The sequence below is a fragment of the Pristiophorus japonicus genome, chromosome 4, assembly GCF_044704955.1.
Source record: "Pristiophorus japonicus isolate sPriJap1 chromosome 4, sPriJap1.hap1, whole genome shotgun sequence".
In the NCBI taxonomy this organism is placed as follows: domain Eukaryota; kingdom Metazoa; phylum Chordata; class Chondrichthyes; family Pristiophoridae; genus Pristiophorus; species Pristiophorus japonicus.
Window position 1 is genome coordinate 120,608,758 of NC_091980.1, and position 283,881 is coordinate 120,892,638.

Here is a 283,881-nt window from a genome sequence, read left to right on the forward strand (position 1 = left end):
GTTTTGTGGGAGGACCTGCCGAAGGTCGGCCCGGAGGGCGCCGAAAATCTGGAAGCTCCGCTAAGCCTGGCGGAGCTGACCGGTGCCCTCGCCCGGCTCTCGAGGGGAAAATCCCCGGGGCTGGACGGGCTGACCGTGGAGTTCCACAGGGCGTTCTGGGACGTCCTGGGGAGCGACTACGCGCGGGTCCTGGGGGAAAGTCTGGCGACCGGGGAGATGCCCCTCTCTTGGCGCAGGGCAGTCATCGTCCTGCTGCCTAAGAAGGGCGATCTCCGCCTCCTTAAGAACTGGCGCCCGGTCTCCCTCCTCAGCACGGACTACAAAATCTTCGCCAGGGCGATGTCTGCTCGCCTTGGTGCCGTGCTGGACCACATGATCCACCCCGACCAGTCATACACGGTCCCGGGCCGGACAATCCACGACAACATCCATCTGGTCCGGGACCTCATCCATTGTTCCCAGGAGGCTGGTCTGTCGGTCGCCTTCCTATCCCTCGACCAAGAGAAGGCGTTCGACAGGGTGGATCACGACTATCTGCTCGGAACTCTGCGCGCTTTCGGGTTCGGGACGCATTTCGTCGCCCGGATCCGACTTTTGTACGCCGCCGCGGAGTGTCTGATTAAGGTTAACGGGTCCTTGACGGCGCCCCTTCGCTTTAGGAGAGGGGTGCGCCAGGGATGCCCCATGTCCGGCCAGTTATACGCCGTTTGCGTGGAGCCTTTCCTGCGCCTCTTGCGGACGAGGTTGACGGGACTGGCTCTGCAAGGGCCGGGCGTGGAGGTCGTCCTCTCGGCTTACGCCGATGACGTGCTCCTCGCGGTAGAGGATCCCGCTGACCTGCGGAGGATGCGTGAGTGCCAGGAGATTTACTCGGCCGCGTCCTCCGCCAGGATCAACTGGGAGAAATGTTCCGGACTCCTGGTGGGTCAGTGGCGGGTGGACTCCCTGCCGGAGGAGCTCAGGCCTTTTGCCTGGAGCACGACCCATCTCCTCTATCTGGGAGTCTACCTTAGCCCCGACGAGGAAGCCTGGCCGGCGAACTGGCAGGAGCTGGAGGCCAAGGTCGCCGCTCGCCTAGGGCGCTGGACAGGACTGCTCCGAGTGCTGTCCTACAGGGGTCGAGCGCTAGTCATAAACCAGCTGGTGGCCGCAATGCTGTGGTACCGGCTGGTCACTTTGACCCCTCCCCCTGCGTTTGTCGCCAAGATACAGAAGAAGCTGGTGGACTTCTTCTGGAACAACAGGAAGCACTGGGTCTCTGTCGCGGTCTTGAGTCTCCCGCTTGAGGAGGGCGGTCAGTCGTTGGTGTGCGTCAGCGCCCAGCTCGCGACTTTCCGTCTTCAGACCCTGCAGAGATACCTTTACGTCGAGCCCCCTCCTAGGTGGTGTGCTCTGGCGAGGTATTTCTTCCGCCAGCAGCTCGACCTCAATTATGACACGCAGCTCCTGTTTGTGAACTTGGGGGGTGCCAGGACCGCCCTCCGGGAGCTGCCTGTCTTTTACAGGGAACTCATCAGGGTCTGGAACAAAGTCTCCACCAAGCGCAGCTCTCCGCCGGCTGGAGTGGCGGCCGTCCTGCAGGAGCCGCTGCTCGGGAATCCGTACCTCCACGGCCGAGGCTTCATGTGGCGGTCGGAAGAGAGGGCTGTGGCTGGTGAGGTGACCAGGGTCAGGGACCTGCTCGATGGCGGAGGAGCGGGCTGGATGGCGCCAGTCACGCTGGCGCGGCGCCTAAATTCTGCCAACGTCCGCCGCGCGGCCGATGCCATCGAGTCGCTAAAAACAGCTCTGGGCCCTGACTCCGTTAGGTGTATCGAGGAGGCTCAAGCACGTGGGGAGATCCCGTCCGAACTGACCCCCGTCCGGACGGAATTCCTCATCGGCGCCAAACCCCGGAACCTCCCTCGGGGGCCGGCGCCTCACAACTTGAGCCGCCTCGGGGAAATCCCCTCCGTGCCTTTCAGTTCCGCGCGGAGGGGTTTCCTGTACGGGCTGCTCCTGCACACCCTCAACTTTGCCATCCTCGCCGGCCGTCCGGACACGCCATGGCGCACCATCTTGCCGTCCGGAGGAGGCGGGGGTCCCCGATGGAGGGCACTCTACGCAGGGGTCCTCCCACTATTCATCGGGGACTTGGCCTGGAGGGTGGTGCACGGAGCAGTGCCGTGCAACAAATTTTTAAGCCGGTTCACGGACTCCCAGGCCGCCTGCAATTTCTGCGGTCTGGAGGAGTCCGTGTTCCATGTTTTTATTGAATGCACAAGGTTGCAGCCCCTGTTCCACTATTTGAAGGGGCTGCTCCTGAAATTCTGGCTGCACTTCAGTCCCACTCTCCTGATCTTTGGGCACCCTGTGCGGAGGGGAGCGGGTAGGTCCGAGGGCCTCCTCGTAGGACTGCTCCTGGGCACGGCCAAGGGTGCCATCAGCCGGTCCAGGCAGCGGGCGGTCGAGGGGGTCGTTCAACCTGACTGCCTGCCTCTCTTCCGCTCTTACATCCGATCCAGGGTGTCCTTGGAGATGGAGCACGCGGTGTCCACCGGTACGCTCGCGGCCTTCCGCGAGAGGTGGGCACCGGAGGGACTGGAGTGCATCATCACGCCCGGCAACCAAATTTTAATTTGATTTTACGTTTTAAAGTTAATTTGTTTTAATTGCCGGTGCTTTTAGTGTCCCCTTCCCTTTTATAGGGGGCACTGGGGAAAAATTGTGATTTTAGTGCCCAAAAAAAAAAACAAAAAAAAAGAAAAACACAAAAAAAAAACAAAAAAAAGGGGGGAAAAAAAGGGCCTTGGAAATGTCTGGAGTGTCACCCAGGTCGGGTGGCACTCTTTAATGTTTTATGTTTCCGCAGGTAGACTCTAAAAGAGTTTCATGCACAAGGGACCAATCGTGAAGCAGTGGAGGCGTGTCCTGCTCAGTAGGAGCTGTGAGCAGTGCTGAGAGCAGCTAGCAACTTGAGCTCCTGCCTGGAGAGCCCTGAGACCAGCCCAGGAACAGAAGGAAGGAAGGGGCTTCACTTCAACTTTAACCAGAGGGAGAGGAGGAGAAAGCAGAAAACATTTCAACAACTTTTCACCATTCTGCAAGGAGTTGGAGAGAGGGGGAACAACCACAACAACCATCCAGTGTGGAAGGAGGGAGACTCTACATTTCTACAGGTGGGTGTGGGTGCATTTCCCCAAACAGACTTTGTTGTATCGGTGGGGGGAGGAAAGAAGACCACTGAGGGCCGGAACATCGCGGGGGGTGTGTGTGTGTGTGGTAGTGTGCGTGGGGGCTGTGCTTACAACTAGGGCCCCCCCCCACAATTGGAACCCCCCCCACCCCCCACATTTGCCTAGCCTGGGATAGCTGGAGCTACCAGGCTGAAGATTGTTATTAATCACCCAATTAAAGATCGTTAGGAGTGCCTGGTGGCTCCAGCTACCCCAGGTGAAGACATCTTCTCCCCCCACCTGAAGACCACCTCAAAGACTTTTGTGTTTTGCCATCTGGGGAGTGCACCCACCCACAGCTGCGAGGAGAGACCTGCCCTCGCAGCCCCCCCCCCTTCCCACCCCCCTCTCTCTTTTCTCTGCTACTCTGTTTCTCCCCTCTCTCTCTGAGAACCCTTTCCTTCCAAATTTTAAAAAAAAAAAACCAATTAAGACAACTGAGCAGAGGGAGCAAGGCCTCTCCCCAATTGTCAACGAGGGGAGAGGTGCCTCGTTAAGGGCTCCTCTGCTCAGTTAACATACGAGGCCATTAAAAGACCATTAAGGCCTGTGACTTTGGGGTGGGTGTAGCCCTTAAAGGGACCCCGTGATGGCGACCCCATCCACGCCGGTGGCAGGGCCAGCAAGGACGTATGCGCAGGTGGCAACCGCTTCCACGGCCCCTCCTGCGCCACCCGCTGCCCTGCCACCTTTCAGACTCATTACCAAAAAACACGGGGTCAAGAGCTACACTCACCCCACAATGACCATCGAGGAGTGCGTGCGGGCGATGGCTGGGGTAGTCGGCCCCTCGGCCATTGTCGCAGCCTCCAAGATGTCTGGGAAGGCCGTGTTCTTCCTGGGGTCGGAGCGGGCGGTGTCCCTGGCCCTTGAAAAGGGGCTCACGGTGGGCGGGACGTTCCTGCCGGTGGATCCTCTCGAGGCCACCGCGCAGAGGGTCATCGTGTCGAACGTCCCGCCCTTTGTTCCCGCTGAGCTCCTCCTCCCTCACCTACAACAACTGGGGGAGGTAAGGTCAGGGATCAACCCCATACCGCTCGGCCTCAGGGAGAACAGCCTGCGCCACGTGTTCTCCTTCCGCCGCCAGCTCTTTGTCCGGCTGGCGCGGGAGGAGACGACGGAAGGTCATTTTAATGTGGTGCACGAGGGGACTGCCTACCGCGTCTTCTGGACGTCGGACGGCGTGCGGTGCCATGCCTGCAGGGAGGTGGGGCACGTTCGCAAGAACTGCCCCGCCTCCAAGGCCGCCAAACCACCGAAGGCGGCCAAGGCTGGCGCCGCCGCCACCCCTCCCCCTAGTTGCGTCCGCGTGCCGGGAGCCATGGGTGCGCGGGCATCGTCGGAGGCCTTTGTTTTCAGGGCCTCCGGCGGGGGGGAGGGAGAGCGTCCGAGCGGAAAGAAGGCGCGGAAGAAGGAGAAACATCTAGAGGCGGGTCCCCTCGGTGCGCCGGAAAGTCTGACCACCGCGCTCAGCCCAACCCAGTCACCGGCGAGCGCGGGGTGCCCCGAGCCCGTGCCCGGGCCCTTGAATACCACCACAGAGGGGCCCAGGCGCGGGCAAGAAAAGGAAAAGGGGGGGGCGGAGCGGGAGGCCTCGGCAGACATGGAGGTCTCCCTGACTCCGCGCGCCCCCAGGAACAAAAAGAGGCACCGCCCCAATGAGGCGGAGGGGGAACAACATCCCTCCGCGGAGGAGGCGGTGCCCGCCGCGTGTCCCGCGTCCCCCACCAGCGCCCCCAAATTGCGCTGCAGGCGCGAGGAGTCTTTCCCCGGGGAGGGTGAGACAGTTGAGGCTGCCCAGCCTCTGCCTCCCGGGGATGGAGTGGAAGATCTGCCTGTCGTGGGGGGCGTGGGGACCGCGGAGGAATGCGTAGCCGCCGGGCCGGGCGTCCCGGGGACTGAGGCGGGCGAGGCCGAAAAGGCCGAACCTGAGCCCGCCCAGCTATTACCCAACTTCCCCCGGGATTTGCTCGACCCGGCAGAGAATGAAACAATTGATTTTAATGATACTGTAGATGCTGGGCCGGGGGGTGGCAGCGGGGAGGGGGAGGAACACCCACCCTCGCCCCTTACTTTGGAGCTGGAGCACTTGGAGGGCCTGGGGATTTCCTATGGCCGGGTCTCTCCTTGTTCTCCGGTTCCTGGGGCGGAGGGGGAACCCCTTCCGCTGTCATTTCCCGACCCAGCACCATTTTTAAAAGAGCCCAGTGGGGACTCCTCTGCCGACGATCCTGGGGGTGGGATCGGGGCAGTGCCAGGGCCGGTTGGAGCGGCCGGTTCATTTGCCGTACCTTGTGCGGTCGATGGGCCGGCTGCTGGCGGCCACCTCCCGGAGGAGGACGGGGACTCGGTGGGGGACGCGGGTGAAGACCTAGAGACCACCGCCAGGGAGGCGGTGGATCTGCTCGCGGCCGCCGCTGAGGCCCTCCTCGTTCCTGCAAAGGAACTCCGGGACTTTTTGGCCCAGAGCCGGGGTCGCCGCGACCAAGCCCGACTGGCCCTGGAAAAATGGTCCGAGCCGGAGCTGATCAAGGGGTCCGTCCGCGCCGCCGTTAAAACCTTGGCCGCGGGCGGGCCCTTGACAAAGGAGCAGCACCTTGAGCTGCGCGAGCTCGAGGGACTCCTCGCTGGGCTGCGGAGGGAGCGGAGTTCAACAAAAGACTCCGCTCCCTCCCCCACAATAGGTTAAGGTAGAGGTTGCACTATGCTTTTGTCATGAAGATAACCATAGCCAGCCTCAACATCAACGGCGGCAGAGGGGCACGCCGTAGATTTGACAATTTTTCGCTCCTGCGGGAGGGGAAATATGCGGTGTGCTTCCTGCAAGAAACCCACACCGTTCCGGGAGACGAAGCCACGTGGCTCCTGGAATGGCAAGGAGAGGTCCGCATGAGCCACCTCACCGCCATTTCTAGTGGGGTGGCCATCTTGCTGGGCCCGCATTTTCAGCCGGAGATCTTGGGGGTCGAGGAGCCCGTGCCAGGCCGCTTGCTGCACGTAACGGTTCGCCTGGGGGACGTGCCGCTCCATCTCGTGAACGTGTACGCCCCTCATCCCGGCCCGCAGCAAACGCGCTTCTTTGAAGAGGTGTCCGCTCTTCTTGGCTCCGTCGACGTCGGCGACTGCATTGTCCTCGGGGGGGATTTTAACTGCACCCTCGAGGCGAGGGACCGCTCCGGTGCCCCGCAGTGCATGACGGCGATGGAGAAGTTGAGGGACCTGGTCGGGTCCTTCGACTTGGTGGACGTCTGGCGAAATCTCCACCCCGACTCCAGCGCCTTTACTTGGGTGAGGCCTGGAGTTGGATGGTCTAGAGTCGACCGCCTTTACGTGTCTCGGGCGTACGTTTCCTGCGTCCCGGCGGCCTCCATGCGGCCGGTGCCGTGTTCGGACCACCACCTGGTGTGGGCGGAGCTCGCTTCGCTCCGCGCGAGGACGGGGTCCGCGTACTGGCACTTTAACAACCGGCTGCTGGAGGACGTGCGGTTCCAGGACTCGTTCCGTCGATTCTGGTCCGACTGGAGAAGGAAGCAGGGGGGCTTCCCCTCCTTGAGGCTATGGTGGGACGTGGGCAAGGCTCACGTCCGCGTCTTCTGTCAAGAGTACGCGAGGGGGTCGACCAAGAGGCGGGCGGCCAGAGTCGGGCGCCTAGAAAAAGAGGTGCTCGACCTGGAAGCCCGTCTCGGTCAAGTCGTCCAGGACCCGGCCCTGCGGACGGTGTACGAAGCGAAGAAGGCCGCGCTGAAGGACCTGCAGCTCGTCGGGTCCCGAGGCGCGTTCGTGAGGTCGCGGATCCGGTTCCTGCGGGATCTGGACCGCGGCTCCCCCTTCTTCTACTCGCTGGAAAAAAGGCAGAGTGTCCGTAAGCAGCTCTTGACGCTGCTGGCCGACGACGGCTCTCTCGTCTCGGATCCGGAGGGCGTCAACAACAGGGTCCGTGAATATTACGGGGCTCTGTTCTCTCCGGATCCGTCCAGCGAGGAAGCGCGTAGAGTTTTGTGGGAGGACCTGCCGAAGGTCGGCCCGGAGGGCGCCGAAAATCTGGAAGCTCCGCTAAGCCTGGCGGAGCTGACCGGTGCCCTCGCCCGGCTCTCGAGGGGAAAATCCCCGGGGCTGGACGGGCTGACCGTGGAGTTCCACAGGGCGTTCTGGGACGTCCTGGGGAGCGACTACGCGCGGGTCCTGGGGGAAAGTCTGGCGACCGGGGAGATGCCCCTCTCTTGGCGCAGGGCAGTCATCGTCCTGCTGCCTAAGAAGGGCGATCTCCGCCTCCTTAAGAACTGGCGCCCGGTCTCCCTCCTCAGCACGGACTACAAAATCTTCGCCAGGGCGATGTCTGCTCGCCTTGGTGCCGTGCTGGACCACATGATCCACCCCGACCAGTCATACACGGTCCCGGGCCGGACAATCCACGATAACATCCATCTGGTCCGGGACCTCATCCACTGTTCCCAGGAGGCTGGTCTGTCGGTCGCCTTCCTATCCCTCGACCAAGAGAAGGCGTTCGACAGGGTGGATCACGACTATCTGCTCGGAACTCTGCGCGCTTTCGGGTTCGGGACGCATTTCGTCGCCCGGATCCGACTTTTGTACGCCGCCGCGGAGTGTCTGATTAAGGTTAACGGGTCCTTGACGGCGCCCCTTCGCTTTAGGAGAGGGGTGCGCCAGGGATGCCCCATGTCCGGCCAGTTATACGCCGTTTGCGTGGAGCCTTTCCTGCGCCTCTTGCGGACGAGGTTGACGGGACTGGCTCTGCAAGGGCCGGGCGTGGAGGTCGTCCTCTCGGCTTACGCCGATGACGTGCTCCTCGCGGTAGAGGATCCCGCTGACCTGCGGAGGATGCGTGAGTGCCAGGAGATTTACTCGGCCGCGTCCTCCGCCAGGATCAACTGGGAGAAATGTTCCGGACTCCTGGTGGGTCAGTGGCGGGTGGACTCCCTGCCGGAGGAGCTCAGGCCTTTTGCCTGGAGCACGACCCATCTCCTCTATCTGGGAGTCTACCTTAGCCCCGACGAGGAAGCCTGGCCGGCGAACTGGCAGGAGCTGGAGGCCAAGGTCGCCGCTCGCCTAGGGCGCTGGACAGGACTGCTCCGAGTGCTGTCCTACAGGGGTCGAGCGCTAGTCATAAACCAGCTGGTGGCCGCAATGCTGTGGTACCGGCTGGTCACTTTGACCCCTCCCCCTGCGTTTGTCGCCAAGATACAGAAGAAGCTGGTGGACTTCTTCTGGAACAACAGGAAGCACTGGGTCTCTGTCGCGGTCTTGAGTCTCCCGCTTGAGGAGGGCGGTCAGTCGTTGGTGTGCGTCAGCGCCCAGCTCGCGACTTTCCGTCTTCAGACCCTGCAGAGATACCTTTACGTCGAGCCCCCTCCTAGGTGGTGCGCTCTGGCGAGGTATTTCTTCCGCCAGCAGCTCGACCTCAATTATGACACGCAGCTCCTGTTTGTGAACTTGGGGGGTGCCAGGACCGCCCTCCGGGAGCTGCCTGTCTTTTACAGGGAACTCATCAGGGTCTGGAACAAAGTCTCCACCAAGCGCAGCTCTCCACCGGCTGGAGTGGCGGCCGTCCTGCAGGAGCCGCTGCTCGGGAATCCGTACCTCCACGGCCGAGGTTTTATGTGGCGGTCGGAAGAGAGGGCTGTGGCTGGTGAGGTGACCAGGGTCAGGGACCTGCTCGATGGCGGAGGAGCGGGCTGGATGGCGCCAGTCACGCTGGCGCGGCGCCTAAATTCTGCCAACGTCCGCCGCGCGGCCGATGCCATCGAGTCGCTAAAAACAGCTCTGGGCCCTGACTCCGTTAGGTGTATCGAGGAGGCTCAAGCACGTGGGGAGATCCCGTCCGAACTGACCCCCGTCCGGACGGAATTCCTCATCGGCGCCAAACCCCGGAACCTCCCTCGGGGGCCGGCGCCTCACAACTTGAGCCGCCTCGGGGAAATCCCCTCCGTGCCTTTCAGTTCCGCGCGGAGGGGTTTCCTGTACGGGCTGCTCCTGCACACCCTCAACTTTGCCATCCTCGCCGGCCGTCCGGACACGCCATGGCGTACCATCTTGCCGTCCGGAGGAGGCGGGGGTCCCCGATGGAGGGCACTCTACGCAGGGGTCCTCCCACTATTCATCGGGGACTTGGCCTGGAGGGTGGTGCACGGAGCAGTGCCGTGCAATAAATTTTTAAGCCGGTTCACGGACTCCCAGGCCGCCTGCAATTTCTGCGGTCTGGAGGAGTCCGTGTTCCATGTTTTTATTGAATGCACGAGGTTGCAGCCCCTGTTCCACTATTTGAAGGGGCTGCTCCTGAAATTCTGGCTGCACTTCAGTCCCACTCTCCTGATCTTTGGGCACCCTGTGCGGAGGGGAGCGGGTAGGTCCGAAGGCCTCCTCGTAGGACTGCTCCTGGGCACGGCCAAGGGTGCCATCAGCCGGTCCAGGCAGCGGGCGGTCGAGGGGGTCGTTCAACCTGACTGCCTGCCTCTCTTCCGCTCTTACATCCGGTCCAGGGTGTCCTTGGAGATGGAGCACGCGGTGTCCACCGGTACGCTCGCGGCCTTCCGCGAGAGGTGGGCACCGGAGGGACTGGAGTGCATCATCACGCCCGGCAACCAAATTTTAATTTGATTTTACGTTTTAAAGTTAATTTGTTTTAATTGCCGGTGCTTTTAGTGTCCCCTTCCCTTTTATAGGGGGCACTGGGGAAAAATTGTGATTTTAGTGCCCAAAAAAAAAACAAAAAAAAAAGAAAAAACAAAAAAAAAAACACAAAAAAGGGGGGAAAAAAAAAAAATGGGCCTTGTAAATGTCTGGAGTGTCACCCAGGTCGGGTGGCACAGTTTAATGTTTATGTTTTCGCAGGTAGACTCTAAAAGAGTTTCATGCACAAGGGACCAATCGTGAAGCAGTGGAGGCGTGTCCTGCTCAGTAGGAGCTGTGAGCAGTGCTGAGAGCAGCTAGCAACTTGAGCTCCTGCCTGGAGAGCCCTGAGACCAGCCCAGGAACAGAAGGAAGGAAGGGGCTTCACTACAACTTCTAACCAGAGGGAGAGGAGGAGAAAGCAGAAAACATTTAAACAACTTTACCATTCTGCAAGGAGTTGGAGAGAGGGGGAAAAACCACAACAACCATCCAGTGTGGAAGGAGGGAGACTCAACATTCTACAGGTGGGTGTGGGTGCATTTCCCCAAACAGACTTTGTTGTTTCGGTGGGGGGAGGAAAGAAGACCACTGAGGGCCGGAACATCGCGGGGGGTGTGTGTGTGTGTGTGTGGTAGTGTGCGTGGGGGCCGTGCTTACAACTGGGCCCCCCCCACAATTGGAACCCCCCCCACCCCCCACATTTGCCTAGCCTGGGATAGCTGGAGCTACCAGGCTGAAGATTGTTGTATTTCTTGATCATCCTATTAAAGATCGTTAAGGATTGTGTGCCTGGTGGCTCCAGCTACCCCAGGTGAAGACATCTTCTCCCCCCACCTGAAGACCACCCCAAAGACTTTTGTGTTTTGCCATCTGGGGAGTGCACCCACCCACAGCTGCGAGGGGAGACCTGCCCTCGCAGCCCCCCCCCCTTCCCACCCCCCTCTCTCTTTCTCCGTTACCCTCTGTTTCTCCCCTCTCTCTCTGAGAACCCTTTCCTTCCAAATTAATAAAAAAAAAAACCAATTAAGACAACTGAGCAGAGGGAGCAAGGCCTCTCCCCAATTGTCAACGAGGGGAGAGGTGCCTCGTTAAGGGCTCCTCTGCTCAGTTAACATAAGAGGCCATTAAAGACCATTAAGGCCTGTGACTTTGGGGTGGGTGTAGCCCTTAAAGGGACCCCGTGATGGCGACCCCATCCACGCCGGTGGCAGGGCCAGCAAGGACGTATGCGCAGGCGGTGTCCACATCCACGGCACCTCCTGCGCCACCCGCTGCCCTGCCACCGTTCAGACTTATAACCAGGAAACACGGGGTCAAGAGCTACACTCACCCCACAATGAGCATTGAGGAGTGCGTGCGGGCGATGGCTGGGGTAGTCGGCCCCTCGGCCATTGTCGCAGCCTCCAAGATGTCTGGGAAGGCCGTGTTCTTCCTGGGGTCGGAGCGGGCGGTGTCCCTGGCCCTTGAAAAGGGGCTCACGGTGGGCGGGACGTTCCTGCCGGTGGACCCTCTCGAGGCCACCGCGCAGAGGGTCATCATTTCAAACGTCCCGCCCTTTGTTTCCGCTGAGCTCCTCCTCCCTCACCTACAACAACTGGGGGAGGTAAGGTCAGGGATCAACCCCATACCGCTCGGCCTCAGGGAGAGCAGCCTGCGCCACGTGTTCTCCTTCCGCCGCCAGCTCTTTGTCCGGCTGGCGCGGGAGGACACGACGGAGGGAGATTTTAACGTGGTGCACGAGGGGACTGCCTACCGCGTCTTCTGGACGTCGGACGGCGTGCGGTGCCATGCCTGCAGGGAGGTGGGGCATGTTCGCAAGAACTGCCCCGCCTCCAAGGCCGCCAAACCACCGAAGGCGGCCAAGGCTGGCGCTGCCGCCACCCCTCCCACTAGTTGCGTCCGCGTGCCGGGAGCCATGGGTGCGCGGGCATCGTCGGAGGCCTTTGTTTTCAGGGCCTCCGGCGGGGGGGAGGGAGAGCGTCCGAGCGGAAAGAAGGCGCGGAAGAAGGAGAAACATCTAGAGGCGGGTCCCCTCGGTGCGCCGGAAAGTCTGACCACCGCGCTCAGCCCAACCCAGTCACCGGCGAGCGCGGGGTGCCCCGAGCCCGTGCCCGGGCCCTTGAATAATACCACAGAGGGGCCCAGGCGCGGGCAAGAAAAGGAAAAGGGGGGGGCGGAGCGGGAGGCCTCGGCAGACATGGAGGTCTCCCTGACTCCGCGCGCCCCCAGGAACAAAAAGAGGCACCGCCCCAATGAGGCGGAGGGGGAACAACATCCCTCCGCGGAGGAGGCGGTGCCCGCCGCGTGTCCCGCGTCCCCCACCAGCGCCCCCAAATTGCGCTGCAGGCGCGAGGAGTCTTTCCCCGGGGAGGGTGAGGCAGTCGAGGCTGCCCAGCCGCTGCCTCCTGGGGAGGGCGTGGAAGATCTGCCTGTCGTGGGGGGCGTGGGGCCAGTGGAAGAATGCGTAGCCGCCGGGTCGAGCGTCCCGGGGACCGAGGCGGGCGGGGCCGAAAAGGCCGAACCTGAGCCCGCCCGGCTACTATCCAACTTCCCCCGGGAGTCGCTCGACCCGGCAGAAATACAAACAAATAACGATGACACTGTAGATGCTGGGCCGGGGGGTGGCAGCGGGGAGGGGGAGGAACACCCACCCTCGCCCCTTACTTTGGAGCTGGAGCACTTGGAGGGCCTGGGGATTTCCTATGGCCGGGTCTCTCCTTGTTCTCCGGTTCCTGGGGCGGAGGGGGAACCCCTTCCGCTGTCATTTCCCGACCCGGCACCTTTTTTAAAAGAGCCCAGTGGGGACTCCTCTGCCGACGATCCTGGGGGTGGGATCGGGGCAGTGCCAGGGCCGGTTGGAGCGGCCGGTTCATTTGCCGTACCTTGTGCGGTCGATGGGCCGGCTGCTGGCGGCCACCTCCCGGAGGAGGACGGGGACTCGGTGGGGGACGCGGGTGAAGACCTAGAGACCACCGCCAGTGAGGCGGTGGATCTGCTCGCGGCCGCCGCTGAGGCCCTCCTCGTTCCTGCAAAGGAACTCCGGGACTTTTTGGCCCAGAGCCGGGGTCGCCGCGACCAAGCCCGACTGGCCCTGGAAAAATGGTCCGAGCCGGAGCTGATCAAGGGGTCCGTCCGCGCCGCCGTTAAAACCTTGGCCGCGGGCGGGCCCTTGACAAAGGAGCAGCACCTTGAGCTGCGCGAGCTCGAGGGACTCCTCGCTGGGCTGCGGAGGGAGCGGAGTTCAACAAAAGACTCCGCCCCCCCCCCCACAATAGGTTAAGGTAGAGGTTGCACTATGCTTTTGCCATGAAGATAACCATAGCCAGCCTCAACATCAACGGCGGCAGAGGGGCACGCCGTAGATTTGACAATTTTTCGCTCCTGCGGGAGGGGAAATATGCGGTGTGCTTCCTGCAAGAAACCCACACCGTTCCGGGAGACGAAGCCACGTGGCTCCTGGAATGGCAAGGAGAGGTCCGCATGAGCCACCTCACCGCCATTTCTAGTGGGGTGGCCATCTTGCTGGGCCCGCATTTTCAGCCGGAGATCTTGGGGGTCGAGGAGCCCGTGCCAGGCCGCTTGCTGCACGTAACGGTTCGCCTGGGGGACGTGCCGCTCCATCTCGTGAACGTGTACGCCCCTCATCCCGGCCCGCAGCAAACGCGCTTCTTTGAAGAGGTGTCCGCTCTTCTTGGCTCCGTCGACGTCGGCGACTGCATTGTCCTCGGGGGGGATTTTAACTGCACCCTCGAGGCGAGGGACCGCTCCGGTGCCCCGCAGTGCATGACGGCGATGGAGAAGTTGAGGGACCTGGTCGGGTCCTTCGACTTGGTGGACGTCTGGCGAAATCTCCACCCCGACTCCAGCGCCTTTACTTGGGTGAGGCCTGGAGTTGGATGGTCTAGAGTCGACCGCCTTTACGTGTCTCGGGCGTACGTTTCCTGTGTCCCGGCGGCCTCCATGCGGCCGGTGCCGTGTTCGGACCACCACCTGGTGTGGGCGGAGCTCGCTTCGCTCCGCGCGAGGACGGGGTCCGCGTACTGGCACTTTAACAACCGGCTGCTGGAGGACGTGCGGTTCCAGGACTCGTTCCGTCGATTCTGGTCCGACTGGAGAAGGAAGCAGGGGGGCTTCCCCTCCTTGAGGCTATGGTGGGACGTGGGCAAGGCTCACGTCCGCGTCTTCTGTCAAGAGTACGCGAGGGGGTCGACCAAGAGGCGGGCGGCCAGAGTCGGGCGCCTAGAAAAAGAGGTGCTCGACCTGGAAGCCCGTCTCGGTCAAGTCGTCCAGGACCCGGCCCTGCGGACGGTGTACGAAGCGAAGAAGGCCGCGCTGAAGGACCTGCAGCTCGTCGGGTCCCGAGGCGCGTTCGTGAGGTCGCGGATCCGGTTCCTGCGGGATCTGGACCGCGGCTCCCCCTTCTTCTACTCGCTGGAAAAAAGGCAGAGTGTCCGTAAGCAGCTCTTGACGCTGCTGGCCGACGACGGCTCTCTCGTCTCGGATCCGGAGGGCGTCAACAACAGGGTCCGTGAATATTACGGGGCTCTGTTCTCTCCGGATCCGTCCAGCGAGGAAGCGCGTAGAGTTTTGTGGGAGGACCTGCCGAAGGTCGGCCCGGAGGGCGCCGAAAATCTGGAAGCTCCGCTAAGCCTGGCGGAGCTGACCGGTGCCCTCGCCCGGCTCTCGAGGGGAAAATCCCCGGGGCTGGACGGGCTGACCGTGGAGTTCCACAGGGCGTTCTGGGACGTCCTGGGGGGCGACTACGCGCGGGTCCTGGGGGAAAGTCTGGCGACCGGGGAGATGCCCCTCTCTTGGCGCAGGGCAGTCATCGTCCTGCTGCCTAAGAAGGGCGATCTCCGCCTCCTTAAGAACTGGCGCCCGGTCTCCCTCCTCAGCACGGACTACAAAATCTTCGCCAGGGCGATGTCTGCTCGCCTTGGTGCCGTGCTGGACCACATGATCCACCCCGACCAGTCATACACGGTCCCGGGCCGGACAATCCACGACAACATCCATCTGGTCCGGGACCTCATCCATTGCTCCCAGGAGGCTGGTCTGTCGGTCGCCTTCCTATCCCTCGACCAAGAGAAGGCGTTCGACAGGGTGGATCACGACTATCTGCTCGGAACTCTGCGCGCTTTCGGGTTCGGGACGCATTTCGTCGCCCGGATCCGACTTTTGTACGCCGCCGCGGAGTGTCTGATTAAGGTTAACGGGTCCTTGACGGCGCCCCTTCGCTTTAGGAGAGGGGTGCGCCAGGGATGCCCCATGTCCGGCCAGTTATACGCCGTTTGCGTGGAGCCTTTCCTGCGCCTCTTGCGGACGAGGTTGACGGGACTGGCTCTGCAAGGGCCGGGCGTGGAGGTCGTCCTCTCGGCTTACGCCGATGACGTGCTCCTCGCGGTAGAGGATCCCGCTGACCTGCGGAGGATGCGTGAGTGCCAGGAGATTTACTCGGCCGCGTCCTCCGCCAGGATCAACTGGGAGAAATGTTCCGGACTCCTGGTGGGTCAGTGGCGGGTGGACTCCCTGCCGGAGGAGCTCAGGCCTTTTGCCTGGAGCACGACCCATCTCCTCTATCTGGGAGTCTACCTTAGCCCCGACGAGGAAGCCTGGCCGGCGAACTGGCAGGAGCTGGAGGCCAAGGTCGCCGCTCGCCTAGGGCGCTGGACAGGACTGCTCCGAGTGCTGTCCTACAGGGGTCGAGCGCTAGTCATAAACCAGCTGGTGGCCGCAATGCTGTGGTACCGGCTGGTCACTTTGACCCCTCCCCCTGCGTTTGTCGCCAAGATACAGAAGAAGCTGGTGGACTTCTTCTGGAACAACAGGAAGCACTGGGTCTCTGTCGCGGTCTTGAGTCTCCCGCTTGAGGAGGGCGGTCAGTCGTTGGTGTGCGTCAGCGCCCAGCTCGCGACTTTCCGTCTTCAGACCCTGCAGAGATACCTTTACGTCGAGCCCCCTCCTAGGTGGTGTGCTCTGGCGAGGTATTTCTTCCGCCAGCAGCTCGACCTCAATTATGACACGCAGCTCCTGTTTGTGAACTTGGGGGGTGCCAGGACCGCCCTCCGGGAGCTGCCTGTCTTTTACAGGGAACTCATCAGGGTCTGGAACAAAGTCTCCACCAAGCGCAGCTCTCCGCCGGCTGGAGTGGCGGCCGTCCTGCAGGAACCGCTGCTCGGGAATCCGTACCTCCACGGCCGAGGCTTCATGTGGCGGTCGGAAGAGAGGGCTGTGGCTGGTGAGGTGACCAGGGTCAGGGACCTGCTCGATGGCGGAGGAGCGGGCTGGATGGCGCCAGTCACGCTGGCGCGGCGCCTAAATTCTGCCAACGTCCGCCGCGCGGCCGATGCCATCGAGTCGCTAAAAACAGCTCTGGGCCCTGACTCCGTTAGGTGTATCGAGGAGGCTCAAGCACGTGGGGAGATCCCGTCCGAACTGACCCCCGTCCGGACGGAATTCCTCATCGGCGCCAAACCCCGGAACCTCCCTCGGGGGCCGGCGCCTCACAACTTGAGCCGCCTCGGGGAAATCCCCTCCGTGCCTTTCAGTTCCGCGCGGAGGGGTTTCCTGTACGGGCTGCTCCTGCACACCCTCAACTTTGCCATCCTCGCCGGCCGTCCGGACACGCCATGGCGTACCATCTTGCCGTCCGGAGGAGGCGGGGGTCCCCGATGGAGGGCACTCTACGCAGGGGTCCTCCCACTATTCATCGGGGACTTGGCCTGGAGGGTGGTGCACGGAGCAGTGCCGTGCAACAAATTTTTAAGCCGGTTCACGGACTCCCAGGCCGCCTGCAATTTCTGCGGTCTGGAGGAGTCCGTGTTCCATGTTTTTATTGAGTGCACGAGGTTGCAGCCCCTGTTCCATTATTTGAAGGGGCTGCTCCTGAAATTCTGGCTGCACTTCAGTCCCACCCTCCTGATCTTTGGGCACCCTGTGCGGAGGGGAGCGGGTAGGTCCGAAGGCCTCCTCGTAGGACTGCTCCTGGGCACGGCCAAGGGTGCCATCAGCCGGTCCAGGCAGCGGGCGGTCGAGGGGGTCGTTCAACCTGACTGCCTGCCTCTCTTCCGCTCTTACATCCGGTCCAGGGTGTCCTTGGAGATGGAGCACGCGGTGTCCACCGGTACGCTCGCGGCCTTCCGCGAGAGGTGGGCACCGGAGGGACTGGAGTGCATCATCACGCCCGGCAACCAAATTTTAATTTGATTTTACGTTTTAAAGTTAATTTGTTTTAATTGCCGGTGCTTTTAGTGTCCCCTTCCCTTTTATAGGGGGCACTGGGGAAAAATTGTGATTTTAGTGCCCAAAAAAAAAAAAACAAAAAAAAAGAAAAAACAAAAAAAAAACACAAAAAAAGGGGGGAAAAAAAAATGGGCCTTGTAAATGTCTGGAGTGTCACCCAGGTCGGGTGGCACAGTTTAATGTTTATGTTTTCGCAGGTAGACTCTAAAAGAGTTTCATGCACAAGGGACCAATCGTGAAGCAGTGGAGGCGTGTCCTGCTCAGTAGGAGCTGTGAGCAGTGCTGAGAGCAGCTAGCAACTTGAGCTCCTGCCTGGAGAGCCCTGAGACCAGCCCAGGAACAGAAGGAAGGAAGGGGCTTCACTACAACTTCTAACCAGAGGGAGAGGAGGAGAAAGCAGAAAACATTTAAACAACTTTACCATTCTGCAAGGAGTTGGAGAGAGGGGGAAAAACCACAACAACCATCCAGTGTGGAAGGAGGGAGACTCAACATTCTACAGGTGGGTGTGGGTGCATTTCCCCAAACAGACTTTGTTGTTTCGGTGGGGGGAGGAAAGAAGACCACTGAGGGCCGGAACATCGCGGGGGGTGTGTGTGTGTGTGTGTGGTAGTGTGCGTGGGGGCCGTGCTTACAACTGGGCCCCCCCCACAATTGGAACCCCCCCCACCCCCCACATTTGCCTAGCCTGGGATAGCTGGAGCTACCAGGCTGAAGATTGTTGTATTTCTTGATCATCCTATTAAAGATCGTTAAGGATTGTGTGCCTGGTGGCTCCAGCTACCCCAGGTGAAGACATCTTCTCCCCCCACCTGAAGACCACCCCAAAGACTTTTGTGTTTTGCCATCTGGGGAGTGCACCCACCCACAGCTGCGAGGGGAGACCTGCCCTCGCAGCCCCCCCCCCTTCCCACCCCCCTCTCTCTTTCTCCGTTACCCTCTGTTTCTCCCCTCTCTCTCTGAGAACCCTTTCCTTCCAAATTAATAAAAAAAAAAACCAATTAAGACAACTGAGCAGAGGGAGCAAGGCCTCTCCCCAATTGTCAACGAGGGGAGAGGTGCCTCGTTAAGGGCTCCTCTGCTCAGTTAACATAAGAGGCCATTAAAGACCATTAAGGCCTGTGACTTTGGGGTGGGTGTAGCCCTTAAAGGGACCCCGTGATGGCGACCCCATCCACGCCGGTGGCAGGGCCAGCAAGGACGTATGCGCAGGCGGTGTCCACATCCACGGCACCTCCTGCGCCACCCGCTGCCCTGCCACCGTTCAGACTTATAACCAGGAAACACGGGGTCAAGAGCTACACTCACCCCACAATGAGCATTGAGGAGTGCGTGCGGGCGATGGCTGGGGTAGTCGGCCCCTCGGCCATTGTCGCAGCCTCCAAGATGTCTGGGAAGGCCGTGTTCTTCCTGGGGTCGGAGCGGGCGGTGTCCCTGGCCCTTGAAAAGGGGCTCACGGTGGGCGGGACGTTCCTGCCGGTGGACCCTCTCGAGGCCACCGCGCAGAGGGTCATCATTTCAAACGTCCCGCCCTTTGTTTCCGCTGAGCTCCTCCTCCCTCACCTACAACAACTGGGGGAGGTAAGGTCAGGGATCAACCCCATACCGCTCGGCCTCAGGGAGAGCAGCCTGCGCCACGTGTTCTCCTTCCGCCGCCAGCTCTTTGTCCGGCTGGCGCGGGAGGACACGACGGAGGGAGATTTTAACGTGGTGCACGAGGGGACTGCCTACCGCGTCTTCTGGACGTCGGACGGCGTGCGGTGCCATGCCTGCAGGGAGGTGGGGCATGTTCGCAAGAACTGCCCCGCCTCCAAGGCCGCCAAACCACCGAAGGCGGCCAAGGCTGGCGCTGCCGCCACCCCTCCCACTAGTTGCGTCCGCGTGCCGGGAGCCATGGGTGCGCGGGCATCGTCGGAGGCCTTTGTTTTCAGGGCCTCCGGCGGGGGGGAGGGAGAGCGTCCGAGCGGAAAGAAGGCGCGGAAGAAGGAGAAACATCTAGAGGCGGGTCCCCTCGGTGCGCCGGAAAGTCTGACCACCGCGCTCAGCCCAACCCAGTCACCGGCGAGCGCGGGGTGCCCCGAGCCCGTGCCCGGGCCCTTGAATAATACCACAGAGGGGCCCAGGCGCGGGCAAGAAAAGGAAAAGGGGGGGGCGGAGCGGGAGGCCTCGGCAGACATGGAGGTCTCCCTGACTCCGCGCGCCCCCAGGAACAAAAAGAGGCACCGCCCCAATGAGGCGGAGGGGGAACAACATCCCTCCGCGGAGGAGGCGGTGCCCGCCGCGTGTCCCGCGTCCCCCACCAGCGCCCCCAAATTGCGCTGCAGGCGCGAGGAGTCTTTCCCCGGGGAGGGTGAGGCAGTCGAGGCTGCCCAGCCGCTGCCTCCTGGGGAGGGCGTGGAAGATCTGCCTGTCGTGGGGGGCGTGGGGCCAGTGGAAGAATGCGTAGCCGCCGGGTCGAGCGTCCCGGGGACCGAGGCGGGCGGGGCCGAAAAGGCCGAACCTGAGCCCGCCCGGCTACTATCCAACTTCCCCCGGGAGTCGCTCGACCCGGCAGAAATACAAACAAATAACGATGACACTGTAGATGCTGGGCCGGGGGGTGGCAGCGGGGAGGGGGAGGAACACCCACCCTCGCCCCTTACTTTGGAGCTGGAGCACTTGGAGGGCCTGGGGATTTCCTATGGCCGGGTCTCTCCTTGTTCTCCGGTTCCTGGGGCGGAGGGGGAACCCCTTCCGCTGTCATTTCCCGACCCGGCACCTTTTTTAAAAGAGCCCAGTGGGGACTCCTCTGCCGACGATCCTGGGGGTGGGATCGGGGCAGTGCCAGGGCCGGTTGGAGCGGCCGGTTCATTTGCCGTACCTTGTGCGGTCGATGGGCCGGCTGCTGGCGGCCACCTCCCGGAGGAGGACGGGGACTCGGTGGGGGACGCGGGTGAAGACCTAGAGACCACCGCCAGTGAGGCGGTGGATCTGCTCGCGGCCGCCGCTGAGGCCCTCCTCGTTCCTGCAAAGGAACTCCGGGACTTTTTGGCCCAGAGCCGGGGTCGCCGCGACCAAGCCCGACTGGCCCTGGAAAAATGGTCCGAGCCGGAGCTGATCAAGGGGTCCGTCCGCGCCGCCGTTAAAACCTTGGCCGCGGGCGGGCCCTTGACAAAGGAGCAGCACCTTGAGCTGCGCGAGCTCGAGGGACTCCTCGCTGGGCTGCGGAGGGAGCGGAGTTCAACAAAAGACTCCGCCCCCCCCCCCACAATAGGTTAAGGTAGAGGTTGCACTATGCTTTTGCCATGAAGATAACCATAGCCAGCCTCAACATCAACGGCGGCAGAGGGGCACGCCGTAGATTTGACAATTTTTCGCTCCTGCGGGAGGGGAAATATGCGGTGTGCTTCCTGCAAGAAACCCACACCGTTCCGGGAGACGAAGCCACGTGGCTCCTGGAATGGCAAGGAGAGGTCCGCATGAGCCACCTCACCGCCATTTCTAGTGGGGTGGCCATCTTGCTGGGCCCGCATTTTCAGCCGGAGATCTTGGGGGTCGAGGAGCCCGTGCCAGGCCGCTTGCTGCACGTAACGGTTCGCCTGGGGGACGTGCCGCTCCATCTCGTGAACGTGTACGCCCCTCATCCCGGCCCGCAGCAAACGCGCTTCTTTGAAGAGGTGTCCGCTCTTCTTGGCTCCGTCGACGTCGGCGACTGCATTGTCCTCGGGGGGGATTTTAACTGCACCCTCGAGGCGAGGGACCGCTCCGGTGCCCCGCAGTGCATGACGGCGATGGAGAAGTTGAGGGACCTGGTCGGGTCCTTCGACTTGGTGGACGTCTGGCGAAATCTCCACCCCGACTCCAGCGCCTTTACTTGGGTGAGGCCTGGAGTTGGATGGTCTAGAGTCGACCGCCTTTACGTGTCTCGGGCGTACGTTTCCTGCGTCCCGGCGGCCTCCATGCGGCCGGTGCCGTGTTCGGACCACCACCTGGTGTGGGCGGAGCTCGCTTCGCTCCGCGCGAGGACGGGGTCCGCGTACTGGCACTTTAACAACCGGCTGCTGGAGGACGTGCGGTTCCAGGACTCGTTCCGTCGATTCTGGTCCGACTGGAGAAGGAAGCAGGGGGGCTTCCCCTCCTTGAGGCTATGGTGGGACGTGGGCAAGGCTCACGTCCGCGTCTTCTGTCAAGAGTACGCGAGGGGGTCGACCAAGAGGCGGGCGGCCAGAGTCGGGCGCCTAGAAAAAGAGGTGCTCGACCTGGAAGCCCGTCTCGGTCAAGTCGTCCAGGACCCGGCCCTGCGGACGGTGTACGAAGCGAAGAAGGCCGCGCTGAAGGACCTGCAGCTCGTCGGGTCCCGAGGCGCGTTCGTGAGGTCGCGGATCCGGTTCCTGCGGGATCTGGACCGCGGCTCCCCCTTCTTCTACTCGCTGGAAAAAAGGCAGAGTGTCCGTAAGCAGCTCTTGACGCTGCTGGCCGACGACGGCTCTCTCGTCTCGGATCCGGAGGGCGTCAACAACAGGGTCCGTGAATATTACGGGGCTCTGTTCTCTCCGGATCCGTCCAGCGAGGAAGCGCGTAGAGTTTTGTGGGAGGACCTGCCGAAGGTCGGCCCGGAGGGCGCCGAAAATCTGGAAGCTCCGCTAAGCCTGGCGGAGCTGACCGGTGCCCTCGCCCGGCTCTCGAGGGGAAAATCCCCGGGGCTGGACGGGCTGACCGTGGAGTTCCACAGGGCGTTCTGGGACGTCCTGGGGGGCGACTACGCGCGGGTCCTGGGGGAAAGTCTGGCGACCGGGGAGATGCCCCTCTCTTGGCGCAGGGCAGTCATCGTCCTGCTGCCTAAGAAGGGCGATCTCCGCCTCCTTAAGAACTGGCGCCCGGTCTCCCTCCTCAGCACGGACTACAAAATCTTCGCCAGGGCGATGTCTGCTCGCCTTGGTGCCGTGCTGGACCACATGATCCACCCCGACCAGTCATACACGGTCCCGGGCCGGACAATCCACGACAACATCCATCTGGTCCGGGACCTCATCCATTGCTCCCAGGAGGCTGGTCTGTCGGTCGCCTTCCTATCCCTCGACCAAGAGAAGGCGTTCGACAGGGTGGATCACGACTATCTGCTCGGAACTCTGCGCGCTTTCGGGTTCGGGACGCATTTCGTCGCCCGGATCCGACTTTTGTACGCCGCCGCGGAGTGTCTGATTAAGGTTAACGGGTCCTTGACGGCGCCCCTTCGCTTTAGGAGAGGGGTGCGCCAGGGATGCCCCATGTCCGGCCAGTTATACGCCGTTTGCGTGGAGCCTTTCCTGCGCCTCTTGCGGACGAGGTTGACGGGACTGGCTCTGCAAGGGCCGGGCGTGGAGGTCGTCCTCTCGGCTTACGCCGATGACGTGCTCCTCGCGGTAGAGGATCCCGCTGACCTGCGGAGGATGCGTGAGTGCCAGGAGATTTACTCGGCCGCGTCCTCCGCCAGGATCAACTGGGAGAAATGTTCCGGACTCCTGGTGGGTCAGTGGCGGGTGGACTCCCTGCCGGAGGAGCTCAGGCCTTTTGCCTGGAGCACGACCCATCTCCTCTATCTGGGAGTCTACCTTAGCCCCGACGAGGAAGCCTGGCCGGCGAACTGGCAGGAGCTGGAGGCCAAGGTCGCCGCTCGCCTAGGGCGCTGGACAGGACTGCTCCGAGTGCTGTCCTACAGGGGTCGAGCGCTAGTCATAAACCAGCTGGTGGCCGCAATGCTGTGGTACCGGCTGGTCACTTTGACCCCTCCCCCTGCGTTTGTCGCCAAGATACAGAAGAAGCTGGTGGACTTCTTCTGGAACAACAGGAAGCACTGGGTCTCTGTCGCGGTCTTGAGTCTCCCGCTTGAGGAGGGCGGTCAGTCGTTGGTGTGCGTCAGCGCCCAGCTCGCGACTTTCCGTCTTCAGACCCTGCAGAGATACCTTTACGTCGAGCCCCCTCCTAGGTGGTGTGCTCTGGCGAGGTATTTCTTCCGCCAGCAGCTCGACCTCAATTATGACACGCAGCTCCTGTTTGTGAACTTGGGGGGTGCCAGGACCGCCCTCCGGGAGCTGCCTGTCTTTTACAGGGAACTCATCAGGGTCTGGAACAAAGTCTCCACCAAGCGCAGCTCTCCGCCGGCTGGAGTGGCGGCCGTCCTGCAGGAACCGCTGCTCGGGAATCCGTACCTCCACGGCCGAGGCTTCATGTGGCGGTCGGAAGAGAGGGCTGTGGCTGGTGAGGTGACCAGGGTCAGGGACCTGCTCGATGGCGGAGGAGCGGGCTGGATGGCGCCAGTCACGCTGGCGCGGCGCCTAAATTCTGCCAACGTCCGCCGCGCGGCCGATGCCATCGAGTCGCTAAAAACAGCTCTGGGCCCTGACTCCGTTAGGTGTATCGAGGAGGCTCAAGCACGTGGGGAGATCCCGTCCGAACTGACCCCCGTCCGGACGGAATTCCTCATCGGCGCCAAACCCCGGAACCTCCCTCGGGGGCCGGCGCCTCACAACTTGAGCCGCCTCGGGGAAATCCCCTCCGTGCCTTTCAGTTCCGCGCGGAGGGGTTTCCTGTACGGGCTGCTCCTGCACACCCTCAACTTTGCCATCCTCGCCGGCCGTCCGGACACGCCATGGCGTACCATCTTGCCGTCCGGAGGAGGCGGGGGTCCCCGATGGAGGGCACTCTACGCAGGGGTCCTCCCACTATTCATCGGGGACTTGGCCTGGAGGGTGGTGCACGGAGCAGTGCCGTGCAACAAATTTTTAAGCCGGTTCACGGACTCCCAGGCCGCCTGCAATTTCTGCGGTCTGGAGGAGTCCGTGTTCCATGTTTTTATTGAGTGCACGAGGTTGCAGCCCCTGTTCCATTATTTGAAGGGGCTGCTCCTGAAATTCTGGCTGCACTTCAGTCCCACCCTCCTGATCTTTGGGCACCCTGTGCGGAGGGGAGCGGGTAGGTCCGAAGGCCTCCTCGTAGGACTGCTCCTGGGCACGGCCAAGGGTGCCATCAGCCGGTCCAGGCAGCGGGCGGTCGAGGGGGTCGTTCAACCTGACTGCCTGCCTCTCTTCCGCTCTTACATCCGGTCCAGGGTGTCCTTGGAGATGGAGCACGCGGTGTCCACCGGTACGCTCGCGGCCTTCCGCGAGAGGTGGGCACCGGAGGGACTGGAGTGCATCATCACGCCCGGCAACCAAATTTTAATTTGATTTTACGTTTTAAAGTTAATTTGTTTTAATTGCCGGTGCTTTTAGTGTCCCCTTCCCTTTTATAGGGGGCACTGGGGAAAAATTGTGATTTTAGTGCCCAAAAAAAAAAAAACAAAAAAAAAGAAAAAACAAAAAAAAAACACAAAAAAAGGGGGGAAAAAAAAATGGGCCTTGTAAATGTCTGGAGTGTCACCCAGGTCGGGTGGCACAGTTTAATGTTTATGTTTTCGCAGGTAGACTCTAAAAGAGTTTCATGCACAAGGGACCAATCGTGAAGCAGTGGAGGCGTGTCCTGCTCAGTAGGAGCTGTGAGCAGTGCTGAGAGCAGCTAGCAACTTGAGCTCCTGCCTGGAGAGCCCTGAGACCAGCCCAGGAACAGAAGGAAGGAAGGGGCTTCACTACAACTTCTAACCAGAGGGAGAGGAGGAGAAAGCAGAAAACATTTAAACAACTTTACCATTCTGCAAGGAGTTGGAGAGAGGGGGAAAAACCACAACAACCATCCAGTGTGGAAGGAGGGAGACTCAACATTCTACAGGTGGGTGTGGGTGCATTTCCCCAAACAGACTTTGTTGTTTCGGTGGGGGGAGGAAAGAAGACCACTGAGGGCCGGAACATCGCGGGGGGTGTGTGTGTGTGTGTGTGGTAGTGTGCGTGGGGGCCGTGCTTACAACTGGGCCCCCCCCACAATTGGAACCCCCCCCACCCCCCACATTTGCCTAGCCTGGGATAGCTGGAGCTACCAGGCTGAAGATTGTTGTATTTCTTGATCATCCTATTAAAGATCGTTAAGGATTGTGTGCCTGGTGGCTCCAGCTACCCCAGGTGAAGACATCTTCTCCCCCCACCTGAAGACCACCCCAAAGACTTTTGTGTTTTGCCATCTGGGGAGTGCACCCACCCACAGCTGCGAGGGGAGACCTGCCCTCGCAGCCCCCCCCCCTTCCCACCCCCCTCTCTCTTTCTCCGTTACCCTCTGTTTCTCCCCTCTCTCTCTGAGAACCCTTTCCTTCCAAATTAATAAAAAAAAACCAATTAAGACAACTGAGCAGAGGGAGCAAGGCCTCTCCCCAATTGTCAACGAGGGGAGAGGTGCCTCGTTAAGGGCTCCTCTGCTCAGTTAACATAAGAGGCCATTAAAGACCATTAAGGCCTGTGACTTTGGGGTGGGTGTAGCCCTTAAAGGGACCCCGTGATGGCGACCCCATCCACGCCGGTGGCAGGGCCAGCAAGGACGTATGCGCAGGCGGTGTCCACATCCACGGCACCTCCTGCGCCACCCGCTGCCCTGCCACCGTTCAGACTTATAACCAGGAAACACGGGGTCAAGAGCTACACTCACCCCACAATGAGCATTGAGGAGTGCGTGCGGGCGATGGCTGGGGTAGTCGGCCCCTCGGCCATTGTCGCAGCCTCCAAGATGTCTGGGAAGGCCGTGTTCTTCCTGGGGTCGGAGCGGGCGGTGTCCCTGGCCCTTGAAAAGGGGCTCACGGTGGGCGGGACGTTCCTGCCGGTGGACCCTCTCGAGGCCACCGCGCAGAGGGTCATCATTTCAAACGTCCCGCCCTTTGTTTCCGCTGAGCTCCTCCTCCCTCACCTACAACAACTGGGGGAGGTAAGGTCAGGGATCAACCCCATACCGCTCGGCCTCAGGGAGAGCAGCCTGCGCCACGTGTTCTCCTTCCGCCGCCAGCTCTTTGTCCGGCTGGCGCGGGAGGACACGACGGAGGGAGATTTTAACGTGGTGCACGAGGGGACTGCCTACCGCGTCTTCTGGACGTCGGACGGCGTGCGGTGCCATGCCTGCAGGGAGGTGGGGCATGTTCGCAAGAACTGCCCCGCCTCCAAGGCCGCCAAACCACCGAAGGCGGCCAAGGCTGGCGCTGCCGCCACCCCTCCCACTAGTTGCGTCCGCGTGCCGGGAGCCATGGGTGCGCGGGCATCGTCGGAGGCCTTTGTTTTCAGGGCCTCCGGCGGGGGGGAGGGAGAGCGTCCGAGCGGAAAGAAGGCGCGGAAGAAGGAGAAACATCTAGAGGCGGGTCCCCTCGGTGCGCCGGAAAGTCTGACCACCGCGCTCAGCCCAACCCAGTCACCGGCGAGCGCGGGGTGCCCCGAGCCCGTGCCCGGGCCCTTGAATAATACCACAGAGGGGCCCAGGCGCGGGCAAGAAAAGGAAAAGGGGGGGGCGGAGCGGGAGGCCTCGGCAGACATGGAGGTCTCCCTGACTCCGCGCGCCCCCAGGAACAAAAAGAGGCACCGCCCCAATGAGGCGGAGGGGGAACAACATCCCTCCGCGGAGGAGGCGGTGCCCGCCGCGTGTCCCGCGTCCCCCACCAGCGCCCCCAAATTGCGCTGCAGGCGCGAGGAGTCTTTCCCCGGGGAGGGTGAGGCAGTCGAGGCTGCCCAGCCGCTGCCTCCTGGGGAGGGCGTGGAAGATCTGCCTGTCGTGGGGGGCGTGGGGCCAGTGGAAGAATGCGTAGCCGCCGGGTCGAGCGTCCCGGGGACCGAGGCGGGCGGGGCCGAAAAGGCCGAACCTGAGCCCGCCCGGCTATTATCCAACTTCCCCCGGGAGTCGCTCGACCCGGCAGAAATACAAACAAATAACGATGACACTGTAGATGCTGGGCCGGGGGGTGGCAGCGGGGAGGGGGAGGAACACCCACCCTCGCCCCTTACTTTGGAGCTGGAGCACTTGGAGGGCCTGGGGATTTCCTATGGCCGGGTCTCTCCTTGTTCTCCGGTTCCTGGGGCGGAGGGGGAACCCCTTCCGCTGTCATTTCCCGACCCGGCACCATTTTTAAAAGAGCCCAGTGGGGACTCCTCTGCCGACGATCCTGGGGGTGGGATCGGGGCAGTGCCAGGGCCGGTTGGAGCGGCCGGTTCATTTGCCGTACCTTGTGCGGTCGATGGGCCGGCTGCTGGCGGCCACCTCCCGGAGGAGGACGGGGACTCGGTGGGGGACGCGGGTGAAGACCTAGAGACCACCGCCAGGGAGGCGGTGGAGCTGCTCGCGGCCGCCGCTGAGGCCCTCCTCGTTCCTGCAAAGGAACTCCGGGACTTTTTGGCCCAGAGCCGGGGTCGCCGCGACCAAGCCCGACTGGCCCTGGAAAAATGGTCCGAGCCGGAGCTGATCAAGGGGTCCGTCCGCGCCGCCGTTAAAACCTTGGCCGCGGGCGGGCCCTTGACAAAGGAGCAGCACCTTGAGCTGCGCGAGCTCGAGGGACTCCTCGCTGGGCTGCGGAGGGAGCGGAGTTCAACAAAAGACTCCGCTCCCTCCCCCACAATAGGTTAAGGTAGAGGTTGCACTATGCTTTTGCCATGAAGATAACCATAGCCAGCCTCAACATCAACGGCGGCAGAGGGGCACGCCGTAGATTTGACAATTTTTCGCTCCTGCGGGAGGGGAAATATGCGGTGTGCTTCCTGCAAGAAACCCACACCGTTCCGGGAGACGAAGCCACGTGGCTCCTGGAATGGCAAGGAGAGGTCCGCATGAGCCACCTCACCGCCATTTCTAGTGGGGTGGCCATCTTGCTGGGCCCGCATTTTCAGCCGGAGATCTTGGGGGTCGAGGAGCCCGTGCCAGGCCGCTTGCTGCACGTAACGGTTCGCCTGGGGGACGTGCCGCTCCATCTCGTGAACGTGTACGCCCCTCATCCCGGCCCGCAGCAAACGCGCTTCTTTGAAGAGGTGTCCGCTCTTCTTGGCTCCGTCGACGTCGGCGACTGCATTGTCCTCGGGGGGGATTTTAACTGCACCCTCGAGGCGAGGGACCGCTCCGGTGCCCCGCAGTGCATGACGGCGATGGAGAAGTTGAGGGACCTGGTCGGGTCCTTCGACTTGGTGGACGTCTGGCGAAATCTCCACCCCGACTCCAGCGCCTTTACTTGGGTGAGGCCTGGAGTCGGATGGTCTAGAGTCGACCGCCTTTACGTGTCTCGGGCGTACGTTTCCTGCGTCCCGGCGGCCTCCATGCGGCCGGTGCCGTGTTCGGACCACCACCTGGTGTGGGCGGAGCTCGCTTCGCTCCGCGCGAGGACGGGGTCCGCGTACTGGCACTTTAACAACCGGCTGCTGGAGGACGTGCGGTTCCAGGACTCGTTCCGTCGATTCTGGTCCGACTGGAGAAGGAAGCAGGGGGGCTTCCCCTCCTTGAGGCTATGGTGGGACGTGGGCAAGGCTCACGTCCGCGTCTTCTGTCAAGAGTACGCGAGGGGGTCGACCAAGAGGCGGGCGGCCAGAGTCGGGCGCCTAGAAAAAGAGGTGCTCGACCTGGAAGCCCGTCTCGGTCAAGTCGTCCAGGACCCGGCCCTGCGGACGGTGTACGAAGCGAAGAAGGCCGCGCTGAAGGACCTGCAGCTCGTCGGGTCCCGAGGCGCGTTCGTGAGGTCGCGGATCCGGTTCCTGCGGGATCTGGACCGCGGCTCCCCCTTCTTCTACTCGCTGGAAAAAAGGCAGAGTGTCCGTAAGCAGCTCTTGACGCTGCTGGCCGACGACGGCTCTCTCGTCTCGGATCCGGAGGGCGTCAACAACAGGGTCCGTGAATATTACGGGGCTCTGTTCTCTCCGGATCCGTCCAGCGAGGAAGCGCGTAGAGTTTTGTGGGAGGACCTGCCGAAGGTCAGCCCGGAGGGCGCCGAAAATCTGGAAGCTCCGCTAAGCCTGGCGGAGCTGACCGGTGCCCTCGCCCGGCTCTCGAGGGGAAAATCCCCGGGGCTGGACGGGCTGACCGTGGAGTTCCACAGGGCGTTCTGGGACGTCCTGGGGAGCGACTACGCGCGGGTCCTGGGGGAAAGTCTGGCGACCGGGGAGATGCCCCTCTCTTGGCGCAGGGCAGTCATCGTCCTGCTGCCTAAGAAGGGCGATCTCCGCCTCCTTAAGAACTGGCGCCCGGTCTCCCTCCTCAGCACGGACTACAAAATCTTCGCCAGGGCGATGTCTGCTCGCCTTGGTGCCGTGCTGGACCACATGATCCACCCCGACCAGTCCTACACGGTCCCGGGCCGGACAATCCACGACAACATCCATCTGGTCCGGGACCTCATCCATTGCTCCCAGGAGGCTGGTCTGTCGGTCGCCTTCCTATCCCTCGACCAAGAGAAGGCGTTCGACAGGGTGGATCACGACTATCTGCTCGGAACTCTGCGCGCTTTCGGGTTCGGGACGCATTTCGTCGCCCGGATCCGACTTTTGTACGCCGCCGCGGAGTGTCTGATTAAGGTTAACGGGTCCTTGACGGCGCCCCTTCGCTTTAGGAGAGGGGTGCGCCAGGGATGCCCCATGTCCGGCCAGTTATACGCCGTTTGCGTGGAGCCTTTCCTGCGCCTCTTGCGGACGAGGTTGACGGGACTGGCTCTGCAAGGGCCGGGCGTGGAGGTCGTCCTCTCGGCTTACGCCGATGACGTGCTCCTCGCGGTAGAGGATCCCGCTGACCTGCGGAGGATGCGTGAGTGCCAGGAGATTTACTCGGCCGCGTCCTCCGCCAGGATCAACTGGGAGAAATGTTCCGGACTCCTGGTGGGTCAGTGGCGGGTGGACTCCCTGCCGGAGGAGCTCAGGCCTTTTGCCTGGAGCACGACCCATCTCCTCTATCTGGGAGTCTACCTTAGCCCCGACGAGGAAGCCTGGCCGGCGAACTGGCAGGAGCTGGAGGCCAAGGTCACCGCTCGCCTAGGGCGCTGGACAGGACTGCTCCGAGTGCTGTCCTACAGGGGTCGAGCGCTAGTCATAAACCAGCTGGTGGCCGCAATGCTGTGGTACCGGCTGGTCACTTTGACCCCTCCCCCTGCGTTTGTCGCCAAGATACAGAAGAAGCTGGTGGACTTCTTCTGGAACAACAGGAAGCACTGGGTCTCTGTCGCGGTCTTGAGTCTCCCGCTTGAGGAGGGCGGTCAGTCGTTGGTGTGCGTCAGCGCCCAGCTCGCGACTTTCCGTCTTCAGACCCTGCAGAGATACCTTTACGTCGAGCCCCCTCCTAGGTGGTGTGCTCTGGCGAGGTATTTCTTCCGCCAGCAGCTCGACCTCAATTATGACACGCAGCTCCTGTTTGTGAACTTGGGGGGTGCCAGGACCGCCCTCCGGGAGCTGCCTGTCTTTTACAGGGAACTCATCAGGGTCTGGAACAAAGTCTCCACCAAGCGCAGCTCTCCACCGGCTGGAGTGGCGGCCGTCCTGCAGGAGCCGCTGCTCGGGAATCCGTACCTCCACGGCCGAGGCTTTATGTGGCGGTCGGAAGAGAGGGCTGTGGCTGGTGAGGTGACCAGGGTCAGGGACCTGCTCGATGGCGGAGGAGCGGGCTGGATGGCGCCAGTCACGCTGGCGCGGCGCCTAAATTCTGCCAACGTCCGCCACGCGGCCGATGCCATCGAGTCGCTAAAAACAGCTCTGGGCCCTGACTCCGTTAGGTGTATCGAGGAGGCTCAGGCACGTGGGGAGATCCCGTCCGAACTGACCCCCGTCCGGACGGAATTCCTCATCGGCGCCAAACCCCGGAACCTCCCTCGGGGGCCGGCGCCTCACAACTTGAGCCGCCTCGGGGAAATCCCCTCCGTGCCTTTCAGTTCCGCGCGGAGGGGTTTCCTGTACGGGCTGCTCCTGCACACCCTCAACTTTGCCATCCTCGCCGGCCGTCCGGACACGCCATGGCGTACCATCTTGCCGTCCGGAGGAGGCGGGGGTCCCCGATGGAGGGCACTCTACGCAGGGGTCCTCCCACTATTCATCGGGGACTTGGCCTGGAGGGTGGTGCACGGAGCAGTGCCGTGCAACAAATTTTTAAGCCGGTTCACGGACTCCCAGGCCGCCTGCAATTTCTGCGGTCTGGAGGAGTCCGTGTTCCATGTTTTTATGGAGTGCACAAGGTTGCAGCCCCTGTTCCACTATTTGAAGGGGCTGCTCCTGAAATTCTGGCTGCACTTCAGTCCCACTCTCCTGATCTTTGGGCACCCTGTGCGGAGGGGAGCGGGTAGGTCCGAAGGCCTCCTCGTAGGACTGCTCCTGGGCACGGCCAAGGGTGCCATCAGCCGGTCCAGGCAGCGGGCGGTCGAGGGGGTCGTTCAACCTGACTGCCTGCCTCTCTTCCGCTCTTACATCCGGTCCAGGGTGTCCTTGGAGATGGAGCACGCGGTGTCCACCGGTACGCTCGCGGCCTTCCGCGAGAGGTGGGCACCGGAGGGACTGGAGTGCATCATCACGCCCGGCAACCAAATTTTAATTTGATTTTACGTTTTAAAGTTTAATTTGTTTTAATTGCCGGTGCTTTTAGTGTCCCCCTTCCCTTTTATAGGGGGCACTGGGGAAAATTGTTATTTTAGTGCCCAAAAAAAAAACAAAAAAAAAAAACAAAAAAAAAAGAAAAACACAAAAAAAAACCAAAAAAAGGGGGGAAAAAAAGGGCCTTGAAAATGTCTGGAGTGTCACCCAGGTCGGGTGGCACCGTTTATTGTTTTTATGTCTTCACAGGTGAACTCAAAAGAGTTTCATGCACAAGGACCAATTGTGGAGCAGTGGAGGCGTGTCCTGCTCAGTTGGAGCTGTGAGCAGTGAGTGGAGCTGCTAGCAACTTGAGCTCCTGCCTGGGGAGCCCTGAGACCAGCCCAGGAGGAGAAGGAAGGAAGGGGCTTCACCTTCAACTTTAACCCAGAGGGAGAGGAGGAGAACAGAAAACTTTACAACATCTTTTTCATTTCTGCAAAGAGTTGGAGAGAGGGGGAAAAACCACAACAACCATCCAGTGTGGAAGGAGGGAGACTCAACTACTCTACAGGTGGGTGTGGGTGCATTTCCCCAAACAGACTTTGTTGTATCGGTGGGGGGAGGAAAGAAGACCACTGAGGGCCGGAACATCGCGGGGGGTGTGTGTGTGTGTGTGTGGTAGTGTGTGTGGGGGCCTTGCTTACAACTAGGCCCCCCCCCCACAATTGGAACCCCCCCCACCCCCCCACATTTGCCTAGCCTGGGATAGCTGGAGCTACCAGGCTGAAGATTGTTATTAATTACCCAATTAAAGATCGTTAGGAGTGCCTGGTGGCTCCAGCTACCCCAGGTGAAGACATCTTCTCCCCCCACCTGAAGACCACCCCAAGGACTTTTGTGTTTTTGCCATCTGGGGAGTGCACCCACCCACAGCTGCGAGGGGAGACCTGCCCTCGCAGTCCCCCCCCCCCTTCCCACCCCCCTCTCTCTTTCTCTGCTACTCTGTTTCTCCCCTCTCTCTCTGAGGCCTCTTCCTTCCAAATTTACAAAAAAAAACAATTAAGACAACTGAGCAGAGGGAGCAAGGCCTCTCCCCAATTGCCAACTAGGGGAGAGGTACCTCGTTAAGGGCTCCTCTGCTCAGTTAATTTACGAGGCCAATTAAGACCATTAAGGCCTGTGACTTTGGGGTGGGTGTAGCCCTTAAAGGGACCCCGTGATGGCGACCCCATCCACGCCGGTGGCAGGGCCAGCAAGGACGTATGCGCAGGTGGCAACCGCTTCCACGGCCCCTCCTGCGCCACCCGCTGCCCTGCCACCATTTAGGTTAATTACGAAAAAACACGGGGTCAAGAGCTACACTCACCCCACAATGACCATCGAGGAGTGCGTGCGGGCGATGGCTGGGGTAGTCGGCCCCTCGGCCATTGTCGCAGCCTCCAAGATGTCTGGGAAGGCCGTGTTCTTCCTGGGGTCGGAGCGGGCGGTGTCCCTGGCCCTTGAAAAGGGGCTCACGGTGGGCGGGACGTTCCTGCCGGTGGACCCTCTCGAGGCCACCGCGCAGAGGGTCATCGTGTCAAACGTCCCGCCCTTTGTTTCCGCTGAGCTCCTCCTCCCTCACCTACACCAACTGGGGGAGGTAAGGTCGGGGATCAACCCCATACCGCTCGGCCTCAGGGAGAACAGCCTGCGCCACGTGTTCTCCTTCCGCCGCCAGCTCTTTGTCCGGCTGGCGCGGGAGGACATGACAGAAGGGCACTTTAATGTGGTGCACGAGGGGACTGCCTACCGCGTCTTCTGGACGTCGGACGGCGTGCGGTGCCATGCCTGCAGGGAGGTGGGGCACGTTCGTAAGAACTGCCCCGCCTCCAAGGCCGCCAAACCACCGAAGGCGGCCATAGCTGGCGCCGCCGCCACCCCTCCCCCTAGTTGCGTCCGCGTGCCGGGAGCCATGGGTGCGCGGGCATCGTCGGAGGCCTTTGTTTTCAGGGCCTCCGGCGGGGGGGAGGGAGAGCGTCCGAGCGGAAAGAAGGCGCGGAAGAAGGAGAAACATCTAGAGGCGGGTCCCCTCGGTGCGCCGGAAAGATTGACCACCGCGCTCAGCCCAACCCAGTCACCGGCGAGCGCGGGGTGCCCCGAGCCCGTGCCCGGACCCTTGAATAACACCACAGAGGGGCCCAGGCGCGGGCAAGAAAAGGAAAAGGGGGGGGCGGAGCGGGAGGCCTCGGCAGACATGGAGGTCTCCCTGACTCCGCGCGCCCCCAGGAACAAAAAGAGGCACCGCCCCAATGAGGCGGAGGGGGAACAACATCCCTCCGCGGAGGAGGCGGTGCCCGCCGCGTGTCCCGCGTCCCCCACCAGCGCCCCCAAATTGCGCTGCAGGCGCGAGGAGTCTTTCCCCGGGGAGGGTGAGGCAGTCGAGGCTGCCCAGCCGCTGCCTCCTGGGGAGGGCGTGGAAGATCTGCCTGTCGTGGGGGGCGTGGGGCCAGTGGAAGAATGCGTAGCCGCCGGGTCGAGCGTCCCGGGGACCGAGGCGGGCGGGGCCGAAAAGGCCGAACCTGAGCCCGCCCAGCTATTATCCAACTTCCCCCGGGAGTCGCTCGACCCGGCAGAAAAACAATTTGTTGATTTTAATGAAACTGTAGATGCTGGGCCGGGGGGTGGCAGCGGGGAGGGGGAGGAACACCCACCCTCGCCCCTTACTTTGGAGCTGGAGCACTTGGAGGGCCTGGGGATTTCCTATGGCCGGGTCTCTCCTTGTTCTCCGGTTCCTGGGGCGGAGGGGGAACCCCTTCCGCTGTCATTTCCCGACCCAGCACCATTTTTAAAAGAGCCCAGTGGGGACTCCTCTGCCGACGATCCTGGGGGTGGGATCGGGGCAGTGCCAGGGCCGGTTGGAGCGGCCGGTTCATTTGCCGTACCTTGTGCGGTCGATGGGCCGGCTGCTGGCGGCCACCTCCCGGAGGAGGACGGGGACTCGGTGGGGGACGCGGGTGAAGACCTAGAGACCACCGCCAGGGAGGCGGTGGATCTGCTCGCGGCCGCCGCTGAGGCCCTCCTCGTTCCTGCAAAGGAACTCCGGGACTTTTTGGCCCAGAGCCGGGGTCGCCGCGACCAAGCCCGACTGGCCCTGGAAAAATGGTCCGAGCCGGAGCTGATCAAGGGGTCCGTCCGCGCCGCCGTTAAAACCTTGGCCGCGGGCGGGCCCTTGACAAAGGAGCAGCACCTTGAGCTGCGCGAGCTCGAGGGACTCCTCGCTGGGCTGCGGAGGGAGCGGAGTTCAACAAAAGACTCCGCTCCCTCCCCCACAATAGGTTAAGGTAGAGGTTGCACTATGCTTTTGTCATGAAGATAACCATAGCCAGCCTCAACATCAACGGCGGCAGAGGGGCACGCCGTAGATTTGACAATTTTTCGCTCCTGCGGGAGGGGAAATATGCGGTGTGCTTCCTGCAAGAAACCCACACCGTTCCGGGAGACGAAGCCACGTGGCTCCTGGAATGGCAAGGAGAGGTCCGCATGAGCCACCTCACCGCCATTTCTAGTGGGGTGGCCATCTTGCTGGGCCCGCATTTTCAGCCGGAGATCTTGGGGGTCGAGGAGCCCGTGCCAGGCCGCTTGCTGCACGTAACGGTTCGCCTGGGGGACGTGCCGCTCCATCTCGTGAACGTGTACGCCCCTCATCCCGGCCCGCAGCAAACGCGCTTCTTTGAAGAGGTGTCCGCTCTTCTTGGCTCCGTCGACGTCGGCGACTGCATTGTCCTCGGGGGGGATTTTAACTGCACCCTCGAGGCGAGGGACCGCTCCGGTGCCCCGCAGTGCATGACGGCGATGGAGAAGTTGAGGGACCTGGTCGGGTCCTTCGACTTGGTGGACGTCTGGCGAAATCTCCACCCCGACTCCAGCGCCTTTACTTGGGTGAGGCCTGGAGTTGGATGGTCTAGAGTCGACCGCCTTTACGTGTCTCGGGCGTACGTTTCCTGCGTCCCGGCGGCCTCCATGCGGCCGGTGCCGTGTTCGGACCACCACCTGGTGTGGGCGGAGCTCGCTTCGCTCCGCGCGAGGACGGGGTCCGCGTACTGGCACTTTAACAACCGGCTGCTGGAGGACGTGCGGTTCCAGGACTCGTTCCGTCGATTCTGGTCCGACTGGAGAAGGAAGCAGGGGGGCTTCCCCTCCTTGAGGCTATGGTGGGACGTGGGCAAGGCTCACGTCCGCGTCTTCTGTCAAGAGTACGCGAGGGGGTCGACCAAGAGGCGGGCGGCCAGAGTCGGGCGCCTAGAAAAAGAGGTGCTCGACCTGGAAGCCCGTCTCGGTCAAGTCGTCCAGGACCCGGCCCTGCGGACGGTGTACGAAGCGAAGAAGGCCGCGCTGAAGGACCTGCAGCTCGTCGGGTCCCGAGGCGCGTTCGTGAGGTCGCGGATCCGGTTCCTGCGGGATCTGGACCGCGGCTCCCCCTTCTTCTACTCGCTGGAAAAAAGGCAGAGTGTCCGTAAGCAGCTCTTGACGCTGCTGGCCGACGACGGCTCTCTCGTCTCGGATCCGGAGGGCGTCAACAACAGGGTCCGTGAATATTACGGGGCTCTGTTCTCTCCGGATCCGTCCAGCGAGGAAGCGCGTAGAGTTTTGTGGGAGGACCTGCCGAAGGTCGGCCCGGAGGGCGCCGAAAATCTGGAAGCTCCGCTAAGCCTGGCGGAGCTGACCGGTGCCCTCGCCCGGCTCTCGAGGGGAAAATCCCCGGGGCTGGACGGGCTGACCGTGGAGTTCCACAGGGCGTTCTGGGACGTCCTGGGGAGCGACTACGCGCGGGTCCTGGGGGAAAGTCTGGCGACCGGGGAGATGCCCCTCTCTTGGCGCAGGGCAGTCATCGTCCTGCTGCCTAAGAAGGGCGATCTCCGCCTCCTTAAGAACTGGCGCCCGGTCTCCCTCCTCAGCACGGACTACAAAATCTTCGCCAGGGCGATGTCTGCTCGCCTTGGTGCCGTGCTGGACCACATGATTCACCCCGACCAGTCATACACGGTCCCGGGCCGGACGATCCACGACAACATCCATCTGGTCCGGGACCTCATCCATTGCTCCCAGGAGGCTGGTCTGTCGGTCGCCTTCCTATCCCTCGACCAAGAGAAGGCGTTCGACAGGGTGGATCACGACTATCTGCTCGGAACTCTGCGCGCTTTCGGGTTCGGGACGCATTTCGTCGCCCGGATCCGACTTTTGTACGCCGCCGCGGAGTGTCTGATTAAGGTTAACGGGTCCTTGACGGCGCCCCTTCGCTTTAGGAGAGGGGTGCGCCAGGGATGCCCCATGTCCGGCCAGTTATACGCCGTTTGCGTGGAGCCTTTCCTGCGCCTCTTGCGGACGAGGTTGACGGGACTGGCTCTGCAAGGGCCGGGCGTGGAGGTCGTCCTCTCGGCTTACGCCGATGACGTGCTCCTCGCGGTAGAGGATCCCGCTGACCTGCGGAGGATGCGTGAGTGCCAGGAGATTTACTCGGCCGCGTCCTCCGCCAGGATCAACTGGGAGAAATGTTCCGGACTCCTGGTGGGTCAGTGGCGGGTGGACTCCCTGCCGGAGGAGCTCAGGCCTTTTGCCTGGAGCACGACCCATCTCCTCTATCTGGGAGTCTACCTTAGCCCCGACGAGGAAGCCTGGCCGGCGAACTGGCAGGAGCTGGAGGCCAAGGTCACCGCTCGCCTAGGGCGCTGGACAGGACTGCTCCGAGTGCTGTCCTACAGGGGTCGAGCGCTAGTCATAAACCAGCTGGTGGCCGCTATGCTGTGGTACCGGCTGGTCACTTTGACCCCTCCCCCTGCGTTTGTCGCCAAGATACAGAAGAAGCTGGTGGACTTCTTCTGGAACAACAGGAAGCACTGGGTCTCTGTCGCGGTCTTGAGTCTCCCGCTTGAGGAGGGCGGTCAGTCGTTGGTGTGCGTCAGCGCCCAGCTCGCGACTTTCCGTCTTCAGACCCTGCAGAGATACCTTTACGTCGAGCCCCCTCCTAGGTGGTGTGCTCTGGCGAGGTATTTCTTCCGCCAGCAGCTCGACCTCAATTATGACACGCAGCTCCTGTTTGTGAACTTGGGGGGTGCCAGGACCGCCCTCCGGGAGCTGCCTGTCTTTTACAGGGAACTCATCAGGGTCTGGAACAAAGTCTCCACCAAGCGCAGCTCTCCACCGGCTGGAGTGGCGGCCGTCCTGCAGGAGCCGCTGCTCGGGAATCCGTACCTCCACGGCCGAGGTTTTATGTGGCGGTCGGAAGAGAGGGCTGTGGCTGGTGAGGTGACCAGGGTCAGGGACCTGCTCGATGGCGGAGGAGCGGGCTGGATGGCGCCAGTCACGCTGGCGCGGCGCCTAAATTCTGCCAACGTCCGCCGCGCGGCCGATGCCATCGAGTCGCTAAAAACAGCTCTGGGCCCTGACTCCGTTAGGTGTATCGAGGAGGCTCAAGCACGTGGGGAGATCCCGTCCGAACTGACCCCCGTCCGGACGGAATTCCTCATCGGCGCCAAACCCCGGAACCTCCCTCGGGGGCCGGCGCCTCACAACTTGAGCCGCCTCGGGGAAATCCCCTCCGTGCCTTTCAGTTCCGCGCGGAGGGGTTTCCTGTACGGGCTGCTCCTGCACACCCTCAACTTTGCCATCCTCGCCGGCCGTCCGGACACGCCATGGCGTACCATCTTGCCGTCCGGAGGAGGCGGGGGTCCCCGATGGAGGGCACTCTACGCAGGGGTCCTCCCACTATTCATCGGGGACTTGGCCTGGAGGGTGGTGCACGGAGCAGTGCCGTGCAACAAATTTTTAAGCCGGTTCACGGACTCCCAGGCCGCCTGCAATTTCTGCGGTCTGGAGGAGTCCGTGTTCCATGTTTTTATTGAATGCACGAGGTTGCAGCCCCTGTTCCACTATTTGAAGGGGCTGCTCCTGAAATTCTGGCTGCACTTCAGTCCCACTCTCCTGATCTTTGGGCACCCTGTGCGGAGGGGAGCGGGTAGGTCCGAAGGCCTCCTCGTAGGACTGCTCCTGGGCACGGCCAAGGGTGCCATCAGCCGGTCCAGGCAGCGGGCGGTCGAGGGGGTCGTTCAACCTGACTGCCTGCCTCTCTTCCGCTCTTACATCCGGTCCAGGGTGTCCTTGGAGATGGAGCACGCGGTGTCCACCGGTACGCTCGCGGCCTTCCGCGAGAGGTGGGCACCGGAGGGACTGGAGTGCATCATCACGCCCGGCAACCAAATTTTAATTTGATTTTACGTTTTAAAGTTAATTTGTTTTAATTGCCGGTGCTTTTAGTGTCCCCTTCCCTTTTATAGGGGGCACTGGGGAAAAATTGTGATTTTAGTGCCCAAAAAAAAAACAAAAAAAAAAAAGAAAAAACACAAAAAAAAAACACAAAAAAGGGGGGAAAAAAAAGGGGCCTTGTAAATGTCTGGAGTGTCACCCAGGTCGGGTGGCACCGTTTAATGTTTTATGTTTTCACAGATAAACTCAAAAGAGTTTCATGCACAAGGACCAATTGTGGAGCTGTGGAGGCGTGTCCTGCTCAGTTGGAGCTGTGAGCAGTGAGAGGAGCTGCTATCAACTTGAGCTCCTGCTTGGAGAGCCCTGAGACCAGCCCAGGAGGAGAAGGAAGGAAGGGGCTTCACCTTCAACTTTAACCAGAGGGAGAGGAGGAAAAAGCAGAAAACTTTGAACATCTTTATTACCATTCTGCAAGGAGTTGGAGAGAGGGGGAAAAGACCAACAACATCCAGTCAGTGTGGAAGGAGGGAGACTCTACATTCTACAGGTGGGTGTGGGTGCATTTCCCAAAAAGACTTTGTTGTATCGGTGGGGGGAGGAAAGAAGACCACTGAGGGCCGGAACATCGCGGGGGGTGTGTGTGTGTGTGTGGTAGTGTGCGTGGGGGCTGTGCTTACAACTAGGCCCCCCCCACAATTGAAACCCCCCCCACCCCCAATTGCCTAGCCTGGGATAGCTGGAGCTACCAGGCTGAAGATTTTCATTAATCACCCAATTAAGGATCGTTAGGAGTGCCTGGTGGCTCCAGCTACCCCAGGTGAAGACATCTTCTCCCCCCACCTGAAGACCACCCCAAGGACTTTTGTATTTTGCCATCTGGGGAGTGCACCCACCCACAGCTGCGAGGAGAGACCTGCCCTCGCAGCCCCCCCCCTTCCCACCCCCCTCTCTCTTTCTCTGCTACTCTGTTTCTCCCCTCTCTCTCTGAGGCCTCTTCCTTCCAAATTTGCAAAAAAAACCAATTAAGACAACTGAGCAGAGGGAGCAAGGCCTCTCCCCAATTGTCAACGAGGGGAGAGGTACCTCGTTAAGAGCTCCTCTGCTCAGTTAATTTACGAGGCCAATTAAGACCATTAAGGCCTGTGACTTTGGGGTGGGTGTAGCCCTTAAAGGGACCCCGTGATGGCGACCCCATCCACGCCGGTGGCAGGGCCAGCAAGGACGTATGCGCAGGTGGCAACCGCTTCCACGGCCCCTCCTGCGCCACCCGCTGCCCTGCCACCATTTAGATTAATTACTAGAAAACACGGGGTCAAGAGCTACACTCACCCCACAATGACCATCGAGGAGTGCGTGCGGGCGATGGCTGGGGTAGTCGGCCCCTCGGCCATTGTCGCAGCCTCCAAGATGTCTGGGAAGGCCGTGTTCTTCCTGGGGTCGGAGCGGGCGGTGTCCCTGGCCCTCGAAAGGGGGCTCACGGTGGGCGGGACGTTCCTGCCGGTGGATCCTCTCGAGGCCACCGCGCAGAGGGTCATCGTGTCGAACGTCCCGCCCTTTGTTCCCGCTGAGCTCCTCCTCCCTCACCTACAACAACTGGGGGAGGTAAGGTCGGGGATCAACCCCATACCGCTCGGCCTCAGGGAGAACAGCCTGCGCCACGTGTTCTCCTTCCGCCGCCAGCTCTTTGTCCGGCTGGCGCGGGAGGACACGACGGAGGGAGATTTTAATGTGGTGCACGAGGGGACTGCCTACCGCGTCTTCTGGACGTCGGACGGCGTGCGGTGCCATGCCTGCAGGGAGGTGGGGCACGTTCGCAAGAACTGCCCCGCCTCCAAGGCCGCCAAACCATCGAAGGCGGCCAAGGCTGGCGCCGCCGCCACCCCTCCCCCTAGTTGCGTCCGCGTGCCGGGAGCCGTAGGTGCGCGGGCATCGTCGGAGGCCTTTGTTTTCAGGGCCTCCGGCGGGGGGGAGGGAGAGCGTCCGAGCGGAAAGAAGGCGCGGAACAAGAAGAAACATCTAGAGGCGGGTCCCCTCAGTGCGCCAGAAGGATTGACCACCGCGCTCGGCCCAACCCAGCCACCGGCGAGCGCGGGGTGCCCCGAGCCCGTGCCCGAGCCCTTGACCAATACCGCAGAGGGGCCCGGGCGCGGGCAAGAAAAGGAAAAGGGGGGGGCGGAGCGGGAGGCCTCGGCAGACATGGAGGTCTCCCTGACTCCGCGCGCCCCCAGGAACAAAAAGAGGCACCGCCCCAATGACGCGGAGGGGGAACAACATCCCTCCGCGGAGGAGTCGGTGCCCGCCGCGTGTCCCGCGTCCCCCACCAGCGCCCCCAAATTGCGCTGCAGGCGCGAGGAGTCTTTCCCCGGGGAGGGTGAGACAGTTGAGGCTGCCCAGCCTCTGCCTCCCGGGGATGGAGTGGAAGATCTGCCTGTCGTGGGGGGCGTGGGGACCGCGGAGCAATGCGTAGCCGCCGGGCCGGGCGTCCCGGGGACTGAGGCGGGCGAGGCCGAAAAGGCCGAACCTGAGCCCGCCCAGCCAATACCCAACTTCCCCCGGGAGACGCTCGACCCGGCAGAGAATGAAACAATTGATTTTAATGATACTGTAGATGCTGGGCCGGGGGGTGGCAGCGGGGAGGGGGAGGAACACCCACCCTCGCCCCTTACTTTGGAGCTGGAGCACTTGGAGGGCCTGGGGATTTCCTATGGCCGGGTCTCTCCTTGTTCTCCGGTTCCTGGGGCGGAGGGGGAACCCCTTCCGCTGTCATTTCCCGACCCGGCACCATTTTTAAAAGAGCCCAGTGGGGACTCCTCTGCCGACGATCCTGGGGGTGGGATCGGGGCAGTGCCAGGGCCGGTTGGAGCGGCCGGTTCATTTGCCGTACCTTGTGCGGTCGATGGGCCGGCTGCTGGCGGCCACCTCCCGGAGGAGGACGGGGACTCGGTGGGGGACGCGGGTGAAGACCTAGAGACCACCGCCAGGGAGGCGGTGGATCTGCTCGCGGCCGCCGCTGAGGCCCTCCTCGTTCCTGCAAAGGAACTCCGGGACTTTTTGGCCCAGAGCCGGGGTCGCCGCGACCAAGCCCGACTGGCCCTGGAAAAATGGTCCGAGCCGGAGCTGATCAAGGGGTCCGTCCGCGCCGCCGTTAAAACCTTGGCCGCGGGCGGGCCCTTGACAAAGGAGCAGCACCTTGAGCTGCGCGAGCTCGAGGGACTCCTCGCTGGGCTGCGGAGGGAGCGGAGTTCAACAAAAGACTCCGCTCCCTCCCCCACAATAGGTTAAGGTAGAGGTTGCACTATGCTTTTGCCATGAAGATAACCATAGCCAGCCTCAACATCAACGGCGGCAGAGGGGCACGCCGTAGATTTGACAATTTTTCGCTCCTGCGGGAGGGGAAATACGCGGTGTGCTTCCTGCAAGAAACCCACACCGTTCCGGGAGACGAAGCCACGTGGCTCCTGGAATGGCAAGGAGAGGTCCGCATGAGCCACCTCACCGCCATTTCAAGTGGGGTGGCCATCTTGCTGGGCCCGCATTTTCAGCCGGAGATCTTGGGGGTCGAGGAGCCCGTGCCAGGCCGCTTGCTGCACGTAACGGTTCGCCTGGGGGACGTGCCGCTCCATCTCGTGAACGTGTACGCCCCTCATCCCGGCCCGCAGCAAACGCGCTTCTTTGAAGAGGTGTCCGCTCTTCTTGGCTCCGTCGACGTCGGCGACTGCATTGTCCTCGGGGGGGATTTTAACTGCACCCTCGAGGCGAGGGACCGCTCCGGTGCCCCGCAGTGCATGACGGCGATGGAGAAGTTGAGGGACCTGGTCGGGTCCTTCGACTTGGTGGACGTCTGGCGAAATCTCCACCCCGACTCCAGCGCCTTTACTTGGGTGAGGCCTGGAGTTGGATGGTCTAGGGTCGACCGCCTTTACGTGTCTCGGGCGTACGTTTCCTGCGTCCCGGCGGCCTCCATGCGGCCGGTGCCGTGCTCGGACCACCACCTGGTGTGGGCGGAGCTCGCTTCGCTCCGCGCGAGGACGGGGTCCGCGTACTGGCACTTTAACAACCGGCTGCTGGAGGACGTGCGGTTCCAGGACTCGTTCCGTCGATTCTGGTCCGACTGGAGAAGGAAGCAGGGGGGCTTCCCCTCCTTGAGGCTATGGTGGGACGTGGGCAAGGCTCACGTCCGCGTCTTCTGTCAAGAGTACGCGAGGGGGTCGACCAAGAGGCGGGCGGCCAGAGTCGGGCGCCTAGAAAAAGAGGTGCTCGACCTGGAAGCCCGTCTCGGTCAAGTCGTCCAGGACCCGGCCCTGCGGACGGTGTACGAAGCGAAGAAGGCCGCGCTGAAGGACCTGCAGCTCGTCGGGTCCCGAGGCGCGTTCGTGAGGTCGCGGATCCGGTTCCTGCGGGATCTGGACCGCGGCTCCCCCTTCTTCTACTCGCTGGAAAAAAGGCAGAGTGTCCGTAAGCAGCTCTTGACGCTGCTGGCCGACGACGGCTCTCTCGTCTCGGATCCGGAGGGCGTCAACAACAGGGTCCGTGAATATTACGGGGCTCTGTTCTCTCCGGATCTGTCCAGCGAGGAAGCGCGTAGAGTTTTGTGGGAGGACCTGCCGAAGGTCAGCCCGGAGGGCGCCGAAAATCTGGAAGCTCCGCTAAGCCTGGCGGAGCTGACCGGTGCCCTCGCCCGGCTCTCGAGGGGAAAATCCCCGGGGCTGGACGGGCTGACCGTGGAGTTCCACAGGGCGTTCTGGGACGTCCTGGGGGGCGACTACGCGCGGGTCCTGGGGGAAAGTCTGGCGACCGGGGAGATGCCCCTCTCTTGGCGCAGGGCAGTCATCGTCCTGCTGCCTAAGAAGGGCGATCTCCGCCTCCTTAAGAACTGGCGCCCGGTCTCCCTCCTCAGCACGGACTACAAAATCTTCGCCAGGGCGATGTCTGCTCGCCTTGGTGCCGTGCTGGACCACATGATCCACCCCGACCAGTCATACACGGTCCCGGGCCGGACAATCCACGACAACATCCATCTGGTCCGGGACCTCATCCATTGCTCCCAGGAGGCTGGTCTGTCGGTCGCCTTCCTATCCCTCGACCAAGAGAAGGCGTTCGACAGGGTGGATCACGACTATCTGCTCGGAACTCTGCGCGCTTTCGGGTTCGGGACGCATTTCGTCGCCCGGATCCGACTTTTGTACGCCGCCGCGGAGTGTCTGATTAAGGTTAACGGGTCCTTGACGGCGCCCCTTCGCTTTAGGAGAGGGGTGCGCCAGGGATGCCCCATGTCCGGCCAGTTAAACGCCGTTTGCGTGGAGCCTTTCCTGCGCCTCTTGCGGACGAGGTTGACGGGACTGGCTCTGCAAGGGCCGGGCGTGGAGGTCGTCCTCTCGGCTTACGCCGATGACGTGCTCCTCGCGGTAGAGGATCCCGCTGACCTGCGGAGGATGCGTGAGTGCCAGGAGATTTACTCGGCCGCGTCCTCCGCCAGGATCAACTGGGAGAAATGTTCCGGACTCCTGGTGGGTCAGTGGCGGGTGGACTCCCTGCCGGAGGAGCTCAGGCCTTTTGCCTGGAGCACGACCCATCTCCTCTATCTGGGAGTCTACCTTAGCCCCGACGAGGAAGCCTGGCCGGCGAACTGGCAGGAGCTGGAGGCCAAGGTCGCCGCTCGCCTAGGGCGCTGGACAGGACTGCTCCGAGTGCTGTCCTACAGGGGTCGAGCGCTAGTCATAAACCAGCTGGTGGCCGCAATGCTGTGGTACCGGCTGGTCACTTTGACCCCTCCCCCTGCGTTTGTCGCCAAGATACAGAAGAAGCTGGTGGACTTCTTCTGGAACAACAGGAAGCACTGGGTCTCTGTCGCGGTCTTGAGTCTCCCGCTTGAGGAGGGCGGTCAGTCGTTGGTGTGCGTCAGCGCCCAGCTCGCGACTTTCCGTCTTCAGACCCTGCAGAGATACCTTTACGTCGAGCCCCCTCCTAGGTGGTGTGCTCTGGCGAGGTATTTCTTCCGCCAGCAGCTCGACCTCAATTATGACACGCAGCTCCTGTTTGTGAACTTGGGGGGTGCCAGGACCGCCCTCCGGGAGCTGCCTGTCTTTTACAGGGAACTCATCAGGGTCTGGAACAAAGTCTCCACCAAGCGCAGCTCTCCGCCGGCTGGAGTGGCGGCCGTCCTGCAGGAACCGCTGCTCGGGAATCCGTACCTCCACGGCCGAGGCTTCATGTGGCGGTCGGAAGAGAGGGCTGTGGCTGGTGAGGTGACCAGGGTCAGGGACCTGCTCGATGGCGGAGGAGCGGGCTGGATGGCGCCAGTCACGCTGGCGCGGCGCCTAAATTCTGCCAACGTCCGCCGCGCGGCCGATGCCATCGAGTCGCTAAAAACAGCTCTGGGCCCTGACTCCGTTAGGTGTATCGAGGAGGCTCAAGCACGTGGGGAGATCCCGTCCGAACTGACCCCCGTCCGGACGGAATTCCTCATCGGCGCCAAACCCCGGAACCTCCCTCGGGGGCCGGCGCCTCACAACTTGAGCCGCCTCGGGGAAATCCCCTCCGTGCCTTTCAGTTCCGCGCGGAGGGGTTTCCTGTACGGGCTGCTCCTGCACACCCTCAACTTTGCCATCCTCGCCGGCCGTCCGGACACGCCATGGCGTACCATCTTGCCGTCCGGAGGAGGCGGGGGTCCCCGATGGAGGGCACTCTACGCAGGGGTCCTCCCACTATTCATCGGGGACTTGGCCTGGAGGGTGGTGCACGGAGCAGTGCCGTGCAACAAATTTTTAAGCCGGTTCACGGACTCCCAGGCCGCCTGCAATTTCTGCGGTCTGGAGGAGTCCGTGTTCCATGTTTTTATTGAGTGCACGAGGTTGCAGCCCCTGTTCCATTATTTGAAGGGGCTGCTCCTGAAATTCTGGCTGCACTTCAGTCCCACCCTCCTGATCTTTGGGCACCCTGTGCGGAGGGGAGCGGGTAGGTCCGAAGGCCTCCTCGTAGGACTGCTCCTGGGCACGGCCAAGGGTGCCATCAGCCGGTCCAGGCAGCGGGCGGTCGAGGGGGTCGTTCAACCTGACTGCCTGCCTCTCTTCCGCTCTTACATCCGGTCCAGGGTGTCCTTGGAGATGGAGCACGCGGTGTCCACCGGTACGCTCGCGGCCTTCCGCGAGAGGTGGGCACCGGAGGGACTGGAGTGCATCATCACGCCCGGCAACCAAATTTTAATTTGATTTTACGTTTTAAAGTTAATTTGTTTTAATTGCCGGTGCTTTTAGTGTCCCCTTCCCTTTTATAGGGGGCACTGGGGAAAAATTGTGATTTTAGTGCCCAAAAAAAAAACCAAAAAAAGAAAAACACAAAAAAAAACAAAAAAAGGGGGGGAAAAAAAGGGCCTTGTAAATGTCTGGAGTGTCACCCAGGTTGGGTGGCACCGTTATTGTTTTATGTTTTCACAGGTAGACTCTAAAAGAGTTTCATGCACAAGGACCAATTGTGGAGCTGTGGAGGCGTGTCCTGCTCAGTTGGAGCTGTGAGCAGTGAGAGGAGCTGCTATCAACTTGAGCTCCTGCTTGGAGAGCCCTGAGACCAGCCCAGGAGGAGAAGGAAGGAAGGGGCTTCACCTTCAACTTTAACCAGAGGGAGAGGAGGAAGCAGAAAACTTTTTACATCTTTACCATCCTGCAAGGAGTTGGAGAGAGGGGGAAAAACCACAACAACCAACCAGTGTGGAAGGAGGGAGACTCAACATTCTACAGGTGGGTGTGGGTGCATTTCCCCAAAAAGACTTTGTTGTTTCGGTGGGGGGAGGAAAGAAGACCACTGAGGGCCGGAACATCGCGGGGGGTGTGTGTGTGTGTGTGTGGTAGTGTGCGTGGGGGCCGTGCTTACAACTGGGCCCCCCCCACAATTGGAACCCCCCCCACCCCCCACATTTGCCTAGCCTGGGATAGCTGGAGCTACCAGGCTGAAGATTGTCATCAATCACCCAATTAAAGATCGTTAGGAGTGCCTGGTGGCTCCAGCTACCCCAGGTGAAGACATCTTCTCCCCCCACCTGAAGACCACCCCAAAGACTTTTGTGTTTTGCCATCTGGGGAGTGCACCCACCCACAGCTGCGAGGGGAGACCTGCCCTCGCAGTCCCCCCCTTCCCACCCCCCCTCTCTCTTTCTCTGTTACTCTGTTTCTCCCCTCTCTCTCTGAGAGCCTCTTTCTTCCAAATTTAATTTAAAAAAAAAACATTTAAGACAACTGAGCAGAGGGAGCAAGGCCCCTCCCCAATTGCCAACTAGGGGAGAGGTACCTCATTAAGGGCTCCTCTGCTCAGTCAATCTACAAGAGGCCTAATAAAGACCATTAAGGCCTGTGACTTTGGGGTGGGTGTAGCCCTTAAAGGGACCCCGTGATGGCGACCCCATCCACGCCGGTGGCAGGGCCAGCAAGGTCGTATGCGCAGGCGGTGTCCACATCCACGGCACCTCCTGCGCCAGCCGCTGCCCTGCCACCTTTCAGACTAATAACAAAAAAACACGGGGTCAAGAGCTACACTCACCCCACAATGAGCATCGAGGAGTGCGTGCGGGCGATGGCTGGGGTAGTCGGCCCCTCGGCCATTGTCGCAGCCTCCAAGATGTCTGGGAAGGCCGTGTTCTTCCTGGGGTCGGAGCGGGCGGTGTCCCTGGCCCTTGAAAAGGGGCTCACGGTGGGCGGGACGTTCCTGCCGGTGGACCCTCTCGAGGCCACCGCGCAGAGGGTCATCATTTCAAACGTCCCGCCCTTTGTTCCCGCTGAGCTCCTCCTCCCTCACCTACACCAACTGGGGGAGGTAAGGTCGGGGATCAACCCCATACCGCTCGGCCTCAGGGAGAACAGCCTGCGCCACGTGTTCTCCTTCCGCCGCCAGCTCTTTGTCCGGCTGGCGCGGGAGGAGACGACGGAGGGGAACTTTAATGTGGTGCACGAGGGGACTGCCTACCGCGTCTTCTGGACGTCGGACGGCGTGCGGTGCCATGCCTGTAGGGAGGTGGGGCATGTTCGTAAGAACTGCCCCGCCTCCAAGGCCGCCAAACCACCGAAGGCGGCCAAGGCTGGCGCCGCCGCCACCCCTCCCCCTAGTTGCGTCCGCGTGCCGGGAGCCATGGGTGCGCGGGCATCGTCGGAGGCCTTTGTTTTCAGGGCCTCCGGCGGGGGGGAGGGAGAGCGTTCGACCGGAAAGAAGGCGCGGAAGAAGGCGAAACATCTCGAGGCGGGTCCCCTCGGTGCGCCGGAAAGTCTGACCACCGCGCACAGCCCAACCCAGTCACCGGCGAGCGCGGGGTGCCCCGAGCCCGTGCCCGGGCCCTTGAATACCACCACAGAGGGGCCCAGGCGCGGGCAAGAAAAGGAAAAGGGGGGGGCGGAGCGGGAGGCCTCGGCAGACATGGAGGTCTCCCTGACTCCGCGCGCCCCCAGGAACAAAAAGAGGCACCGCCCCAATGAGGCAGAGGGGGAACAACATCCCTCCGCGGAGGAGGCGGTGCCCGCCGCGTGTCCCGCGTCCCCCACCAGCGCCCCCAAATTGCGCTGCAGGCGCGAGGAGTCTTTCCCCGGGGAGGGTGAGACAGTTGAGGCTGCCCAGCCTCTGCCTCCCGGGGATGGAGTGGAAGATCTGCCTGTCGTGGGGGGCGTGGGGACCGCGGAGGAATGCGTAGCCGCCGGGCCGGGCGTCCCGGGGACTGAGGCGGGCGAGGCCGAAAAGGCCGAACCTGAGCCCGCCCAGCTATTACCCAACTTCCCCCGGGATTTGCTCGACCCGGCAGAGAATGAAACAAATAATTATGACACTGTAGATGCTGGGCCGGGGGGTGGCAGCGGGGAGGGGGAGGAACACCCACCCTCGCCCCTTACTTTGGAGCTGGAGCACTTGGAGGGCCTGGGGATTTCCTATGGCCGGGTCTCTCCTTGTTCTCCGGTTCCTGGGGCGGAGGGGGAACCCCTTCCGCTGTCATTTCCCGACCCAGCACCATTTTTAAAAGAGCCCAGTGGGGACTCCTCTGCCGACGATCCTGGGGGTGGGATCGAGGCAGTGCCAGGGCCGGTTGGAGCGGCCGGTTCATTTGCCGTACCTTGTGCGGTCGATGGGCCGGCTGCTGGCGGCCACCTCCCGGAGGAGGACGGGGACTCGGTGGGGGACGCGGGTGAAGACCTAGAGACCACCGCCAGTGAGGCGGTGGATCTGCTCGCGGCCGCCGCTGAGGCCCTCCTCGTTCCTGCAAAGGAACTCCGGGACTTTTTGGCCCAGAGCCGGGGTCGCCGCGACCAAGCCCGACTGGCCCTGGAAAAATGGTCCGAGCCGGAGCTGATCAAGGGGTCCGTCCGCGCCGCCGTTAAAACCTTGGCCGCGGGCGGGCCCTTGACAAAGGAGCAGCACCTTGAGCTGCGCGAGCTCGAGGGACTCCTCGCTGGGCTGCGGAGGGAGCGGAGTTCAACAAAAGACTCCGCTCCCTCCCCCACAATAGGTTAAGGTAGAGGTTGCACTATGCTTTTGCCATGAAGATAACCATAGCCAGCCTCAACATCAACGGCGGCAGAGGGGCACGCCGTAGATTTGACAATTTTTCGCTCCTGCGGGAGGGGAAATATGCGGTGTGCTTCCTGCAAGAAACCCACACCGTTCCGGGAGACGAAGCCACGTGGCTCCTGGAATGGCAAGGAGAGGTCCGCATGAGCCACCTCACCGCCATTTCTAGTGGGGTGGCCATCTTGCTGGGCCCGCATTTTCAGCCGGAGATCTTGGGGGTCGAGGAGCCCGTGCCAGGCCGCTTGCTGCACGTAACGGTTCGCCTGGGGGACGTGCCGCTCCATCTCGTGAACGTGTACGCCCCTCATCCCGGCCCGCAGCAAACGCGCTTCTTTGAAGAGGTGTCCGCTCTTCTTGGCTCCGTCGACGTCGGCGACTGCATTGTCCTCGGGGGGGATTTTAACTGCACCCTCGAGGCGAGGGACCGCTCCGGTGCCCCGCAGTGCATGACGGCGATGGAGAAGTTGAGGGACCTGGTCGGGTCCTTCGACTTGGTGGACGTCTGGCGAAATCTCCACCCCGACTCCAGCGCCTTTACTTGGGTGAGGCCTGGAGTTGGATGGTCTAGAGTCGACCGCCTTTACGTGTCTCGGGCGTACGTTTCCTGCGTCCCGGCGGCCTCCATGCGGCCGGTGCCGTGTTCGGACCACCACCTGGTGTGGGCGGAGCTCGCTTCGCTCCGCGCGAGGACGGGGTCCGCGTACTGGCACTTTAACAACCGGCTGCTGGAGGACGTGCGGTTCCAGGACTCGTTCCGTCGATTCTGGTCCGACTGGAGAGGGAAGCAGGGGGGCTTCCCCTCCTTGAGGCTGTGGTGGGACGTGGGCAAGGCTCACGTCCGCGTCTTCTGTCAAGAGTACGCGAGGGGGTCGACCAAGAGGCGGGCGGCCAGAGTCGGGCGCCTAGAAAAAGAGGTGCTCGACCTGGAAGCCCGTCTCGGTCAAGTCGTCCAGGACCCGGCCCTGCGGACGGTGTACGAAGCGAAGAAGGCCGCGCTGAAGGACCTGCAGCTCGTCGGGTCCCGAGGCGCGTTCGTGAGGTCGCGGATCCGGTTCCTGCGGGATCTGGACCGCGGCTCCCCCTTCTTCTACTCGCTGGAAAAAAGGCAGAGTGTCCGTAAGCAGCTCTTGACGCTGCTGGCCGACGACGGCTCTCTCGTCTCGGATCCGGAGGGCGTCAACAACAGGGTCCGTGAATATTACGGGGCTCTGTTCTCTCCGGATCCGTCCAGCGAGGAAGCGCGTAGAGTTTTGTGGGAGGACCTGCCGAAGGTCGGCCCGGAGGGCGCCGAAAATCTGGAAGCTCCGCTAAGCCTGGCGGAGCTGACCGGTGCCCTCGCCCGGCTCTCGAGGGGAAAATCCCCGGGGCTGGACGGGCTGACCGTGGAGTTCCACAGGGCGTTCTGGGACGTCCTGGGGAGCGACTACGCGCGGGTCCTGGGGGAAAGTCTGGCGACCGGGGAGATGCCCCTCTCTTGGCGCAGGGCAGTCATCGTCCTGCTGCCTAAGAAGGGCGATCTCCGCCTCCTTAAGAACTGGCGCCCGGTCTCCCTCCTCAGCACGGACTACAAAATCTTCGCCAGGGCGATGTCTGCTCGCCTTGGTGCCGTGCTGGACCACATGATCCACCCCGACCAGTCATACACGGTCCCGGGCCGGACAATCCACGACAACATCCATCTGGTCCGGGACCTCATCCATTGTTCCCAGGAGGCTGGTCTGTCGGTCGCCTTCCTATCCCTCGACCAAGAGAAGGCGTTCGACAGGGTGGATCACGACTATCTGCTCGGAACTCTGCGCGCTTTCGGGTTCGGGACGCATTTCGTCGCCCGGATCCGACTTTTGTACGCCGCCGCGGAGTGTCTGATTAAGGTTAACGGGTCCTTGACGGCGCCCCTTCGCTTTAGGAGAGGGGTGCGCCAGGGATGCCCCATGTCCGGCCAGTTATACGCCGTTTGCGTGGAGCCTTTCCTGCGCCTCTTGCGGACGAGGTTGACGGGACTGGCTCTGCAAGGGCCGGGCGTGGAGGTCGTCCTCTCGGCTTACGCCGATGACGTGCTCCTCGCGGTAGAGGATCCCGCTGACCTGCGGAGGATGCGTGAGTGCCAGGAGATTTACTCGGCCGCGTCCTCCGCCAGGATCAACTGGGAGAAATGTTCCGGACTCCTGGTGGGTCAGTGGCGGGTGGACTCCCTGCCGGAGGAGCTCAGGCCTTTTGCCTGGAGCACGACCCATCTCCTCTATCTGGGAGTCTACCTTAGCCCCGACGAGGAAGCCTGGCCGGCGAACTGGCAGGAGCTGGAGGCCAAGGTCGCCGCTCGCCTAGGGCGCTGGACAGGACTGCTCCGAGTGCTGTCCTACAGGGGTCGAGCGCTAGTCATAAACCAGCTGGTGGCCGCAATGCTGTGGTACCGGCTGGTCACTTTGACCCCTCCCCCTGCGTTTGTCGCCAAGATACAGAAGAAGCTGGTGGACTTCTTCTGGAACAACAGGAAGCACTGGGTCTCTGTCGCGGTCTTGAGTCTCCCGCTTGAGGAGGGCGGTCAGTCGTTGGTGTGCGTCAGCGCCCAGCTCGCGACTTTCCGTCTTCAGACCCTGCAGAGATACCTTTACGTCGAGCCCCCTCCTAGGTGGTGTGCTCTGGCGAGGTATTTCTTCCGCCAGCAGCTCGACCTCAATTATGACACGCAGCTCCTGTTTGTGAACTTGGGGGGTGCCAGGACCGCCCTCCGGGAGCTGCCTGTCTTTTACAGGGAACTCATCAGGGTCTGGAACAAAGTCTCCACCAAGCGCAGCTCTCCGCCGGCTGGAGTGGCGGCCGTCCTGCAGGAGCCGCTGCTCGGGAATCCGTACCTCCACGGCCGAGGCTTCATGTGGCGGTCGGAAGAGAGGGCTGTGGCTGGTGAGGTGACCAGGGTCAGGGACCTGCTCGATGGCGGAGGAGCGGGCTGGATGGCGCCAGTCACGCTGGCGCGGCGCCTAAATTCTGCCAACGTCCGCCGCGCGGCCGATGCCATCGAGTCGCTAAAAACAGCTCTGGGCCCTGACTCCGTTAGGTGTATCGAGGAGGCTCAAGCACGTGGGGAGATCCCGTCCGAACTGACCCCCGTCCGGACGGAATTCCTCATCGGCGCCAAACCCCGGAACCTCCCTCGGGGGCCGGCGCCTCACAACTTGAGCCGCCTCGGGGAAATCCCCTCCGTGCCTTTCAGTTCCGCGCGGAGGGGTTTCCTGTACGGGCTGCTCCTGCACACCCTCAACTTTGCCATCCTCGCCGGCCGTCCGGACACGCCATGGCGCACCATCTTGCCGTCCGGAGGAGGCGGGGGTCCCCGATGGAGGGCACTCTACGCAGGGATCCTCCCACTATTCATCGGGGACTTGGCCTGGAGGGTGGTGCACGGAGCAGTGCCGTGCAACAAATTTTTAAGCCGGTTCACGGACTCCCAGGCCGCCTGCAATTTCTGCGGTCTGGAGGAGTCCGTGTTCCATGTTTTTATTGAGTGCACGAGGTTGCAGCCCCTGTTCCATTATTTGAAGGGGCTGCTCCTGAAATTCTGGCTGCACTTCAGTCCCACTCTCCTGATCTTTGGGCACCCTGTGCGGAGGGGAGCGGGTAGGTCCGAAGGCCTCCTCGTAGGACTGCTCCTGGGCACGGCCAAGGGTGCCATCAGCCGGTCCAGGCAGCGGGCGGTCGAGGGGGTCGTTCAACCTGACTGCCTGCCTCTCTTCCGCTCTTACATCCGGTCCAGGGTGTCCTTGGAGATGGAGCACGCGGTGTCCACCGGTACGCTCGCGGCCTTCCGCGAGAGGTGGGCACCGGAGGGACTGGAGTGCATCATCACGCCCGGCAACCAAATTTTAATTTGATTTTACGTTTTAAAGTTAATTTGTTTTAATTGCCGGTGCTTTTAGTGTCCCCTTCCCTTTTATAGGGGGCACTGGGGAAAAATTGTGATTTTAGTGCCCAAAAAAAAAACAAAAAAAAGAAAAAACACAAAAAAAAAAACAAAAAAGGGGGGAAAAAAAGGGCCTTGTAAATGTCTGGAGTGTCACCCAGGTCGGGTGGCACCGTTTAATGTCTTTATGTTTTGCAGATAAACTCAAAAGAGTTTCATGCACAAGGGACCAATCGTGAAGCAGTGGAGGCGTGGCCTGCTCAGTTGGAGCTGTGAGCTGTGAGGAGAGCAGCTAGCAACTTGTGCTCCTGCCTGCAGAGCCCTGAGACCAGCCCAGGAGGAGAAGGAAGGAAGGGGCTTCAACACCAACTTTTATCCAGAGGGAGAGGAGGAAGCAGAAAACTTTAAACATCTTTTCCATTTCTGCAAGGAGTTGGAGAGAGGGGGAAAAACCACAACAACCATCCAGTGTGGAAGGAGGGAGACTCAACATTCTACAGGTGGGTGTGGGTGCATTTCCCCAAAAAGACTTTGTTGTTTCGGTGGGGGGAGGAAAGAAGACCACTGAGGGCCGGAACATCGCGGGGGGTGTGTGTGTGTGTGGAAGTGTGTGTGGGGGCCTTGCTTACAACTAGGCCCCCCCCACAATTGGAACCCCCCCCACCCCCCCACATTTGCCTAGCCTGGGATAGCTGGAGCTACCAGGCTGAAGATTGTTGTTTTTCTTATTCACCCAATTAAAGATCGTTAGGAGTGCCTGGTGGCTCCAGCTACCCCAGGTGAAGACATCTTCTCCCCCCACCTGAAGACCACCCCAAGGACTTTTGTGTTTTTGCCATCTGGGGAGTGCACCCACCCACAGCTGCGAGGGGAGACCTGCCCTCGCAGTCCCCCCCCCCCTTCCCACCCCCCTCTCTCTTTCTCTGCTACTCTGTTTCTCCCCTCTCTCTCTGAGGCCTCTTCCTTCCAAATTTACAAAAAAACAATTAAGACAACTGAGCAGAGGGAGCAAGGCCTCTCCCCAATTGTCAACGAGGGGAGAGGTGCCTCGTTAAGGGCTCCTCTGCTCAGTGAACATAAGAGGCCATTAAAGACCATTAAGGCCTGTGACTTTGGGGTGGGTGTAGCCCTTAAAGGGACCCCGTGATGGCGACCCCATCCACGCCGGTGGCAGGGCCAGCAAGGACGTATGCGCAGGTGGCAACCGCTTCCACAGCACCTCCTGCGCCACCCGCTGCCCTGCCACCATTTAGATTAATTACTAGAAAACACGGGGTCAAGAGCTACACTCACCCCACAATGAGCATTGAGGAGTGCGTGCGGGCGATGGCTGGGGTAGTCGGCCCCTCGGCCATTGTCGCAGCCTCCAAGATGTCTGGGAAGGCTGTTTTCTTCCTGGGGTCGGAGCGGGCGGTGTCCCTGGCCCTCGAAAAGGGGCTCACGGTGGGCGGGACGTTCCTGCCGGTGGATCCTCTCGAGGCCACCGCGCAGAGGGTCATCGTGTCGAACGTCCCGCCCTTTGTTCCCGCTGAGCTCCTCCTCCCTCACCTACAACAACTGGGGGAGGTAAGGTCAGGGATCAACCCCATACCGCTCGGCCTCAGGGAGAACAGCCTGCGCCACGTGTTCTCCTTCCGCCGCCAGCTCTTTGTCCGGCTGGCGCGGGAGGATGTGACAGAAGGGCACTTTAATGTGGTGCACGAGGGGACTGCCTACCGCGTCTTCTGGACGTCGGACGGCGTGCGGTGCCATGCCTGCAGGGAGGTGGGGCACGTTCGTAAGAACTGCCCCGCCTCCAAGGCCGCCAAACCACCGAAGGCGGCCAAGGCTGGCGCTGCCGCCACCCCTCCCCCTAGTTGCGTCCGCGTGCCGGGAGCCATGGGTGCGCGGGCATCGTCGGAGGCCTTTGTTTTCAGGGCCTCCGGCGGGGGGGAGGGAGAGCGTTCGACCGGAAAGAAGGCGCGGAAGAAGGCGAAACATCTCGAGGCGGGTCCCCTCGGTGCGCCGGAAAGTCTGACCACCGCGCTCAGCCCAACCCAGTCACCGGCGAGCGCGGGGTGCCCCGAGCCCGTGCCCGGGCCCTTGAATACCACCACAGAGGGGCCCAGGCGCGGGCAAGAAAAGGAAAAGGGGGGGGCGGAGCGGGAGGCCTCGGCAGACATGGAGGTCTCCCTGACTCCGCGCGCCCCCAGGAACAAAAAGAGGCACCGCCCCAATGAGGCGGAGGGGGAACAACATCCCTCCGCGGAGGAGGCGGTGCCCGCCGCGTGTCCCGCGTCCCCCACCAGCGCCCCCAAATTGCGCTGCAGGCGCGAGGAGTCTTTCCCCGGGGAGGGTGAGACAGTTGAGGCTGCCCAGCCTCTGCCTCCCGGGGATGGAGTGGAAGATCTGCCTGTCGTGGGGGGCGTGGGGACCGCGGAGGAATGCGTAGCCGCCGGGCCGGGCGTCCCGGGGACTGAGGCGGGCGAGGCCGAAAAGGCCGAACCTGAGCCCGCCCAGCTATTACCCAACTTCCCCCGGGATTTGCTCGACCCGGCAGAGAATGAAACAATTGATTTTAATGATACTGTAGATGCTGGGCCGGGGGGTGGCAGCGGGGAGGGGGAGGAACACCCACCCTCGCCCCTTACTTTGGAGCTGGAGCACTTGGAGGGCCTGGGGATTTCCTATGGCCGGGTCTCTCCTTGTTCTCCGGTTCCTGGGGCGGAGGGGGAACCCCTTCCGCTGTCATTTCCCGACCCGGCACCATTTTTAAAAGAGCCCAGTGGGGACTCCTCTGCCGACGATCCTGGGGGTGGGATCGGGGCAGTGCCAGGGCCGGTTGGAGCGGCCGGTTCATTTGCCGTACCTTGTGCGGTCGATGGGCCGGCTGCTGGCGGCCACCTCCCGGAGGAGGACGGGGACTCGGTGGGGGACGCGGGTGAAGACCTAGAGACCACCGCCAGGGAGGCGGTGGATCTGCTCGCGGCCGCCGCTGAGGCCCTCCTCGTTCCTGCAAAGGAACTCCGGGACTTTTTGGCCCAGAGCCGGGGTCGCCGCGACCAAGCCCGACTGGCCCTGGAAAAATGGTCCGAGCCGGAGCTGATCAAGGGGTCCGTCCGCGCCGCCGTTAAAACCTTGGCCGCGGGCGGGCCCTTGACAAAGGAGCAGCACCTTGAGCTGCGCGAGCTCGAGGGACTCCTCGCTGGGCTGCGGAGGGAGCGGAGTTCAACAAAAGACTCCGCTCCCTCCCCCACAATAGGTTAAGGTAGAGGTTGCACTATGCTTTTGTCATGAAGATAACCATAGCCAGCCTCAACATCAACGGCGGCAGAGGGGCACGCCGTAGATTTGACAATTTTTCGCTCCTGCGGGAGGGGAAATATGCGGTGTGCTTCCTGCAAGAAACCCACACCGTTCCGGGAGACGAAGCCACGTGGCTCCTGGAATGGCAAGGAGAGGTCCGCATGAGCCACCTCACCGCCATTTCTAGTGGGGTGGCCATCTTGCTGGGCCCGCATTTTCAGCCGGAGATCTTGGGGGTCGAGGAGCCCGTGCCAGGCCGCTTGCTGCACGTAACGGTTCGCCTGGGGGACGTGCCGCTCCATCTCGTGAACGTGTACGCCCCTCATCCCGGCCCGCAGCAAACGCGCTTCTTTGAAGAGGTGTCCGCTCTTCTTGGCTCCGTCGACGTCGGCGACTGCATTGTCCTCGGGGGGGATTTTAACTGCACCCTCGAGGCGAGGGACCGCTCCGGTGCCCCGCAGTGCATGACGGCGATGGAGAAGTTGAGGGACCTGGTCGGGTCCTTCGACTTGGTGGACGTCTGGCGAAATCTCCACCCCGACTCCAGCGCCTTTACTTGGGTGAGGCCTGGAGTTGGATGGTCTAGAGTCGACCGCCTTTACGTGTCTCGGGCGTACGTTTCCTGCGTCCCGGCGGCCTCCATGCGGCCGGTGCCGTGTTCGGACCACCACCTGGTGTGGGCGGAGCTCGCTTCGCTCCGCGCGAGGACGGGGTCCGCGTACTGGCACTTTAACAACCGGCTGCTGGAGGACGTGCGGTTCCAGGACTCGTTCCGTCGATTCTGGTCCGACTGGAGAAGGAAGCAGGGGGGCTTCCCCTCCTTGAGGCTATGGTGGGACGTGGGCAAGGCTCACGTCCGCGTCTTCTGTCAAGAGTACGCGAGGGGGTCGACCAAGAGGCGGGCGGCCAGAGTCGGGCGCCTAGAAAAAGAGGTGCTCGACCTGGAAGCCCGTCTCGGTCAAGTCGTCCAGGACCCGGCCCTGCGGACGGTGTACGAAGCGAAGAAGGCCGCGCTGAAGGACCTGCAGCTCGTCGGGTCCCGAGGCGCGTTCGTGAGGTCGCGGATCCGGTTCCTGCGGGATCTGGACCGCGGCTCCCCCTTCTTCTACTCGCTGGAAAAAAGGCAGAGTGTCCGTAAGCAGCTCTTGACGCTGCTGGCCGACGACGGCTCTCTCGTCTCGGATCCGGAGGGCGTCAACAACAGGGTCCGAGAATATTACGGGGCTCTGTTCTCTCCGGATCCGTCCAGCGAGGAAGCGCGTAGAGTTTTGTGGGAGGACCTGCCGAGGGTCGGCCCGGAGGGCGCCGAAAATCTGGAAGCTCCGCTAAGCCTGGCGGAGCTGACCGGTGCCCTCGCCCGGCTCTCGAGGGGAAAATCCCCGGGGCTGGACGGGCTGACCGTGGAGTTCCACAGGGCGTTCTGGGACGTCCTGGGGAGCGACTACGCGCGGGTCCTGGGGGAAAGTCTGGCGACCGGGGAGATGCCCCTCTCTTGGCGCAGGGCAGTCATCGTCCTGCTGCCTAAGAAGGGCGATCTCCGCCTCCTTAAGAACTGGCGCCCGGTCTCCCTCCTCAGCACGGACTACAAAATCTTCGCCAGGGCGATGTCTGCTCGCCTTGGTGCCGTGCTGGACCACATGATCCACCCCGACCAGTCATACACGGTCCCGGGCCGGACAATCCACGACAACATCCATCTGGTCCGGGACCTCATCCATTGTTCCCAGGAGGCTGGTCTGTCGGTCGCCTTCCTATCCCTCGACCAAGAGAAGGCGTTCGACAGGGTGGATCACGACTATCTGCTCGGAACTCTGCGCGCTTTCGGGTTCGGGACGCATTTCGTCGCCCGGATCCGACTTTTGTACGCCGCCGCGGAGTGTCTGATTAAGGTTAACGGGTCCTTGACGGCGCCCCTTCGCTTTAGGAGAGGGGTGCGCCAGGGATGCCCCATGTCCGGCCAGTTATACGCCGTTTGCGTGGAGCCTTTCCTGCGCCTCTTGCGGACGAGGTTGACGGGATTGGCTCTGCAAGGGCCGGGCGTGGAGGTCGTCCTCTCGGCTTACGCCGATGACGTGCTCCTCGCGGTAGAGGATCCCGCTGACCTGCGGAGGATGCGTGAGTGCCAGGAGATTTACTCGGCCGCGTCCTCCGCCAGGATCAACTGGGAGAAATGTTCCGGACTCCTGGTGGGTCAGTGGCGGGTGGACTCCCTGCCGGAGGAGCTCAGGCCTTTTGCCTGGAGCACGACCCATCTCCTCTATCTGGGAGTCTACCTTAGCCCCGACGGGGAAGCCTGGCCGGCGAACTGGCAGGAGCTGGAGGCCAAGGTCGCCGCTCGCCTAGGGCGCTGGACAGGACTGCTCCGAGTGCTGTCCTACAGGGGTCGAGCGCTAGTCATAAACCAGCTGGTGGCCGCAATGCTGTGGTACCGGCTGGTCACTTTGACCCCTCCCCCTGCGTTTGTCGCCAAGATACAGAAGAAGCTGGTGGACTTCTTCTGGAACAACAGGAAGCACTGGGTCTCTGTCGCGGTCTTGAGTCTCCCGCTTGAGGAGGGCGGTCAGTCGTTGGTGTGCGTCAGCGCCCAGCTCGCGACTTTCCGTCTTCAGACCCTGCAGAGATACCTTTACGTCGAGCCCCCTCCTAGGTGGTGTGCTCTGGCGAGGTATTTCTTCCGCCAGCAGCTCGACCTCAATTATGACACGCAGCTCCTGTTTGTGAACTTGGGGGGTGCCAGGACCGCCCTCCGGGAGCTGCCTGTCTTTTACAGGGAACTCATCAGGGTCTGGAACAAAGTCTCCACCAAGCGCAGCTCTCCGCCGGCTGGAGTGGCGGCCGTCCTGCAGGAGCCGCTGCTCGGGAATCCGTACCTCCACGGCCGAGGCTTCATGTGGCGGTCGGAAGAGAGGGCTGTGGCTGGTGAGGTGACCAGGGTCAGGGACCTGCTCGATGGCGGAGGAGCGGGCTGGATGGCGCCAGTCACGCTGGCGCGGCGCCTAAATTCTGCCAACGTCCGCCGCGCGGCCGATGCCATCGAGTCGCTAAAAACAGCTCTGGGCCCTGACTCCGTTAGGTGTATCGAGGAGGCTCAAGCACGTGGGGAGATCCCGTCCGAACTGACCCCCGTCCGGACGGAATTCCTCATCGGCGCCAAACCCCGGAACCTCCCTCGGGGGCCGGCGCCTCACAACTTGAGCCGCCTCGGGGAAATCCCCTCCGTGCCTTTCAGTTCCGCGCGGAGGGGTTTCCTGTACGGGCTGCTCCTGCACACCCTCAACTTTGCCATCCTCGCCGGCCGTCCGGACACGCCATGGCGTACCATCTTGCCGTCCGGAGGAGGCGGGGGTCCCCGATGGAGGGCACTCTACGCAGGGGTCCTCCCACTATTCATCGGGGACTTGGCCTGGAGGGTGGTGCACGGAGCAGTGCCGTGCAACAAATTTTTAAGCCGGTTCACGGACTCCCAGGCCGCCTGCAATTTCTGCGGTCTGGAGGAGTCCGTGTTCCATGTTTTTATGGAATGCACGAGGTTGCAGCCCCTGTTCCATTATTTGAAGGGGCTGCTCCTGAAATTCTGGCTGCACTTCAGTCCCACTCTCCTGATCTTTGGGCACCCTGTGCGGAGGGGAGCGGGTAGGTCCGAAGGCCTCCTCGTAGGACTGCTCCTGGGCACGGCCAAGGGTGCCATCAGCCGGTCCAGGCAGCGGGCGGTCGAGGGGGTCGTTCAACCTGACTGCCTGCCTCTCTTCCGCTCTTACATCCGGTCCAGGGTGTCCTTGGAGATGGAGCACGCGGTGTCCACCGGTACGCTCGCGGCCTTCCGCGAGAGGTGGGCACCGGAGGGACTGGAGTGCATCATCACGCCCGGCAACCAAATTTTAATTTGATTTTACGTTTTAAAGTTAATTTGTTTTAATTGCCGGTGCTTTTAGTGTCCCCTTCCCTTTTATAGGGGGCACTGGGGAAAAATTGTGATTTTAGTGCCCAAAAAAAAACAAAAAAAAAAAGAAAAAAAACACAAAAAAAAAAAAAAACACAAAAAAGGGGGAAAAAAAATGGGCCTTGTAAATGTCTGGAGTGTCACCCAGGTCGGGTGGCACCGTTTAATGTTTTTATGTTTTCGCAGGTAGACTCTAAAAGAGTTTCATGCACAAGGACCAATCGTGAAGCAGTGGAGGCGTGTCCTGCTCAGTAGAAGCTGTGAGCAGTGAGTGGAGCAGCTAGCAACTTGAGCTCCTGCTTGGAGAGCCCTGAGACCAGCCCAGGAGGAGAAGGAAGGAAGGGGCTTCAACACCACTTTTATCCAGAGGGAGAGGAGGAAAAAGCAGAAATCATTACAACATCCTTACCATTCTGCAAGGAGTTGGAGAGAGGGGGAAAAACCACAACAACCATCCAGTGTGGAAGGAGGGAGACTCAACATTCTACAGGTGGGTGTGGGTGCATTTCCCCAAAAAGACTTTGTTGTTTCGGTGGGGGGAGGAAAGAAGACCACTGAGGGCCGGAACATCGCGGGGGGTGTGTGTGTGTGTGGAAGTGTGTGTGGGGGCCTTGCTTACAACTAGGCCCCCCCCACAATTGGAACCCCCCCCACCCCCCCACATTTGCCTAGCCTGGGATAGCTGGAGCTACCAGGCTGAAGATTGTTGTTTTTCTTATTCACCCAATTAAAGATCGTTAGGAGTGCCTGGTGGCTCCAGCTACCCCAGGTGAAGACATCTTCTCCCCCCACCTGAAGACCACCCCAAGGACTTTTGTGTTTTTGCCATCTGGGGAGTGCACCCACCCACAGCTGCGAGGGGAGACCTGCCCTCGCAGTCCCCCCCCCCCTTCCCACCCCCCTCTCTCTTTCTCTGCTACTCTGTTTCTCCCCTCTCTCTCTGAGGCCTCTTCCTTCCAAATTTGCAAAAAAAAAAAACCAATTAAGACAACTGAGCAGAGGGAGCAAGGCCTCTCCCCAATTGTCAACGAGGGGAGAGGTGCCTCGTTAAGGGCTCCTCTGCTCAGTTAATATACGAGGCCATTAAAAGACCATTAAGGCCTGTGACTTTGGGGTGGGTGTAGCCCTTAAAGGGACCCCGTGATGGCGACCCCATCCACGCCGGTGGCAGGGCCAGCAAGGACGTATGCGCAGGCGGTGTCCACATCCACGGCACCTCCTGCGCCACCCGCTGCCCTGCCACCATTCAGACTTATAACCAGGAAACACGGGGTCAGGAGCTACACTCACCCCACAATGAGCATTGAGGAGTGCGTGCGGGCGATGGCTGGGGTAGTCGGCCCCTCGGCCATTGTCGCAGCCTCCAAGATGTCTGGGAAGGCCGTGTTCTTCCTGGGGTCGGAGCGGGCGGTGTCCCTGGCCCTTGAAAAGGGGCTCACGGTGGGCGGGACGTTCCTGCCGGTGGACCCTCTCGAGGCCACCGCGCAGAGGGTCATCGTTTCAAACGTCCCGCCCTTTGTTTCCGCTGAGCTCCTCCTCCCTCACCTACAACAACTGGGGGAGGTAAGGTCAGGGATCAACCCCATACCGCTCGGCCTCAGGGAGAACAGCCTGCGCCACGTGTTCTCCTTCCGCCGCCAGCTCTTTGTCCGGCTGGCGCGGGAGGAGACGACGGAAGGTCATTTTAATGTGGTGCACGAGGGGACTGCCTACCGCGTCTTCTGGACGTCGGACGGCGTGCGGTGCCATGCCTGCAGGGAGGTGGGGCACGTTCGCAAGAACTGCCCCGCCTCCAAGGCCGCCAAACCACCGAAGGCGGCCAAGGCTGGCGCCGCCGCCACCCCTCCCCCTAGTTGCGTCCGCGTGCCGGGAGCCATGGGTGCGCGGGCATCGTCGGAGGCCTTTGTTTTCAGGGCCTCCGGCGGGGGGGAGGGAGAGCGTCCGAGCGGAAAGAAGGCGCGGAAGAAGGAGAAACATCTAGAGGCGGGTCCCCTCGGTGCGCCGGAAAGTCTGACCACCGCGCTCAGCCCAACCCAGTCACCGGCGAGCGCGGGGTGCCCCGAGCCCGTGCCCGGGCCCTTGAATACCACCACAGAGGGGCCCAGGCGCGGGCAAGAAAAGGAAAAGGGGGGGGCGGAGCGGGAGGCCTCGGCAGACATGGAGGTCTCCCTGACTCCGCGCGCCCCCAGGAACAAAAAGAGGCACCGCCCCAATGAGGCGGAGGGGGAACAACATCCCTCCGCGGAGGAGGCGGTGCCCGCCGCGTGTCCCGCGTCCCCCACCAGCGCCCCCAAATTGCGCTGCAGGCGCGAGGAGTCTTTCCCCGGGGAGGGTGAGACAGTTGAGGCTGCCCAGCCTCTGCCTCCCGGGGATGGAGTGGAAGATCTGCCTGTCGTGGGGGGCGTGGGGACCGCGGAGGAATGCGTAGCCGCCGGGCCGGGCGTCCCGGGGACTGAGGCGGGCGAGGCCGAAAAGGCCGAACCTGAGCCCGCCCAGCCAATACCCAACTTCCCCCGGGAGTCGCTCGACCCGGCGGAAAAAAAATTAAAAAATTATGACACTGTAGATGCTGGGCCGGGGGGTGGCAGCGGGGAGGGGGAGGAACACCCACCCTCGCCCCTTACTTTGGAGCTGGAGCACTTGGAGGGCCTGGGGATTTCCTATGGCCGGGTCTCTCCTTGTTCTCCGGTTCCTGGGGCGGAGGGGGAACCCCTTCCGCTGTCATTTCCCGACCCAGCACCATTTTTAAAAGAGCCCAGTGGGGACTCCTCTGCCGACGATCCTGGGGGTGGGATCGGGGCAGTGCCAGGGCCGGTTGGAGCGGCCGGTTCATTTGCCGTACCTTGTGCGGTCGATGGGCCGGCTGCTGGCGGCCACCTCCCGGAGGAGGACGGGGACTCGGTGGGGGACGCGGGTGAAGACCTAGAGACCACCGCCAGGGAGGCGGTGGATCTGCTCGCGGCCGCCGCTGAGGCCCTCCTCGTTCCTGCAAAGGAACTCCGGGACTTTTTGGCCCAGAGCCGGGGTCGCCGCGACCAAGCCCGACTGGCCCTGGAAAAATGGTCCGAGCCGGAGCTGATCAAGGGGTCCGTCCGCGCCGCCGTTAAAACCTTGGCCGCGGGCGGGCCCTTGACAAAGGAGCAGCACCTTGAGCTGCGCGAGCTCGAGGGACTCCTCGCTGGGCTGCGGAGGGAGCGGAGTTCAACAAAAGACTCCGCTCCCTCCCCCACAATAGGTTAAGGTAGAGGTTGCACTATGCTTTTGCCATGAAGATAACCATAGCCAGCCTCAACATCAACGGCGGCAGAGGGGCACGCCGTAGATTTGACAATTTTTCGCTCCTGCGGGAGGGGAAATATGCGGTGTGCTTCCTGCAAGAAACCCACACCGTTCCGGGAGACGAAGCCACGTGGCTCCTGGAATGGCAAGGAGAGGTCCGCATGAGCCACCTCACCGCCATTTCTAGTGGGGTGGCCATCTTGCTGGGCCCGCATTTTCAGCCGGAGATCTTGGGGGTCGAGGAGCCCGTGCCAGGCCGCTTGCTGCACGTAACGGTTCGCCTGGGGGACGTGCCGCTCCATCTCGTGAACGTGTACGCCCCTCATCCCGGCCCGCAGCAAACGCGCTTCTTTGAAGAGGTGTCCGCTCTTCTTGGCTCCGTCGACGTCGGCGACTGCATTGTCCTCGGGGGGGATTTTAACTGCACCCTCGAGGCGAGGGACCGCTCCGGTGCCCCGCAGTGCATGACGGCGATGGAGAAGTTGAGGGACCTGGTCGGGTCCTTCGACTTGGTGGACGTCTGGCGAAATCTCCACCCCGACTCCAGCGCCTTTACTTGGGTGAGGCCTGGAGTTGGATGGTCTAGAGTCGACCGCCTTTACGTGTCTCGGGCGTACGTTTCCTGCGTCCCGGCGGCCTCCATGCGGCCGGTGCCGTGTTCGGACCACCACCTGGTGTGGGCGGAGCTCGCTTCGCTCCGCGCGAGGACGGGGTCCGCGTACTGGCACTTTAACAACCGGCTGCTGGAGGACGTGCGGTTCCAGGACTCGTTCCGTCGATTCTGGTCCGACTGGAGAAGGAAGCAGGGGGGCTTCCCCTCCTTGAGGCTATGGTGGGACGTGGGCAAGGCTCACGTCCGCGTCTTCTGTCAAGAGTACGCGAGGGGGTCGACCAAGAGGCGGGCGGCCAGAGTCGGGCGCCTAGAAAAAGAGGTGCTCGACCTGGAAGCCCGTCTCGGTCAAGTCGTCCAGGACCCGGCCCTGCGGACGGTGTACGAAGCGAAGAAGGCCGCGCTGAAGGACCTGCAGCTCGTCGGGTCCCGAGGCGCGTTCGTGAGGTCGCGGATCCGGTTCCTGCGGGATCTGGACCGCGGCTCCCCCTTCTTCTACTCGCTGGAAAAAAGGCAGAGTGTCCGTAAGCAGCTCTTGACGCTGCTGGCCGACGACGGCTCTCTCGTCTCGGATCCGGAGGGCGTCAACAACAGGGTCCGTGAATATTACGGGGCTCTGTTCTCTCCGGATCCGTCCAGCGAGGAAGCGCGTAGAGTTTTGTGGGAGGACCTGCCGAAGGTCGGCCCGGAGGGCGCCGGAAATCTGGAAGCTCCGCTAAGCCTGGCGGAGCTGACCGGTGCCCTCGCCCGGCTCTCGAGGGGAAAATCCCCGGGGCTGGACGGGCTGACCGTGGAGTTCCACAGGGTGTTCTGGGACGTCCTGGGGAGCGACTACGCGCGGGTCCTGGGGGAAAGTCTGGCGACCGGGGAGATGCCCCTCTCTTGGCGCAGGGCAGTCATCGTCCTGCTGCCTAAGAAGGGCGATCTCCGCCTCCTTAAGAACTGGCGCCCGGTCTCCCTCCTCAGCACGGACTACAAAATCTTCGCCAGGGCGATGTCTGCTCGCCTTGGTGCCGTGCTGGACCACATGATTCACCCCGACCAGTCATACACGGTCCCGGGCCGGACGATCCACGACAACATCCATCTGGTCCGGGACCTCATCCATTGCTCCCAGGAGGCTGGTCTGTCGGTCGCCTTCCTATCCCTCGACCAAGAGAAGGCGTTCGACAGGGTGGATCACGACTATCTGCTCGGAACTCTGCGCGCTTTCGGGTTCGGGACGCATTTCGTCGCCCGGATCCGACTTTTGTACGCCGCCGCGGAGTGTCTGATTAAGGTTAACGGGTCCTTGACGGCGCCCCTTCGCTTTAGGAGAGGGGTGCGCCAGGGATGCCCCATGTCCGGCCAGTTATACGCCGTTTGCGTGGAGCCTTTCCTGCGCCTCTTGCGGACGAGGTTGACGGGACTGGCTCTGCAAGGGCCGGGCGTGGAGGTCGTCCTCTCGGCTTACGCCGATGACGTGCTCCTCGCGGTAGAGGATCCCGCTGACCTGCGGAGGATGCGTGAGTGCCAGGAGATTTACTCGGCCGCGTCCTCCGCCAGGATCAACTGGGAGAAATGTTCCGGACTCCTGGTGGGTCAGTGGCGGGTGGACTCCCTGCCGGAGGAGCTCAGGCCTTTTGCCTGGAGCACGACCCATCTCCTCTATCTGGGAGTCTACCTTAGCCCCGACGAGGAAGCCTGGCCGGCGAACTGGCAGGAGCTGGAGGCCAAGGTCACCGCTCGCCTAGGGCGCTGGACAGGACTGCTCCGAGTGCTGTCCTACAGGGGTCGAGCGCTAGTCATAAACCAGCTGGTGGCCGCAATGCTGTGGTACCGGCTGGTCACTTTGACCCCTCCCCCTGCGTTTGTCGCCAAGATACAGAAGAAGCTGGTGGACTTCTTCTGGAACAACAGGAAGCACTGGGTCTCTGTCGCGGTCTTGAGTCTCCCGCTTGAGGAGGGCGGTCAGTCGTTGGTGTGCGTCAGCGCCCAGCTCGCGACTTTCCGTCTTCAGACCCTGCAGAGATACCTTTACGTCGAGCCCCCTCCTAGGTGGTGTGCTCTGGCGAGGTATTTCTTCCGCCAGCAGCTCGACCTCAATTATGACACGCAGCTCCTGTTTGTGAACTTGGGGGGTGCCAGGACCGCCCTCCGGGAGCTGCCTGTCTTTTACAGGGAACTCATCAGGGTCTGGAACAAAGTCTCCACCAAGCGCAGCTCTCCACCGGCTGGAGTGGCGGCCGTCCTGCAGGAGCCGCTGCTCGGGAATCCGTACCTCCACGGCCGAGGTTTTATGTGGCGGTCGGAAGAGAGGGCTGTGGCTGGTGAGGTGACCAGGGTCAGGGACCTGCTCGATGGCGGAGGAGCGGGCTGGATGGCGCCAGTCACGCTGGCGCGGCGCCTAAATTCTGCCAACGTCCGCCGCGCGGCCGATGCCATCGAGTCGCTAAAAACAGCTCTGGGCCCTGACTCCGTTAGGTGTATCGAGGAGGCTCAAGCACGTGGGGAGATCCCGTCCGAACTGACCCCCGTCCGGACGGAATTCCTCATCGGCGCCAAACCCCGGAACCTCCCTCGGGGGCCGGCGCCTCACAACTTGAGCCGCCTCGGGGAAATCCCCTCCGTGCCTTTCAGTTCCGCGCGGAGGGGTTTCCTGTACGGGCTGCTCCTGCACACCCTCAACTTTGCCATCCTCGCCGGCCGTCCGGACACGCCATGGCGTACCATCTTGCCGTCCGGAGGAGGCGGGGGTCCCCGATGGAGGGCACTCTACGCAGGGGTCCTCCCACTATTCATCGGGGACTTGGCCTGGAGGGTGGTGCACGGAGCAGTGCCGTGCAATAAATTTTTAAGCCGGTTCACGGACTCCCAGGCCGCCTGCAATTTCTGCGGTCTGGAGGAGTCCGTGTTCCATGTTTTTATTGAATGCACGAGGTTGCAGCCCCTGTTCCACTATTTGAAGGGGCTGCTCCTGAAATTCTGGCTGCACTTCAGTCCCACTCTCCTGATCTTTGGGCACCCTGTGCGGAGGGGAGCGGGTAGGTCCGAAGGCCTCCTCGTAGGACTGCTCCTGGGCACGGCCAAGGGTGCCATCAGCCGGTCCAGGCAGCGGGCGGTCGAGGGGGTCGTTCAACCTGACTGCCTACCTCTCTTCCGCTCTTACATCCGGTCCAGGGTGTCCTTGGAGATGGAGCACGCGGTGTCCACCGGTACGCTCGCGGCCTTCCGCGAGAGGTGGGCACCGGAGGGACTGGAGTGCATCATCACGCCCGGCAACCAAATTTTAATTTGATTTTACGTTTTAAAGTTAATTTGTTTTAATTGCCGGTGCTTTTAGTGTCCCCTTCCCTTTTATAGGGGGCACTGGGGAAAAATTGTGATTTTAGTGCCCAAAAAAAAACAAAAAAAAAAAAAAAAAAAAAAAAAAAAAAAAAAAAAAAACACAAAAAAGGGGGGGAAAAAAAAATGGGCCTTGTAAATGTCTGGAGTGTCACCCAGGTCGGGTGGCACAGTTTAATGTTTATGTTTTCGCAGGTAGACTCTAAAAGAGTTTCATGCACAAGGACCAATCGTGAAGCAGTGGAGGCGTGTCCTGCTCAGTAGAAGCTGTGAGCAGTGAGTGGAGCAGCTAGCAACTTGAGCTCCTGCTTGGAGAGCCCTGAGACCAGCCCAGGAACAGAAGGAAGGAAGGGGCTTCACTACAACTTCACCCAGAGGGAGAGGAGGAGAAAGCAGAAAACATTTAAACATCCTTACCATTCTGCAAGGAGTTGGAGAGAGGGGAAAGACCAACAACAAACCAGTGTGGAAGGAGGGAGACTCAACATTCTACAGGTGGGTGTGGGTGCATTTCCCCAAAAAGACTTTGTTGTTTCGGTGGGGGGAGGAAAGAAGACCACTGAGGGCCGGAACATCGCGGGGGGTGTGTGTGTGTGTGTGGTAGTGTGCGTGGGGGCTGTGCTTACAACTAGGCCCCCCCCACAATTGAAACCCCCCCCACCCCCAATTGCCTAGCCTGGGATAGCTGGAGCTACCAGGCTGAAGATTTTCATTAATCACCCAATTAAAGATCGTTAGGAGTGCCTGGTGGCTCCAGCTACCCCAGGTGAAGACATCTTCTCCCCCCACCTGAAGACCACCCCAAAGACTTTTGTGTTTTGCCATCTGGGGAGTGCACCCACCCACAGCTGCGAGGGGAGACCTGCCCTCGCAGCCCCCCCCCCCTTCCCACCCCCTCTCTCTTTCTCCGTTACCCTCTGTTTCTCCCCTCTCTCTCTGAGGCCCCTTTTCTTCCTAATTTTAAAAAAAAAACAAAACCCAATCAAGACAACTGAGCAGAGGGAGCAAGGCCTCTCCCCAATTGTCAACGAGGGGAGAGGTACCTCGTTAAGAGCTCCTCTGCTCAGTTAATTTACGAGGCCAATTAAGACCTTTAAGGCCTGTGACTTTGGGGTGGGTGTAGCCCTTAAAGGGACCCCGTGATGGCGACCCCATCCACGCCGGTGGCAGGGCCAGCAAGGACGTATGCGCAGGTGGCAACCGCTTCCACGGCCCCTCCTGCGCCACCCGCTGCCCTGCCACCATTTAGATTAATTACTAGAAAACACGGGGTCAAGAGCTACACTCACCCCACAATGACCATCGAGGAGTGCGTGCGGGCGATGGCTGGGGTAGTCGGCCCCTCGGCCATTGTCGCAGCCTCCAAGATGTCTGGGAAGGCCGTGTTCTTCCTGGGGTCGGAGCGGGCGGTGTCCCTGGCCCTCGAAAGGGGGCTCACGGTGGGCGGGACGTTCCTGCCGGTGGATCCTCTCGAGGCCACCGCGCAGAGGGTCATCGTGTCGAACGTCCCGCCCTTTGTTCCCGCTGAGCTCCTCCTCCCTCACCTACAACAACTGGGGGAGGTAAGGTCGGGGATCAACCCCATACCGCTCGGCCTCAGGGAGAACAGCCTGCGCCACGTGTTCTCCTTCCGCCGCCAGCTCTTTGTCCGGCTGGCGCGGGAGGACACGACGGAGGGAGATTTTAATGTGGTGCACGAGGGGACTGCCTACCGCGTCTTCTGGACGTCGGACGGCGTGCGGTGCCATGCCTGCAGGGAGGTGGGGCACGTTCGCAAGAACTGCCCCGCCTCCAAGGCCGCCAAACCATCGAAGGCGGCCAAGGCTGGCGCCGCCGCCACCCCTCCCCCTAGTTGCGTCCGCGTGCCGGGAGCCGTAGGTGCGCGGGCATCGTCGGAGGCCTTTGTTTTCAGGGCCTCCGGCGGGGGGGAGGGAGAGCGTCCGAGCGGAAAGAAGGCGCGGAACAAGAAGAAACATCTAGAGGCGGGTCCCCTCAGTGCGCCAGAAGGATTGACCACCGCGCTCGGCCCAACCCAGCCACCGGCGAGCGCGGGGTGCCTCGAGCCCGTGCCCGAGCCCTTGACCAATACCGCAGAGGGGCCCGGGCGCGGGCAAGAAAAGGAAAAGGGGGGGGCGGAGCGGGAGGCCTCGGCAGACATGGAGGTCTCCCTGACTCCGCGCGCCCCCAGGAACAAAAAGAGGCACCGCCCCAATGACGCGGAGGGGGAACAACATCCCTCCGCGGAGGAGTCGGTGCCCGCCGCGGGTCCCGCGTCCCCCACCAGCGCCCCCAAATTGCGCTGCAGGCGCGAGGAGTCTTTCCCCGGGGAGGGTGAGACAGTTGAGGCTGCCCAGCCTCTGCCTCCCGGGGATGGAGTGGAAGATCTGCCTGTCGTGGGGGGCGTGGGGACCGCGGAGCAATGCGTAGCCGCCGGGCCGGGCGTCCCGGGGACTGAGGCGGGCGAGGCCGAAAAGGCCGAACCTGAGCCCGCCCAGCCAATACCCAACTTCCCCCGGGAGACGCTCGACCCGGCAGAAACACAATTTACTGTTTTTAATGAAACTGTAGATGCTGGGCCGGGGGGTGGCAGCGGGGAGGGGGAGGAACACCCACCCTCGCCCCTTACTTTGGAGCTGGAGCACTTGGAGGGCCTGGGGATTTCCTATGGCCGGGTCTCTCCTTGTTCTCCGGTTCCTGGGGCGGAGGGGGAACCCCTTCCGCTGTCATTTCCCGACCCGGCACCATTTTTAAAAGAGCCCAGTGGGGACTCCTCTGCCGACGATCCTGGGGGTGGGATCGGGGCAGTGCCAGGGCCGGTTGGAGCGGCCGGTTCATTTGCCGTACCTTGTGCGGTCGATGGGCCGGCTGCTGGCGGCCACCTCCCGGAGGAGGACGGGGACTCGGTGGGGGACGCGGGTGAAGACCTAGAGACCACCGCCAGGGAGGCGGTGGATCTGCTCGCGGCCGCCGCTGAGGCCCTCCTCGTTCCTGCAAAGGAACTCCGGGACTTTTTGGCCCAGAGCCGGGGTCGCCGCGACCAAGCCCGACTGGCCCTGGAAAAATGGTCCGAGCCGGAGCTGATCAAGGGGTCCGTCCGCGCCGCCGTTAAAACCTTGGCCGCGGGCGGGCCCTTGACAAAGGAGCAGCACCTTGAGCTGCGCGAGCTCGAGGGACTCCTCGCTGGGCTGCGGAGGGAGCGGAGTTCAACAAAAGACTCCGCTCCCTCCCCCACAATAGGTTAAGGTAGAGGTTGCACTATGCTTTTGCCATGAAGATAACCATAGCCAGCCTCAACATCAACGGCGGCAGAGGGGCACGCCGTAGATTTGACAATTTTTCGCTCCTGCGGGAGGGGAAATATGCGGTGTGCTTCCTGCAAGAAACCCACACCGTTCCGGGAGACGAAGCCACGTGGCTCCTGGAATGGCAAGGAGAGGTCCGCATGAGCCACCTCACCGCCATTTCTAGTGGGGTGGCCATCTTGCTGGGCCCGCATTTTCAGCCGGAGATCTTGGTGGTCGAGGAGCCCGTGCCAGGCCGCTTGCTGCACGTAACGGTTCGCCTGGGGGACGTGCCGCTCCATCTCGTGAACGTGTACGCCCCTCATCCCGGCCCGCAGCAAACGCGCTTCTTTGAAGAGGTGTCCGCTCTTCTTGGCTCCGTCGACGTCGGCGACTGCATTGTCCTCGGGGGGGATTTTAACTGCACCCTCGAGGCGAGGGACCGCTCCGGTGCCCCGCAGTGCATGACGGCGATGGAGAAGTTGAGGGACCTGGTCGGGTCCTTCGACTTGGTGGACGTCTGGCGAAATCTCCACCCCGACTCCAGCGCCTTTACTTGGGTGAGGCCTGGAGTTGGATGGTCTAGAGTCGACCGCCTTTACGTGTCTCGGGCGTACGTTTCCTGCGTCCCGGCGGCCTCCATGCGGCCGGTGCCGTGTTCGGACCACCACCTGGTGTGGGCGGAGCTCGCTTCGCTCCGCGCGAGGACGGGGTCCGTGTACTGGCACTTTAACAACCGGCTGCTGGAGGACGTGCGGTTCCAGGACTCGTTCCGTCGATTCTGGTCCGACTGGAGAAGGAAGCAGGGGGGCTTCCCCTCCTTGAGGCTATGGTGGGACGTGGGCAAGGCTCACGTCCGCGTCTTCTGTCAAGAGTACGCGAGGGGGTCGACCAAGAGGCGGGCGGCCAGAGTCGGGCGCCTAGAAAAAGAGGTGCTCGACCTGGAAGCCCGTCTCGGTCAAGTCGTCCAGGACCCGGCCCTGCGGACGGTGTACGAAGCGAAGAAGGCCGCGCTGAAGGACCTGCAGCTCGTCGGGTCCCGAGGCGCGTTCGTGAGGTCGCGGATCCGGTTCCTGCGGGATCTGGACCGCGGCTCCCCCTTCTTCTACTCGCTGGAAAAAAGGCAGAGTGTCCGTAAGCAGCTCTTGACGCTGCTGGCCGACGACGGCTCTCTCGTCTCGGATCCGGAGGGCGTCAACAACAGGGTCCGTGAATATTACGGGGCTCTGTTCTCTCCGGATCCGTCCAGCGAGGAAGCGCGTAGAGTTTTGTGGGAGGACCTGCCGAAGGTCAGCCCGGAGGGCGCCGAAAATCTGGAAGCTCCGCTAAGCCTGGCGGAGCTGACCGGTGCCCTCGCCCGGCTCTCGAGGGGAAAATCCCCGGGGCTGGACGGGCTGACCGTGGAGTTCCACAGGGCGTTCTGGGACGTCCTGGGGAGCGACTACGCGCGGGTCCTGGGGGAAAGTCTGGCGACCGGGGAGATGCCCCTCTCTTGGCGCAGGGCAGTCATCGTCCTGCTGCCTAAGAAGGGCGATCTCCGCCTCCTTAAGAACTGGCGCCCGGTCTCCCTCCTCAGCACGGACTACAAAATCTTCGCCAGGGCGATGTCTGCTCGCCTTGGTGCCGTGCTGGACCACATGATCCACCCCGACCAGTCATACACGGTCCCGGGCCGGACAATCCACGATAACATCCATCTGGTCCGGGACCTCATCCATTGTTCCCAGGAGGCTGGTCTGTCGGTCGCCTTCCTATCCCTCGACCAAGAGAAGGCGTTCGACAGGGTGGATCACGACTATCTGCTCGGAACTCTGCGCGCTTTCGGGTTCGGGACGCATTTCGTCGCCCGGATCCGACTTTTGTACGCCGCCGCGGAGTGTCTGATTAAGGTTAACGGGTCCTTGACGGCGCCCCTTCGCTTTAGGAGAGGGGTGCGCCAGGGATGCCCCATGTCCGGCCAGTTATACGCCGTTTGCGTGGAGCCTTTCCTGCGCCTCTTGCGGACGAGGTTGACGGGACTGGCTCTGCAAGGGCCGGGCGTGGAGGTCGTCCTCTCGGCTTACGCCGATGACGTGCTCCTCGCGGTAGAGGATCCCGCTGACCTGCGGAGGATGCGTGAGTGCCAGGAGATTTACTCGGCCGCGTCCTCCGCCAGGATCAACTGGGAGAAATGTTCCGGACTCCTGGTGGGTCAGTGGCGGGTGGACTCCCTGCCGGAGGAGCTCAGGCCTTTTGCCTGGAGCACGACCCATCTCCTCTATCTGGGAGTCTACCTTAGCCCCGACGAGGGAGCCTGGCCGGCGAACTGGCAGGAGCTGGAGGCCAAGGTCGCCGCTCGCCTAGGGCGCTGGACAGGACTGCTCCGAGTGTTGTCCTACAGGGGTCGAGCGCTAGTCATAAACCAGCTGGTGGCCGCAATGCTGTGGTACCGGCTGGTCACTTTGACCCCTCCCCCTGCGTTTGTCGCCAAGATACAGAAGAAGCTGGTGGACTTCTTCTGGAACAACAGGAAGCACTGGGTCTCTGCCGCGGTCTTGAGTCTCCCGCTTGAGGAGGGCGGTCAGTCGTTGGTGTGCGTCAGCGCCCAGCTCGCGACTTTCCGTCTTCAGACCCTGCAGAGATACCTTTACGTCGAGCCCCCTCCTAGGTGGTGTGCTCTGGCGAGGTATTTCTTCCGCCAGCAGCTCGACCTCAATTATGACACGCAGCTCCTGTTTGTGAACTTGGGGGGTGCCAGGACCGCCCTCCGGGAGCTGCCTGTCTTTTACAGGGAACTCATCAGGGTCTGGAACAAAGTCTCCACCAAGCGCAGCTCTCCGCCGGCTGGAGTGGCGGCCGTCCTGCAGGAACCGCTGCTCGGGAATCCGTACCTCCACGGCCGAGGCTTCATGTGGCGGTCGGAAGAGAGGGCTGTGGCTGGTGAGGTGACCAGGGTCAGGGACCTGCTCGATGGCGGAGGAGCGGGCTGGATGGCGCCAGTCACGCTGGCGCGGCGCCTAAATTCTGCCAACGTCCGCCGCGCGGCCGATGCCATCGAGTCGCTAAAAACAGCTCTGGGCCCTGACTCCGTTAGGTGTATCGAGGAGGCTCAAGCACGTGGGGAGATCCCGTCCGAACTGACCCCCGTCCGGACGGAATTCCTCATTGGCGCCAAACCCCGGAACCTCCCTCGGGGGCCGGCGCCTCACAACTTGAGCCGCCTCGGGGAAATCCCCTCCGTGCCTTTCAGTTCCGCGCGGAGGGGTTTCCTGTACGGGCTGCTCCTGCACACCCTCAACTTTGCCATCCTCGCCGGCCGTCCGGACACGCCATGGCGTACCATCTTGCCGTCCGGAGGAGGCGGGGGTCCCCGATGGAGGGCACTCTACGCAGGGGTCCTCCCACTATTCATCGGGGACTTGGCCTGGAGGGTGGTGCACGGAGCAGTGCCGTGCAACAAATTTTTAAGCCGGTTCACGGACTCCCAGGCCGCCTGCAATTTCTGCGGTCTGGAGGAGTCCGTGTTCCATGTTTTTATTGAATGCACAAGGTTGCAGCCCCTGTTCCACTATTTGAAGGGGCTGCTCCTGAAATTCTGGCTGCACTTCAGTCCCACTCTCCTGATCTTTGGGCACCCTGTGCGGAGGGGAGCGGGTAGGTCCGAGGGCCTCCTCGTAGGACTGCTCCTGGGCACGGCCAAGGGTGCCATCAGCCGGTCCAGGCAGCGGGCGGTCGAGGGGGTCGTTCAACCTGACTGCCTGCCTCTCTTCCGCTCTTACATCCGATCCAGGGTGTCCTTGGAGATGGAGCACGCGGTGTCCACCGGTACGCTCGCGGCCTTCCGCGAGAGGTGGGCACCGGAGGGACTGGAGTGCATCATCACGCCCGGCAACCAAATTTTAATTTGATTTTACGTTTTAAAGTTAATTTGTTTTAATTGCCGGTGCTTTTAGTGTCCCCTTCCCTTTTATAGGGGGCACTGGGGAAAATTGTGATTTTAGTGCCCAAAAAAAAAAACCAAAAAAAAAGAAAAACACAAAAAAAAACCAAAAAAAAAAAAGGGGGGAAAAAAAGGGCCTTGAAAATGTCTGGAGTGTCACCCAGGTCGGGTGGCACCGTTTATTGTTTTTATGTTTTCACAGGTGAACTCAAAAGAGTTTTCATGCACAAGGACCAATCGTGAAGCAGTGGAGGCGTGTCCTGCTCAGTAGAAGCTGTGAGCAGTGAGTGGAGCTGCTAGCAACTTGAGCTCCTGACTGGAGAGCCCTGAGACCAGCCCAGGAAGAGAAGGAAGGAAGGGGCTTCACCTTCAACTTCTATCCAGAGGGAGAGGAGGAGAACAGAAAACTTTGAACAACTTTATCATTTCTGCAAGGAGTTGGAGAGAGGGGGAAAAACCACAACAACCATCCAGTGTGGAAGGAGGGAGACTCTACATTCTACAGGTGGGTGTGGGTGCATTTCCCCAAAAAGACTTTGTTGTATCGGTGGGGGGAGGAAAGAAGACCACTGAGGGCCGGAACATCGCGGGGGGTGTGTGTGTGTGTGTGTGGTAGTGTGCGTGGGGGCCGTGCTTACAACTGGGCCCCCCCCACAATTGGAACCCCCCCCACCCCCCACATTTGCCTAGCCTGGGATAGCTGGAGCTACCAGGCTGAAGATTGTCATCAATCACCCAATTAAAGATCGTTAGGAGTGCCTGGTGGCTCCAGCTACCCCAGGTGAAGACATCTTCTCCCCCCACCTGAAGACCACCCCAAAGACTTTTGTGTTTTGCCATCTGGGGAGTGCACCCACCCACAGCTGCGAGGGGAGACCTGCCCTCGCAGTCCCCCCCTTCCCACCCCCCCTCTCTCTTTCTCTGTTACTCTGTTTCTCCCCTCTCTCTCTGAGAGCCTCTTTCTTCCAAATTTAATTTAAAAAAAAAAAACATTTAAGACAACTGAGCAGAGGGAGCAAGGCCCCTCCCCAATTGCCAACTAGGGGAGAGGTACCTCATTAAGGGCTCCTCTGCTCAGTCAATCTACAAGAGGCCTAATAAAGACCATTAAGGCCTGTGACTTTGGGGTGGGTGTAGCCCTTAAAGGGACCCCGTGATGGCGACCCCATCCACGCCGGTGGCAGGGCCAGCAAGGTCGTATGCGCAGGCGGTGTCCACATCCACGGCACCTCCTGCGCCGGCCGCTGCCCTGCCACCTTTCAGACTAATAAAAAAAAAACACGGGGTCAAGAGCTACACTCACCCCACAATGAGCATCGAGGAGTGCGTGCGGGCGATGGCTGGGGTAGTCGGCCCCTCGGCCATTGTCGCAGCCTCCAAGATGTCTGGGAAGGCCGTGTTCTTCCTGGGGTCGGAGCGGGCGGTGTCCCTGGCCCTTGAAAAGGGGCTCACGGTGGGCGGGACGTTCCTGCCGGTGGACCCTCTCGAGGCCACCGCGCAGAGGGTCATCATTTCAAACGTCCCGCCCTTTGTTCCCGCTGAGCTCCTCCTCCCTCACCTACACCAACTGGGGGAGGTAAGGTCGGGGATCAACCCCATACCGCTCGGCCTCAGGGAGAACAGCCTGCGCCACGTGTTCTCCTTCCGCCGCCAGCTCTTTGTCCGGCTGGCGCGGGAGGAGACGACGGAGGGGAGCTTTAATGTGGTGCACGAGGGGACTGCCTACCGCGTCTTCTGGACGTCGGACGGCGTGCGGTGCCATGCCTGTAGGGAGGTGGGGCATGTTCGTAAGAACTGCCCCGCCTCCAAGGCCGCCAAACCACCGAAGGCGGCCAAGGCTGGCACCGCCGCCACCCCTCCCCCTAGTTGCGTCCGCGTGCCGGGAGCCATGGGTGCGCGGGCATCGTCGGAGGCCTTTGTTTTCAGGGCCTCCGGCGGGGGGGAGGGAGAGCGTTCGACCGGAAAGAAGGCGCGGAAGAAGGCGAAACATCTCGAGGCGGGTCCCCTCGGTGCGCCGGAAAGTCTGACCACCGCGCTCAGCCCAACCCAGTCACCGGCGAGCGCGGGGTGCCCCGAGCCCGTGCCCGGGCCCTTGAATACCACCACAGAGGGGCCCAGGCGCGGGCAAGAAAAGGAAAAGGGGGGGGCGGAGCGGGAGGCCTCGGCAGACATGGAGGTCTCCCTGACTCCGCGCGCCCCCAGGAACAAAAAGAGGCACCGCCCCAATGAGGCGGAGGGGGAACAACATCCCTCCGCGGAGGAGGCGGTGCCCGCCGCGTGTCCCGCGTCCCCCACCAGCGCCCCCAAATTGCGCTGCAGGCGCGAGGAGTCTTTCCCCGGGGAGGGTGAGACAGTTGAGGCTGCCCAGCCTCTGCCTCCCGGGGATGGAGTGGAAGATCTGCCTGTCGTGGGGGGCGTGGGGACCGCGGAGGAATGCGTAGCCGCCGGGCCGGGCGTCCCGGGGACTGAGGCGGGCGAGGCCGAAAAGGCCGAACCTGAGCCCGCCCAGCTATTACCCAACTTCCCCCGGGATTTGCTCGACCCGGCAGAGAATGAAACAAATAATTATGACACTGTAGATGCTGGGCCGGGGGGTGGCAGCGGGGAGGGGGAGGAACACCCACCCTCGCCCCTTACTTTGGAGCTGGAGCACTTGGAGGGCCTGGGGATTTCCTATGGCCGGGTCTCTCCTTGTTCTCCGGTTCCTGGGGCGGAGGGGGAACCCCTTCCGCTGTCATTTCCCGACCCAGCACCATTTTTAAAAGAGCCCAGTGGGGACTCCTCTGCCGACGATCCTGGGGGTGGGATCAGGGCAGTGCCAGGGCCGGTTGGAGCGGCCGGTTCATTTGCCGTACCTTGTGCGGTCGATGGGCCGGCTGCTGGCGGCCACCTCCCGGAGGAGGACGGGGACTCGGTGGGGGACGCGGGTGAAGACCTAGAGACCACCGCCAGTGAGGCGGTGGATCTGCTCGCGGCCGCCGCTGAGGCCCTCCTCGTTCCTGCAAAGGAACTCCGGGACTTTTTGGCCCAGAGCCGGGGTCGCCGCGACCAAGCCCGACTGGCCCTGGAAAAATGGTCCGAGCCGGAGCTGATCAAGGGGTCCGTCCGCGCCGCCGTTAAAACCTTGGCCGCGGGCGGGCCCTTGACAAAGGAGCAGCACCTTGAGCTGCGCGAGCTCGAGGGACTCCTCGCTGGGCTGCGGAGGGAGCGGAGTTCAACAAAAGACTCCGCTCCCTCCCCCACAATAGGTTAAGGTAGAGGTTGCACTATGCTTTTGCCATGAAGATAACCATAGCCAGCCTCAACATCAACGGCGGCAGAGGGGCACGCCGTAGATTTGACAATTTTTCGCTCCTGCGGGAGGGGAAATATGCGGTGTGCTTCCTGCAAGAAACCCACACCGTTCCGGGAGACGAAGCCACGTGGCTCCTGGAATGGCAAGGAGAGGTCCGCATGAGCCACCTCACCGCCATTTCTAGTGGGGTGGCCATCTTGCTGGGCCCGCATTTTCAGCCGGAGATCTTGGGGGTCGAGGAGCCCGTGCCAGGCCGCTTGCTGCACGTAACGGTTCGCCTGGGGGACGTGCCGCTCCATCTCGTGAACGTGTACGCCCCTCATCCCGGCCCGCAGCAAACGCGCTTCTTTGAAGAGGTGTCCGCTCTTCTTGGCTCCGTCGACGTCGGCGACTGCATTGTCCTCGGGGGGGATTTTAACTGCACCCTCGAGGCGAGGGACCGCTCCGGTGCCCCGCAGTGCATGACGGCGATGGAGAAGTTGAGGGACCTGGTCGGGTCCTTCGACTTGGTGGACGTCTGGCGAAATCTCCACCCCGACTCCAGCGCCTTTACTTGGGTGAGGCCTGGAGTTGGATGGTCTAGAGTCGACCGCCTTTACGTGTCTCGGGCGTACGTTTCCTGCGTCCCGGCGGCCTCCATGCGGCCGGTGCCGTGTTCGGACCACCACCTGGTGTGGGCGGAGCTCGCTTCGCTCCGCGCGAGGACGGGGTCCGCGTACTGGCACTTTAACAACCGGCTGCTGGAGGACGTGCGGTTCCAGGACTCGTTCCGTCGATTCTGGTCCGACTGGAGAAGGAAGCAGGGGGGCTTCCCCTCCTTGAGGCTATGGTGGGACGTGGGCAAGGCTCACGTCCGCGTCTTCTGTCAAGAGTACGCGAGGGGGTCGACCAAGAGGCGGGCGGCCAGAGTCGGGCGCCTAGAAAAAGAGGTGCTCGACCTGGAAGCCCGTCTCGGTCAAGTCGTCCAGGACCCGGCCCTGCGGACGGTGTACGAAGCGAAGAAGGCCGCGCTGAAGGACCTGCAGCTCGTCGGGTCCCGAGGCGCGTTCGTGAGGTCGCGGATCCGGTTCCTGCGGGATCTGGACCGCGGCTCCCCCTTCTTCTACTCGCTGGAAAAAAGGCAGAGTGTCCGTAAGCAGCTCTTGACGCTGCTGGCCGACGACGGCTCTCTCGTCTCGGATCCGGAGGGCGTCAACAACAGGGTCCGTGAATATTACGGGGCTCTGTTCTCTCCGGATCCGTCCAGCGAGGAAGCGCGTAGAGTTTTGTGGGAGGACCTGCCGAAGGTCGGCCCGGAGGGCGCCGAAAATCTGGAAGCTCCGCTAAGCCTGGCGGAGCTGACCGGTGCCCTCGCCCGGCTCTCGAGGGGAAAATCCCCGGGGCTGGACGGGCTGACCGTGGAGTTCCACAGGGCGTTCTGGGACGTCCTGGGGAGCGACTACGCGCGGGTCCTGGGGGAAAGTCTGGCGACCGGGGAGATGCCCCTCTCTTGGCGCAGGGCAGTCATCGTCCTGCTGCCTAAGAAGGGCGATCTCCGCCTCCTTAAGAACTGGCGCCCGGTCTCCCTCCTCAGCACGGACTACAAAATCTTCGCCAGGGCGATGTCTGCTCGCCTTGGTGCCGTGCTGGACCACATGATCCACCCCGACCAGTCATACACGGTCCCGGGCCGGACAATCCACGACAACATCCATCTGGTCCGGGACCTCATCCATTGTTCCCAGGAGGCTGGTCTGTCGGTCGCCTTCCTATCCCTCGACCAAGAGAAGGCGTTCGACAGGGTGGATCACGACTATCTGCTCGGAACTCTGCGCGCTTTCGGGTTCGGGACGCATTTCGTCGCCCGGATCCGACTTTTGTACGCCGCCGCGGAGTGTCTGATTAAGGTTAACGGGTCCTTGACGGCGCCCCTTCGCTTTAGGAGAGGGGTGCGCCAGGGATGCCCCATGTCCGGCCAGTTATACGCCGTTTGCGTGGAGCCTTTCCTGCGCCTCTTGCGGACGAGGTTGACGGGACTGGCTCTGCAAGGGCCGGGCGTGGAGGTCGTCCTCTCGGCTTACGCCGATGACGTGCTCCTCGCGGTAGAGGATCCCGCTGACCTGCGGAGGATGCGTGAGTGCCAGGAGATTTACTCGGCCGCGTCCTCCGCCAGGATCAACTGGGAGAAATGTTCCGGACTCCTGGTGGGTCAGTGGCGGGTGGACTCCCTGCCGGAGGAGCTCAGGCCTTTTGCCTGGAGCACGACCCATCTCCTCTATCTGGGAGTCTACCTTAGCCCCGACGAGGAAGCCTGGCCGGCGAACTGGCAGGAGCTGGAGGCCAAGGTCGCCGCTCGCCTAGGGCGCTGGACAGGACTGCTCCGAGTGCTGTCCTACAGGGGTCGAGCGCTAGTCATAAACCAGCTGGTGGCCGCAATGCTGTGGTACCGGCTGGTCACTTTGACCCCTCCCCCTGCGTTTGTCGCCAAGATACAGAAGAAGCTGGTGGACTTCTTCTGGAACAACAGGAAGCACTGGGTCTCTGTCGCGGTCTTGAGTCTCCCGCTTGAGGAGGGCGGTCAGTCGTTGGTGTGCGTCAGCGCCCAGCTCGCGACTTTCCGTCTTCAGACCCTGCAGAGATACCTTTACGTCGAGCCCCCTCCTAGGTGGTGTGCTCTGGCGAGGTATTTCTTCCGCCAGCAGCTCGACCTCAATTATGACACGCAGCTCCTGTTTGTGAACTTGGGGGGTGCCAGGACCGCCCTCCGGGAGCTGCCTGTCTTTTACAGGGAACTCATCAGGGTCTGGAACAAAGTCTCCACCAAGCGCAGCTCTCCGCCGGCTGGAGTGGCGGCCGTCCTGCAGGAGCCGCTGCTCGGGAATCCGTACCTCCACGGCCGAGGCTTCATGTGGCGGTCGGAAGAGAGGGCTGTGGCTGGTGAGGTGACCAGGGTCAGGGACCTGCTCGATGGCGGAGGAGCGGGCTGGATGGCGCCAGTCACGCTGGCGCGGCGCCTAAATTCTGCCAACGTCCGCCGCGCGGCCGATGCCATCGAGTCGCTAAAAACAGCTCTGGGCCCTGACTCCGTTAGGTGTATCGAGGAGGCTCAAGCACGTGGGGAGATCCCGTCCGAACTGACCCCCGTCCGGACGGAATTCCTCATCGGCGCCAAACCCCGGAACCTCCCTCGGGGGCCGGCGCCTCACAACTTGAGCCGCCTCGGGGAAATCCCCTCCGTGCCTTTCAGTTCCGCGCGGAGGGGTTTCCTGTACGGGCTGCTCCTGCACACCCTCAACTTTGCCATCCTCGCCGGCCGTCCGGACACGCCATGGCGTACCATCTTGCCGTCCGGAGGAGGCGGGGGTCCCCGATGGAGGGCACTCTACGCAGGGGTCCTCCCACTATTCATCGGGGACTTGGCCTGGAGGGTGGTGCACGGAGCAGTGCCGTGCAACAAATTTTTAAGCCGGTTCACGGACTCCCAGGCCGCCTGCAATTTCTGCGGTCTGGAGGAGTCCGTGTTCCATGTTTTTATGGAATGCACGAGGTTGCAGCCCCTGTTCCATTATTTGAAGGGGCTGCTCCTGAAATTCTGGCTGCACTTCAGTCCCACTCTCCTGATCTTTGGGCACCCTGTGCGGAGGGGAGCGGGTAGGTCCGAAGGCCTCCTCGTAGGACTGCTCCTGGGCACGGCCAAGGGTGCCATCAGCCGGTCCAGGCAGCGGGCGGTCGAGGGGGTCGTTCAACCTGACTGCCTGCCTCTCTTCCGCTCTTACATCCGGTCCAGGGTGTCCTTGGAGATGGAGCACGCGGTGTCCACCGGTACGCTCGCGGCCTTCCGCGAGAGGTGGGCACCGGAGGGACTGGAGTGCATCATCACGCCCGGCAACCAAATTTTAATTTGATTTTACGTTTTAAAGTTAATTTGTTTTAATTGCCGGTGCTTTTAGTGTCCCCTTCCCTTTTATAGGGGGCACTGGGGAAAAATTGTGATTTTAGTGCCCAAAAAAAAAACAAAAAAAAAGAAAAAAACACAAAAAAAAACAAAAAAAGGGGGGGAAAAAAAGGGCCTTGTAAATGTCTGGAGTGTCACCCAGGTTGGGTGGCACCGTTATTGTTTTATGTTTTCACAGGTAGACTCAAAGAGTTTCATGCACAAGGACCAATCGTGAAGCAGTGGAGGCGTGTCCTGCTCAGTAGAAGCTGTGAGCAGTGAGTGGAGCTGCTAGCAACTTGAGCTCCTGACTGGAGAGCCCTGAGACCAGCCCAGGAGGAGAAGGAAGGAAGGGGCTTCACCATCACTCTAACCAGAGGGAGAGGAGGAAGCAGAAAACTTTTAAACATCTTTATCATTTCTGCAAGGAGTTGGAGAGAGGGGGAAAAACTACAACAACATCCAGTGTGGAGGGAGGGAGACTCTACATTCTGCAGGTGGGTGTGGGTGCATTTCCCCAAACAGACTTTGTTGTATCGGTGGGGGGAGGAAAGAAGACCACTGAGGGCCGGAACATCGCGGGGGGTGTGTGTGTGTGTGGAAGTGTGCGTGGGGGCCGTGCTTACAACTAGGCCCCCCCCACAATTGGAACCCCCCCCACCCCCCACATTTGCCTAGCCTGGGATAGCTGGAGCTACCAGGCTGAAGATTGTTGTATTTCTTGATCATCCTATTAAAGATCGTTAAGGATTGTGTGCCTGGTGGCTCCAGCTACCCCAGGTGAAGACATCTTCTCCCCCCACCTGAAGACCACCCCAAAGACTTTTGTGTTTTGCCATCTGGGGAGTGCACCCACCCACAGCTGCGAGGGGAGACCTGCCCTCGCAGTCCCCCCCCCCCTTCCCACCCCCCCCTCTCTCTTTCTCTGCTACTCTGTTTCTCCCCTCTCTCTCTGAGGCCTCTTCCTTCCAAATTTACAAAAAAAAAACCAATTAAGACAACTGAGCAGAGGGAGCAAGGCCTCTCCCCAATTGTCAACGAGGGGAGAGGTGCCTCGTTAAGGGCTCCTCTGCTCAGTCAATCTACAAGAGGCCTAATAAAGACCATTAAGGCCTGTGACTTTGGGGTGGGTGTAGCCCTTAAAGGGACCCCGTGATGGCGACCCCATCCACGCCGGTGGCAGGGCCAGCAAGGACGTATGCGCAGGCGGTGTCCACATCCACGGCACCTCCTGCGCCACCCGCTGCCCTGCCACCATTCAGACTTATAACCAGGAAACACGGGGTCAAGAGCTACACTCACCCCACAATGAGCATTGAGGAGTGCGTGCGGGCGATGGCTGGGGTAGTCGGCCCCTCGGCCATTGTCGCAGCCTCCAAGATGTCTGGGAAGGCCGTGTTCTTCCTGGGGTCGGAGCGGGCGGTGTCCCTGGCCCTTGAAAAGGGGCTCACGGTGGGCGGGACGTTCCTGCCGGTGGACCCTCTCGAGGCCACCGCGCAGAGGGTCATCGTTTCAAACGTCCCGCCCTTTGTTTCCGCTGAGCTCCTCCTCCCTCACCTACAACAACTGGGGGAGGTAAGGTCAGGGATCAACCCCATACCGCTCGGCCTCAGGGAGAACAGCCTGCGCCACGTGTTCTCCTTCCGCCGCCAGCTCTTTGTCCGGCTGGCGCGGGAGGAGACGACGGAAGGTCATTTTAATGTGGTGCACGAGGGGACTGCCTACCGCGTCTTCTGGACGTCGGACGGCGTGCGGTGCCATGCCTGCAGGGAGGTGGGGCACGTTCGCAAGAACTGCCCCGCCTCCAAGGCCGCCAAACCACCGAAGGCGGCCAAGGCTGGCGCCGCCGCCACCCCTCCCCCTAGTTGCGTCCGCGTGCCGGGAGCCATGGGTGCGCGGGCATCGTCGGAGGCCTTTGTTTTCAGGGCCTCCGGCGGGGGGGAGGGAGAGCGTCCGACCGGAAAGAAGGCGCGGAAGAAGACAAAACATCAAGAGGCGGGTCCCCTCAGTGCGCCGGATAATTTGACCACCGCGCTCAGCCCAACCCCGTCACCGGCGAGCGCGGGGTGCCCCGAGCCCGTGCCCGAGCCCTTGAATACCACCACAGAGGGGCCCAGGCGCGGGCAAGAAAAGGAAAAGGGGGGGGCGGAGCGGGAGGCCTCGGCAGACATGGAGGTCTCCCTGACTCCGCGCGCCCCCAGGAACAAAAAGAGGCACCGCCCCAATGACGCGGAGGGGGAACAACATCCCTCCGCGGAGGAGGCGGTGCCCGCCGCGTGTCCCGCGTCCCCCACCAGCGCCCCCAAATTGCGCTGCAGGCGCGAGGAGTCTTTCCCCGGGGAGGGTGAGATAGTTGAGGCTGCCCAGCCTCTGCCTCCCGGGGATGGAGTGGAAGATCTGCCTGTCGTGGGGGGCGTGGGGACCGCGGAGGAATGCGTAGCCGCCGGGCCGGGCGTCCCGGGGACTGAGGCGGGCGAGGCCGAAAAGGCCGAACCTGAGCCCGCCCAGCTATTACCCAACTTCCCCCGGGATTTGCTCGACCCGGCAGAGAATGAAACAAATAATTATGACACTGTAGATGCTGGGCCGGGGGGTGGCAGCGGGGAGGGGGAGGAACACCCACCCTCGCCCCTTACTTTGGAGCTGGAGCACTTGGAGGGCCTGGGGATTTCCTATGGCCGGGTCTCTCCTTGTTCTCCGGTTCCTGGGGCGGAGGGGGAACCCCTTCCGCTGTCATTTCCCGACCCAGCACCATTTTTAAAAGAGCCCAGTGGGGACTCCTCTGCCGACGATCCTGGGGGTGGGATCGGGGCAGTGCCAGGGCCGGTTGGAGCGGCCGGTTCATTTGCCGTACCTTGTGCGGTCGATGGGCCGGCTGCTGGCGGCCACCTCCCGGAGGAGGACGGGGACTCGGTGGGGGACGCGGGTGAAGACCTAGAGACCACCGCCAGGGAGGCGGTGGATCTGCTCGCGGCCGCCGCTGAGGCCCTCCTCGTTCCTGCAAAGGAACTCCGGGACTTTTTGGCCCAGAGCCGGGGTCGCCGCGACCAAGCCCGACTGGCCCTGGAAAAATGGTCCGAGCCGGAGCTGATCAAGGGGTCCGTCCGCGCTGCCGTTAAAACCTTGGCCGCGGGCGGGCCCTTGACAAAGGAGCAGCACCTTGAGCTGCGCGAGCTCGAGGGACTCCTCGCTGGGCTGCGGAGGGAGCGGAGTTCAACAAAAGACTCCGCTCCCTCCCCCACAATAGGTTAAGGTAGAGGTTGCACTATGCTTTTGTCATGAAGATAACCATAGCCAGCCTCAACATCAACGGCGGCAGAGGGGCACGCCGTAGATTTGACAATTTTTCGCTCCTGCGGGAGGGGAAATATGCGGTGTGCTTCCTGCAAGAAACCCACACCGTTCCGGGAGACGAAGCCACGTGGCTCCTGGAATGGCAAGGAGAGGTCCGCATGAGCCACCTCACCGCCATTTCTAGTGGGGTGGCCATCTTGCTGGGCCCGCATTTTCAGCCGGAGATCTTGGGGGTCGAGGAGCCCGTGCCAGGCCGCTTGCTGCACGTAACGGTTCGCCTGGGGGACGTGCCGCTCCATCTCGTGAACGTGTACGCCCCTCATCCCGGCCCGCAGCAAACGCGCTTCTTTGAAGAGGTGTCCGCTCTTCTTGGCTCCGTCGACGTCGGCGACTGCATTGTCCTCGGGGGGGATTTTAACTGCACCCTCGAGGCGAGGGACCGCTCCGGTGCCCCGCAGTGCACGACGGCGATGGAGAAGTTGAGGGACCTGGTCGGGTCCTTCGACTTGGTGGACGTCTGGCGAAATCTCCACCCCGACTCCAGCGCCTTTACTTGGGTGAGGCCTGGAGTTGGATGGTCTAGAGTCGACCGCCTTTACGTGTCTCGGGCGTACGTTTCCTGCGTCCCGGCGGCCTCCATGCGGCCGGTGCCGTGTTCGGACCACCACCTGGTGTGGGCGGAGCTCGCTTCGCTCCGCGCGAGGACGGGGTCCGCGTACTGGCACTTTAACAACCGGCTGCTGGAGGACGTGCGGTTCCAGGACTCGTTCCGTCGATTCTGGTCCGACTGGAGAAGGAAGCAGGGGGGCTTCCCCTCCTTGAGGCTATGGTGGGACGTGGGCAAGGCTCACGTCCGCGTCTTCTGTCAAGAGTACGCGAGGGGGTCGACCAAGAGGCGGGCGGCCAGAGTCGGGCGCCTAGAAAAAGAGGTGCTCGACCTGGAAGCCCGTCTCGGTCAAGTCGTCCAGGACCCGGCCCTGCGGACGGTGTACGAAGCGAAGAAGGCCGCGCTGAAGGACCTGCAGCTCGTCGGGTCCCGAGGCGCGTTCGTGAGGTCGCGGATCCGGTTCCTGCGGGATCTGGACCGCGGCTCCCCCTTCTTCTACTCGCTGGAAAAAAGGCAGAGTGTCCGTAAGCAGCTCTTGACGCTGCTGGCCGACGACGGCTCTCTCGTCTCGGATCCGGAGGGCGTCAACAACAGGGTCCGTGAATATTACGGGGCTCTGTTCTCTCCGGATCCGTCCAGCGAGGAAGCGCGTAGAGTTTTGTGGGAGGACCTGCCGAAGGTCGGCCCGGAGGGCGCCGAAAATCTGGAAGCTCCGCTAAGCCTGGCGGAGCTGACCGGTGCCCTCGCCCGGCTCTCGAGGGGAAAATCCCCGGGGCTGGACGGGCTGACCGTGGAGTTCCACAGGGCGTTCTGGGACGTCCTGGGGAGCGACTACGCGCGGGTCCTGGGGGAAAGTCTGGCGACCGGGGAGATGCCCCTCTCTTGGCGCAGGGCAGTCATCGTCCTGCTGCCTAAGAAGGGCGATCTCCGCCTCCTTAAGAACTGGCGCCCGGTCTCCCTCCTCAGCACGGACTACAAAATCTTCGCCAGGGCGATGTCTGCTCGCCTTGGTGCCGTGCTGGACCACATGATTCACCCCGACCAGTCATACACGGTCCCGGGCCGGACGATCCACGACAACATCCATCTGGTCCGGGACCTCATCCATTGCTCCCAGGAGGCTGGTCTGTCGGTCGCCTTCCTATCCCTCGACCAAGAGAAGGCGTTCGACAGGGTGGATCACGACTATCTGCTCGGAACTCTGCGCGCTTTCGGGTTCGGGACGCATTTCGTCGCCCGGATCCGACTTTTGTACGCCGCCGCGGAGTGTCTGATTAAGGTTAACGGGTCCTTGACGGCGCCCCTTCGCTTTAGGAGAGGGGTGCGCCAGGGATGCCCCATGTCCGGCCAGTTATACGCCGTTTGCGTGGAGCCTTTCCTGCGCCTCTTGCGGACGAGGTTGACGGGACTGGCTCTGCAAGGGCCGGGCGTGGAGGTCGTCCTCTCGGCTTACGCCGATGACGTGCTCCTCGCGGTAGAGGATCCCGCTGACCTGCGGAGGATGCGTGAGTGCCAGGAGATTTACTCGGCCGCGTCCTCCGCCAGGATCAACTGGGAGAAATGTTCCGGACTCCTGGTGGGTCAGTGGCGGGTGGACTCCCTGCCGGAGGAGCTCAGGCCTTTTGCCTGGAGCACGACCCATCTCCTCTATCTGGGAGTCTACCTTAGCCCCGACGAGGAAGCCTGGCCGGCGAACTGGCAGGAGCTGGAGGCCAAGGTCGCCGCTCGCCTAGGGCGCTGGACAGGACTGCTCCGAGTGCTGTCCTACAGGGGTCGAGCGCTAGTCATAAACCAGCTGGTGGCCGCAATGCTGTGGTACCGGCTGGTCACTTTGACCCCTCCCCCTGCGTTTGTCGCCAAGATACAGAAGAAGCTAGTGGACTTCTTCTGGAACAACAGGAAGCACTGGGTCTCTGTCGCGGTCTTGAGTCTCCCGCTTGAGGAGGGCGGTCAGTCGTTGGTGTGCGTCAGCGCCCAGCTCGCGACTTTCCGTCTTCAGACCCTGCAGAGATACCTTTACGTCGAGCCCCCTCCTAGGTGGTGTGCTCTGGCGAGGTATTTCTTCCGCCAGCAGCTCGACCTCAATTATGACACGCAGCTCCTGTTTGTGAACTTGGGGGGTGCCAGGACCGCCCTCCGGGAGCTGCCTGTCTTTTACAGGGAACTCATCAGGGTCTGGAACAAAGTCTCCACCAAGCGCAGCTCTCCGCCGGCTGGAGTGGCGGCCGTCCTGCAGGAACCGCTGCTCGGGAATCCGTACCTCCACGGCCGAGGCTTCATGTGGCGGTCGGAAGAGAGGGCTGTGGCTGGTGAGGTGACCAGGGTCAGGGACCTGCTCGATGGCGGAGGAGCGGGCTGGATGGCGCCAGTCACGCTGGCGCGGCGCCTAAATTCTGCCAACGTCCGCCGCGCGGCCGATGCCATCGAGTCGCTAAAAACAGCTCTGGGCCCTGACTCCGTTAGGTGTATCGAGGAGGCTCAAGCACGTGGGGAGATCCCGTCCGAACTGACCCCCGTCCGGACGGAATTCCTCATCGGCGCCAAACCCCGGAACCTCCCTCGGGGGCCGGCGCCTCACAACTTGAGCCGCCTCGGGGAAATCCCCTCCGTGCCTTTCAGTTCCGCGCGGAGGGGTTTCCTGTACGGGCTGCTCCTGCACACCCTCAACTTTGCCATCCTCGCCGGCCGTCCGGACACGCCATGGCGTACCATCTTGCCGTCCGGAGGAGGCGGGGGTCCCCGATGGAGGGCACTCTACGCAGGGGTCCTCCCACTATTCATCGGGGACTTGGCCTGGAGGGTGGTGCACGGAGCAGTGCCGTGCAACAAATTTTTAAGCCGGTTCACGGACTCCCAGGCCGCCTGCAATTTCTGCGGTCTGGAGGAGTCCGTGTTCCATGTTTTTATTGAATGCACAAGGTTGCAGCCCCTGTTCCACTATTTGAAGGGGCTGCTCCTGAAATTCTGGCTGCACTTCAGTCCCACTCTCCTGATCTTTGGGCACCCTGTGCGGAGGGGAGCGGGTAGGTCCGAAGGCCTCCTCGTAGGACTGCTCCTGGGCACGGCCAAGGGTGCCATCAGCCGGTCCAGGCAGCGGGCGGTCGAGGGGGTCGTTCAACCTGACTGCCTGCCTCTCTTCCGCTCTTACATCCGGTCCAGGGTGTCCTTGGAGATGGAGCACGCGGTGTCCACCGGTACGCTCGCGGCCTTCCGCGAGAGGTGGGCACCGGAGGGACTGGAGTGCATCATCACGCCCGGCAACCAAATTTTAATTTGATTTTACGTTTTAAAGTTTAATTTGTTTTAATTGCCGGTGCTTTTAGTGTCCCCCTTCCCTTTTATAGGGGGCACTGGGGAAAATTGTTATTTTAGTGCCCAAAAAAAAAACCAAAAAAAGAAAAACACAAAAAAAAAACCAAAAAAAGGAAAAAAGGGCCTTGTAAATGTCTGGTGTGTCACCCAGGTCGGGTGGCACAGTTTAATGTTTATGTTTTCGCAGGTAGACTCTAAAAGAGTTTCATGCACAAGGACCAATTGGGGAGCAGTAGAGGCGTGTCCTGCTCAGTTGGAGCTGTGAGCAGTGAGGGAAGCAGCAAGCAACTTGAGCTCCTGCCTGGAGAGCCCTGAGACCAGCCCAGGAAGAGAAGGAAGGAAGGGGCTTCACCTTCAACTTCTATCCAGAGGGAGAGGAGGAGAACAGGAAACTTTGAACAACTTTATCATTTCTGCAAGGAGTTGGAGAGAGGGGGAAAAGACCAACAACAAACCAGTGTGGAAGGAGGGAGACTCAACATTCTACAGGTGGGTGTGGGTGCATTTCCCCAAAAAGACTTTGTTGTTTCGGTGGGGGGAGGAAAGAAGACCACTGAGGGCCGGAACATCGCGGGGGGTGTGTGTGTGTGTGTGTGGTAGTGTGCGTGGGGGCCGTGTTTACAACTGGGCCCCCCCCCACAATTGGAACCCCCCCCACCCCCCACATTTGCCTAGCCTGGGATAGCTGGAGCTACCAGGCTGAAGATTGTCATCAATCACCCAATTAAAGATCGTTAGGAGTGCCTGGTGGCTCCAGCTACCCCAGGTGAAGACATCTTCTCCCCCCACCTGAAGACCACCCCAAAGACTTTTGTGTTTTGCCATCTGGGGAGTGCACCCACCCACAGCTGCGAGGGGAGACCTGCCCTCGCAGCCCCCCCCCCTTCCCACCCCCCTCTCTCTTTCTCCGTTACCCTCTGTTTCTCCCCTCTCTCTCTGAGAACCCTTTCCTTCCAAATTAATAAAAAAAACCCAATTAAGACAACTGAGCAGAGGGAGCAAGGCCTCTCCCCAATTGTCAACGAGGGGAGAGGTGCCTCGTTAAGGGCTCCTCTGCTCAGTTAACATAAGAGGCCATTAAAGACCATTAAGGCCTGTGACTTTGGGGTGGGTGTAGCCCTTAAAGGGACCCCGTGATGGCGACCCCATCCACGCCGGTGGCAGGGCCAGCAAGGACGTATGCGCAGGCGGTGTCCACATCCACGGCACCTCCTGCGCCACCCGCTGCCCTGCCACCATTCAGACTTATAACCAGGAAACACGGGGTCAAGAGCTACACTCACCCCACAATGAGCATTGAGGAGTGCGTGCGGGCGATGGCTGGGGTAGTCGGCCCCTCGGCCATTGTCGCAGCCTCCAAGATGTCTGGGAAGGCCGTGTTCTTCCTGGGGTCGGAGCGGGCGGTGTCCCTGGCCCTTGAAAAGGGGCTCACGGTGGGCGGGACGTTCCTGCCGGTGGACCCTCTCGAGGCCACCGCGCAGAGGGTCATCGTTTCAAACGTCCCGCCCTTTGTTTCCGCTGAGCTCCTCCTCCCTCACCTACAACAACTGGGGGAGGTAAGGTCAGGGATCAACCCCATACCGCTCGGCCTCAGGGAGAACAGCCTGCGCCACGTGTTCTCCTTCCGCCGCCAGCTCTTTGTCCGGCTGGCGCGGGAGGAGACGACGGAAGGTCATTTTAATGTGGTGCACGAGGGGACTGCCTACCGCGTCTTCTGGACGTCGGACGGCGTGCGGTGCCATGCCTGCAGGGAGGTGGGGCACGTTCGCAAGAACTGCCCCGCCTCCAAGGCCGCCAAACCACCGAAGGCGGCCAAGGCTGGCGCCGCCGCCACCCCTCCCCCTAGTTGCGTCCGCGTGCCGGGAGCCATGGGTGCGCGGGCATCGTCGGAGGCCTTTGTTTTCAGGGCCTCCGGCGGGGGGGAGGGAGAGCGTCCGACCGGAAAGAAGGCGCGGAAGAAGACAAAACATCAAGAGGCGGGTCCCCTCAGTGCGCCGGATAATTTGACCACCGCGCTCAGCCCAACCCCGTCACCGGCGAGCGCGGGGTGCCCCGAGCCCGTGCCCGAGCCCTTGAATACCACCACAGAGGGGCCCAGGCGCGGGCAAGAAAAGGAAAAGGGGGGGGCGGAGCGGGAGGCCTCGGCAGACATGGAGGTCTCCCTGACTCCGCGCGCCCCCAGGAACAAAAAGAGGCACCGCCCCAATGAGGCGGAGGGGGAACAACATCCCTCCGCGGAGGAGGCGGTGCCCGCCGCGTGTCCCGCGTCCCCCACCAGCGCCCCCAAATTGCGCTGCAGGCGCGAGGAGTCTTTCCCCGGGGAGGGTGAGACAGTTGAGGCTGCCCAGCCTCTGCCTCCCGGGGATGGAGTGGAAGATCTGCCTGTCGTGGGGGGCGTGGGGACCGCGGAGGAATGCGTAGCCGCCGGGCCGGGCGTCCCGGGGACTGAGGCGGGCGAGGCCGAAAAGGCCGAACCTGAGCCCGCCCAGCTATTACCCAACTTCCCCCGGGATTTGCTCGACCCGGCAGAGAATGAAACAAATAATTATGACACTGTAGATGCTGGGCCGGGGGGTGGCAGCGGGGAGGGGGAGGAACACCCACCCTCGCCCCTTACTTTGGAGCTGGAGCACTTGGAGGGCCTGGGGATTTCCTATGGCCGGGTCTCTCCTTGTTCTCCGGTTCCTGGGGCGGAGGGGGAACCCCTTCCGCTGTCATTTCCCGACCCAGCACCATTTTTAAAAGAGCCCAGTGGGGACTCCTCTGCCGACGATCCTGGGGGTGGGATCGGGGCAGTGCCAGGGCCGGTTGGAGCGGCCGGTTCATTTGCCGTACCTTGTGCGGTCGATGGGCCGGCTGCTGGCGGCCACCTCCCGGAGGAGGACGGGGACTCGGTGGGGGACGCGGGTGAAGACCTAGAGACCACCGCCAGTGAGGCGGTGGATCTGCTCGCGGCCGCCGCTGAGGCCCTCCTCGTTCCTGCAAAGGAACTCCGGGACTTTTTGGCCCAGAGCCGGGGTCGCCGCGACCAAGCCCGACTGGCCCTGGAAAAATGGTCCGAGCCAGAGCTGATCAAGGGGTCCGTCCGCGCCGCCGTTAAAACCTTGGCCGCGGGCGGGCCCTTGACAAAGGAGCAGCACCTTGAGCTGCGTGAGCTCGAGGGACTCCTCGCTGGGCTGCGGAGGGAGCGGAGTTCAACAAAAGACTCCGCTCCCTCCCCCACAATAGGTTAAGGTAGAGGTTGCACTATGCTTTTGCCATGAAGATAACCATAGCCAGCCTCAACATCAACGGCGGCAGAGGGGCACGCCGTAGATTTGACAATTTTTCGCTCCTGCGGGAGGGGAAATATGCGGTGTGCTTCCTGCAAGAAACCCACACCGTTCCGGGAGACGAAGCCACGTGGCTCCTGGAGTGGCAAGGAGAGGTCCGCATGAGCCACCTCACTGCCATTTCTAGTGGGGTGGCCATCTTGCTGGGCCCGCATTTTCAGCCGGAGATCTTGGGGGTCGAGGAGCCCGTGCCAGGCCGCTTGCTGCACGTAACGGTTCGCCTGGGGGACGTGCCGCTCCATCTCGTGAACGTGTACGCCCCTCATCCCGGCCCGCAGCAAACGCGCTTCTTTGAAGAGGTGTCCGCTCTTCTTGGCTCCGTCGACGTCGGCGACTGCATTGTCCTCGGGGGGGATTTTAACTGCACCCTCGAGGCGAGGGACCGCTCCGGTGCCCCACAGTGCATGACGGCGATGGAGAAGTTGAGGGACCTGGTCGGGTCCTTCGACTTGGTGGACGTCTGGCGAAATCTCCACCCCGACTCCAGCGCCTTTACTTGGGTGAGGCCTGGAGTTGGATGGTCTAGAGTCGACCGCCTTTACGTGTCTCGGGCGTACGTTTCCTGCGTCCCGGCGGCCTCCATGCGGCCGGTGCCGTGTTCGGACCACCACCTGGTGTGGGCGGAGCTCGCTTCGCTCCGCGCGAGGACGGGGTCCGCGTACTGGCACTTTAACAACCGGCTGCTGGAGGACGTGCGGTTCCAGGACTCGTTCCGTCGATTCTGGTCCGACTGGAGAAGGAAGCAGGGGGGCTTCCCCTCCTTGAGGCTATGGTGGGACGTGGGCAAGGCTCACATCCGCGTCTTCTGTCAAGAGTACGCGAGGGGGTCGACCAAGAGGCGGGCGGCCAGAGTCGGGCGCCTAGAAAAAGAGGTGCTCGACCTGGAAGCCCGTCTCGGTCAAGTCGTCCAGGACCCGGCCCTGCGGACGGTGTACGAAGCGAAGAAGGCCGCGCTGAAGGACCTGCAGCTCGTCGGGTCCCGAGGCGCGTTCGTGAGGTCGCGGATCCGGTTCCTGCGGGATCTGGACCGCGGCTCCCCCTTCTTCTACTCGCTGGAAAAAAGGCAGAGTGTCCGTAAGCAGCTCTTGACGCTGCTGGCCGACGACGGCTCTCTCGTCTCGGATCCGGAGGGCGTCAACAACAGGGTCCGTGAATATTACGGGGCTCTGTTCTCTCCGGATCCGTCCAGCGAGGAAGCGCGTAGAGTTTTGTGGGAGGACCTGCCGAAGGTCGGCCCGGAGGGCGCCGAAAATCTGGAAGCTCCGCTAAGCCTGGCGGAGCTGACCGGTGCCCTCGCCCGGCTCTCGAGGGGAAAATCCCCGGGGCTGGACGGGCTGACCGTGGAGTTCCACAGGGCGTTCTGGGACGTCCTGGGGAGCGACTACGCGCGGGTCCTGGGGGAAAGTCTGGCGACCGGGGAGATGCCCCTCTCTTGGCGCAGGGCAGTCATCGTCCTGCTGCCTAAGAAGGGCGATCTCCGCCTCCTTAAGAACTGGCGCCCGGTCTCCCTCCTCAGCACGGACTACAAAATCTTCGCCAGGGCGATGTCTGCTCGCCTTGGTGCCGTGCTGGACCACATGATCCACCCCGACCAGTCATACACGGTCCCGGGCCGGACAATCCACGACAACATCCATCTGGTCCGGGACCTCATCCATTGTTCCCAGGAGGCTGGTCTGTCGGTCGCCTTCCTATCCCTCGACCAAGAGAAGGCGTTCGACAGGGTGGATCACGACTATCTGCTCGGAACTCTGCGCGCTTTCGGGTTCGGGACGCATTTCGTCGCCCGGATCCGACTTTTGTACGCCGCCGCGGAGTGTCTGATTAAGGTTAACGGGTCCTTGACGGCGCCCCTTCGCTTTAGGAGAGGGGTGCGCCAGGGATGCCCCATGTCCGGCCAGTTATACGCCGTTTGCGTGGAGCCTTTCCTGCGCCTCTTGCGGACGAGGTTGACGGGACTGGCTCTGCAAGGGCCGGGCGTGGAGGTCGTCCTCTCGGCTTACGCCGATGACGTGCTCCTCGCGGTAGAGGATCCCGCTGACCTGCGGAGGATGCGTGAGTGCCAGGAGATTTACTCGGCCGCGTCCTCCGCCAGGATCAACTGGGAGAAATGTTCCGGACTCCTGGTGGGTCAGTGGCGGGTGGACTCCCTGCCGGAGGAGCTCAGGCCTTTTGCCTGGAGCACGACCCATCTCCTCTATCTGGGAGTCTACCTTAGCCCCGACGAGGAAGCCTGGCCGGCGAACTGGCAGGAGCTGGAGGCCAAGGTCGCCGCTCGCCTAGGGCGCTGGACAGGACTGCTCCGAGTGCTGTCCTACAGGGGTCGAGCGCACGTCATAAACCAGCTGGTGGCCGCAATGCTGTGGCACCGGCTGGTCACTTTGACCCCTCCCCCTGCGTTTGTCGCCAAGATACAGAAGAAGCTGGTGGACTTCTTCTGGAACAACAGGAAGCACTGGGTCTCTGTCGCGGTCTTGAGTCTCCCGCTTGAGGAGGGCGGTCAGTCGTTGGTGTGCGTCAGCGCCCAGCTCGCGACTTTCCGTCTTCAGACCCTGCAGAGATACCTTTACGTCGAGCCCCCTCCTAGGTGGTGTGCTCTGGCGAGGTATTTCTTCCGCCAGCAGCTCGACCTCAATTATGACACGCAGCTCCTGTTTGTGAATTTGGGGGGTGCCAGGACCGCCCTCCGGGAGCTGCCTGTCTTTTACAGGGAACTCATCAGGGTCTGGAACAAAGTCTCCACCAAGCGCAGCTCTCCGCCGGCTGGAGTGGCGGCCGTCCTGCAGGAGCCGCTGCTCGGGAATCCGTACCTCCACGGCCGAGGCTTCATGTGGCGGTCGGAAGAGAGGGCTGTGGCTGGTGAGGTGACCAGGGTCAGGGACCTGCTCGATGGCGGAGGAGCGGGCTGGATGGCGCCAGTCACGCTGGCGCGGCGCCTAAATTCTGCCAACGTCCGCCGCGCGGCCGATGCCATCGAGTCGCTAAAAACAGCTCTGGGCCCTGACTCCGTTAGGTGCATCGAGGAGGCTCAAGCACGTGGGGAGATCCCGTCCGAACTGACCCCCGTCCGGACGGAATTCCTCATCGGCGCCAAACCCCGGAACCTCCCTCGGGGGCCGGCGCCTCACAACTTGAGCCGCCTCGGGGAAATCCCCTCCGTGCCTTTCAGTTCCGCGCGGAGGGGTTTCCTGTACGGGCTGCTCCTGCACACCCTCAACTTTGCCATCCTCGCCGGCCGTCCGGACACGCCATGGCGTACCATCTTGCCGTCCGGAGGAGGCGGGGGTCCCCGATGGAGGGCACTCTACGCAGGGGTCCTCCCACTATTCATCGGGGACTTGGCCTGGAGGGTGGTGCACGGAGCAGTACCGTGCAACAAATTTTTAAGCCGGTTCACGGACTCCCAGGCCGCCTGCAATTTCTGCGGTCTGGAGGAGTCCGTGTTCCATGTTTTTATGGAATGCACAAGGTTGCAGCCCCTGTTCCATTATTTGAAGGGGCTGCTCCTGAAATTCTGGCTGCACTTCAGTCCCACTCTCCTGATCTTTGGGCACCCTGTGCGGAGGGGAGCGGGTAGGTCCGAAGGCCTCCTCGTAGGACTGCTCCTGGGCACGGCCAAGGGTGCCATCAGCCGGTCCAGGCAGCGGGCGGTCGAGGGGGTCGTTCAACCTGACTGCCTGCCTCTCTTCCGCTCTTACATCCGGTCCAGGGTGTCCTTGGAGATGGAGCACGCGGTGTCCACCGGTACGCTCGCGGCCTTCCGCGAGAGGTGGGCACCGGAGGGACTGGAGTGCATCATCACGCCCGGCAACCAAATTTTAATTTGATTTTACGTTTTAAAGTTAATTTGTTTTAATTGCCGGTGCTTTTAGTGTCCCCTTCCCTTTTATAGGGGGCACTGGGGAAAAATTGTGATTTTAGTGCCCAAAAAAAAACCAAAAAAAGAAAAACACAAAAAAAAAAACAAAAAAAAAGGGGAAAAAAAGGGCCTTGTAAATGTCTGGAGTGTCACCCAGGTCGGGTGGCACTCTTTAATGTTTATGTTTTCGCAGGTAAACTCAAAAGAGTTTCATGCACAAGGAGGGCCTTGAAAATGTCTGGAGTGTCACCCAGGTCGGGTGGCACCGTTTATTGTTTTTATGTTTTCACAGGTGAACTCAAAAGAGTTTCATGCACAAGGACCAATTGTGCAGCAGTGGAGGCGTGTCCTGCTCAGTTGAAGCTGTGAGCAGTGAGTGGAGCTGCTAGCAACTTGAGCTCCTGCCTGGGGAGCCCTGAGACCAGCCCAGGAACAGAAGGAAGGAAGGGGCTTCACCATCACTCTAACCAGAGGGAGAGGAGGAGAACAGAAAACTTTTTCATCAACTTTACCATTTCTGCAAGGAGTTGGAGAGAGGGGGAAAAACCACAACAACCATCCAGTGTGGAAGGAGGGAGACCCAACATTCTACAGGTGGGTGTGGGTGCATTTCCCAAAAGACTTTGTTGTATCGGTGGGGGGAGGAAAGAAGACCACTGAGGGCCGGAACATCGCGGGGGGTGTGTGTGTGTGTGGTAGTGTGCGTGGGGGCCGTGCTTACAACTAGGCCCCCCCCACAATTGGAACCCCCCCCACCCCCCACATTTGCCTAGCCTGGGATAGCTGGAGCTACCAGGCTGAAGATTGTTGTTTTTCTTAAACACCCAATTAAAGATCGTTAGGAGTGCCTGGTGGCTCCAGCTACCCCAGGTGAAGACATCTTCTCCCCCCACCTGAAGACCACCCCAAAGACTTTTGTGTTTTGCCATCTGGGGAGTGCACCCACCCACAGCTGCGAGGGGAGACCTGCCCTCGCAGCCCCCCCCCCTTCCCACCCCCCTCTCTCTTTCTCCGTTACCCTCTGTTTCTCCCCTCTCTCTCTGAGAACCCTTTCCTTCCAAATTAATAAAAAAAAACCCAATTAAGACAACTGAGCAGAGGGAGCAAGGCCTCTCCCCAATTGTCAACGAGGGGAGAGGTGCCTCGTTAAGGGCTCCTCTGCTCAGTTAACATAAGAGGCCATTAAAGACCATTAAGGCCTGTGACTTTGGGGTGGGTGTAGCCCTTAAAGGGACCCCGTGATGGCGACCCCATCCACACCGGTGGCAGGGCCAGCAAGGACGTATGCGCAGGCGGTGTCCACATCCACGGCACCTCCTGCGCCACCCGCTGCCCTGCCACTGTTCAGACTTATAACCAGGAAACACGGGGTCAAGAGCTACACTCACCCCACAATGAGCATTGAGGAGTGCGTGCGGGCGATGGCTGGGGTAGTCGGCCCCTCGGCCATTGTCGCAGCCTCCAAGATGTCTGGGAAGGCCGTGTTCTTCCTGGGGTCGGAGCGGGCGGTGTCCCTGGCCCTTGAAAAGGGGCTCACGGTGGGCGGGACGTTCCTGCCGGTGGACCCTCTCGAGGCCACCGCGCAGAGGGTCATCATTTCAAACGTCCCGCCCTTTGTTTCCGCTGAGCTCCTCCTCCCTCACCTACAACAACTGGGGGAGGTAAGGTCAGGGATCAACCCCATACCGCTCGGCCTCAGGGAGAGCAGCCTGCGCCACGTGTTCTCCTTCCGCCGCCAGCTCTTTGTCCGGCTGGCGCGGGAGGACACGACGGAGGGAGATTTTAATGTGGTGCACGAGGGGACTGCCTACCGCGTCTTCTGGACGTCGGACGGCGTGCGGTGCCATGCCTGCAGGGAGGTGGGGCATGTTCGCAAGAACTGCCCCGCCTCCAAGGCCGCCAAACCACCGAAGGCGTCCAAGGCTGGCGCTGCCGCCACCCCTCCCCCTAGTTGCGTCCGCGTGCCGGGAGCCATGGGTGCGCGGGCATCGTCGGAGGCCTTTGTTTTCAGGGCCTCCGGCGGGGGGGAGGGAGAGCGTCCGAGCGGAAAGAAGGCGCGGAAGAAGGAGAAACATCTAGAGGCGGGTCCCCTCGGTGCGCCGGAAAGTCTGACCACCGCGCTCAGCCCAACCCAGTCACCGGCGAGCGCGGGGTGCCCCGAGCCCGTGCCCGGGCCCTTGAATACCACCACAGAGGGGCCCAGGCGCGGGCAAGAAAAGGAAAAGGGGGGGGCGGAGCGGGAGGCCTCGGCAGACATGGAGGACTCCCTGACTCCGCGCGCCCCCAGGAACAAAAAGAGGCACCGCCCCAATGAGGCGGAGGGGGAACAACATCCCTCCGCGGAGGAGGCGGTGCCCGCCGCGTGTCCCGCGTCCCCCACCAGCGCCCCCAAATTGCGCTGCAGGCGCGAGGAGTCTTTCCCCGGGGAGGGTGAGACAGTTGAGGCTGCCCAGCCTCTGCCTCCCGGGGATGGAGTGGAAGATCTGCCTGTCGTGGGGGGCGTGGGGACCGCGGAGGAATGCGTAGCCGCCGGGCCGGGCGTCCCGGGGACCGAGGCGGGCGAGGCCGAAAAGGCCGAACCTGAGCCCGCCCAGCTATTATCCAACTTCCCCCGGGAGTCGCTCGACCCGGCAGAAAAACAATTAAATAATTATGACACTGTAGATGCTGGGCCGGGGGGTGGCAGCGGGGAGGGGGAGGAACACCCACCCTCGCCCCTTACTTTGGAGCTGGAGCACTTGGAGGGCCTGGGGATTTCCTATGGCCGGGTCTCTCCTTGTTCTCCGGTTCCTGGGGCGGAGGGGGAACCCCTTCCGCTGTCATTTCCCGACCCAGCACCATTTTTAAAAGAGCCCAGTGGGGACTCCTCTGCCGACGATCCTGGGGGTGGGATCGGGGCAGTGCCAGGGCCGGTTGGAGCGGCCGGTTCATTTGCCGTACCTTGTGCGGTCGATGGGCCGGCTGCTGGCGGCCACCTCCCGGAGGAGGACGGGGACTCGGTGGGGGACGCGGGTGAAGACCTAGAGACCACCGCCAGGGAGGCGGTGGATCTGCTCGCGGCCGCCGCTGAGGCCCTCCTCGTTCCTGCAAAGGAACTCCGGGACTTTTTGGCCCAGAGCCGGGGTCGCCGCGACCAAGCCCGACTGGCCCTGGAAAAATGGTCCGAGCCGGAGCTGATCAAGGGGTCCGTCCGCGCCGCCGTTAAAACCTTGGCCGCGGGCGGGCCCTTGACAAAGGAGCAGCACCTTGAGCTGCGCGAGCTCGAGGGACTCCTCGCTGGGCTGCGGAGGGAGCGGAGTTCAACAAAAGACTCCGCTCCCTCCCCCACAATAGGTTAAGGTAGAGGTTGCACTATGCTTTTGTCATGAAGATAACCATAGCCAGCCTCAACATCAACGGCGGCAGAGGGGCACGCCGTAGATTTGACAATTTTTCGCTCCTGCGGGAGGGGAAATATGCGGTGTGCTTCCTGCAAGAAACCCACACCGTTCCGGGAGACGAAGCCACGTGGCTCCTGGAATGGCAAGGAGAGGTCCGCATGAGCCACCTCACCGCCATTTCTAGTGGGGTGGCCATCTTGCTGGGCCCGCATTTTCAGCCGGAGATCTTGGGGGTCGAGGAGCCCGTGCCAGGCCGCTTGCTGCACGTAACGGTTCGCCTGGGGGACGTGCCGCTCCATCTCGTGAACGTGTACGCCCCTCATCCCGGCCCGCAGCAAACGCGCTTCTTTGAAGAGGTGTCCGCTCTTCTTGGCTCCGTCGACGTCGGCGACTGCATTGTCCTCGGGGGGGATTTTAACTGCACCCTCGAGGCGAGGGACCGCTCCGGTGCCCCGCAGTGCATGACGGCGATGGAGAAGTTGAGGGACCTGGTCGGGTCCTTCGACTTGGTGGACGTCTGGCGAAATCTCCACCCCGACTCCAGCGCCTTTACTTGGGTGAGGCCTGGAGTTGGATGGTCTAGAGTCGACCGCCTTTACGTGTCTCGGGCGTACGTTTCCTGCGTCCCGGCGGCCTCCATGCGGCCGGTGCCGTGTTCGGACCACCACCTGGTGTGGGCGGAGCTCGCTTCGCTCCGCGCGAGGACGGGGTCCGCGTACTGGCACTTTAACAACCGGCTGCTGGAGGACGTGCGGTTCCAGGACTCGTTCCGTCGATTCTGGTCCGACTGGAGAAGGAAGCAGGGGGGCTTCCCCTCCTTGAGGCTATGGTGGGACGTGGGCAAGGCTCACGTCCGCGTCTTCTGTCAAGAGTACGCGAGGGGGTCGACCAAGAGGCGGGCGGCCAGAGTCGGGCGCCTAGAAAAAGAGGTGCTCGACCTGGAAGCCCGTCTCGGTCAAGTCGTCCAGGACCCGGCCCTGCGGACGGTGTACGAAGCGAAGAAGGCCGCGCTGAAGGACCTGCAGCTCGTCGGGTCCCGAGGCGCGTTCGTGAGGTCGCGGATCCGGTTCCTGCGGGATCTGGACCGCGGCTCCCCCTTCTTCTACTCGCTGGAAAAAAGGCAGAGTGTCCGTAAGCAGCTCTTGACGCTGCTGGCCGACGACGGCTCTCTCGTCTCGGATCCGGAGGGCGTCAACAACAGGGTCCGTGAATATTACGGGGCTCTGTTCTCTCCGGATCCGTCCAGCGAGGAAGCGCGTAGAGTTTTGTGGGAGGACCTGCCGAAGGTCAGCCCGGAGGGCGCCGAAAATCTGGAAGCTCCGCTAAGCCTGGCGGAGCTGACCGGTGCCCTCGCCCGGCTCTCGAGGGGAAAATCCCCGGGGCTGGACGGGCTGACCGTGGAGTTCCACAGGGCGTTCTGGGACGTCCTGGGGAGCGACTACGCGCGGGTCCTGGGGGAAAGTCTGGCGACCGGGGAGATGCCCCTCTCTTGGCGCAGGGCAGTCATCGTCCTGCTGCCTAAGAAGGGCGATCTCCGCCTCCTTAAGAACTGGCGCCCGGTCTCCCTCCTCAGCACGGACTACAAAATCTTCGCCAGGGCGATGTCTGCTCGCCTTGGTGCCGTGCTGGACCACATGATCCACCCCGACCAGTCATACACGGTCCCGGGCCGGACAATCCACGATAACATCCATCTGGTCCGGGACCTCATCCATTGTTCCCAGGAGGCTGGTCTGTCGGTCGCCTTCCTATCCCTCGACCAAGAGAAGGCGTTCGACAGGGTGGATCACGACTATCTGCTCGGAACTCTGCGCGCTTTCGGGTTCGGGACGCATTTCGTCGCCCGGATCCGACTTTTGTACGCCGCCGCGGAGTGTCTGATTAAGGTTAACGGGTCCTTGACGGCGCCCCTTCGCTTTAGGAGAGGGGTGCGCCAGGGATGCCCCATGTCCGGCCAGTTATACGCCGTTTGCGTGGAGCCTTTCCTGCGCCTCTTGCGGACGAGGTTGACGGGACTGGCTCTGCAAGGGCCGGGCGTGGAGGTCGTCCTCTCGGCTTACGCCGATGACGTGCTCCTCGCGGTAGAGGATCCCGCTGACCTGCGGAGGATGCGTGAGTGCCAGGAGATTTACTCGGCCGCGTCCTCCGCCAGGATCAACTGGGAGAAATGTTCCGGACTCCTGGTGGGTCAGTGGCGGGTGGACTCCCTGCCGGAGGAGCTCAGGCCTTTTGCCTGGAGCACGACCCATCTCCTCTATCTGGGAGTCTACCTTAGCCCCGACGAGGAAGCCTGGCCGGCGAACTGGCAGGAGCTGGAGGCCAAGGTCGCCGCTCGCCTAGGGCGCTGGACAGGACTGCTCCGAGTGCTGTCCTACAGGGGTCGAGCGCTAGTCATAAACCAGCTGGTGGCCGCAATGCTGTGGTACCGGCTGGTCACTTTGACCCCTCCCCCTGCGTTTGTCGCCAAGATACAGAAGAAGCTGGTGGACTTCTTCTGGAACAACAGGAAGCACTGGGTCTCTGTCGCGGTCTTGAGTCTCCCGCTTGAGGAGGGCGGTCAGTCGTTGGTGTGCGTCAGCGCCCAGCTCGCGACTTTCCGTCTTCAGACCCTGCAGAGATACCTTTACGTCGAGCCCCCTCCTAGGTGGTGTGCTCTGGCGAGGTATTTCTTCCGCCAGCAGCTCGACCTCAATTATGACACGCAGCTCCTGTTTGTGAACTTGGGGGGTGCCAGGACCGCCCTCCGGGAGCTGCCTGTCTTTTACAGGGAACTCATCAGGGTCTGGAACAAAGTCTCCACCAAGCGCAGCTCTCCGCCGGCTGGAGTGGCGGCCGTCCTGCAGGAACCGCTGCTCGGGAATCCGTACCTCCACGGCCGAGGCTTCATGTGGCGGTCGGAAGAGAGGGCTGTGGCTGGTGAGGTGACCAGGGTCAGGGACCTGCTCGATGGCGGAGGAGCGGGCTGGATGGCGCCAGTCACGCTGGCGCGGCGCCTAAATTCTGCCAACGTCCGCCGCGCGGCCGATGCCATCGAGTCGCTAAAAACAGCTCTGGGCCCTGACTCCGTTAGGTGTATCGAGGAGGCTCAAGCACGTGGGGAGATCCCGTCCGAACTGACCCCCGTCCGGACGGAATTCCTCATCGGCGCCAAACCCCGGAACCTCCCTCGGGGGCCGGCGCCTCACAACTTGAGCCGCCTCGGGGAAATCCCCTCCGTGCCTTTCAGTTCCGCGCGGAGGGGTTTCCTGTACGGGCTGCTCCTGCACACCCTCAACTTTGCCATCCTCGCCGGCCGTCCGGACACGCCATGGCGTACCATCTTGCCGTCCGGAGGAGGCGGGGGTCCCCGATGGAGGGCACTCTACGCGGGGGTCCTCCCACTATTCATCGGGGACTTGGCCTGGAGGGTGGTGCACGGAGCAGTGCCGTGCAATAAATTTTTAAGCCGGTTCACGGACTCCCAGGCCGCCTGCAATTTCTGCGGTCTGGAGGAGTCCGTGTTCCATGTTTTTATTGAATGCACGAGGTTGCAGCCCCTGTTCCACTATTTGAAGGGGCTGCTCCTGAAATTCTGGCTGCACTTCAGTCCCACTCTCCTGATCTTTGGGCACCCTGTGCGGAGGGGAGCGGGTAGGTCCGAAGGCCTCCTCGTAGGACTGCTCCTGGGCACGGCCAAGGGTGCCATCAGCCGGTCCAGGCAGCGGGCGGTCGAGGGGGTCGTTCAACCTGACTGCCTGCCTCTCTTCCGCTCTTACATCCGGTCCAGGGTGTCCTTGGAGATGGAGCACGCGGTGTCCACCGGTACGCTCGCGGCCTTCCGCGAGAGGTGGGCACCGGAGGGACTGGAGTGCATCATCACGCCCGGCAACCAAATTTTAATTTGATTTTACGTTTTAAAGTTTAATTTGTTTTAATTGCCGGTGCTTTTAGTGTCCCCCTTCCCTTTTATAGGGGGCACCGGAGAAATTGTGATTTTAGTGCCCAAAAAAAAACAAAAAAAAAAACAAAAAACACAAAAAAAAAACCAAAAAAAGGAAAAAAGGGCCTTGTAAATGTCTGGTGTGTCACCCAGGTCGGGTGGCACAGTTTAATGTTTATGTTTTCGCAGGTAGACTCTAAAAGAGTTTCATGCACAAGGACCAATTGTGCAGCAGTGGAGGCGTGTCCTGCTCAGTTGAAGCTGTGAGCAGTGAGTGGAGCTGCTAGCAACTTGAGCTCCTGCCTGGGGAGCCCTGAGACCAGCCCAGGAACAGAAGGAAGGAAGGGGTTTCACTACAACTTCTAACCAGAGGGAGAGGAGGAAAAAGCAGAAAACTTTAAAACAACTTCATCATTTCTGCAAGGAGTTGGAGAGAGGGGGAAAAGACCAACAATATCCAGTGTGGAAGGAGGGAGACCCAACATTCTACAGGTGGGTGTGGGTGCATTTCCCCAAACAGACTTTGTTGTATCGGTGGGGGGAGGAAAGAAGACCACTGAGGGCCGGAACATCGCGGGGGGTGTGTGTGTGTGTGGTAGTGTGCGTGGGGGCTGTGCTTACAACTAGGCCCCCCCCACAATTGGAACCCCCCCCACCCCCCACATTTGCCTAGCCTGGGATAGCTGGAGCTACCAGGCTGAAGATTGTTATTAATCACCCAATTAAAGATCGTTAGGAGTGCCTGGTGGCTCCAGCTACCCCAGGTGAAGACATCTTCTCCCCCCACCTGAAGACCACCCCAAAGACTTTTGTGTTTTGCCATCTGGGGAGTGCACCCACCCACAGCTGCGAGGGGAGACCTGCCCTCGCAGCCCCCCCCCCTTCCCACCCCCCTCTCTCTTTCTCCGTTACCCTCTGTTTCTCCCCTCTCTCTCTGAGAACCCTTTCCTTCCAAATTAATAAAAAAAAAAAAACCAATTAAGACAACTGAGCAGAGGGAGCAAGGCCTCTCCCCAATTGTCAACGAGGGGAGAGGTGCCTCGTTAAGGGCTCCTCTGCTCAGTGAACATAAGAGGCCATTAAAGACCATTAAGGCCTGTGACTTTGGGGTGGGTGTAGCCCTTAAAGGGACCCCGTGATGGCGACCCCATCCACGCCGGTGGCAGGGCCAGCAAGGACGTATGCGCAGGTGGCAACCGCTTCCACAGCACCTCCTGCGCCACCCGCTGCCCTGCCACCATTTAGATTAATTACTAGAAAACACGGGGTCAAGAGCTACACTCACCCCACAATGAGCATTGAGGAGTGCGTGCGGGCGATGGCTGGGGTAGTCGGCCCCTCGGCCATTGTCGCAGCCTCCAAGATGTCTGGGAAGGCTGTTTTCTTCCTGGGGTCGGAGCGGGCGGTGTCCCTGGCCCTCGAAAAGGGGCTCACGGTGGGCGGGACGTTCCTGCCGGTGGATCCTCTCGAGGCCACCGCGCAGAGGGTCATCGTGTCGAACGTCCCGCCCTTTGTTCCCGCTGAGCTCCTCCTCCCTCACCTACAACAACTGGGGGAGGTAAGGTCAGGGATCAACCCCATACCGCTCGGCCTCAGGGAGAACAGCCTGCGCCACGTGTTCTCCTTCCGCCGCCAGCTCTTTGTCCGGCTGGCGCGGGAGGACGTGACAGAAGGGCACTTTAATGTGGTGCACGAGGGGACTGCCTACCGCGTCTTCTGGACGTCGGACGGCGTGCGGTGCCATGCCTGCAGGGAGGTGGGGCATGTTCGTAAGAACTGCCCCGCCTCCAAGGCCGCCAAACCACCGAAGGCGGCCAAGGCTGGCGCTGCCGCCACCCCTCCCCCTAGTTGCGTCCGCGTGCCGGGAGCCATGGGTGCGCGGGCATCGTCGGAGGCCTTTGTTTTCAGGGCCTCCGGCGGGGGGGAGGGAGAGCGTCCGAGCGGAAAGAAGGCGCGGAAGAAGGAGAAACATCTAGAGGCGGGTCCCCTCGGTGCGCCGGAAAGTCTGACCACCGCGCTCAGCCCAACCCAGTCACCGGCGAGCGCGGGGTGCCCCGAGCCCGTGCCCGGGCCCTTGAATACCACCACAGAGGGGCCCAGGCGCGGGCAAGAAAAGGAAAAGGGGGGGGCGGAGCGGGAGGCCTCGGCAGACATGGAGGTCTCCCTGACTCCGCGCGCCCCCAGGAACAAAAAGAGGCACCGCCCCAATGAGGCGGAGGGGGAACAACATCCCTCCGCGGAGGAGGCGGTGCCCGCCGCGTGTCCCGCGTCCCCCACCAGCGCCCCCAAATTGCGCTGCAGGCGCGAGGAGTCTTTCCCCGGGGAGGGTGAGACAGTTGAGGCTGCCCAGCCTCTGCCTCCCGGGGATGGAGTGGAAGATCTGCCTGTCGTGGGGGGCGTGGGGACCGCGGAGGAATGCGTAGCCGCCGGGCCGGGCGTCCCGGGGACTGAGGCGGGCGAGGCCGAAAAGGCCGAACCTGAGCCCGCCCAGCTATTACCCAACTTCCCCCGGGATTTGCTCGACCCGGCAGAGAATGAAACAATTGATTTTAATGATACTGTAGATGCTGGGCCGGGGGGTGGCAGCGGGGAGGGGGAGGAACACCCACCCTCGCCCCTTACTTTGGAGCTGGAGCACTTGGAGGGCCTGGGGATTTCCTATGGCCGGGTCTCTCCTTGTTCTCCGGTTCCTGGGGCGGAGGGGGAACCCCTTCCGCTGTCATTTCCCGACCCAGCACCATTTTTAAAAGAGCCCAGTGGGGACTCCTCTGCCGACGATCCTGGGGGTGGGATCGGGGCAGTGCCAGGGCCGGTTGGAGCGGCCGGTTCATTTGCCGTACCTTGTGCGGTCGATGGGCCGGCTGCTGGCGGCCACCTCCCGGAGGAGGACGGGGACTCGGTGGGGGACGCGGGTGAAGACCTAGAGACCACCGCCAGGGAGGCGGTGGATCTGCTCGCGGCCGCCGCTGAGGCCCTCCTCGTTCCTGCAAAGGAACTCCGGGACTTTTTGGCCCAGAGCCGGGGTCGCCGCGACCAAGCCCGACTGGCCCTGGAAAAATGGTCCGAGCCGGAGCTGATCAAGGGGTCCGTCCGCGCCGCCGTTAAAACCTTGGCCGCGGGCGGGCCCTTGACAAAGGAGCAGCACCTTGAGCTGCGCGAGCTCGAGGGACTCCTCGCTGGGCTGCGGAGGGAGCGGAGTTCAACAAAAGACTCCGCTCCCTCCCCCACAATAGGTTAAGGTAGAGGTTGCACTATGCTTTTGTCATGAAGATAACCATAGCCAGCCTCAACATCAACGGCGGCAGAGGGGCACGCCGTAGATTTGACAATTTTTCGCTCCTGCGGGAGGGGAAATATGCGGTGTGCTTCCTGCAAGAAACCCACACCGTTCCGGGAGACGAAGCCACGTGGCTCCTGGAATGGCAAGGAGAGGTCCGCATGAGCCACCTCACCGCCATTTCTAGTGGGGTGGCCATCTTGCTGGGCCCGCATTTTCAGCCGGAGATCTTGGGGGTCGAGGAGCCCGTGCCAGGCCGCTTGCTGCACGTAACGGTTCGCCTGGGGGACGTGCCGCTCCATCTCGTGAACGTGTACGCCCCTCATCCCGGCCCGCAGCAGACGCGCTTCTTTGAAGAGGTGTCCGCTCTTCTTGGCTCCGTCGACGTCGGCGACTGCATTGTCCTCGGGGGGGATTTTAACTGCACCCTCGAGGCGAGGGACCGCTCCGGTGCCCCGCAGTGCATGACGGCGATGGAGAAGTTGAGGGACCTGGTCGGGTCCTTCGACTTGGTGGACGTCTGGCGAAATCTCCACCCCGACTCCAGCGCCTTTACTTGGGTGAGGCCTGGAGTTGGATGGTCTAGAGTCGACCGCCTTTACGTGTCTCGGGCGTACGTTTCCTGCGTCCCGGCGGCCTCCATGCGGCCGGTGCCGTGTTCGGACCACCACCTGGTGTGGGCGGAGCTCGCTTCGCTCCGCGCGAGGACGGGGTCCGCGTACTGGCACTTTAACAACCGGCTGCTGGAGGACGTGCGGTTCCAGGACTCGTTCCGTCGATTCTGGTCCGACTGGAGAAGGAAGCAGGGGGGCTTCCCCTCCTTGAGGCTATGGTGGGACGTGGGCAAGGCTCACGTCCGCGTCTTCTGTCAAGAGTACGCGAGGGGGTCGACCAAGAGGCGGGCGGCCAGAGTCGGGCGCCTAGAAAAAGAGGTGCTCGACCTGGAAGCCCGTCTCGGTCAAGTCGTCCAGGACCCGGCCCTGCGGACGGTGTACGAAGCGAAGAAGGCCGCGCTGAAGGACCTGCAGCTCGTCGGGTCCCGAGGCGCGTTCGTGAGGTCGCGGATCCGGTTCCTGCGGGATCTGGACCGCGGCTCCCCCTTCTTCTACTCGCTGGAAAAAAGGCAGAGTGTCCGTAAGCAGCTCTTGACGCTGCTGGCCGACGACGGCTCTCTCGTCTCGGATCCGGAGGGCGTCAACAACAGGGTCCGAGAATATTACGGGGCTCTGTTCTCTCCGGATCCGTCCAGCGAGGAAGCGCGTAGAGTTTTGTGGGAGGACCTGCCGAAGGTCGGCCCGGAGGGCGCCGAAAATCTGGAAGCTCCGCTAAGCCTGGCGGAGCTGACCGGTGCCCTCGCCCGGCTCTCGAGGGGAAAATCCCCGGGGCTGGACGGGCTGACCGTGGAGTTCCACAGGGCGTTCTGGGACGTCCTGGGGAGCGACTACGCGCGGGTCCTGGGGGAAAGTCTGGCGACCGGGGAGATGCCCCTCTCTTGGCGCAGGGCAGTCATCGTCCTGCTGCCTAAGAAGGGCGATCTCCGCCTCCTTAAGAACTGGCGCCCGGTCTCCCTCCTCAGCACGGACTACAAAATCTTCGCCAGGGCGATGTCTGCTCGCCTTGGTGCCGTGCTGGACCACATGATCCACCCCGACCAGTCATACACGGTCCCGGGCCGGACAATCCACGACAACATCCATCTGGTCCGGGACCTCATCCATTGTTCCCAGGAGGCTGGTCTGTCGGTCGCCTTCCTATCCCTCGACCAAGAGAAGGCGTTCGACAGGGTGGATCACGACTATCTGCTCGGAACTCTGCGCGCTTTCGGGTTCGGGACGCATTTCGTCGCCCGGATCCGACTTTTGTACGCCGCCGCGGAGTGTCTGATTAAGGTTAACGGGTCCTTGACGGCGCCCCTTCGCTTTAGGAGAGGGGTGCGCCAGGGATGCCCCATGTCCGGCCAGTTATACGCCGTTTGCGTGGAGCCTTTCCTGCGCCTCTTGCGGACGAGGTTGACGGGACTGGCTCTGCAAGGGCCGGGCGTGGAGGTCGTCCTCTCGGCTTACGCCGATGACGTGCTCCTCGCGGTAGAGGATCCCGCTGACCTGCGGAGGATGCGTGAGTGCCAGGAGATTTACTCGGCCGCGTCCTCCGCCAGGATCAACTGGGAGAAATGTTCCGGACTCCTGGTGGGTCAGTGGCGGGTGGACTCCCTGCCGGAGGAGCTCAGGCCTTTTGCCTGGAGCACGACCCATCTCCTCTATCTGGGAGTCTACCTTAGCCCCGACGAGGAAGCCTGGCCGGCGAACTGGCAGGAGCTGGAGGCCAAGGTCGCCGCTCGCCTAGGGCGCTGGACAGGACTGCTCCGAGTGCTGTCCTACAGGGGTCGAGCGCTAGTCATAAACCAGCTGGTGGCCGCAATGCTGTGGTACCGGCTGGTCACTTTGACCCCTCCCCCTGCGTTTGTCGCCAAGATACAGAAGAAGCTGGTGGACTTCTTCTGGAACAACAGGAAGCACTGGGTCTCTGTCGCGGTCTTGAGTCTCCCGCTTGAGGAGGGCGGTCAGTCGTTGGTGTGCGTCAGCGCCCAGCTCGCGACTTTCCGTCTTCAGACCCTGCAGAGATACCTTTACGTCGAGCCCCCTCCTAGGTGGTGTGCTCTGGCGAGGTATTTCTTCCGCCAGCAGCTCGACCTCAATTATGACACGCAGCTCCTGTTTGTGAACTTGGGGGGTGCCAGGACCGCCCTCCGGGAGCTGCCTGTCTTTTACAGGGAACTCATCAGGGTCTGGAACAAAGTCTCCACCAAGCGCAGCTCTCCGCCGGCTGGAGTGGCGGCCGTCCTGCAGGAGCCGCTGCTCGGGAATCCGTACCTCCACGGCCGAGGCTTCATGTGGCGGTCGGAAGAGAGGGCTGTGGCTGGTGAGGTGACCAGGGTCAGGGACCTGCTCGATGGCGGAGGAGCGGGCTGGATGGCGCCAGTCACGCTGGCGCGGCGCCTAAATTCTGCCAACGTCCGCCGCGCGGCCGATGCCATCGAGTCGCTAAAAACAGCTCTGGGCCCTGACTCCGTTAGGTGTATCGAGGAGGCTCAAGCACGTGGGGAGATCCCGTCCGAACTGACCCCCGTCCGGACGGAATTCCTCATCGGCGCCAAACCCCGGAACCTCCCTCGGGGGCCGGCGCCTCACAACTTGAGCCGCCTCGGGGAAATCCCCTACGTGCCTTTCAGTTCCGCGCGGAGGGGTTTCCTGTACGGGCTGCTCCTGCACACCCTCAACTTTGCCATCCTCGCCGGCCGTCCGGACACGCCATGGCGTACCATCTTGCCGTCCGGAGGAGGCGGGGGTCCCCGATGGAGGGCACTCTACGCAGGGGTCCTCCCACTATTCATCGGGGACTTGGCCTGGAGGGTGGTGCACGGAGCAGTGCCGTGCAACAAATTTTTAAGCCGGTTCACGGACTCCCAGGCCGCCTGCAATTTCTGCGGTCTGGAGGAGTCCGTGTTCCATGTTTTTATTGAGTGCACAAGGTTGCAGCCCCTGTTCCATTATTTGAAGGGGCTGCTCCTGAAATTCTGGCTGCACTTCAGTCCCACTCTCCTGATCTTTGGGCACCCTGTGCGGAGGGGAGCGGGTAGGTCCGAAGGCCTCCTCGTAGGACTGCTCCTGGGCACGGCCAAGGGTGCCATCAGCCGGTCCAGGCAGCGGGCGGTCGAGGGGGTCGTTCAACCTGACTGCCTGCCTCTCTTCCGCTCTTACATCCGGTCCAGGGTGTCCTTGGAGATGGAGCACGCGGTGTCCACCGGTACGCTCGCGGCCTTCCGCGAGAGGTGGGCACCGGAGGGACTGGAGTGCATCATCACGCCCGGCAACCAAATTTTAATTTGATTTTACGTTTTAAAGTTAATTTGTTTTAATTGCCGGTGCTTTTAGTGTCCCCTTCCCTTTTATAGGGGGCACTGGGGAAAAATTGTGATTTTAGTGCCCAAAAAAAAAAACCAAAAAAAGAAAAACACAAAAAAAAACAAAAAAAAGGGGGGGAAAAAAAGGGCCTTGTAAATGTCTGGAGTGTCACCCAGGTCGGGTGGCACTCTTTAATGTTTATGTTTTCGCAGGTAAACTCAAAAGAGTTTCATGCACAAGGAACCAATCGTGGAGCTGTGGAGGCGTGTCCTGCTCAGTTGGAGCTGTGAGCAGTGAGGAGAGCAGCCACCAACTTGTGCTCCTGCCTGGAGAGCCCTGAGACCAGCCCAGGAATAGAAGGAAGGAAGGGGCTTCACCTTCAACTTTATCCAGAGGGAGAGGAGGAGAAAAGAAAAACTTTAAACAACTTCATAATTTCTGCAAGGAGTTGGAGAGAGGGGGAAAAGACAAACAACATCCAGTGTGGAAGGAGGGAGACTCTACATCCTACAGGTGGGTGTGGGTGCATTTCCCAAAAAAGACTTTGTTATATCGGTGGGGGGAGGAAAGAAGACCACTGAGGGCCGGAACATCGCGGGGGGTGTGTGTGTGTGTGGTAGTGTGTGTGGGGGCCTTGCTTACAACTAGCCCCCCCCCCACAATTGGAACCCCCCCCACCCCCCACATTTGCCTAGCCTGGGATAGCTGGAGCTACCAGGCTGAAGATTGTTGTTTTTCTTAAACACCCAATTAAAGATCGTTAGGAGTGCCTGGTGGCTCCAGCTACCCCAGGTGAAGACATCTTCTCCCCCCACCTGAAGACCACCCCAAAGACTTTTGTGTTTTGCCATCTGGGGAGTGCACCCACCCACAGCTGCGAGGGGAGACCTGCCCTCGCAGTCCCCCCCCCCCCCCTTCCCACCCCCCTCTCTCTTTCTCTGCTACTCTGTTTCTCCCCTCTCTCTCTGAGGCCTCTTCCTTCCAAATTTACAAAAAAAACAAAACCAATTAAGACAACTGAGCAGAGGGAGCAAGGCCTCTCCCCAATTGTCAACGAGGGGAGAGGTGCCTCGTTAAGGGCTCCTCTGCTCAGTTAATATACGAGGCCATTAAAAGACCATTAAGGCCTGTGACTTTGGGGTGGGTGTAGCCCTTAAAGGGACCCCGTGATGGCGACCCCATCCACGCCGGTGGCAGGGCCAGCAAGGACGTATGCGCAGGCGGTGTCCACATCCACGGCACCTCCTGCGCCACCCGCTGCCCTGCCACCGTTCAGATTTATAACCAGGAAACACGGGGTCAAGAGCTACACTCACCCCACAATGAGCATTGAGGAGTGCGTGCGGGCGATGGCTGGGGTAGTCGGCCCCTCGGCCATTGTCGCAGCCTCCAAGATGTCTGGGAAGGCCGTGTTCTTCCTGGGGTCGGAGCGGGCGGTGTCCCTGGCCCTTGAAAAGGGGCTCACGGTGGGCGGGACGTTCCTGCCGGTGGACCCTCTCGAGGCCACCGCGCAGAGGGTCATCATTTCAAACGTCCCGCCCTTTGTTCCCGCTGAGCTCCTCCTCCCTCACCTACACCAACTGGGGGAGGTAAGGTCAGGGATCAACCCCATACCGCTCGGCCTCAGGGAGAACAGCCTGCGCCACGTGTTCTCCTTCCGCCGCCAGCTCTTTGTCCGGCTGGCGCGGGAGGACACGACGGAGGGTAATTTTAATGTGGTGCACGAGGGGACTGCCTACCGCGTCTTCTGGACGTCGGACGGCGTGCGGTGCCATGCCTGCAGGGAGGTGGGGCACGTTCGCAAGAACTGCCCCGCCTCCAAGGCCACCAAACCACCGAAGGCGGCCAAGGCTGGCGCCGCCGCCACCCCTCCCCCTAGTTGCGTCCGCGTGCCGGGAGCCATGGGTGCGCGGGCATCGTCGGAGGCCTTTGTTTTCAGGGCCTCCGGCGGGGGGGAGGGAGAGCGTCCGACCGGAAAGAAGGCGCGGAAGAAGACAAAACATCAAGAGGCGGGTCCCCTCAGTGCGCCGGATAATTTGACCACCGCGCTCAGCCCAACCCCGTCACCGGCGAGCGCGGGGTGCCCCGAGCCCGTGCCCGAGCCCTTGAACAACACCACAGAGGGGCCCGGGCGCGGGCAAGAAAAGGAAAAGGGGGGGGCGGAGCGGGAGGCCTCGGCAGACATGGAGGTCTCCCTGACTCCGCGCGCCCCCAGGAACAAAAAGAGGCACCGTCCCAATGACGCGGAGGGGGAACAACATCCCTCCGCGGAGGAGTCGGTGCCCGCCGCGTGTCCCGCGTCCCCCACCAGCGCTCCCAAATTGCGCTGCAGGCGCGAAGAGTCTGTCCCCGGGGAGGGTGAGGTAGTCGAGGCTGCCCAGCCGCTGCCTCCTGGGGATGGAGTGGAAGATCTGCCTGTCGTGGGGGGCGTGGGGACCGCGGAGGAATGCGTAGCCGCCGGGCCGGGCGTCCCGGGGACTGAGGCGGGCGAGGCCGAAAAGGCCGAACCTGAGCCCGCCCAGCCAATACCCAACTTCCCCCGGGAGACGCTCGACCCGGCAGAAACACAATTTACTGTTTTTAATGAAACTGTAGATGCTGGGCCGGGGGGTGGCAGCGGGGAGGGGGAGGAACACCCACCCTCGCCCCTTACTTTGGAGCTGGAGCACTTGGGGGGCCTGGGGATTTCCTATGGCCGGGTCTCTCCTTGTTCTCCGGTTCCTGGGGCGGAGGGGGAACCCCTTCCGCTGTCATTTCCCGACCCAGCACCATTTTTAAAAGAGCCCAGTGGGGACTCCTCTGCCGACGATCCTGGGGGTGGGATCGGGGCAGTGCCAGGGCCGGTTGGAGCGGCCGGTTCATTTGCCGTACCTTGTGCGGTCGATGGGCCGGCTGCTGGCGGCCACCTCCCGGAGGAGGACGGGGACTCGGTGGGGGACGCGGGTGAAGACCTAGAGACCACCGCCAGTGAGGCGGTGGATCTGCTCGCGGCCGCCGCTGAGGCCCTCCTCGTTCCTGCAAAGGAACTCCGGGACTTTTTGGCCCAGAGCCGGGGTCGCCGCGACCAAGCCCGACTGGCCCTGGAAAAATGGTCCGAGCCAGAGCTGATCAAGGGGTCTGTCCGCGCCGCCGTTAAAACCTTGGCCGCGGGCGGGCCCTTGACAAAGGAGCAGCACCTTGAGCTGCGCGAGCTCGAGGGACTCCTCGCTGGGCTGCGGAGGGAGCGGAGTTCAACAAAAGACTCCGCTCCCTCCCCCACAATAGGTTAAGGTAGAGGTTGCACTATGCTTTTGCCATGAAGATAACCATAGCCAGCCTCAACATCAACGGCGGCAGAGGGGCACGCCGTAGATTTGACAATTTTTCGCTCCTGCGGGAGGGGAAATATGCGGTGTGCTTCCTGCAAGAAACCCACACCGTTCCGGGAGACGAAGCCACGTGGCTCCTGGAATGGCAAGGAGAGGTCCGCATGAGCCACCTCACCGCCATTTCTAGTGGGGTGGCCATCTTGCTGGGCCCGCATTTTCAGCCGGAGATCTTGGGGGTCGAGGAGCCCGTGCCAGGCCGCTTGCTGCACGTAACGGTTCGCCTGGGGGACGTGCCGCTCCATCTCGTGAACGTGTACGCCCCTCATCCCGGCCCGCAGCAAACGCGCTTCTTTGAAGAGGTGTCCGCTCTTCTTGGCTCCGTCGACGTCGGCGACTGCATTGTCCTCGGGGGGGATTTTAACTGCACCCTCGAGGCGAGGGACCGCTCCGGTGCCCCGCAGTGCATGACGGCGATGGAGAAGTTGAGGGACCTGGTCGGGTCCTTCGACTTGGTGGACGTCTGGCGAAATCTCCACCCCGACTCCAGCGCCTTTACTTGGGTGAGGCCTGGAGTTGGATGGTCTAGAGTCGACCGCCTTTACGTGTCTCGGGCGTACGTTTCCTGCGTCCCGGCGGCCTCCATGCGGCCGGTGCCGTGTTCGGACCACCACCTGGTGTGGGCGGAGCTCGCTTCGCTCCGCGCGAGGACGGGGTCCGCGTACTGGCACTTTAACAACCGGCTGCTGGAGGACGTGCGGTTCCAGGACTCGTTCCGTCGATTCTGGTCCGACTGGAGAAGGAAGCAGGGGGGCTTCCCCTCCTTGAGGCTATGGTGGGACGTGGGCAAGGCTCACGTCCGCGTCTTCTGTCAAGAGTACGCGAGGGGGTCGACCAAGAGGCGGGCGGCCAGAGTCGGGCGCCTAGAAAAAGAGGTGCTCGACCTGGAAGCCCGTCTCGGTCAAGTCGTCCAGGACCCGGCCCTGCGGACGGTGTACGAAGCGAAGAAGGCCGCGCTGAAGGACCTGCAGCTCGTCGGGTCCCGAGGCGCGTTCGTGAGGTCGCGGATCCGGTTCCTGCGGGATCTGGACCGCGGCTCCCCCTTCTTCTACTCGCTGGAAAAAAGGCAGAGTGTCCGTAAGCAGCTCTTGACGCTGCTGGCCGACGACGGCTCTCTCGTCTCGGATCCGGAGGGCGTCAACAACAGGGTCCGAGAATATTACGGGGCTCTGTTCTCTCCGGATCCGTCCAGCGAGGAAGCGCGTAGAGTTTTGTGGGAGGACCTGCCGAAGGTCGGCCCGGAGGGCGCCGAAAATCTGGAAGCTCCGCTAAGCCTGGCGGAGCTGACCGGTGCCCTCGCCCGGCTCTCGAGGGGAAAATCCCCGGGGCTGGACGGGCTGACCGTGGAGTTCCACAGGGCGTTCTGGGACGTCCTGGGGAGCGACTACGCGCGGGTCCTGGGGGAAAGTCTGGCGACCGGGGAGATGCCCCTCTCTTGGCGCAGGGCAGTCATCGTCCTGCTGCCTAAGAAGGGCGATCTCCGCCTCCTTAAGAACTGGCGCCCGGTCTCCCTCCTCAGCACGGACTACAAAATCTTCGCCAGGGCGATGTCTGCTCGCCTTGGTGCCGTGCTGGACCACATGATTCACCCCGACCAGTCATACACGGTCCCGGGCCGGACGATCCACGACAACATCCATCTGGTCCGGGACCTCATCCATTGCTCCCAGGAGGCTGGTCTGTCGGTCGCCTTCCTATCCCTCGACCAAGAGAAGGCGTTCGACAGGGTGGATCACGACTATCTGCTCGGAACTCTGCGCGCTTTCGGGTTCGGGACGCATTTCGTCGCCCGGATCCGACTTTTGTACGCCGCCGCGGAGTGTCTGATTAAGGTTAACGGGTCCTTGACGGCGCCCCTTCGCTTTAGGAGAGGGGTGCGCCAGGGATGCCCCATGTCCGGCCAGTTATACGCCGTTTGCGTGGAGCCTTTCCTGCGCCTCTTGCGGACGAGGTTGACGGGACTGGCTCTGCAAGGGCCGGGCGTGGAGGTCGTCCTCTCGGCTTACGCCGATGACGTGCTCCTCGCGGTAGAGGATCCCGCTGACCTGCGGAGGATGCGTGAGTGCCAGGAGATTTACTCGGCCGCGTCCTCCGCCAGGATCAACTGGGAGAAATGTTCCGGACTCCTGGTGGGTCAGTGGCGGGTGGACTCCCTGCCGGAGGAGCTCAGGCCTTTTGCCTGGAGCACGACCCATCTCCTCTATCTGGGAGTCTACCTTAGCCCCGACGAGGAAGCCTGGCCGGCGAACTGGCAGGAGCTGGAGGCCAAGGTCGCCGCTCGCCTAGGGCGCTGGACAGGACTGCTCCGAGTGCTGTCCTACAGGGGTCGAGCGCTAGTCATAAACCAGCTGGTGGCCGCAATGCTGTGGTACCGGCTGGTCACTTTGACCCCTCCCCCTGCGTTTGTCGCCAAGATACAGAAGAAGCTGGTGGACTTCTTCTGGAACAACAGGAAGCACTGGGTCTCTGTCGCGGTCTTGAGTCTCCCGCTTGAGGAGGGCGGTCAGTCGTTGGTGTGCGTCAGCGCCCAGCTCGCGACTTTCCGTCTTCAGACCCTGCAGAGATACCTTTACGTCGAGCCCCCTCCTAGGTGGTGTGCTCTGGCGAGGTATTTCTTCCGCCAGCAGCTCGACCTCAATTATGACACGCAGCTCCTGTTTGTGAACTTGGGGGGTGCCAGGACCGCCCTCCGGGAGCTGCCTGTCTTTTACAGGGAACTCATCAGGGTCTGGAACAAAGTCTCCACCAAGCGCAGCTCTCCGCCGGCTGGAGTGGCGGCCGTCCTGCAGGAACCGCTGCTCGGGAATCCGTACCTCCACGGCCGAGGCTTCATGTGGCGGTCGGAAGAGAGGGCTGTGGCTGGTGAGGTGACCAGGGTCAGGGACCTGCTCGATGGCGGAGGAGCGGGCTGGATGGCGCCAGTCACGCTGGCGCGGCGCCTAAATTCTGCCAACGTCCGCCGCGCGGCCGATGCCATCGAGTCGCTAAAAACAGCTCTGGGCCCTGACTCCGTTAGGTGTATCGAGGAGGCTCAAGCACGTGGGGAGATCCCGTCCGAACTGACCCCCGTCCGGACGGAATTCCTCATCGGCGCCAAACCCCGGAACCTCCCTCGGGGGCCGGCGCCTCACAACTTGAGCCGCCTCGGGGAAATCCCCTCCGTGCCTTTCAGTTCCGCGCGGAGGGGTTTCCTGTACGGGCTGCTCCTGCACACCCTCAACTTTGCCATCCTCGCCGGCCGTCCGGACACGCCATGGCGTACCATCTTGCCGTCCGGAGGAGGCGGGGGTCCCCGATGGAGGGCACTCTACGCAGGGGTCCTCCCACTATTCATCGGGGACTTGGCCTGGAGGGTGGTGCACGGAGCAGTGCCGTGCAACAAATTTTTAAGCCGGTTCACGGACTCCCAGGCCGCCTGCAATTTCTGCGGTCTGGAGGAGTCCGTGTTCCATGTTTTTATTGAGTGCACGAGGTTGCAGCCCCTGTTCCATTATTTGAAGGGGCTGCTCCTGAAATTCTGGCTGCACTTCAGTCCCACCCTCCTGATCTTTGGGCACCCTGTGCGGAGGGGAGCGGGTAGGTCCGAAGGCCTCCTCGTAGGACTGCTCCTGGGCACGGCCAAGGGTGCCATCAGCCGGTCCAGGCAGCGGGCGGTCGAGGGGGTCGTTCAACCTGACTGCCTGCCTCTCTTCCGCTCTTACATCCGGTCCAGGGTGTCCTTGGAGATGGAGCACGCGGTGTCCACCGGTACGCTCGCGGCCTTCCGCGAGAGGTGGGCACCGGAGGGACTGGAGTGCATCATCACGCCCGGCAACCAAATTTTAATTTGATTTTACGTTTTAAAGTTTAATTTGTTTTAATTGCCGGTGCTTTTAGTGTCCCCCTTCCCTTTTATAGGGGGCACTGGGGAAAATTGTTATTTTAGTGCCCAAAAAAAAAACAAAAAAAAAACAAAAAAAAAAGAAAAACAAAAAAAAAAACCAAAAAAAGGGGGGAAAAAAAGGGCCTTGAAAATGTCTGGAGTGTCACCCAGGTCGGGTGGCACCGTTTATTGTTTTTATGTCTTCACAGGTGAACTCAAAAGAGTTTCATGCACAAGGAACCAATCGTGGAGCTGTGGAGGCGTGTCCTGCTCAGTTGGAGCTGTGAGCAGTGAGGAGAGCAGCCACCAACTTGTGCTCCTGCCTGGAGAGCCCTGAGACCAGCCCAGGAATAGAAGGAAGGAAGGGGCTTCACCTTCAACTTTATCCAGAGGGAGAGGAGGAGAAAAGAAAAACTTTAAACAACTTCATAATTTCTGCAAGGAGTTGGAGAGAGGGGGAAAAGACAAACAACATCCAGTGTGGAAGGAGGGAGACTCTACATCCTACAGGTGGGTGTGGGTGCATTTCCCAAAAAAGACTTTGTTATATCGGTGGGGGGAGGAAAGAAGACCACTGAGGGCCGGAACATCGCGGGGGGTGTGTGTGTGTGTGGTAGTGTGTGTGGGGGCCTTGCTTACAACTAGGCCCCCCCCCACAATTGGAACCCCCCCCACCCCCCACATTTGCCTAGCCTGGGATAGCTGGAGCTACCAGGCTGAAGATTGTTGTTTTTCTTAAACACCCAATTAAAGATCGTTAGGAGTGCCTGGTGGCTCCAGCTACCCCAGGTGAAGACATCTTCTCCCCCCACCTGAAGACCACCCCAAAGACTTTTGTGTTTTGCCATCTGGGGAGTGCACCCACCCACAGCTGCGAGGGGAGACCTGCCCTCGCAGTCCCCCCCCCCCCCCTTCCCACCCCCCTCTCTCTTTCTCTGCTACTCTGTTTCTCCCCTCTCTCTCTGAGGCCTCTTCCTTCCAAATTTACAAAAAAAACAAAACCAATTAAGACAACTGAGCAGAGGGAGCAAGGCCTCTCCCCAATTGTCAACGAGGGGAGAGGTGCCTCGTTAAGGGCTCCTCTGCTCAGTTAATATACGAGGCCATTAAAAGACCATTAAGGCCTGTGACTTTGGGGTGGGTGTAGCCCTTAAAGGGACCCCGTGATGGCGACCCCATCCACGCCGGTGGCAGGGCCAGCAAGGACGTATGCGCAGGCGGTGTCCACATCCACGGCACCTCCTGCGCCACCCGCTGCCCTGCCACCGTTCAGATTTATAACCAGGAAACACGGGGTCAAGAGCTACACTCACCCCACAATGAGCATTGAGGAGTGCGTGCGGGCGATGGCTGGGGTAGTCGGCCCCTCGGCCATTGTCGCAGCCTCCAAGATGTCTGGGAAGGCCGTGTTCTTCCTGGGGTCGGAGCGGGCGGTGTCCCTGGCCCTTGAAAAGGGGCTCACGGTGGGCGGGACGTTCCTGCCGGTGGACCCTCTCGAGGCCACCGCGCAGAGGGTCATCATTTCAAACGTCCCGCCCTTTGTTCCCGCTGAGCTCCTCCTCCCTCACCTACACCAACTGGGGGAGGTAAGGTCAGGGATCAACCCCATACCGCTCGGCCTCAGGGAGAACAGCCTGCGCCACGTGTTCTCCTTCCGCCGCCAGCTCTTTGTCCGGCTGGCGCGGGAGGACACGACGGAGGGTAATTTTAATGTGGTGCACGAGGGGACTGCCTACCGCGTCTTCTGGACGTCGGACGGCGTGCGGTGCCATGCCTGCAGGGAGGTGGGGCACGTTCGCAAGAACTGCCCCGCCTCCAAGGCCACCAAACCACCGAAGGCGGCCAAGGCTGGCGCCGCCGCCACCCCTCCCCCTAGTTGCGTCCGCGTGCCGGGAGCCATGGGTGCGCGGGCATCGTCGGAGGCCTTTGTTTTCAGGGCCTCCGGCGGGGGGGAGGGAGAGCGTCCGACCGGAAAGAAGGCGCGGAAGAAGACAAAACATCAAGAGGCGGGTCCCCTCAGTGCGCCGGATAATTTGACCACCGCGCTCAGCCCAACCCCGTCACCGGCGAGCGCGGGGTGCCCCGAGCCCGTGCCCGAGCCCTTGAACAACACCACAGAGGGGCCCGGGCGCGGGCAAGAAAAGGAAAAGGGGGGGGCGGAGCGGGAGGCCTCGGCAGACATGGAGGTCTCCCTGACTCCGCGCGCCCCCAGGAACAAAAAGAGGCACCGTCCCAATGACGCGGAGGGGGAACAACATCCCTCCGCGGAGGAGTCGGTGCCCGCCGCGTGTCCCGCGTCCCCCACCAGCGCTCCCAAATTGCGCTGCAGGCGCGAAGAGTCTGTCCCCGGGGAGGGTGAGGTAGTCGAGGCTGCCCAGCCGCTGCCTCCTGGGGATGGAGTGGAAGATCTGCCTGTCGTGGGGGGCGTGGGGACCGCGGAGGAATGCGTAGCCGCCGGGCCGGGCGTCCCGGGGACTGAGGCGGGCGAGGCCGAAAAGGCCGAACCTGAGCCCGCCCAGCCAATACCCAACTTCCCCCGGGAGACGCTCGACCCGGCAGAAACACAATTTACTGTTTTTAATGAAACTGTAGATGCTGGGCCGGGGGGTGGCAGCGGGGAGGGGGAGGAACACCCACCCTCGCCCCTTACTTTGGAGCTGGAGCACTTGGAGGGCCTGGGGATTTCCTATGGCCGGGTCTCTCCTTGTTCTCCGGTTCCTGGGGCGGAGGGGGAACCCCTTCCGCTGTCATTTCCCGACCCGGCACCATTTTTAAAAGAGCCCAGTGGGGACTCCTCTGCCGACGATCCTGGGGGTGGGATCGGGGCAGTGCCAGGGCCGGTTGGAGCGGCCGGTTCATTTGCCGTACCTTGTGCGGTCGATGGGCTGGCTGCTGGCGGCCACCTCCCGGAGGAGGACGGGGACTCGGTGGGGGACGCGGGTGAAGACCTAGAGACCACCGCCAGGGAGGCGGTGGATCTGCTCGCGGCCGCCGCTGAGGCCCTCCTCGTTCCTGCAAAGGAACTCCGGGACTTTTTGGCCCAGAGCCGGGGTCGCCGCGACCAAGCCCGACTGGCCCTGGAAAAATGGTCCGAGCCGGAGCTGATCAAGGGGTCCGTCCGCGCCGCCGTTAAAACCTTGGCCGCGGGCGGGCCCTTGACAAAGGAGCAGCACCTTGAGCTGCGCGAGCTCGAGGGACTCCTCGCTGGGCTGCGGAGGGAGCGGAGTTCAACAAAAGACTCCGCTCCCTCCCCCACAATAGGTTAAGGTAGAGGTTGCACTATGCTTTTGCCATGAAGATAACCATAGCCAGCCTCAACATCAACGGCGGCAGAGGGGCACGCCGTAGATTTGACAATTTTTCGCTCCTGCGGGAGGGGAAATATGCGGTGTGCTTCCTGCAAGAAACCCACACCGTTCCGGGAGACGAAGCCACGTGGCTCCTGGAATGGCAAGGAGAGGTCCGCATGAGCCACCTCACCGCCATTTCTAGTGGGGTGGCCATCTTGCTGGGCCCGCATTTTCAGCCGGAGATCTTGGGGGTCGAGGAGCCCGTGCCAGGCCGCTTGCTGCACGTAACGGTTCGCCTGGGGGACGTGCCGCTCCATCTCGTGAACGTGTACGCCCCTCATCCCGGCCCGCAGCAAACGCGCTTCTTTGAAGAGGTGTCCGCTCTTCTTGGCTCCGTCGACGTCGGCGACTGCATTGTCCTCGGGGGGGATTTTAACTGCACCCTCGAGGCGAGGGACCGCTCCGGTGCCCCGCAGTGCATGACGGCGATGGAGAAGTTGAGGGACCTGGTCGGGTCCTTCGACTTGGTGGACGTCTGGCGAAATCTCCACCCCGACTCCAGCGCCTTTACTTGGGTGAGGCCTGGAGTTGGATGGTCTAGAGTCGACCGCCTTTACGTGTCTCGGGCGTACGTTTCCTGCGTCCCGGCGGCCTCCATGCGGCCGGTGCCGTGTTCGGACCACCACCTGGTGTGGGCGGAGCTCGCTTCGCTCCGCGCGAGGACGGGGTCCGCGTACTGGCACTTTAACAACCGGCTGCTGGAGGACGTGCGGTTCCAGGACTCGTTCCGTCGATTCTGGTCCGACTGGAGAAGGAAGCAGGGGGGCTTCCCCTCCTTGAGGCTATGGTGGGACGTGGGCAAGGCTCACGTCCGCGTCTTCTGTCAAGAGTACGCGAGGGGGTCGACCAAGAGGCGGGCGGCCAGAGTCGGGCGCCTAGAAAAAGAGGTGCTCGACCTGGAAGCCCGTCTCGGTCAAGTCGTCCAGGACCCGGCCCTGCGGACGGTGTACGAAGCGAAGAAGGCCGCGCTGAAGGACCTGCAGCTCGTCGGGTCCCGAGGCGCGTTCGTGAGGTCGCGGATCCGGTTCCTGCGGGATCTGGACCGCGGCTCCCCCTTCTTCTACTCGCTGGAAAAAAGGCAGAGTGTCCGTAAGCAGCTCTTGACGCTGCTGGCCGACGACGGCTCTCTCGTCTCGGATCCGGAGGGCGTCAACAACAGGGTCCGTGAATATTACGGGGCTCTGTTCTCTCCGGATCCGTCCAGCGAGGAAGCGCGTAGAGTTTTGTGGGAGGACCTGCCGAAGGTCAGCCCGGAGGGCGCCGAAAATCTGGAAGCTCCGCTAAGCCTGGCGGAGCTGACCGGTGCCCTCGCCCGGCTCTCGAGGGGAAAATCCCCGGGGCTGGACGGGCTGACCGTGGAGTTCCACAGGGCGTTCTGGGACGTCCTGGGGAGCGACTACGCGCGGGTCCTGGGGGAAAGTCTGGCGACCGGGGAGATGCCCCTCTCTTGGCGCAGGGCAGTCATCGTCCTGCTGCCTAAGAAGGGCGATCTCCGCCTCCTTAAGAACTGGCGCCCGGTCTCCCTCCTCAGCACGGACTACAAAATCTTCGCCAGGGCGATGTCTGCTCGCCTTGGTGCCGTGCTGGACCACATGATTCACCCCGACCAGTCATACACGGTCCCGGGCCGGACGATCCACGACAACATCCATCTGGTCCGGGACCTCATCCATTGCTCCCAGGAGGCTGGTCTGTCGGTCGCCTTCCTATCCCTCGACCAAGAGAAGGCGTTCGACAGGGTGGATCACGACTATCTGCTCGGAACTCTGCGCGCTTTCGGGTTCGGGACGCATTTCGTCGCCCGGATCCGACTTTTGTACGCCGCCGCGGAGTGTCTGATTAAGGTTAACGGGTCCTTGACGGCGCCCCTTCGCTTTAGGAGAGGGGTGCGCCAGGGATGCCCCATGTCCGGCCAGTTATACGCCGTTTGCGTGGAGCCTTTCCTGCGCCTCTTGCGGACGAGGTTGACGGGACTGGCTCTGCAAGGGCCGGGCGTGGAGGTCGTCCTCTCGGCTTACGCCGATGACGTGCTCCTCGCGGTAGAGGATCCCGCTGACCTGCGGAGGATGCGTGAGTGCCAGGAGATTTACTCGGCCGCGTCCTCCGCCAGGATCAACTGGGAGAAATGTTCCGGACTCCTGGTGGGTCAGTGGCGGGTGGACTCCCTGCCGGAGGAGCTCAGGCCTTTTGCCTGGAGCACGACCCATCTCCTCTATCTGGGAGTCTACCTTAGCCCCGACGAGGAAGCCTGGCCGGCGAACTGGCAGGAGCTGGAGGCCAAGGTCGCCGCTCGCCTAGGGCGCTGGACAGGACTGCTCCGAGTGCTGTCCTACAGGGGTCGAGCGCTAGTCATAAACCAGCTGGTGGCCGCAATGCTGTGGTACCGGCTGGTCACTTTGACCCCTCCCCCTGCGTTTGTCGCCAAGATACAGAAGAAGCTGGTGGACTTCTTCTGGAACAACAGGAAGCACTGGGTCTCTGTCGCGGTCTTGAGTCTCCCGCTTGAGGAGGGCGGTCAGTCGTTGGTGTGCGTCAGCGCCCAGCTCGCGACTTTCCGTCTTCAGACCCTGCAGAGATACCTTTACGTCGAGCCCCCTCCCAGGTGGTGTGCTCTGGCGAGGTATTTCTTCCGCCAGCAGCTCGACCTCAATTATGACACGCAGCTCCTGTTTGTGAACTTGGGGGGTGCCAGGACCGCCCTCCGGGAGCTGCCTGTCTTTTACAGGGAACTCATCAGGGTCTGGAACAAAGTCTCCACCAAGCGCAGCTCTCCGCCGGCTGGAGTGGCGGCCGTCCTGCAGGAGCCGCTGCTCGGGAATCCGTACCTCCACGGCCGAGGCTTCATGTGGCGGTCGGAAGAGAGGGCTGTGGCTGGTGAGGTGACCAGGGTCAGGGACCTGCTCGATGGCGGAGGAGCGGGCTGGATGGCGCCAGTCACGCTGGCGCGGCGCCTAAATTCTGCCAACGTCCGCCGCGCGGCCGATGCCATCGAGTCGCTAAAAACAGCTCTGGGCCCTGACTCCGTTAGGTGTATCGAGGAGGCTCAAGCACGTGGGGAGATCCCGTCCGAACTGACCCCCGTCCGGACGGAATTCCTCATCGGCGCCAAGCCCCGGAACCTCCCTCGGGGGCCGGCGCCTCACAACTTGAGCCGCCTCGGGGAAATCCCCTCCGTGCCTTTCAGTTCCGCGCGGAGGGGTTTCCTGTACGGGCTGCTCCTGCACACCCTCAACTTTGCCATCCTCGCCGGCCGTCCGGACACGCCATGGCGCACCATCTTGCCGTCCGGAGGAGGCGGGGGTCCCCGATGGAGGGCACTCTACGCAGGGGTCCTCCCACTATTCATCGGGGACTTGGCCTGGAGGGTGGTGCACGGAGCAGTGCCGTGCAACAAATTTTTAAGCCGGTTCACGGACTCCCAGGCCGCCTGCAATTTCTGCGGTCTGGAGGAGTCCGTGTTCCATGTTTTTATAGAGTGCACGAGGTTGCAGCCCCTGTTCCATTATTTGAAGGGGCTGCTCCTGAAATTCTGGCTGCACTTCAGTCCCACTCTCCTGATCTTTGGGCACCCTGTGCGGAGGGGAGCGGGTAGGTCCGAAGGCCTCCTCGTAGGACTGCTCCTGGGCACGGCCAAGGGTGCCATCAGCCGGTCCAGGCAGCGGGCGGTCGAGGGGGTCGTTCAACCTGACTGCCTGCCTCTCTTCCGCTCTTACATCCGGTCCAGGGTGTCCTTGGAGATGGAGCACGCGGTGTCCACCGGTACGCTCGCGGCCTTCCGCGAGAGGTGGGCACCGGAGGGACTGGAGTGCATCATCACGCCCGGCAACCAAATTTTAATTTGATTTTACGTTTTAAAGTTAATTTGTTTTAATTGCCGGTGCTTTTAGTGTCCCCTTCCCTTTTATAGGGGGCACTGGGGAAAAATTGTGATTTTAGTGCCCAAAAAAAAAAACAAAAAAAAAAAAGAAAAAACAAAAAAAAAAAACACAAAAAAGGGGGGAAAAAAAAATGGGCCTTGTAAATGTCTGGAGTGTCACCCAGGTCGGGTGGCACAGTTTAATGTTTATGTTTTCGCAGGTAGACTCTAAAAGAGTTTCATGCACAAGGAACCAATCGTGGAGCTGTGGAGGCGTGTCCTGCTCAGTTGGAGCTGTGAGCAGTGAGGAGAGCAGCCACCAACTTGTGCTCCTGCCTGGAGAGCCCTGAGACCAGCCCAGGAATAGAAGGAAGGAAGGGGCTTCACCTTCAACTTTATCCAGAGGGAGAGGAGGAGAAAAGAAAAACTTTAAACAACTTCATAATTTCTGCAAGGAGTTGGAGAGAGGGGGAAAAGACAAACAACATCCAGTGTGGAAGGAGGGAGACTCTACATCCTACAGGTGGGTGTGGGTGCATTTCCCAAAAAAGACTTTGTTATATCGGTGGGGGGAGGAAAGAAGACCACTGAGGGCCGGAACATCGCGGGGGGTGTGTGTGTGTGTGGTAGTGTGTGTGGGGGCCTTGCTTACAACTAGGCCCCCCCCCACAATTGGAACCCCCCCCACCCCCCACATTTGCCTAGCCTGGGATAGCTGGAGCTACCAGGCTGAAGATTGTTGTTTTTCTTAAACACCCAATTAAAGATCGTTAGGAGTGCCTGGTGGCTCCAGCTACCCCAGGTGAAGACATCTTCTCCCCCCACCTGAAGACCACCCCAAAGACTTTTGTGTTTTGCCATCTGGGGAGTGCACCCACCCACAGCTGCGAGGGGAGACCTGCCCTCGCAGTCCCCCCCCCCCCCCTTCCCACCCCCCTCTCTCTTTCTCTGCTACTCTGTTTCTCCCCTCTCTCTCTGAGGCCTCTTCCTTCCAAATTTACAAAAAAAACAAAACCAATTAAGACAACTGAGCAGAGGGAGCAAGGCCTCTCCCCAATTGTCAACGAGGGGAGAGGTGCCTCGTTAAGGGCTCCTCTGCTCAGTTAATATACGAGGCCATTAAAAGACCATTAAGGCCTGTGACTTTGGGGTGGGTGTAGCCCTTAAAGGGACCCCGTGATGGCGACCCCATCCACGCCGGTGGCAGGGCCAGCAAGGACGTATGCGCAGGCGGTGTCCACATCCACGGCACCTCCTGCGCCACCCGCTGCCCTGCCACCGTTCAGATTTATAACCAGGAAACACGGGGTCAAGAGCTACACTCACCCCACAATGAGCATTGAGGAGTGCGTGCGGGCGATGGCTGGGGTAGTCGGCCCCTCGGCCATTGTCGCAGCCTCCAAGATGTCTGGGAAGGCCGTGTTCTTCCTGGGGTCGGAGCGGGCGGTGTCCCTGGCCCTTGAAAAGGGGCTCACGGTGGGCGGGACGTTCCTGCCGGTGGACCCTCTCGAGGCCACCGCGCAGAGGGTCATCATTTCAAACGTCCCGCCCTTTGTTCCCGCTGAGCTCCTCCTCCCTCACCTACACCAACTGGGGGAGGTAAGGTCAGGGATCAACCCCATACCGCTCGGCCTCAGGGAGAACAGCCTGCGCCACGTGTTCTCCTTCCGCCGCCAGCTCTTTGTCCGGCTGGCGCGGGAGGACACGACGGAGGGTAATTTTAATGTGGTGCACGAGGGGACTGCCTACCGCGTCTTCTGGACGTCGGACGGCGTGCGGTGCCATGCCTGCAGGGAGGTGGGGCACGTTCGCAAGAACTGCCCCGCCTCCAAGGCCACCAAACCACCGAAGGCGGCCAAGGCTGGCGCCGCCGCCACCCCTCCCCCTAGTTGCGTCCGCGTGCCGGGAGCCATGGGTGCGCGGGCATCGTCGGAGGCCTTTGTTTTCAGGGCCTCCGGCGGGGGGGAGGGAGAGCGTCCGACCGGAAAGAAGGCGCGGAAGAAGACAAAACATCAAGAGGCGGGTCCCCTCAGTGCGCCGGATAATTTGACCACCGCGCTCAGCCCAACCCCGTCACCGGCGAGCGCGGGGTGCCCCGAGCCCGTGCCCGAGCCCTTGAACAACACCACAGAGGGGCCCGGGCGCGGGCAAGAAAAGGAAAAGGGGGGGGCGGAGCGGGAGGCCTCGGCAGACATGGAGGTCTCCCTGACTCCGCGCGCCCCCAGGAACAAAAAGAGGCACCGTCCCAATGACGCGGAGGGGGAACAACATCCCTCCGCGGAGGAGTCGGTGCCCGCCGCGTGTCCCGCGTCCCCCACCAGCGCTCCCAAATTGCGCTGCAGGCGCGAAGAGTCTGTCCCCGGGGAGGGTGAGGTAGTCGAGGCTGCCCAGCCGCTGCCTCCTGGGGATGGAGTGGAAGATCTGCCTGTCGTGGGGGGCGTGGGGACCGCGGAGGAATGCGTAGCCGCCGGGCCGGGCGTCCCGGGGACTGAGGCGGGCGAGGCCGAAAAGGCCGAACCTGAGCCCGCCCAGCCAATACCCAACTTCCCCCGGGAGACGCTCGACCCGGCAGAAACACAATTTACTGTTTTTAATGAAACTGTAGATGCTGGGCCGGGGGGTGGCAGCGGGGAGGGGGAGGAACACCCACCCTCGCCCCTTACTTTGGAGCTGGAGCACTTGGGGGGCCTGGGGATTTCCTATGGCCGGGTCTCTCCTTGTTCTCCGGTTCCTGGGGCGGAGGGGGAACCCCTTCCGCTGTCATTTCCCGACCCAGCACCATTTTTAAAAGAGCCCAGTGGGGACTCCTCTGCCGACGATCCTGGGGGTGGGATCGGGGCAGTGCCAGGGCCGGTTGGAGCGGCCGGTTCATTTGCCGTACCTTGTGCGGTCGATGGGCCGGCTGCTGGCGGCCACCTCCCGGAGGAGGACGGGGACTCGGTGGGGGACGCGGGTGAAGACCTAGAGACCACCGCCAGTGAGGCGGTGGATCTGCTCGCGGCCGCCGCTGAGGCCCTCCTCGTTCCTGCAAAGGAACTCCGGGACTTTTTGGCCCAGAGCCGGGGTCGCCGCGACCAAGCCCGACTGGCCCTGGAAAAATGGTCCGAGCCAGAGCTGATCAAGGGGTCTGTCCGCGCCGCCGTTAAAACCTTGGCCGCGGGCGGGCCCTTGACAAAGGAGCAGCACCTTGAGCTGCGCGAGCTCGAGGGACTCCTCGCTGGGCTGCGGAGGGAGCGGAGTTCAACAAAAGACTCCGCTCCCTCCCCCACAATAGGTTAAGGTAGAGGTTGCACTATGCTTTTGCCATGAAGATAACCATAGCCAGCCTCAACATCAACGGCGGCAGAGGGGCACGCCGTAGATTTGACAATTTTTCGCTCCTGCGGGAGGGGAAATATGCGGTGTGCTTCCTGCAAGAAACCCACACCGTTCCGGGAGACGAAGCCACGTGGCTCCTGGAATGGCAAGGAGAGGTCCGCATGAGCCACCTCACCGCCATTTCTAGTGGGGTGGCCATCTTGCTGGGCCCGCATTTTCAGCCGGAGATCTTGGGGGTCGAGGAGCCCGTGCCAGGCCGCTTGCTGCACGTAACGGTTCGCCTGGGGGACGTGCCGCTCCATCTCGTGAACGTGTACGCCCCTCATCCCGGCCCGCAGCAAACGCGCTTCTTTGAAGAGGTGTCCGCTCTTCTTGGCTCCGTCGACGTCGGCGACTGCATTGTCCTCGGGGGGGATTTTAACTGCACCCTCGAGGCGAGGGACCGCTCCGGTGCCCCGCAGTGCATGACGGCGATGGAGAAGTTGAGGGACCTGGTCGGGTCCTTCGACTTGGTGGACGTCTGGCGAAATCTCCACCCCGACTCCAGCGCCTTTACTTGGGTGAGGCCTGGAGTTGGATGGTCTAGAGTCGACCGCCTTTACGTGTCTCGGGCGTACGTTTCCTGCGTCCCGGCGGCCTCCATGCGGCCGGTGCCGTGTTCGGACCACCACCTGGTGTGGGCGGAGCTCGCTTCGCTCCGCGCGAGGACGGGGTCCGCGTACTGGCACTTTAACAACCGGCTGCTGGAGGACGTGCGGTTCCAGGACTCGTTCCGTCGATTCTGGTCCGACTGGAGAAGGAAGCAGGGGGGCTTCCCCTCCTTGAGGCTATGGTGGGACGTGGGCAAGGCTCACGTCCGCGTCTTCTGTCAAGAGTACGCGAGGGGGTCGACCAAGAGGCGGGCGGCCAGAGTCGGGCGCCTAGAAAAAGAGGTGCTCGACCTGGAAGCCCGTCTCGGTCAAGTCGTCCAGGACCCGGCCCTGCGGACGGTGTACGAAGCGAAGAAGGCCGCGCTGAAGGACCTGCAGCTCGTCGGGTCCCGAGGCGCGTTCGTGAGGTCGCGGATCCGGTTCCTGCGGGATCTGGACCGCGGCTCCCCCTTCTTCTACTCGCTGGAAAAAAGGCAGAGTGTCCGTAAGCAGCTCTTGACGCTGCTGGCCGACGACGGCTCTCTCGTCTCGGATCCGGAGGGCGTCAACAACAGGGTCCGAGAATATTACGGGGCTCTGTTCTCTCCGGATCCGTCCAGCGAGGAAGCGCGTAGAGTTTTGTGGGAGGACCTGCCGAAGGTCGGCCCGGAGGGCGCCGAAAATCTGGAAGCTCCGCTAAGCCTGGCGGAGCTGACCGGTGCCCTCGCCCGGCTCTCGAGGGGAAAATCCCCGGGGCTGGACGGGCTGACCGTGGAGTTCCACAGGGCGTTCTGGGACGTCCTGGGGAGCGACTACGCGCGGGTCCTGGGGGAAAGTCTGGCGACCGGGGAGATGCCCCTCTCTTGGCGCAGGGCAGTCATCGTCCTGCTGCCTAAGAAGGGCGATCTCCGCCTCCTTAAGAACTGGCGCCCGGTCTCCCTCCTCAGCACGGACTACAAAATCTTCGCCAGGGCGATGTCTGCTCGCCTTGGTGCCGTGCTGGACCACATGATTCACCCCGACCAGTCATACACGGTCCCGGGCCGGACGATCCACGACAACATCCATCTGGTCCGGGACCTCATCCATTGCTCCCAGGAGGCTGGTCTGTCGGTCGCCTTCCTATCCCTCGACCAAGAGAAGGCGTTCGACAGGGTGGATCACGACTATCTGCTCGGAACTCTGCGCGCTTTCGGGTTCGGGACGCATTTCGTCGCCCGGATCCGACTTTTGTACGCCGCCGCGGAGTGTCTGATTAAGGTTAACGGGTCCTTGACGGCGCCCCTTCGCTTTAGGAGAGGGGTGCGCCAGGGATGCCCCATGTCCGGCCAGTTATACGCCGTTTGCGTGGAGCCTTTCCTGCGCCTCTTGCGGACGAGGTTGACGGGACTGGCTCTGCAAGGGCCGGGCGTGGAGGTCGTCCTCTCGGCTTACGCCGATGACGTGCTCCTCGCGGTAGAGGATCCCGCTGACCTGCGGAGGATGCGTGAGTGCCAGGAGATTTACTCGGCCGCGTCCTCCGCCAGGATCAACTGGGAGAAATGTTCCGGACTCCTGGTGGGTCAGTGGCGGGTGGACTCCCTGCCGGAGGAGCTCAGGCCTTTTGCCTGGAGCACGACCCATCTCCTCTATCTGGGAGTCTACCTTAGCCCCGACGAGGAAGCCTGGCCGGCGAACTGGCAGGAGCTGGAGGCCAAGGTCGCCGCTCGCCTAGGGCGCTGGACAGGACTGCTCCGAGTGCTGTCCTACAGGGGTCGAGCGCTAGTCATAAACCAGCTGGTGGCCGCAATGCTGTGGTACCGGCTGGTCACTTTGACCCCTCCCCCTGCGTTTGTCGCCAAGATACAGAAGAAGCTGGTGGACTTCTTCTGGAACAACAGGAAGCACTGGGTCTCTGTCGCGGTCTTGAGTCTCCCGCTTGAGGAGGGCGGTCAGTCGTTGGTGTGCGTCAGCGCCCAGCTCGCGACTTTCCGTCTTCAGACCCTGCAGAGATACCTTTACGTCGAGCCCCCTCCTAGGTGGTGTGCTCTGGCGAGGTATTTCTTCCGCCAGCAGCTCGACCTCAATTATGACACGCAGCTCCTGTTTGTGAACTTGGGGGGTGCCAGGACCGCCCTCCGGGAGCTGCCTGTCTTTTACAGGGAACTCATCAGGGTCTGGAACAAAGTCTCCACCAAGCGCAGCTCTCCGCCGGCTGGAGTGGCGGCCGTCCTGCAGGAACCGCTGCTCGGGAATCCGTACCTCCACGGCCGAGGCTTCATGTGGCGGTCGGAAGAGAGGGCTGTGGCTGGTGAGGTGACCAGGGTCAGGGACCTGCTCGATGGCGGAGGAGCGGGCTGGATGGCGCCAGTCACGCTGGCGCGGCGCCTAAATTCTGCCAACGTCCGCCGCGCGGCCGATGCCATCGAGTCGCTAAAAACAGCTCTGGGCCCTGACTCCGTTAGGTGTATCGAGGAGGCTCAAGCACGTGGGGAGATCCCGTCCGAACTGACCCCCGTCCGGACGGAATTCCTCATCGGCGCCAAACCCCGGAACCTCCCTCGGGGGCCGGCGCCTCACAACTTGAGCCGCCTCGGGGAAATCCCCTCCGTGCCTTTCAGTTCCGCGCGGAGGGGTTTCCTGTACGGGCTGCTCCTGCACACCCTCAACTTTGCCATCCTCGCCGGCCGTCCGGACACGCCATGGCGTACCATCTTGCCGTCCGGAGGAGGCGGGGGTCCCCGATGGAGGGCACTCTACGCAGGGGTCCTCCCACTATTCATCGGGGACTTGGCCTGGAGGGTGGTGCACGGAGCAGTGCCGTGCAACAAATTTTTAAGCCGGTTCACGGACTCCCAGGCCGCCTGCAATTTCTGCGGTCTGGAGGAGTCCGTGTTCCATGTTTTTATTGAGTGCACGAGGTTGCAGCCCCTGTTCCATTATTTGAAGGGGCTGCTCCTGAAATTCTGGCTGCACTTCAGTCCCACCCTCCTGATCTTTGGGCACCCTGTGCGGAGGGGAGCGGGTAGGTCCGAAGGCCTCCTCGTAGGACTGCTCCTGGGCACGGCCAAGGGTGCCATCAGCCGGTCCAGGCAGCGGGCGGTCGAGGGGGTCGTTCAACCTGACTGCCTGCCTCTCTTCCGCTCTTACATCCGGTCCAGGGTGTCCTTGGAGATGGAGCACGCGGTGTCCACCGGTACGCTCGCGGCCTTCCGCGAGAGGTGGGCACCGGAGGGACTGGAGTGCATCATCACGCCCGGCAACCAAATTTTAATTTGATTTTACGTTTTAAAGTTTAATTTGTTTTAATTGCCGGTGCTTTTAGTGTCCCCCTTCCCTTTTATAGGGGGCACTGGGGAAAATTGTTATTTTAGTGCCCAAAAAAAAAACAAAAAAAAAACAAAAAAAAAAGAAAAACAAAAAAAAAAACCAAAAAAAGGGGGGAAAAAAAGGGCCTTGAAAATGTCTGGAGTGTCACCCAGGTCGGGTGGCACCGTTTATTGTTTTTATGTCTTCACAGGTGAACTCAAAAGAGTTTCATGCACAAGGAACCAATCGTGGAGCTGTGGAGGCGTGTCCTGCTCAGTTGGAGCTGTGAGCAGTGAGGAGAGCAGCCACCAACTTGTGCTCCTGCCTGGAGAGCCCTGAGACCAGCCCAGGAATAGAAGGAAGGAAGGGGCTTCACCTTCAACTTTATCCAGAGGGAGAGGAGGAGAAAAGAAAAACTTTAAACAACTTCATAATTTCTGCAAGGAGTTGGAGAGAGGGGGAAAAGACAAACAACATCCAGTGTGGAAGGAGGGAGACTCTACATCCTACAGGTGGGTGTGGGTGCATTTCCCAAAAAAGACTTTGTTATATCGGTGGGGGGAGGAAAGAAGACCACTGAGGGCCGGAACATCGCGGGGGGTGTGTGTGTGTGTGGTAGTGTGTGTGGGGGCCTTGCTTACAACTAGGCCCCCCCCCACAATTGGAACCCCCCCCACCCCCCACATTTGCCTAGCCTGGGATAGCTGGAGCTACCAGGCTGAAGATTGTTGTTTTTCTTAAACACCCAATTAAAGATCGTTAGGAGTGCCTGGTGGCTCCAGCTACCCCAGGTGAAGACATCTTCTCCCCCCACCTGAAGACCACCCCAAAGACTTTTGTGTTTTGCCATCTGGGGAGTGCACCCACCCACAGCTGCGAGGGGAGACCTGCCCTCGCAGTCCCCCCCCCCCCCCTTCCCACCCCCCTCTCTCTTTCTCTGCTACTCTGTTTCTCCCCTCTCTCTCTGAGGCCTCTTCCTTCCAAATTTACAAAAAAAACAAAACCAATTAAGACAACTGAGCAGAGGGAGCAAGGCCTCTCCCCAATTGTCAACGAGGGGAGAGGTGCCTCGTTAAGGGCTCCTCTGCTCAGTTAATATACGAGGCCATTAAAAGACCATTAAGGCCTGTGACTTTGGGGTGGGTGTAGCCCTTAAAGGGACCCCGTGATGGCGACCCCATCCACGCCGGTGGCAGGGCCAGCAAGGACGTATGCGCAGGCGGTGTCCACATCCACGGCACCTCCTGCGCCACCCGCTGCCCTGCCACCGTTCAGATTTATAACCAGGAAACACGGGGTCAAGAGCTACACTCACCCCACAATGAGCATTGAGGAGTGCGTGCGGGCGATGGCTGGGGTAGTCGGCCCCTCGGCCATTGTCGCAGCCTCCAAGATGTCTGGGAAGGCCGTGTTCTTCCTGGGGTCGGAGCGGGCGGTGTCCCTGGCCCTTGAAAAGGGGCTCACGGTGGGCGGGACGTTCCTGCCGGTGGACCCTCTCGAGGCCACCGCGCAGAGGGTCATCATTTCAAACGTCCCGCCCTTTGTTCCCGCTGAGCTCCTCCTCCCTCACCTACACCAACTGGGGGAGGTAAGGTCAGGGATCAACCCCATACCGCTCGGCCTCAGGGAGAACAGCCTGCGCCACGTGTTCTCCTTCCGCCGCCAGCTCTTTGTCCGGCTGGCGCGGGAGGACACGACGGAGGGTAATTTTAATGTGGTGCACGAGGGGACTGCCTACCGCGTCTTCTGGACGTCGGACGGCGTGCGGTGCCATGCCTGCAGGGAGGTGGGGCACGTTCGCAAGAACTGCCCCGCCTCCAAGGCCACCAAACCACCGAAGGCGGCCAAGGCTGGCGCCGCCGCCACCCCTCCCCCTAGTTGCGTCCGCGTGCCGGGAGCCATGGGTGCGCGGGCATCGTCGGAGGCCTTTGTTTTCAGGGCCTCCGGCGGGGGGGAGGGAGAGCGTCCGACCGGAAAGAAGGCGCGGAAGAAGACAAAACATCAAGAGGCGGGTCCCCTCAGTGCGCCGGATAATTTGACCACCGCGCTCAGCCCAACCCCGTCACCGGCGAGCGCGGGGTGCCCCGAGCCCGTGCCCGAGCCCTTGAACAACACCACAGAGGGGCCCGGGCGCGGGCAAGAAAAGGAAAAGGGGGGGGCGGAGCGGGAGGCCTCGGCAGACATGGAGGTCTCCCTGACTCCGCGCGCCCCCAGGAACAAAAAGAGGCACCGTCCCAATGACGCGGAGGGGGAACAACATCCCTCCGCGGAGGAGTCGGTGCCCGCCGCGTGTCCCGCGTCCCCCACCAGCGCTCCCAAATTGCGCTGCAGGCGCGAAGAGTCTGTCCCCGGGGAGGGTGAGGTAGTCGAGGCTGCCCAGCCGCTGCCTCCTGGGGATGGAGTGGAAGATCTGCCTGTCGTGGGGGGCGTGGGGACCGCGGAGGAATGCGTAGCCGCCGGGCCGGGCGTCCCGGGGACTGAGGCGGGCGAGGCCGAAAAGGCCGAACCTGAGCCCGCCCAGCCAATACCCAACTTCCCCCGGGAGACGCTCGACCCGGCAGAAACACAATTTACTGTTTTTAATGAAACTGTAGATGCTGGGCCGGGGGGTGGCAGCGGGGAGGGGGAGGAACACCCACCCTCGCCCCTTACTTTGGAGCTGGAGCACTTGGGGGGCCTGGGGATTTCCTATGGCCGGGTCTCTCCTTGTTCTCCGGTTCCTGGGGCGGAGGGGGAACCCCTTCCGCTGTCATTTCCCGACCCAGCACCATTTTTAAAAGAGCCCAGTGGGGACTCCTCTGCCGACGATCCTGGGGGTGGGATCGGGGCAGTGCCAGGGCCGGTTGGAGCGGCCGGTTCATTTGCCGTACCTTGTGCGGTCGATGGGCCGGCTGCTGGCGGCCACCTCCCGGAGGAGGACGGGGACTCGGTGGGGGACGCGGGTGAAGACCTAGAGACCACCGCCAGTGAGGCGGTGGATCTGCTCGCGGCCGCCGCTGAGGCCCTCCTCGTTCCTGCAAAGGAACTCCGGGACTTTTTGGCCCAGAGCCGGGGTCGCCGCGACCAAGCCCGACTGGCCCTGGAAAAATGGTCCGAGCCAGAGCTGATCAAGGGGTCTGTCCGCGCCGCCGTTAAAACCTTGGCCGCGGGCGGGCCCTTGACAAAGGAGCAGCACCTTGAGCTGCGCGAGCTCGAGGGACTCCTCGCTGGGCTGCGGAGGGAGCGGAGTTCAACAAAAGACTCCGCTCCCTCCCCCACAATAGGTTAAGGTAGAGGTTGCACTATGCTTTTGCCATGAAGATAACCATAGCCAGCCTCAACATCAACGGCGGCAGAGGGGCACGCCGTAGATTTGACAATTTTTCGCTCCTGCGGGAGGGGAAATATGCGGTGTGCTTCCTGCAAGAAACCCACACCGTTCCGGGAGACGAAGCCACGTGGCTCCTGGAATGGCAAGGAGAGGTCCGCATGAGCCACCTCACCGCCATTTCTAGTGGGGTGGCCATCTTGCTGGGCCCGCATTTTCAGCCGGAGATCTTGGGGGTCGAGGAGCCCGTGCCAGGCCGCTTGCTGCACGTAACGGTTCGCCTGGGGGACGTGCCGCTCCATCTCGTGAACGTGTACGCCCCTCATCCCGGCCCGCAGCAAACGCGCTTCTTTGAAGAGGTGTCCGCTCTTCTTGGCTCCGTCGACGTCGGCGACTGCATTGTCCTCGGGGGGGATTTTAACTGCACCCTCGAGGCGAGGGACCGCTCCGGTGCCCCGCAGTGCATGACGGCGATGGAGAAGTTGAGGGACCTGGTCGGGTCCTTCGACTTGGTGGACGTCTGGCGAAATCTCCACCCCGACTCCAGCGCCTTTACTTGGGTGAGGCCTGGAGTTGGATGGTCTAGAGTCGACCGCCTTTACGTGTCTCGGGCGTACGTTTCCTGCGTCCCGGCGGCCTCCATGCGGCCGGTGCCGTGTTCGGACCACCACCTGGTGTGGGCGGAGCTCGCTTCGCTCCGCGCGAGGACGGGGTCCGCGTACTGGCACTTTAACAACCGGCTGCTGGAGGACGTGCGGTTCCAGGACTCGTTCCGTCGATTCTGGTCCGACTGGAGAAGGAAGCAGGGGGGCTTCCCCTCCTTGAGGCTATGGTGGGACGTGGGCAAGGCTCACGTCCGCGTCTTCTGTCAAGAGTACGCGAGGGGGTCGACCAAGAGGCGGGCGGCCAGAGTCGGGCGCCTAGAAAAAGAGGTGCTCGACCTGGAAGCCCGTCTCGGTCAAGTCGTCCAGGACCCGGCCCTGCGGACGGTGTACGAAGCGAAGAAGGCCGCGCTGAAGGACCTGCAGCTCGTCGGGTCCCGAGGCGCGTTCGTGAGGTCGCGGATCCGGTTCCTGCGGGATCTGGACCGCGGCTCCCCCTTCTTCTACTCGCTGGAAAAAAGGCAGAGTGTCCGTAAGCAGCTCTTGACGCTGCTGGCCGACGACGGCTCTCTCGTCTCGGATCCGGAGGGCGTCAACAACAGGGTCCGTGAATATTACGGGGCTCTGTTCTCTCCGGATCCGTCCAGCGAGGAAGCGCGTAGAGTTTTGTGGGAGGACCTGCCGAAGGTCAGCCCGGAGGGCGCCGAAAATCTGGAAGCTCCGCTAAGCCTGGCGGAGCTGACCGGTGCCCGCGCCCGGCTCTCGAGGGGAAAATCCCCGGGGCTGGACGGGCTGACCGTGGAGTTCCACAGGGCGTTCTGGGACGTCCTGGGGAGCGACTACGCGCGGGTCCTGGGGGAAAGTCTGGCGACCGGGGAGATGCCCCTCTCTTGGCGCAGGGCAGTCATCGTCCTGCTGCCTAAGAAGGGCGATCTCCGCCTCCTTAAGAACTGGCGCCCGGTCTCCCTCCTCAGCACGGACTACAAAATCTTCGCCAGGGCGATGTCTGCTCGCCTTGGTGCCGTGCTGGACCACATGATCCACCCCGACCAGTCCTACACGGTCCCGGGCCGGACAATCCACGACAACATCCATCTGGTCCGGGACCTCATCCATTGCTCCCAGGAGGCTGGTCTGTCGGTCGCCTTCCTATCCCTCGACCAAGAGAAGGCGTTCGACAGGGTGGATCACGACTATCTGCTCGGAACTCTGCGCGCTTTCGGGTTCGGGACGCATTTCGTCGCCCGGATCCGACTTTTGTACGCCGCCGCGGAGTGTCTGATTAAGGTTAACGGGTCCTTGACGGCGCCCCTTCGCTTTAGGAGAGGGGTGCGCCAGGGATGCCCCATGTCCGGCCAGTTATACGCTGTTTGCGTGGAGCCTTTCCTGCGCCTCTTGCGGACGAGGTTGACGGGACTGGCTCTGCAAGGGCCGGGCGTGGAGGTCGTCCTCTCGGCTTACGCCGATGACGTGCTCCTCGCGGTAGAGGATCCCGCTGACCTGCGGAGGATGCGTGAGTGCCAGGAGATTTACTCGGCCGCGTCCTCCGCCAGGATCAACTGGGAGAAATGTTCCGGACTCCTGGTGGGTCAGTGGCGGGTGGACTCCCTGCCGGAGGAGCTCAGGCCTTTTGCCTGGAGCACGACCCATCTCCTCTATCTGGGAGTCTACCTTAGCCCCGACGAGGAAGCCTGGCCGGCGAACTGGCAGGAGCTGGAGGCCAAGGTCACCGCTCGCCTGGGGCGCTGGACAGGACTGCTCCGAGTGCTGTCCTACAGGGGTCGAGCGCTAGTCATAAACCAGCTGGTGGCCGCAATGCTGTGGTACCGGCTGGTCACTTTGACCCCTCCCCCTGCGTTTGTCGCCAAGATACAGAAGAAGCTGGTGGACTTCTTCTGGAACAACAGGAAGCACTGGGTCTCTGTCGCGGTCTTGAGTCTCCCGCTTGAGGAGGGCGGTCAGTCGTTGGTGTGCGTCAGCGCCCAGCTCGCGACTTTCCGTCTTCAGACCCTGCAGAGATACCTTTACGTCGAGCCCCCTCCTAGGTGGTGTGCTCTGGCGAGGTATTTCTTCCGCCAGCAGCTCGACCTCAATTATGACACGCAGCTCCTGTTTGTGAACTTGGGGGGTGCCAGGACCGCCCTCCGGGAGCTGCCTGTCTTTTACAGGGAACTCATCAGGGTCTGGAACAAAGTCTCCACCAAGCGCAGCTCTCCGCCGGCTGGAGTGGCGGCCGTCCTGCAGGAGCCGCTGCTCGGGAATCCGTACCTCCACGGCCGAGGCTTCATGTGGCGGTCGGAAGAGAGGGCTGTGGCTGGTGAGGTGACCAGGGTCAGGGACCTGCTCGATGGCGGAGGAGCGGGCTGGATGGCGCCAGTCACGCTGGCGCGGCGCCTAAATTCTGCCAACGTCCGCCGCGCGGCCGATGCCATCGAGTCGCTAAAAACAGCTCTGGGCCCTGACTCCGTTAGGTGTATCGAGGAGGCTCAAGCACGTGGGGAGATCCCGTCCGAACTGACCCCCGTCCGGACGGAATTCCTCATCGGCGCCAAACCCCGGAACCTCCCTCGGGGGCCGGCGCCTCACAACTTGAGCCGCCTCGGGGAAATCCCCTCCGTGCCTTTCAGTTCCGCGCGGAGGGGTTTCCTGTACGGGCTGCTCCTGCACACCCTCAACTTTGCCATCCTCGCCGGCCGTCCGGACACGCCATGGCGCACCATCTTGCCGTCCGGAGGAGGCGGGGGTCCCCGATGGAGGGCACTCTACGCAGGGGTCCTCCCACTATTCATCGGGGACTTGGCCTGGAGGGTGGTGCACGGAGCAGTGCCGTGCAACAAATTTTTAAGCCGGTTCACGGACTCCCAGGCCGCCTGCAATTTCTGCGGTCTGGAGGAGTCCGTGTTCCATGTTTTTATTGAGTGCACAAGGTTGCAGCCCCTGTTCCATTATTTGAAGGGGCTGCTCCTGAAATTCTGGCTGCACTTCAGTCCCACTCTCCTGATCTTTGGGCACCCTGTGCGGAGGGGAGCGGGTAGGTCCGAAGGCCTCCTCGTAGGACTGCTCCTGGGCACGGCCAAGGGTGCCATCAGCCGGTCCAGGCAGCGGGCGGTCGAGGGGGTCGTTCAACCTGACTGCCTGCCTCTCTTCCGCTCTTACATCCGGTCCAGGGTGTCCTTGGAGATGGAGCACGCGGTGTCCACCGGTACGCTCGCGGCCTTCCGCGAGAGGTGGGCACCGGAGGGACTGGAGTGCATCATCACGCCCGGCAACCAAATTTTAATTTGATTTTACGTTTTAAAGTTAATTTGTTTTAATTGCCGGTGCTTTTAGTGTCCCCTTCCCTTTTATAGGGGGCACTGGGGAAAAATTGTGATTTTAGTGCCCAAAAAAAAAAAACAAAAAAAAAAAAAAGAAAAAACAAAAAAAAACACAAAAAAGGGGGGAAAAAAAAATGGGCCTTGTAAATGTCTGGAGTGTCACCCAGGTCGGGTGGCACAGTTTAATGTTTATGTTTTCGCAGGTAGACTCTAAAAGAGTTTCATGCACAAGGAACCAATCGTGGAGCTGTGGAGGCGTGTCCTGCTCAGTAGAAGCTGTGAGCAGTGAGTGGAGCTGCTAGCAACTTGAGCTCCTGCCTGGGGAGCCCTGAGACCAGCCAGGAAGAGAAGGAAGGAAGGGGCTTCAACACCAACTTTATCCAGAGGGAGAGGTGGAGGAAGCAGAAAACTTTAAACATCTTTACCATTTCTGCAAGGAGTTGGAGAGAGGGGGAAAAACCACAACAACCATCCAGTGTGGAAGGAGGGAGACTCAATATTCTACAGGTGGGTGTGGGTGCATTTCCCCAAAAAGACTTTGTTGTTTCGGTGGGGGGAGGAAAGAAGACCACTGAGGGCCGGAACATCGCGGGGGGTGTGTGTGTGTGTGTGTGGTAGTGTGCGTGGGGGCCGTGCTTACAACTGGGCCCCCCCCACAATTGGAACCCCCCCCACCCCCCACATTTGCCTAGCCTGGGATAGCTGGAGCTACCAGGCTGAAGATTGTCATCAATCACCCAATTAAAGATCGTTGGGAGTGCCTGGTGGCTCCAGCTACCCCAGGTGAAGACATCTTCTCCCCCCACCTGAAGACCACCCCAAAGACTTTTGTGTTTTGCCATCTGGGGAGTGCACCCACCCACAGCTGCGAGGGGAGACCTGCCCTCGCAGTCCCCCCCCCCTTCCCACCCCCCTCTCTCTTTCTCTGCTACTCTGTTTCTCCCCTCTCTCTCTGAGGCCTCTTCCTTCCAAATTTGCAAAAAAAAAAAAACCAATTAAGACAACTGAGCAGAGGGAGCAAGGCCTCTCCCCAATTGTCAACGAGGGGAGAGGTGCCTCGTTAAGGGCTCCTCTGCTCAGTTAATATACGAGGCCATTAAAAGACCATTAAGGCCTGTGACTTTGGGGTGGGTGTAGCCCTTAAAGGGACCCCGTGATGGCGACCCCATCCACGCCGGTGGCAGGGCCAGCAAGGTCGTATGCGCAGGCGGTGTCCACATCCACGGCACCTCCTGCGCCACCCGCTGCCCTGCCACCGTTCAGATTTATAACCAGGAAACACGGGGTCAAGAGCTACACTCACCCCACAATGAGCATTGAGGAGTGCGTGCGGGCGATGGCTGGGGTAGTCGGCCCCTCGGCCATTGTCGCAGCCTCCAAGATGTCTGGGAAGGCCGTGTTCTTCCTGGGGTCGGAGCGGGCGGTGTCCCTGGCCCTTGAAAAGGGGCTCACGGTGGGCGGGACGTTCCTGCCGGTGGACCCTCTCGAGGCCACCGCGCAGAGGGTCATCATTTCAAACGTCCCGCCCTTTGTTCCCGCTGAGCTCCTCCTCCCTCACCTACACCAACTGGGGGAGGTAAGGTCGGGGATCAACCCCATACCGCTCGGCCTCAGGGAGAACAGCCTGCGCCACGTGTTCTCCTTCCGCCGCCAGCTCTTTGTCCGGCTGGCGCGGGAGGAGACGACGGAGGGGAGCTTTAATGTGGTGCACGAGGGGACTGCCTACCGCGTCTTCTGGACGTCGGACGGCGTGCGGTGCCATGCCTGCAGGGAGGTGGGGCATGTTCGCAAGAACTGCCCCGCCTCCAAGGCCGCCAAACCACCAAAGGCGGCCAAGGCTGGCGCTGCCGCCACCCCTCCCCCTAGTTGCGTCCGCGTGCCGGGAGCCATAGGTGCGCGGGCATCGTCGGAGGCCTTTGTTTTCAGGGCCTCCGGCGGGGGGGAGGGAGAGCGTCCGAGCGGAAAGAAGGCGCGGAAGAAGGAGAAACATCTAGAGGCGGGTCCCCTCGGTGCGCCGGAAAGTCTGACCACCGCGCTCAGCCCAACCCAGTCACCGGCGAGCGCGGGGTGCCCCGAGCCCGTGCCCGGGCCCTTGAATACCACCACAGAGGGGCCCAGGCGCGGGCAAGAAAAGGAAAAGGGGGGGGCGGAGCGGGAGGCCTCGGCAGACATGGAGGTCTCCCTGACTCCGCGCGCCCCCAGGAACAAAAAGAGGCACCGCCCCAATGAGGCGGAGGGGGAACAACATCCCTCCGCGGAGGAGGCGGTGCCCGCCGCGTGTCCCGCGTCCCCCACCAGCGCCCCCAAATTGCGCTGCAGGCGCGAGGAGTCTTTCCCCGGGGAGGGTGAGATAGTTGAGGCTGCCCAGCCTCTGCCTCCCGGGGATGGAGTGGAAGATCTGCCTGTCGTGGGGGGCGTGGGGACCGCGGAGGAATGCGTAGCCGCCGGGCCGGGCGTCCCGGGGACTGAGGCGGGCGAGGCCGAAAAGGCCGAACCTGAGCCCGCCCAGCTATTATCCAACTTCCCCCGGGAGTCGCTCGACCCGGCAGAAAAACAATTTAATAATTATGACACTGTAGATGCTGGGCCGGGGGGTGGCAGCGGGGAGGGGGAGGAACACCCACCCTCGCCCCTTACTTTGGAGCTGGAGCACTTGGAGGGCCTGGGGATTTCCTATGGCCGGGTCTCTCCTTGTTCTCCGGTTCCTGGGGCGGAGGGGGAACCCCTTCCGCTGTCATTTCCCGACCCAGCACCATTTTTAAAAGAGCCCAGTGGGGACTCCTCTGCCGACGATCCTGGGGGTGGGATCGGGGCAGTGCCAGGGCCGGTTGGAGCGGCCGGTTCATTTGCCGTACCTTGTGCGGTCGATGGGCCGGCTGCTGGCGGCCACCTCCCGGAGGAGGACGGGGACTCGGTGGGGGACGCGGGTGAAGACCTAGAGACCACCGCCAGGGAGGCGGTGGATCTGCTCGCGGCCGCCGCTGAGGCCCTCCTCGTTCCTGCAAAGGAACTCCGGGACTTTTTGGCCCAGAGCCGGGGTCGCCGCGACCAAGCCCGACTGGCCCTGGAAAAATGGTCCGAGCCGGAGCTGATCAAGGGGTCCGTCCGCGCCGCCGTTAAAACCTTGGCCGCGGGCGGGCCCTTGACAAAGGAGCAGCACCTTGAGCTGCGCGAGCTCGAGGGACTCCTCGCTGGGCTGCGGAGGGAGCGGAGTTCAACAAAAGACTCCGCTCCCTCCCCCACAATAGGTTAAGGTAGAGGTTGCACTATGCTTTTGTCATGAAGATAACCATAGCCAGCCTCAACATCAACGGCGGCAGAGGGGCACGCCGTAGATTTGACAATTTTTCGCTCCTGCGGGAGGGGAAATATGCGGTGTGCTTCCTGCAAGAAACCCACACCGTTCCGGGAGACGAAGCCACGTGGCTCCTGGAATGGCAAGGAGAGGTCCGCATGAGCCACCTCACCGCCATTTCTAGTGGGGTGGCCATCTTGCTGGGCCCGCATTTTCAGCCGGAGATCTTGGGGGTCGAGGAGCCCGTGCCAGGCCGCTTGCTGCACGTAACGGTTCGCCTGGGGGACGTGCCGCTCCATCTCGTGAACGTGTACGCCCCTCATCCCGGCCCGCAGCAAGCGCGCTTCTTTGAAGAGGTGTCCGCTCTTCTTGGCTCCGTCGACGTCGGCGACTGCATTGTCCTCGGGGGGGATTTTAACTGCACCCTCGAGGCGAGGGACCGCTCCGGTGCCCCGCAGTGCATGACGGCGATGGAGAAGTTGAGGGACCTGGTCGGGTCCTTCGACTTGGTGGACGTCTGGCGAAATCTCCACCCCGACTCCAGCGCCTTTACTTGGGTGAGACCTGGAGTTGGATGGTCTAGAGTCGACCGCCTTTACGTGTCTCGGGCGTACGTTTCCTGCGTCCCGGCGGCCTCCATGCGGCCGGTGCCGTGTTCGGACCACCACCTGGTGTGGGCGGAGCTCGCTTCGCTCCGCGCGAGGGCGGGGTCCGCGTACTGGCACTTTAACAACCGGCTGCTGGAGGACGTGCGGTTCCAGGACTCGTTCCGTCGATTCTGGTCCGACTGGAGAAGGAAGCAGGGGGGCTTCCCCTCCTTGAGGCTATGGTGGGACGTGGGCAAGGCTCACGTCCGCGTCTTCTGTCAAGAGTACGCGAGGGGGTCGACCAAGAGGCGGGCGGCCAGAGTCGGGCGCCTAGAAAAAGAGGTGCTCGACCTGGAAGCCCGTCTCGGTCAAGTCGTCCAGGACCCGGCCCTGCGGACGGTGTACGAAGCGAAGAAGGCCGCGCTGAAGGACCTGCAGCTCGTCGGGTCCCGAGGCGCGTTCGTGAGGTCGCGGATCCGGTTCCTGCGGGATCTGGACCGCGGCTCCCCCTTCTTCTACTCGCTGGAAAAAAGGCAGAGTGTCCGTAAGCAGCTCTTGACGCTGCTGGCCGACGACGGCTCTCTCGTCTCGGATCCGGAGGGCGTCAACAACAGGGTCCGTGAATATTACGGGGCTCTGTTCTCTCCGGATCCGTCCAGCGAGGAAGCGCGTAGAGTTTTGTGGGAGGACCTGCCGAAGGTCGGCCCGGAGGGCGCCGAAAATCTGGAAGCTCCGCTAAGCCTGGCGGAGCTGACCGGTGCCCTCGCCCGGCTCTCGAGGGGAAAATCCCCGGGGCTGGACGGGCTGACCGTGGAGTTCCACAGGGCGTTCTGGGACGTCCTGGGGAGCGACTACGCGCGGGTCCTGGGGGAAAGTCTGGCGACCGGGGAGATGCCCCTCTCTTGGCGCAGGGCAGTCATCGTCCTGCTGCCTAAGAAGGGCGATCTCCGCCTCCTTAAGAACTGGCGCCCGGTCTCCCTCCTCAGCACGGACTACAAAATCTTCGCCAGGGCGATGTCTGCTCGCCTTGGTGCCGTGCTGGACCACATGATCCACCCCGACCAGTCATACACGGTCCCGGGCCGGACAATCCACGATAACATCCATCTGGTCCGGGACCTCATCCATTGTTCCCAGGAGGCTGGTCTGTCGGTCGCCTTCCTATCCCTCGACCAAGAGAAGGCGTTCGACAGGGTGGATCACGACTATCTGCTCGGAACTCTGCGCGCTTTCGGGTTCGGGACGCATTTCGTCGCCCGGATCCGACTTTTGTACGCCGCCGCGGAGTGTCTGATTAAGGTTAACGGGTCCTTGACGGCGCCCCTTCGCTTTAGGAGAGGGGTGCGCCAGGGATGCCCCATGTCCGGCCAGTTATACGCCGTTTGCGTGGAGCCTTTCCTGCGCCTCTTGCGGACGAGGTTGACGGGACTGGCTCTGCAAGGGCCGGGCGTGGAGGTCGTCCTCTCGGCTTACGCCGATGACGTGCTCCTCGCGGTAGAGGATCCCGCTGACCTGCGGAGGATGCGTGAGTGCCAGGAAGGATCAACTGGGAGAAATGTTCCGGACTCCTGGTGGGTCAGTGGCGGGTGGACTCCCTGCCGGAGGAGCTCAGGCCTTTTGCCTGGAGCACGACCCATCTCCTCTATCTGGGAGTCTACCTTAGCCCCGACGAGGAAGCCTGGCCGGCGAACTGGCAGGAGCTGGAGGCCAAGGTCGCCGCTCGCCTAGGGCGCTGGACAGGACTGCTCCGAGTGCTGTCCTACAGGGGTCGAGCGCTAGTCATAAACCAGCTGGTGGCCGCAATGCTGTGGTACCGGCTGGTCACTTTGACCCCTCCCCCTGCGTTTGTCGCCAAGATACAGAAGAAGCTGGTGGACTTCTTCTGGAACAACAGGAAGCACTGGGTCTCTGTCGCGGTCTTGAGTCTCCCGCTTGAGGAGGGCGGTCAGTCGTTGGTGTGCGTCAGCGCCCAGCTCGCGACTTTCCGTCTTCAGACCCTGCAGAGATACCTTTACGTCGAGCCCCCTCCTAGGTGGTGTGCTCTGGCGAGGTATTTCTTCCGCCAGCAGCTCGACCTCAATTATGACACGCAGCTCCTGTTTGTGAACTTGGGGGGTGCCAGGACCGCCCTCCGGGAGCTGCCTGTCTTTTACAGGGAACTCATCAGGGTCTGGAACAAAGTCTCCACCAAGCGCAGCTCTCCGCCGGCTGGAGTGGCGGCCGTCCTGCAGGAACCGCTGCTCGGGAATCCGTACCTCCACGGCCGAGGCTTCATGTGGCGGTCGGAAGAGAGGGCTGTGGCTGGTGAGGTGACCAGGGTCAGGGACCTGCTCGATGGCGGAGGAGCGGGCTGGATGGCGCCAGTCACGCTGGCGCGGCGCCTAAATTCTGCCAACGTCCGCCGCGCGGCCGATGCCATCGAGTCGCTAAAAACAGCTCTGGGCCCTGACTCCGTTAGGTGTATCGAGGAGGCTCAAGCACGTGGGGAGATCCCGTCCGAACTGACCCCCGTCCGGACGGAATTCCTCATTGGCGCCAAACCCCGGAACCTCCCTCGGGGGCCGGCGCCTCACAACTTGAGCCGCCTCGGGGAAATCCCCTCCGTGCCTTTCAGTTCCGCGCGGAGGGGTTTCCTGTACGGGCTGCTCCTGCACACCCTCAACTTTGCCATCCTCGCCGGCCGTCCGGACACGCCATGGCGTACCATCTTGCCGTCCGGAGGAGGCGGGGGTCCCCGATGGAGGGCACTCTACGCAGGGGTCCTCCCACTATTCATCGGGGACTTGGCCTGGAGGGTGGTGCACGGAGCAGTGCCGTGCAACAAATTTTTAAGCCGGTTCACGGACTCCCAGGCCGCCTGCAATTTCTGCGGTCTGGAGGAGTCCGTGTTCCATGTTTTTATTGAGTGCACGAGGTTGCAGCCCCTGTTCCATTATTTGAAGGGGCTGCTCCTGAAATTCTGGCTGCACTTCAGTCCCACCCTCCTGATCTTTGGGCACCCTGTGCGGAGGGGAGCGGGTAGGTCCGAAGGCCTCCTCGTAGGACTGCTCCTGGGCACGGCCAAGGGTGCCATCAGCCGGTCCAGGCAGCGGGCGGTCGAGGGGGTCGTTCAACCTGACTGCCTGCCTCTCTTCCGCTCTTACATCCGGTCCAGGGTGTCCTTGGAGATGGAGCACGCGGTGTCCACCGGTACGCTCGCGGCCTTCCGCGAGAGGTGGGCACCGGAGGGACTGGAGTGCATCATCACGCCCGGCAACCAAATTTTAATTTGATTTTACGTTTTAAAGTTTAATTTGTTTTAATTGCCGGTGCTTTTAGTGTCCCCCTTCCCTTTTATAGGGGGCACTGGGGAAAATTGTTATTTTAGTGCCCAAAAAAAAAACAAAAAAAAACAAAAAAAAAAGAAAAACAAAAAAAAAACCAAAAAAAGGGGGGAAAAAAAGGGCCTTGAAAATGTCTGGAGTGTCACCCAGGTCGGGTGGCACCGTTTATTGTTTTTATGTCTTCACAGGTGAACTCAAAAGAGTTTCATGCACAAGGAACCAATCGTGGAGCTGTGGAGGCGTGTCCTGCTCAGTTGGAGCTGTGAGCAGTGAGGAGAGCAGCCACCAACTTGTGCTCCTGCCTGGAGAGCCCTGAGACCAGCCCAGGAATAGAAGGAAGGAAGGGGCTTCACCTTCAACTTTATCCAGAGGGAGAGGAGGAGAAAAGAAAAACTTTAAACAACTTCATAATTTCTGCAAGGAGTTGGAGAGAGGGGGAAAAGACAAACAACATCCAGTGTGGAAGGAGGGAGACTCTACATCCTACAGGTGGGTGTGGGTGCATTTCCCAAAAAAGACTTTGTTATATCGGTGGGGGGAGGAAAGAAGACCACTGAGGGCCGGAACATCGCGGGGGGTGTGTGTGTGTGTGGTAGTGTGTGTGGGGGCCTTGCTTACAACTAGGCCCCCCCCCACAATTGGAACCCCCCCCACCCCCCACATTTGCCTAGCCTGGGATAGCTGGAGCTACCAGGCTGAAGATTGTTGTTTTTCTTAAACACCCAATTAAAGATCGTTAGGAGTGCCTGGTGGCTCCAGCTACCCCAGGTGAAGACATCTTCTCCCCCCACCTGAAGACCACCCCAAAGACTTTTGTGTTTTGCCATCTGGGGAGTGCACCCACCCACAGCTGCGAGGGGAGACCTGCCCTCGCAGTCCCCCCCCCCCCCCTTCCCACCCCCCTCTCTCTTTCTCTGCTACTCTGTTTCTCCCCTCTCTCTCTGAGGCCTCTTCCTTCCAAATTTACAAAAAAAACAAAACCAATTAAGACAACTGAGCAGAGGGAGCAAGGCCTCTCCCCAATTGTCAACGAGGGGAGAGGTGCCTCGTTAAGGGCTCCTCTGCTCAGTTAATATACGAGGCCATTAAAAGACCATTAAGGCCTGTGACTTTGGGGTGGGTGTAGCCCTTAAAGGGACCCCGTGATGGCGACCCCATCCACGCCGGTGGCAGGGCCAGCAAGGACGTATGCGCAGGCGGTGTCCACATCCACGGCACCTCCTGCGCCACCCGCTGCCCTGCCACCGTTCAGATTTATAACCAGGAAACACGGGGTCAAGAGCTACACTCACCCCACAATGAGCATTGAGGAGTGCGTGCGGGCGATGGCTGGGGTAGTCGGCCCCTCGGCCATTGTCGCAGCCTCCAAGATGTCTGGGAAGGCCGTGTTCTTCCTGGGGTCGGAGCGGGCGGTGTCCCTGGCCCTTGAAAAGGGGCTCACGGTGGGCGGGACGTTCCTGCCGGTGGACCCTCTCGAGGCCACCGCGCAGAGGGTCATCATTTCAAACGTCCCGCCCTTTGTTCCCGCTGAGCTCCTCCTCCCTCACCTACACCAACTGGGGGAGGTAAGGTCAGGGATCAACCCCATACCGCTCGGCCTCAGGGAGAACAGCCTGCGCCACGTGTTCTCCTTCCGCCGCCAGCTCTTTGTCCGGCTGGCGCGGGAGGACACGACGGAGGGTAATTTTAATGTGGTGCACGAGGGGACTGCCTACCGCGTCTTCTGGACGTCGGACGGCGTGCGGTGCCATGCCTGCAGGGAGGTGGGGCACGTTCGCAAGAACTGCCCCGCCTCCAAGGCCACCAAACCACCGAAGGCGGCCAAGGCTGGCGCCGCCGCCACCCCTCCCCCTAGTTGCGTCCGCGTGCCGGGAGCCATGGGTGCGCGGGCATCGTCGGAGGCCTTTGTTTTCAGGGCCTCCGGCGGGGGGGAGGGAGAGCGTCCGACCGGAAAGAAGGCGCGGAAGAAGACAAAACATCAAGAGGCGGGTCCCCTCAGTGCGCCGGATAATTTGACCACCGCGCTCAGCCCAACCCCGTCACCGGCGAGCGCGGGGTGCCCCGAGCCCGTGCCCGAGCCCTTGAACAACACCACAGAGGGGCCCGGGCGCGGGCAAGAAAAGGAAAAGGGGGGGGCGGAGCGGGAGGCCTCGGCAGACATGGAGGTCTCCCTGACTCCGCGCGCCCCCAGGAACAAAAAGAGGCACCGTCCCAATGACGCGGAGGGGGAACAACATCCCTCCGCGGAGGAGTCGGTGCCCGCCGCGTGTCCCGCGTCCCCCACCAGCGCTCCCAAATTGCGCTGCAGGCGCGAAGAGTCTGTCCCCGGGGAGGGTGAGGTAGTCGAGGCTGCCCAGCCGCTGCCTCCTGGGGATGGAGTGGAAGATCTGCCTGTCGTGGGGGGCGTGGGGACCGCGGAGGAATGCGTAGCCGCCGGGCCGGGCGTCCCGGGGACTGAGGCGGGCGAGGCCGAAAAGGCCGAACCTGAGCCCGCCCAGCCAATACCCAACTTCCCCCGGGAGACGCTCGACCCGGCAGAAACACAATTTACTGTTTTTAATGAAACTGTAGATGCTGGGCCGGGGGGTGGCAGCGGGGAGGGGGAGGAACACCCACCCTCGCCCCTTACTTTGGAGCTGGAGCACTTGGGGGGCCTGGGGATTTCCTATGGCCGGGTCTCTCCTTGTTCTCCGGTTCCTGGGGCGGAGGGGGAACCCCTTCCGCTGTCATTTCCCGACCCAGCACCATTTTTAAAAGAGCCCAGTGGGGACTCCTCTGCCGACGATCCTGGGGGTGGGATCGGGGCAGTGCCAGGGCCGGTTGGAGCGGCCGGTTCATTTGCCGTACCTTGTGCGGTCGATGGGCCGGCTGCTGGCGGCCACCTCCCGGAGGAGGACGGGGACTCGGTGGGGGACGCGGGTGAAGACCTAGAGACCACCGCCAGTGAGGCGGTGGATCTGCTCGCGGCCGCCGCTGAGGCCCTCCTCGTTCCTGCAAAGGAACTCCGGGACTTTTTGGCCCAGAGCCGGGGTCGCCGCGACCAAGCCCGACTGGCCCTGGAAAAATGGTCCGAGCCAGAGCTGATCAAGGGGTCTGTCCGCGCCGCCGTTAAAACCTTGGCCGCGGGCGGGCCCTTGACAAAGGAGCAGCACCTTGAGCTGCGCGAGCTCGAGGGACTCCTCGCTGGGCTGCGGAGGGAGCGGAGTTCAACAAAAGACTCCGCTCCCTCCCCCACAATAGGTTAAGGTAGAGGTTGCACTATGCTTTTGCCATGAAGATAACCATAGCCAGCCTCAACATCAACGGCGGCAGAGGGGCACGCCGTAGATTTGACAATTTTTCGCTCCTGCGGGAGGGGAAATATGCGGTGTGCTTCCTGCAAGAAACCCACACCGTTCCGGGAGACGAAGCCACGTGGCTCCTGGAATGGCAAGGAGAGGTCCGCATGAGCCACCTCACCGCCATTTCTAGTGGGGTGGCCATCTTGCTGGGCCCGCATTTTCAGCCGGAGATCTTGGGGGTCGAGGAGCCCGTGCCAGGCCGCTTGCTGCACGTAACGGTTCGCCTGGGGGACGTGCCGCTCCATCTCGTGAACGTGTACGCCCCTCATCCCGGCCCGCAGCAAACGCGCTTCTTTGAAGAGGTGTCCGCTCTTCTTGGCTCCGTCGACGTCGGCGACTGCATTGTCCTCGGGGGGGATTTTAACTGCACCCTCGAGGCGAGGGACCGCTCCGGTGCCCCGCAGTGCATGACGGCGATGGAGAAGTTGAGGGACCTGGTCGGGTCCTTCGACTTGGTGGACGTCTGGCGAAATCTCCACCCCGACTCCAGCGCCTTTACTTGGGTGAGGCCTGGAGTTGGATGGTCTAGAGTCGACCGCCTTTACGTGTCTCGGGCGTACGTTTCCTGCGTCCCGGCGGCCTCCATGCGGCCGGTGCCGTGTTCGGACCACCACCTGGTGTGGGCGGAGCTCGCTTCGCTCCGCGCGAGGACGGGGTCCGCGTACTGGCACTTTAACAACCGGCTGCTGGAGGACGTGCGGTTCCAGGACTCGTTCCGTCGATTCTGGTCCGACTGGAGAAGGAAGCAGGGGGGCTTCCCCTCCTTGAGGCTATGGTGGGACGTGGGCAAGGCTCACGTCCGCGTCTTCTGTCAAGAGTACGCGAGGGGGTCGACCAAGAGGCGGGCGGCCAGAGTCGGGCGCCTAGAAAAAGAGGTGCTCGACCTGGAAGCCCGTCTCGGTCAAGTCGTCCAGGACCCGGCCCTGCGGACGGTGTACGAAGCGAAGAAGGCCGCGCTGAAGGACCTGCAGCTCGTCGGGTCCCGAGGCGCGTTCGTGAGGTCGCGGATCCGGTTCCTGCGGGATCTGGACCGCGGCTCCCCCTTCTTCTACTCGCTGGAAAAAAGGCAGAGTGTCCGTAAGCAGCTCTTGACGCTGCTGGCCGACGACGGCTCTCTCGTCTCGGATCCGGAGGGCGTCAACAACAGGGTCCGTGAATATTACGGGGCTCTGTTCTCTCCGGATCCGTCCAGCGAGGAAGCGCGTAGAGTTTTGTGGGAGGACCTGCCGAAGGTCAGCCCGGAGGGCGCCGAAAATCTGGAAGCTCCGCTAAGCCTGGCGGAGCTGACCGGTGCCCTCGCCCGGCTCTCGAGGGGAAAATCCCCGGGGCTGGACGGGCTGACCGTGGAGTTCCACAGGGCGTTCTGGGACGTCCTGGGGAGCGACTACGCGCGGGTCCTGGGGGAAAGTCTGGCGACCGGGGAGATGCCCCTCTCTTGGCGCAGGGCAGTCATCGTCCTGCTGCCTAAGAAGGGCGATCTCCGCCTCCTTAAGAACTGGCGCCCGGTCTCCCTCCTCAGCACGGACTACAAAATCTTCGCCAGGGCGATGTCTGCTCGCCTTGGTGCCGTGCTGGACCACATGATCCACCCCGACCAGTCCTACACGGTCCCGGGCCGGACAATCCACGACAACATCCATCTGGTCCGGGACCTCATCCATTGCTCCCAGGAGGCTGGTCTGTCGGTCGCCTTCCTATCCCTCGACCAAGAGAAGGCGTTCGACAGGGTGGATCACGACTATCTGCTCGGAACTCTGCGCGCTTTCGGGTTCGGGACGCATTTCGTCGCCCGGATCCGACTTTTGTACGCCGCCGCGGAGTGTCTGATTAAGGTTAACGGGTCCTTGACGGCGCCCCTTCGCTTTAGGAGAGGGGTGCGCCAGGGATGCCCCATGTCCGGCCAGTTATACGCTGTTTGCGTGGAGCCTTTCCTGCGCCTCTTGCGGACGAGGTTGACGGGACTGGCTCTGCAAGGGCCGGGCGTGGAGGTCGTCCTCTCGGCTTACGCCGATGACGTGCTCCTCGCGGTAGAGGATCCCGCTGACCTGCGGAGGATGCGTGAGTGCCAGGAGATTTACTCGGCCGCGTCCTCCGCCAGGATCAACTGGGAGAAATGTTCCGGACTCCTGGTGGGTCAGTGGCGGGTGGACTCCCTGCCGGAGGAGCTCAGGCCTTTTGCCTGGAGCACGACCCATCTCCTCTATCTGGGAGTCTACCTTAGCCCCGACGAGGAAGCCTGGCCGGCGAACTGGCAGGAGCTGGAGGCCAAGGTCACCGCTCGCCTGGGGCGCTGGACAGGACTGCTCCGAGTGCTGTCCTACAGGGGTCGAGCGCTAGTCATAAACCAGCTGGTGGCCGCAATGCTGTGGTACCGGCTGGTCACTTTGACCCCTCCCCCTGCGTTTGTCGCCAAGATACAGAAGAAGCTGGTGGACTTCTTCTGGAACAACAGGAAGCACTGGGTCTCTGTCGCGGTCTTGAGTCTCCCGCTTGAGGAGGGCGGTCAGTCGTTGGTGTGCGTCAGCGCCCAGCTCGCGACTTTCCGTCTTCAGACCCTGCAGAGATACCTTTACGTCGAGCCCCCTCCTAGGTGGTGTGCTCTGGCGAGGTATTTCTTCCGCCAGCAGCTCGACCTCAATTATGACACGCAGCTCCTGTTTGTGAACTTGGGGGGTGCCAGGACCGCCCTCCGGGAGCTGCCTGTCTTTTACAGGGAACTCATCAGGGTCTGGAACAAAGTCTCCACCAAGCGCAGCTCTCCGCCGGCTGGAGTGGCGGCCGTCCTGCAGGAGCCGCTGCTCGGGAATCCGTACCTCCACGGCCGAGGCTTCATGTGGCGGTCGGAAGAGAGGGCTGTGGCTGGTGAGGTGACCAGGGTCAGGGACCTGCTCGATGGCGGAGGAGCGGGCTGGATGGCGCCAGTCACGCTGGCGCGGCGCCTAAATTCTGCCAACGTCCGCCGCGCGGCCGATGCCATCGAGTCGCTAAAAACAGCTCTGGGCCCTGACTCCGTTAGGTGTATCGAGGAGGCTCAAGCACGTGGGGAGATCCCGTCCGAACTGACCCCCGTCCGGACGGAATTCCTCATCGGCGCCAAACCCCGGAACCTCCCTCGGGGGCCGGCGCCTCACAACTTGAGCCGCCTCGGGGAAATCCCCTCCGTGCCTTTCAGTTCCGCGCGGAGGGGTTTCCTGTACGGGCTGCTCCTGCACACCCTCAACTTTGCCATCCTCGCCGGCCGTCCGGACACGCCATGGCGCACCATCTTGCCGTCCGGAGGAGGCGGGGGTCCCCGATGGAGGGCACTCTACGCAGGGGTCCTCCCACTATTCATCGGGGACTTGGCCTGGAGGGTGGTGCACGGAGCAGTGCCGTGCAACAAATTTTTAAGCCGGTTCACGGACTCCCAGGCCGCCTGCAATTTCTGCGGTCTGGAGGAGTCCGTGTTCCATGTTTTTATTGAGTGCACAAGGTTGCAGCCCCTGTTCCATTATTTGAAGGGGCTGCTCCTGAAATTCTGGCTGCACTTCAGTCCCACTCTCCTGATCTTTGGGCACCCTGTGCGGAGGGGAGCGGGTAGGTCCGAAGGCCTCCTCGTAGGACTGCTCCTGGGCACGGCCAAGGGTGCCATCAGCCGGTCCAGGCAGCGGGCGGTCGAGGGGGTCGTTCAACCTGACTGCCTGCCTCTCTTCCGCTCTTACATCCGGTCCAGGGTGTCCTTGGAGATGGAGCACGCGGTGTCCACCGGTACGCTCGCGGCCTTCCGCGAGAGGTGGGCACCGGAGGGACTGGAGTGCATCATCACGCCCGGCAACCAAATTTTAATTTGATTTTACGTTTTAAAGTTAATTTGTTTTAATTGCCGGTGCTTTTAGTGTCCCCTTCCCTTTTATAGGGGGCACTGGGGAAAAATTGTGATTTTAGTGCCCAAAAAAAAAAAACAAAAAAAAAAAAAAGAAAAAACAAAAAAAACACAAAAAAGGGGGGAAAAAAAAATGGGCCTTGTAAATGTCTGGAGTGTCACCCAGGTCGGGTGGCACAGTTTAATGTTTATGTTTTCGCAGGTAGACTCTAAAAGAGTTTCATGCACAAGGAACCAATCGTGGAGCTGTGGAGGCGTGTCCTGCTCAGTAGAAGCTGTGAGCAGTGAGTGGAGCTGCTAGCAACTTGAGCTCCTGCCTGGGGAGCCCTGAGACCAGCCAGGAAGAGAAGGAAGGAAGGGGCTTCAACACCAACTTTATCCAGAGGGAGAGGTGGAGGAAGCAGAAAACTTTAAACATCTTTACCATTTCTGCAAGGAGTTGGAGAGAGGGGGAAAAACCACAACAACCATCCAGTGTGGAAGGAGGGAGACTCAATATTCTACAGGTGGGTGTGGGTGCATTTCCCCAAAAAGACTTTGTTGTTTCGGTGGGGGGAGGAAAGAAGACCACTGAGGGCCGGAACATCGCGGGGGGTGTGTGTGTGTGTGTGTGGTAGTGTGCGTGGGGGCCGTGCTTACAACTGGGCCCCCCCCACAATTGGAACCCCCCCCACCCCCCACATTTGCCTAGCCTGGGATAGCTGGAGCTACCAGGCTGAAGATTGTCATCAATCACCCAATTAAAGATCGTTGGGAGTGCCTGGTGGCTCCAGCTACCCCAGGTGAAGACATCTTCTCCCCCCACCTGAAGACCACCCCAAAGACTTTTGTGTTTTGCCATCTGGGGAGTGCACCCACCCACAGCTGCGAGGGGAGACCTGCCCTCGCAGTCCCCCCCCCCTTCCCACCCCCCTCTCTCTTTCTCTGCTACTCTGTTTCTCCCCTCTCTCTCTGAGGCCTCTTCCTTCCAAATTTGCAAAAAAAAAAAAAACAATTAAGACAACTGAGCAGAGGGAGCAAGGCCTCTCCCCAATTGTCAACGAGGGGAGAGGTGCCTCGTTAAGGGCTCCTCTGCTCAGTTAATATACGAGGCCATTAAAAGACCATTAAGGCCTGTGACTTTGGGGTGGGTGTAGCCCTTAAAGGGACCCCGTGATGGCGACCCCATCCACGCCGGTGGCAGGGCCAGCAAGGACGTATGCGCAGGCGGTGTCCACATCCACGGCACCTCCTGCGCCACCCGCTGCCCTGCCACCGTTCAGATTTATAACCAGGAAACACGGGGTCAAGAGCTACACTCACCCCACAATGAGCATTGAGGAGTGCGTGCGGGCGATGGCTGGGGTAGTCGGCCCCTCGGCCATTGTCGCAGCCTCCAAGATGTCTGGGAAGGCCGTGTTCTTCCTGGGGTCGGAGCGGGCGGTGTCCCTGGCCCTTGAAAAGGGGCTCACGGTGGGCGGGACGTTCCTGCCGGTGGACCCTCTCGAGGCCACCGCGCAGAGGGTCATCATTTCAAACGTCCCGCCCTTTGTTCCCGCTGAGCTCCTCCTCCCTCACCTACACCAACTGGGGGAGGTAAGGTCAGGGATCAACCCCATACCGCTCGGCCTCAGGGAGAACAGCCTGCGCCACGTGTTCTCCTTCCGCCGCCAGCTCTTTGTCCGGCTGGCGCGGGAGGACACGACGGAGGGTAATTTTAATGTGGTGCACGAGGGGACTGCCTACCGCGTCTTCTGGACGTCGGACGGCGTGCGGTGCCATGCCTGCAGGGAGGTGGGGCACGTTCGCAAGAACTGCCCCGCCTCCAAGGCCACCAAACCACCGAAGGCGGCCAAGGCTGGCGCCGCCGCCACCCCTCCCCCTAGTTGCGTCCGCGTGCCGGGAGCCATGGGTGCGCGGGCATCGTCGGAGGCCTTTGTTTTCAGGGCCTCCGGCGGGGGGGAGGGAGAGCGTCCGACCGGAAAGAAGGCGCGGAAGAAGACAAAACATCAAGAGGCGGGTCCCCTCAGTGCGCCGGATAATTTGACCACCGCGCTCAGCCCAACCCCGTCACCGGCGAGCGCGGGGTGCCCCGAGCCCGTGCCCGAGCCCTTGAACAACACCACAGAGGGGCCCGGGCGCGGGCAAGAAAAGGAAAAGGGGGGGGCGGAGCGGGAGGCCTCGGCAGACATGGAGGTCTCCCTGACTCCGCGCGCCCCCAGGAACAAAAAGAGGCACCGTCCCAATGACGCGGAGGGGGAACAACATCCCTCCGCGGAGGAGTCGGTGCCCGCCGCGTGTCCCGCGTCCCCCACCAGCGCTCCCAAATTGCGCTGCAGGCGCGAAGAGTCTGTCCCCGGGGAGGGTGAGGTAGTCGAGGCTGCCCAGCCGCTGCCTCCTGGGGATGGAGTGGAAGATCTGCCTGTCGTGGGGGGCGTGGGGACCGCGGAGGAATGCGTAGCCGCCGGGCCGGGCGTCCCGGGGACTGAGGCGGGCGAGGCCGAAAAGGCCGAACCTGAGCCCGCCCAGCCAATACCCAACTTCCCCCGGGAGACGCTCGACCCGGCAGAAACACAATTTACTGTTTTTAATGAAACTGTAGATGCTGGGCCGGGGGGTGGCAGCGGGGAGGGGGAGGAACACCCACCCTCGCCCCTTACTTTGGAGCTGGAGCACTTGGGGGGCCTGGGGATTTCCTATGGCCGGGTCTCTCCTTGTTCTCCGGTTCCTGGGGCGGAGGGGGAACCCCTTCCGCTGTCATTTCCCGACCCAGCACCATTTTTAAAAGAGCCCAGTGGGGACTCCTCTGCCGACGATCCTGGGGGTGGGATCGGGGCAGTGCCAGGGCCGGTTGGAGCGGCCGGTTCATTTGCCGTACCTTGTGCGGTCGATGGGCCGGCTGCTGGCGGCCACCTCCCGGAGGAGGACGGGGACTCGGTGGGGGACGCGGGTGAAGACCTAGAGACCACCGCCAGTGAGGCGGTGGATCTGCTCGCGGCCGCCGCTGAGGCCCTCCTCGTTCCTGCAAAGGAACTCCGGGACTTTTTGGCCCAGAGCCGGGGTCGCCGCGACCAAGCCCGACTGGCCCTGGAAAAATGGTCCGAGCCGGAGCTGATCAAGGGGTCTGTCCGCGCCGCCGTTAAAACCTTGGCCGCGGGCGGGCCCTTGACAAAGGAGCAGCACCTTGAGCTGCGCGAGCTCGAGGGACTCCTCGCTGGGCTGCGGAGGGAGCGGAGTTCAACAAAAGACTCCGCTCCCTCCCCCACAATAGGTTAAGGTAGAGGTTGCACTATGCTTTTGCCATGAAGATAACCATAGCCAGCCTCAACATCAACGGCGGCAGAGGGGCACGCCGTAGATTTGACAATTTTTCGCTCCTGCGGGAGGGGAAATATGCGGTGTGCTTCCTGCAAGAAACCCACACCGTTCCGGGAGACGAAGCCACGTGGCTCCTGGAATGGCAAGGAGAGGTCCGCATGAGCCACCTCACCGCCATTTCTAGTGGGGTGGCCATCTTGCTGGGCCCGCATTTTCAGCCGGAGATCTTGGGGGTCGAGGAGCCCGTGCCAGGCCGCTTGCTGCACGTAACGGTTCGTCTGGGGGACGTGCCGCTCCATCTCGTGAACGTGTACGCCCCTCATCCCGGCCCGCAGCAAACGCGCTTCTTTGAAGAGGTGTCCGCTCTTCTTGGCTCCGTCGACGTCGGCGACTGCATTGTCCTCGGGGGGGATTTTAACTGCACCCTCGAGGCGAGGGACCGCTCCGGTGCCCCGCAGTGCATGACGGCGATGGAGAAGTTGAGGGACCTGGTCGGGTCCTTCGACTTGGTGGACGTCTGGCGAAATCTCCACCCCGACTCCAGCGCCTTTACTTGGGTGAGGCCTGGAGTTGGATGGTCTAGAGTCGACCGCCTTTACGTGTCTCGGGCGTACGTTTCCTGCGTCCCGGCGGCCTCCATGCGGCCGGTGCCGTGTTCGGACCACCACCTGGTGTGGGCGGAGCTCGCTTCGCTCCGCGCGAGGACGGGGTCCGCGTACTGGCACTTTAACAACCGGCTGCTGGAGGACGTGCGGTTCCAGGACTCGTTCCGTCGATTCTGGTCCGACTGGAGAAGGAAGCAGGGGGGCTTCCCCTCCTTGAGGCTATGGTGGGACGTGGGCAAGGCTCACGTCCGCGTCTTCTGTCAAGAGTACGCGAGGGGGTCGACCAAGAGGCGGGCGGCCAGAGTCGGGCGCCTAGAAAAAGAGGTGCTCGACCTGGAAGCCCGTCTCGGTCAAGTCGTCCAGGACCCGGCCCTGCGGACGGTGTACGAAGCGAAGAAGGCCGCGCTGAAGGACCTGCAGCTCGTCGGGTCCCGAGGCGCGTTCGTGAGGTCGCGGATCCGGTTCCTGCGGGATCTGGACCGCGGCTCCCCCTTCTTCTACTCGCTGGAAAAAAGGCAGAGTGTCCGTAAGCAGCTCTTGACGCTGCTGGCCGACGACGGCTCTCTCGTCTCGGATCCGGAGGGCGTCAACAACAGGGTCCGTGAATATTACGGGGCTCTGTTCTCTCCGGATCCGTCCAGCGAGGAAGCGCGTAGAGTTTTGTGGGAGGACCTGCCGAAGGTCAGCCCGGAGGGCGCCGAAAATCTGGAAGCTCCGCTAAGCCTGGCGGAGCTGACCGGTGCCCTCGCCCGGCTCTCGAGGGGAAAATCCCCGGGGCTGGACGGGCTGACCGTGGAGTTCCACAGGGCGTTCTGGGACGTCCTGGGGAGCGACTACGCGCGGGTCCTGGGGGAAAGTCTGGCGACCGGGGAGATGCCCCTCTCTTGGCGCAGGGCAGTCATCGTCCTGCTGCCTAAGAAGGGCGATCTCCGCCTCCTTAAGAACTGGCGCCCGGTCTCCCTCCTCAGCACGGACTACAAAATCTTCGCCAGGGCGATGTCTGCTCGCCTTGGTGCCGTGCTGGACCACATGATCCACCCCGACCAGTCATACACGGTCCCGGGCCGGACAATCCACGACAACATCCATCTGGTCCGGGACCTCATCCATTGTTCCCAGGAGGCTGGTCTGTCGGTCGCCTTCCTATCCCTCGACCAAGAGAAGGCGTTCGACAGGGTGGATCACGACTATCTGCTCGGAACTCTGCGCGCTTTCGGGTTCGGGACGCATTTCGTCGCCCGGATCCGACTTTTGTACGCCGCCGCGGAGTGTCTGATTAAGGTTAACGGGTCCTTGACGGCGCCCCTTCGCTTTAGGAGAGGGGTGCGCCAGGGATGCCCCATGTCCGGCCAGTTATACGCCGTTTGCGTGGAGCCTTTCCTGCGCCTCTTGCGGACGAGGTTGACGGGACTGGCTCTGCAAGGGCCGGGCGTGGAGGTCGTCCTCTCGGCTTACGCCGATGACGTGCTCCTCGCGGTAGAGGATCCCGCTGACCTGCGGAGGATGCGTGAGTGCCAGGAGATTTACTCGGCCGCGTCCTCCGCCAGGATCAACTGGGAGAAATGTTCCGGACTCCTGGTGGGTCAGTGGCGGGTGGACTCCCTGCCGGAGGAGCTCAGGCCTTTTGCCTGGAGCACGACCCATCTCCTCTATCTGGGAGTCTACCTTAGCCCCGACGAGGAAGCCTGGCCGGCGAACTGGCAGGAGCTGGAGGCCAAGGTCGCCGCTCGCCTAGGGCGCTGGACAGGACTGCTCCGAGTGCTGTCCTACAGGGGTCGAGCGCTAGTCATAAACCAGCTGGTGGCCGCAATGCTGTGGTACCGGCTGGTCACTTTGACCCCTCCCCCTGCGTTTGTCGCCAAGATACAGAAGAAGCTGGTGGACTTCTTCTGGAACAACAGGAAGCACTGGGTCTCTGTCGCGGTCTTGAGTCTCCCGCTTGAGGAGGGCGGTCAGTCGTTGGTGTGCGTCAGCGCCCAGCTCGCGACTTTCCGTCTTCAGACCCTGCAGAGATACCTTTACGTCGAGCCCCCTCCTAGGTGGTGTGCTCTGGCGAGGTATTTCTTCCGCCAGCAGCTCGACCTCAATTATGACACGCAGCTCCTGTTTGTGAACTTGGGGGGTGCCAGGACCGCCCTCCGGGAGCTGCCTGTCTTTTACAGGGAACTCATCAGGGTCTGGAACAAAGTCTCCACCAAGCGCAGCTCTCCGCCGGCTGGAGTGGCGGCCGTCCTGCAGGAGCCGCTGCTCGGGAATCCGTACCTCCACGGCCGAGGCTTCATGTGGCGGTCGGAAGAGAGGGCTGTGGCTGGTGAGGTGACCAGGGTCAGGGACCTGCTCGATGGCGGAGGAGCGGGCTGGATGGCGCCAGTCACGCTGGCGCGGCGCCTAAATTCTGCCAACGTCCGCCGCGCGGCCGATGCCATCGAGTCGCTAAAAACAGCTCTGGGCCCTGACTCCGTTAGGTGTATCGAGGAGGCTCAAGCACGTGGGGAGATCCCGTCCGAACTGACCCCCGTCCGGACGGAATTCCTCATCGGCGCCAAACCCCGGAACCTCCCTCGGGGGCCGGCGCCTCACAACTTGAGCCGCCTCGGGGAAATCCCCTCCGTGCCTTTCAGTTCCGCGCGGAGGGGTTTCCTGTACGGGCTGCTCCTGCACACCCTCAACTTTGCCATCCTCGCCGGCCGTCCGGACACGCCATGGCGCACCATCTTGCCGTCCGGAGGAGGCGGGGGTCCCCGATGGAGGGCACTCTACGCAGGGGTCCTCCCACTATTCATCGGGGACTTGGCCTGGAGGGTGGTGCACGGAGCAGTGCCGTGCAACAAATTTTTTAAGCCGGTTCACGGACTCCCAGGCCGCCTGCAATTTCTGCGGTCTGGAGGAGTCCGTGTTCCATGTTTTTATTGAGTGCACAAGGTTGCAGCCCCTGTTCCATTATTTGAAGGGGCTGCTCCTGAAATTCTGGCTGCACTTCAGTCCCACTCTCCTGATCTTTGGGCACCCTGTGCGGAGGGGAGCGGGTAGGTCCGAAGGCCTCCTCGTAGGACTGCTCCTGGGCACGGCCAAGGGTGCCATCAGCCGGTCCAGGCAGCGGGCGGTCGAGGGGGTCGTTCAACCTGACTGCCTGCCTCTCTTCCGCTCTTACATCCGGTCCAGGGTGTCCTTGGAGATGGAGCACGCGGTGTCCACCGGTACGCTCGCGGCCTTCCGCGAGAGGTGGGCACCGGAGGGACTGGAGTGCATCATCACGCCCGGCAACCAAATTTTAATTTGATTTTACGTTTTAAAGTTAATTTGTTTTAATTGCCGGTGCTTTTAGTGTCCCCTTCCCTTTTATAGGGGGCACTGGGGAAAAATTGTGATTTTAGTGCCCAAAAAAAAAAAACAAAAAAAAAAAAAGAAAAAACAAAAAAAAAAACACAAAAAAGGGGGGAAAAAAAAAATGGGCCTTGTAAATGTCTGGAGTGTCACCCAGGTCGGGTGGCACAGTTTAATGTTTATGTTTTCGCAGGTAGACTCTAAAAGAGTTTCATGCACAAGGAACCAATCGTGGAGCTGTGGAGGCGTGTCCTGCTCAGTAGAAGCTGTGAGCAGTGAGGGAAGCTGCTATCAACTTGAGCTCCTGCCTGGAGAGCCCTGAGACCAGCCCAGGAGGAGAAGGAAGGAAGGGGCTTCAACACCCACTTTAACCCAGAGGGAGAGGAGGAGAAAAGAAAACTTTTAAACAACTTTATCATTTCTGCAAGGAGTTGGAGAGAGGGGGAAAAGACAACAACAAACCAGTGTGGAAGGAGGGAGACTCAACATTCTACAGGTGGGTGTGGGTGCATTTCCCCAAAAAGACTTTGTTGTTTCGGTGGGGGGAGGAAAGAAGACCACTGAGGGCCGGAACATCGCGGGGGGTGTGTGTGTGTGTGTGTGTGTGTGTGTGGTAGTGTGCGTGGGGGCCGTGCTTACAACTGGGCCCCCCCCACAATTGGAACCCCCCCCACCCCCCACATTTGCCTAGCCTGGGATAGCTGGAGCTACCAGGCTGAAGATTGTCATCAATCACCCAATTAAAGATCGTTAGGAGTGCCTGGTGGCTCCAGCTACCCCAGGTGAAGACATCTTCTCCCCCCACCTGAAGACCACCCCAAAGACTTTTGTGTTTTGCCATCTGGGGAGTGCACCCACCCACAGCTGCGAGGGGAGACCTGCCCTCGCAGTCCCCCCCCTTCCCACCCCCCCTCTCTCTTTCTCTGTTACTCTGTTTCTCCCCTCTCTCTCTGAGAGCCTCTTTCTTCCAAATTTAATTTAAAAAAAAACATTTAAGACAACTGAGCAGAGGGAGCAAGGCCCCTCCCCAATTGCCAACTAGGGGAGAGGTACCTCATTAAGGGCTCCTCTGCTCAGTCAATCTACAAGAGGCCTAATAAAGACCATTAAGGCCTGTGACTTTGGGGTGGGTGTAGCCCTTAAAGGGACCCCGTGATGGCGACCCCATCCACGCCGGTGGCAGGGCCAGCAAGGTCGTATGCGCAGGCGGTGTCCACATCCACGGCACCTCCTGCGCCAGCCGCTGCCCTGCCACCTTTCAGACTAATAACAAAAAAACACGGGGTCAAGAGCTACACTCACCCCACAATGAGCATCGAGGAGTGCGTGCGGGCGATGGCTGGGGTAGTCGGCCCCTCGGCCATTGTCGCAGCCTCCAAGATGTCTGGGAAGGCCGTGTTCTTCCTGGGGTCGGAGCGGGCGGTGTCCCTGGCCCTTGAAAAGGGGCTCACGGTGGGCGGGACGTTCCTGCCGGTGGACCCTCTCGAGGCCACCGCGCAGAGGGTCATCATTTCAAACGTCCCGCCCTTTGTTCCCGCTGAGCTCCTCCTCCCTCACCTACACCAACTGGGGGAGGTAAGGTCGGGGATCAACCCCATACCGCTCGGCCTCAGGGAGAACAGCCTGCGCCACGTGTTCTCCTTCCGCCGCCAGCTCTTTGTCCGGCTGGCGCGGGAGGAGACGACGGAGGGGAGCTTTAATGTGGTGCACGAGGGGACTGCCTACCGCGTCTTCTGGACGTCGGACGGCGTGCGGTGCCATGCCTGTAGGGAGGTGGGGCATGTTCGTAAGAACTGCCCCGCCTCCAAGGCCGCCAAACCACCGAAGGCGGCCAAGGCTGGCACCGCCGCCACCCCTCCCCCTAGTTGCGTCCGCGTGCCGGGAGCCATGGGTGCGCGGGCATCGTCGGAGGCCTTTGTTTTCAGGGCCTCCGGCGGGGGGGAGGGAGAGCGTTCGACCGGAAAGAAGGCGCGGAAGAAGGCGAAACATCTCGAGGCGGGTCCCCTCGGTGCGCCGGAAAGTCTGACCACCGCGCTCAGCCCAACCCAGTCACCGGCGAGCGCGGGGTGCCCCGAGCCCGTGCCCGGGCCCTTGAATACCACCACAGAGGGGCCCAGGCGCGGGCAAGAAAAGGAAAAGGGGGGGGCGGAGCGGGAGGCCTCGGCAGACATGGAGGTCTCCCTGACTCCGCGCGCCCCCAGGAACAAAAAGAGGCACCGCCCCAATGAGGCGGAGGGGGAACAACATCCCTCCGCGGAGGAGTCGGTGCCCGCCGCGTGTCCCGCGTCCCCCACCAGCGCCCCCAAATTGCGCTGCAGGCGCGAGGAGTCTTTCCCCGGGGAGGGTGAGACAGTTGAGGCTGCCCAGCCTCTGCCTCCCGGGGCTGGAGTGGAAGATCTGCCTGTCGTGGGGGGCGTGGGGACCGCGGAGGAATGCGTAGCCGCCGGGCCGGGCGTCCCGGGGACTGAGGCGGGCGAGGCCGAAAAGGCCGAACCTGAGCCCGCCCAGCTATTACCCAACTTCCCCCGGGATTTGCTCGACCCGGCAGAGAATGAAACAAATAATTATGACACTGTAGATGCTGGGCCGGGGGGTGGCAGCGGGGAGGGGGAGGAACACCCACCCTCGCCCCTTACTTTGGAGCTGGAGCACTTGGAGGGCCTGGGGATTTCCTATGGCCGGGTCTCTCCTTGTTCTCCGGTTCCTGGGGCGGAGGGGGAACCCCTTCCGCTGTCATTTCCCGACCCAGCACCATTTTTAAAAGAGCCCAGTGGGGACTCCTCTGCCGACGATCCTGGGGGTGGGATCGGGGCAGTGCCAGGGCCGGTTGGAGCGGCCGGTTCATTTGCCGTACCTTGTGCGGTCGATGGGCCGGCTGCTGGCGGCCACCTCCCGGAGGAGGACGGGGACTCGGTGGGGGACGCGGGTGAAGACCTAGAGACCACCGCCAGGGAGGCGGTGGATCTGCTCGCGGCCGCCGCTGAGGCCCTCCTCGTTCCTGCAAAGGAACTCCGGGACTTTTTGGCCCAGAGCCGGGGTCGCCGCGACCAAGCCCGACTGGCCCTGGAAAAATGGTCCGAGCCGGAGCTGATCAAGGGGTCCGTCCGCGCCGCCGTTAAAACCTTGGCCGCGGGCGGGCCCTTGACAAAGGAGCAGCACCTTGAGCTGCGCGAGCTCGAGGGACTCCTCGCTGGGCTGCGGAGGGAGCGGAGTTCAACAAAAGACTCCGCTCCCTCCCCCACAATAGGTTAAGGTAGAGGTTGCACTATGCTTTTGTCATGAAGATAACCATAGCCAGCCTCAACATCAACGGCGGCAGAGGGGCACGCCGTAGATTTGACAATTTTTCGCTCCTGCGGGAGGGGAAATATGCGGTGTGCTTCCTGCAAGAAACCCACACCGTTCCGGGAGACGAAGCCACGTGGCTCCTGGAATGGCAAGGAGAGGTCCGCATGAGCCACCTCACCGCCATTTCTAGTGGGGTGGCCATCTTGCTGGGCCCGCATTTTCAGCCGGAGATCTTGAGGGTCGAGGAGCCCGTGCCAGGCCGCTTGCTGCACGTAACGGTTCGCCTGGGGGACGTGCCGCTCCATCTCGTGAACGTGTACGCCCCTCATCCCGGCCCGCAGCAAACGCGCTTCTTTGAAGAGGTGTCCGCTCTTCTTGGCTCCGTCGACGTCGGCGACTGCATTGTCCTCGGGGGGGATTTTAACTGCACCCTCGAGGCGAGGGACCGCTCCGGTGCCCCGCAGTGCATGACGGCGATGGAGAAGTTGAGGGACCTGGTCGGGTCCTTCGACTTGGTGGACGTCTGGCGAAATCTCCACCCCGACTCCAGCGCCTTTACTTGGGTGAGGCCTGGAGTTGGATGGTCTAGAGTCGACCGCCTTTACGTGTCTCGGGCGTACGTTTCCTGCGTCCCGGCGGCCTCCATGCGGCCGGTGCCGTGTTCGGACCACCACCTGGTGTGGGCGGAGCTCGCTTCGCTCCGCGCGAGGACGGGGTCCGCGTACTGGCACTTTAACAACCGGCTGCTGGAGGACGTGCGGTTCCAGGACTCGTTCCGTCGATTCTGGTCCGACTGGAGAAGGAAGCAGGGGGGCTTCCCCTCCTTGAGGCTATGGTGGGACGTGGGCAAGGCTCACGTCCGCGTCTTCTGTCAAGAGTACGCGAGGGGGTCGACCAAGAGGCGGGCGGCCAGAGTCGGGCGCCTAGAAAAAGAGGTGCTCGACCTGGAAGCCCGTCTCGGTCAAGTCGTCCAGGACCCGGCCCTGCGGACGGTGTACGAAGCGAAGAAGGCCGCGCTGAAGGACCTGCAGCTCGTCGGGTCCCGAGGCGCGTTCGTGAGGTCGCGGATCCGGTTCCTGCGGGATCTGGACCGCGGCTCCCCCTTCTTCTACTCGCTGGAAAAAAGGCAGAGTGTCCGTAAGCAGCTCTTGACGCTGCTGGCCGACGACGGCTCTCTCGTCTCGGATCCGGAGGGCGTCAACAACAGGGTCCGTGAATATTACGGGGCTCTGTTCTCTCCGGATCCGTCCAGCGAGGAAGCGCGTAGAGTTTTGTGGGAGGACCTGCCGAAGGTCAGCCCGGAGGGCGCCGAAAATCTGGAAGCTCCGCTAAGCCTGGCGGAGCTGACCGGTGCCCTCGCCCGGCTCTCGAGGGGAAAATCCCCGGGGCTGGACGGGCTGACCGTGGAGTTCCACAGGGCGTTCTGGGACGTCCTGGGGAGCGACTACGCGCGGGTCCTGGGGGAAAGTCTGGCGACCGGGGAGATGCCCCTCTCTTGGCGCAGGGCAGTCATCGTCCTGCTGCCTAAGAAGGGCGATCTCCGCCTCCTTAAGAACTGGCGCCCGGTCTCCCTCCTCAGCACGGACTACAAAATCTTCGCCAGGGCGATGTCTGCTCGCCTTGGTGCCGTGCTGGACCACATGATCCACCCCGACCAGTCCTACACGGTCCCGGGCCGGACAATCCACGACAACATCCATCTGGTCCGGGACCTCATCCATTGCTCCCAGGAGGCTGGTCTGTCGGTCGCCTTCCTATCCCTCGACCAAGAGAAGGCGTTCGACAGGGTGGATCACGACTATCTGCTCGGAACTCTGCGCGCTTTCGGGTTCGGGACGCATTTCGTCGCCCGGATCCGACTTTTGTACGCCGCCGCGGAGTGTCTGATTAAGGTTAACGGGTCCTTGACGGCGCCCCTTCGCTTTAGGAGAGGGGTGCGCCAGGGATGCCCCATGTCCGGCCAGTTATACGCCGTTTGCGTGGAGCCTTTCCTGCGCCTCTTGCGGACGAGGTTGACGGGACTGGCTCTGCAAGGGCCGGGCGTGGAGGTCGTCCTCTCGGCTTACGCCGATGACGTGCTCCTCGCGGTAGAGGATCCCGCTGACCTGCGGAGGATGCGTGAGTGCCAGGAGATTTACTCGGCCGCGCCCTCCGCCAGGATCAACTGGGAGAAATGTTCCGGACTCCTGGTGGGTCAGTGGCGGGTGGACTCCCTGCCGGAGGAGCTCAGGCCTTTTGCCTGGAGCACGACCCATCTCCTCTATCTGGGAGTCTACCTTAGCCCCGACGAGGAAGCCTGGCCGGCGAACTGGCAGGAGCTGGAGGCCAAGGTCACCGCTCGCCTAGGGCGCTGGACAGGACTGCTCCGAGTGCTGTCCTACAGGGGTCGAGCGCTAGTCATAAACCAGCTGGTGGCCGCAATGCTGTGGTACCGGCTGGTCACTTTGACCCCTCCCCCTGCGTTTGTCGCCAAGATACAGAAGAAGCTGGTGGACTTCTTCTGGAACAACAGGAAGCACTGGGTCTCTGTCGCGGTCTTGAGTCTCCCGCTTGAGGAGGGCGGTCAGTCGTTGGTGTGCGTCAGCGCCCAGCTCGCGACTTTCCGTCTTCAGACCCTGCAGAGATACCTTTACGTCGAGCCCCCTCCTAGGTGGTGTGCTCTGGCGAGGTATTTCTTCCGCCAGCAGCTCGACCTCAATTATGACACGCAGCTCCTGTTTGTGAACTTGGGGGGTGCCAGGACCGCCCTCCGGGAGCTGCCTGTCTTTTACAGGGAACTCATCAGGGTCTGGAACAAAGTCTCCACCAAGCGCAGCTCTCCGCCGGCTGGAGTGGCGGCCGTCCTGCAGGAGCCGCTGCTCGGGAATCCGTACCTCCACGGCCGAGGCTTCATGTGGCGGTCGGAAGAGAGGGCTGTGGCTGGTGAGGTGACCAGGGTCAGGGACCTGCTCGATGGCGGAGGAGCGGGCTGGATGGCGCCAGTCACGCTGGCGCGGCGCCTAAATTCTGCCAACGTCCGCCGCGCGGCCGATGCCATCGAGTCGCTAAAAACAGCTTTGGGCCCTGACTCCGTTAGGTGTATCGAGGAGGCTCAAGCACGTGGGGAGATCCCGTCCGAACTGACCCCCGTCCGGACGGAATTCCTCATCGGCGCCAAACCCCGGAACCTCCCTCGGGGGCCGGCGCCTCACAACTTGAGCCGCCTCGGGGAAATCCCCTCCGTGCCTTTCAGTTCCGCGCGGAGGGGTTTCCTGTACGGGCTGCTCCTGCACACCCTCAACTTTGCCATCCTCGCCGGCCGTCCGGACACGCCATGGCGCACCATCTTGCCGTCCGGAGGAGGCGGGGGTCCCCGATGGAGGGCACTCTACGCAGGGGTCCTCCCACTATTCATCGGGGACTTGGCCTGGAGGGTGGTGCACGGAGCAGTGCCGTGCAACAAATTTTTAAGCCGGTTCACGGACTCCCAGGCCGCCTGCAATTTCTGCGGTCTGGAGGAGTCCGTGTTCCATGTTTTTATTGAGTGCACAAGGTTGCAGCCCCTGTTCCATTATTTGAAGGGGCTGCTCCTGAAATTCTGGCTGCACTTCAGTCCCACTCTCCTGATCTTTGGGCACCCTGTGCGGAGGGGAGCGGGTAGGTCCGAAGGCCTCCTCGTAGGACTGCTCCTGGGCACGGCCAAGGGTGCCATCAGCCGGTCCAGGCAGCGGGCGGTCGAGGGGGTCGTTCAACCTGACTGCCTGCCTCTCTTCCGCTCTTACATCCGGTCCAGGGTGTCCTTGGAGATGGAGCACGCGGTGTCCACCGGTACGCTCGCGGCCTTCCGCGAGAGGTGGGCACCGGAGGGACTGGAGTGCATCATCACGCCCGGCAACCAAATTTTAATTTGATTTTACGTTTTAAAGTTAATTTGTTTTAATTGCCGGTGCTTTTAGTGTCCCCTTCCCTTTTATAGGGGGCACTGGGGAAAAATTGTGATTTTAGTGCCCAAAAAAAAAAAAAAAAACAAAACAAAAAAGAAAAAACAAAAAAAAAAAACACAAAAAAGGGGGGGAAAAAAAATGGGCCTTGTAAATGTCTGGAGTGTCACCCAGGTCGGGTGGCACAGTTTAATGTTTATGTTTTCGCAGGTAGACTCCTAAAAGAGTTTCATGCACAAGGAACCAATCGTGGAGCTGTGGAGGCGTGTCCTGCTCAGTAGAAGCTGTGAGCAGTGAGGGAAGCTGCTATCAACTTGAGCTCCTGCCTGGAGAGCCCTGAGACCAGCCCAGGAATAGAAGGAAGGAAGGGGCTTCACCACAACTTTAACCAGAGGGAGAGGAGGAGAACAGAAAACTCTTTTAACATCTTTACCATTCTGCAAAGAGTTGGAGAGAGGGGGAAAAACCACAACAACATCCAGTGTGGAAGGAGGGAGACTCTACAATTTCTACAGGTGGGTGTGGGTGCATTTCCCCAAACAGACTTTGTTGTTTCGGTGGGGGGAGGAAAGAAGACCACTGAGGGCCGGAACATCGCGGGGGGTGTGTGTGTGTGTGTGGTAGTGTGCGTGGGGGCTGTGCTTACAACTGGGCCCCCCCCCACAATTGGAACCCCCCCCACCCCCCCCACATTTGCCTAGCCTGGGATAGCTGGAGCTACCAGGCTGAAGATTGTTATTAATCACCCATTTAAAGATCGTTAGGAGTGCCTGGTGGCTCCAGCTACCCCAGGTGAAGACATCTTCTCCCCCCACCTGAAGACCACCTCAAAGACTTTTGTGTTTTGCCATCTGGGGAGTGCACCCACCCACAGCTGCGAGGAGAGACCTGCCCTCGCAGCCCCCCCCCCCTTCCCACCCCCCTCTCTCTTTTCTCTGCTACTCTGTTTCTCCCCTCTCTCTCTGAGAACCCTTTCCTTCCAAATTTAAAAAAAAAACAATTAAGACAACTGAGCAGAGGGAGCAAGGCCTCTCCCCAATTGTCAACGAGGGGAGAGGTGCCTCGTTAAGGGCTCCTCTGCTCAGTTAACATACGAGGCCATTAAAAGACCATTAAGGCCTGTGACTTTGGGGTGGGTGTAGCCCTTAAAGGGACCCCGTGATGGCGACCCCATCCACGCCGGTGGCAGGGCCAGCAAGGACGTATGCGCAGGTGGCAACCGCTTCCACGGCCCCTCCTGCGCCACCCGCTGCCCTGCCACCTTTCAGACTCATTACCAAAAAACACGGGGTCAAGAGCTACACTCACCCCACAATGACCATCGAGGAGTGCGTGCGGGCGATGGCTGGGGTAGTCGGCCCCTCGGCCATTGTCGCAGCCTCCAAGATGTCTGGGAAGGCCGTGTTCTTCCTGGGGTCGGAGCGGGCGGTGTCCCTGGCCCTTGAAAAGGGGCTCACGGTGGGCGGGACGTTCCTGCCGGTGGACCCTCTCGAGGCCACCGCGCAGAGGGTCATCATTTCAAACGTCCCGCCCTTTGTTCCCGCTGAGCTCCTCCTCCCTCACCTACACCAACTGGGGGAGGTAAGGTCGGGGATCAACCCCATACCGCTCGGCCTCAGGGAGAACAGCCTGCGCCACGTGTTCTCCTTCCGCCGCCAGCTCTTTGTCCGGCTGGCGCGGGAGGACACGACGGAGGGGAATTTTAATGTGGTGCACGAGGGGACTGCCTACCGCGTCTTCTGGACGTCGGACGGCGTGCGGTGCCATGCCTGCAGGGAGGTGGGGCATGTTCGTAAGAACTGCCCCGCCTCCAAGGCCGCCAAACCACCGAAGGCGGCCAAGGCTGGTGCCACCGCCACCCCTCCCCCTAGTTGCGTCCGCGTGCCGGGAGCCGTAGGTGCGCGGGCATCGTCGGAGGCCTTTGTTTTCAGGGCCTCCGGCGGGGGGGAGGGAGAGCGTCCGACCGGAAAGAAGGCGCGGAAGAAGACAAAACATCAAGAGGCGGGTCCCCTCAGTGCGCCGGATAATTTGACCACCGCGCTCAGCCCAACCCCGTCACCGGCGAGCGCGGGGTGCCCCGAGCCCGTGCCCGAGCCCTTGAACAACACCACAGAGGGGCCCGGGCGCGGGCAAGAAAAGGAAAAGGGGGGGGCGGAGCGGGAGGCCTCGGCAGACATGGAGGTCTCCCTGACTCCGCGCGCCCCCAGGAACAAAAAGAGGCACCGCCCCAATGACGCGGAGGGGGAACAACATCCCTCCGCGGAGGAGTCGGTGCCCGCCGCGTGTCCCGCGTCCCCCACCAGCGCCCCCAAATTGCGCTGCAGGCGCGAGGAGTCTTTCCCCGGGGAGGGTGAGACAGTTGAGGCTGCCCAGCCTCTGCCTCCCGGGGATGGAGTGGAAGATCTGCCTGTCGTGGGGGGCGTGGGGACCGCGGAGGAATGCGTAGCCGCCGGGCCGGGCGTCCCGGGGACTGAGGCGGGCGAGGCCGAAAAGGCCGAACCTGAGCCCGCCCAGCTATTACCCAACTTCCCCCGGGAGTTGCTCGACCCGGCAGAAACAAAATATATTGATTTTAATCAAACTGTAGATGCTGGGCCGGGGGGTGGCAGCGGGGAGGGGGAGGAACACCCACCCTCGCCCCTTACTTTGGAGCTGGAGCACTTGGAGGGCCTGGGGATTTCCTATGGCCGGGTCTCTCCTTGTTCTCCGGTTCCTGGGGCGGAGGGGGAACCCCTTCCGCTGTCATTTCCCGACCCAGCACCATTTTTAAAAGAGCCCAGTGGGGACTCCTCTGCCGACGATCCTGGGGGTGGGATCGGGGCAGTGCCAGGGCCGGTTGGAGCGGCCGGTTCATTTGCCGTACCTTGTGCGGTCGATGGGCCGGCTGCTGGCGGCCACCTCCCGGAGGAGGACGGGGACTCGGTGGGGGACGCGGGTGAAGACCTAGAGACCACCGCCAGGGAGGCGGTGGATCTGCTCGCGGCCGCCGCTGAGGCCCTCCTCGTTCCTGCAAAGGAACTCCGGGACTTTTTGGCCCAGAGCCGGGGTCGCCGCGACCAAGCCCGACTGGCCCTGGAAAAATGGTCCGAGCCGGAGCTGATCAAGGGGTCCGTCCGCGCCGCCGTTAAAACCTTGGCCGCGGGCGGGCCCTTGACAAAGGAGCAGCACCTTGAGCTGCGCGAGCTCGAGGGACTCCTCGCTGGGCTGCGGAGGGAGCGGAGTTCAACAAAAGACTCCGCTCCCTCCCCCACAATAGGTTAAGGTAGAGGTTGCACTATGCTTTTGTCATGAAGATAACCATAGCCAGCCTCAACATCAACGGCGGCAGAGGGGCACGCCGTAGATTTGACAATTTTTCGCTCCTGCGGGAGGGGAAATATGCGGTGTGCTTCCTGCAAGAAACCCACACCGTTCCGGGAGACGAAGCCACGTGGCTCCTGGAATGGCAAGGAGAGGTCCGCATGAGCCACCTCACCGCCATTTCTAGTGGGGTGGCCATCTTGCTGGGCCCGCATTTTCAGCCGGAGATCTTGGGGGTCGAGGAGCCCGTGCCAGGCCGCTTGCTGCACGTAACGGTTCGCCTGGGGGACGTGCCGCTCCATCTCGTGAACGTGTACGCCCCTCATCCCGGCCCGCAGCAAACGCGCTTCTTTGAAGAGGTGTCCGCTCTTCTTGGCTCCGTCGACGTCGGCGACTGCATTGTCCTCGGGGGGGATTTTAACTGCACCCTCGAGGCGAGGGACCGCTCCGGTGCCCCGCAGTGCATGACGGCGATGGAGAAGTTGAGGGACCTGGTCGGGTCCTTCGACTTGGTGGACGTCTGGCGAAATCTCCACCCCGACTCCAGCGCCTTTACTTGGGTGAGGCCTGGAGTTGGATGGTCTAGAGTCGACCGCCTTTACGTGTCTCGGGCGTACGTTTCCTGCGTCCCGGCGGCCTCCATGCGGCCGGTGCCGTGTTCGGACCACCACCTGGTGTGGGCGGAGCTCGCTTCGCTCCGCGCGAGGACGGGGTCCGCGTACTGGCACTTTAACAACCGGCTGCTGGAGGACGTGCGGTTCCAGGACTCGTTCCGTCGATTCTGGTCCGACTGGAGAAGGAAGCAGGGGGGCTTCCCCTCCTTGAGGCTATGGTGGGACGTGGGCAAGGCTCACGTCCGCGTCTTCTGTCAAGAGTACGCGAGGGGGTCGACCAAGAGGCGGGCGGCCAGAGTCGGGCGCCTAGAAAAAGAGGTGCTCGACCTGGAAGCCCGTCTCGGTCAAGTCGTCCAGGACCCGGCCCTGCGGACGGTGTACGAAGCGAAGAAGGCCGCGCTGAAGGACCTGCAGCTCGTCGGGTCCCGAGGCGCGTTCGTGAGGTCGCGGATCCGGTTCCTGCGGGATCTGGACCGCGGCTCCCCCTTCTTCTACTCGCTGGAAAAAAGGCAGAGTGTCCGTAAGCAGCTCTTGACGCTGCTGGCCGACGACGGCTCTCTCGTCTCGGATCCGGAGGGCGTCAACAACAGGGTCCGAGAATATTACGGGGCTCTGTTCTCTCCGGATCCGTCCAGCGAGGAAGCGCGTAGAGTTTTGTGGGAGGACCTGCCGAAGGTCGGCCCGGAGGGCGCCGAAAATCTGGAAGCTCCGCTAAGCCTGGCGGAGCTGACCGGTGCCCTCGCCCGGCTCTCGAGGGGAAAATCCCCGGGGCTGGACGGGCTGACCGTGGAGTTCCACAGGGCGTTCTGGGACGTCCTGGGGAGCGACTACGCGCGGGTCCTGGGGGAAAGTCTGGCGACCGGGGAGATGCCCCTCTCTTGGCGCAGGGCAGTCATCGTCCTGCTGCCTAAGAAGGGCGATCTCCGCCTCCTTAAGAACTGGCGCCCGGTCTCCCTCCTCAGCACGGACTACAAAATCTTCGCCAGGGCGATGTCTGCTCGCCTTGGTGCCGTGCTGGACCACATGATTCACCCCGACCAGTCATACACGGTCCCGGGCCGGACGATCCACGACAACATCCATCTGGTCCGGGACCTCATCCATTGCTCCCAGGAGGCTGGTCTGTCGGTCGCCTTCCTATCCCTCGACCAAGAGAAGGCGTTCGACAGGGTGGATCACGACTATCTGCTCGGAACTCTGCGCGCTTTCGGGTTCGGGACGCATTTCGTCGCCCGGATCCAACTTTTGTACGCCGCCGCGGAGTGTCTGATTAAGGTTAACGGGTCCTTGACGGCGCCCCTTCGCTTTAGGAGAGGGGTGCGCCAGGGATGCCCCATGTCCGGCCAGTTATACGCCGTTTGCGTGGAGCCTTTCCTGCGCCTCTTGCGGACGAGGTTGACGGGACTGGCTCTGCAAGGGCCGGGCGTGGAGGTCGTCCTCTCGGCTTACGCCGATGACGTGCTCCTCGCGGTAGAGGATCCCGCTGACCTGCGGAGGATGCGTGAGTGCCAGGAGATTTACTCGGCCGCGTCCTCCGCCAGGATCAACTGGGAGAAATGTTCCGGACTCCTGGTGGGTCAGTGGCGGGTGGACTCCCTGCCGGAGGAGCTCAGGCCTTTTGCCTGGAGCACGACCCATCTCCTCTATCTGGGAGTCTACCTTAGCCCCGACGAGGAAGCCTGGCCGGCGAACTGGCAGGAGCTGGAGGCCAAGGTCGCCGCTCGCCTAGGGCGCTGGACAGGACTGCTCCGAGTGCTGTCCTACAGGGGTCGAGCGCTAGTCATAAACCAGCTGGTGGCCGCAATGCTGTGGTACCGGCTGGTCACTTTGACCCCTCCCCCTGCGTTTGTCGCCAAGATACAGAAGAAGCTGGTGGACTTCTTCTGGAACAACAGGAAGCACTGGGTCTCTGTCGCGGTCTTGAGTCTCCCGCTTGAGGAGGGCGGTCAGTCGTTGGTGTGCGTCAGCGCCCAGCTCGCGACTTTCCGTCTTCAGACCCTGCAGAGATACCTTTACGTCGAGCCCCCTCCCAGGTGGTGTGCTCTGGCGAGGTATTTCTTCCGCCAGCAGCTCGACCTCAATTATGACACGCAGCTCCTGTTTGTGAACTTGGGGGGTGCCAGGACCGCCCTCCGGGAGCTGCCTGTCTTTTACAGGGAACTCATCAGGGTCTGGAACAAAGTCTCCACCAAGCGCAGCTCTCCGCCGGCTGGAGTGGCGGCCGTCCTGCAGGAACCGCTGCTCGGGAATCCGTACCTCCACGGCCGAGGCTTCATGTGGCGGTCGGAAGAGAGGGCTGTGGCTGGTGAGGTGACCAGGGTCAGGGACCTGCTCGATGGCGGAGGAGCGGGCTGGATGGCGCCAGTCACGCTGGCGCGGCGCCTAAATTCTGCCAACGTCCGCCGCGCGGCCGATGCCATCGAGTCGCTAAAAACAGCTCTGGGCCCTGACTCCGTTAGGTGTATCGAGGAGGCTCAAGCACGTGGGGAGATCCCGTCCGAACTGACCCCCGTCCGGACGGAATTCCTCATCGGCGCCAAACCCCGGAACCTCCCTCGGGGGCCGGCGCCTCACAACTTGAGCCGCCTCGGGGAAATCCCCTCCGTGCCTTTCAGTTCCGCGCGGAGGGGTTTCCTGTACGGGCTGCTCCTGCACACCCTCAACTTTGCCATCCTCGCCGGCCGTCCGGACACGCCATGGCGTACCATCTTGCCGTCCGGAGGAGGCGGGGGTCCCCGATGGAGGGCACTCTACGCAGGGGTCCTCCCACTATTCATCGGGGACTTGGCCTGGAGGGTGGTGCACGGAGCAGTGCCGTGCAACAAATTTTTAAGCCGGTTCACGGACTCCCAGGCCGCCTGCAATTTCTGCGGTCTGGAGGAGTCCGTGTTCCATGTTTTTATTGAGTGCACGAGGTTGCAGCCCCTGTTCCATTATTTGAAGGGGCTGCTCCTGAAATTCTGGCTGCACTTCAGTCCCACCCTCCTGATCTTTGGGCACCCTGTGCGGAGGGGAGCGGGTAGGTCCGAAGGCCTCCTCGTAGGACTGCTCCTGGGCACGGCCAAGGGTGCCATCAGCCGGTCCAGGCAGCGGGCGGTCGAGGGGGTCGTTCAACCTGACTGCCTGCCTCTCTTCCGCTCTTACATCCGGTCCAGGGTGTCCTTGGAGATGGAGCACGCGGTGTCCACCGGTACGCTCGCGGCCTTCCGCGAGAGGTGGGCACCGGAGGGACTGGAGTGCATCATCACGCCCGGCAACCAAATTTTAATTTGATTTTACGTTTTAAAGTTTAATTTGTTTTAATTGCCGGTGCTTTTAGTGTCCCCCTTCCCTTTTATAGGGGGCACTGGGGAAAATTGTTATTTTAGTGCCCAAAAAAAAAACAAAAAAAAAACAAAAAAAAAAAGAAAAACACAAAAAAAAACCAAAAAAAGGGGGGAAAAAAAGGGCCTTGAAAATGTCTGGAGTGTCACCCAGGTCGGGTGGCACCGTTTATTGTTTTTATGTCTTCACAGGTGAACTCAAAAGAGTTTCATGCACAAGGAACCAATCGTGGAGCTGTGGAGGCGTGTCCTGCTCAGTTGGAGCTGTGAGCAGTGAGGAGAGCAGCCACCAACTTGTGCTCCTGCCTGGAGAGCCCTGAGACCAGCCCAGGAATAGAAGGAAGGAAGGGGCTTCACCTTCAACTTTATCCAGAGGGAGAGGAGGAGAAAAGAAAAACTTTAAACAACTTCATAATTTCTGCAAGGAGTTGGAGAGAGGGGGAAAAGACAAACAACATCCAGTGTGGAAGGAGGGAGACTCTACATCCTACAGGTGGGTGTGGGTGCATTTCCCAAAAAAGACTTTGTTATATCGTTGGGGGGAGGAAAGAAGACCACTGAGGGCCGGAACATCGCGGGGGGTGTGTGTGTGTGTGGTAGTGTGTGTGGGGGCCTTGCTTACAACTAGGCCCCCCCCCACAATTGGAACCCCCCCCACCCCCCACATTTGCCTAGCCTGGGATAGCTGGAGCTACCAGGCTGAAGATTGTTGTTTTTCTTAAACACCCAATTAAAGATCGTTAGGAGTGCCTGGTGGCTCCAGCTACCCCAGGTGAAGACATCTTCTCCCCCCACCTGAAGACCACCCCAAAGACTTTTGTGTTTTGCCATCTGGGGAGTGCACCCACCCACAGCTGCGAGGGGAGACCTGCCCTCGCAGTCCCCCCCCCCCCCCTTCCCACCCCCCTCTCTCTTTCTCTGCTACTCTGTTTCTCCCCTCTCTCTCTGAGGCCTCTTCCTTCCAAATTTACAAAAAAAACAAAACCAATTAAGACAACTGAGCAGAGGGAGCAAGGCCTCTCCCCAATTGTCAACGAGGGGAGAGGTGCCTCGTTAAGGGCTCCTCTGCTCAGTTAATATACGAGGCCATTAAAAGACCATTAAGGCCTGTGACTTTGGGGTGGGTGTAGCCCTTAAAGGGACCCCGTGATGGCGACCCCATCCACGCTGGTGGCAGGGCCAGCAAGGACGTATGCGCAGGCGGTGTCCACATCCACGGCACCTCCTGCGCCACCCGCTGCCCTGCCACCGTTCAGATTTATAACCAGGAAACACGGGGTCAAGAGCTACACTCACCCCACAATGAGCATTGAGGAGTGCGTGCGGGCGATGGCTGGGGTAGTCGGCCCCTCGGCCATTGTCGCAGCCTCCAAGATGTCTGGGAAGGCCGTGTTCTTCCTGGGGTCGGAGCGGGCGGTGTCCCTGGCCCTTGAAAAGGGGCTCACGGTGGGCGGGACGTTCCTGCCGGTGGACCCTCTCGAGGCCACCGCGCAGAGGGTCATCATTTCAAACGTCCCGCCCTTTGTTCCCGCTGAGCTCCTCCTCCCTCACCTACACCAACTGGGGGAGGTAAGGTCAGGGATCAACCCCATACCGCTCGGCCTCAGGGAGAACAGCCTGCGCCACGTGTTCTCCTTCCGCCGCCAGCTCTTTGTCCGGCTGGCGCGGGAGGACACGACGGAGGGTAATTTTAATGTGGTGCACGAGGGGACTGCCTACCGCGTCTTCTGGACGTCGGACGGCGTGCGGTGCCATGCCTGCAGGGAGGTGGGGCACGTTCGCAAGAACTGCCCTGCCTCCAAGGCCACCAAACCACCGAAGGCGGCCAAGGCTGGCGCCGCCGCCACCCCTCCCCCTAGTTGCGTCCGCGTGCCGGGAGCCATGGGTGCGCGGGCATCGTCGGAGGCCTTTGTTTTCAGGGCCTCCGGCGGGGGGGAGGGAGAGCGTCCGACCGGAAAGAAGGCGCGGAAGAAGACAAAACATCAAGAGGCGGGTCCCCTCAGTGCGCCGGATAATTTGACCACCGCGCTCAGCCCAACCCCGTCACCGGCGAGCGCGGGGTGCCCCGAGCCCGTGCCCGAGCCCTTGAACAACACCACAGAGGGGCCCGGGCGCGGGCAAGAAAAGGAAAAGGGGGGGGCGGAGCGGGAGGCCTCGGCAGACATGGAGGTCTCCCTGACTCCGCGCGCCCCCAGGAACAAAAAGAGGCACCGTCCCAATGACGCGGAGGGGGAACAACATCCCTCCGCGGAGGAGTCGGTGCCCGCCGCGTGTCCCGCGTCCCCCACCAGCGCTCCCAAATTGCGCTGCAGGCGCGAAGAGTCTGTCCCCGGGGAGGGTGAGGTAGTCGAGGCTGCCCAGCCGCTGCCTCCTGGGGATGGAGTGGAAGATCTGCCTGTCGTGGGGGGCGTGGGGACCGCGGAGGAATGCGTAGCCGCCGGGCCGGGCGTCCCGGGGACTGAGGCGGGCGAGGCCGAAAAGGCCGAACCTGAGCCCGCCCAGCCAATACCCAACTTCCCCCGGGAGACGCTCGACCCGGCAGAAACACAATTTACTGTTTTTAATGAAACTGTAGATGCTGGGCCGGGGGGTGGCAGCGGGGAGGGGGAGGAACACCCACCCTCGCCCCTTACTTTGGAGCTGGAGCACTTGGGGGGCCTGGGGATTTCCTATGGCCGGGTCTCTCCTTGTTCTCCGGTTCCTGGGGCGGAGGGGGAACCCCTTCCGCTGTCATTTCCCGACCCAGCACCATTTTTAAAAGAGCCCAGTGGGGACTCCTCTGCCGACGATCCTGGGGGTGGGATCGGGGCAGTGCCAGGGCCGGTTGGAGCGGCCGGTTCATTTGCCGTACCTTGTGCGGTCGATGGGCCGGCTGCTGGCGGCCACCTCCCGGAGGAGGACGGGGACTCGGTGGGGGACGCGGGTGAAGACCTAGAGACCACCGCCAGTGAGGCGGTGGATCTGCTCGCGGCCGCCGCTGAGGCCCTCCTCGTTCCTGCAAAGGAACTCCGGGACTTTTTGGCCCAGAGCCGGGGTCGCCGCGACCAAGCCCGACTGGCCCTGGAAAAATGGTCCGAGCCAGAGCTGATCAAGGGGTCTGTCCGCGCCGCCGTTAAAACCTTGGCCGCGGGCGGGCCCTTGACAAAGGAGCAGCACCTTGAGCTGCGCGAGCTCGAGGGACTCCTCGCTGGGCTGCGGAGGGAGCGGAGTTCAACAAAAGACTCCGCTCCCTCCCCCACAATAGGTTAAGGTAGAGGTTGCACTATGCTTTTGCCATGAAGATAACCATAGCCAGCCTCAACATCAACGGCGGCAGAGGGGCACGCCGTAGATTTGACAATTTTTCGCTCCTGCGGGAGGGGAAATATGCGGTGTGCTTCCTGCAAGAAACCCACACCGTTCCGGGAGACGAAGCCACGTGGCTCCTGGAATGGCAAGGAGAGGTCCGCATGAGCCACCTCACCGCCATTTCTAGTGGGGTGGCCATCTTGCTGGGCCCGCATTTTCAGCCGGAGATCTTGGGGGTCGAGGAGCCCGTGCCAGGCCGCTTGCTGCACGTAACGGTTCGCCTGGGGGACGTGCCGCTCCATCTCGTGAACGTGTACGCCCCTCATCCCGGCCCGCAGCAAACGCGCTTCTTTGAAGAGGTGTCCGCTCTTCTTGGCTCCGTCGACGTCGGCGACTGCATTGTCCTCGGGGGGGATTTTAACTGCACCCTCGAGGCGAGGGACCGCTCCGGTGCCCCGCAGTGCATGACGGCGATGGAGAAGTTGAGGGACCTGGTCGGGTCCTTCGACTTGGTGGACGTCTGGCGAAATCTCCACCCCGACTCCAGCGCCTTTACTTGGGTGAGGCCTGGAGTTGGATGGTCTAGAGTCGACCGCCTTTACGTGTCTCGGGCGTACGTTTCCTGCGTCCCGGCGGCCTCCATGCGGCCGGTGCCGTGTTCGGACCACCACCTGGTGTGGGCGGAGCTCGCTTCGCTCCGCGCGAGGACGGGGTCCGCGTACTGGCACTTTAACAACCGGCTGCTGGAGGACGTGCGGTTCCAGGACTCGTTCCGTCGATTCTGGTCCGACTGGAGAAGGAAGCAGGGGGGCTTCCCCTCCTTGAGGCTATGGTGGGACGTGGGCAAGGCTCACGTCCGCGTCTTCTGTCAAGAGTACGCGAGGGGGTCGACCAAGAGGCGGGCGGCCAGAGTCGGGCGCCTAGAAAAAGAGGTGCTCGACCTGGAAGCCCGTCTCGGTCAAGTCGTCCAGGACCCGGCCCTGCGGACGGTGTACGAAGCGAAGAAGGCCGCGCTGAAGGACCTGCAGCTCGTCGGGTCCCGAGGCGCGTTCGTGAGGTCGCGGATCCGGTTCCTGCGGGATCTGGACCGCGGCTCCCCCTTCTTCTACTCGCTGGAAAAAAGGCAGAGTGTCCGTAAGCAGCTCTTGACGCTGCTGGCCGACGACGGCTCTCTCGTCTCGGATCCGGAGGGCGTCAACAACAGGGTCCGTGAATATTACGGGGCTCTGTTCTCTCCGGATCCGTCCAGCGAGGAAGCGCGTAGAGTTTTGTGGGAGGACCTGCCGAAGGTCAGCCCGGAGGGCGCCGAAAATCTGGAAGCTCCGCTAAGCCTGGCGGAGCTGACCGGTGCCCTCGCCCGGCTCTCGAGGGGAAAATCCCCGGGGCTGGACGGGCTGACCGTGGAGTTCCACAGGGCGTTCTGGGACGTCCTGGGGAGCGACTACGCGCGGGTCCTGGGGGAAAGTCTGGCGACCGGGGAGATGCCCCTCTCTTGGCGCAGGGCAGTCATCGTCCTGCTGCCTAAGAAGGGCGATCTCCGCCTCCTTAAGAACTGGCGCCCGGTCTCCCTCCTCAGCACGGACTACAAAATCTTCGCCAGGGCGATGTCTGCTCGCCTTGGTGCCGTGCTGGACCACATGATCCACCCCGACCAGTCCTACACGGTCCCGGGCCGGACAATCCACGACAACATCCATCTGGTCCGGGACCTCATCCATTGCTCCCAGGAGGCTGGTCTGTCGGTCGCCTTCCTATCCCTCGACCAAGAGAAGGCGTTCGACAGGGTGGATCACGACTATCTGCTCGGAACTCTGCGCGCTTTCGGGTTCGGGACGCATTTCGTCGCCCGGATCCGACTTTTGTACGCCGCCGCGGAGTGTCTGATTAAGGTTAACGGGTCCTTGACGGCGCCCCTTCGCTTTAGGAGAGGGGTGCGCCAGGGATGCCCCATGTCCGGCCAGTTATACGCTGTTTGCGTGGAGCCTTTCCTGCGCCTCTTGCGGACGAGGTTGACGGGACTGGCTCTGCAAGGGCCGGGCGTGGAGGTCGTCCTCTCGGCTTACGCCGATGACGTGCTCCTCGCGGTAGAGGATCCCGCTGACCTGCGGAGGATGCGTGAGTGCCAGGAGATTTACTCGGCCGCGTCCTCCGCCAGGATCAACTGGGAGAAATGTTCCGGACTCCTGGTGGGTCAGTGGCGGGTGGACTCCCTGCCGGAGGAGCTCAGGCCTTTTGCCTGGAGCACGACCCATCTCCTCTATCTGGGAGTCTACCTTAGCCCCGACGAGGAAGCCTGGCCGGCGAACTGGCAGGAGCTGGAGGCCAAGGTCACCGCTCGCCTGGGGCGCTGGACAGGACTGCTCCGAGTGCTGTCCTACAGGGGTCGAGCGCTAGTCATAAACCAGCTGGTGGCCGCAATGCTGTGGTACCGGCTGGTCACTTTGACCCCTCCCCCTGCGTTTGTCGCCAAGATACAGAAGAAGCTGGTGGACTTCTTCTGGAACAACAGGAAGCACTGGGTCTCTGTCGCGGTCTTGAGTCTCCCGCTTGAGGAGGGCGGTCAGTCGTTGGTGTGCGTCAGCGCCCAGCTCGCGACTTTCCGTCTTCAGACCCTGCAGAGATACCTTTACGTCGAGCCCCCTCCTAGGTGGTGTGCTCTGGCGAGGTATTTCTTCCGCCAGCAGCTCGACCTCAATTATGACACGCAGCTCCTGTTTGTGAACTTGGGGGGTGCCAGGACCGCCCTCCGGGAGCTGCCTGTCTTTTACAGGGAACTCATCAGGGTCTGGAACAAAGTCTCCACCAAGCGCAGCTCTCCGCCGGCTGGAGTGGCGGCCGTCCTGCAGGAGCCGCTGCTCGGGAATCCGTACCTCCACGGCCGAGGCTTCATGTGGCGGTCGGAAGAGAGGGCTGTGGCTGGTGAGGTGACCAGGGTCAGGGACCTGCTCGATGGCGGAGGAGCGGGCTGGATGGCGCCAGTCACGCTGGCGCGGCGCCTAAATTCTGCCAACGTCCGCCGCGCGGCCGATGCCATCGAGTCGCTAAAAACAGCTCTGGGCCCTGACTCCGTTAGGTGTATCGAGGAGGCTCAAGCACGTGGGGAGATCCCGTCCGAACTGACCCCCATCCGGACGGAATTCCTCATCGGCGCCAAACCCCGGAACCTCCCTCGGGGGCCGGCGCCTCACAACTTGAGCCGCCTCGGGGAAATCCCCTCCGTGCCTTTCAGTTCCGCGCGGAGGGGTTTCCTGTACGGGCTGCTCCTGCACACCCTCAACTTTGCCATCCTCGCCGGCCGTCCGGACACGCCATGGCGCACCATCTTGCCGTCCGGAGGAGGCGGGGGTCCCCGATGGAGGGCACTCTACGCAGGGGTCCTCCCACTATTCATCGGGGACTTGGCCTGGAGGGTGGTGCACGGAGCAGTGCCGTGCAACAAATTTTTAAGCCGGTTCACGGACTCCCAGGCCGCCTGCAATTTCTGCGGTCTGGAGGAGTCCGTGTTCCATGTTTTTATTGAGTGCACAAGGTTGCAGCCCCTGTTCCATTATTTGAAGGGGCTGCTCCTGAAATTCTGGCTGCACTTCAGTCCCACTCTCCTGATCTTTGGGCACCCTGTGCGGAGGGGAGCGGGTAGGTCCGAAGGCCTCCTCGTAGGACTGCTCCTGGGCACGGCCAAGGGTGCCATCAGCCGGTCCAGGCAGCGGGCGGTCGAGGGGGTCGTTCAACCTGACTGCCTGCCTCTCTTCCGCTCTTACATCCGGTCCAGGGTGTCCTTGGAGATGGAGCACGCGGTGTCCACCGGTACGCTCGCGGCCTTCCGCGAGAGGTGGGCACCGGAGGGACTGGAGTGCATCATCACGCCCGGCAACCAAATTTTAATTTGATTTTACGTTTTAAAGTTAATTTGTTTTAATTGCCGGTGCTTTTAGTGTCCCCTTCCCTTTTATAGGGGGCACTGGGGAAAAATTGTGATTTTAGTGCCCAAAAAAAAAAAACAAAAAAAAAAAAAAGAAAAAACAAAAAAAAACACAAAAAAGGGGGGAAAAAAAAATGGGCCTTGTAAATGTCTGGAGTGTCACCCAGGTCGGGTGGCACAGTTTAATGTTTATGTTTTCGCAGGTAGACTCTAAAAGAGTTTCATGCACAAGGAACCAATCGTGGAGCTGTGGAGGCGTGTCCTGCTCAGTAGAAGCTGTGAGCAGTGAGTGGAGCTGCTAGCAACTTGAGCTCCTGCCTGGGGAGCCCTGAGACCAGCCAGGAAGAGAAGGAAGGAAGGGGCTTCAACACCAACTTTATCCAGAGGGAGAGGTGGAGGAAGCAGAAAACTTTAAACATCTTTACCATTTCTGCAAGGAGTTGGAGAGAGGGGGAAAAACCACAACAACCATCCAGTGTGGAAGGAGGGAGACTCAATATTCTACAGGTGGGTGTGGGTGCATTTCCCCAAAAAGACTTTGTTGTTTCGGTGGGGGGAGGAAAGAAGACCACTGAGGGCCGGAACATCGCGGGGGGTGTGTGTGTGTGTGTGTGGTAGTGTGCGTGGGGGCCGTGCTTACAACTGGGCCCCCCCCACAATTGGAACCCCCCCCACCCCCCACATTTGCCTAGCCTGGGATAGCTGGAGCTACCAGGCTGAAGATTGTCATCAATCACCCAATTAAAGATCGTTGGGAGTGCCTGGTGGCTCCAGCTACCCCAGGTGAAGACATCTTCTCCCCCCACCTGAAGACCACCCCAAAGACTTTTGTGTTTTGCCATCTGGGGAGTGCACCCACCCACAGCTGCGAGGGGAGACCTGCCCTCGCAGTCCCCCCCCCCTTCCCACCCCCCTCTCTCTTTCTCTGCTACTCTGTTTCTCCCCTCTCTCTCTGAGGCCTCTTCCTTCCAAATTTGCAAAAAAAAAAAAACCAATTAAGACAACTGAGCAGAGGGAGCAAGGCCTCTCCCCAATTGTCAACGAGGGGAGAGGTGCCTCGTTAAGGGCTCCTCTGCTCAGTTAATATACGAGGCCATTAAAAGACCATTAAGGCCTGTGACTTTGGGGTGGGTGTAGCCCTTAAAGGGACCCCGTGATGGCGACCCCATCCACGCCGGTGGCAGGGCCAGCAAGGACGTATGCGCAGGCGGTGTCCACATCCACGGCACCTCCTGCGCCACCCGCTGCCCTGCCACCGTTCAGATTTATAACCAGGAAACACGGGGTCAAGAGCTACACTCACCCCACAATGAGCATTGAGGAGTGCGTGCGGGCGATGGCTGGGGTAGTCGGCCCCTCGGCCATTGTCGCAGCCTCCAAGATGTCTGGGAAGGCCGTGTTCTTCCTGGGGTCGGAGCGGGCGGTGTCCCTGGCCCTTGAAAAGGGGCTCACGGTGGGCGGGACGTTCCTGCCGGTGGACCCTCTCGAGGCCACCGCGCAGAGGGTCATCATTTCAAACGTCCCGCCCTTTGTTCCCGCTGAGCTCCTCCTCCCTCACCTACACCAACTGGGGGAGGTAAGGTCAGGGATCAACCCCATACCGCTCGGCCTCAGGGAGAACAGCCTGCGCCACGTGTTCTCCTTCCGCCGCCAGCTCTTTGTCCGGCTGGCGCGGGAGGACACGACGGAGGGTAATTTTAATGTGGTGCACGAGGGGACTGCCTACCGCGTCTTCTGGACGTCGGACGGCGTGCGGTGCCATGCCTGCAGGGAGGTGGGGCACGTTCGCAAGAACTGCCCCGCCTCCAAGGCCACCAAACCACCGAAGGCGGCCAAGGCTGGCGCCGCCGCCACCCCTCCCCCTAGTTGCGTCCGCGTGCCGGGAGCCATGGGTGCGCGGGCATCGTCGGAGGCCTTTGTTTTCAGGGCCTCCGGCGGGGGGGAGGGAGAGCGTCCGACCGGAAAGAAGGCGCGGAAGAAGACAAAACATCAAGAGGCGGGTCCCCTCAGTGCGCCGGATAATTTGACCACCGCGCTCAGCCCAACCCCGTCACCGGCGAGCGCGGGGTGCCCCGAGCCCGTGCCCGAGCCCTTGAACAACACCACAGAGGGGCCCGGGCGCGGGCAAGAAAAGGAAAAGGGGGGGGCGGAGCGGGAGGCCTCGGCAGACATGGAGGTCTCCCTGACTCCGCGCGCCCCCAGGAACAAAAAGAGGCACCGTCCCAATGACGCGGAGGGGGAACAACATCCCTCCGCGGAGGAGTCGGTGCCCGCCGCGTGTCCCGCGTCCCCCACCAGCGCTCCCAAATTGCGCTGCAGGCGCGAAGAGTCTGTCCCCGGGGAGGGTGAGGTAGTCGAGGCTGCCCAGCCGCTGCCTCCTGGGGATGGAGTGGAAGATCTGCCTGTCGTGGGGGGCGTGGGGACCGCGGAGGAATGCGTAGCCGCCGGGCCGGGCGTCCCGGGGACTGAGGCGGGCGAGGCCGAAAAGGCCGAACCTGAGCCCGCCCAGCCAATACCCAACTTCCCCCGGGAGACGCTCGACCCGGCAGAAACACAATTTACTGTTTTTAATGAAACTGTAGATGCTGGGCCGGGGGGTGGCAGCGGGGAGGGGGAGGAACACCCACCCTCGCCCCTTACTTTGGAGCTGGAGCACTTGGGGGGCCTGGGGATTTCCTATGGCCGGGTCTCTCCTTGTTCTCCGGTTCCTGGGGCGGAGGGGGAACCCCTTCCGCTGTCATTTCCCGACCCAGCACCATTTTTAAAAGAGCCCAGTGGGGACTCCTCTGCCGACGATCCTGGGGGTGGGATCGGGGCAGTGCCAGGGCCGGTTGGAGCGGCCGGTTCATTTGCCGTACCTTGTGCGGTCGATGGGCCGGCTGCTGGCGGCCACCTCCCGGAGGAGGACGGGGACTCGGTGGGGGACGCGGGTGAAGACCTAGAGACCACCGCCAGTGAGGCGGTGGATCTGCTCGCGGCCGCCGCTGAGGCCCTCCTCGTTCCTGCAAAGGAACTCCGGGACTTTTTGGCCCAGAGCCGGGGTCGCCGCGACCAAGCCCGACTGGCCCTGGAAAAATGGTCCGAGCCGGAGCTGATCAAGGGGTCTGTCCGCGCCGCCGTTAAAACCTTGGCCGCGGGCGGGCCCTTGACAAAGGAGCAGCACCTTGAGCTGCGCGAGCTCGAGGGACTCCTCGCTGGGCTGCGGAGGGAGCGGAGTTCAACAAAAGACTCCGCTCCCTCCCCCACAATAGGTTAAGGTAGAGGTTGCACTATGCTTTTGCCATGAAGATAACCATAGCCAGCCTCAACATCAACGGCGGCAGAGGGGCACGCCGTAGATTTGACAATTTTTCGCTCCTGCGGGAGGGGAAATATGCGGTGTGCTTCCTGCAAGAAACCCACACCGTTCCGGGAGACGAAGCCACGTGGCTCCTGGAATGGCAAGGAGAGGTCCGCATGAGCCACCTCACCGCCATTTCTAGTGGGGTGGCCATCTTGCTGGGCCCGCATTTTCAGCCGGAGATCTTGGGGGTCGAGGAGCCCGTGCCAGGCCGCTTGCTGCACGTAACGGTTCGCCTGGGGGACGTGCCGCTCCATCTCGTGAACGTGTACGCCCCTCATCCCGGCCCGCAGCAAACGCGCTTCTTTGAAGAGGTGTCCGCTCTTCTTGGCTCCGTCGACGTCGGCGACTGCATTGTCCTCGGGGGGGATTTTAACTGCACCCTCGAGGCGAGGGACCGCTCCGGTGCCCCGCAGTGCATGACGGCGATGGAGAAGTTGAGGGACCTGGTCGGGTCCTTCGACTTGGTGGACGTCTGGCGAAATCTCCACCCCGACTCCAGCGCCTTTACTTGGGTGAGGCCTGGAGTTGGATGGTCTAGAGTCGACCGCCTTTACGTGTCTCGGGCGTACGTTTCCTGCGTCCCGGCGGCCTCCATGCGGCCGGTGCCGTGTTCGGACCACCACCTGGTGTGGGCGGAGCTCGCTTCGCTCCGCGCGAGGACGGGGTCCGCGTACTGGCACTTTAACAACCGGCTGCTGGAGGACGTGCGGTTCCAGGACTCGTTCCGTCGATTCTGGTCCGACTGGAGAAGGAAGCAGGGGGGCTTCCCCTCCTTGAGGCTATGGTGGGACGTGGGCAAGGCTCACGTCCGCGTCTTCTGTCAAGAGTACGCGAGGGGGTCGACCAAGAGGCGGGCGGCCAGAGTCGGGCGCCTAGAAAAAGAGGTGCTCGACCTGGAAGCCCGTCTCGGTCAAGTCGTCCAGGACCCGGCCCTGCGGACGGTGTACGAAGCGAAGAAGGCCGCGTTGAAGGACCTGCAGCTCGTCGGGTCCCGAGGCGCGTTCGTGAGGTCGCGGATCCGGTTCCTGCGGGATCTGGACCGCGGCTCCCCCTTCTTCTACTCGCTGGAAAAAAGGCAGAGTGTCCGTAAGCAGCTCTTGACGCTGCTGGCCGACGACGGCTCTCTCGTCTCGGATCCGGAGGGCGTCAACAACAGGGTCCGTGAATATTACGGGGCTCTGTTCTCTCCGGATCCGTCCAGCGAGGAAGCGCGTAGAGTTTTGTGGGAGGACCTGCCGAAGGTCAGCCCGGAGGGCGCCGAAAATCTGGAAGCTCCGCTAAGCCTGGCGGAGCTGACCGGTGCCCTCGCCCGGCTCTCGAGGGGAAAATCCCCGGGGCTGGACGGGCTGACCGTGGAGTTCCACAGGGCGTTCTGGGACGTCCTGGGGAGCGACTACGCGCGGGTCCTGGGGGAAAGTCTGGCGACCGGGGAGATGCCCCTCTCTTGGCGCAGGGCAGTCATCGTCCTGCTGCCTAAGAAGGGCGATCTCCGCCTCCTTAAGAACTGGCGCCCGGTCTCCCTCCTCAGCACGGACTACAAAATCTTCGCCAGGGCGATGTCTGCTCGCCTTGGTGCCGTGCTGGACCACATGATCCACCCCGACCAGTCATACACGGTCCCGGGCCGGACAATCCACGACAACATCCATCTGGTCCGGGACCTCATCCATTGTTCCCAGGAGGCTGGTCTGTCGGTCGCCTTCCTATCCCTCGACCAAGAGAAGGCGTTCGACAGGGTGGATCACGACTATCTGCTCGGAACTCTGCGCGCTTTCGGGTTCGGGACGCATTTCGTCGCCCGGATCCGACTTTTGTACGCCGCCGCGGAGTGTCTGATTAAGGTTAACGGGTCCTTGACGGCGCCCCTTCGCTTTAGGAGAGGGGTGCGCCAGGGATGCCCCATGTCCGGCCAGTTATACGCCGTTTGCGTGGAGCCTTTCCTGCGCCTCTTGCGGACGAGGTTGACGGGACTGGCTCTGCAAGGGCCGGGCGTGGAGGTCGTCCTCTCGGCTTACGCCGATGACGTGCTCCTCGCGGTAGAGGATCCCGCTGACCTGCGGAGGATGCGTGAGTGCCAGGAGATTTACTCGGCCGCGTCCTCCGCCAGGATCAACTGGGAGAAATGTTCCGGACTCCTGGTGGGTCAGTGGCGGGTGGACTCCCTGCCGGAGGAGCTCAGGCCTTTTGCCTGGAGCACGACCCATCTCCTCTATCTGGGAGTCTACCTTAGCCCCGACGAGGAAGCCTGGCCGGCGAACTGGCAGGAGCTGGAGGCCAAGGTCGCCGCTCGCCTAGGGCGCTGGACAGGACTGCTCCGAGTGCTGTCCTACAGGGGTCGAGCGCTAGTCATAAACCAGCTGGTGGCCGCAATGCTGTGGTACCGGCTGGTCACTTTGACCCCTCCCCCTGCGTTTGTCGCCAAGATACAGAAGAAGCTGGTGGACTTCTTCTGGAACAACAGGAAGCACTGGGTCTCTGTCGCGGTCTTGAGTCTCCCGCTTGAGGAGGGCGGTCAGTCGTTGGTGTGCGTCAGCGCCCAGCTCGCGACTTTCCGTCTTCAGACCCTGCAGAGATACCTTTACGTCGAGCCCCCTCCTAGGTGGTGTGCTCTGGCGAGGTATTTCTTCCGCCAGCAGCTCGACCTCAATTATGACACGCAGCTCCTGTTTGTGAACTTGGGGGGTGCCAGGACCGCCCTCCGGGAGCTGCCTGTCTTTTACAGGGAACTCATCAGGGTCTGGAACAAAGTCTCCACCAAGCGCAGCTCTCCGCCGGCTGGAGTGGCGGCCGTCCTGCAGGAGCCGCTGCTCGGGAATCCGTACCTCCACGGCCGAGGCTTCATGTGGCGGTCGGAAGAGAGGGCTGTGGCTGGTGAGGTGACCAGGGTCAGGGACCTGCTCGATGGCGGAGGAGCGGGCTGGATGGCGCCAGTCACGCTGGCGCGGCGCCTAAATTCTGCCAACGTCCGCCGCGCGGCCGATGCCATCGAGTCGCTAAAAACAGCTCTGGGCCCTGACTCCGTTAGGTGTATCGAGGAGGCTCAAGCACGTGGGGAGATCCCGTCCGAACTGACCCCCGTCCGGACGGAATTCCTCATCGGCGCCAAACCCCGGAACCTCCCTCGGGGGCCGGCGCCTCACAACTTGAGCCGCCTCGGGGAAATCCCCTCCGTGCCTTTCAGTTCCGCGCGGAGGGGTTTCCTGTACGGGCTGCTCCTGCACACCCTCAACTTTGCCATCCTCGCCGGCCGTCCGGACACGCCATGGCGCACCATCTTGCCGTCCGGAGGAGGCGGGGGTCCCCGATGGAGGGCACTCTACGCAGGGGTCCTCCCACTATTCATCGGGGACTTGGCCTGGAGGGTGGTGCACGGAGCAGTGCCGTGCAACAAATTTTTTAAGCCGGTTCACGGACTCCCAGGCCGCCTGCAATTTCTGCGGTCTGGAGGAGTCCGTGTTCCATGTTTTTATTGAGTGCACAAGGTTGCAGCCCCTGTTCCATTATTTGAAGGGGCTGCTCCTGAAATTCTGGCTGCACTTCAGTCCCACTCTCCTGATCTTTGGGCACCCTGTGCGGAGGGGAGCGGGTAGGTCCGAAGGCCTCCTCGTAGGACTGCTCCTGGGCACGGCCAAGGGTGCCATCAGCCGGTCCAGGCAGCGGGCGGTCGAGGGGGTCGTTCAACCTGACTGCCTGCCTCTCTTCCGCTCTTACATCCGGTCCAGGGTGTCCTTGGAGATGGAGCACGCGGTGTCCACCGGTACGCTCGCGGCCTTCCGCGAGAGGTGGGCACCGGAGGGACTGGAGTGCATCATCACGCCCGGCAACCAAATTTTAATTTGATTTTACGTTTTAAAGTTAATTTGTTTTAATTGCCGGTGCTTTTAGTGTCCCCTTCCCTTTTATAGGGGGCACTGGGGAAAAATTGTGATTTTAGTGCCCAAAAAAAAAAAAAAAAAAAAAAAAAAAAAAGAAAAAAAAAAAAAAAACACAAAAAAGGGGGGAAAAAAAAAATGGGCCTTGTAAATGTCTGGAGTGTCACCCAGGTCGGGTGGCACAGTTTAATGTTTATGTTTTCGCAGGTAGACTCTAAAAGAGTTTCATGCACAAGGAACCAATCGTGGAGCTGTGGAGGCGTGTCCTGCTCAGTAGAAGCTGTGAGCAGTGAGGGAAGCTGCTATCAACTTGAGCTCCTGCCTGGAGAGCCCTGAGACCAGCCCAGGAGGAGAAGGAAGGAAGGGGCTTCAACACCCACTTTAACCCAGAGGGAGAGGAGGAGAAAAGAAAACTTTTAAACAACTTTATCATTTCTGCAAGGAGTTGGAGAGAGGGGGAAAAGACAACAACAAACCAGTGTGGAAGGAGGGAGACTCAACATTCTACAGGTGGGTGTGGGTGCATTTCCCCAAAAAGACTTTGTTGTTTCGGTGGGGGGAGGAAAGAAGACCACTGAGGGCCGGAACATCGCGGGGGGTGTGTGTGTGTGTGTGTGTGTGTGTGTGGTAGTGTGCGTGGGGGCCGTGCTTACAACTGGGCCCCCCCCACAATTGGAACCCCCCCCACCCCCCACATTTGCCTAGCCTGGGATAGCTGGAGCTACCAGGCTGAAGATTGTCATCAATCACCCAATTAAAGATCGTTAGGAGTGCCTGGTGGCTCCAGCTACCCCAGGTGAAGACATCTTCTCCCCCCACCTGAAGACCACCCCAAAGACTTTTGTGTTTTGCCATCTGGGGAGTGCACCCACCCACAGCTGCGAGGGGAGACCTGCCCTCGCAGTCCCCCCCCTTCCCACCCCCCCTCTCTCTTTCTCTGTTACTCTGTTTCTCCCCTCTCTCTCTGAGAGCCTCTTTCTTCCAAATTTAATTTAAAAAAAAACATTTAAGACAACTGAGCAGAGGGAGCAAGGCCCCTCCCCAATTGCCAACTAGGGGAGAGGTACCTCATTAAGGGCTCCTCTGCTCAGTCAATCTACAAGAGGCCTAATAAAGACCATTAAGGCCTGTGACTTTGGGGTGGGTGTAGCCCTTAAAGGGACCCCGTGATGGCGACCCCATCCACGCCGGTGGCAGGGCCAGCAAGGTCGTATGCGCAGGCGGTGTCCACATCCACGGCACCTCCTGCGCCAGCCGCTGCCCTGCCACCTTTCAGACTAATAACAAAAAAACACGGGGTCAAGAGCTACACTCACCCCACAATGAGCATCGAGGAGTGCGTGCGGGCGATGGCTGGGGTAGTCGGCCCCTCGGCCATTGTCGCAGCCTCCAAGATGTCTGGGAAGGCCGTGTTCTTCCTGGGGTCGGAGCGGGCGGTGTCCCTGGCCCTTGAAAAGGGGCTCACGGTGGGCGGGACGTTCCTGCCGGTGGACCCTCTCGAGGCCACCGCGCAGAGGGTCATCATTTCAAATGTCCCGCCCTTTGTTCCCGCTGAGCTCCTCCTCCCTCACCTACACCAACTGGGGGAGGTAAGGTCGGGGATCAACCCCATACCGCTCGGCCTCAGGGAGAACAGCCTGCGCCACGTGTTCTCCTTCCGCCGCCAGCTCTTTGTCCGGCTGGCGCGGGAGGAGACGACGGAGGGGAGCTTTAATGTGGTGCACGAGGGGACTGCCTACCGCGTCTTCTGGACGTCGGACGGCGTGCGGTGCCATGCCTGTAGGGAGGTGGGGCATGTTCGTAAGAACTGCCCCGCCTCCAAGGCCGCCAAACCACCGAAGGCGGCCAAGGCTGGCACCGCCGCCACCCCTCCCCCTAGTTGCGTCCGCGTGCCGGGAGCCATGGGTGCGCGGGCATCGTCGGAGGCCTTTGTTTTCAGGGCCTCCGGCGGGGGGGAGGGAGAGCGTTCGACCGGAAAGAAGGCGCGGAAGAAGGCGAAACATCTCGAGGCGGGTCCCCTCGGTGCGCCGGAAAGTCTGACCACCGCGCTCAGCCCAACCCAGTCACCGGCGAGCGCGGGGTGCCCCGAGCCCGTGCCCGGGCCCTTGAATACCACCACAGAGGGGCCCAGGCGCGGGCAAGAAAAGGAAAAGGGGGGGGCGGAGCGGGAGGCCTCGGCAGACATGGAGGTCTCCCTGACTCCGCGCGCCCCCAGGAACAAAAAGAGGCACCGCCCCAATGAGGCGGAGGGGGAACAACATCCCTCCGCGGAGGAGTCGGTGCCCGCCGCGTGTCCCGCGTCCCCCACCAGCGCCCCCAAATTGCGCTGCAGGCGCGAGGAGTCTTTCCCCGGGGAGGGTGAGACAGTTGAGGCTGCCCAGCCTCTGCCTCCCGGGGCTGGAGTGGAAGATCTGCCTGTCGTGGGGGGCGTGGGGACCGCGGAGGAATGCGTAGCCGCCGGGCCGGGCGTCCCGGGGACTGAGGCGGGCGAGGCCGAAAAGGCCGAACCTGAGCCCGCCCAGCTATTACCCAACTTCCCCCGGGATTTGCTCGACCCGGCAGAGAATGAAACAAATAATTATGACACTGTAGATGCTGGGCCGGGGGGTGGCAGCGGGGAGGGGGAGGAACACCCACCCTCGCCCCTTACTTTGGAGCTGGAGCACTTGGAGGGCCTGGGGATTTCCTATGGCCGGGTCTCTCCTTGTTCTCCGGTTCCTGGGGCGGAGGGGGAACCCCTTCCGCTGTCATTTCCCGACCCAGCACCATTTTTAAAAGAGCCCAGTGGGGACTCCTCTGCCGACGATCCTGGGGGTGGGATCGGGGCAGTGCCAGGGCCGGTTGGAGCGGCCGGTTCATTTGCCGTACCTTGTGCGGTCGATGGGCCGGCTGCTGGCGGCCACCTCCCGGAGGAGGACGGGGACTCGGTGGGGGACGCGGGTGAAGACCTAGAGACCACCGCCAGGGAGGCGGTGGATCTGCTCGCGGCCGCCGCTGAGGCCCTCCTCGTTCCTGCAAAGGAACTCCGGGACTTTTTGGCCCAGAGCCGGGGTCGCCGCGACCAAGCCCGACTGGCCCTGGAAAAATGGTCCGAGCCGGAGCTGATCAAGGGGTCCGTCCGCGCCGCCGTTAAAACCTTGGCCGCGGGCGGGCCCTTGACAAAGGAGCAGCACCTTGAGCTGCGCGAGCTCGAGGGACTCCTCGCTGGGCTGCGGAGGGAGCGGAGTTCAACAAAAGACTCCGCTCCCTCCCCCACAATAGGTTAAGGTAGAGGTTGCACTATGCTTTTGTCATGAAGATAACCATAGCCAGCCTCAACATCAACGGCGGCAGAGGGGCACGCCGTAGATTTGACAATTTTTCGCTCCTGCGGGAGGGGAAATATGCGGTGTGCTTCCTGCAAGAAACCCACACCGTTCCGGGAGACGAAGCCACGTGGCTCCTGGAATGGCAAGGAGAGGTCCGCATGAGCCACCTCACCGCCATTTCTAGTGGGGTGGCCATCTTGCTGGGCCCGCATTTTCAGCCGGAGATCTTGAGGGTCGAGGAGCCCGTGCCAGGCCGCTTGCTGCACGTAACGGTTCGCCTGGGGGACGTGCCGCTCCATCTCGTGAACGTGTACGCCCCTCATCCCGGCCCGCAGCAAACGCGCTTCTTTGAAGAGGTGTCCGCTCTTCTTGGCTCCGTCGACGTCGGCGACTGCATTGTCCTCGGGGGGGATTTTAACTGCACCCTCGAGGCGAGGGACCGCTCCGGTGCCCCGCAGTGCATGACGGCGATGGAGAAGTTGAGGGACCTGGTCGGGTCCTTCGACTTGGTGGACGTCTGGCGAAATCTCCACCCCGACTCCAGCGCCTTTACTTGGGTGAGGCCTGGAGTTGGATGGTCTAGAGTCGACCGCCTTTACGTGTCTCGGGCGTACGTTTCCTGCGTCCCGGCGGCCTCCATGCGGCCGGTGCCGTGTTCGGACCACCACCTGGTGTGGGCGGAGCTCGCTTCGCTCCGCGCGAGGACGGGGTCCGCGTACTGGCACTTTAACAACCGGCTGCTGGAGGACGTGCGGTTCCAGGACTCGTTCCGTCGATTCTGGTCCGACTGGAGAAGGAAGCAGGGGGGCTTCCCCTCCTTGAGGCTATGGTGGGACGTGGGCAAGGCTCACGTCCGCGTCTTCTGTCAAGAGTACGCGAGGGGGTCGACCAAGAGGCGGGCGGCCAGAGTCGGGCGCCTAGAAAAAGAGGTGCTCGACCTGGAAGCCCGTCTCGGTCAAGTCGTCCAGGACCCGGCCCTGCGGACGGTGTACGAAGCGAAGAAGGCCGCGCTGAAGGACCTGCAGCTCGTCGGGTCCCAAGGCGCGTTCGTGAGGTCGCGGATCCGGTTCCTGCGGGATCTGGACCGCGGCTCCCCCTTCTTCTACTCGCTGGAAAAAAGGCAGAGTGTCCGTAAGCAGCTCTTGACGCTGCTGGCCGACGACGGCTCTCTCGTCTCGGATCCGGAGGGCGTCAACAACAGGGTCCGTGAATATTACGGGGCTCTGTTCTCTCCGGATCCGTCCAGCGAGGAAGCGCGTAGAGTTTTGTGGGAGGACCTGCCGAAGGTCAGCCCGGAGGGCGCCGAAAATCTGGAAGCTCCGCTAAGCCTGGCGGAGCTGACCGGTGCCCTCGCCCGGCTCTCGAGGGGAAAATCCCCGGGGCTGGACGGGCTGACCGTGGAGTTCCACAGGGCGTTCTGGGACGTCCTGGGGAGCGACTACGCGCGGGTCCTGGGGGAAAGTCTGGCGACCGGGGAGATGCCCCTCTCTTGGCGCAGGGCAGTCATCGTCCTGCTGCCTAAGAAGGGCGATCTCCGCCTCCTTAAGAACTGGCGCCCGGTCTCCCTCCTCAGCACGGACTACAAAATCTTCGCCAGGGCGATGTCTGCTCGCCTTGGTGCCGTGCTGGACCACATGATCCACCCCGACCAGTCCTACACGGTCCCGGGCCGGACAATCCACGACAACATCCATCTGGTCCGGGACCTCATCCATTGCTCCCAGGAGGCTGGTCTGTCGGTCGCCTTCCTATCCCTCGACCAAGAGAAGGCGTTCGACAGGGTGGATCACGACTATCTGCTCGGAACTCTGCGCGCTTTCGGGTTCGGGACGCATTTCGTCGCCCGGATCCGACTTTTGTACGCCGCCGCGGAGTGTCTGATTAAGGTTAACGGGTCCTTGACGGCGCCCCTTCGCTTTAGGAGAGGGGTGCGCCAGGGATGCCCCATGTCCGGCCAGTTATACGCCGTTTGCGTGGAGCCTTTCCTGCGCCTCTTGCGGACGAGGTTGACGGGACTGGCTCTGCAAGGGCCGGGCGTGGAGGTCGTCCTCTCGGCTTACGCCGATGACGTGCTCCTCGCGGTAGAGGATCCCGCTGACCTGCGGAGGATGCGTGAGTGCCAGGAGATTTACTCGGCCGCGCCCTCCGCCAGGATCAACTGGGAGAAATGTTCCGGACTCCTGGTGGGTCAGTGGCGGGTGGACTCCCTGCCGGAGGAGCTCAGGCCTTTTGCCTGGAGCACGACCCATCTCCTCTATCTGGGAGTCTACCTTAGCCCCGACGAGGAAGCCTGGCCGGCGAACTGGCAGGAGCTGGAGGCCAAGGTCACCGCTCGCCTAGGGCGCTGGACAGGACTGCTCCGAGTGCTGTCCTACAGGGGTCGAGCGCTAGTCATAAACCAGCTGGTGGCCGCAATGCTGTGGTACCGGCTGGTCACTTTGACCCCTCCCCCTGCGTTTGTCGCCAAGATACAGAAGAAGCTGGTGGACTTCTTCTGGAACAACAGGAAGCACTGGGTCTCTGTCGCGGTCTTGAGTCTCCCGCTTGAGGAGGGCGGTCAGTCGTTGGTGTGCGTCAGCGCCCAGCTCGCGACTTTCCGTCTTCAGACCCTGCAGAGATACCTTTACGTCGAGCCCCCTCCCAGGTGGTGGGCTCTGGCGAGGTATTTCTTCCGCCAGCAGCTCGACCTCAATTATGACACGCAGCTCCTGTTTGTGAACTTGGGGGGTGCCAGGACCGCCCTCCGGGAGCTGCCTGTCTTTTACAGGGAACTCATCAGGGTCTGGAACAAAGTCTCCACCAAGCGCAGCTCTCCGCCGGCTGGAGTGGCGGCCGTCCTGCAGGAGCCGCTGCTCGGGAATCCGTACCTCCACGGCCGAGGCTTCATGTGGCGGTCGGAAGAGAGGGCTGTGGCTGGTGAGGTGACCAGGGTCAGGGACCTGCTCGATGGCGGAGGAGCGGGCTGGATGGCGCCAGTCACGCTGGCGCGGCGCCTAAATTCTGCCAACGTCCGCCGCGCGGCCGATGCCATCGAGTCGCTAAAAACAGCTTTGGGCCCTGACTCCGTTAGGTGTATCGAGGAGGCTCAAGCACGTGGGGAGATCCCGTCCGAACTGACCCCCGTCCGGACGGAATTCCTCATCGGCGCCAAACCCCGGAACCTCCCTCGGGGGCCGGCGCCTCACAACTTGAGCCGCCTCGGGGAAATCCCCTCCGTGCCTTTCAGTTCCGCGCGGAGGGGTTTCCTGTACGGGCTGCTCCTGCACACCCTCAACTTTGCCATCCTCGCCGGCCGTCCGGACACGCCATGGCGCACCATCTTGCCGTCCGGAGGAGGCGGGGGTCCCCGATGGAGGGCACTCTACGCAGGGGTCCTCCCACTATTCATCGGGGACTTGGCCTGGAGGGTGGTGCACGGAGCAGTGCCGTGCAACAAATTTTTAAGCCGGTTCACGGACTCCCAGGCCGCCTGCAATTTCTGCGGTCTGGAGGAGTCCGTGTTCCATGTTTTTATTGAGTGCACAAGGTTGCAGCCCCTGTTCCATTATTTGAAGGGGCTGCTCCTGAAATTCTGGCTGCACTTCAGTCCCACTCTCCTGATCTTTGGGCACCCTGTGCGGAGGGGAGCGGGTAGGTCCGAAGGCCTCCTCGTAGGACTGCTCCTGGGCACGGCCAAGGGTGCCATCAGCCGGTCCAGGCAGCGGGCGGTCGAGGGGGTCGTTCAACCTGACTGCCTGCCTCTCTTCCGCTCTTACATCCGGTCCAGGGTGTCCTTGGAGATGGAGCACGCGGTGTCCACCGGTACGCTCGCGGCCTTCCGCGAGAGGTGGGCACCGGAGGGACTGGAGTGCATCATCACGCCCGGCAACCAAATTTTAATTTGATTTTACGTTTTAAAGTTAATTTGTTTTAATTGCCGGTGCTTTTAGTGTCCCCTTCCCTTTTATAGGGGGCACTGGGGAAAAATTGTGATTTTAGTGCCCAAAAAAAAAAAAAAAAACAAAACAAAAAAGAAAAAACAAAAAAAAAAAACACAAAAAAGGGGGGAAAAAAAAATGGGCCTTGTAAATGTCTGGAGTGTCACCCAGGTCGGGTGGCACAGTTTAATGTTTATGTTTTCGCAGGTAGACTCCTAAAAGAGTTTCATGCACAAGGAACCAATCGTGGAGCTGTGGAGGCGTGTCCTGCTCAGTAGAAGCTGTGAGCAGTGAGGGAAGCTGCTATCAACTTGAGCTCCTGCCTGGAGAGCCCTGAGACCAGCCCAGGAATAGAAGGAAGGAAGGGGCTTCACCACAACTTTAACCAGAGGGAGAGGAGGAGAACAGAAAACTCTTTTAACATCTTTACCATTCTGCAAAGAGTTGGAGAGAGGGGGAAAAACCACAACAACATCCAGTGTGGAAGGAGGGAGACTCTACAATTTCTACAGGTGGGTGTGGGTGCATTTCCCCAAACAGACTTTGTTGTTTCGGTGGGGGGAGGAAAGAAGACCACTGAGGGCCGGAACATCGCGGGGGGTGTGTGTGTGTGTGTGGTAGTGTGCGTGGGGGCTGTGCTTACAACTGGGCCCCCCCCCACAATTGGAACCCCCCCCACCCCCCCCACATTTGCCTAGCCTGGGATAGCTGGAGCTACCAGGCTGAAGATTGTTATTAATCACCCATTTAAAGATCGTTAGGAGTGCCTGGTGGCTCCAGCTACCCCAGGTGAAGACATCTTCTCCCCCCACCTGAAGACCACCTCAAAGACTTTTGTGTTTTGCCATCTGGGGAGTGCACCCACCCACAGCTGCGAGGAGAGACCTGCCCTCGCAGCCCCCCCCCCCTTCCCACCCCCCTCTCTCTTTTCTCTGCTACTCTGTTTCTCCCCTCTCTCTCTGAGAACCCTTTCCTTCCAAATTTAAAAAAAAAACAATTAAGACAACTGAGCAGAGGGAGCAAGGCCTCTCCCCAATTGTCAACGAGGGGAGAGGTGCCTCGTTAAGGGCTCCTCTGCTCAGTTAACATACGAGGCCATTAAAAGACCATTAAGGCCTGTGACTTTGGGGTGGGTGTAGCCCTTAAAGGGACCCCGTGATGGCGACCCCATCCATGCCGGTGGCAGGGCCAGCAAGGACGTATGCGCAGGTGGCAACCGCTTCCACGGCCCCTCCTGCGCCACCCGCTGCCCTGCCACCTTTCAGACTCATTACCAAAAAACACGGGGTCAAGAGCTACACTCACCCCACAATGACCATCGAGGAGTGCGTGCGGGCGATGGCTGGGGTAGTCGGCCCCTCGGCCATTGTCGCAGCCTCCAAGATGTCTGGGAAGGCCGTGTTCTTCCTGGGGTCGGAGCGGGCGGTGTCCCTGGCCCTTGAAAAGGGGCTCACGGTGGGCGGGACGTTCCTGCCGGTGGACCCTCTCGAGGCCACCGCGCAGAGGGTCATCATTTCAAACGTCCCGCCCTTTGTTCCCGCTGAGCTCCTCCTCCCTCACCTACACCAACTGGGGGAGGTAAGGTCGGGGATCAACCCCATACCGCTCGGCCTCAGGGAGAACAGCCTGCGCCACGTGTTCTCCTTCCGCCGCCAGCTCTTTGTCCGGCTGGCGCGGGAGGACACGACGGAGGGGAATTTTAATGTGGTGCACGAGGGGACTGCCTACCGCGTCTTCTGGACGTCGGACGGCGTGCGGTGCCATGCCTGCAGGGAGGTGGGGCATGTTCGTAAGAACTGCCCCGCCTCCAAGGCCGCCAAACCACCGAAGGCGGCCAAGGCTGGTGCCACCGCCACCCCTCCCCCTAGTTGCGTCCGCGTGCCGGGAGCCGTAGGTGCGCGGGCATCGTCGGAGGCCTTTGTTTTCAGGGCCTCCGTCGGGGGGGAGGGAGAGCGTCCGACCGGAAAGAAGGCGCGGAAGAAGACAAAACATCAAGAGGCGGGTCCCCTCAGTGCGCCGGATAATTTGACCACCGCGCTCAGCCCAACCCCGTCACCGGCGAGCGCGGGGTGCCCCGAGCCCGTGCCCGAGCCCTTGAACAACACCACAGAGGGGCCCGGGCGCGGGCAAGAAAAGGAAAAGGGGGGGGCGGAGCGGGAGGCCTCGGCAGACATGGAGGTCTCCCTGACTCCGCGCGCCCCCAGGAACAAAAAGAGGCACCGCCCCAATGACGCGGAGGGGGAACAACATCCCTCCGCGGAGGAGTCGGTGCCCGCCGCGTGTCCCGCGTCCCCCACCAGCGCCCCCAAATTGCGCTGCAGGCGCGAGGAGTCTTTCCCCGGGGAGGGTGAGACAGTTGAGGCTGCCCAGCCTCTGCCTCCCGGGGATGGAGTGGAAGATCTGCCTGTCGTGGGGGGCGTGGGGACCGCGGAGGAATGCGTAGCCGCCGGGCCGGGCGTCCCGGGGACTGAGGCGGGCGAGGCCGAAAAGGCCGAACCTGAGCCCGCCCAGCTATTACCCAACTTCCCCCGGGAGTTGCTCGACCCGGCAGAAACAAAATATATTGATTTTAATCAAACTGTAGATGCTGGGCCGGGGGGTGGCAGCGGGGAGGGGGAGGAACACCCACCCTCGCCCCTTACTTTGGAGCTGGAGCACTTGGAGGGCCTGGGGATTTCCTATGGCCGGGTCTCTCCTTGTTCTCCGGTTCCTGGGGCGGAGGGGGAACCCCTTCCGCTGTCATTTCCCGACCCAGCACCATTTTTAAAAGAGCCCAGTGGGGACTCCTCTGCCGACGATCCTGGGGGTGGGATCGGGGCAGTGCCAGGGCCGGTTGGAGCGGCCGGTTCATTTGCCGTACCTTGTGCGGTCGATGGGCCGGCTGCTGGCGGCCACCTCCCGGAGGAGGACGGGGACTCGGTGGGGGACGCGGGTGAAGACCTAGAGACCACCGCCAGTGAGGCGGTGGATCTGCTCGCGGCCGCCGCTGAGGCCCTCCTCGTTCCTGCAAAGGAACTCCGGGACTTTTTGGCCCAGAGCCGGGGTCGCCGCGACCAAGCCCGACTGGCCCTGGAAAAATGGTCCGAGCCGGAGCTGATCAAGGGGTCCGTCCGCGCCGCCGTTAAAACCTTGGCCGCGGGCGGGCCCTTGACAAAGGAGCAGCACCTTGAGCTGCGCGAGCTCGAGGGACTCCTCGCTGGGCTGCGGAGGGAGCGGAGTTCAACAAAAGACTCCGCTCCCTCCCCCACAATAGGTTAAGGTAGAGGTTGCACTATGCTTTTGCCATGAAGATAACCATAGCCAGCCTCAACATCAACGGCGGCAGAGGGGCACGCCGTAGATTTGACAATTTTTCGCTCCTGCGGGAGGGGAAATATGCGGTGTGCTTCCTGCAAGAAACCCACACCGTTCCGGGAGACGAAGCCACGTGGCTCCTGGAATGGCAAGGAGAGGTCCGCATGAGCCACCTCACCGCCATTTCTAGTGGGGTGGCCATCTTGCTGGGCCCGCATTTTCAGCCGGAGATCTTGGGGGTCGAGGAGCCCGTGCCAGGCCGCTTGCTGCACGTAACGGTTCGCCTGGGGGACGTGCCGCTCCATCTCGTGAACGTGTACGCCCCTCATCCCGGCCCGCAGCAAACGCGCTTCTTTGAAGAGGTGTCCGCTCTTCTTGGCTCCGTCGACGTCGGCGACTGCATTGTCCTCGGGGGGGATTTTAACTGCACCCTCGAGGCGAGGGACCGCTCCGGTGCCCCGCAGTGCATGACGGCGATGGAGAAGTTGAGGGACCTGGTCGGGTCCTTCGACTTGGTGGACGTCTGGCGAAATCTCCACCCCGACTCCAGCGCCTTTACTTGGGTGAGGCCTGGAGTTGGATGGTCTAGAGTCGACCGCCTTTACGTGTCTCGGGCGTACGTTTCCTGCGTCCCGGCGGCCTCCATGCGGCCGGTGCCGTGTTCGGACCACCACCTGGTGTGGGCGGAGCTCGCTTCGCTCCGCGCGAGGACGGGGTCCGCGTACTGGCACTTTAACAACCGGCTGCTGGAGGACGTGCGGTTCCAGGACTCGTTCCGTCGATTCTGGTCCGACTGGAGAAGGAAGCAGGGGGGCTTCCCCTCCTTGAGGCTATGGTGGGACGTGGGCAAGGCTCACGTCCGCGTCTTCTGTCAAGAGTACGCGAGGGGGTCGACCAAGAGGCGGGCGGCCAGAGTCGGGCGCCTAGAAAAAGAGGTGCTCGACCTGGAAGCCCGTCTCGGTCAAGTCGTCCAGGACCCGGCCCTGCGGACGGTGTACGAAGCGAAGAAGGCCGCGCTGAAGGACCTGCAGCTCGTCGGGTCCCGAGGCGCGTTCGTGAGGTCGCGGATCCGGTTCCTGCGGGATCTGGACCGCGGCTCCCCCTTCTTCTACTCGCTGGAAAAAAGGCAGAGTGTCCGTAAGCAGCTCTTGACGCTGCTGGCCGACGACGGCTCTCTCGTCTCGGATCCGGAGGGCGTCAACAACAGGGTCCGTGAATATTACGGGGCTCTGTTCTCTCCGGATCCGTCCAGCGAGGAAGCGCGTAGAGTTTTGTGGGAGGACCTGCCGAAGGTCAGCCCGGAGGGCGCCGAAAATCTGGAAGCTCCGCTAAGCCTGGCGGAGCTGACCGGTGCCCTCGCCCGGCTCTCGAGGGGAAAATCCCCGGGGCTGGACGGGCTGACCGTGGAGTTCCACAGGGCGTTCTGGGACGTCCTGGGGAGCGACTACGCGCGGGTCCTGGGGGAAAGTCTGGCGACCGGGGAGATGCCCCTCTCTTGGCGCAGGGCAGTCATCGTCCTGCTGCCTAAGAAGGGCGATCTCCGCCTCCTTAAGAACTGGCGCCCGGTCTCCCTCCTCAGCACGGACTACAAAATCTTCGCCAGGGCGATGTCTGCTCGCCTTGGTGCCGTGCTGGACCACATGATTCACCCCGACCAGTCATACACGGTCCCGGGCCGGACGATCCACGACAACATCCATCTGGTCCGGGACCTCATCCATTGCTCCCAGGAGGCTGGTCTGTCGGTCGCCTTCCTATCCCTCGACCAAGAGAAGGCGTTCGACAGGGTGGATCACGACTATCTGCTCGGAACTCTGCGCGCTTTCGGGTTCGGGACGCATTTCGTCGCCCGGATCCGACTTTTGTACGCCGCCGCGGAGTGTCTGATTAAGGTTAACGGGTCCTTGACGGCGCCCCTTCGCTTTAGGAGAGGGGTGCGCCAGGGATGCCCCATGTCCGGCCAGTTATACGCCGTTTGCGTGGAGCCTTTCCTGCGCCTCTTGCGGACGAGGTTGACGGGACTGGCTCTGCAAGGGCCGGGCGTGGAGGTCGTCCTCTCGGCTTACGCCGATGACGTGCTCCTCGCGGTAGAGGATCCCGCTGACCTGCGGAGGATGCGTGAGTGCCAGGAGATTTACTCGGCCGCGTCCTCCGCCAGGATCAACTGGGAGAAATGTTCCGGACTCCTGGTGGGTCAGTGGCGGGTGGACTCCCTGCCGGAGGAGCTCAGGCCTTTTGCCTGGAGCACGACCCATCTCCTCTATCTGGGAGTCTACCTTAGCCCCGACGAGGAAGCCTGGCCGGCGAACTGGCAGGAGCTGGAGGCCAAGGTCGCCGCTCGCCTAGGGCGCTGGACAGGACTGCTCCGAGTGCTGTCCTACAGGGGTCGAGCGCTAGTCATAAACCAGCTGGTGGCCGCAATGCTGTGGTACCGGCTGGTCACTTTGACCCCTCCCCCTGCGTTTGTCGCCAAGATACAGAAGAAGCTGGTGGACTTCTTCTGGAACAACAGGAAGCACTGGGTCTCTGTCGCGGTCTTGAGTCTCCCGCTTGAGGAGGGCGGTCAGTCGTTGGTGTGCGTCAGCGCCCAGCTCGCGACTTTCCGTCTTCAGACCCTGCAGAGATACCTTTACGTCGAGCCCCCTCCCAGGTGGTGGGCTCTGGCGAGGTATTTCTTCCGCCAGCAGCTCGACCTCAATTATGACACGCAGCTCCTGTTTGTGAACTTGGGGGGTGCCAGGACCGCCCTCCGGGAGCTGCCTGTCTTTTACAGGGAACTCATCAGGGTCTGGAACAAAGTCTCCACCAAGCGCAGCTCTCCGCCGGCTGGAGTGGCGGCCGTCCTGCAGGAGCCGCTGCTCGGGAATCCGTACCTCCACGGCCGAGGCTTCATGTGGCGGTCGGAAGAGAGGGCTGTGGCTGGTGAGGTGACCAGGGTCAGGGACCTGCTCGATGGCGGAGGAGCGGGCTGGATGGCGCCAGTCACGCTGGCGCGGCGCCTAAATTCTGCCAACGTCCGCCGCGCGGCCGATGCCATCGAGTCGCTAAAAACAGCTCTGGGCCCTGACTCCGTTAGGTGTATCGAGGAGGCTCAAGCACGTGGGGAGATCCCGTCCGAACTGACCCCCGTCCGGACGGAATTCCTCATCGGCGCCAAACCCCGGAACCTCCCTCGGGGGCCGGCGCCTCACAACTTGAGCCGCCTCGGGGAAATCCCCTCCGTGCCTTTCAGTTCCGCGCGGAGGGGTTTCCTGTACGGGCTGCTCCTGCACACCCTCAACTTTGCCATCCTCGCCGGCCGTCCGGACACGCCATGGCGCACCATCTTGCCGTCCGGAGGAGGCGGGGGTCCCCGATGGAGGGCACTCTACGCAGGGGTCCTCCCACTATTCATCGGGGACTTGGCCTGGAGGGTGGTGCACGGAGCAGTGCCGTGCAACAAATTTTTAAGCCGGTTCACGGACTCCCAGGCCGCCTGCAATTTCTGCGGTCTGGAGGAGTCCGTGTTCCATGTTTTTATAGAGTGCACAAGGTTGCAGCCCCTGTTCCATTATTTGAAGGGGCTGCTCCTGAAATTCTGGCTGCACTTCAGTCCCACTCTCCTGATCTTTGGGCACCCTGTGCGGAGGGGAGCGGGTAGGTCCGAAGGCCTCCTCGTAGGACTGCTCCTGGGCACGGCCAAGGGTGCCATCAGCCGGTCCAGGCAGCGGGCGGTCGAGGGGGTCGTTCGACCTGACTGCCTGCCTCTCTTCCGCTCTTACATCCGGTCCAGGGTGTCCTTGGAGATGGAGCACGCGGTGTCCACCGGTACGCTCGCGGCCTTCCGCGAGAGGTGGGCACCGGAGGGACTGGAGTGCATCATCACGCCCGGCAACCAAATTTTAATTTGATTTTACGTTTTTTAAGTTTAATTTGTTTTAATTGCCGGTGATTTTAGTGTCCCCCTTCCCTTTTATAGGGGGCACTAGGGAAAATTGTGATTTTAGTGCCCAAAAAAAAACCAAAAAAAAGAAAAACACAAAAAAAAAAACAAAAAAAATAGGGGGGAAAAAAAGGGCCTTGTAAATGTCTGGAGTGTCACCCAGGTTGGGTGGCACCGTTATTGTTTTATGTTTTCACAGGTAGACTCTAAAAGAGTTTCATGCACAAGGACCCCAAGGTCCCTCTGCACCGCAGCATGTTGTAATTTCTCCCCATTCAAATAATATTCCCTTTTACTGTTTTTTTTTCCAAGGTGGATGACCTCACACTTTCCGACACTGTATTCTATCTGCCAAACCTTAGCCCATTTCTGATCTGCTTCTGTGACAGTATCTATCACGTGTGTCTGTGGAGAATTTAGTAAAACAAAAACAAACTGAGGAAGGCTTCTTGAAATTTCATCAGCTGAAATCTTGGCTGATATCATGGGGTGACAGGGAGGGTGCGGGGGGGAGACAGGGAGGGTGCGGGGGGGAGACAGGTAGGGTGCGGGGGGGAGACAGGGAGGGTGCGGGGGGAGACACGGAGGGTGCAGGGGAGCGTGGTAACATGGGGAAAACTCAGCAATGCCAGGGATGTGGCGGTCCTTCCAAATTAAATGGCAGGACCTCAACGAAAAGCAATGTGTGAGGAGGACACAAGGACATAGACAGTCTAAGTGAGTGGGCAAAAATTTGGCAGATGGAGTATAATGTCGGAAAGTGTGAGGTCATGCAATTTGGCAGAAGAAAATCAAAGAGCGAGTTATTATTTAAATGGAGAAAGATTTAAATAATAACTTGCGGGACCTGGGGGTACTTGTGCTTGAAACGCAAAAGGACAGTATGCAGGTACAGCAAGTGATCAGGAAGGCCAATGGTATCTTGGCCTTTATTGCAAAGGTGATGGAGTATAAAAGCAGGGAAGTCTTGCTACAGTTGTACAGGGTATTGGTGAGGCCACACCTGAAATACTGTGTGCAGTTTTGGTTTCCATATTTACGAAAGGATATACTTGCTTTGGAGGCAGTTCAGAGAAGGTTCACTGGGTTGATTCTGAGGATGAGGGGGTTGACTTATGAGGAAAGGTTGAATAGGTCGGGCCTCTACTCATTGGAATTCAGAAGAATGAGAGATGATCTTATCGAAACGTATAAGGTTATGAGAGGGCTTGACAAGGTGGATGCAGAGAGGATGTTTCCATTGATGGGGGAGACTAGAACTAGAGGGCACAATCTTAGAATAAGGGGCCGCCCATTTAAAACAGAGATGAGGAGAAATTTCTTCTCTCTGAGGGTTGAAAATCTGTGGAATTCGCTGCCTCAGAGAGCTGTGGAAGCTGGGACTTTGAATAAATTTAAGACAGAAATAGACAGTTTCTTAAACGATAAATGGATAAGGGGTTATGGGGAGTGGGCAGGGAAGTCGAGCTGAGTCCATGATTAGATCAGCCATGATCTTATTGAATGGCGGAGCAGGCTCGGGGGGCCGTATGGCCTACTCCTATTCTTATTTCTTATGTTCTTATTATGGTTCTTTTCTTCCATTTTACGCCCGGCAGATGGCCAAATTGGCAGACTGGATGGCTGCCCTGGCAATTGGAAGGGAGCCAGTGTGAGATCGGGGCTTGGTGGGGGTGGTGATTTTTGCAGCAATCAGTAGGGAACGAGAGATCGGGACTGGGGAGGCAGGGAGGAGGGGAGGTGGGATCGCATGAAGGAGAGAGAGAGCAGGAAATTATGGCTTGTGGTGAGGGGAGGGGGTGGTCGCCGATCACAGCAAGGGGAAGACAGAGACTGCGACCGGTAGAGTGGAGACCGAAGCCTCCTAGCTGGGCCGGGTGAGCACTGCTGCTCCTCCTGACCCACAAGGAGTGCTGTAAAAGGCATTTAGCTTCTTGAGGTGGCAGCTCCTGCCTCCCTTTTCCTCTCCAAGATAGGACACTCATACAAAATGCTTCCCGCTGGCAGATACATGGAGGGTTGAGACACATGCCCTCTTGTACGGTTTTTATATGAAAGCCATTGTATTTCACTGCTGTATTTAATGCATTCACTTCTGTGCTGTTTAAGAGAAGTTATTACTTTGTTGGTTTTGATGGACATTCAATTGTTCCTCTGCTCACTCAGCATTTGCAAAACCACATTTTGTGCTTTATTGCACCTTTGTCAATGCTACCAGTTCCAACTTTATTCTGAATTTTAAAAAACCTTTTCATGTTGAGGATGCATATTGGGTCCTCAAAGACTCTTTACTGCTAATATTCTCTCTTAATACTTTCTGCCTGATTCTGTTTTGCCAAGTTCCTTTATCAGCAGGAGAATTAACACAGTAGTCGCTTTTTGCTCATGCCAAAGGCGATTCATTTTTTCACTCGGTCCCTGAAATTCCACCCAGCAACGTAATGCAATAGAAATCAAAAGCTTGTAATTGTTTAACAATTAGATGCTGGAAATGGGGAGGCTAACTAAGTGTGTGCTGGACAGATTAGTTAAATAGGATTTAAAAAAAAATTTTTTTATTCGTAGCCAATCTTTCCAATTCTTTGTCAAATCACAAACGCCAGAGGTCACCTTGCACACATCAAGGATCACTCTGCGCCAATGCTCTTAGCCAAAAGGCCGAGAGCCACTGCACCGTTCCTGGAAGTTCTGCAATACCAGGTTCGTGCCATGGAGGTGGATGGGTCAGCAACCCCACACACCTCCGTGGAGGTGGATGGGTCAATCCACCCCACCCACCTCCTATTTCCAAAAAGCATAGGAGAACCACCTTCCTGATCCAGGGAGAACCACTTTGGGGTCATGGATACTCCCCTGTCAGGTCAGTTACGCATGATCTTAAATGCCCTTCTTATAGTGTCAGCTGTGACTCAGTGGGTAGCATACTTGCCTCTGAGTCATAATGTTGTGGGTTCAAGTCCCACTCTAGGGACTTGAGCACAAAAATAAAATCTAGGCTGACACTCCAGTGCAGCGCTGAGGGAGTGCTGCACGGTCAGAGATGCCATCTTTCGGATGAGATGTTAAACCGAGGTCCTGTATGCTCTCTCAAGCGGACGTAAAAGATGCCATGGCAGTATTTTGAAGAAGGGCAAGGGAGTTATCCCCGGTGTCCTGGCCAATATTTATCCCTCAATCAACATAACAAAAAAACAGTTTATCTGGTCATTATCACATTGCTGTTTGTGGGAGCTTGCTTGTGCGCAAATTGGCTGCCGCGTTTCCCACATTGCAACAGTGACCACACTCCAAAAGTACTTCATTGGCTGTAAAGCACTTTGAGACATCTGGTAGTCGTGAAAAGCGCTATAGAAATCCAAGTCTTTTTTAATTGTATCTGTCTGGTGGGACACTGGGGGTTATTTTGACCAAAGGGTGAAAACAAGCGTTAAATAAGACTAGCCGATTTGAAAGCCTAATTGCTGATTAGCATAATTTGAATGTGCCTGCAGGTTTAGCAGACAAGTGCTGATTAGACGCAATTTACATGGGACACAAGAACATTAGGATTAGCAGTATATGTGGACTCCACTCACCCACTTCCACTGAAGGTGTGGGGTGCTCTGGCTGGCACACAACAGCACATGCATGATGGCTCAGGGCCAAGGGAGAGGGCACACAGGTTCTCGGAAGTCTCCCAATGTATTTCAGATGTCCTCTTCACAACTCCAGCAGCAATGACCATGAAATGGTGAATATCCTTTTAAGTAGCTCTTGAAATCCACATCAATGCCATGTTGACTCCCAAACAGCTGGTTGCTGTAAGGAGAGGGCGTTTGTTGAAGCGCAAGCCACCAAAATGCCGTGCAGCCTCTTTAATGAATGCTAGCAGGCATTTCAAGTGACCATCAGATATTTAACAAGCCTCCAGGCAGCCGTATAGTGCAAGCTTCAACTTCTTTACCAAGATGGCATCCTGGGCTAAACCGGCGTTGCACCTTGCCCATCTCGGAGGCTCTTTAGCACCTAAAATATTCACAAAAATCGCCCCAAACATCTTGCAAGACATTTTGCAATTCATTCTTGGTTCACACATTTGTCAATGCTCTGTTGAGTGATAAAGGAGAGCATGCTTTATCACTGATATACTTTTCAATAAGAGTGTTTCAATAATGGAACATTTTTGACGATGACGGATTATATTATTTGCTTCTTTCTCTCTTCTCATGGTACTGTTATGGATTCAGGTTCTGCAGGTACATCCTCGGAAGCAGTGCCATCAGTTGCTTTCTGAAGTAGTCTCAGCATTTTACTTCGATGGTAGTTGACTCACACTGCCCTATATCTACTTGTATGATAGGATAACCTGGAATTGTAACAATCGCATCCCCATTGTGATCTGGACCAGAGATTGTAGGGGCGCAATGGGTAGTTGGCGAAAGCCCAAAATAGGCGATATTTGGCAGCCTGTTTTAAATGGCGCAATATTTTCCTTCCCATTGTTTTGCATGTGTATTTGTTCAATCTCTCCAAAAGTAGACCGAGTTAATCTTCACAGCTTTCCCTTTCACAAGCCTGGCTGTGCTTGTAGCCTTCCGGTTTCATAAGCCTCCCAGCTTCTGTCCTTGTGCTTCGCTTCACACTCTCTCTGTGAAGAGGGAGAGATCAGAAGGGTGTGAAGTTTGTTTCATTACCCAAACATGCTGATGAATTGTGTGTTTAGTCTCTTGGGAAAACAACTTTAGTTTAGCATATTAACCACCTTTAGTCTAGGTGCCTTCTTCAAAACAAAAACAACTGTGAGTGTACACATTGGCCCCGATTTTAATTACAGGTTTGGTTTCAGTTGGGTAGGTGCTGCTTTCTTAACACACGGACTTCCTTTAAATCCCGCTGGCCAGCTTCATAGAAACATAGAAAATAGGTGCAGGAGCAGGCCATTCAGCCCTTCTAGCCTGCACCGCCATTCAATGAGTTCATGGCTGAACATGAAACTTCAGTACCCCCTTCCTGCTTTCTCGCCATAACCCTTGATCCCCTGAGTAGTAAGGACTTCATCTAACTCCCTTTTGAATATATTTAGTGAATTGGCCTCAACTACTTTCTGTGGTAGAGAATTCCACAGGTTCACCACTCTCTGGGTGAAGAAGTTTCTCCTCATCTCGGTCCTAAATGGCTTACCCCTTATCCTCAGACTGTGACCCCTGGTTCTGGACTTCCCCAACATTGGGAACATTCTTCCTGCATCTAACCTGTCTAAACCCGTCAGAATTTTAAACGTTTCCATGAGGTCCCCTCTCATTCTTCTGAACTTCAGTGAATACAAGCCCAGTTGATCCAGTCTTTCTTGATAGATCAGTCCCACCATCCCGGGAATCAGTCTGGTGAATCTTCGCTGCACTCCCTCAATAGCAAGAATGTCCTTCCTCAAGTTAGGAGACCAAAACTGTACACAATACTCCAGGTGTGGCCTCACCAAGGCCCTGTACAACTGTAGCAACACCTCCCTGCCCCTGTACTCAAATCCCCTCGCTATGAAGGCCAACATGCCATTTGCTTTCTTAACCGCCTGCTGTACCTGCATGCCAACCTTCAATGACTGATGTACCATGACACCCAGGTCTCGTTTCACCTTCCCTTTTCCTAATCTGTCACCATTCAGATAATAGTCTGTCTCTCTGTTTTTACCACCAAAGTGGATAACCTCACATTTATCCACATTATACTTCATCTGCCATGCATTTGCCCACTCACCTAACCTATCCAAGTCACTCTGCAGCCTATTAGCATCCTCCTCGCAGCTCACACTGCCACCCAACTTAGTGTCATCCGCAAATTTGGAGATACTGCATTTAATCCCCTCGTCTAAATCATTAATGTACAATGTAAACAGCTGGGGCCCCAGCACAGAACCTTGCGGTACCCCACTAGTCACTGCCTGCCATTCTGAAAAGTACCCGTTTACTCCTACTCTTTGCTTCCTGTCTGACAACCAGTTCTCAATCCACGTCAGCACACTACCCCCAATCCCATGTGCTTTAACTTTGCACATTAATCTCTTGTGTGGGACCTTGTCGAAAGCCTTCTGAATGTCCAAATATACCACATCAACTGGTTCTCCTTTGTCCACTTTACTGGAAACATCCTCAAAAAATTCCAGAAGATTTGTCAAGCATGATTTCCCTTTCACAAATCCATGCTGACTTGGACCTATCATGTCACCATTTTCCAAATGCGCTGCTATGACATCCTTAATAATTGATTCCATCATTTTACCCACTACTGAGGTCAGGCTGACCGGTCTATAATTCCCTGTTTTCTCTCTTCCTCCTTTTTTAAAAATGGGGTTACATTGGCTACCCTCCACTCGATAGGAACTGATCCAGAGTCAATGCAATGTTGGAATATACATTTCGAGCGAGAGGTTTACACGCAGACTGCTACATTTGGGCAGTTTCCTGAGTTGTCACCTTGCAGACAGGAGCTCAGGATTTCAGCCATTATCCATGTGTTACAAATGTGTCTGCACTGGATATTCTCTGGCGTCCAGTGTCACCGGTCACTGCTGTAAGTGGACCCCGTCTCCCTACTATCGAAACAACAACAACTTGTATTTATAAAGCACCTTTAACATAGTAAAACGACTCAAGGCGCTTCCCAGGAGTATTATAAGATAAAAAATTTGACACCGAGCCACATAAGGAGAAAATTAGGGCAGGTGACCAAAAGCTTGGTCAAAGAGGTAGATTTTAAGGAGCGCCTTAATGGGGGAGAGAAAGATAGAGAGGCAGAGAGGTTTAGGCAGGGAATTCCAGAGCTTAGGGCCCAAGCAGCTGAAAGCAAGGCCGCCAATGTTTGAACAATTATAATCAGGGATGCTCCAGAGGACAGAATTAGAGGAGCGCAGATATCTCAGGAGGTTGTGGGGCTGGAGGAGATTACAGAGCCAGGGATGGGCGAAGCCATGGAGGGATTTGAAAGCAAGGATAAGAATTTTGAAATGGAAGCATTGCTTAAAGTAATTTTGCACTTGCCCCACATGCATTTCTCCTCTCTTCAGAGGGAGCTGAACACTTTAGTGAGATGAGGCAGATGGTAAACCAACAACATACGTGACAGAATGGAATACGAGTTTCAAAATGTTTTTATCTGTTTCATATTGCTTCTGGAAACATAGAAAATAACAAAGGCGGCCACTTTATAGGCTAACAATCCATGAAAGAAATTGGTACTAACCTTTCTCTTAGGAGATCATCATAGGCAGTCCCTCGGAATCGAGGAAGATTCCACTCTTCCACTCTTAGCATGAGTTCTTAGGTGGCTGTACAGTCCAATATGAGAACGACAGACACTGGCTGAGGGGAAGGGTGGGCAGGGAGCCTGGTTTGCCGCACACTCCTTCCGCTGCCTGCGCTTGATTTCTGCATGCTCTCTGCAACGATACTCGAGGAGCTCAGCGCCTCCCGGATGCACTTCCTCCACTTAGGGTGGTCTATGGCCAGGAACTTCCAGGTGTCAGTGGAGATGTCGCACTTTATCAGGGAGGCTTTCAGGGTGTCCTTTTAACATTTTCTCTGCCCGCCTTTGGCTCGTTTGCCGTGGACAAATTCCGAGTAGAGCGCTTGCTTTGGCAGTCTCGTGTCTGGCATACAAATTATGTGGCCTGCCCAGCGGAGCTGATCAAGTGTGGTCAGTGCTTCGATGTTGGCCTGGACGAGGACGCTAACGTTTGTGCGTCTGTCCTCCCAGGGGATTTGAGGGATCTTGCGGAGATATCGCTGGTAGTATTTCTCCAGCGATTTGAGGTGTCAACTGTACATGGTCCATGTCTCTGAGCCATTCAGGAGGGCGGGTATTACTACGGCCCTGTAGACATGAGCTTGGTGACAGTTTTGAGGGCCTGGTCTTCAAACATTCTTTTCCTCAGGCGGCCAAAGGCTGCACTGGCGCACTGGAGGCGGTGTTGGATCTCGTCATCAATGCCTGCTCTAGTTGATAAAAGGCTCCCGAGATAAAGGAAGTGGTCCACGTTGTCTAGGGCCACGCCATGGATCTTGATGACTGGGGGGCAGTGCTGTGCAGCGAGGACAGGCTGGTGGAAGACCTTTGTCTTACTGATGTTTAGCGTAAGGCTCATGCTTTCATACGCCTCGGTAAATACTTCGACTATGTCCTGGAGTTCAGCCTCTTGTGTGCACAGACGCAGGCATCATCCGTGTACTGTAGCTCGACGACAGAGGTTGGAGTGGTCTTGGACCTGGCCTGGAGACGGGACATGTTCATAACCCAGCCTGGAGACTCTCTGGAGCTAAATTCCTTTGGCCAATCCATTGTCCAAAGTCCAGTGGAACAGCTCGGGAAAAATGGCGCAGAGCCGGATATACTGAGACCATTGGGAATTCCTGCTGGGACTTCTCAGGGGCAGAGTTCAATAAATGGAAAGATTACAGTGTAAATGTTTCTGCAATGTACCAACAAATCCCACTGTCTCAAACTGATATGGATAATGGCCCCAAAAGTCCACGGGAACATTTACAATGCTGTTGCGTTCCAGAGGCGGCACTTCAGTGCAAGGCAGGAGTGCTGCACCGGTGCTAGTGGTAATTAGTTCCGGCTGCTATTAGCAGCTTGCAGCAACTGAGAAGAGCAGCAGCAGACTGGGGGAGCAGCAGTTAGGTCCTGGTGGCTCCAACAGCTTGGATTGAATGTCAGACTTTGTGAATTGATGTCTTACCAGGATATTTCATTGATTTTGTACAGAATGGCCACAACTTTAGGTGTAGCCAGAGGAACCCAATGAAGGCAACAGGCCACAGCAAAGAGAATTTGCAGGTCCTTATAGAGGAAATGCAAAAATGGAGAGAAAGACCGTTGGAGAGATTTCCCCCAGATACATTAAGTGCTAAGGAGCCTCCGAGGCGGCCAAAATTGGGGGTTAAGCTGAAACTTTGGTTTAGCCCATGTTTAGTGCAAGACGCCATCTTGGTAAAGGAATTGATGCCAGCGTTATAAATGGCTGCCCAGAGGCTCATTAAATAGCTGCTCACCACTTGAAATGCCTGCTAGAATTCATTAAAGAGGCTGCACGGCATTTTGGTGGCAAGCACTTCAACTAATGCCCCCTCCTAAAAGCAGTTTGGGAGTCAGTACGGCATTGACATGGATTTCAAGTGCTACTTAAAAGGATATTAGCTATTTCAAGTTCATTACCAAAGGAACTGTGAAGAGAACATCTGAAACACATCGGGAGACTTTCTGGGACATTTTATCAAGATTTCACCAACACTTGAGCAACATTTATTCTGGGAACTCACTGAGGATTTCACCTAAAAAGAGTAAGCACTGTGCTACTGCACCTAATGGGAGTCACCAGGAGAAAGGGCATGCTTGTTCATAGGCATCATACAAGGGTCCCCCTTAGTCTGGACAAGGAATGGGAGGAGGACATGAGGCCAAGCAGAGCAGCACCAGCTGCTGCAGGAGAAAAGGACAGGAGTGCAAGGAGGGCAAGGTGGTGTCCTTCCCCCTGCAGGTTCAGGACATCCCTCCTCCTCTGGACCTCCTCCACCAGGACCTCCAGTGCCATTTCCGAGAACCCGTGCACGCTCTCCCTCAGCCATCCAGCAACATACCGTTGTGTGCCAGCCAGAGCACTCCCCACCTTCAGTGGAAGTGGGTGCGAGGAGCCCACATATACTGCTCCATGATAATTGTGCCTAATCAGCACTTGAGTGCTTAACCTGCAGGTATCTGGTTAGCGCTTGTAGGCACGCACAAATTATGATAATCTTCAATTAGCCTGAAAACTGCGTGCTAAATCCAGACTTTCAAACAGGTGTCTTATTAGTACAGCACCCATTTAGTACCTGTTGTCATCCTTCGGCCAAAATAAACCCCTATATCTTCTATCAGAATAAATCTTCCTTCACACCGCACCAAGGGCTCCCTAACTCTTCGCAGTGGAAGATTTGTTGGCGTCTCCCCTTACAAGAGCAGCTTAAAAATTCTTCATCTACTTTAACAGGGTGTAACCAGATCTGTAACATCAGCCATTGGAAAACCGCAAATGTAACACCCCTATTTAAAAAAGGAGGTAGACAGAAAGCAGGAAACTATAGACCAGTTAGCCTAAAATCTGTCGTTGGGAAAATGCTGGAGTCCATTATTAAGGAAGCAGTAGCAGGACATTTGGAAAAGCATAGTTCAATCAAGCAGAGTCAGCATGTTTTTATGAAAGGGAAATCATGTTTGACAAATTTGCTGGAGTTTTTTGAGGATGTAACGAGTAGGGTGGATAAGGGGGAACTAGTGGATGTGGTGTATTTGGATTTTCAGAAGGCATTCGATAAGGTGCCACATAAAAGGTTACTGCACAAGATAAAAGTTCACAGGGTTGGGGGTAATATATTAGCATGGATAGAAGATTGGCTAACTAATAGAAAACAAAGAGTCAGGAAAAATGGGTCATTTTCCGGTTGGCAAACAGTAACTAGTGGGGTGCCCCAGGGATCGGTGCTGGGTCCTCAACTATTTACAATCTATATTAATGACTTGGATGAAGGGACTGAGTGTAATGCAGCCAAGTTTGCTGGTGATACAAAGATGGGTTTGAAAGCACATTATGAGGAGGACACAAACATTTGCAAAGGGATATAGACAGGTTAAATGAGTGGGCAAAAATTTGGCAGATGGTGTATAATGTGGTCGAAATGTGAAGCTATCCACTTGGGCAGAAAAAATAGAAAAGCAAATTATAATTTAAATGGAGAAAAATTGTAAAGTGCTGCAGTGCAGAGGGACCTGGGTGTCCTTGTTCATGAAACACAAAAAGTTAATATGCAGGTACCGCAAGTAATCAGGAGGGCAAATGGAATGTTGGCCTTTATTGTAAGGGGGATGGAATATAAAAGCAGAGAAGTTTTGCTACAACTGTACAGGGTATTGTTGAGGCCACACCTAGAGTACTGTGTTCAGTTTTGGTCTCTGTATGTAAGGAAGGATATACTTGCATTGGAGGCTGTTCAGAGAAGGTTCACTAGGTTGATTCTGGAGATGAGAGGGTTGACTTTTGAAGATAGGTTGAGTAGGTTTGGCCTATACTCATTGGAGTTAAGAAGAATGAGAGGTGATCTTATTGAAACATATGAGATAATGAGGGGGCTTGAAAAGGTGGACGCAGAGAGGATATTTCCACTCATAGGGGAAACTAAAACTAAGGGGCATAGTTTCAGAATAAGGGGCCGCCAATTTAAAACTGAGATGAGGAGGAATTTCTTCTCTCAGAGGGTTGTAAATCTGTAAAATTGTCTGCCCCAGAGAGCTGTGGAGGCTGGGTCATTGAATATATTTAAGGCGGAGATAGACACATTTTTGAGTGATAAGGGACTAAAGGGTTATGGGGAACGGGCAGGGAAGTGGAGCTAAGTCCATGATCAGATCAGCCATGGTCTTATTACATGGCGGAGCAGGCTCGAGGGGTCAAATGGCCTACTCCTGCTGCTATTTCTTATGTTCTTATGTTCTTATGCGACCTAGGAGACATAATTTGCATGTTAGTCTTCACCTAGTGAATCCAATCTTGGTTCAGTGTACAAAAGCAAAATACTGCGTTTGCTGGAAATCTGAAATAAAAACAGAAAATTCTGTAAATACTCAGCGGGTCAGGCTGCATCGATGGAGAGAGAAACAGAGTTCATTTTTCAGATTGATAACCTTTAGCCAGAACTTGGTTCAGTAGAAACTGGCTCATAATGTCTGTTGAAGACAGGTGATCAGAGGAGGCATTCCAGACTTAAAAGAACGAACCCCTATGGGGAGCAGACCATCGAGATGTTGTTGGGAAAACATTCAGCGCTAGCCATTGGAGAAGGTGAGATTGGTGGGACTGTGCAGACCTAAGCATTCACCAGTTGCAGTCCTAGAAACAACTTTACATGTGGGAAATGATTTCCCTTTCACTATCTCCTTAAATTCTTTGGGCTGGACTTTCCCCTGATGATCGCTGGGCTATCGGCCATCTATTGCCCAAATAGGCAGGCTATCGCCCATTTTACCTTAAAAGTGGAAAGTTGGGCCGGAAGATCGCCCAAAGATCGTCGGCCCAACTATCGGCACACAAGAATTTCACATCACTGAGGTGATCGCCCACCACAACTTTCACCACATCGCCCACACATCGCCGGGCTGAGCGCCCGCCGAGAAAATCACTGGAGATCGCTGGAGAAAAGCTGCTCCTAACTGGCACTGTTCGGCACTACGAACACCATTTTGAACGTCAGAGGAAGTGAAAGGCTGGTTGAAGAAGGGACTTATCAGGAGAATAATTGTGAGTTATTTTAAGGGCCTTACTGATTCTTTGAAAATCATCTGCTCACATTTCTATTTATTGAGGACAAAATGTAGGGCATTTATAGCAATAGTGATAGGGTCTGTAACTTCTCTACCATTATTGGTGAATAATCACATGAAGATGGGTTTATTGAAGAGCATTATGTGCCCAATCAAAGAGATGGCAGACTGATGTGGAGGAGGAGACCTTACACCCGATGAACTAACAGGGAAAAGCAATCATACCTGAACTTGTCCTATAACACGTGCATTAGAAGACTGCGCTTCCGAAAGGAGGTCATCACTGAGATATCCCAGCTCATCAAGGGAGATCTGCAGCCTACCGGCAGCATCAGGACCGCACTGCCTGTTAAGGTACTGGTTACTCTGGCACTTTCCTTCTACGCATCGGGCTCCTTTCAGGCCTCAGCTGGTGACACTTGTGATATCTCTCAGCACGCCACACATTGCTCCATTCGACAGTTGACTGAAGTCCTTTACGCTCGCAATGACCAGGGAGGCACACTCAGAGAGGGCTTTGGGTTTCTCGAGAATAGCAAACTTCCCCAAGGTGCAGGGAGCAATAAATTGTATGCACATCACCCTGAGAGCACAACCAAATAATCATGGCAGTAAATGCCAATTTTCCAGGCAGCATCCATGATGCGCACATCTTGTGTGAGAGCACTGTCTCTGACCTGTTTAACAGTCAGTCACGAGGTCACGGTTGGATGCTAGTGGATAAAGGATATGGCCTTGCTAGCTGGCTCATGTCTCCCCCTGTGCAATCCCCAGACGGAAGCCAAGAAGCGTTACAACGAAAGCCATATAGCTACACGCAATATCGTCGAAAAGACAATTGCAGTGCTGAAGCAGTGCTTCAGATGCCTGGACCACTCTGGAGGCAATCTGCAATACCACCCTGACCAGATCGCTGAGTTTATTGTGGTGTGCTGCATGTTGCATAACCTAGCTATAAGGAGAGGACAACAATTGCCAGATGGGACTGCTGGTCCACCTCAGGAGAGAGTGGAGGCAGAAGAGGCAGACGGTGAGGAGGAGGATGATGAGGACCTCGGGGAGGACAATAAGCCTGGCAATTAACCCATACCCCCATGCCCCCCCCCCCCGCAAGACTGGAAAAGCCCCGTAGGAGTTAGGCAGCTGCAAAACTCTTGCGTCAGCAGCTCATAAATGAACGCTTTGCATGAACTTATATTGGTGACCGTTCCAGTTACAGAAAGAAAACAGTTGCAGTTGCATTACATTTCATCCTGGCCTGGCCTGGCCATTGTTTTCCAACAATTGTATTAATGTTTTAGCTTACCTTACATTATTATAAGACACTGCACAATTGTAAAATGCAATAAAAAATTTTAATAATTGAACAAATTAACTATTTTTTTAACTGTATCAGCCCCCATCCCCAACAGTCACCCAACAATAAAGTTAAAAAACAACAATACGAACAATATAACAACAATAAAACACCCCACTCCCTACCTGCAGCCACACTTCCCTCCACGTCCTCTACCCCCCGCCCCCGTGTCTTAGCACCCCGGTTTAATCCCCGGGTAACGGGACTAGGACAACTTGCAGCGGGTGACCTCAAGGCTGTGGGGGGAGGGGGTGGGGACGGCTGACGGTGGCAGGATCTTCTCAGGGGGTGGTGGAGGAGAAGACATTTCTGACGAAACGACTTCTGAGCCTTAAGGAAGTTCTTCCTCCCGACTCGCATCTGTGCTGGCGGTTGGTGGAACGGCACCTTGGGGTACAGTGCCGTCTCCTGACAGGCTCGCATGCCACAAGGCATGGATGACAGTGATGTGTTGATGCATTTCCATGATCACCAGCTGCATATCCTCCAATATGCGAGTGGACATCCTGGCAATGTTCCCCGTCAACCCACCAAATGCCTGGAGGAGCTCGAGACTTATCGCGATGCTCTCCTTGCAAATTCTGTACATTTCCTCATAGTGATCTGCCCGTCGCGGCACGTGCCAACCTCGCTGACTCAACCTCCGTGGGGTCAGCTTGAGCACTGTATGCCTTGGAGTCGTCTGCTACTTCTTCTGTCGAAGACGACGACAATGTGGCCGCAGGTACAACATCTTCAGGGATGCAAGGGCCATCCTCCTCCGTTTCCATAACTTCCTCCTCCTCTGGCTCGGTGGTCTCCTCCTCAGCACCCGTGGTGATGGCCACCTGCAATGGGGCAGGTACAGGTGCGGCCTCCCTACCCGCCTCTGGAGCTGTGTGACCCGCAAAATAAAATTGAGCTTATTGAGCTTATTAGAACAGAAGGGAACACATGATTCTTGCGCTGCACTGGCATACGTAGGAGGAGCAGCACTACTGCAATAAATGTGACCGAGAAACGTTACATATTAATGCATCATATGGTAGTACATATGGTAGTACATCTATGTGGGATTCACTAGCACAGAGAGCTGTGGAGGCTGGATCAGTGATTATATTTGAGTCGGAGATAGACAGAATGATAAGGGAGTGAAGGTTTATGCGGAGCGGACAGGGAAGTGGATCTAAGCCCTACATCAGATCAGCCATGATCTTATCAAATGGTGGAGCAGGGCTCGAGGGGCCAGATGGCCTGCTCCTGCTCCTATTTCTTATGTTCTTATGTTGTTAACCTGAGAGTAGCACAGAAGCTGCATGCATAACCTGACATCATTCGTATATTATAATTAAATGACATTACATTACTTTGAATTAACACTGCTTTACACATTACTCACGTGATGCAAGGGAGGGTTCTACAACACCACGGGTGGTGGCCGAGCGACTGTGGGTGCCCACAAGTGCTGCTGCATATTCCTCCAGGTCGCTGAGCAGCTGTAGCTGAGCAGGGCCTCCTCCGGAGCGCCTCTGCTCAGTTCTGTTGTTAATATCTTCCTCTGCAAACGTGACAAGAGCATGGCATGAGCTAAGGTACTATCATGGAAAGACAACAGATTCTAACATTATATGTTCATACGGTTTGTATCCACAATTGATGCTTGTTTATAACATCTACGTTCGGATAAAATATTTAATAAGATCGTGTTTAGGATCTAACACTTGACACAAAACATCTCGACTACAATCTCCTTGAGGGCCCCCGGGGGGGAATCAGGACCGCTGGTGAGCTCGGCAATGACAGGAGCTAATGTCCGAAAGTGTCCCAGGGCAGACACTGAGCCAGGGCAGCTCTACCCCAATCCAGACTGGATCATTGTGTAAGTGACAGCAGCCGGAGAGACACAGACTGGGTAAAGGTGACCGGACCCCTCATTGCTCAGTCGTGCCCCATCCACCAACGCAATCTAAAAGGTGACGGTGCCAAAATTAGACTTAAAAAGGGCTCAGGTTCTGAGCCCTGTCCAGATCTTAGCAGGGATTATATGCAAGAATAAGCAGTTTAATTTCAATCCGGGAGATTTACATATTATGTGGATCATTACAATTTAAAATCTATTTAATACTTACGCTTGCCGAAGCAACCAGGCTGTTCCAGCACTTGCGGTACTGGCCTGAAGCCCTCGCCTCGTTGGATGCCGCTGAGGCCACGTCGGCAATCTCGCTCCACAGTTTGCGGTGGGCCCGGGGTGGAGGTTTCCCACACCCATCTCGGGTTAGTTGGCCCCACTGGCTATGGACCTCACTTACGAGGGCCTCATTGGCCTCATCAGAAAAAGGCTTTTCCCTCCTCCTCCCCTCCACCTCTTGCCCACTGTCAGCAGACTCATGCCCTGATATATTACTAATTCTTTGACTTTTCACTTTTCTCTTCTTTCACTTTTCTCTCTCTCTATCTATCTCCTCTCAACTGCCTTTCTCTCTCCCCTTACCGTCTGCGCAAGCCTGGATGACCCCTGACCTCCCAAATTGCGGGAAAACATCTTTGCAAAAAAAAACGCATGAACAGAAAGACCGTTGCTGTGGACACCTTGCCTTCCACCTCGCTGAGGCCCATTTCACATCACTGAGCTATTGCTGAGCTATTGCCCCAGAAAAAAGTCGAAAGTAGCGATCTTACAAATGGGCGATCTTCCAGCAATCGTGAGAGCTGAAACATCGCCAAGACTGGAACCGTTATATATGTGGACTTGTATTTACTCTGTACAGCCACCAGCGGGCTCATCCCCTGGAGTCCCAAGGGATCCCATAATCCCTTGGGAGCACAGGTATTTAAGAAGGCTTCACAAGTTGGAGAGGCACTCTGGAGACCTGCAATAAAAGACTAAGGTCACACTTTACTTTGAGCTCACAGTGTTCAGTCTGACTCTTTCTCCATACACTACAACTGGTGATGAGATACAGATAGCGAACCAAAAGATGCAGAGAACAGTGGGCATCCTGGAGAAATTCTCGGAGGGAGATGATTGGGAAACTTTTGTGGAGCGACTTGACCAATACTTCGTGGCCAATGAGCTAGATGGGGAAGAGAGCACTGCCAAACGAAGGGCGATCCTCCTCACCATCTGTGGGGCACCAACGTATGGCCTCATGCAGAATCTGCTCACTCCAGCGAAACCCATAGAGAAATCATACGATGCTTTGTGCACACTGGTCCGAGAGCATTTGAACCTGAAGGAAAGCGTTCTGATGGCGAGGTACCGGTTCTACACCTACAAAAGGTCTGAAGGCCAGGAAGTTGCGAATTATGTCATCGAGCTAAGACGCCTTGCAGACATTGCGAATTTGAAGGACATTTGGAGCACATGCTCAGAGACTTTTTCATACTTGGCATTGGCCACAAAACGATACTTCACAAACTTTTGACGATAGAGACCCCAACCTTGAGGAAGGCGATAGCGATAGCCCAGGCTTTCATTGCCACCAGTGACAATACGAAGCAAATCTCTCAGCACACAAGTGCTGCTACAAGTACTGTGAACAAAGTGAGGTTGTTTTCGAATCGTAACGTACAGGGCAGGTCACACATACCTGCAGCTACACGTCCGCAGATGTCTCAGAGTCCACCATCAAGGATGATGAATGCAAGGCTATTAACACCTTGTTGGCGCTGCAGGGGTGATCATCGTTTCCATTCATGCCGATTCAAAGAGTATGTTTGCAAGGGCTGTGGAACAATGGGACACCTCCAACGAGTGTGTAGGCGAGCTGCAAAGCCTGTTAAACCTGCAAACCACCATTTTCAGAGGAGGACAGATCCACGGAGGATCACGACGAACCAGAGCCTCAGATCGAGGAGGCAGAGGTACATGAAGTGCACACATTCACCACGAATTGTCCCTCGATAATGCTGAATGTTGAACTAAATGGACTCCCAGTATCAATGGAGCTGGACACGGGTGTGAGCCAGTCCATCATGGGCAAAAAGACTTTTGAAAGATTGTGGTGCAACAAGGCCTCAAATTAACTCCAGTTCGCACGAAACTAAGAACTTACACTAAAGAACTGATTCCTGTAATCGGCAGTGCTACCATAAAGGTCTCCTACGATGGAGCGGTGCACAAGCTACCACTCTGGGTGGTTCCGGGCGATGATCCCACGCTGCTCGGCAGGAGCTGGCTGGGAAAGATACGCTGAAACTGGGACGACGTCCGAGCGCTATTGCCCACTGACGACACTTTGTGTGCCCAGGTCTTAAACAAATTTCCTTCGCTGATTGGACCAGGCATCGGGAAATTCCAAGGAGCAAAAGTGCAGATCCACCTAATTCCGGGGGCGCGACCCATCCATCATAAGGCGAGAGCAGTACTGTACATGATGAGAGAAAGGGTAGAGATCAAGCTAGACCAGCTGCAAAGAGAGGGCATCATTTCTCCGATCGAGTTCAATGAGTGGGCCAGTCCTATTGTCCCAATCCTCAAGAGAAACGGCACCATCAGAATTTGTGGCGATTACAAAGTAACCATCAATCGTTTCTCCCTGCAGGACCAATACCCACTACCAAAGGCTGACGACCTCTTTGCAAGGCTGGCAGGAGGAAAGACGTTCACGAAGCTGGATCTTACTTCAGCTTACATGACGCAGGAACTGGAGGAATCATCGAAGGCCCTCACCTGAGTCAACATGCACAAAGGTCTTTTTATTTATAACAGATGCCTGTTTGGAATCCGATCGGCGGTGGCGATATTCCAGAGAAACATGGAAAGCTTACCGAAGTCAGTTCCGCACACCGTGGTCTTCCAGGACGACATCTTGAGCACAGGTCGGAACACAGTCGAGCATGAAAGAGGTTCTTAGTTGACTCAACCGCGTGGGGCTCAGGTTAAAACGCTCGAAGTGCATTTTCCTGGCACCTGAAGTGGAGTTCCTGGGAAGGAGGATTGCGGTGGATGGCATCAGGCTCACCAACGCGAATACGGAGGCAATCGAGAACGCACCGAGGCCACAGAACGTGACAGAGCTGCGGTCATTTCTGGGACTCCTGAACTACTTTGGTAATTCTTACCAGGTCTCAGCATACTGTTAGAACCACTGCATGTCTTACTACGAAAAGGGGACGAATGGGTTTGGGGCAAAAGCCTAGAAAATGCCTTTGAAAAGTGAGAAAATTGTTATGCTCAAACAAATTGCTTGTGTTGTATGATCCATGTAAGCGTTTGGTACGAGCATGTGATGCGTCGTCATATGGCGGCGGGTGTGTATTGCAACAAGCTAATGATTTTGGGAAACTGCAACTGGTTGCTTATGCATCCAGGATTCGGTCTAAGGCTGAGGGAGCCTACAGCATGATTGAGAAAGAAGCGTTAGCGTGTGTCTATGGGGTAAAGAAAATGCATCAATACCTGCTTGGGCTAAAATTCGAATTGGAAACTGACCATAAGCCACTTATATCCCTGTTCTCCGAGAGTAAAGGGATAAATACGAATGCATCAGCCCGCATCCAGAGATGGGCGCTCACATTGTCCACATACAACTACGCCATCCGCCACAGGCCAGGCACAGAAAACTGCGCCGATGCTCTCAGTAGGCTGCCATTGCCCACCATGGGGGTGGAAATGGCGCAGCCCGCAGATCTAACCATGGTTATGGAAGCATTTGAGAGTGAGCAATCACCCGTCACTGCCCGGCAGATCAAAACCTGGACAAGCCAGGACCCCTTATTATCTCTAGTCAAAAGCTGTGTGCTTCACGGGAGCTGGTTCAGTGTCCCAGTGTCCCAGTGGAAATGCAGGAAGAGATAAAGCCGTTTCAGAGGCGCAAAGATGAAATGTCGATACAGGCAGGCTGCCTTCTGTGGAGCAATCAAGTAGTGGTCCCCAAGAAGGGCAGAGACACCTTCATCAATGACCTCCACCGAACCCACCCAGGCATCGTAATGATGAAAGCGATAGTCAGATCCCACGTGTGGTGGCCCGGTATCGATGCGGACTTAGAGTCCTGCGTTCACAGATGTAATACATGCTCGCAGTTAAGCAATGCACCCAGGGAGGCGCCGCTAAGTTTATGGCCTTGGCCCTCCAAACCATGGTCTAGGGTACATGTCGACTATGCAGACCCGTTCTTGAGTAAAGTGTTCCTTGTGGTTGTAGACGCGTACTCCAAGTGGATTGAATGTGAGATAATGTCGGCTAGCACATCCGCTGCCACTACTGAAAGCCTGCGGGCCATGTTTGCCATACACAGCCTACCCGATGTCCTGGCGAGCGACAACAAGCCATGTTTTACCAGTGCTGAGTTCATGACCCGTAACGGGATCAAACATGTCACATCTGCCCCGTTTAAACCAACGTCTAATAATCAGGCAGAGAGAGTAGTGCAAACCATCAAGCAAGGCTTGAAGAGGGCAACTGAAGGCTCACTGCAGACTCGCCTATCCCGAGTCCTGCTTAGCTATTGCATGAGACCCCACTCACTCACTGGGATCCCACCTGCTGAATTGCTCATGAAAAGAGCACTTAAGACCAGGCTCTCGTTAGTTCACCCTGATCTACATGAACAGGTAGAGAGCAGGCAACTTCAACAAAGTGCATAACATGATAGTGCAAATGTGTCACGCGAGATTGAAATAAATGATCCCGTATTTGTATTAAATTATGGGCAAGATCCCAAGTGGCTTCCTGGCACTGTCGTGGCCAAAGAGCGGAGCAGGGTGTTTCGGGTCAAACTTTCAAATGAACTCATTCACCGGAAACACTTGGACCAAATCAAACTCAGATTCACAGACTATCCTGAGCAGCCCACCTTGGACCCTACCTTTTTTGATCCTCCAACATACACACCAGTGGCAACCGGCACCGCGGTTGACCACGAAGCAGAACCCATCATCCACAGCAGCCCAGCAGGGCCCAACACACCAGGCAGCCCAGCAAGGACAGTTGCACAGCAGCCCAACGAGGGCCCAACAAATGATTTAGAAACATAGAAACATAGAAAATAGGTTCAGGAGTAGGCCATTCGGCCCTTCTAGCCTGCACCGCCATTCAATGAGTTCATGGCTGAACATGCAACTTCAGTATCCCATTCCTGCTTTCTCACCATACTCCTTGATTATAGAAACACCAGCTTTCACACCGAGACAATCAACCAGGGCAAGAAGGGCCGCAGATCGATTCACATTGTAAATAGTTACACTATTGACTTTGCGGGGGTGGGGGAGGGGTTGTTATATATGTAAACTTGTATTTACTCTGTACAGCCACCAGAGGGCTCATCCCCTGGAGTCCCAAGGGATCCCATAATCCCTTGGGAGCACAGGTATTTAAGGAGGCTTCACAGGTTGGAGAGGCACTCTGGAGAGCTGCAAATAAAAGACTAAGGTCACACTTTACTTTGAACTCACAGTGTTCAGTCTGATTCTTTCACCATACACTACAGGATCATCACCCATTTTTTCGGCCCTAACGATCTAAGTGGAAAGTCCAGCCCTTTGGGTTTGTCACCCCCATTCTGAGCTCATACCCAGTTTCCCTGCAGATCAATCACAGAAACTGTGGCAGAGAAAGATGACTTGGAAGCTAATGAAGGTGACTAGTGGTGTTCTGCAGAGATCTGTTTTGGGGCTTCAACTAATCACCGTATTTATTAACGACTTAAATGATGGCATATATCCAAATTTGCTGATGACATAAAGATAGGCGGTATTATAGGCAGTAGAGATGAAAGCATGAAATTATAAAGAGATATCGACAGATTAAGTGAATGGGCAAAACTGTGGCAAATGGCTTTCAATGTAGACAAATGTGAGGTCATCCATTTTGCACCTAAAAAGGATAGAACAGGGTCCATCCTAAATAGTGAAAAGCTAAAAACAGTGGAAGTCCAAAATGACTTGGGGTCCAGGTACATAGATCATTAAAAGATAATAAATAGATATAGAAAATAATCAAAAAGGCTAATAAAATGCTGACCTTTATATCTAGAGGACTAGAAAACAAGGGGTTAGGAATTATGCTGTAGCTATACAAAGACCTGGTTATACCACACCTGGAGTACTGTGAGCAGTTCTGGGCTCCACATCTTAGGAAGGATATATTGGCCTTGGAGGGAGTGCAGCATAGGTTTACCAGAATGATACCCGGACTTCAAGGGTTAAATTACAAGGAGCGAATACACAAATTAGGGTTGTATACCCAGAATTTAGAAGGTTAAGGGGTGACCTGATCAAAGTTTTCAAGATATTAAAGGGAACAGATAAGGTAGATAGAGAAAAACTATTTCTGCTGGTTGGTGATTCTCGGACTATGGGGCAAGTCTAAAAATTAGAGCCAGACCTCTCAGCAGTGAAACACTTCTACACACAAAGGATTGAAGTTTGGAACTTTCTTCCACAAATGGCAATTGATGCTAGATCAATTATTAATTTTAAATCGGAGGTTTAAGGGATATGGACCAAAGGTGGGTATATGGAGTTAGGTCACAGATCAGCAATGATCTCATTGAATGGTGGAACAGGCTCAAGGGGCTCAATGGCCTGCTCCTGTTCCTATGATGATAAGAAGGGTGATGATGATGACCAAGAAACCTAGGAATCTCTGAATCAACACATTGCTCCATATTTATCTGTCCCAACCCCCCTCGATCTTTCCCCCTATGTCACTTGCGTTCTTATTCCCACGCAATAGCTCAGAAACCCTGGGGTGTGGGTTGTGCAATAAGGATACAGCATTGGATGATTCACAGAGCACGGTGGAACTGGAGGTTGGAGGAGTGGGAGAAGGTGTGCCTGTTACGCATTGGAGGCTGCAAAGATGGGTGCCCTTGTCTATGGAGTCAGGGGACTGAGATCTCGTGTCCTAGCCTGAAAAAAGGATATTCTAGGAAACCTAACCTTCAACATCCATAGAGTTCTCTCAAAGATCACTCGAGTTGAGGAATGGACCTTGTTGTAGTGCCCGTCAGCTTATGTTCCTGCTACTCGTAGATGGGTTAACTATGGAAGCAAGGGGTAGTATTATTGACTGGATGATTGACTCTATTCCCTGAATAGATTAGGGAGGGTGGAATTTCTGAGTACAAAGTCATCATGACAACTACCTGAAAATTTGCCCATACAATGTTCTGGAGCTGGTCACAGATTATTTCACATTAATAAGTGGTATTCCTGTTTAGAAAGTTCAAAGTATTGACTGCAGGGGCTTTCAGTGCAGTGTGAGTGCCATCAACTGCATGTTGAACTTTGGGGAAACAAGTAACATCATAAAATTATATGACTCTATTACACTGCTGCCTTGCTGTCATCCTAAATTAGATGAATTCCTCAGATCTCCTGACTGCATGACAGGACAGCATCCTAGCTGCTGTTACAAAGATCCCCTTTGGCTGCTTGAAAGCAGCCAGTGTGCTGATTACTTTGACAGCTACTAGTAGAGCTATTCAGGAAGATTATCTTCTTGCAGAAGCTGCCTGAGTTCATCCATAGCCTCTTTCATCAACCTCACTCTTCCCATACAAAGCTCCTCAATCAGATCTTGATAAGTTCCCTGTGGCCTATAGACTCTTTGGGGGAAATTTTAATCGGGTGGGCTTGGGTCGGATGGTAAGTTAAGAATTTTAAATCCGAGCCAAACCCGCCCACTTCCGGTTTTAATGGAGGCAGGACTGAGGGCAGGCAACCAATTCATCTCAGGAGATGGGTTGGTCAGTAAAATCTTTTAAGGAGGCTGTATGCCACCATTTTAACACGATTTCTATTTTTAACATGTCAGCTGGATTTTCTGGGCCTCAGGAAACCTAACAGGTAAAAGGAGATGAGAAGGACTGGCTGTTGGGTGGGAAACCCAGAGAACCAATTAAAACACTGCCTGGAATTAAAACTCCCTGTCGTTAATTCCTCCTCCCCTGCTCCAAACTTGCATCTTGGTAAATATCGGGGCCTTTGTGAGGGTAATATCTGTATCACTTTCCTCTGTTCCCTTTGTTTTCCTCCTCCTCCTCCCCCATTGCTATGAATAAAAGAATCCATTGGGATCTCTTGTTGCTGAAATAAGAACTCTTTAATCTAGGTGAGGGATCCTGATAGGCACTCAATATGTCAGATGCAAATCCACTTCTGTATTTCAGCACAGTTGAAAAATAAACTCCAAAATATAATTCTAAGTCTAGAAATCACCATTAATAAGAACATAAGAAATGGGAACAGGAGTAGTCCATTTGGTCCCTTGAGCCTGCTCCGCCATTTAATAAGATCATGGCTGATCATGGACTCAGCTCCACTTCCCTGCCCGCTCCCCATAACCCTTTATTCTCTTATCACTCAAAAATCTGTCTATCTCTGCCTTAAATATATTCAATGACCCAGCCTCCACAGCTCTCTGGGGCAGACAATTCCACAAATTTACAACCCTCTGAGAGAAGAAATTCCTCCTCATCTCAGTTTTAAATGGGCGGCCTCTTATTCTGAGACTATGCCCCTTGTTCTAGTTTCCCCTATGAGTGGAAATATCCTCGCTGCATCCACCTTGTCGAGCCCCCTCATTATCTTATAAGTTTTAATAAGATCACCTCTCATCCTTCTGAACTCCAATGAGTATAGGCCCAACCTATAAGTCAACCCCCTCATCTCTGGAATCAACCTAGTGAACCTCACTCAACAGCCTCCAATGCAAGTATATCCTTCCTTACCGCACCTCTGCTTCTTTTATGGCCCCGACCTGCGGCTGGTGGTTTCTTGATTGGAGCATGAGCAGGTACAGCAGGAGAGGCAGCAAACAGCAGAGGAGCAGTGAGGTCAGGGTGAAGGAGCGGTGAGAGATTGTAGAACAACATTATCGGGGCCCAGGAATGGCGTGAGTTCGGGGCCCAGAAGAGTCGAGGGCCCAGGGGCAGCACAGGTCAGCCCACACTACGATATATGTGCACACTAGGTCTGCGCAGCAGAGCTGATCTCCAGTCATCTTGGTTAATCCTTGCCATTGGAACAAGACCAAACTCCTTGACACGAGGGACCGCCTAAGATCCTTCCTTAAATACGGAGACCAAATCTTTGCGCCGTACTCTAGGTGTGGCCTCACCAATACCCTGTACAGTTGTAGCAGGACTTCTCTGCTTTTATACTCCATCTACGTTGCAATAAAGGCCAACATTCCATTTGATTTCTGTAATGTCTGTAAGCTTATAATGTTTGTAGCTCCACACTGTGGATGTGGACGTAATGTGTACTGCACTGCAGAGTTAATAATTAAACAGAACCAGGCAGATTCTGGAGGATTCCGAGAGAGCTGCCTGCCATGTAGGAAACTGTGTGTGCTGTGCTCTGTGTGAATATATCACATTTGGCGATGAGATGAGATTTTTCGGATGATTTAAAGCTTAAATTTTGTTGGGAATCAGCCAGCCGACAGAGAGACTTTGGAAGTTTCTGTCTTTGGAAAAAAGCTACAAAATCCGAGGTAAAATACAGCACACGGTGTGAACAGCTCGAGATTAAAATGGCAGGTGTAATCGGACATTTGGGAGAATATAGACACGACCGGGAATGTTTTAAAGCATATGTGGATCAGCTAGAAATGTATTTCACTGCAAATAACATAATCGAAGTTCAGACAATGCAGTCCAGAACCGGGCTGTGTTGGAACGTAAGAAAGCGATCTTCTTATCGGAGGCGGGTCCGGCATTGTACGAAACCCTTGTAAATCTGCTTGTGCCTGATGAGCCAAAGGACACAATGCTTAAAGAGATTTTAAGAAGCTGGAGCAGCACTATAACCCCAAACCATTAGAAATTGCTGAAAGCTATCGTTTTGGGATTCGGAATCAAAAGGCTGATGAAAATGTCAGTGATTACATTGTAGCATTAAAAAAACTATCGACACTGTAACTTTGGAAACTTTCAAAACCGAGCATTACGGGATTGTTTTGTTTTTGGGGTGAAAAATGATACGATCAGAAGGAAGTTATTGACGACGGATGACTTGACTTTTGAGATTGCTTGTCAGACAGTGAGGTCGATGGGCATGGCCGAACAATATTCCCGAGAATTAAATAATGATTACGTCCGTCAGTGAACTGAGGTAAATCACCTGCAGGTTCAAAGTTTAAAGATGGTTTCTATTGGCGAGAAAGCAGGAATGGGGTACTGAAGTTGAATGTTCAGCCATGAACTCATTGAATGGCGGTGCAGGCTAGAAGGGCCGAATGGCCTACTCCTGCACCTATTTTCTATGTTCTATGTTTCTATGTTTCTATGATGGGGACCCAAAGTCTCAGAAACTGGAAATTCTAACAGAGCGTCGAAGTCATGCTATAGGTGCCTGGGACAATATATTGCTCAAAGTTGTCCATATGTGAAGGCAGAGTGTTTCTTCTGCAGGAAGATTGGGCATCTTGCGAAGGCATGCCGATTGAAGGGTAAACCAGCTTTCAAAGCTATGAGTCCAGAGTTCAGAGCTGAGTAGAAATCCCAAGAGACTACATAGCATAGAAGAACAACAACAGGACGAGGAGATGTTAGAGTTACACGTCATCAGGAGCACGAAGTTAACGGACAGCGATTCGGAAAGCATCAAAATCGACATAGATGTTGCGGGATTCAAGATACCAGTGGAAATTGACACGGGTGCATCCATGAGTGTAGTACCGGAGTTGTTGTACCTCGACAGATTGCGTGATTTCCAACTGGAGAAATCCAAGATAGAGCTGCGAGGCTACTCGGGAGAGAAAATTCCTGTGGTAGGTCATATCACCGTACCGGTGAAATATAAAGATCAATTTCAGAACTTGCCTCTAATAGTAGTGAAAGGAGACAAGTCTGCCTTACTAGGAAGAAATTGGTTGAGCTCACTGAAGCTGGATTGGAGTAAGATTTTCTGTGTGGAAGCGAGATTTTCATCAACGGATAAGGTTATCAAGAAGTAGCCAAAGGTGTTCTGTGAAACGGGCAGTCCGATCCAAGGCTTCAAGGCGAGTGTCAGGGTACAGAAGGACGCTAAATCGGTTTACTACAAGCCATGTTCTGTACCATATGCACTCAAGGAGAAAGTTGAGCAAGAATTCAAAAGACTAGAGACTGAGAACATTATTTGTAAGATAGATCGATGTAATTGGGCTACACCCATTGTTGTTGTACCTAAGTCCGATGGTAAGGTAAGATTGTGTGGTGATTATAAAGTAACCGTAAACCAGGTTCGAGAGGGTAATGTCCTCCCAATACATTGCAGAATATAGAAGATTTGTTCACATCACTGACAGGTGGTCAGATCTTCTCAAAACTGGATTTTACAAATGCCTACTTACAGCTTGAACTAGCTGAGGAGTCCAAGTCATGTTTGACTATAAATACTCATCTAGACCTATATCAATTTAATAGGCTACCATTTGGAGTATCTGCCACCCATGCCATATTTCAAGGGGCAATGAACCAGATTTTGCAAGGTATTGAAGGGGTTGTATGTTATTTGGATGACATACTAATTTCAGCATCAAATAGGCAAATTCATAATAACATATTGAATGAAGTCCTCAAACGGCTAGAGAAGCACAGAATATGAATGTCTGCTCGTAAGTGTGAGTTATTTAAAAATTCAGTGGAGTACTTAGGGTACAGAGTAGACAAAGATGGTTTACATCCGATCAAGGAAAAACTGGATGCAATCAGAAATGCACCCACTCCCGGAATGTCACTGAACTTCGTTCATTCTTGGGTCTTTTGAACTATTATGGGAAATTCCTACCAAATTTGGCTACAGTATTACATCCACTGAATGAACTTTTGAAAAAACAGGTCCATTGGAAGTGGTCAAAAGAATGCGATACCGCATTCAAGGAGTGTAAAAGCAAATTGGTAGAGAACACCATGTTAGTTCACTATGACATATCTAAGGAGATTAAGCTAGCATGTGATGCCTCTCTGTATGGAGTTGGGGCAGTGATTTCTCATGTATCACGTAGTGGGAAGGAGAGACCAATTGCTTTTGCTTCACGCACTCTCAGTGCCAGTGAGAGTAATTATGCACAAATTGAAAGGGAAGCTTTGGCAATAATTTTTTGGATCAAGAAGTTTCACAAATACTTGTATGGTCGTAAGTTTACCATCGTTACGGACCATAAGCCCCTAACAGCAATCCTCCATCCAAAGTCCCCAGTTCCAACATTAGCTGCAGCCCGAATGCAGAGATGGGCTTTGATTTTGTCAGCATATACATACGATATTGAATACAGATGATCAGCTGATCACAGTAATGCTGATGCAATATCTAGATTGCCTTCCCCATCACAAGTTACACCCGATAGGGAAGAAGTGTTTTATTTTTCATACATTGATGAACTGCCAGTCACAGCTGAAGAGTTTGGTAGAGCAACCAAACGTGATCCAGTGATGTCAAAGGTATATGATTATATTGAAAATGGATGACCAAACCAGGTAACAAACAAAGATACACATCCATTCTTCATTCATAGGAATGAATTACCAGTCGATAAAGATTGTATCATGTGGGGTGCAAGAGTGGTTACACCAAATAAAATTCAGGTCCAAATTATTAGGAGACCTCCATGACCTGCACCTGGGAATGTGCTTGACCAAGAGTTTTGCACGCAGTTATTTATGGTGGCCAGGTCTTGATAAAGATATAGAGTACATCGTGAGTCAGTGTACGAAATGTTATTTGGTAAGCAAGCAACCACCACCAGTACCATTACAGCCATGGAAATGGCCTCCCAGCGTGTGGCAAAGGCTACATATTGATTTTGCTGAGTTAGAAGGACAACAATTGTTCATTGTGATTGATAGCCATTCGAAGTGGGTTGAGGTGTTTCCAATGTGGAAAATAACAACAAGTAAAACATTGGACATTTTCCAAAAATTATTTTCTTCCTTTGGCCTCCCTGAAGAGATTTTTCGGATAATGGACCACAATTTCGTTCAGAAGAATTTGCACAATTCACGAGCAAAAATGGTGTGAAACATACCAAGGTTCCACCATACCACCCTGCTTCGAATGGTGCAGCCGAGCGCACTGTAAAAATTGTAAAACGTGCCCTCATAAAACAAATGATGATCCAAATCCAAGGAAACGACAGTTGTCATTGGATCACAAATTGGCTAATTTTTTGATTACATATCGAAATACTTCTCATACAACTACTGGTAGAACACCAGTAGAGTTGTTTCTCAAACGACAGCCATGAACCAGATTCTCGTTGTTAAAACTAAGTTTGGCACAGTCCGTAGAAGAGACACAATTAAGACAGAAAGAGAATCAGGATAGAGTTAGAGTAAAAGAGAGAGGTGTGAAATTAAACCAGAATGTGAGAGTGAAGAATCATCACCATAAATGGTTAAAGTGGTTACCAGGAAGAGTGGTGAAGATATGTGATCCTCGCACATATTTGGAAAGATGTTTGATAATGGACAGGTTAGGTTTGTTCATATTGATCATATTTTACCTACAGACATGGAAGGAGTTGAAGGTGGGAATGATTCAATTATTTCTGACTTATCAGATAGTTTTGATGCACCATTAGCAAATACTAAATCCAATGTACTGGAAACAAATCCAGGAAAGAATCAGAATGAAAGTCTGAGTCTGAGTCAGGAAAACAAAGAGCCTGAAGTTAGAGTGAGTTCAAATGAAAATCAAGGAAATTCCGTGGCGGAAAACATTCCTCAGGATGTGCCTTGAATGAGTGTGAAATCGACACCATGTTTGGAAGGTTCTGTTCGAGAGCGAAGGTATCCTCTTCGAAACAGAAAACAAGTGGTTAAGTTAAATATGTAAACATGGAAAAAAAATAAGTTATATCCTGTGTAATGGATAAATATGAAAGTTATGTATGATTTTTGTTATAATAACTTCTTCATTAAGGAGGGAGAAGCGTAATGTCTGTAAGCTTGTAATGTTTGTAGCTCCACACTGTGGATGTGGACGTATTGTGTACTGCACTGCAGAATTAATAATTAAACAGAACCAGGCAGATTCCGGAGGCTTCTGAGAGAGCTGCCTGCCATGTAGAAAGCTGTGTGTGCTGTGATCTGTGAATATATCACACCTTCCTGATTACTTGCTGTACCCCCAGGTCTCTCTGTATGGCAGCACTTTGCAATTTTTCTCCATTTAAATAGTAATTTGCTTTTCTATTTTTTCTGCCAAAGTGGATAACCTCACATTTAGACCACATTATACTCCATCTGCCAGATTTTTGCCCACTCACTTAGATTGTCTATATCCCTTTGCAGATTTTTGTGTCCTCCTCACAATTTGCTTTCCCACCCATCTTTGTATCATCAGCAAACTTGGTTACATTACACTCGGTCCCTTCATCCAAGTCATTAATATAGATTGTAAATAGTTGAGGCTTGGGGCACCGATCCCTGTGGCACCCCACTAGTTACTGTTTGCCAACCGGAAAAAGACCGATTTATCCTGACTCTCTGTTTTCTCTTAGTTAGCCAATCCTCTATCCGTGTTAATGTATTGCCTCCAACCCTGTGAACTTTCATCTTGTGCAGTAATCTTTTATGTGGCATCTTATCGAATGCCTTCTGGAAGTCCAAATACACCACATCCACTGGTTCCCCCTTATCCACCCTGCTCATTACATCTTCAAAGAACTCCAGCAAATTTGTCAAATATGATTTCCCTTTCATAAAACCATTCTGACTCTGCTTGACTGAATTATGCTTTTCCAAATGTTCTGCTACTGCTTCCTTAATAATGGACTCCAGCATTTTCCCAATGACAGATGTTAGGCTAAATGATCTGTAGTTTCCTGCTTTTTGTCTGCTTCCTTTTTTAAATAGGAACATTACATTTACGGTTTTCCAATCCGCTAGGACCTTCCCAGAATCCAGGAGATTTTGGTAAATTACAACCAATGCATCCACAATCTGTGCAGCAACTTCTTTTAAGACCCTAGGATGCAAGTCATCAGGTCCAGGGAATTTATTCGCCTTTAGTCCCATTATTTTACCGAGTACTACTTCTTTAGTGATAGTGATTGTTTTTAGTTCCTCCCTCCCTATAGCCCCTTGATTATCCACTATTGGGATGTTTTTAATGTCTTCTACCATGACGACCGATACAAAATATTTGTTCAAAGTATCTGCCATTTCCCCAGTCTCATCCTCTAAGGGACCAACATTTACTTTAGCTACCCTTTTCCTTTTTATGTACCTGTAGAAACTTTTACTATCTGTCTTTATATTTTGTTCTAGTTTACTTTCATAATCTATCTTCCCCCTCTTTATTATTTTTTGAGTCATTCTTTGCTGGCTTTTAAAAGTTTCCCAATCCATTGGCCACACACTAGTCTTGGCCACTTGGTATGCCCTTGTTTTCAATTTTATTTCCTTACTTAGCCACGGATAGTTATCCCTTCTCTTACAGTCTTTCCTTCTCATTGGAATATATTTTTGTTGAGAGTTATGAAATATCTCCTTAAATGTCTGCCACTGCTTACAACCTAATCTTTAATCTATTTTCCCAGTTCACTTTAGCCAACTCTGCCTTCGTACCTTTGTAGTCACCTTTATTTAAGCTTAGGATACTGGTTTGAGATCCAACTTTGTCACCCTCCAACTGAATTTGAAATTCAACCATGCTATGTTCACGCATTCCTCGAAGATCCTTTACTAGGAGATTGTTTATTAATCCTGTCTCATTACAGAGTACCAGATCTAAGATAGCCTGCTCCTTGATTGGTTGCGCAACGTACTGTTCAAGGAAACAATCCCGGATACACTCTATGAACTCTTCCTCAAGGCTATCCTGGCCAAGTTGCTTTGAAGATTAAAATCGCCCATGATTATTGCTGTTCCTTTTTTACAAACCTCCATTATTTCTTGATTTATACTCCATCCAACAGTGTAGCTACTGTTAGGGGGCCTATAGACTACGCCCACCAGCGACTTTTCCCCTTATTCCTTATCTCCACCCAAACTGATTCAACATCTTGATCTTCTGAGCCAATATCATTTCTCACTAACGTATTGATCTCATCCTTTATTAGCAGAGCTACCCCACCTCCTTTTCCTTTCTGTCTGTCCTTCTGGATTGTCAAATACCCTTGAATATTTAGTTCCCAGCCTTGGTCACCTTGCAACCATGTCTCAAGAATGGCTATCAAATCATATCCATTTGTATCTATTTGTGCCGTCAACTCATCTATCTTGTTATGAACGTTACATGCATTCAGATAAAGAGCTTTTAAATTTGTTTTTTTTTACCATTTTTTCCTGCTTTGACCCCACTTTCTGATACATTTTCATGTTTATATAGTCTGACCTTTCCTGTCATGCTCTGGTTTTCATTTCCCCCAGCGCTACCCTGCTCTATTGCCTTCTCCTTATTCTTTGACTTTTTAAATTTCCACTCACCTGAACCCTCCCCCCTACTAATTAGTTTAAAGCCCTCTCTACAGCCCTAGTTATTTGATTCGCCAGGACCCTAGTCCCAGCACGGTCTAAGTGGAGCCTGTCCCAATGGAACAGTTCCCTCTTACCCCAGTATTGGTGCCAGTGTCCCATGAACCAAAACCCATTTCTCCCACACCAGTCTTTGAGCCACATGTTTAACTCTCTGATCTTATTTACCCTATGCAAGTTTGCTCATGACTCAGGGAGTAATCCAGAGATTATTACCTTTGTGGTTCTGCTTTTTAATTTAGCCCCTAGCTGCTCATAATCCCTCAGCAGAACCTCTTTCTTTGTCCTACCTATGTCGTTGGTACCCACGTGGATCACGACAACTGGTCTCCTCCCTCCCACTCCAAGTTCCTCTCCAGCACAGAGGAGATGTCCTTAACACTGGCACCAGGCAGGCAACACAGCCTTCGGGACTCAGTCTCTCGGCTGCGGAGAACCTTATCTATCCCCCTAATGATACTGTTCCCTACCACTACAATGTTTCTTTTTCCTCCCCCCACTTGAATGGCCCCCTGTACCACAGTGCTGTGGTCAGTTTGCTCATCCTCCCTGCAGTCCCTGCTCTCATCCACACAGGGAGTAAGAGCCTTGAACCTGTTGGACAAGAGCAAGGGCAGAGGCTCCTCCATCATTACCTCCTGGGTCCCCATACTTGCTTACTCGTAGTCATACCCTCCTGTCCCTGACCATGATCAAATTTGAATTATTAACCTAAGGGGTGTGACTGCCTCCTGGTATGCAGCGTCCAGGTAAATCTCCCCCTCCCTGATGTGTCATAGTTTCTGCAGCTCAGACTCCAGCTCATCAACACGGAGCCGAAGTTCCTCGAGCTGCAGACACTTGCCGCCGTGGACCTCAATGGGGTCAACCAGCTCCCACATGCAAAAGCAGAAACATTAACAGCTACTCCTGGCTGCAAGCTGCAAACAAGAAGCACTTCCGCCAATATCATCATCATCATAGGCAGTCCCTCGAAATTGAGGAAGATTTGCTTCCGCTCTCAAAGTGAGTTCTCAGGTGGCTGTACAGTCCAATACGGGAATTATAGTCTCTGTCACAGGTGGGACAGACAGTGGTTGAAAGAAAGTCTGGTTTGCCCCATGCTCCTTCCGCTGCTTGCGCTTGTTTCCTGCATGCTCTCGGCAACGAGACTCTAGGTGCTCAGTGCCCTCCCGGATGCTCTTCCTCCACTTAGGGCAGTCTTTGGCCAATGATTCCCAGGTGTCGATGGGGTTGTTGCACTTTATCAAGGAGGCTTGAAATGTTTCCTCTACCCACCTGGGATCACTTGCCATGTAGGAGTTCCGAGTAGAGCGCTTGCTTTGGGAGTCTTGTGTCGGGCATGCGGTAGTGCTGGCAACAGGTATGCCTCATTTATCACAACATGCATTACACTAGGTTCAATAGTAGCATAAATCACAGGGTTTCAGTCTATCTATACTCTTCCCATGATTTAAATAATGCTCCACAGGAAGAGGCAGGCAATCAGAAACCCTGGTGCTGAACAATGGGACAGAACCCCAGTGTAAATGGGCCTCGCCGCAGTTTGCACCATTCTGACACCGCGACAATGCTGGAAACAACAGCTAAATTCGTGGCCAACAATTTTAATGGCCAATCCATTTCTCTTGGGGTGAGCTCATGAAAACCCATCACCACCCCTTTGCTTCAGCAGCTCCAGGCTTTATTTTTTTGCTGTTAAAAAATGTAAAATTATGCTGAAGCTTTGGGATTTAACCCTTGGAATCGCAACCTTCACTTTATATCAAAAACATATTATAAGTTAAACCAATAATTTCTTGCAGGCCGACTTGGCAAAATCTAGAAACGTGACACCCTGACATCGATATTTGGCAGCCTGATGCAATCAGGAGCGATGCATACCTCATTGCCTTTGTTCACTAGTCGCATTTCAAAGGAGTTAGGAAGTATTTCTCAGGCTGACGTGTCCCATCTCAGTGGTCCAACTGAAGGCATCAGAGAGCAAGACAAAGAGACAAAAAGCTCCATGGAAAGTTAGCAGCGAACATCCACCTGAAGTTATGGCAAGGAACCATCTTTCATATCAAGTTTCACAATGATTTCAGTGCAAAAGATGAAACTATTATTTTCTATATTCTGCGAAGGAATGACTAGATTCTGGACATTACTGTAAATCTTCTGTCTGTCTGTGTTACTGTTTACCTGTCTATTTACTCAGTGGTTTGTGGCCTAGCCATGGTCTAATTGAATGTTTATTCTGCTGCTTTCCAAAGCAAGACTAGAAGAGTGCTTCTGCTCAACTGCTTCACTATAATTTAGCTAGATATTGGTCAGATAAAGGCACTTCAGTTCATTGGAGCACTATGAACTTACTATAAGGAAAGATTGGATAGGCTGGGGTTGTTTTCTTTGGAACAGAGGAGGCTGAGGGGAGATCTTATTGAGGTATATAAAATTAAGAGGGACCTAGATAGAGTGGATAGGAAGGACCTATTCCCCTTAGCAAAGGGGTCAATAACCAGGGGGCATATTTTTAAAGTGGTAGGAGGTTTAGAGGGGATTTGAGGAGAATTTTCTTCACCCACAGGGTTGTGGAGGTCTGGAACTCACTGCCTGAAAGGATGGTAGAGGCAGAAATCCTCGCAGCATTTAAAAAGTACTTGGATGTGCACTTGAATTGCCGTAATCTACAAGGCTATGGACTAAGAGCTGGAAAGTAGGATTAGGCTGGATAGCTCTTTGTCGGCTGCACAGAAACGATGGGCCAAATGGCCTTGTTCTTTGCTGTAAATTTCTATGAAACTATGATTTTATGATTCTATGATTCAGGAGCTGCCCTTTGACATGGAACACAAGGAATGTATCTTAAGTACAAGTCCAAAGATATGAAACAATCATTAGAGTCTCAATCCCTTGGTTGCGTACATTCAATTGTTTTTATTTTAAATTTATGTTTAGTTTGCTCCGACACACAGCTCCAGGGACAGATGTGGAACCGAGTCTATCATTACTGTCCCACAGGGAGTCGACAAAAAGGGGTCACATTGAAAATGGTGGCCCTGTCAGGGAAACAGGAGTAGTCCCCTGCTTGAAATTAACCAAAATGGTTGCCTAGAAACAAATTACAGGCTGGAATCTAATCCAAATTTAAATGGCTTACATGTAGAATAATGGACAAAAAGTGAGTTATGTATTGGAATCTTATCATGGTGTTTGAGTGGTTTATAGCGACTTGCATTTCTCCAGCACATTCCTAATGTAATAGATGTCACAAGGCCCTTGATACCAACACAAGCCAAACAATAGAAGAAGAATGAGGCGAGGTAAATGGTCGAACAGATAAGTTTTTGAAAATGGAGATTGAAGTAACAAGGTGGACAGTTTTAGAGAGAAAGCTTCATGTACAAAGCCAAGGCAGCTGAAGGCTCTGCCACCAAATGAGGTGGCGAAGGGAATCTGCTGAGGAAAACGGAGTCAGAAAAGCAGATAGTAGATGCTGGCAGGTCGGAGGCTGCAGAGACCAAAGAAAGGCTCGCATTTACATAGAACCTTCTGTTATGCCTGTAATGCACTTATGAATGACTCCACGAGGCAATGTGTTGTACTCAAACTGTCATGACCTTGGTCCTTTATTCGTAACTCCAGAGTGAGGCACAAGCATGGTGAGCAGCCTTTTATACTGGGCCCTGCACACCTATGCAGGTGACCCTCAGGTCTCCCACCGCAGTGCCCTCTGGTGGACAGCCTCTGCCACAGGGGCAGGAAACCCCGGTCTCCACCAATTGCATCCTCTAGTGGTGCCAGCATAGTATATACACAGTGTAAAGCTTATTGATAGTACATCAGGTAACAACTCTCCATCTTATGCAACTATACAGTGACTACACAGAGAATATATCTATAGGCTGCATATATAACACCTTCCATGTCCTCATAAGGTCCCAAAGTGCTCACTTTGCAAAGTGTAATCACTCCTGATTTGAGCACAATGTCCCACGAACAGCATTGAGATAATTGGTTGGTAATCTGTTTTGGCTATGTTAGTTGAGGGAGAAATGCTGGCCAGGACATCAGGAGAACTCTCTGCTCTACTTCAAAAGTGCCATGGGATCTTGTCATAAGATCTTTTATGTTTACCTGAACAAGCAGAGGTCTCAGTTTAACGTCTCAGCCAAAAGACGGTATTATCGATGATGCAGCATTGCCTGGGTACTGCACAGTAGTGTCAGCCTAGATTATGCAGGCTAAACTGAGGCTATGAAGGAACTTGTAAAGGAGAATTAACATTTTGAATTGAATGCGTTGGGGGATTGATTGCCATTGGATACTGGGTATTCGAGATGAGTTACCGGCTGGAATCTATTCGAAGGTTCAGTTGCTTGATACCCAGGAGTGAGCTGTAGGCTGGAACCTTTGGAGTTGATCAGATGACATCAGCGTATAAGTTGCTTACATGTATCCATAATAATGGGTACAGTTGACACCAATTATTAGAAAATTGCTTGCATGCAACATTTGCCCTCATAGTTTATAGCATAGTTTATAGCATATCTGCAGATAATTATTATTGTTAAAGGATAACTGGCTGCAACAATCATTCAGGTGTCCTTGCCAGAAATTCATATCATTATATATAATCATAACTCTAACCTTCAATGCACTTCTGCCTGAGAGCTGAAATAATTACAGCATTTGGAAACAAGGGGAACAGGAAACAAGCCAGGAACAATGGCCTGAAGCTAAAGAATAAATCACCTATACAAATTTCATGAAATAATTGTAAGAAATTGTACAGAATATTATCTGCAACCAGGTCAGTTTCTAGATCATTTAACAGTATTAAGACCCAGTCTTATCATCGGGACCTATTGTTCCCTGTCTAATTTTCTCCCTTCCAAAGCCTAAAAGAAATGACTGGTGGAGTACAAAATCACGGGTGCTAGCAGACCTTGGTACCTGTCCAATTGGTTATTCTTCATTTGTGAGTCTGGACAGTGAGTGGTGGCGGACTTGCCGACAGTGAGGGGGAATCACAGTTAGAACTGATGCTGTTGTCACCTGACACCTACACACACCCATTGCAGTGGGGTTAGGGGGTTGGGGAGGGTGGGGTGGGTGGTCACTGACAACCAGAAATGGCAAGCTTGACTGTTCTTGCCTTTCAGTAGCTTAGAGTCGCTGAGACCAATTTACAGCAGTTTATTGCTATCCTGACTGAGATAGGCTGACTCAGCAGATAGGAGACTTGAACCAGGAGATTCCTGATTCAGTCCCACATTTAGCAGTGCATTTACCAACTGACGCATTGGTCAGTGTTAGTAGTCCTGCATGTGGCCCTTCATGTTTAGATTAGATACTAGGCCATGCTCTACAGGTCACACACTGCTCGAATGGAGCCTAGGAACAGTTGAAAGATTACAATTTTTCATGGGATCAAGTAATCAAAGTTACTTTTTGGCATTGTTTCCTTCTAGTTTGTATATTTTGGCGAACTTTTAAAGAACTTTTAAAGAAAGAAGGAAGAACTTGCATTAAGTGCCTTTCATGGCCTCATGATATCCCAAAGCGCCTTACAGCCAACAAAATACTTTTGAAGTGTAATCACTGTTGTTAATGTAGGAAACACGGCAGTCAGTTTGTGCACAGCAAGGTCCCACAAACAGCAATATGATAATGACCAAATAATTTGGGGATGAAGTTGCCCCTTTTTCAGCGGCCCGTTAACACCTCCGGCTCCCGGGAAATTGCGAATGGCAACCGGCGATGACATCACGGCCTACATCCACTTGTGGGGCGGAAGTTAAAAGGGAGGTCGCCAGCACCCCGCGCCGCCATCTTTGATTTTTTGTCAACTCACTTCCCTGTTTTTTTCCCTGGTCCGGGCTGCCATCGTGCAGCCCAGCACTCCAGTTTGGGTCCTGGGCTGGAGGCCCAGTCCAACGCTGCACTGGTGGTCTAGTGGAGGCCATCAGAGGCCTTGCAGAGTGCGCAGCGGCCCTCCCCTTTAAGCGAAGGGTGGGGCGTTGAAGCTCATCAGCGCTTAGCGGATGCACTTCATTCACTGCCCCAGTAGAGCCCGGGACCTACCCCTATGCTCCACTTCCTTTGAGGGGCGCTAATCCCAATTCAACGGGCAGGGTGGGGCTTCCAGGGTGACCCCAGCAGGTTACTGCCCCCAATCAGGGTGCAGGGAAATTTCGCCCCCTCTGTTTTTAAGTGATATTGGTTGAGGGATAAATATTAACCAGGGCACCAGGCAGAGCTCCTTGCTCTTCTTGGGAATAGTATCATGGAATATTTTACATCCACATGAGGGAACAGACGGGTCTCCATTTAGCATCTCATTTGAAAGGTGGAACCTCTGATAGTACAGCACTGCCTCAGTATTACACTGGAGTATCAGCCTATATTATGTGCTCAAGTCACTGGAATGGGACTTGAACCTATAACCTCTGACTCAGAGGCAAAAGTGGTGCCAAGTGAGTCATGGCTGACACTATTTATGATCAATGTGGAGGACATCAAGTGGAACACATTTACTCAGTGTCAACATCAAGCATTCCCAAGTCAACTATAGCATTGGGTGGATCGTCACTCCAATTTCTTCTAACAGCTTCGGAGGGTCACATCTGCTGGACTCATGCGACATTATAATTTCTCACAGCTCCCTCTTCCTCACCTCTTTCTGCAGGAATGCCAAATAGGTCATTTGTACTGAATTATGGTGAGTTTTGTCCTGTGAATCATGCTCACTGAGGACTGTATTGAGACTGGCCCTCATCAAGTTACAGAAAGAGAGAAAAACCCGAATAATCAAGATTAAATTAAATGTCAGCTCCAAGAAGTGAAAGGGTAGTGTTCTAAGTCACTGGCTCACCCAGTCCCAAAACAAAGTTATATTTTTATAACTTATACCATGCCCTCATCAGCTCTATAATTCTTATATTGCTCCCTACAATGCATTATTTGACAGTATATTTCAACAATGATGACAACAGAATAGACTCTCTCAGACATAAGTTACTATAATGTTGCCATGCCTTTTAGCCTGTCAAATAGTTTATATTTATAATAATGAAGTGACCTATAGACTGGAATATAACTGGGGAAGGGAGGGGGTTGAAATGATTTATATATATTTATAGTATTTTAGGAATATTATGGATATCTGGGAATGAGTTGCAGGCTGGAATCTAATTGAAGGGCTGAGAGTTTTTTGCTAATTTCTCCCCTTCTCTTCTCTCCCAAAACTGCTAACGTATGCTAGCTGCAGTTCCACTGGTAAGGGCAGCCCTCCAGGATTTTGCTTAATTGGCCGTTTATTTATACATATGAGCCTAAACTCTATCAGAAAACTATTCAACCCTGGGGCAACTGTAGCCTGGCCCCCATCCTAACCTCACCTGAATTCAATGCATAACATCTTTCAGTAAAGCTGACTGGATAACAATGAGGAGCAAGATCCCTCATGCTGGGAGATTTAGTTCAGTTGTACCACCAGCTACTGGAGTATATCTTCTGTGGCCATGTGAATTGATGGCTTGGATCAGTACAACAACAACAACTTGTATTTATGTAGCACCTTTAATGTAGTAAAACATTCCAAGGCGCTTTACAAGAGTGTTATACAACAAAGATTTGGCACCAATCCACATTAAAAATGAAGGCAGATGACCAAAAGTTTGGTCAAAGAGGTAAGTTTTAAGGAGCGCGTTAAAGGACGTAGAGAGGCGAAGAGATTTAGGGAGGGAATTCCAGAGCTTAGGGCCCAGGCAGCTGAAGGCACGGCCACCGATAGTTGAGCGATTGTAATCAGGGTTGCTCAAAAGGGCAGAATTACAGGAACACAGATAGCTCGGGGGTTGTGGGGCTGAAGGAAATTAGAGAGAGAGGCTGTGGAGGGATTTGTAAACATGGATGAGAATTTTGAAATCGTGGCGTTGCTTAACCGGGAGCCAATGTAGGTCAGCGAGCACAAGAGTGATGGGTGAACGGGACTTGGTGTGAGTTAGGACACGGGCAGCTAAGTTTTGGATGACTTCAAGTTTACGTCGGGTAAAATGTGACAGGCCAGCCAGGAGTGCATTGGAATAGTCAAGTCTAGGATGAGGCATGGATGAGGGTTTCAGCAGCAGATGAGCTGAGGCAGGCAATATTATGGAGGTGGAAATAGGCGGTTTTCATTAAGCCACGGATATGTGTAATAGAGCTCCCCCTAGTGGACTACTACTCCACCTAGTGAACTACTGTGGTAATGCAACTACTAATGTAAATAACAAAAGGGTCATATGGTAAAGTCACATGATGACAATTTCTGCGTGAGAGCTTTCTTGTAGAGTGTGTTTGTAGTGATGTTGTAAGAATATATCACATTGGCGAAGAGGATAGGATTTCTGGAATTTTTGTTGGTGGATGTTCCTGCCAACCAACAGAGAGACTTCGAGAGGTTCTTTGTTTTGCAGAACAGCTAAAGATCCAAGGTAAATTACAAGCACACTTGGCTGAACTGTTGACATTGCCAGAGTCCATATGGCCATGCCTATGGGAATAATTGGGTGCTTGGGTGAGTTCCATCACCACTGAAAGACTTTTGGAGTGCATGTGGACATATTTTTCACCACGAATAGCATCGTCGAATTCCCTGTTGATGAAAACCATAACCGGGTAGTTTTAGAAAATAAACGGGCTATTTTCTTGACTGAAGATGGCTCCGAGGTCTAGGAACCCTGAAAAATTTGCTTGTTCTCATCAAGCCAAAAGACACACCACTGATGGAGATTCAGCACTACAGTCCTGAGCCCCTGGAAATTGCTGAATGTTAACTTTTTGGAACACAAAATCAGTTAAATGACGAGAGTATCGGTGAGTACATTGTAGCTTTAAAAAACCTATCCATTCACTGTCATTTTGGAAAATTTCAGAACTGAGCATTGCATGCATGACCACTTTGTTTGTGGGATGAAAAATGAAGCAATCAGAAGAAAGTTGTTGACAACCCCTAACTTGACTTTTGATTTAACTTGTCAGACAGCTGCATCAATGGATATGGCCAACCAATACTCTTGAGAATTCAGACAACCGAGATGAATCGGCATCAGGCTAAAAGTAAAAAGCAGTTGACCCCAAGGCCTCAGCAATTGGCCAAGGTAATAACACTATCAATGCTATCGGTGCCTGGGACAACACATTGCTCAAAGCATATGTGAAGGCAGAGTGTTTGTGCTGCAAGAAAGCTGCGAAGGCATGCCGACTAAAGAGTAAACCTATGTTCAATGCTGGAAGTAGAAATCACTAGACACTGCATAACATTGAAGAGAAGCAACAGGACAATGAGGTTTCGGAGATACAGGTCATCAGGAGCACGATTAATAGCGATTTGCTTAGTATCCTCATCCAAGTAGACTTTGCAGGAACCAGGATACCCATGGAAATTGACACTGGTGCACCTGTGAACGTAGTACCGGAATTTGCTATATCTTGACAAGTTACGTGATTTTCCACTGGAGAAATCGAAGATAGAGCTGGGATGCTACTCAGGAGAGCAAATCTCGGTGGTAGGACTCATCACTGTACCGGTGTTATACAAGGATCTGTTTCAGAGCTTGCCTCTCATAGTAGTGGCAGGAGACAAGCCTGCCTTGATAGGTAGAAATTGGTTGGGATCACTGAAGCTGGATTGGAATGAGATTTTTCATGTGGAAACGACATTTGCATCTAAAGATGATGTCATCAAGCAGTATCCAAAGGTGTTCCATGAAACAAGCAGTTCGATCCAAGACTTCAAGGCAAGTGTCAGAGTGTAGAAGGACGCAAGACCAGTTTACGGCAGACCAAGTCCCATACAATACGCACTGAAGGAGAAAGTTGAGCAAGAACTCAAAAGACTAGAAACTGAGAACATTATCTCTAAGGTAGAAGAAGTGTTCTATTTCTCATACATTGATGAGCTGCCAGTCACAACTGAAGAGATTGGTAGAGCAATCAAATGTGATGCAGTTATGTTAAAGGTGTATGATTACATAGCAAATGGCTGGCCAAACCAGGTATCAGAGAAAGATATTCATCCAAATTTCATTTGTAGGAATGAATTATCAGTGGCTAAAAATTGTATCATGTGGGGTGTAAGAGTAGATATCCCAAATAAGTTCAGGTCCAAATTGTTAGGAGATCTTCATGACCAGCACCTGGGAATGTGCTTGACCAGGGGCTAGATTTTCCACTTTTTTTGCATGCTTAACACCCACTTAATGTCCATTTCACCACTGAAATGACATATAATGCCCATGTATCGCTCATTTAACCACAAAATGGAAACTGGCAGGCATTTTTCAGAAACTTATCGCTGAGCGTTGCTTTCCCCATGTGCGGAATGGCAGGAAAAAATAATACCGCTTGCCCACTTTTTTTGGATGGAATCATCAGAATGGACGAAATCAACACCCATAATATCGGCCAGAGTTAGTTTCTGCACGGAATTAACATCGAGATTCAATAATACCGCCCACCCATTTTTTTTTGTTGTAAAGAGAACATTTGGCAAAATTAACACCCAGGAGATCGCCCACCGTCACTTTCACTACCTCGCACACATATCGTCTACAATATTGTTCTCCCAAAAACCGCCCAGAAAAACTGTTCTGAACTAAAGCCAGTGGTGTGGCTGCCAATTTTAAAATCACAGGTCGCTTCATTCAAAAGGCTGCTTCAATTTCGGGGGAGTTTGGATTGACTCTGGAGTTCTTCTCAGGTGAAGTGACTATCTCAACAGACATATTTTCAGATGCTGGACTATTGGGGGTTTACTCTAGGTGTATTTTAGTGAGGAAATTATTGCTTCTGATCAATCGTTATTATACTTTCATTGCAATGGGGCCAGCCATTTCTCAGCCTGCATCGATTAATACGCAGATGCTGCTGAGTGCAGATGGCTCAATGTGTGATGCACATCATTATGTCCCCAATTTAAGATATGCAAGATTGAGGAGGCGGGCCAGACCATACACACCCCACAGGTACAGGGAAAAGAGGTCTTACCTCGACATGTCCGACCACACCTGCCTTCAGAGACTGCGCTTCCACAAAGTGGTGATCAATGATATATGTGAGCTCATCAGGCCACATAAATGCAGCCTGCCATCAGGACATCACTGTTTGTTGAGGTCAAGGTCACCGCGACACTGTCTTTCTATGCGTCCGGTTCCTTTCGGGCCTCCGCGGTCGAGATTTACCTTCTGTCTCAACATGCAACCCATCGCTGCATTAGACAGGTCACGGAGGCAAGAAGGATGGATTTTATCAGTTTCCCCATGACCACGGAGGCTCAGGCTGACAGGGCTGGAGCATTCTACTGCATTGCTAAGTTCCCCAGAAAAAGGAACTATACAGTGCACTCACATCGCCATGCGGCCACCTTCTCAGGACCTGGAGCGTTTTCGTAACAGAAAAGGATTTCACTCCCTGAAGGTCCAACAAGTTGTTGACCACAACCAGATCATCATGGCAGTGAATGCCAAATGTCCGGGCACCTTCGATGAGGCTCACATCCTGTTTGAGAGCACTGTCTCTGACATCTTTAAGAGTCAGCCACAAGGACAAGGCTGGATGCTTGCTGACAACCGATATGGCCTAGCCACCTGGCTGATAACCCCGCTGCGTGACACCCACACCGAGGCCGAGAAGCGATACAACCAGAGCCACAGAGACACACGCAATGTGGTCCAGAAAACAATAACTGTGCTTAAGCAGCGCTTCAGATGTCTGGACCACTCAGGAGGGAAGCTACAATACAACCCTGAGCAAGTAGGTAAATTCATGGTCATGTACTCCATGCTGCACAACCTAGCTATCAGGAGGGGCCAGGAATTGGAAGAAGAGACTGATGCTCCACCTCAGGAGAGAGAGGAAGAGGATGAAGAGGGGCTGGACATTGACCTAGGGCCAGACAATCAGGCTGGCTATGCAACAATGCCCACAACCCCCTCCAGATTGCAGGAAAGGGCCCATGGTGGCTACATATCTGCAAGACTCTTACGTGAGGAGCTGATATCTGAACGATTTGCCTGAAAGAACGTTGCTGTGAGTGACAACACTGACACACTGCTGTGTGTGTACAACTCAGACATCAATGGTGCCCATCATCTTGGTGGCAGTTAAAGTTTACGTTGATTGAAGTTAAGTTTTATTTAACACTTTCATGTTAAGGAATCACCAGTTGTAATGGTCCAGCTATCTGAGACAATGCACAACAAGGTTATGTTTAATAAAAAAAAATTGATACCAACATTGGTCTGAAATCATAAGTATTATAGGCAAAAGCAGCCAAACCTCACCCACACCCTACTTTTTCCATCATTGACATCAGTCAAATGTTCAACATGTCCAGCAACACAGAATACAAATGCAAAGCAGGAGAGTGGACCCCTCCCCCCATACATTACAACAAATTGCATACACCCAGATGGAGATATAACACAGCCATCACCTGCAGACATGCACCTCACTTTCCGTCCCCCCTCCCCTTCTTCTCCCCACCTCTACCCCTTCCCCTCCTCGCTCCACAGCACCTGGCCGAGGAACTCCTCAGGTGGTGCCTCACTGGGGGGGGGGGAGATGAAGGTAGAGGCGGTGGTTACACGGGTACGGGAGCGGGGGGTGCCGAGGGGGCGACATTCTCTGATGCAGGAGCAGGATCTTGATCCTTGCTCTCAGCTGTCATTCGCAGTGGTGGTGCGGAACCTAGGTGTGGAGTGCCATACTCTGGGACCACTGGGAGGCCTGTGCCAGCAGTGTTCCTGGCTATCGCATCCAGGGCCTCCGCCATCCGCAGAATATACTCAGTCATGGTGGCCAGCTGTCGGGATATGCCCCCCCCATGCATCGAGCAGCTGGTCACCAATGTCTACAGTCCTCCCGTACAACTGTACCATCTCTCCACTCTCATGTAGCCCTCGTGGACCAGACCTGCTGCGGCGCCGTCCTGGGGACAAATGGGGTGCTCTGTGGTGAGGTGCTTGGAGCTGGTACCTCCAGAGTGGAGGCGGGAATGACTGGAGGACCACTAGATGGCCTTGGGGTGGAATGGCTTCTGGAGCGTGGCGATGCAGGTTCCTCGAAGTCCACGCTCTCTGCCATGGAGAACAGACCCAGTGGATTGACGGGCAAGAATTGGAGCTCCACAGCAACAAGTAGGATTGTCTGGTGAGTCCGGCCCCGTGCCCTCACCTTCTGACCTCTGTGACCTTGCCTGGGGCCGCTCTGCTGGCTAAGCTACAAGACACAAATGAGGTTATTAGAGGAGAAGGGGGTGCTAGAGTCACAAGGTAATTCCAGTGCTACACACAGCATATGCACGACAAAAGCACTACCGCTATCAAAATCATCACAGACATTACATTTCATGACCATCAATATATTTGCATTGCAATGATTTTCATTAGGCCATCATTATTTCTATGAGAATTTTAGAAATCATCTATCATATATGATTGTTCGGATATAAGTGGGTGTGGTATCTATTGACTTTACATCACGCAATGGTGTAAGCTTTACTCACGTGGCATCACTTCAGGGTCTGCAGATGCTTCCATGGCTGTCCGGGTGTGCTTCCCCACGAGTGTGAGCACCTGCTCCTCTATGTCAGTGATGTCGCTGGGGACTGGTGGCCCCCCACCCATTCGCCTCTGCATGGACCTCATCGTTGATAGCTTCTTCTGTAAAAGGTGACAGGACGACATGGCATGAGATCATTGCATGATGTCATTGCTGGGTACTGTCACAGAGACTGATACAACACATAATCATGCTTATTATGATAATTATCATTCTTTACCTAAAGACGTGCAGCGTGACCGCAGGCTTTAAGTAAAACATTCCTGGTAAAAGTGGAAGACCTCACATCTGCTGATAGTCACTCATGACTGTTACAAATCAAATTATATAAATACATAAGTACATGTAAATAAATGTAATACTTACTTTTGCGGATCCCACAAGGTCGTTCCATCGTTTGCGGCATTGGTTACCCTCACGCAACTCGTTGGTCGCCGACGAGACCACCTCTGCTATCTCGGTCCATATCCTCTAGTAGGCCTTTGGGGTGGGCTTCCCACACCCCACCCTGTGTCAAATCACTCCAGCGTAACTCGATCTCCTGCAGGAGGGAGGCATTTGCCTCGTCCGAGAACCTCCTCGATTTTTTGAGCCCTCCAATGTGCTCCTCTCCCACCTCACTGCTCTCTCCAATGTCAGTCTCCATAGCGTGCTGTGATGCCTCCTCCTCTCTCTCCATTAGAGGCCAAATTCAGGCAAATATGTAGCTGGTAACAGCTAATTTTTGTTTCCCTATTTGCTGTAAAGCTCTAAAGCCTCCCTCCTTCCTCCCAAAGCAGCCACACCACACACGCCTTCAGTCCCTCGCAGCTCCCTCTCTCTCTGTCTCCTCTGCTGCGCATCTCATGACCCTTGACCTCCTGAATCACAGGAATCGAGTGTTGCCATGCCATTGCTAAGGACGGCGACACTTTACGGCAGAAGGTCAGCGAGATTTAACGCTGCCGACCATTTCATATCGCTCGCGGTAAAGCCCAATTTCAAAAATGGAGACTCGGTGCTTTGAGAATGAGTGAGAAGCCAGAGATCTGAAAACCCATTTTTACCGTCCACGCCGGAAATAACGCCCATTTTTGGGCGATAAGCACAAAAGTGTAAAATCTAGCCCCAAGAGTTTTACATGCAATTACTTATGGTGGCCAGGTTTAGATAAAGATGTAGAGTACTGCGTTACTCAGTGTACAACATATCAATTGTTAAGCAAGTACCACCATCAGTACCATTACAGCTATGGAAATGGCCTCCCAAGGTGTTGCAAAGTTTACATGTAGATTTTGCTGAGCTAGAAGGGCAGCAATTGTTCATTGTGGTTAATAGTTATTCAAAGTGGGTAGAGGTGTTTCCGATTCGGAAAATAACAACAAGTAAAATACTAGACAATTTGAGAAGATTGTTTTCTTCATATGGCCTCCCAGAAGAAATTATGTTTGATAATGGGCCACAGAGGAATTTGTGCAGCTCACGAGTAGAAACAGTGTGAAACATACCAAAGTTCCACCATACCACCCCTGCTTCAAATGGTGCAGCAGAGCACACAGTACAAATTGTAAAACGTGCTCTCATCAAGCAAATGTTGGATCCAAATCCAAGGAACTGGCAGTTGTCGTTGGACCACAAATTGGAAACTTTTCTGATTACTTATTATAATACTCCTCATACAACTACTGGTAGAACACCAGCAGAGTTGTTTCTCAAAGGACAGCCATGAACCAGGTTCTCGTTCTTAAAGCTAAATTTGGCACAGTCAGTAGAAGAGAAACAATTAAGACAGAAAGATAGAGGTAGAGTCAGAGAGAGAAGTGTGAAATTGAATCAGAAGATTAGAGTGAAGAACCATTGCCATAAATGATTAAAGTGGTTACCAGGAAGAGTAGTGAAGATATGTGGCCTCGTATATTATTTGGTCTAGATATTTGATCATGAAAAAGTTAGGTTTGTTCACATTGATCGTATTTTACCTACAGATGTGGAAGGAGTTGAAAGTTGGAATAATTCGATTATTTCTGATGAGTCAGATAGCCTTGTTACAAGTAGAGTACCAGTAGCAAATCCTAGAGAATGTCAGAATTTAAGTCCAAGTCCGAGTCAGACAGACAAACAGTCTGAAGTTGTAGAGTCCAAATGTAGATCAAAAGTTGCCCTTGGAGAAAAATTATCCTCCGGATCAGCCTAGAATGAATCTAAGTTCAACACCAAATATGGAAAGTTCTGTTCGAGAGCGAAGGTATCATCTTTGAAACAGAAATACAATGGTTAAGTTTGATTTGTAAATATGGAAGAATAGTCCAAAATTGATCCTTACCTTAAGACCAGTTACCACCGGAAATCACCGGCCACGCTGCGGAGTGGAGTGGCTGCCGATTTTTCGTGGATTGATTGCCATTTTGAAAATTCCGTTCCTGCGGTATCCCGGTAGTGACCTGCTCCCCCCATTACCAGTCCGTTACAGAGGACCTACGGCCGCGGCCACCATCTTTTTTTTTTTGTTGGCCGACTGCCAGATCTGTCCTACAATTATGCCCCCAGGTTCAGCCGAGCCGCCAACAGGCAGCCTGACACCCCCTCTTGGGTGCCAGGCCACTGGCCTGGCCAAAACCCTCCCTGGTGGCCCAGTGGACCTAACTTAAAGAATTGCAGCATCTCTACCTTTTAAGTGAAGGGGAGAGATGTGGTGATGCGCCAGCGTGATGAGTGACAGTGGCGGACACACCGCCCAGCCCCCACATCCGCCCCTCTACTTACTGAACTTCCACTCCCCACCACACTTCCGGCCCCATTATGACTGATTTCTGGGTTGTTCAAAAAAAAAAGCCAAAGAACGGAATTTCGCGCAAGAGGCCTCCACATCTACCGTGATGGAGAAAATAGTCGAAACAGGGTAAGTATGCTGCATGTTCGGTGGGAGGCAATTTCGGCCCCCATATCTTTTGCTGTTTACACCATGTAAGTTATGTATAATGATTATTTTGTTATGATTACTTCTTCGTTAAGGAGGGAGAAGTGTAATAGAGCTCTCCTAGTGGACTACTGCTCCACCTAGTGGACTACAGCGTAGGCTAGAATTTGGGAGGCCAGCCAGGAGTGCATTGAAATGGAGGTAACAAAGGCATGGATGAGGGTTTCAGCGGCAGATGAGCTGAGGCAGGGGCAGAGACGGACAATGTTACGTAGGTGGAAATATGTGGTTTTAGTTTTGCTATGGATCTGTATATTAAATTGAGATAGAGGCTCTGAAACAATAACTGATTTATTTACATAAGTATATGATCAGAAAGCATACGGTCTTTACAGTGAGAGCATGTATTTTCCTGCAATGCTTGGTTTGTGAAAAATAATAAAGATGCCACTTGTTTTCTCTCTAAACATATGTCCCAAGACAGAGAGCCACTTATACCAATGCAACCCATTGAAGTTAATCTGGGTCAGGCTTTATAATAAAACCAGCATTTTCTGACAATCTGTGAGATGGGGACTCTGCCCATTGTGCTATCAAATACAGCTCCAACCAAACAATGGCCTACCTCTTTCTTGAAGCGACTTGTAAATAGCCTATCTCTCATAAAGGCGTGAAATGTTCATATGAACTTGCATCTTGAGGAAAGGCTGGTGGACCAACAGACCGGTTTCAGGTTGCGCGTTTACTGTTAAAAAGATAATATGATGTTAAATAAAAGAATCTAGCTGTACAGAAATATTGGCTTTAATTTTAACCCTCAAAAATGGGTGGGTATCGTTCAGGAGGGAGGTTTAAATATTAAAAATCTCAAACAGGAACTGAACTCGCCTCGAACCTGCCCCCGTCAGGTTTTAATGGAGGCGGAATGAGGGGCGGATGACCAATCCGCTCTCAGAAGGTGGGTCAGTCGTTGAAACCTTTTAAGGTGGCTGCTTGCTCCATTTTTACAAGTTTTATACTTTTAACCCATGTTAGCCTTGGTTCCCAGGTCTCAGGAAACCCAGCAAGTAAAAGGAAGCGAGAAACATTCGATCAATTAGATAAGTGCCTTTACAACACTGCTTGTGGGCCAGGAGGAGCAGGAGTGTTTCCTCCAGGCCTAACGAACATACCTGTAAACATCCAACTCTCCATCTCCATGGCCTCCCCACGAACTCCCCCATCACCGACCCCCGATGTCACCCTGACCCCACCCCACCCCCGCCGGATCTCCAACTCTCCCAATCTACGACACCCCCACAATCTCCGACCACCGCGATCTTCCCCAATTTTCCCCACGATTTACCCACCTCCCCCACCCTCCCCGTGATCTCTGCCCCCAACAAGCATGAAGCTTACCTAATCCTGGGCTGCAGTCTTGTCCAGAGCCTTCCTCGCCTGACAGGCAGCCAAGCCAGCAAATCAGGCTGTCAATCAGTCTTTCAATCTGGTCGGCTTCAAGTGGAGAGGTGGGGGGTTAGAGGGAAGGGGGGATCTGTTTAAAATAAAACACATTTTCTGTGGAGTTAAAATTCGACAGCATTTGGGGAAATCCACACTTCCGAGTTTCCTGACTATAATTCCTCTTCTGCTCCAAAACCCCAACCCAGTTGAAGATTGACTACCGACAAAAAAACATTCTGCCACATCCTCTTCCTTGCTTTCTCTTCTCAGTGGGTAGCACACTCGCCTCTGAGTCAGAAGGTAGTGGGTTCAAGTTCCACTCCAAGGACTTGAGCACATAAATTTAGGCTGACACTCCAGTGCAGTGCTGAGGAAGTGCTACACTGTCGGAGGTGCCGTCTTTCAGATGACACATTAAACCGAGGCCCTGTATGCTCTCTCAAATGGGCGTAAAAGATCCCATGGCACTATTTCAAAGAAGAGCAGGGGAGTTAACTCTGGCATCCTTGGCCAATATTTATCGCTCAATCAACATAAAAAAAGCAGATTATCTGGTCATTATCACATTGCTCTTTGTGGGAGCTGGCTGGGTGCAAATTGGCTGCCGCGTTTCCCACATTACAACAGTGACTACACTCCAAAAGTACTTCATTGGCTGTAAAGCGCTTTGAGATGTTTGGTGATCATGAAAGGCATATATAAATACAAGTCTTCTGTTTCTTTCTTTTTTCTTCCCCTGTATTTTAAAAACAGCCTCAAACATATCATCGTAATCATCGTTCTCCCTCCTAGCTCTTTCACGATTGCTCATTATCCATTTCTCTGGTGAAGTACCTTCGGATGTTTTCCATATTCAAGCTGCTGTATAAATGTTGACTGAGTCGCTGAAGAAAAATCACAAGGATGATAACTCCATAGACCTTCCTTCTAGCCACCTCGTGTGAAATAGACAGTGCAAAGCATGGAACTATAGATTAATTGGAAAAATCCACAGCTCTTATATACAATTTTCTCAGTCCCAAAGAGAGGTTTACTTGAAGACTAACATAAAACATTTCTAGCATCTAAGTAGATGAAGATTGAACAATGGTTTCTCAGTCATTTGGTGCGTTGTTTTCTTATGACACTTTACTGCATTTGAGATTACGGGCTAGAAATTCGGTTTTCAGCGAAAACGTTTTTTTTCGCCAAAATTACCGTTTTCGCTTCGCTACCGTCAGTAGGCCGGATACTCAGCCTTTAATTTGCACAGCGGTAAAAATCGGCGTTGCACGAGGATTCGCGGTGCAAACCACGAATTTCATCAACTTTGGTCTGATAGCACTGCAAGAGAGGCCTAGGGAGGAGGGAAAAACACAAAAAAAAATGGGAAAAAAAAAAAAAAAAACTAACCATTCACAAACCCCTTACCTATTAAATCGCTGAAAAAGGATTAAAAAAATAAAAACTTTAACTTACCTTTTTACAGGTCTTCATACTCACCGCTGCTGGCAGGGCTGCACCGCAGGTTTTTCCCTGTCGGTATTCTGGGCGCAGAATACGGGTGCTGAGAGAGCCAAATTTTTGGCGAACACGCTATTTCAGGTCTTGCACTCCTCTCCCTAGCGGTACGTGGAAAGCACCACCGCAAAAAGGTGCCTGAAGTTCCCGCCGACTGAGTTTTCGTCAAATATGGTGAAATATTGCCAAAAACCCGGCCACAAAGTCGGCGAATTTCTAGCCAACAATATCTTACCCAGTTCCTGTATATTTGTTACAGCTTTTAAACAACAGACAACTGGAGGGTTAAACATCTGAAATGTAATTTTTCAAAAAGAAAAGAAATGCTGAATAATAATGGCGCAAAGCCAATCTTTATTTCACTTTACTCCATCTATCTAAAGTCATATAAAAATGACATAATGTTGTTTTGGGTTTGATGGAGCTATGCCTCTGGAACAGAGACTGCTACACTTAAGAAATAACAATTGTGACACCATTTTACTTTTGATTACTATGAGATAATTCAGTTTAAACTTCACAGTATTGCAATTTTTCATATTAAATGCTCAGGCTTCTTTTCATAACTCAAGCACATAATGAAAAAGATATATATCACTTCCTTGACATTGATGAGCTGATTGTAGTTCCCTGCTGGAGTCTGCTATGATATCTAAGTCCAACTAGCTGCAAAGTAATCCCAAGAGGGAAGTGGTATCTGTTTCAAATACATTCTGAATCATCCCCAGGTTGAATTCTCGACTCCAAACTTGTAAGAAACCATCTTGCAGCACAATAATACCATATGTTTGACATATGTAGTTATTACCCTCATTCAAACTAGTTGACTTTTTGACCAGATCTGTAATCTTTTAAAACCCTAAACTCAGCAGGAGAAGCATAAGGGATAAGGGGTAAGCCATTTAGGACTGAGATGAGGACAAACTTCTGCACTCAGAGAGTTGTTAACCTGTGGAATTCCCTACCGCAATGAGTTGTTGATGCCAGTTCATTGGATTTATTCAAGAGGGAGTTAGATATGGCCCTTACGGCTAAAAGGATCAAGGGGTATGGAGAGAAAGCAGGAAAGGGGTACTAAGTTGAATGATCAGCCATGATCTTATTGAATGGTGGTGCAGGCTCGAAGGGCCGAATGGCCTATTCCTGCACCTATTTTCTATGTTTCTATGTTTCTTGTACCATTAATTTACCACTTATCCTGAAAATGTTTCAGTCAGTTTTAGTCCATAGTTTTTATTTGATAATGTGGCCCTCTTCATAATGGTGAATATGGACATTATTAGACTCTCACACACATACACATGTATATATTGAGCATACCTTGTTCATTAGGAAACTGATTTAATTTCTGTTCTTTTACCAGATTGGGATTTCCATTTTATTATCCATTAAAATATTCCCCAATGTTTCCAGCCACATCTCCACGAGATAAGATTAGTCTGTTACAATTTCTTCCATAATGTTGAACAGTGCAAAACGTATTTACACTTAAATGGTTATTTTAGTGAATTATTTTGCATTTCAATGTAAACAGTGTTATGTCTGTAATGCACTTATGAACGACTCCATGAGGCAATGTGTTGTACTCAAACTGTAGTGACCTTGGTCCTTTATTCATAACTGCAGAGTGAGGCACAAGCTTGGTGAGCAACCTTTCATACTGGGCCCTGTACACCTATGCAGGTGACCCTCAGGTCTCACACCGCAGTGCCCTCTGATGGACAGCCTCTGCCATAGGGGCAGGAAACCCCGGTCTCCGCCAGTTGCACCCTCTAGTGGTGCCAGCATAGTATATACACAGTGTAAACCTTATTGATAGTACATCAGGTAACAAGTCTCCATCTTATGTAACCATACAGTGACTACACAGAGAGTATATCTATAGTCTGCATATATAACATCACTCTCCCCCAAGTCCTTTGTGCTGATTACCTTTGCACTATATGCTCTGGCTTAGCTCTCCCCAGACTTAAGTGTCCTTGCACCTTGGCTGTGCTTTGGCTTGGCACTCTCCCTGTTAACCCCCAAGTCCTTTTGCCACAACATTTGGTGGTGGTTACCAGTTTGGATGGTTCGATGATGCAGTGGAGGTTCCAGTGGGTTCTGAGTGTGATTTATGTGTGTGTCCATGGCTACACACATCCACTTCTCTCCCCACCACCCCCCACAGCGTGATCATACAGCATGCCCGTTACATTAACATACAGGATCAGACACAGTGCAATTACAAAGAAAGGAAGTTACAGTTTGTATCGTGACACTATGGTCCACTGACTTACATTAGTTAAGTTTTGCGGTCGTGCACCAGGTTTGGGTAGATTGCATTCATAGTTCAGTCATGGTAAGTATTGGGGTAGCAGTACAGGTATGCGAGGACGCAGGTCCCAGATCAACTGGACGGGGTCCTAGTCTTCTTATAGCGGTGCTGCACCCCCTGCTAGCGGGGTGGGCTTGGTTCGCTCACCTAGCCAGGACTCAGGGCCTTTGCCATTGCCTAGTGGTAGGCAGAGCCACAGAGGTGTGTGGCCTCCCGTCCTCCAATTGAGGGCTGCAGAATCTTCTGCCTTCTCTCTAACTGTGTTGGGAACCCGGCCGTTTGGGGAACTCGTTGGTTCTGACCTTTCGCTCCTGGACATGGCCGAGGTAGTGACTGGGTCTCGGGGCTGCGCCGTCTCCACCCGGGTGGTGGGCAATGGCGGCCGGCTGCGCGTATTGGTGCCGTTTTCGTTTCCAGGTCCATGGCGAATAGTGCCATTGGGTGCTTGCAGCGTGGGATAGACCTGGGGCAGGGTATCAGGATCAGTGCCTTTACTTTCCCAAAGTCGCTCGCTTGCTACTTTTGGGGACACTCTATTCTCGACATCTCGCAACAACATTTTGTTCTTTACATTAGGAATAGTACCGACATCTTGCAACAACATTTTGTTACATTGATTGCCATGCATACAATGTCTCTTTAAGTTCAGCTGGTTGCAGGTTTACTTTAAGAGAACCCTGCTGGCTTTACTCCAAACAAATCCTTTGTTAGACACCACGTGTTGGTCCTTCAGCGTTGCATCTTATGATATGGCCTCGGCCATTTTTTTTTCAGCCACGCTGCACCTCGCTGCGGCAGGGACGCCATCTTGGCTCTGTCCTCGAGGTCGACTGCCTTGATCCTTCTCTCCAGCGATTCTGCCACAAAAGCTGGAAGAGTGCCTGTGAATTCGATCTTCCTCCCCAGGAGTCCTGCCACTGGAGCCAGGAAGGTACTTTTAGGTCGTTCCGGTCGGATCATTGCCATGCAGTCGTGATGGACGGTCTGTGCCTCAGGTGCTGCGCTGGTCTGTTCTCTGATTCCTGGCCCAAGTGAAGGTAAGGTTTTCCTCTGCCACTGAGCACGGGGGACATCGATTGCTGGAGTGAAGAGGTCTTCCCATTTCCACTGGATTGTCCCCATCCACCTTCTTCCGAGTAGCGTTGGACCATCACCTGCAACAATCCACAGAGGTAACTTGTGCACCATGCCATTATGGATTACACTTATAGCTACACTACCAAGGACTGGGATCAGCTCCTTGGTGTAGGTGCACAACTTTTCTTGCACTGGAATCAGCTCGGGTCGTTTTTCATTCCATAGCCTCTCAAAGGCATCCTGGCTCATCACTGACTGGCTCGCTCCAATGTCCACTTCCATGAAGACTGGAACGCCATTTATCTCGACTTCCATCTTCACTGGAGGACAATCGGTGGTGCAGGTATACACTCCATACACTTATTCTTGGGGCTGTGCTGCCTCTCTGGCCAAATCATCATACTCCCTGCTGGATTCAAAGTCATCTACTGACTCCTCAGTTAGACGGTGAGTTGCATTTCTTTTACACATACGCTGGAGGTGGCCCTTTGTGTTACAGGCTTTGCATACGTACTCAACAAACTGGCACTGGTGAGCCCTATGGTTTCCTCCGCAATGCCAGCATGGTGCTACTCGATTAGCACCCCGCTGAGTTTTGGAACCCTGAGGTCTGTGCTCTCTGCCCTGGGAAGAGCCACGTTCTACAGTCTTGCCTGTGAAAGGCACCATTCTGTGTACAGTACTTTCCGGGTTTAAGTCCACAGGATGAATAATTTGCTTGGTGCTGCAGGTCGAGGTCATGAACACCTGACTGATGGCCTTCTTCAGGTTGACTGTGGTGTTGACAGATAATAGCTTGAGAAGGAGGCCCTCGTGACCAAATCCCATAACGAAGATGTCTCGCAATGCTTCGTTGAGGTGCGTGCCGAAATCACATGATGCCGCAAGTCTCCTGAGGTCGGCAGCAAATTTTGCAATCTCCTGGCCCTCAGGTCTGCAGTGAGTGTAGAATCTGTGCCTGGCCGTGAGGATGCTCTCTTTTGGTTTAGTTGGTCGCGAATTTTAGTTCAGTCAGCTCATCGTATGTCTTATCTGTAGTGTATGAATAAAGAGTCTGACCAGATACTGTGGGCTCAAAGTAAGGTGTGAACTTAGTCTTTTATTGCAGGTCTCCAGAGTGCCTCTGCAGCCTGTGAGGCCTCCTTAAGTACAGGTGCTCCCAAGGGATTGTGGGACCCCTTGGGACTCCAGGGGGTTAAACAAGGTATTTTCAAGTTTACATATATAACAACACTCCACCCCAAAGTCAACAGCGTAACTGTTTACAAGGTGAGTCGATTTGGGGCCTTTCTTTCCCTGGCTGATCGTCTCGGTGCAAATGCTGGTTTTGGTGAGTCATTTGTTGGGCCCTTGCTGGGCTGCCTGGTGCGGTGAGTCTTGCTGGGCTGTTGCAGGTGATGGGTTCTACTTTGTGGTCAACCGCTGTGTCGGTTGCCAATGGTGTGTGTGTTGGGGGGTCAAAAAAGGTAGGGTCTAATGTGGGTTGCTCAGGATAGTCCGTGAATCTGAGTTTGATTTGGTCCAAGTATTTCCTGTAGCTGAGTCCATTTGAAAGTTTGACCCGAAGCACCCTACTCCCCTCTTTGGCCACGACAGTACCAGGAAGCGACTTGGAACCTTGTCCATAGTTCAACACAAATACAGGATCATTAATCTCAATTTCACGTGACATATTTGCGCTATCATGATATGTACTTTGTTGAATCCGCCTGCTCTCTACCTGTTCGTGTAGATCAGGGTGGACTAACGAGAGCCTTGTCTTAAGTACCCTTTTCATGAGCAGTTCAGCGGGTGGAATCCCAGTGAGTGAGTGGGGTCTCATGCGGTAACTAAGCAGGACTCGGGATAGGCGAGACTGCAATGAGCCTTCAGTTACCCTCTTCATGCTCTGCTTGATTGTTTGCACTGCTCTCTCTGCCTGACCATTGGATGCTGGTTTGAATGGGGCAGATGTGACATGTTTGATCCCATTGCGGGTCTTGAACTCTTTGAACTCGGCACTGGTGAAACACGGCCCATTGTCACTCACAAGGACATCAGGCAGGCTGTGCGTGGCAATCATGGCCCGCAGGCTTTCAGTTGTGGCAGCGGATGTGCTTGCCAACATTATCTCACATTCAATCCATTTGGAGTACGCATCTGCAACCACTAGGAACATTTTTCGCAAGAACGGCCTGCATAGTCGACATGGACCCTAGACCACGGTTTGGAGGGCCAAGGCCATAAACTTAGTGGCGCCTTACTGGGTGCATTGCTTAACTGTGAACATATGTTACATTTGTGCATGCAGAACTCTAAGTCTGCATCGATACCGGGCCACCACAAGTGGGATCTGGCTATCGCTTTCATCATTACAATGTCTGGGTGCGTACTGTGGAGATCACTAATGAAAGTGTCTCTGCCCTTATTTGGTACCACTACCCGATTACCCCACAGAAGGCAGTCTGCCTGGATAGACATTTCATCTTTGCACTGCTGGTACGGCTTTATTTCTTCCTGCATTTCTAGTGGGACACTGGACCAGCTCCCGTGAAGCATATAGTTTTTTTTTACTAAGGACAGCAAGGGGTCCTGGCTCGTCCAGGTTCTAATCTGTCGGGCGGTAATAGGTGATTGCTCACTCTTGAATGCTTCCATTACCATAACTAACTCTGCGGGCTGTGCCATTTCCACCCCCGTGGTGGGCAATGGCAGTCTACTGAGAGCATCGGCACAGTTTTCTGTGCCTGGCCTGTGGCGGATGGCGTAGTTGTATGTGGACAATGTGAGCACCCATCTCTGGATGCAGGCCGATGCATTCATATTTATCCCCTTACTTTGAGAAAAGAGGAATATCAGTGGCTTATGGTCAGTTTCCAATTCAAATTTGAGCCCAAACAGATATTGATGCATTTTTTTGACACAATAAACATACGCTAACGCTTCTTGCTGTAGGCCCTCTCAGCCATAGACAGACTTCTGGATGCATAAGCAACCGGTTGCAATTTCCCAGATTCATTAGCTTGTTGCAATACACACCCGACACCGTATGACGACGCATCACATGCTCGTACCAAACGCTTACATGGATCATACAACACAAGCAATTTGTTTGAGCATAACAGTTTTCTAGCTTTTACAAAGGCATTTTCTTGGCTTTTACCCCATACCCATTCGTCTCCTTTACGCAGTAAGACGTGCAGTGGTTCTAACAGTGTGCTGAGACCCGGTAAGAAGTTACCAAAATAGTTCAGGAGTCCTAGAAACGACCGCAGCTCTATCACGTTCTGTGGCCTCGGTGAGCTCTCGATTGTCTCCGTCTTCGAATCGGTGGGCCTGATGCCATCTGCCGTGATTCTTCTCCCCAGGAACTACACTTCAGACGCCAGGAAAACGCACTTCGAGTGTTTTAACCTGAGCCCCACACGATTAAGCTGACTAAGAACTTCCTCCAGGTTCTGCAGATGCTTGACTGTGTCCCGACCTGTGACCAAGATGTCGGCCTGGAAGACCACGGTGCGTGGGACCGACTTCAGTAAGCTTTCCATGTTTCTCTGGAATATTGCCGCGGCTGATCGAATCCCAAACGGGCATCTTTTGTAAATGAAGAGACATTTGTGCGTGTTGATGCAGGTGAGGCCTTTCGATGATTCCTCCAGCTCCTGCATCATGTAGGCCGAGGTCAAGTCGAGCTTTGTGAATGTCTTTCCTCCCGCCAGTGTCGCAAAAAGGTCGTCTGCCTTTGGTAGTGGGTATTGATCCTGCAGGGAGAAACGATTGATAGTTACTTTGTAATCACCACAGATTCTGATGGTGCGTCTCCCTTGAGGTCAGGAACAATCAGACTGGCCCACTCGTTGAATTCGATTGGCGAAATGATACCCTCTTGTTGCAGCCGGTCCAACTCGATCTCCACCCTCTCTCTCATCATGTACGGTACTGCTCTCGCCTTGTGATGGATGAATCGCTCCCCCGGAATTAGGTGGATCTGCATTTTTGCTCCTTGGAACTTCCTGGTGCCTGGTTCGAACAGCGAGGGGAACTTGTTTAGGACCTGGACACACGAAATGTTGCCAATAGGCGAGAGCGCTCGGACATCGTCCCAGTTCCAGCGTATCTTCCCCAGCCAGCTCCTACCGAGCAGCATGGGGCCATCGCCCAGTACCACCCAGAGTGGTAACTTGTGCATCGCTCCATCGTATGAGAGCTTTACAGTAGCACTGCTGATTACGGGCATTAGTTCCTTTGTATAAGTTCTCAGTTTAGTACAAATGGGAGTCAGGGCTGGCCTTAAGGCCTTGCTGCACCACAAATTATCGAAAGTCTTATTGCTCATAATGGCCTGGCTCACGCCCGTGTCCAGCTCCATTGACACCAGGAGTCCATTTAATTCAACCTTCAGCATTATCGGGGGACACTTTGTGGTAAATGTTTGCACCCCATATACCTCTGCCTCCTCGGTCTGAGGCTCTGGTTTGTCATCCACCGTGGTTCTGTCCTCCTCAGCAACATGGTGGTTTGCAGGATTAGCGCGGTTTGCAGCTCGCCTGCACATACGTTGGAGATGTCCTATTGTTCCACAGCCCTTGCAAACGGCATGAATGGAAATGATGATCACCCCCACAGCACCAACAAGGTGTTAATGGCCTTGCATTCATCACCCTTGATGGTGGACTCTGAGACATGTGCGGATGTGCAGCTGCAGGCATGTGAGGCCTTCCCTGTACGTTATGATTCAAAAACAACATTACTTTGTTCACAGTACTTGTAGAAGCACTCATGTGCTGAGAGATTTGCTTGGTATTGTCACTGGTGGTGATGAACGCCTGGGCTATCACTATGGCTTTACTCAAGTTTGAGGTCTCTACAGTCAAAAATTTGCGAAGTATTACTTCATGGCCAATGCCAAGTACAAAGAAGTCCCTGAGCTCCGGAGTGCTCCCTGCTCGACTGGAAGCCAAGCCGGTCAATCAGTCTGACTTCTGGGCAGCGATCCTGCCGTAAAAAAGGCGCAGGAAATGGGGTGCTGAGCACTGGATGACGTCACGATCACCGGGGAGAGGCAGTAAGGTATTTTCGCCGCGCCCGGTTGGAAAGCGGTTAGCGTCCCAATTTCGCCCAACCTGGAGGCAAAACTCGAGAGCATGCGATGAAACCCGAACTTCCAGGTTCCTGACTGAAACTCTGCCCCACATCCTTCACAATCCATCCCTGTCAAGGTTACGTCGCTTCCAAGTTCAGCCAACAGCTGTAAACTCTCAACTTTGATGGCTTCATCTTCACTTCTCCTTCATCTATTGATGTTTCTGTCTTACTATGTCCAATCTTAAATAAAACTCACATCTCCTTCATTGCTGAAGCTGGCTACAAGAAATTTGACTTCCTCCTTTGTGCCAATTGCGTCTGTTCATCTCAACTCCTAAATCTCTTTAAAACTCGAGGTCCAATCAAATACTCGAATACTGCTGCCATATCTGAGAGGTACTTTTTGCACTCCTGAATGTGGTCTGTTGGACAATCCTCCTCTCATCTCTAATCCCACGCTTTCCATCCCAACCTTTCTTATCTTTTTCTATTCCTGTGCCCCTGAATTTCCCTCCCATGTACCTCCTAAGCTCCAAATACTCCATCTTACTCACTTTTTATGCTCACTGTGCTGGAATAGTACTCATTGTCCCACCTTCACTTTAATCCATTCTTTCCCAGGATATTAAAACTGCAGGTATCCTTGCTTTTCTCCTTTCCTTTTACAAGCCAACTTTTAAAATGGCGGATTGGCTCGAGGGGCTGAATGGCCTATTCCTGTTCCTATTTTCTGGTATCTTATCACTTTTATTCTTTTTGTGCGAGGTGATTGAATTTCATTAAAACCAAACACAAGTCATTCCCCTCTTTTTCAAACAAATTAATTTTTATTCCTGCAGACTTGAGATCTGCTCAGCTTTCAAGGGGGTAGTATCACAAGGTCTCCTGCTAAACCCTTCATAAATTTGTACAGATGCCTTGACACCCTTGAAGATGTAGTGGTGCCACTGCTTCACCAAGCACATCTAGCACTACAGATTTATTAGTGTTTTGATAATAAATAAGTTCAGTGTAGGGAAACTCTTATTAAAATCGGGACCACGGAAGATTGCAGCACCTGCTGTGGAAACATTTCTCACAATTTTTCGCTGTTGCATTGGGGTCTTCAGAGCAGCTTGACCTGCGGTGTTCCAGGAACTCAGCCAATTCCCAAGACTCTTCAATACAGGGATACTGCCTAACAAATGTTCAGCAAACACCAGCCTTGATATCAGAAAGCAGCAGCATTCAACAGATGTGACAAGACCATACCTGAAATGACAACAACTTTGATCCCATCTACATCGATAAGATCATCACCCCTATCTCTTTAGAATTCTCCAAACTGCTTCCACAAAGCACCTCCAAGATTCTGGAGATTATTGCTTATACGGTAAGAATGTAAACACCCAGATCGTAATCTTCCACGGGGTATCTCAGCAAACTGCTTCCATCTGTGAAACAACTTTGTTCAGAGTTTCCTCATGTATGTCCACAGAGTCCATTTGATATTTTGCTAGTTGGCATAGAAACTGATGTTGCGAAATTTGATTTGAGTGGAATAGATGGCAATGATATTTCAGTGTCTCTTCACTCTCTAAAGCAAGGGTCTCCAAAGTGTGGTTGCAGGGTTATATATGGCCCCTGGAAGTCAAGCCAACTGTTTTTAGGTTACATCAATAACTTGGATGCAGAAACTCAATGCAAATTGGTCATGGATGATTCTCTGCGCTGGTTTAGATTTTTTCGATTAGCTATTGGTGCAAAATTAGCCAGCAGTGGAGTGAGCTGGCTGTCCCCAATTTTTCTGCTTATTTGAATACTGATTCCTGTGTAGCTTTGGCCTTGTGTAGGTGGAGGGTGAAAACCTGGCCAATAAGTCAAATTTAAAGGGATGCATACATGTAAAGTAAGTGGCTGCATGTGATATATTTGTAGCCATGCTCTGTATCATGCATTGTACCATGTAATTACATGTAACAGCCAACAGATGGGAAAAGCCCGGGAGGCACACATTACTGCACCTCGTGCTGCCTCCCTATATAAAGCAGGCTCTTCCTGCTGGTTTGAGTTTTGGAGTTTACATTAAACCTAAAGGTCACATGGTGATCAGCTCCAGCAATGGGCTACGTATGATTTATTATAGTGATAAGCATACGTATCAACTGGCGACGAGGATGGGATACTAACATGCTGTTGACCACTGTTGACAACATCGAGCGATATTGCGTCGGGGAAGACTGGGATGACTTCTTGACCGGCTGGATCAAAGCTTTGTCGCGAAAGACTTAGAGGCAGCAAACGCAGGGCTGTCCTCCTCATGATCTGCGGATCATGGACATACGCATTGATCAAGGATCTACTAGCCCCGACGAAACCCGCTGAGAAAAGTTACGAAGAACTGTGTGAGCTAGTTCGAAATCACCTAAAGCCAAAGCGCAGTGCGCTCATGGCGAGGTACTGTTTCTACACCCACCGGCGCAGGGTAGGCCAAGACATGGCAGCGTTCATCGCTGAGCTAAGGTGTCTTGCTGGACCATGCAAATTCGGGACAGTTCTTGAAGAAATGTTAAGAAACTTCTTTGTTTTGGGAATCGGTCATGAAGGGATTTTCTGCAAATTGCTAGCGGAGGAAGACTTGGACCTAGCCAAAGCCACCCTGATTGCTCAGACATACATGGCCAGAGAGGAAGAAACCAAGCTACTCTACTCACAACTTTGGAATCACCCGGGGCCAAACATCGTGAATAAGCTAAATTCGTCAGCAGACAGGAGAAGTGCCCCCAGCTGGGTGAATGCGACCTCTGCACGACCTGAGATGACTCACTCACCACAACAATGGACTAATGCGAAGAGATCAGTACCTGTGAATGCAAGTCCACCAGCAAGCTATTGGCGCTGCGGAGGGGCTCATCGCGCAAACCAGTGCGGGTTCAAACAATATGTCTGCAAGAGTTGTTCAATGATGGGGCACCTCCAACAAATGTGTAAACGTGCTACAACTCGATACGTAGCGGAGGATGGGAGATCAAGCGTAGATCCTGAGGATGGCGCAGGGATGACCGAGGAGGAAGAAGTACATGGGGCGCATGTGCATGACGTGCACACCTTTACCAACAAGAGTCCCCCGATTATGATGAACGTTAAACTGAATGGCATACCGGTACCGATGGAACTGGACATGGGTGCAAGCCAATCGATCATGAGCCAGAAGGCCTTTGAGAAGTTATGGGCAAACAAGGCACACAGGCACAAGCTGAGCCCGAACGACGCAAAGCTGTGCACCTACACCAAAGAGATTATCCCGGTCCTCGGAAGTGCAATGGTTCAGCTGCTGTATTATAGTTCTGTGCATAAATTGCCACTATGGATTGTTCCCGGTAATGGGCCCACGCTGCTTGGCAGAAACTGGCTACGGAATTTTAACTGGACATGGGGCGATGTAAAAGCATTATCGTCAGTGGAGAAAGCCACGTGTGCGCAGGCCTTAGACAAGTTTCCGTCACTGTTCCAGCCTGGCATCGGCAGCTTCACAGAGGCCAAGGTGGCAATTGACCTCAGCCCAGGCGCGAGACCCGTTCACCACAAGGCCAGAGCGGTCCCTTACATGATACAGGAGAAAGTAGAAGTCGAGCTAGATCGGCATCAGCGCGAAGGCATTATATCGTCAGTGGAATTTAATGACTGGGCCAGTCCCATTGTCCCCATTCTGAAAAGTGATGGGACAATTAGAATCTGTGGGAATTATAAAGTACCCATAAACCGAGTATCGTTACAGGACCAGTACCAGCTACCCATGGTGGAGGATTTGTTCGCGACCCTGTTGGGCAGAAAGCTGTTTTCAAAATTGGACCTCACCTCGGCATACATGACCCAGGAGCTGGTGGAATCGTCCAAGAAGCTGACGTTCATAAACACACACAAGGGGCTGTTTGTATACAGCGTCATCGGAGGCGGAGCGGCAGTCGGGAGTTCGCTGGTGAGGCCTACAAAAGGCACAGCAGGGAATCCGGGGAGCAGCGTCGTCGGAGGCAGAGCTGTAGTCGGGAGTTCACTGGTGAGGCCGACAAAAGGCACAGCAGGGAGTCCGGGGAGCAGCATCATCGGAGGCATAGCGGTAGTTGGGAGTCCGCTGGTGAGGCCTACAAAAGGCACAGCAGGGAGTCCGGGGAACAGCGTCGTCGGAGGCAGAGCGGTAGTCGGGATTTCGCTGGTGAGGCCGACCGGTGCAGCTGCAGCAGGGAGCTAAAAAAGAAGTAGCAAGAAATCGAAAGGCGACGTCACAGCCAAGGGGTAAGTGATTGGCTGGTGATTGGTGAGTAGTTTTTCTTTTTGTTTTCTTTATCAGTAACTAACATTTAACATTGTTGTTGCCAATTTAAGTGTATCTAAGGGTTAAGTCATGGCAGGAGAGCTCGGGCACGTGTTATGCTCCTCTAGTACTATGTGGGAAGTCAGGGACGCCTCTGGTGTCCCTGACGACTACGTGTGCGGGAAGTGTATCCGCCTCCAGCTCCTTACGGACCGCGTTGCGGAACTGGAGCTGCGGGTGGATTCACTCTGGAGCATGCACGATGCTGAGATTGATGTGAATAGCACATTTAGTGAGTTGGTCTTACCGCAGGTAAAGGGTCCACAGCCAGATAGGGAATGGAAGACCAACAGGAAGAGTAGTGCAAGGAAGGTAGTGCAGGGATCCCCTGTGGTCATACCCCTACAAAACAGATACACCACTTTGAGTACTGTTGGGGGGGATGACTTATCAGGGGAGAGCAGCAGCAGCCAAGTTCATGGCACCGTGGGTGGCTCTGCTGCACAGGAGGGCAGGAAAAAGAGTGGGAGAGCGATAGTGATAGGGGATTCAATTGTAAGGGGAATAGATAGGCATTTCTGTGGCCGCAACCGAGACTCGAGGATGGTATGTTGCCTCCCTGGTGCAAGGATCAAGGATATCTCTGAGCGGGTGCAGGACATTCTAAAAAGGGAGGGTGAACAGCCAGTTGTCGTGGTGCATACAAGTACCAATGATATAGGTAAAAAACAGGATGAGGTCCTATGAGACAAATTTAGGGAGCTAGGAGTTAAATTAAAAAGTAGGATCTCAAAAGTAGTAATCTCAGGATTGCAACCAGTACCACGTGCTAGTCAGAGTAGGAATTGCAGGATAGCTCAGATGAATACGTGGCTTGAGGAGTGGTGCAGAAAAGAGGGATTCAAATTCCTGGGACATTGGAACTGGTTCTGGGGGAGGTGGAACCAGTACAAACCGGATGGTCTGCACCTGGGCAGGGCCGGAACTAGGGGGAGTGTTTGCTAGTGCTGTTAGGGAGGAATTAAACTAATGTGGCAGGGGGATGGAAACCTATGCAGGGAGAGAGAGGGAAATAAAATGGAGTCAGAAGCAAAAGATAGAAAGGAGAATGGAAAAAGTGGAGGGCAGAGAAACCTAAGACAAAAAACAAAAAGGGCCACATTACAGCAAAATTCTAAAGGGGCAAAGTGTCTTAAAAAGACAAGCCTGAAGGCTCTGTGCCTCAATGCGAGGAGTATTCAGAATAAGGTGGGCGAATTAACTGCGTAGATAGCAGTTAACGGGTATGATGCAATTGGCATCACGGAGACACGGCTGCAGGGTGACCAAGGCTGAGAACTCAACGTCCAAGGGTTTTCAGCATTTAGGAAGGATAGACAGAAAGGGAAAGGAGGTGGGGTGACATTGCTGGTTAAAGAGGAAATTAATGCAATAGTATGGCGGGACATTAGCTTGGATGATGTAGAATCGGTATGGGTGGAGCTGCACAATTCCAAAGGGCAGAAAATGCTAGTGGGAGTTATGTACAGACCACCAAACAGTAGTAGTGAGGTTGGGGACAGCATCAAACAAGAAATAAGGGATGCATGCACTAAAGGTACGGCAGTTATCATGGGCGACTTTAATCTACATATTGATTGGGCTAACCAAACTGGTAGCAATGCGGTGGAGGAGGATTTCCTGGAGTGTATTAGGGATGGTTTTCTAGACCAATATGTTGAGGAACCAACTAGAGAGCTGGCCATCCTAGACTGGATGATGTCTAATGAGAAAGGACTAATTAGCAATCTAGTTGTGCGAGGCCCCTTGGGGAAGAGTGACCATAATATGGTAGAATTCTTTATTAAGATGGAGAGTGACACAGTTAATTCGGAAACTAGTGTCCTGAACTTAAGGAACTTTAACTTCGACGGTATGAGGCGTGAATTGGCTAGAATAGACTGGCAAAAGATACTTAAAGGGTTGACGGTTGATAAGCAAGGGCAAACATTCAAAGATCACATGAATGAACTTCAGCAATTGTACATCCCTGTCTGGAGTAAAAATAAAGCGGGGAAGGTGGCTCAACCATGGCAAACAAGGGAAATTAAGGATAGTGTTAAAGCCAAGGAAGAGGCATATAATTTGGCTAGAAAAAACAACAAACCTGAGGACTGGGGGAAATTTAGAGTTTAACAGAGGAAGACTAAGGGTTTAATTAAGAGGGGGAAAATAGAGCACGAAATGAAGCTTGCAGGGAACATAAAAACTAACTGCAAAAGCTTCTATAAATATGTGAAGAGAAAAAGATTAGTGAAGACAAACGTATGTCCCTTGCAGTTGGATTCAGGTGAATTTATAATGGGGAACAAAGAAATGGTAGACCAATTGAACAAATACTTCGGTTCTGACTTCACGAAGGAAGACACAAATAACCTTCTGAATGTACTAGGAGACAGTAAGTCTAGTGAGAAGGAGGAACTGAAGGATATCCTTAGCAGGCGGGAAATTGTGTTAGGGAAATTGATGGGATTGAAGGCCGATAAATCCCTGGGGCCTGATAGTCTTCATCCAGAGTACTTAAGGGAGTGGCCCTAGAAATAGTGGATGCATTAGTGATCATTTTCCATCATTCTATTGACTCTGGATCAGTTCCTATGGACTGGAGGGTAGCTAATGTGACACCACTTTTTAAAAAAGGAGGGAGAGAGAAAACAGGTAATTATAGACTGGTTAGCCTGATATCAGTAGTGGGGAAAATGTTGGAATCAATCATTAAGGTTGAAATAGCAGCGCATTTGGAAAGCAGTGACAGGATTGGACCAAGTCAGCATGGATTTATGAAAGGGAAATCATGCTTGATGAATCTTCTGGAATTTTTTGAGGATGTAACTAGCAGAGTGGACAAGGGAGAACCAGTGGATGTGGTGTATTTGGACTTTTAAAAGGCTTTTGACAAGGTCCCGCACAAGAGAATGGTGTGCAAAATCAAAACGCATGGTATTGAGGGTAATGTACTGACATGGATAGAGAACTGGTTGGCAGACAGGAAGCAGAGAGTCGGGATAAACGGGTCCTTTTCAGAATGTCAGGCAGTGACTAGTGGAGTGCCGCAGGGCTCAGTGCTGGGACCTCAGCTCTTTACAATATACATTAACGATTTAGATGAAGGAATTGAGTGTAAAAGCTCCAAGTTTGTGGATGACACTAAGCTGGGTGGCGGTGTGAGCTGTGAGGAGGAAGCTAAGAGGCTGCAGGGTGACTTGGACAGGTTAGGAGAGTGGGCAAATGCATGACAGATGCAGTATAATGTGGATAAATGTGAGGTTATCCATCTTGGGGGCTAAAACACGAAGTCAGAATATTATCTGGATGGCGGCAGATTAGGAAAAGGGGAGGTGCAACGAGACCTGGGTGTCATGGTTCATTAGTCACTGAAGGTGGGCATGTAGGTACACAGGAGGTGAAGAAGGTAAATGGTATGTTGGCCTTCATTGCTAGGGGATTTGAGTATAGGAGCAGGGAGGTCTTACTGCAGTTGTACAGGACCTTGGTGAGGCCTTACCTGGAATATTGTGTTCAGTTTTGGTCTCCTAATCAGAGGAAGGACATTCTTGCTATTGAGGGAGTGCAGCGAAGGTTCACCAGACTGATTCCAGGGATGGCTGGGCTGTCATATGAGGAGAGACTGGATCAACTGGGCCTTTATTCACTGGAGTTTAGAAGGATGAGAGGGGATCTCATAGAAACATATAAGATTCTGATGGGACTGGACAGGTTAGATGTGGGAAGAATGTTCCCGATGTTGGGGCACCCAGAACCAGGGGACATAGTCTTAGGATAAGGGGTAGGCCATTTAGGACTGAGACGAGGAGAAACTTCTTCACTCAGAGAGTTGTTAACCTATGGAATTCCTTGCCGCAGAGAGTTGTTGATGTTAGTTCATTGGATATATTCAAGAGGGAGTTAGATATGGCCCTTACGGCTAAAGGGATCAAGAGGTATGGAGAGAAAGCAGGAAAGGGGTACTGAGGAATGATCAGCCATGATCTTATTGAATGACGGTGCAGGCTCGAAGGGCCAAATGGCCTACTCCTGCACCTATTTTCTATGTTTCTATGTTTCTAACCGGTGCCCCTTCGGGATCCATTCAGCAGCTGCAATCTTCCGATGAAACATGGAGACCCTGCTAAAATCTGTCCTGGGAACGGTCATCTTCCAAGACGCCATCTTGATCACCGGACACGACACCGATGAACACCTCCATAACCTGGAAGAGGTGCTACGCCCACTAAATCAAGTAGGTCTAAGATTGAAATGAACCAAATGCATCTTCTTGGCACCAGAGGTGGAATTCCTGGGAAGGAGAATCGCAGCAGATGGCATCAGACACTCAGACTCCAAGATGGAGGTGATCCAGAAGGCCCCGAGACCACACAACATGACGGAGCTGCGCTCGTTCCTAGAACTACTGAACTACTTTGGTAACTTTCTGCCTGGGCTGAGCACTTTGCTTGAACCATTACATGTACTGCTCCGTAAGGGTGATGACTGGGTCTGGGGTAAAAATCAAGAAACTGCCTTCGAGAAGGCCAGAAACTTATTGTGCTCAAACAAACTACTGGCACTATATGATCCCTGAAGGCATTTTGTCTTAGCGTGCGATGCGTCATCCTACGAGATCGGGTGCGTGCTTCTGCAAGCGAATGTGTCGGGTAAGCTCCAACCTGTAGCGTATGCATCCCGCATTCTTTCCAAGGCTGAAAGGCGGTACAGAATGGTCGAAAAGGAGGCCCTAGCTTGAGTGTATGCGGTAAAAAAGATGCACCACTACCTATTTGTCCGGCAGTTCGAACTAGAAACCGACCACACGCCCCTCAGATCGTTATTCCCTGAGAGCAAAGGCATTAATTCCAACACCTCAGCTCGCATTCAGAGGTAGCCATTAATGCTGTCCGCTTACGACTACATGATCCGCCACAGACCAGGCACCGATAACTGCGCGGATGCGCTCAGCCGGCTCCCGCTCGTCACCACCGAAGGTGAAGCAGAGCAGCCCGCGGAACTGGTCATGGCCATGGAAGCCTTTGAGGGTGAAGGGTCACCCGTCACGGCGCGCCAGATAAGAATCTGGACCAGCCAAGACACACTGCTGTCCCAGGTGAAAAACTGTATATTAAGCGGAAACTGAGCAACCATGTATGGAGAGATGCATAGCGATTTTAAGCCGTTTCACCGGCGCAAGGACGAGTTATCCATCCAGGCAGATTGCATTTTATGGGGAAATCGCGTAATTATGCCCAAGAAGGGCAGAGATTTATTTGTCAAGGATCTCCATAGCACACACCCTGGCATCATAACGATGAAAGCCATTGCGAGATCGCACGTGTGGTGGCCCGGCATCGACTTAGAGTCGTGCGTACGCCGGTGCAACATGTGCGCACATCTCAGCAACGCACCCAGGGAAGCTCCCCTAAGCCTGTGGTCCTGGCCCTCCAAACCCTGGTCCCGCATCCACGTAGACTATGCAGGTCCCTTTCGAGGAAAAATGTTCCTGGTTGTAACTGATGCTTATTCTAAATGGATTGAATGTGTTATAATGTTGTCCAGCACATCCACCGCCACAATAGAGAGCCTTCAGACAAAGATTGCCACCCATGGCCTGCCTGACATCCTTGTTAGTGACAATGGACATGCTTTACCAGTTCCAAATTTCGCGAATTTACGTGCTGTAACGGCATAAAGCATGTCAGGTCGGCCCCTATCAAACCAGTCTCCAATGGCCAAGCTGAACGGGCAGTACAGGTCATAAAGCAGGGCATGCAGCGAGTGACGGAAGGCTTCTTGCAGACCTGTCTGTCTCACGTGCTGCTTGCATATCGGACGAGGCCCCACTCACTCACAGGGGTTCCGCCCACCGAACTCCTCATGAAGAGGACCCTCAAAACAAGGTTGTCCCTCGTGCAGCCGGTTTTAAGTGAGATTGTCGAAAACCGGCATCAACTCTGTAATGCATTGTATCAATGTCGATAACCCTGTTTTCGTGCTGACCTTTGGTACGGGCCCCACTTGGCTCGCAGGCACTGTAGTAGCGAAAGAGGGGAGTAGGGGATTCGTGGTAAGACTCACTAATGGCCAAACCTGCAGGAAGCACATCGATCAAACCAAATTGTGGTTCACCGATGATCCAGAACAGTGGATGACTACAGTGACATCGACTTCCAACCACGAGCAACAGAACCGATGGTTCACCAAGAGACAGAACCCGTTGCACCGGACAGTCCGACCAGAGCCGCAGCACCGCAAGGCAGCGACACTCCGGTCAGGCCACCCGCACCCAGCGTCCAACTCAGACGCTCAACCAGAGAGCGCAGACCCCCGGTCAGGCGCAATCTGTAAACCGCATCTAAGACTTGGAAGGAAGTGTTGTGGTGTATTTGCAGCCATGCTCTATACCATGCATTGTACCATGTAATTACATGTAACAGCCAACAGATGGGGAAAGCCCGGGAGGCACCCATTACTGCACCTTGTGCTACCTCCCGATATAAAGCAGGCTCCTCCTGCAGGTTTGACTTTTGGAGTTTACATTAAACCTAAAGGTCACAAGGTGATCAGATCTAGCAATGGACCACATGTGATTATCACTATTATTAAGCAAATGTATCACTGCATATGGTGATACATATTGTTTTGGCCTTTATAAAGCTTCAAAGTGAATTTTAAGTATCTGTCAGTCTTTTACAAGTTTGGGTGAGAGGAAGTACCAGGCATAAATAAAGTGAAGCAAAATCCAATGAATTTACAAAATGGAATCTGTGGGGAAGTGGCAGAGCAGCATCACATCCAACTCATTGTTCAGTGGCTGACAAACTGGATATGGAGCTGTAACTGTGTGTGAGCTCCTCCAACGTCCAGCATCCTAAGACTATTGTGCTGCTTGTACATGGTGGCACATTGAGAGCACAACCTGTAGAAAAGCCCTCTTGGTGAAGTGTAGGTGGCAAAGGCACATGTCCTCTGTTAGTCACAACTAATTTGGCAGGGCATGTGAACCGACATTCTTGGGTAACAGAGGATCCATACAACTCACTCGAGGTGCAAGCAGACCTGCCTCTGATTGTTCCTCTGAAGCTCCTCATCTTCAAGCGTCCTCAGGACAAAAGGAATTCCCAGGGGAATGCACATTCCAGCAGCGCAAGGTATCTGAATTTAGAGTAGCATTCAGGTAGCGCTGGCTCCTTTGTGCACAGATGCATGCACCACCTATGAGGCCTATGAACTGTCTCTATATGTGGCCTGAGGCTCGGTGGTATACACTTATTCGGCCCATGAGAAAATGCAAGGACAACTTGATCTAAAGTAGCCACAATTCAATCATTGTCAAATCGATAATCTTGCATTTTTTTTTTAATTCACACTTTTTGGGGAAGAATATCAGCACTGGAGAATGCAAGGATTTTCCGTTTCAGTATCATGCAATTCCACCAGCATTCGATGCCAGCTAAAGCTCCCTTCACACTGCTTCATTAAATATGCCGAGATCAGGTACAGCACAGGTTAGCTCCAGGGGAAAGCTCCCTCCACACTTCCCCATCAAGCAGTCCCTGGCTAGGCATCAGGCTCCTTACTTTACAGGGCAGGGATGCCAGTTGTGTTGTCAATGGTACAGACACCTGTCAAAAAAAATATATTCCTGACTCCGGAAAATGGGCTAGGGCCAGGAGCAAAAATAATGGGCAACCAGAGGTCCAGCCCCTCTGAGAATCTGTCACCATTGCAGCAGAGAGTAAACTGAAGGCCATAATCATGAAAATATGGTGCTGAGAGGCACTGAGGAGTAACTGAGTCCAACAGAGCTAGATTAACATCACTAGAGATACGGTCAGCAACACAGGGTGCTGACAAGGAGGAGTTACTGAGCTTGAGAGTGTGAGAGCTGGATTAACATCAGTAGATATACAGTCAGCAACACAGGGTGCTGGCTGGGAGGAGTTCCTAAGCCTGAGAGTGTAAGGGAGCTGGATTAAAGAAGGAAGGAAAGACTTGCATTTAAATAGCACCTTTCACGAGTAAAGATACAGGGGTCGAAATTCGGTCCTGCCGTTTTTGAGGTGGTGACATCGGCTGAATGCTGATTTTAACGGCAGGCAGTAGATGTTGCCTCAAACTGTAAAATTCAGTTTTGCCACCCAAAGATAAGAGAGCATCGCTAAAAGTGGTGTTGCACACACAGCCTCGGGCGCCAAGGGAGCAGCATCTCAGGAGGCCTACTGAATTTGTCGACAGTAGGCTGCCGGCATGTGAGTTAAAAAAAATTATTTAAAACATTTCCGACACTTTCCCTAACCCACATCCACTCTTCCCCAATGGTCCCATTAATACCTAAATGCTAAAAAAAAAATCATAAACACTTACGTTGATCCCTGGACACTACCGCCCCTGGGATCCCCGATGTCCCAGGCTGTACGGACGCCTGCCGGTAAGGACTTAGCCACCTGTTGGCTGCCCCTCTCCGATGGTAACAGGTGGCGTTATAAAACTAATTTCGACCCCACAGTCTGTGACACATGGCAATGACTAGGAAGTGTTACCGAGCCTGATAGTATGAAGGAGCTGGATTAACATCAGTGGTGATATAGTCAGTAAACAGGGCAATGGCCGGCAAGAGTTACTGAGCCTGTCTGTGAGGGAGCTCACATAGAAACATAGAAAACATAGAAAATAGGTGCAGGAGTAGGCCATTCGTCCCTTCGAGCCTGCACCACCATTCAATAAGATCATGGCCGATCATTCCCTCAATACCCCTTTCCTGCTTTCTCTCCATACCCCTTGATCCCTTTAGCCGTAAGGACCATATCTAACTCCCTCTTGAATATATCCAATGAACTGGCATCAACAACTCCCTGCGGCAGGGAATTCCACAGGTTAACAACTCTCTGAGTGAAGAAGTTTCTCCTCATCTCAGTCCTAAATGGCCTACCCCTTATCCTAAGACTGTGTCCCCTGGTTCTGGACTTCCCAACATAGCGAACATTCTACCTGCATCTAACCTGTCCTGTCCCGTCAGAATCTTTTATGTTTCTATGAGATCAACTCTCATTCTTCTAAACTCCAGTGTATAAAGGCCCAGTTGATCCAGTCTCTCCTCATATGTCAGTACTGCCATCCCGGGAATCAGTCTGGTGAACCTTCGCTGCACTCCCTCAACAGCAAGAACGTCCTTCCTCAGAGTAGGAGACCAAAACTGAACACAATATTCCAGGTGAGGCCTCACCAAGGCCCTGTACAACTGCAGTAAGACCTCCCTGCTCCTATACTCAAATCCTTAGCTATGTAGGCCAACATACCATTTGCCTTCTTCTCCACCTGCTGTACCTGTATGACAAATTTCAATGATTGATGAACCATGACACCCAGGTTTCGTTGCACCTCCCCTTTTCCTAATCTGACGCCATTCAGATAGTATTCTGTCTTCGGGTTTTTGCCCCCAAAATGGATAACCTCACATTTATCCACATTATACTGCATCTGCCATGCATTTGCCCACTCACCGAACCTGGCCAAGTCACCTGCAGCCTCCTAGCGTCCCCCTCACAGCTCACACTGCCACCCAGATTAGTATCATCTGCAAACTTGGAGATATCACACTCAATTCCTTCATCCAAATCATTGATGTATATTGTAAAGAGCTGGGATCCCAGCACTGAGCCCTGCGGCACTCCACTAGTCACTACCTGCCATTTTGAAAAGGACCCATTTATCCTGACTCTCTGCTTCCTGTCTGCCAACCAGTTCCCTATCCACGTCAATATATTACCCCCAATACCATGTGCTTTAATTTTGCACATCAATCTCTTGTGTGGAACCTTGTCAAAAGCCTTTTGAAAGTCCAAATACACCACATCCACTGGTTCGCCCTTGTCCACTCTACTAGTTACATCCTCAAAAAATTCAAGAAGATTTGACAAGCATGATTTCTCCTTCATAAATCCATGCTGACTTGGACCGATCCTATCACTGCTTTCCAAATGCGCTGCTATTTCATCCTTAATAATTGATTCCAACATTTTCCCCACTACTGATGTCAGGCTAACTGGTCTATAATTACCCATGATCTCTCTCCCTCCTTTTTTAAAAAGTGGTGTTACATTAGTTACCCTCCAGTCCATAGGAACTGATCCAGAATCGATAAACTGTTGGAAAATGATCACCAATGCATCCACTATTTCTAGGGCCACTTCCTTAAGTACTCTGGGATGCAGACTATCAGGCCCTGGGGATTTATCAGCCTTCAATCCCATCAATTTCCCTATCACAATTTCCTGCCTAATAAGGATATCCTTCAGTTCCTCCTTCTCACTAGACACTCGGTCCCCTAGTACCTCCAGAAGGTTATTTGTGTCTTCCTTCGTGAAGACAGAACCAAAGTATTTGTTCAATTGGTCTGCCATTTCTTTGTTCCCCATTATAAATTCACCTGAATCTGACTGCAAGGGACCTACGTTTGTCTTCACTAATCTTTTTCTCTTCACATATCTATAGAAGCTTTTGCAGTGAGTTTTTATGTTCCCGGCAAGCTTCTTCTCGTACTCTATTTTCCCCCTCTTAATTAAACCCTTTGTCCTCCTCTGCTAAATTCTAAATTTCTCCCAGTCCTCAGGTTTGTTGCTTTTTCTAGCCAATTTATATGCCGCTTCCTTGGATTTAACACTATCCTTAATTTCCCTTGTTAGCCACGGTTGAGCCACCTTCCCCGTTTTATTTTTACTCCAGACAGGGATGCACAATTGCTGAAGTTCATCCATGTGATCTTTAAATGTTTGCCATTGCCTATCCACCGTCAACTCTTTAAGTATCATTTGTCAGTCTATTCTAGCCAATTCATGCCTCATACCATCCAAGTTACCTTTCCTTAAGTTCAGGACCCTAGTTTCTGAATTAACTGTGTCACTCTCCATCTTAATAAAGAAATTTACCATGTTATGGTCACTCTTCCACAAGGGACTTCACACAGCAAGATTGCTAATTAGTCCTTTCTTGTTACACATCACCCAGCCTTCTAGGATGGCCAGCTCCCTCGTTGATTCCTCGACGTATTGGTCTGGAAAACCATCCCTAATACACTCCAGGAAATCCTCCTCCACCGCATTGCTACCAGTTTGGTTAGCCCAATCAATATGTAGATTAAAGTCACCCATGATAACTGCTGTACCTTTAGTGCATGCATCCCTAATTTCTTGTTTGATGCTGTCCCCAACCTTACTACTACTGTTTGGTGGTCTGTACACAACTCCCACTAGCGTTTTCTGCCCCTTGGTATTCCGTAGCTCCACCCATACCGATTCCACATCATCCAAGCTAATGTCCTTTCTTACTATTGCATTAATTTCCTCTTTAACCAGCAATGCCACCCCGCCTCCTTTTCCTTTCTGTCTATCCTTCCTAAATGTTATACCCCTGGATGTTAAGTACCGAGCCTTGGTCACCCTAGAGCCATGTCTCTGTGGTGCCAATTAAATCATATCCAGTAACTGCTATCTGCGCAGTTAATTCATCCACCTTATTCCTCACATTGAGGCACAGAGCCTTCAGGCTTGTCTTTCTAACACACTTTGCCCTTTTAGAATTTTGGTGTAATGTGGCCTTTTTGCTTTTTGCCTTAGGTTTCTTTGCCCTCCACTTTTACTTTTCTTCTTTCTATCTTTTGCTTCTGCCCTCATTCTACTTCCCTCTGTCTCCCTGCATAGATTCCCATCCCCCTGCCATATTAATGTAACTCCTCCCCAACAACACTAGCAAACACTCCCCCTCGGACATTGGTTCCGGTCCAGCCCAGCTGCAGACCGTCCGATTTGTACTGGTCCCACCTCCCCCAGAGCCGGTTCCAATATCCCAGGAATTTGAATCCCTCCCTTCTGCATCACTCCTCAAGCCATGTATTCATCTGAACTATCCTGCGATTCCTACTCTGACTAGCATGTGGCACTGGTAGCAATCCTGAGATTACTACTTTTGAGGTCCTACTTTTTAATTTAGCTCCTAGCTCCCTCAATTTGTCTTGTAGGACCTCATCCCATTTTTTACCTATATCGTTGGTACCTATATGCACCACATCAACTGGCTGTTCACCCTTCCTTTTCAGAATGCCCTGCACCCACTCCGAGACATCCTTGACCCTTGCACCAAGGAGGCAACATACCATCCTGGAGTCTCGGTTGAGGCCACAGAAACGTCTATATATTCCCCTTACAATTGAATCCCCTGTCACTATAGCTCTCCCACTCTTTTTCCTGCCCTCATCAGGGGAGGGCAGCAGAGCCACCCACGGTGCCATGAACTTGGCTGCTGCTGCCCTCCCCTGATGAGTCATCCCCCTCAACAGTATCCAAAGCGGTGTATTTGTTTTACAGGGGGATGACTGCAGGGGACCCCTGCATAACCTTCCTTGCACTGCTCTTCCTGTTGGTCATCCATTTCCTATCTGGCTGTGTACCCTTTACCTGCGGTAAGACCAACTCACTAAACATGCTATTCACGTCATTCTCAGCATCGTGGATGCTCCAGAGTTCATCCACCCACAGCTCCAGTGCCACAATGCGGTCTGTCAGGAGCTGCAGGTGGATGCACTTCCCACACATGTAGTCATCCCTGACTTCCCACATCGTACAGGAGGAGCATAAAACATGTCCGAGCTGTCCTGCCATGACTTAGCCCTTAGATAAACTTAAATTGGCACCAACAATGCTAAAGATTACTTACTGATATAGAAAATTAAAAAAAACCTACTTACCAATCACCAGCCAATCACTTACCCCTTGGCTGTGACGTCACCTTTCGATTTCTTTCTACTTCTTTTTTGCCTTCCCGCTGCAGCTGCACCGGCTGGCCTCCGACGACGCTGCCGCTGCTCCCTGAAGGGTTCCCAAAAATTCCCATGAGTCCCTCTCCCTGAAAATTAAAGAAAAGCTCATCTTGGACTGTTAAAAATGAACTTTGGATTTTTCAAGTGGAGATCTAAGTTTTAAAAGGAAAAAGGCAAAAGGGCAACCTCATGGAACCCCCCCCCCCCCCCCCCACTAGTGTTTGGACTTTTTGAGAAGAGAATTCAAAATGGACCTAAATTACAAAAGCCTGAGATCCCCTAAACATCTATGGGAAGGAGCATATCAATTTTAAGATTCTACAACATTTTGTCTGCGAAAAAGAGTTACCGAATACAGATGTGGGGCTAACCTCTGTGAAGCAACTTTGTGTATTAAGGATCCCAGACTGTCTGGGGGAACTATGCAGCACCAATTCACCCCCTAAGAGATAATCAAATTACCAGCCATTATCTAAACTACAGAACTCATCCAAAATATGCAAGAAGCCAATTACCCAATCAACTACTATGGAAATCATGGACCCAACTAGATGGTTAGGAAACTGGACAATCCTAAAACAATGCAAAACCAATGATAGCACATTATCACACCCTAATCGAGTTACTGCTGACTAGCCCACCAAAAACACTGACAAAGGAGACATTTGAAAATCAATGGACAGAACAGTTTAAACAAAGCCCAAGAACTGATTTGGCATGAAGATAAGGAAGCCTGTTTTAGTATAATTGAAGGCCTGTTCTGGCAGTTTGGGGTGCTTCTAGAGACACTATTAAGGTAGCAGTCTCGTTGCATAAGTTTAACACCAGCCTTGAAAAGTGAGACCCCGAAACATCGGCGAAAGGAATCTCTCAAACCCAGAAGGACAGCACCACAACAGCAAACAGGCTTTCAAAACAACTATCGGAAATTTTCAGACCATCGCGACCAATCAAACAGTCAACCGGAACCAACCCGACAAAACCGAAGAAAAATTGAAGATTTTTCCACTCTACAAGCTGGTCCTACGCTACCAAGGGTAAAACATTACCGAACCAAACTTTTAAGACTACCCTGACCAAGGAAAAGTGAATACTCAGCCCACAAGTCCAATACGCACCTTACCGCATCAGCGGACTCAGCCCAACTGAAGAAGTGACGCAAGTTGAAGTCCCCAACGAGGTCCGGGGTACATACTACAGAACCCGGACAACTAATGTGAACCCCAGAGTTTAGAACAGGACCAGGACAACTGAGGCGAACCCCGGAGTTGGAACTGTCAAAAGGGAATTGGTGAGCATGGTCCCTGAAACCCCAGAGTTCTAACCTAGCTAGATAGTGGGTCTGGGAGGTTGGGTTTTTCTCACTATTCCTACCTGTTGATGTTCTTGTGTGTTTTCACCTTCCAGGTTTAGTATTTTGGGAGGTGGGAGGACTGTGTTCTTTTAATCTGATATATGTGTTAAGTGTTCTTCCCAAATATAAAGCATTTGAGTTGCCATTTCTCCCTATTTGTACCTAATTACTGTGATTATTAAAAACGTGCTCTTTTACTCTATTTGAACACAATAAAACCAGTTTTGCATCCTACCCAACTGACTCTGTCTCAGTTTCTCATAACCCCCAAATCAGTCCGCAGTCTAGAATCCAGGGTGTGGGGCGCCTCGAAAACGCCAAGGAGTCAGAGAAACCTAACCAAAACACCACCCCCTACACCCTGCAACTGCTGGGCCTCTTGCAGGCCTCACCAATGTCCCGCTCCACCTCCGACTACACTGCAGTAGAGATACAGTCATAAAACAAGGGTTGATTCAGCATTAATTGTTCCAGACCGGCAATAAGCTTTTCCCAATATCATGCAGCAGGTGATATCATCAGGACTTACTACTGAAATAAATGTATTCCAAATCTGACAGAAGTGGACAGAACAAAATTAAAAGGCTTATTAATATTGATCATAATTCTTCTTCACTGTTTGTATTGTCAAAGAAGAGATGATGAGATGCTCCTATTAAAGCAGGGTACTAAATGTGAGACTGTCTAATTATTCCCACTAAAAATGTCAATGATTTTTACAGGA